The 244954-nt window shown below is 51.0% G+C and overlaps 2 protein-coding genes, 1 long non-coding RNA gene and 1 pseudogene across 11 annotated transcripts; 2 read left to right on the top strand and 2 right to left on the bottom strand.

Moving 5' to 3' along the window:
• Positions 1-24216: 24216 nt before the first annotated feature.
• NOL4L (nucleolar protein 4 like) lies at positions 24217-150432 on the top strand. 5 transcript variants are annotated; one of them, XR_004917682.2, is made up of 12 exons: positions 24217-24569; positions 74736-74891; positions 81266-81377; positions 89746-89855; positions 123465-123606; positions 139318-139595; positions 141633-141818; positions 141897-142088; positions 142363-142485; positions 142833-143034; positions 147063-147636; positions 147741-150432. XR_004917682.2 is itself a non-coding variant. In XM_036093264.2 (11 exons), exons 1-11 carry the CDS (start codon positions 24249-24251, stop codon positions 147281-147283), a joined length of 2043 nt encoding a protein of 680 aa, XP_035949157.1. In that variant the 5' UTR covers positions 24217-24248; the 3' UTR covers positions 147284-150432. The 5 variants fall into 5 exon arrangements, 4 of the variants coding, with proteins under 4 accessions (XP_035949157.1, XP_035949160.1, XP_035949161.1 ...); XM_036093264.2 differs by having other exon boundaries at positions 147063-150432; XM_036093267.2 differs by lacking the exons at positions 24217-24569; positions 74736-74891; positions 81266-81377; positions 89746-89855 and adding an exon at positions 115106-115246 and having other exon boundaries at positions 147063-150432.
• LOC144379271 (uncharacterized) lies at positions 62228-67280 on the bottom strand. The gene is made up of 2 exons (XR_013441988.1): positions 67227-67280; positions 62228-62713 (listed from the first exon to the last, which is right to left on the bottom strand). It is a non-coding gene; the product is annotated as an uncharacterized LOC144379271 (long non-coding RNA).
• A 4947-nt stretch (positions 150433-155379) lies between the features above and the next one.
• On the bottom strand, positions 155380-228922 carry ASXL1 (ASXL transcriptional regulator 1). 5 transcript variants are annotated; one of them, XM_036093247.2, is made up of 12 exons: positions 228009-228578; positions 222235-222317; positions 219622-219730; positions 166134-166254; positions 165960-166057; positions 165302-165395; positions 164689-164841; positions 163257-163420; positions 163065-163161; positions 161605-161710; positions 160687-161320; positions 155380-160150 (listed from the first exon to the last, which is right to left on the bottom strand). In XM_036093247.2, exons 1-12 carry the CDS (start codon positions 228063-228065, stop codon positions 157232-157234), a joined length of 4635 nt encoding a protein of 1544 aa, XP_035949140.1. In that variant the 5' UTR covers positions 228066-228578; the 3' UTR covers positions 155380-157231. The 5 variants fall into 5 exon arrangements, with proteins under 5 accessions (XP_035949140.1, XP_035949143.1, XP_077913177.1 ...); XM_036093250.2 differs by lacking the exon at positions 164689-164841; XM_078057051.1 differs by lacking the exons at positions 222235-222317; positions 228009-228578 and adding an exon at positions 221268-221319.
• Positions 169563-170057, top strand: LOC118536465 (large ribosomal subunit protein eL32 pseudogene; annotated as a pseudogene).
• Positions 228923-244954: the final 16032 nt, after the last annotated feature.

A 244954-nucleotide genomic window follows, 5' to 3' on the forward strand; every position in this document is an offset into this window, starting at 1 on the left:
AGGAAATCACACCCCCTTCTGAGCACTGCCTCCCCCCACCCTAAACTGGAATGTTTACTGGGTAAACGCAACAAACTTTTATCTTAAAGTGCGTCTGCTTTCTTGCCTGATACTGGAGGACATTTCCCAGGGAGTCACTGCAACTGTATTTTCTGAAATGTCCAGCCTGGGGCCTTTTAGGACTTCAATAAAGCCCTGTCAATTAGGATAAATTAATCATCCACCCCCCAGCAATGCCCCCTTTCCCTCAGCCCCGCTCTGTGACGCCTGGTGGGGAGATCACATATCGGCTTCATAGCCAGGTGGTTGTGGGTTCAAGCCCCGGGGGAATCCTGTTTCCTGGGACTCAGCTACTCTGGCCTCCCTGTGCATCACCTACCCTGCCCCAGGCCTCGAAGGCACACACGGAGTAAAATGAACCCAGATTTAGCCACAGAAGCCCTGGGTTGTCTTGGCACCGTAGACTTAGCAGAGTGACCTCAAGTAAGTCACCAAACCTCTCTGATTCAGTTTATTGTTTTCTTCCTGATCCAGTTTTCTCAGCCCTAAACCAGGGGCCGATGGTCTGAATTCAGCCACCCACTCAACAAATATATAGAACACCTCGTGCTGGGCACTGGGGACCCAAGCCAGCACCCACCGTCATGGAGCTCCATCCAGGTGGCAGGTCAGACCAGCTAGCACACGAGTGAGCTAGAGAAATGTTGAATGCTAGTGAGAGCTATGGAGAAAATAAGGCTGGGGTAGGGATGGGCAGTGCTGGTTGTGTTATTTTCAGAAGGAGGTCCAGGACTGTGTGGGATTAGGGGGGACAAGGCAGATCCCCAACCCCAGCAGAGAAGATTTTGCCCCCATGCCCTGGAGACGGACAGGTGGCAGTGTCTGGAGATTTGGGATTGTCACCCTGGGGGTGGGGTGCTGCTGACATCCTAGGGTGCACGGGGCACCCCTGAAACAGAGTGACCGGCCCCAAACATCATTAGTGCCAAGTGGAGAAGCCCCTAGGGGTGAGTGCAAAGCCTTTGGCTTTTATTCCAAGTGATCTAGAAGCTCCCAGGTGCTGCATACGTAACAGCAAGCAAGGCAGACCAGAGCCTGCCCTCACTGAGTCTATATTCCACTCGGGGTGGCGGGGGTGGGCGTGGGGGTGGGGGACAAATGGACGAAGCCACTGCACTGTTCAGGGCACAAAAGGCTCCTCCCATCTCACTTGGGACAAGGCCCAGGATCCACAGGCTCTGCCCGGCCCCTCGCCACCCTTCCTGGCCCTGTGCTCCTTCTCACTCTCTCTCGCGGCCTTTGGACATACCCGGACATCTCGCTGGCTTCTCATCGGGGGGTAGCAGTCCTCATCCCTCTGCTTAGATGCTCCCCTGCTTTTGTGACCCTTCCCAAACCTCACCTCCTTACCACGGCCCCCCGACCCCCAACCACGCTGTCTAAACCACTGTGAATTCATCCTTTACATTCTGCTCTGCTCACTCTGCTTCTGTCTGCCCGCCATCCTCCCATCCCTCCTTCCTTCCATCTATTTATTTGTTCATTCATTCAACAAATGCTCAGGGAGTCTTCACTATGTGCCGGGCCCTGTGCGGGTGCAGGGGACCCAGGAGGGAATGAGATTGACAGGGCCCCACCCGGGCAGGTCCACAGAGGACAGATGTTATTAGTCACCCCAGCACACGCCTGCAGCTGTAGGGAGAGCTGTAAACTCAAGGTCTGGGTGCCATGGGAGTGCACATGGGAGCTCCTGGCACCGGCTGGGGTCATGGAGGGCTTCCTTGAGGAGGTGGCTGCTGAGGTCTGGAAGGGAGTAGGAGGTAAGGGTAAAGGGTGGGTGCCTTGGTTAGGGGGCTGGGCGGTGGACGGGAGCATCATGCATGTGGGGAAACTGGAGGCCAGTCAGTGTGGAAGAGCATGGAGAGGTTAGGAGGTGCATGGGAGGGGCAGGCGGGGAGGTCCAGAGGTGACCGGGGGCTCAGTCCTGTGAGGCCTGTGGACCAAGGTAAGGAGGGCTGGGGGGGATTTGAGGCAGGGGGAAGTGGGAGCAAACGTATATCCTGGCTCCTCTTGTTCTTGGAGAATGATCTGAAAGGGGTGGAGGGGTGAGGGAGGCCACAGGGAGCCCAGCGAGAAGGGTGCTATGGTTGTCCAGGCTAAAGAGGATAATGGCCTTAGACGGGAGATAGCGGGGGAGATGAAGAGAAACTTAGAGGTAAAATGGATGGCCTTGAGGGTTGAGTGGATGTGAGGCTAAGAGCAAGGGAGGAGTCAAGCATTCATTCACCCACTGAGTTGTCCCTTCTTGGGCACTGAAGAGTCCACTAGCCCAGGGGTCCCTTTCTCCATCCATCCATCCATCCATCCATGCATCCATCCATCAATCCACCTATCCATCCATCCATCCTCCATACATCCATCCATTTACCCACTCATCCATCCATCCATCCATCCACCTGCCCATCCATCATCCATCCATCCATTCATCCACCTACACATCCATCCATCCATCCACCCATCCATGCATCCATCATCCATCCATCTTTCTATTCTGTGCTTCTCAGCACCTACTGTGTATCAGACTGAGTGTTGAGACCCAGGGGCCAGAAAGCCCAGCATTCATCGAACTCTCACTAGGAATCCGGAAGTCTGGTTTCAGTTAGAGAATCTTAGCAAGGCTGGAAGGGGCCAGAGAGGTCAGAGGCCAGATGCCATTGCTCCAGGGGCATTGAGGCCTCTCAGGTCCCCACCCATGGTTACATGGCCAGGAAGCAGGAGGATGGGGCTTGGAACCTGAGAGCCCGCATGCCTCCCTCCCACTGCAGCCCTTTTGCAGGCTTCCTGGAGGTCCTGCCTGGGACCCGTCAATCCCCACGGAGGCCCCGCAGCTGGGAGGGGAGCAACCTTCCTGGGCCCACAGCCCCCTCCTTGCAGACCTCCTTGTCCCACCCCTCACCGTCCCAATGGCTGCAGGAGGGGTCTGGCTGGGAAAGTGCTTCTGTGCCGCCCAGAGGGCCCCCCCGGGATGCTGATTCATGGCTCACAGGAGCTGCCTGTTAAATATGCAGAGCTTGGCTATGGCCTACGCCTGTCTCTTTAATGAGGGCTCAGGCCTCCTTACCCAACCAGCATTCCCTGAGGACTAGGAACTGGGCAGGGCTGGTGTCTCCTGGGTATAGACCTAGTGACTCCAACCTGTTAAGACAGCCTGGGGTGGGACCACAGGTCCTGTGTGGGACAGGGAGGCACCCCCAGCTCAGAAGGGCCTTCCTTTTCCCAGGATCACACCCCCAGGAAGGAAGGGAGCCTGGATCCCCGACCAGGCAACTGGACTGCAAAGCTTGGGTCTGTGGTGCCCAGGAGATCCTTGGCAAGGCTAACTTACTGTCCAGTTTGCCTGGGGCCGAGAGGGTAAACCAGGGCTAGTTGGTCACCCTATTACGAGCACGCCCATCAAGGCCAGAACAATCCCCACGCCGATAGCTCCTGGGTCCCAGGGGCAGCCCCACCGCGACAAGTGTGACCTAGGGCAGATCCTCTGACCTCCGAACTTCCACCTCCACTGCTGTGAGGCCATGGCCACTGCTCGGCCTCCCTCCAACTGCGGGGAGCTTCCGGGCTGCCCAGACCGATCCTTCATTTGAATCGGTTTCTGTGCGCTGGGGTCAAATGTCCTTGGGGACCTCTGGATCCTGGGGTCAGATGTCTTTGGGGACCTCTGGATCGGCCAGTGTGAGGAAGGGGATCTATCGATTCACGCAGCACAGGGCCTGGCACGTAAGAGGAGCTTGGTGCCTGCTGAAGGAATGCATGCCGTCTTGCATAAATGAATGGACAGAAAGTTTACCATGTGTCTGTGCCTCCTCCGTGCCCAGAGCTGGCAGCACAGAAGCACGAGACGCGGCTCTGACATCAAGAGGTCCTCCTCAGGGGGAGGGAGACGGGAGAAGAGGCGGTGCTCTGAGTGGCCCCGTTTTGACCTCCTGGGCTCTAGTACTGCCAGCCAGGGGGACTTAAGAAGATCGCTTTCCCGCTCTGGGTCTCCCTGTTCCCCATCTGAGCCCAGCATTCAAAGCATCCTCCTTATAGGGTTGAAAGAAGTAACTCAGCAAATGCACGTAGAGCCCAGCACCTGCGCCGTGGTGGTCTCACTACTGCAATTGTTGTGTGAGGGAAGCAGATGGGGGACAGGGGAGAAGTTGCCAGGAGGAGGGGGCAGGGGCAAGGGGAGAGCCAGGAACCTACAAGGGTGACCTTGGGGAAGGCGCCTCTCCTCTGTGCCCAGCTGCTACAGAGGAAGTTAGAAGCGGTAGTTCTCAGGCTTCTGGGGGCTGCTGGCCTGGGTCTGCGCTGAGTCTTCAGGAAGCTGAGATCCCTGCCTTGGGCGGGCCGGGGAGGGTGCGGGGGGTGTCAGGGAGGGGGTGGGTGGCCCTTCCTGGCAAAAGCCCTTCTGCCCTGCCCACAGCTCATCAGGGCCGGGGGTGGCTCCAAGGACAAATCACACAACTGGTCACTGCCGAGCAGCCTCCAGCCTTTGCCTGAGACCATGTTCTGCAGGTGATGAAGCTAGCACAGCCGAGGTTCACCAGCTACCTGATGCGCCAGGGCGGGGCGCCCATTTCCTGTCCCAGAGCCACCTCTGCTCCGACCCCGTCCCACACAGAGCCCCTTCGGCTCTGCCGGGGAGGCGCTCCTCTCCTCCGTAGGCAGATGGGCAACTGAGGCTCAGGGAAGCCGGTGGGACCCCGGTGGTGCCCAGTGAGCAGGCAGAGCAGAGAGGCCAGGTCGTAGGCACCAGTCTCCACCCGCTGCTTCCTGGGCTCCAGGGGACCCACGGGGACAGGGACAGATGACAGGGTTTCTCCCCAGGCCACAGAGGCATTGGGCATTATCCTAGCCCGGCACTCATGCTAGCTGGCCCACTGCCCCCGGGCTCCCGTGCTCAAGGTTGCGAGTGCCTGCTCTGTCCCACGGCTCCGGAAGCCGCATGGCCTAGCCCATCCATTGTGCAAAGGCCAAGTGGCTCTGGCGGACTCCCCTCTACCTGGGGAGGTGGACAGGGCTGATGGTGAACGGGCCAGGCGAGGGGTCTGCGGCCGGCCCCGGTGCTGGGCGGGCAGGGGTCCTGAACCACTTCTGGGCACCTGCTCCCTCACTCGGCCTCGTTTGCCATAATTATCCAGCCATCCCCTTCAGATGTACGGCAACCATAGCAACAGACAGATGTTCTGTCCCAGCCACAGTCCACAGTGAGCCAGGAGGCAGCACAAAATTTAACCCCTTCCAGCTCAGGCAGGCAAGGGCAAGAGTGGACTATGGGCCCAGAGGCCCTAGTCAGATGTTCAACCCCACTGGACCCCATCCTGTGGGACTCGGTGACTCCTGAGGACCCATTCACCTTAGACACTCACTTCCCTGTTTGCTCCCTTCTATCCTTTCTACTCACTTCTCCCTACTCCTCAGAACCAAAAGACAGTGGGGAGGAACAGAGGTCCTATATGAAAGGCCGGGGCAGGCCTGGCTGAGCCTTGGGTGCTTGAGCACTGGACACAGTGTCAGGCGAGCGGGGCTGGGCTCCTGCTTTAGCTCTGCCTCTGGTTCGCTGTGTGACCTTGGGCAAGGGACTCAACTTCTCTGAACCTCAATTGCTACCTCTGTACAATGAGGGGGGTAGACTCTCATTCCACAACTATTTATTGATCATCGATTGTGCACCAGGCCCTATGGCAGGCCCTGAGGAGACTCCAGGGAACAAGATACACAGGGCGTCCACACCCCGATGTCAGGATGGGGACAATGACAATAGAAGGGAACAACGCACAGGCTGACCTCAAAGTGCTCTCTGATGGAGAGTAAGAGGTGGTGGGAGCTGAGCTGCTTTAGACCGGGGGTCAGGGAAGGCCTCTGAGGAGGTGACACTTGAGCTGAGGCCCGAGGCTGAGCGGATCCAGCCACACAGCACTGGGGGAAGAGAATCCCTGGCAGAGGGACCAGCAAGGGCAAAAGCCTGTGTGTGGGGGGGGGAGGGGGGAAGGGGGTGAGCGAGCATGGCCTCCACTGTCTGGGAGTAGCAAGGAAGCCCAAGAGCCCGAGTAGCCATCAGGGCATAAGTGCAGAGGCAAGAGGAGGGGAAAAGTTGAGGTCCTAGCCGGAGACAGTCCCATAATGCCTGGCGGGCCCACCTGCCCTGGGAAGGTTCCAAGCTGGGGCCACCTGGTCCGACTTCTGCACAGTTTCAAGGCCTTGGCTGTGATGTCTCCTGTCCTAGACAGTCACCCTCAGCTCCAGCAAATTGGGCCTCTCAAGGGGGCAGGGGACAATGGCTCCAGCCGCCCCCCGGCTGGCCTCTCGTTCAGTCACTCACTCACTGGGCTTGGCCCCAGAGGCTGCAGGGCTGAGCTAACACCTCTTGGCTCCTCACCCAACAGGGCCCCACCTGGGTTAGCTATTAATGAGCAGAGCACAGGTGAGCCCCAAGAGTGACTGGGAGAAGACCCACCTGGGGCGGGGGCCCCATGTCCCAGCAGGCCTGAGTCCAGACCCACCTCTGCCACTTCCTTGTTTTGTGGCCTTGGATCAGTCACTTAGCTTCCCTGAGCCTCGGCTGACCCTCTTGGAAAGGGCGTAGGAAGGCTTCTCCCCTGGCCCCCACCCAGCCCACTCTCCGCTGGCTCCCTCAGCTCTGGCCTCACTTGCTGTTTTGTGACACCCCGACCTCAGCCTGTCTCAGGGCCTTTGCAATTGACGGCTTCCTCCACCTGGAACATTCTTCCTCGGGCTCAGTCTTCACGTCCTGAGTCTCTGCTCTTGCTGCCTCCTCAGAGAGGCCTCCGGGACCACCCCAGCCAAAACAGAGCCACCCCATCACTCTGTATCTCTCTGGCGCCCGATGTTCTAGTCCTTCTAGATGGTACTCCTTCATTCAGCACCTAGTTCCTCTGTGCCCGGCACTGTCCTAGGTGCTGGGGAGAGAGCAGATGACAGTCCCTGCTTGCCCTTCCCGGAGGGCACATTCTAGTGGGGGACACAGACGAAGACAAAGGAAGTGGTGAGAGGGTGGGGAATTCGGTGGCGGGAGGGTGCTCGGGGGCCTCACAGAGACGGCGGCCGAGGAGCAGGAACCTGGAGAAGCCGAGGCAGAGTTGGCCGATCTGTGGGAAAGGTGTCAAGGCGGAGGCCCTGAGGAGGCGGGTCCTCGTCGATGCTCCGCTCCTGGAGCCCCGCACACAGGAGGGGCTTCACGGAAGCCCTGAGCGGGCCGCTGGGTGAGGCGGGCTGCTGCCGAGCTCCTTGCCCGCGGGGCGCTGCGCACCCAGCCTCAGGGAGCACACAGGGAGCACACGTCTGAGCCCGGGAGGTGGGGGAGCCGGCGGAGAGCCCTCCTGTGGGCACAGGGAGGCGGCGAGCGCTGGCAGGGAGGGAAGAGGCAGGCCGGTGGCCGGGGCTGGTCTCCCGGGGTCTCCCGTGCCAGGCAGGGAATGGGGACATTATCCTGAGGGCCGAGGGCAGCCGTTGGAGGCTCAGGTGGGTGGATGACGTGATTAGATCCAGGCTTCGGAAAGCCCTCTGGCCTCCCGCCGAGGAGAATGGAGGATCTGAGTGGGGCTGGGGACGGCTGGAGGCAGGGAGACGGTGGGGAGCACGGAAGGGGCCCTGGGGGAGCAGGAAGGCCTCCAGAAGGCCCAGCGTGGCTGGACGCCTGGGCCGCATTTATCCCCAGCAGACTCAGGCTCTCACACAGCCCTCCTCCCGCTCGCTCCTTCCACAGGCGTATCAGAGCCCCGGCCAGGCCCTGCTCGAGGCCCTGCTGGAGGCCCTGCTGGAGGCCCTGCTGGAGGCCCTGCTGGAGGCCCTGGGGCGGGGAGAGGCCCAGGGGAGGCTGCAGGAGCGGCTGAGCCCAGGACCAATCCCTGCCCTCCTGGGAGGGACCAGCTCTAAACACAATAAGTGAAACGCAGGGTGTGTGAGACTGTGGTAAGCGCTAAGGGGAAAGAGAGAAAATGGGGGGAGACAGAGAGGGGCAGGTGGCAGGTCGAAATTGTGGATCAGGCCCCAGGGAAGGCCTCCCCAGGCGGACACTTATTCCTGCGTGAATGCTGCTGGGGCGAGAACGTTCCAGGAAGCCAACACAGTGCAGCAGGAGTGGGGCGGCCCTGGGCAGGAGGAGGGAGACAGCCCAAGGGCTGCAGAGCTTGCAGGGCCTGAAGGGCTTCACAAGGACTGGGGCTTCTCTGCGGGCGGACCACGGCGGCCGGCGAGCTCCCGGCTCCGGAGGCTCTGCGGGACTCTCCTTGGAGTAGGGTCCCTCTGGCTGCCACGTGGAGAATAGACTGCAGGCCGCAGGGCAGGAGGCGGCTGGCTGGGGCGGGGGGGGGGGGGGGGGGGGGGGGGGGCTGCAGGGGGGAGATCCGGATGGAGGCTGGTCCAGGGGGAGGCGAGGGGCTGGCGAGGACTTCTGGAAACGGAGATGAAACGAGAAGTTGGAGCCAGCAGGACCTGCTGGTGCTGCCCATGTGGGATCTCACACACACACACACACACACACACACACACACACACACACAGAGCCGGAGTCAGGGAGGAAGGAGTTCAGGATGTCAGCCAGGGTTTTGGTGTGGGCCGTGGGAAGACTGGAGTTGCCATTCACTAGGATGAAGAAGGTTGCGGGTGGAACAGGTCAGTGTGCAAATATCAGGAGATCAGATGGGAACAAAGTCAGCTAGAGAGGCGGGAGGAGCTGCGGGGCTCCAGGGAGGTGTCCAGGTTGGCAGTCTCGGCGTGGTGGTCGGGGTCGCCAGGGAGGAAGGTAGACAGAAGAAACAGGCCCGGGGCCCCCCACCCTGAGAGGTGGGGGTGAGATGGCAGAAGCAGCAGAAAAGAGCTGAGGAGGGGCAGCCAAGGAAGTAGAGGCAAATAGAACATTCTGACAGCCAGCAAGGAAAGTGTTCAAGGAGGGTAGCTGTGTCATAGGCCGCCGGGGTGGGGGTCCAGGGCAGTGGGGGCTGAGAGATGGCCCTGGTGTAGCCATGCCCAGGTCCTTGGTCTCCTGGGAGGGGAGGTGAAAGGCTGAGGGCAGCGGGCTCAAGGGAAGAGAGGGGGCCACGAGGAAAGACACACTTTCAAGGAGCTCCTGTGCAGGGTGGGAGAGAGTATGGGACAGCAGGGGAGGGGATGAGGGCTCCAAGAGAAAACCCAGCAGTCTGTATGTTGCTCGGGTTGAGTGGGTAGAGAGGGAAATGCTGATGAGTTCTAAGAGGGGAGAGTTGCTGGAGCAATGTCTCAGGGAATACAGAGGGACCACGTCCCTGAATCATCCCACCGACGCTGGGAAGCAAGCGATGCTACCGTTTCCATTTCACAGACGTGGAAACTGCAGCCCAGAGAGGTTTGTTCTCCAGGCCCAGGTCACACAGCCAGGAGTGATGGCGAATCTCCACAACTCTGCCATACACTTCATAGGTGGGGCTGTTATCCTGGTTGACAGATAAGGCCCAGAGAGGTTCAGTCATTAGTCACAGCTCACAGAGCAGGTTAGGGGCCCGGTTAGGAGGTGGATTTGACCAGATGTTGAGGGAGGGGCAGCTGGAGCTGTCAGGAGTGACTCTGGTACCCAGCGCAGTTGCCTGGGGGCTTCTCCCTGGGCTGGGAACTGGGAGAGGAGCAGGTTTTCAGAAGATGTTGAGCTCAGCCTGGGATGTGCATGAGTTTTCCCATGTAGAAAATGGGGCATGGTGCTGAGCTCACTGAGTCATTGAGACTCAAATGAGTAGATGTAGGTAAAGCCCTTAGAATAGGGCACAGCACCCAATAAATGCCATGTAGTGTGTCTGTTCTCGTTATTCTGAGCTGTCTGGCTGGAGGCACAGTGAGACTTCCATCCAGAACTGTGCACCAGCAGCTGGCTCATGGGGGAGCCCAGCAGCACGAGAGGGCTGATGGGAAACTCAGGGGCACACAGACCCTTTGGGATCCTTCCTGGAGAAGCCTCAGCTCTGAGGTAGTCCCTGGGTTTGAAGGCCCAGCCTCTAAGGGACCCAGGGAGCCCTTAAGAAGCTCCAAGGGTGGAGGCTCTGGGGGAAAGACCTTTCGCTTCTGGAAGCCTGAAGTCTTCATCTATAGGATGAGTGGCCTGACTCTCACTTTGTGGAGATGTGGTGACTGTAAGATGTGCTGACTGAGCCCTGGGACTGAAAATCAGGAGGGCTGGGCACCTACCTGCTCTGCCCTAATTTGCTGTGTGATCTTGAACAAGTAGCGTAACCTCTCTGGGCTTTACCTGTAAAACCTGGATGATGTACGTGTTCTTGCAGACTGATGACTCCATCATGCTTTTTTTTTAATTAATTAATTTTTATTAACATATAATAAAGGGGGTACAGGTCTGTGATTCATCAGCCTTACACAATTCACAGCACTCACCATAGCACATACCCTCCCCAATGTCCATCACCCAGTTCCCCCATCCCTCCCATCCTCTTCCACTCCAGCAACCCTCAGTCTGTTTCCTGAGATTAGGAGTCTCTTATGGTTTGTCTCCCTCTCTGGTTTCATCTTGTTTCATTTTTTTCTCTCTTCCCCAATGATCCTCTGCCTTGTTTCTCAAATTCCACATATCAGTGAGATCATATGGTAATTGTCTTTCTCTGATTGACTTATTTCGCTTAGCATAATACCCTCTAGTTCCATCCACATCGTCCCAAAAGGCAAGATTTCATTTTTTTTTTGATGGCTGCATAATATTCCATTGTATATATATACACCACATCTTCTTTATCCATTCATCTGTTGATGGACATCTGGGCTCCTTGACTCCATCATTCTTTAAAGCTTCCTGATTTCATTAGGTGGCAAGCCCCCAGCTACCCCTGGGGAGTTGTTCAGCTTTGAAGGCCTGCTTCTCATCAGAGCAGGACAGGGGCTGGAACGAGCAGAACGCAAGCCCACCTGGGGCTGAAGGATCCCAGTTCGGGCAGCCCCGCCCCAGGCACACCCTGAGGTATGTGGGGTAGCATGTCGCTTGGCCTGTGTTCCGTTGATCCAGGACAGAGAAGCTGTGAGGCCTATTTTCCAAGTGTCCGCATTTTATGGATGAGTAAACTGAGCCTCAGAGGAAACATGACTCGCCTACCCTCCGAGCCCTCCTCTTGCCACAGCTCCAGGCCACCCGAGGCGCTGGCTCTCAGGGTGCAGACATCAGACCCTCAAGGGCGTACACAAGCCTCCGCCCTCGTCCCCCCATCCAGTCCCAGGCTGCAGCATCTCCCACATGTCAGGCCTTGTACTGGGCACTGGGGACACTAAGAGGACTCATATGGGGTCCTTGCCTCCTCTGGTGGAAAAGACACATTTGAACAGAAACACAGACGTTAAAGAGAAGGAGAGAGTCATTCTGATCTAAGGGTCTGGGGAGGCTTCCTGGAGGAGGAGGCACTGAGATGGATCTGGAATACCAACAGTAACTATTACCATCTTTGGAACAACAGCCTCGGGCTTCAGGACATGGTCTTACTGTACCTTTCCGGTCCCCAATACCTTAGTCCCATTTCAGAGATGAGAAGAGTGAGTGTCAAAGAGCTGACATAACAGGTCCAGGGGCACATGCTTGTGAGAGGGGCCTGAGCCCATCCACGAGACCCCCCCTTCCTGGGCTGAGGAGGCAGGAGAAGACTCCCTACCCTGACAGCCTCAACCCAGGAGGCCCAGGTCTTCCCCTGGCCGTGTCCCCAGCACCCAGTTTCACTTCCCAAAACACAGACCTATTTTGGATCCTGCTGACTTCCTTTCTCACTCATGGCCGTTCAGGCTCTGAGGACTGGGCAACTGTAGAATGGACCTGGTGCCCCTGGGCCTTTCCCAATTGCCCCTCTTACACCACCGCCCTGGAGCCCTCTCCCTGCCGGGCGCCGTGGCTCCTTGGGGAGGGCTGGCCACAGGGGCTGGCAGGAGCCACTCCCCCCTGCCACAGCCTCTGCTTCCAGCCTGCTCCCAGTCCGAGCCACCACCGGGGTCCAGGTCCCAGCCCCACAGTGTCCTGGCCCCGTGACCTCAGGCAGACCTCGTCCTCCCTGAGCCTCTGTCCCCTCCTCCCGTGAGAGGAGATTAAGGCGGCCTCCCACCTTGTTAGAACCACACGAATTTAACCACTGTGGCCCGGACACCGCTCTTGGCCCCGGTGATTCCAAGACTCTTGCCCTGGGGAAGCTGAAGCCCTGATGTGGGGTGAGGTGGTCGAGGGGGCGGAGAACGAGCCATAGGATGGGCCAAGTAAATAGTGTCTTAGAAAGTGAGGTGAATTACGGAGAAAACGAAGCTGAGAAAGGGATGTGTGAGTGGGGGGAGAAGGGATTGTCATTTTTAACTAGGGTGGTGGTCACGGGAGCCTGAGAAGGTGACACCGGATGACCCAGAGGGGGTGATGGAGCCGGCCCTGCAGAGCCCCGGGAAAGGGGCAGCACGGGCAAATGCCATGGGGCACGAACACCGACTCGGCCAGGAGGAGAGAGGGGAATGCACTGGGGACCACAGGGCCGGACAGGCACAGGGAGGCCGGGGCATGAAGGCCTCAAGGGCCAAGGTCAGGACTTCACTTGGAGGGAGGCGGGGAGCCACAAGAGGCCTCGGAGCTGGGGAGGGACGGTTTCCCTCCAGGTGTCTTTCGGAGGGTACACTGTGGGCCAGGGTGGGGGCAGGGAGAGATGGGTGCTGCCATCACCCATGCCCTGGGGCAGGGTCTGTGGCAGCAGGGCAGGGAGAAGTGGTCAGATTCTGGTTATATTTCGAAGGTGAGCCGAAGACGTTTGCTGATGCGTTGGGTGGCAGGGCGAGAGACAGGAAGGTGGAGGGTGAGGGTGACTCCAGGCTTTCTGGCTGAGCAATGGGAAGAATGGAGTTGGTGTTTCCTGAGAAGGGGAGGCAGTGGGAAGGACCGATTTGGGAGTGGAAATCGGGAGCTCAGGCTTGGAGTGGTGATGTGGAGTCGGCAGGTGGGCAAGTAGGTCCGGAGGCTGGGGGACAGCAGCAGTGTCCGGGTCGTCTCCCAGGCCTCCCTAAGCCCCTCCTGCCCTCCTGCAGGCCCAGTGCTAGATAGACCTTTCCGGTCCAATCACTTCCCATTGCTGTGGCCTAGAGCCCAAACTCCTTGCCTGGTCTGGCCCGAGCCCCCCTCTCCAGCTTCATCTCCCTTCAGCCCATTGGCCTTAGTTCATATTTTGTGCCAGCCTCAGGGCCTTTGTACTTGCCCTGCTGGGTTCTGGTCTGTGCCTCACCCGCCTGGTGGCCCTGGATGTGGCTCATCCTTTTTCTGGGCCTCAGTTTCTCCATCTGTAAAAGGGGTAGCTTGGAGTCCATGAGCCCTAATGAGGGTCCTTAAGCTTCCACACTTTGGAGCTTTGGGAGCCACAGAGAAGCTACCCTTCTTTGCTTTGTTTCTGCCTGGTGAGATCCTGGGCAAGATGCTTCATGTTCTCCATTCCCCTCGGTCTCACCTGCCTTCCAGGGTCTGCCACAGGTGCTGGCTGCTGGAGGAGGGACACACGGTCCCCGGGATCCCGTCCCTGGAGGAGAGGAACGTTTCAGACAGACCTGTGCGGCCTGGGGCAAGACCTTCCGCACTCAGAGCCTCACCTGCAGAGTGGTGCTCCTGATTGCCGAGAGGTCCGGCGACAGCAGAGTGCCTGGCACACCACCCATTCGACAGAGCTTACCCAGGAGGCACTAGGCAAATGGTGTGATTACCAAGTCGGGTACCCCCAGGATCCCGCCCCAGGGGAGATGGGGGCTCTAGCTGTGCGTTCCCCTGGCACCCACTGCCCAGGTTCTCCTTGGCTTGCGAAGCCCACCCATCCCAGGGCCTCCCTCTAGGACTCCACCCAGGCTGGCCGCTCTAAGGATGAGTTGGAATCCATCAGGTGAACTCATGGCAAGAGGGGAAGGGTTTGGGCAAAGGCCCTGGGGTGGGAGGGAGTGACACGTCCAGGGTCACATGGCTTGTGAGAGGGGCCTGAGCCCATTCCCAAGGCCCTGGCAAATTCAAGGAAGCAAAGGAAGATCCATGTATCTGGAACTTGCAGTGATGGCTGGTGGGGAAGGTGGGAGAGCAGGGGTCAGACCTCCCTGGGTCAGTCACGGGTTTCCCAGTTTCAGGAGAGAAGTGATCTTGGAAACCATCCAAACTCCTCATGATACAGATGGGAAAACTGAGATTCAGTTGGGTAAGGGACATGGCCAAGGTCAAAGCAAGCAGGGGGCAGACCAGGGTTAGAATCCGGGCTTTCTAACATCTGCCTATGGCTCTTTCTGCATCTGGTGAGTGGCCCAAGAGAAGGGGGAAAAAATAAATTGTTAACTTAGCACCTACTGTGTAACACACACACACACACACATACACCCATTCACACTTCACTGTGGGTCCCTGGGCCTTAAGCCAGGGCCATAGCCCTGGGAATCCCTTCCAAACAAGAAAGGAGAAGGAACCTAGGAGGTCATTTGATCCAGCCTCCTGCCACTGGCCTCAAGGCTTCATCTCACTGTCTTCATTTGAAATCCTCTGTAATGAATAGAAATTATAATCCCCATCTTGTAGATGAGCAAACCAAGAGGAGAAAATGAGGCACTGACCTAAAGTCCCACAGTAATCATCAGCCAAAGCTGTCTTGACTCCTAGTTGAATATTCTTTCCAAGGTCATACACAGCCCAGGTTTGAGCTATCTGGCAGGAGGAAGTCCTTCCCGTTGTCTAACTGAAATCTCTCCTGCTTTACTACATCAGCCTCCCTTTGTCTGGATGCCTGAAGATGTGGAGAAGCACTGTGATCCACCTCATGGTCCTTGACTATTATTGTGGAGGGGACGGAGCCGGGGGCAGGAGACTCAGAGGCAGACTCTCCCCCCACCCCCCGCCCCCATGAATCTGAACCCATGAAACTCCTTTGCTTGGTAGGGTGGAGGAAGTAGCCAGGCCACTTGCCATTAGGGCCTTCCCTCTAAGGGAAGGTTCTGGGAAACCTCTGGAAAGAATTCCCTGGGGAAGAAGTCCTTCTGGATCACCCCAAAGACACACGCTCTCCCCAGGATGCAGCTGTCGGGGAACTGAGCTCGCGGCCAGCAACCGGCAGAACCCAAGGCCTCGGATCCACCCCCGTGGCCAGAGGTGGCCTTACGTTTCCTCCACACACATGCCTGTTCGACTTGCTTGTCAGAAACCACTCAACACAATCCAATTTGTGGAGCCAATATGAAGTGGGGGAAAATGCCTCTAAACAAAAATGTCTTTTTCAAATCCAGAAGGACGAAGAGTTGGACATCTGGATGAGCAGGCCCGGTGCTAAGACCTGGATTCAAACCCTGCGGAGGTCAGCTCGGGCTGGACCTAGCATCTAGTTGGCCTCTTTCTCCAGAGAGACCCGCAGCTCCCCCAAGATGTCAGTGCTCAGCGTGCCCAGTACTTCCTGAGAAAGCTGAGGTCATAGAGACGCTGGTGGCAACGTATTGAGGGCCTAGTGTGTGCCCGCCACTGTGCTAAGTGCTTCTAGGTGGACCACTTCCCTGGAACCCTCACAGCTACCCCATGAGGCAGGTGTTGCTATGGTCAACACCATACCAATGAGGAAATGGAAACTCAGAGAGGCTAAGTCACTTGGCCAAGGTCATACGGTTAGTGAGAGGGGGTAGAACACTCAAAGGCAGGCAGTCTGGCTCCAGAGACCCTCACTCTTGACATTTTGCTACAGAGGTGACTGTCCTGAGCGGGGGCCTGAGGTGTACGGGAGCAAATGTGCAGAGGGGAGAGCTGGACCCCAGGCCCTGTTCTGCTGTCAGCTGCCTGGATGAGTCCTTGTCCCTCTCTTGTCCCTCATCATTCCTGAAATGGGGCAATTGGGTAAGATGATTCGAAGCTGGGACAGAGGTTCACAGTGCCCACAAGCACATTAAAGGTTCTGAGAAGTCCTGAAGTAAAGAAAACCCAGCCAGTGGCTTAACTGGAAGAGCTGACCAGCGGAAAGTGTTACCTAATGATTCACGACCTCGAGCTGAACTCCTATCAGTAAGTCAGTAAGTTGACAACTGTTAACGGGCCCTTTGGGAGATAAATGGACAAGACACGATCCTGTCTTTGAGGAGCTCCTTCTCTGGAGAGAAGGTAGCCAGGTCAAAGATAATGACCACACCGTATGGTCATTGCTCTGAAGGAGCCCAGCCGGGGAGCTTGAGGTGCCGGGGGAAGAGACCTCTCACCCTGCCTGAGGGGCAAGGGAAGTATGGCAGAGAAGTGAACAGTCAAATAGGGTTTTAAAGGATGAGTAGGAGTTCTCCAGAAGAGAATTAGAGAGGAAGGGCAGCCCCAGGGGTGGGAACAGAATATACGAGTCAGTCGTGTTAAGAGTTTGTTATTGCAGGGGATGGAGACTTCAGTGTGTCTGGCAGAGCCGGGGGGTGGGGGTGGTGGGGGGGTGCTGGAACAAGACAGTGAAAGGCCTTGAATGCTAAGCCAAGGAGTTCATTCTGGGGCATAATAGAGGTCATAATTGAGAGAAGAGACCCTTTGGGTTGGGGTGGAGGGGAAATCTATAGGCCAGGAGTCCAGTGAGGAGGCTGCTACTGCTGTCTGGGCCAGACCAGAGGAGACCCACACTGCATTGAACAGATGGTCCATCTGACGAGGATCTGTGGTTTGCAAGAAATCCAGCACAAAGAGACCAAGATGAAAATGAAAAGGGCCTTCAAGCATGACTGAATCCAGGGGCTCAAGTAGTGCTGTTGGAAATCTGGCCACAGTCACTTTGGTCTAGGGGATGGGATGTCTTCGATGGCCAGTGTTCAGGTCAGTCATGCTCCAGCTACGTGCTCCAAATATGGGGAAGGGACAGTTTCTCAAAGGAACTTCAGATGACCGGGGAGAAGGATGTTGCTCGGCAGGTGAAGGTGACAGCTGACCACGGTGGATGGTGAGCACTGCAGCTTTGACTGGAGGACGGGTCCTGGCCTCGCCCTGGCATGCACCTGAGGGCCGGGGGGGGGTGTCAGGGTGGGCTTCATGGAGGAAGGAGCCTGGAAGGGAGGTTGGCACAGTGAGTAGGACTGCGGGGGACCGAGTGGGCACGCCAGGCGGAAGGATCTGTGAGAACGAAGACACGGAAGTGAGAGTGAGCAGGATGTGTTCTGGAGCCGGTGAGCACGCCGAGCCCCGAGGGCTGATGAAAGGGGGGTGGAGGGAGGTGAAGCTGGACCTGACGTCAGAGGTGCTTATATGCCAGGCCCCCTCTGACCTAACCGGCCAGCCTCTTCGAATACCCAGGTCAGGGGGAAACAGTGCCTTCATTGCTCAATAACCTCGCATGGCTCCCCATGGTCCTTCCATGAGGTCAAAAGCCTGGCCAGGCATTCAAGGCCCCAGCATGCCTGTTGCCCCCTTACAGGGCACCTACGCTCACCCAGGTGGCCATGCCCACCACACTCCAAACACACCATTCCCTTTCTACCTTCAAGCCTTTGCTCGGGATGTCTCCGTGCTCTGACTCACACTTCCTGTTTGCTATTCCCACCCATCCTCTGAAAGCCAGCTAGAGGCCTCAGCCTCTAGGAGGCCTTCAGTGGAATGAGCCTCTACTCACTTCTTACTTTTGAACTCCCAGAGCCCTTTAGTCAGTTAGTTAGTTATTAGTTAGTTGTTAGTTAGTTTGTTTTTTACACACACCTTAACCCAGCCTGCCTGGTGGGGGCAGAGTAGCAATCTCATGTACCTGGGCCTTGGAGCTGGTCAGATCTGGGTTCAAATTCTCCCTGTGGCACTCACTATCTGTGTGACCTTGAGCACATCATTTGACCTCTCCTTGATGACAAATATAAAATATGAACAAGGCCTCATATGAGGCTTCGATGTGGTTATAGGTAAGAAGCTCCTGGCATATGGGCTCTCATGCAGTTCCCACCACTGTTTTTGTTGTTATTCAAATTAGAAATTATGTCCGTCTCACCCTCTATGAGCTCAGGCCAGGTAGGGACCACACCTGGATTTTTTCGCAGTCCCTCCGTGCCTGGCACACAGCAGAGGATTTGTAAGCGCTGACCTATCAGTTTTCCTGGGCCACGCGGATCCGTTCTCCCCACCCCGCCCCGCCGGCGTGAGGCTGGGGGTAGGTCCCGTGGGCCCCACACCTGCTCCCGAGGCTGACCCGGTGAGCTGCTAGGTGCCAGCATCCAGCATCAATAAATTACTGGCAAGTTCAAGTGACGGGACAGATCCAGTGTCAGCTTCCTCTGTGTATGCAGGAAGGCTCGGGCCCAGGGGGTCCCCTCCATGAGCCTCTCCCACCAAGGGCACCATCAGAATAATAAAATTGTACCTACTGTGTGCCAGGCCCCATCTGGGCACTCCGCACTACATTTGATTGACGCCTCACGGTGATTCTGCAAAGTAGGTACCGCCTCCGTTTACACGTGGGGAAGCTGAGGCTTGATGGAGGGAAGTGACTAGCAATAGACAAAGTTAATAACAGAAAGACAAGCCTCCTTCCTTTCTAATTCGACATAAATCTTCTTGGATCTCATTGCAATTTTAGTTATAATACACACACACATTCACACACACACACACACACACACACACACACTTGGGGTTTCCTCAGTCATTTATTCAACAGTGACGCATGGAACACCTACTATGTGCGAGGCCATTCTGAGGACTTGGAGATACTGCCGTCGAGAGACAATCCCTGCCCTTTGAGAACATGCATCCCCGTGCATGAGATGAACAGAAACAAGGAAACAAATCCCTAGACTGCAAGGTGGTGCTGGGTCTTTGGAGATGAACAGAGCAGGGCAAGAGGATAGAATCACTGAGGCGGGGGGGTGGTATATTGAAAAGGGCGGTCAAGGAGGGCTCCTCTGGGGAGGTGACATTTGAAAGAAATTCCTTGTCTCTTGATGCTTTCGTTTCTGGAGAAGGGAGATGCTGGACTCAAAAGCTTTTCAAGCTCTGTGAGGCAGGCAGAACGCTTTCCCAGTGGACTGTGGTTCCACGGGCACCATGGCATGGGCCGTTGTGGGCCTGGAGACGTTATTCTGCTTCCTCTGCTCTTTGCCCTGAGCGCCTCTGTCCTCGGAGCCCTTGGGTAGGGCTTCTCAGCGATGCTCATCCGAGTCTCCCTGCCCCGTGTTCCCGTGGTACCTTTTTGTTTTCTAATTCTCAACCCATCTGTCATTGTCTTTGAAACGTCAGCTATTCCCTGAGCTTCATGAGGGCTGGGTCCAGGTCAGTCTCGTTCATTGCTGTGTTCCCCGCACCAGGCGTGGCGACCGACGCACACAGAGGACACTCACAACGGAACGTCCCAACACGGGGTCGACAGACACGGTCATCATAAGAGCTACCGTTTATTGAGTGCTTAGTCTCACGGTAGCCCTGTGAGTTAGGGATCCTTACTGTCCCCACTTCACCAGCGTTGCAAACCGAGGCTTGGAGCAAGGAACCCGCGTCAGGCACCCTCGGCAGAGCCTGCCCGAGCACCACACGGAAGGCTGGGACTGGTCGGCAAGGGTGTGGCGAGGAGGGTGGTGGAAAATGCCGTCGACCTCCATCTGAGCTGTGCATTTTTAGAACCAGCCCATTTATTCTTTCATTCATTCCCTCACTTTTAAAAAAATTTATTCATTTATTCAATAATTGCTAAACCTCAGCTCCTGTGCTGGGCCCTGGTAGGTACAGGTAACCAGGCAAACGTGAGACTGCAGTGGTGAGAGCGAGGATGGGGAGACCCCAGGAGTCTGTGAGCAACCATGGGAGCCCCTGAGCCAAACGGACGGATCAGGAAGCCGTTCTGGGACAGGTGGACCTGGGGCGGGGCGGGGGTGGGGGGTGCGCGCAGGCCAACTGCAGGGGGATGGGGAGGTGCTTTGGAGTGGGAGGGGACAATGACTGCCCGAGCTCTTGGCGGAAGGGGCACCAGCTCCCGGCAGTGGCAGCCACCTCTTCCCAAGGCTCCGGGGCCTTCCTGTTCCCCCCAGTCTTTGGTGGACAGGCCTCAGTGGGGCCTGGGTCACCACGGCCCACCCCAGGCTGGGGTAGGGCCACCTCACCTCTGAGGTGTAGGCATTCCCACTCCCCTGGGCCCAGCATCAGAGCTCAGTGAAAAATGGGTGATGTGAGCCAAATCAGGTAAAGGCTCTGCCTGTGGCCCCGAGCCTCTTCCCCTCTGCGGGACTCAGTTTACCCATCTGTAAAAGGCAGAGTTTGTATTGGATACTCTCAGCAGACCCTGCATTGGTAACCTCTTGTGACCCAGGACATTCCTGTCAGCATCCCAAGTGGACGCGAGCCCTGGGGGCCTGAGTTCCCTATGCTTCAATTCCAGCCTCCCTTGGACATCTGGACTGAGGGTAGAGGAAAAAATCCGAGGGCTCTACTGACCTTAATTAATGGGACAGTCTACTTTGTCCTTTCAGCAGGTGGCTGGGATGGGAAGAAAAGAGGAGCAGTTGCCCCCTAGGACAATGACTGCCCCCCTCCCCAAGCTGGACGTTAGAAACTCACCTCCCACCCAGCATGCTCTGGGGCAGGACCCCCTGCTAAAGGACGCCGCTGATACGAATAGGCTAGAGGTCCAGGGATCTGTTTTGGCAGAAGTGGGTTTGGGCTGCAGTAGGCCTCTCTCATTCTGCTCAGCCACCTCCACTTTTTGCCCGGTACTTTTTGGGGCACAAGACTGAGATGGGCCTAGTATAGAGTGAGCTGACATACGGGAGGAGAAAGCAAGGCCTCTGACCTCCACGGCCCTTGACCCCAGACCCCAGGGCCTCCACCCCTCACTTCCTCTCTACTCCTCAGTCTCTCCCCTCTTTACTACTCACCAGTGGCTTTGCATCACACTTAGGATGCGATTCGAAGTTATTCCTACAGTCTCCTGCCTTCTAACCCCTCCTCACTCACTTCATTCTGGCCACACTGGCCTTCTTTCAGCTTCTGGAAAATGCCAATCTCTTTCCCACCTCAGGGCCTTTGCACATGTTGTTCCCTCTGCCTGGCATGCTCTTCCCTCAGAATGTAGCGTAGATGGCTCCTTGTCATTTAACTCACTGTTCAAATATGCCACCTCAGAGGGGTCTTCCCTGATCCCCCCAGGCTCGGTCATGCTCCCGGCGCCCAGAGAAGAGCAGTCCCTTGTGTCCATTTGCTCTCACAGCTCTCTTTTTCCATCAGGGCCCTTTCCCCAAGGTGTAATTATTATTCTTTTTTAAGATTTTATTTTTCAATTTTTTTAAAGTAATCTCTACCCCAATGTGGGGCTTGAACTCACAACCCCAAGTGGCATGCTCTACAGACTGAGCCAGCCAGGTGCCCCTCCTCCCACAAGCTGTAATTATTGATGGCTGATATATTCCACGGCCATCTTCCCCACCCATTAGTGAGCTCCACAAAGGCAAGGACCTTCGGGATCCCAGAGCTATATCCCCAGCACCTGGTGCATAATGGCTGCTCAAGAAATGTTTGTTGAATGAATGAAACAGAATAAGTATCAACAATGCCCATTTTCCTCCTTGAACACTTTGCAGCCTCTGTGAAGGAGAAAATGGCATTTATTGGGCACCTATTATATGCCAGGCACTTTCATGTATATTATTCCGTTGAACTTGACGTCCACGACACCCTCTCCATTAAATAGAAGATGAAGTTGGGGTTCAGTGAAGGGCGGATTGATGGGTTTACTCCGTTGGGGAGCAGCCAACTGGGCCCAGTGGGCGTGAAGAATGCCCGTGGCAAATAGCGGTCAGGATTCCAGCCCAAATCTGTTGGACTCTACAGGAAGCCTATGTTCTTTTCACTGTGCTAATACCTTCTGCCACACTAGAACTCAGCCCAAGACTGGTAACCAGGTTTCTAGATTCTGAAAGGCAGGCAAAGACCCAGATTGCATGGATGGGTGGTCTGGCTTAGTGGTTACTGAAGTGGGTCTTGGAACTGAAGAGAGAGACCCAGGCTCAAATGGGGGCCCCACCACCTAGGCACCACGGCACCTTTGCTGAGAGTGGTCAGCAAAGCGTTCCTGGGCGAGGGCGCTCTTCCTCTCGGGAAGGAAGTCAGCTGTGGGGTAAGTGTCAAGGGATATATTGGAAAAGTCAAGGGCATAGGCTTCCAAATCATGCAGAAGCCCCGCACCTCTGGGGCTGGGTGGCCTTTAGGCAGTGCCTTCCCCCGCTCTAAGCCCCAGTGGTCATCTCTGAAAAATGGGCATGCCAGCCTGGAACCAAAAAGAGCTTTTGGGAAGATGAAGAGGAAAAATGACTATGGAGTTGTTGGTGTATATAAAGTAACATGGAAATGTAAATTATCTAAAAATAAATCTTCTATGTGAAATGCAGAGCGAGGTTGGGACTTGGAAGACCTCTTTGGTTCTTTCAGCATTTATTGGCACCTACTGTGTGCCTGGTACTGTGCTAGGGCCTGGGCTTGTAGGGATGAGTCAGACATGGGCCCTGAGCATCTGGAACTGCCTGTCTACTGGGATAAGTGAGGCAGGCACATACAGTGTGGGGATTCCTCCCAGTGGGATGGCAAGGAGAGACTTCCTGTGTGATGTGGTAGCAGGAGACAGACAGCCCTGGGCTGAAACCGTCCTGTCCTCCCTGCATGACCTTGAGCAGGTCAGGCGACCTCTTCAGGCCCCAGGGCTTCATCTGCAAAATGGGCCAATCCCCTCTGCCTCTGAGATGCCAGGACATGGCATACTGTAGGTTCCAGGGTGGGGGACCTTGGGACAGGGTAACCACTGGTTCCTAGACAGTAAATGGCCCTGCACTGGTCAAAATCTGGGCCTCCGGTTTGAGTGGGAACTTGCCGGCAGGAGTGGCCTGGGAACACGGGAGTGGGCCTCAGGGAACACTAAGGAGAGAGGCCAAGTAATTCCTCACGACCGGTTAGGAAAGGAGGGCAGAAAGTCCGGAGAATTGGCCTGTGCCTTTATTTATGTTCCTGATTGCATTAAAGGGGAGGGGGCCAGCTCTCCCCAAGGTCAGTCCTGCCCAGAGAGGAAGGGGATAGGGGGCCACCTCAGTTTACTCAGCAAGAGATTCCAGGTCTTGGTGCACCCGTGAAGGCAGGGTGTCTTGGGATGAATTTGTGGGTGTGTTGCGTGTGGCCTGAAGCCTTGGTGGGGTTGGCCTGAGTGAGGCCACGGGCCAATGTTGACAACTTCCCTGGGGCCTGGGGCTGTCCCAGAGCAGTGGGGCCGGCAGAAGTAAGGCCGGCCAAACTTCGGGGAATTCGGGGTGAGGGGAGAGGGAAGGAAGTTTGGGCCCCCGAAAGGCGGCGGTTTGGGGTTCCCCGGGGGAACACTGCTCTTCTGGCGCTGGGCTCGCACCGGAGAAATCAGGCCAGTTGCAGGAGGGAGGGAAGGGCGCCTGCCCTGTGCCGCCCGCGCCGGGCTAAAATCGGGCGGGGCCGCCCGGGGAGGCCGGAACGCGTGTGGCCGGGCGGGGTCTGCGCCCTACTCCCTGCGAGACCGCCGGGTCCGGGCGGAGCGCGGCCTGCGAGGCTCGGGGCCAGGCCCCGGCCGGAGGGAACTCGGTCCCTGGGCTGGGCACTGCGCGCCTGCGGCTCCTGCCCTCTCGGCGGCTGCGGGCGCGGCGGCCCCCGCGCCCCCAGGGGCCGGGCCGGGGCGGGGTCTGGGCCCCGCGGGCGGGCGCGGGAGGGAGCGGGGGGGACGGCGGCGAAGGCTGCGACGCTCTAACAGGTGGGATCCCGCGGCGTGGTGGAGGCGGGCGCGGGAGGAGGAGGAGGAGGAAGAGCAGCGGCAGCGGGAGCCAGAGCAGGAGCAGGATGAGCCGCGCGAGCTGACAGCCGCCGCCGCCGCCGCCGCCCGCGCCCAGGCTCGGTCTCGCTCCCCGCGCCCGGAGCCGCTCCCCGCCTCCCGCCTCCCCCGGCCGCCCGTGGGGCGGCCCGCCCCCTCTGCACCTCCGGGCCCGGAGCTGCCTCCATCGCTCCCGCATCCCGGCCGGGGGGGAGGAGGAGGCGGAGCAGGAGGCGAGCCGGAGCCGCCGCCGCCAACGCCGCCGCTGCCGCCGCCCGAGCAGGACAGAGCGCGCCGCAGCCCCGCGCGTCCGGCCGCCGCCCGTGCCCATCAAGCAGCCGCGCCGGAGCCACACCGCGGGACAGCCCGGGCCGCGGCGCGCCCCGGCCCGGCCCAGCCCAGCCCAGTCCCGGCACCGGGCGGCCCGGCGGCCGGCCCGCCCCCGAGGGCGCCGGGCGCGGCGGGAGGATGCCGAAGCCGACGCTGCTGCTGCGCGGGGGCTGGGAGCGCGAGCGCAGCCCCGGGGACTCGGAGCTGGGCCGCCAGTTCCGGGACTGGTGCCTGCGCACCTACGGCGACTCGGCCAAAACCAAGACGGTGACACGCAGCAAATACCAGCGGATCGCCGAGGTCCTGCAGGGCGGCGGCGGGACCGGCGCAGGCAGCGGCCCGGCGGCCGGCGAGAAAGGCAAGTTCCAGTTCTGGGTGCGCTCCAAGGGCTTCCGCCTGGGCAGCGGCCGGGAACCCAAGATGGGCCAAGTGGTGTATGTGCCGGTCAAGACGGGCTCGGTGAGTGCGCGCGCGGCGGCCGCGGGCCGGTCCCGCCGCGGGGCTCGGGGCGGGCGGGGGCGGGGTGTGGGGGTGTGGATGTGTGTCCAAACGTGTGTCCCTGAGGTTGTCCATGGGTCTGGCCCGCCCGAGGCGCACGCGTCCCTGCTCACCCGCCCGCCCCGGCCCGCCCAGGCAGCGCTCCGGGTTCGGGGCGTCCCTGCCCCCCTCTGCGCCGCTGCCCGGGCCGTGGCCGTGCCGGGCGGGCTGTCCCGGGCAGCTCACCCCAGCATGTTCCGTCCTCCCGTCCCCTCCCCCAGCCAGCAGGCGGCTGCTCCGAAGCCCGAGCCTCCCCCCCCCCCCCGCCCGCCCCGGGGCTGCCTGTCCCGGGCGCCTCGCGCTCCCGCCCCCGGGCCGGCTGGGCGGTGTGTGTGTGTGTGTGTGTGTGTGTGTGTGTGTGTGTGTGTGTATGTGTGTGTGTGTGTGTGTATGTGTGTGTGGAGGGTGGTGCCGCGGGAGGGGGGGCAGGGGTAGCCACGGGACGGGGAGTCCACTCGGCTCCCCAGCGCCAGGGGAGGGGGCCCGCCCGGGCACTGTCTCCCCGACCCCACCCGGGGCTGGCCCGGGGAGGGGCGGCCCGAGCCGCAGCCTGGCGCAGGAGCAGCCTCGCGCGGGTGGGTGGGGCGCCCCCTCCGCCCCCCCGGGCCCCTAGCTCCCCCCTCCCCGGGACGGGGGCGGCCTGACCTATCCATCCCCTCCCCTCCCCCGTCCCCGGGGCCGGCCCGGTCCGGGCGGGGTGGCGTGGGGGAGGGGGCGGGGAACCGCAGCCGCCGGGAGGGAGGAGGCGGGCGGCCGGGCGGGGGCGTCCCCTCCGGCCCGGGGCGCCCTGGAGAGGGCGTGCGGCGCGGGCCCCGCGGCTCCCCCGCCGGGACCTCATTGTTCTGCAGCGGGTGGGGGCTGGGGGGGGCGGCTGCTCCCGGGGCGCTGCTGAGCTTTGAACTTTCCGTCGCGGAGACCCTCCATTAGTGCGTTCAGCCCCCGGCCGGGCCCGGCCCGGCCGGCCTCCCTCCCTGCCCCCCTCGCTCCCTCCCCGGCCTCGCCCGGCCCGAGCGAGCGAGCGGGGCCGCCCCGCGCCGGCCTCCCTCCCTCCCTCGCTCCCCCGCTCCCCCCTCCGTGCTCCTCCCCCGTCCGGCCCGCCCGCCCCGCGCTCAGCCCCGTCCCCGGCCGGAGCGGGCTCTTCACACACAATTGATTCGGTCGTTACGAAAAGTGCACTTGTCCCCTCCCCCTCCCCCTCCGGCGGCCGCCCGGGCCGGGGCCCGCGGGGTGAGGGGGCCGCGAGGGAGGGAGGCGGGAGCCAGGGAGCGGATCCGGAGGCGCCTCCCCCCCGCGCCCAGGGGACGGGGCTGCAGGCCGCGGGGAGTGGGGAGCCGTGAGCGCGGAGGGCGGGCGGCCCATCTGCGAGGAGCGCTGATAACCGCGCCGCTGCCGCTGCGGCCGCCAGCAGCCCATCTGCGCCGCTGCCGCCTCCGGCCGGACCCGGAGCATGGGGCCGGGCCGAGGCGTGCGCCGGGACCGGATTCCCGGAGGGCGAGGCTGGAACAGTGACCCACCCCGCGCGAGTCAGGGACCCCCCCACCCCAGCCCCAATCAGTGCTCTCCCCCAAACCCGGGGAGTCTGGGTCATTGTCCCCTCCCCTGATCGAATCAGGGACCCCTCCCCCAGCCCAAATCAGTGCCCACTTTCCCTTATGGGGACTAAGGGCCATTGCCTCTCCCCAGCTTAGGTCAGTCTTCCCCACCCTGACAGTTCCATACCCCCTTGGGTTCTCCCCATCTTGGGCTAGTGTCCCCAATCTAAGTGTGGTTTTTTTTTTTTGAGGTCAGTGACCCACCAGGTGGTTGACTGGGTCTTGTGCCCCCTCCCCTGGGTCAGTGCCCTCAGCCACCCAGGCCAGTTAGCACCTCCTACCCCAGCTTGGTTATCCCTCCCCAGGGAGCTGAGAGTCTTGGTTCAACCTTCCACATAGCGGGAGGCAGGATCCCGCACTCCACCCACTACTGAAGTTGGGAGGCAGGTGACCCTCAGACTTGGCAGCTGGCTCACTGGTTCTCTGTGTGGGTCCATCTCTCCCTTAGGGAGTGGGCATCATGGGTCAGTCCCTCTACCCTCTTAGCAACACTGCTGTCAGGCAGAGCAAGCATGAGCATACACTTGGTACACACACACACACACACACACACACACACACACACACCCATCCAGGCCACATGCGGAAACTGGGTGCTGGGCCTGGGCTCCAGGTCCTCCCAGCCCAGCCAGTCTCTTCAGATCCTTCGTGAGGCCCATGCTGGCCTGCCTCACCTATCCCTGGCATCAGGGGCCTCACAAGCCTCCACCCTGGCTCCCAGACCAATAATAAGCCTTCCCCAAGGGACCACCTGCCTGGGAGGCAGAGAAAGGGGACCCAGGTCTCCCTGCCCAGGCTGCCAGGAGGACGACAAACACAACAGAGCAGACGTGCCCTCCTTGGACAGCCTACCCCTCCAGCTCCCCGTGCCTTCCTGCCTGGCCTCCGGGTCCCCAGGGAGCCCGTTACTTACCTGCCACTCGCTCAGCCAACTGGAGCTGGCCGCAGGAGCTGCCCCGAGTCCTGCCACCCCCATCTCCAAGCACCTTCCTGGGGCTCAGTAATTATTTTTATATTTCCATTTTTCTTTCCACTGATCTAAGAGGAACAAATCCTGCTGGGAATTCTGGGCCAGCCATGGCCTCTTCCTGGGAGGGGCTGAATGGGACCGGCTTTGAAAGGTGCAAAGGACATCCCCTGCCTTCAATGGCCTACACACACACACACACACACACACACACACACACACACACACACAGAGTTGCCATGGCCTCTGGTGGCAGTTGGGAGACATCCTGTAGTTTTGTCCTGGGTGGGTTTTCGTGAAGGTCATCGGGCCGTAAACCTTTGTCCGAGGCACTTGTTTAGCACCCACAGGCCTGGTGTTGGGTATGGGGTGTTGGGGCCGGTGGGACTCTGCCTGCCCCTGGGCACCCAGCTGGTGGGGGAGGCGGGCCTAGCTAAGGATGTGATAAAGAAGCCCTCCTGAGCCACCGAGGGAGGGCGGGCAGGCAGCAAAACCGATTGCAGGGAAGAGGGGGTGTGGGCGTTGGGTCATCCAGCCGCTGAACCAGGGTCCCTGGCGCAGTGTGCGGTCCTAAGGGTGGCCATGGTGTGTCATCTCTCTTCCATGTTGTTCTCTGGCTGCCCCCTCCCCGGGCCCCCTTGCCTCCTCCCACAGCCATATGCGGTGCTGTGGTCGGGCCCTTCCCTAGTCCCGGCCGGCCGCGGGTCGATGATCTGACACCACTTGTCCCGTCCCATCTGGCCCTGAGCTTTTCTGGGTGTGTGTGACAAAGGCTTAATCTGTCCGGACGGGCCCAGGGCAGAGAGGAGGGCGCGGGGAATTACACTCTGCTGGGGCCTCCTGCAGCTGGGGCCCGGGCGGGGGCGGGGCGGGGCGGGGGTCGAGCCAGAGCCTGGGCGTGGGGGAGAGGCAAGTTGGTCTTCAGTTTGCAGGTTGTCACAGGAAATAGAAGTGGAGGCGGAGGGCTGAGGGCTGAGGGGAGGAGGGCGGAGTCCTCCACCCGCGGCACGGGGTGCTCATGGGGATAAGATCTTTTTATGACAAGAGCCAGCCGGGGCCTCCTGACTGGGCAAAGCCTGGTTAGGATTTATTATTTCTTTCTTTTTTTTTTTTTTTTTAAGATTTTATTTATTTGACAGAGAGAGACAGACAGCGAGAGAGGGAACACAAGCAGGGGGAGTGGGAGAGGGAGAAGCAGGCTTCCCGCTGAGCAGGGAGCCCGATGTGGGGCTCGATCCCAGGACCCTGGGATCATGACCTGAGCTGAAGGCAGACGCCCAACGACTGAGCCACCCAGGTGCCCCCGGATTTATTATTTCTTGTGTTTGGCCTGCTCTGGCCTCTGTGTGCTGCCAAGCAGGGGAAGCAAACCCCTTGGAGGCAAGACCCTCTGATTCCGCTCCAGCATTGGCCACAAAGTGAACCAACCTCTTTCCTTTTCCTCTGGTCTCTTCTAGTGGGGCTGTCCCCCTCCCCCAGGGCTTGCAAGGGCCACAGGTTACGGCTGGGGCGGGGCCCCGGGCTATCTGTCAACTCCCAGGACCTCCTTGGAGATAGATGTTCTCAGCTCAACTCTACCATCTTCCGGATGGGAAGACCGAGGCCTCGAGAGAGGTGCTTCCCATTGGGAGGGAGCCAGGACTGGAATGCAGATTTCTGTGCTCCACTGTGGGCGTCGTGGGCCCATCACAGGCTGTGAATCCCCCCATTAGAGCCCCATTCCCCAAGGGGAAACGCCAGCTTGCCAAACCCCACTGTCAGCATTAGGCTTTTGCGAGCCGGACCCCAGGTGTTCCGCTGGCCAAATTGACTAATGGTGGTCTTTTCCCAGTTTGCAGACAACGTTCATTTAGTGGAGAGCATTTTCTCAGTCTTCGGTCTTTCTCCCCAGAGCTTTTGTGTAAACCTTTGGCACCTGCGGCCACTGGTCCGGGTGGGAAAGGGCCTCTGACTTAGCCCGGTGTCATGTATGCTGTGATCTTCGCTTGAATTCCTCAATGTTTCCTGCTTTTCTCCAAGTTATCACTACAGTGACCGCTTCTGAGTCACCTACCGTGTGCCTGTCACTGTGCCGAGGGGCTGACACACATCGACTTGTCAGATTCTCGCCATCCCCCAGAGGTCAATGCTGCTATTTGTGCTACCCTCCAGATGAGTAAACTGAGGCTTAGCAAGGTGCGGGACTAGGCCTCGCTGCTGACAGGGGCAGGCCCTGAGCTTGGCTGATGCTTGTACACGTCCCCATTCTGACCCCGTCTGAGGGGTCTTGCGGCCCGATCCCTTGGAAAGCATAGGTCCTTCGTGACAAGCTTTCAGTCCGTTACACCTTAATCTGAATTCGTTTACAAGAATCCCTCTGCTCAAGATGTCTGTAATCACAGGCTGGTGCTGGAGGCAGGATTGGCTCCGCGTGAGGTGTCTGGGGACTTACCTGGGGCTCACGAGGACAGGTACAGGGTGAGAAGAAGGGCAGAGGGCCCCGTTGTCCTGGGTCCTGGGTGAGAAGAAGGGAGGAGACCTCCGTTGTCCTGGGTCCCGGGGGACTTTTGAGGAGAAGGTTGACAGTGACATCTGGCACGGGCCCCATTTGGATTTCTCATGAGTGGCAGAAGTGGGCTATTTTGTCAATTAAGCCTCGGTGATTTGGGCGAATGTGGTCTCGGGCACTCTAGGGGCTGTGTTTTGGAGCCTGGGTGATGCTGGAGGATCAGGCTCTGCCTTCCCGGGGCCTCCACTCCAGGTCCTAGGTCACTTTCTACTGGGCATGGGGACAGCACACCTCCTTCTTCCTTGGATAAAACCTGGCATGGCCCCAAAGACTGCCTTCTTGTCCTGGGTGTCTGAAAGTCAGGAGGCCCATCCGGGACCCTAAAAATGCTGCTGGGGGGGCGCCTGGGTGGCTCAGTCGTTAAGCGTCTGCCTTAGGCTCAGGTCATGATCCCAGGGTCCTGGGATCGAGCCCCGCATTGGGCTCCCTGCTCCGCGGGAGGCCTGCTTCTCCCTCTCCCACTCCCCCTGCTTGTGTTCCCTCTCTCGCTATGTCTCTCTCTGTCAAATAAATAAATAAAATCTTAAAAAAAAAAATGCTGCTGGGAAGACTGGGGGGTGGGCAGCTTGTGGCTAGGGCTGCCCAGGGACAAAGGTCCAGAGCCTGACCCAGCCTCAGGCAAGCTTGGGCTTCTCGAAGCCAGATCTTAGAGATTGTGGGATGGATTGAGTACTGTGCACAGGCGCGTGTGCTCATGGGCTAGATGGAGCATGTGTGTGCACGAGGACGCTCTGTGTGTGTCTGTGTGTGCGCAGCAGCGTGACTGTGGCTGTGAGTGTGCATGTGCTTGTCCCTGTGCAGGCTGGGGATGCTCGTGTGCCCGGGGCAGCGCACACATGTGCGTGTGTCCAGGTAGAGGGGAGACTACGTGCCTGGGAATGTGTGTGACTGCAGGCTTCTGTGTTGGCCGATGTGCAAGCACCCGGGGCGTGAGCATTGGCAGACCACGAATGTGAGTGTGTGCATGCACTCAGGGTCCAGATCCTCCTGAAGAAACCCCAGTAGTCTGGCAGGGCAGGGCTGACAGGGGTGTCCTTCATCATCACAGAGACAGCCGAGCTGCCGCCCTGGCCCCTGCTGCCCCCGGAGCCTCAGCAGCTGCCGAAGCAAAGTGTCAGGGAGGCAGTGGACATGAGAAGTGGTGCCGTGTCCTTGTCCCGGTCCCTGTCCCCATCCCCATAACAAGGGCCAAGGCACCTCCTTGTTTCCAGCCTTCCTCCTCCTCCTCCGCCACTCCCTGCCCTACACGGGCACTTACTGAGCCCAAGGCCAAGCACCATGGAGCGGGGTGGTGTGCCCTTCTGGGAGAGAGGGCTCTGAACTTGAAGTGAGGGGGTCAAGGCTGATGGATCCCAACTCAACCACTTCCTTGCCATGTGACCTCGGGCAAGTATCCTGCCTGACCTCTCTGGGTCTCGATTTCCTCATCTGGAAAATGGGCTTGAAAGCCCCACCACCAGGAGGCTTGGCAAACTGGAAAAGCTCCGCTTCATATGCGGGGTTCTGCCTGCTAACTTGTATCTGTCTGCTAACTGGGCCCCTAAACAGGAGGGGGAGTAGAAGAGAGCTGAGTGAGGGCCCACCACGGTGGGCAGCTTATTAGAACGAGGACTCCTGAGGCCACTTCCTGCCCCTGGCCCACCCTGACATACAGGGGAGAGGAGGGGTGTGGGGTTTCAAGCCACAGGGCCCTGGGTTCAAATACCAGCTCTGCCCTTTCACCAATTTGACCTTAGTTGGCTCATCTGTAAAGTGGAGCTGATCATTCTGTCTCCTTCATAGCACTGGTATGAAGATTAATGCATTTAGCAATGTAGAGTCTGAAGAACGTGCAAGTCCTAGGAAATGTTAGCTGCTGTGTGGTCTCACTGAACCTCAGTTTCCTGATCTGGAGAATGGGGATGGCGATGAAAGTCGTGGTGGATATTAAATGGGCCCGTGGAGAGAAAGCACGCAGCCAAGTCCCCATCACATAGTTGGTGGGCGGTAACTATTAGTTCCCTAGAGATTGTGTCGGAGTCATTTCTGTGTCTCCAGTGGCATTAGGGGCTGGTTAGTGTTGTACTGAATTGCACAGAACACCAGAAGGGTCTTGATGAGGGGCGTAGGTGTGGCATGAGCCTCCAGCGCTGGGGACTTGAAAGCTCAGAGTCTCTCTGCCCTGCTTGGCTCCTGCCCTGCTCCGAGCCTCAGTTTCCCTAGTTATTACACGGGAATGCCATTTTGGTCCCTCCTGCTTCTGAATCCCTTCCTGGTGTTGGGTGCCAGGTCCTGGAGGTCAGAGAGGGGTGCTGGAGGGGTGAGGCTGGGGACTCTGCCAAGGCCTGTAGGCATCCAGCAGTTAGAAAGGTAGTAGGATGAGCATGCTGGAGGCCTTCTCCCTTCTACCCCCCGTCCCCACCCCCGCTCCAGTCCCTGGCCAGGAACTTGAGTTCTGGGCTCCGGGATCTTAGAACACAGTGAGGCCGCTGTAATGAGTGCCTTCCCTGGTCAGGGGCCTGAGCCCATCTTCTGTGTTTCCTAGCCCTTGCCATGTGCCAGACACTTTATTGCACTTAACTGCCCCTAGATTCTGTGAGGCAGATGAGAACTTGGCATCAGGGAGGCCAGGGAACCGGCCCGAGTCCCACAGTGAGGACGTGGTCGGGCTTGGGTTCCGTGGCTGTCTGACCCTCTAAGCCGCAGGACTTGGAGGCGGGGGTCCACAGGCACCTTAGCTCTCTGCACCTCCCCACCCCCCGGTGCATGGGGCCCCCTCATCTGAGGGCACTCCACAAAAGCTTCTCAGAGCTCAAGGCAGCCCTTTACCTGCCCAAGACCCAGCCTGGTGGGAGACAGATACCCCCCCATCCTTCCCCCTCACCTCAACTGCAGCCCCAGACCCCGACCCAACCTGGGCGGGCTGCAGGGGTGGGGAGACAGAGCAGCTGGGAGGCTGGGCCTGTCCTCTCCCCACAAAGTCATCCACTCCCTCCGGCCTGCCTGGGAAGGGGGAGAACTAAGGCTGAGAATGGAGGGAACTTGCTCAGGGTCCCAGAGAGCACCAGAGCTGGGTGTGAACAGGCAGGTCACTCGCCCCTCATTTGCTCTCCCACTGTCCCCATCCCAGCAGCCCCATCCTGCCCCTGGGAGTCATGTTGACTCTTTTCTCTTACAGCTCCTCGTGCCCATCCAACTGTGTGCAAATACTGCTGGTTTGACCTTGAAAATACATCTCAAATTTCACCTTCTCACCACCTCCACCCCTCCAGCCACCGCACTGTGCTCACTCTGGCCCCCCTGTAATCCCTTCCAACTTACACACCAGAGAAAACTTTGCAGAAAACAAACCAGATTCTCACCTACCTCTGCTTAGAACCTCCAAGACTCCGTCTCACTCAAAGCAAGAGCCAATCTTTCTTGAAGCCTCCGCAGCCCGGCAGCATCTGCCCCAGCTGCCTGATGCCTTCACCTCACTCCACTCTCCCCTTGCCCACTTGGTCTCAGCCACACTCATCTCTTTGCTATTCTAAAAACTACCAAACACAATTCTGCCCCAGGGCCCTTGCACGGGCTGTTCCCCCAGGCCTGGAATACTCTTCCTCCAGATCTGTACATGGCTGGTTCCTCTCCTCTTTTGGGTCTTTGCTCAAACGTCACCTTCTCAGAGAGGCCCTCCCGGATACTCAGTGAGGACCATTTTAAGTCCCTTGGACCCTTCTCACCACCCCCCTTTCTATTTAATTTTTTTCTCTAGCTCTTATTAGCCCCTGACATTATGTACGGTTTTTAGTTTATAAGTTTGGTATCTGTCTCCCTGTAAGATGGTGAGCCCTGCCACGGCAGACCAGTCTCTTTTGTTTCCTGCTGTGTCCCCAGCACATAGACTAGCTGCTGCCCCGAAGGGACTCCCCACTGTGGGGGGCAGCAGATGCCTCAGAGCTGGAGTCTGAGAACTGCCCATCTACTTCTGTACTCGGAGGGCCTCGGGAGCCCCAAAGTCCAGACCATTCCTCCTGCCCAGCAGTGTCCAAGGAGTCCTCAGAAAGATGACATTTGAGCTGGAGCTTGAGGGCCCAACCAAATTTTCAAACGAGAATGAAACATGGGGAAGCTCATTCCAGGGGGTGGGGATGTGAGCGAGAGCTTGGCGGCGGGGCAGGTTCTCACAGGCTAGCGCAGGCTGCGTATGATGGTGACTGGGGCCACTTTCCTGAGGAAGCATGTCCTGCAGAGCATTTCACATGGGGTGGGGATGGGTAAATCAGCTCGAGAACTGCTGTGGGGTCCTGAGAGGATGAGCTGGTGAAATCATTTGAGGCCAAATGGAAGAGAAGGATCTGGAAAGCCACTCAGAGGAACTAGTGTGTCCTTATCTCCTTGTGTCATCATGAGAGAAAGCAAGGAGTCAGATTTGGGTTCTAGAAGGAACCCTAGAACACTGGGCAAGAGGAAGGCGTATTCCATGAAGGCGAAACAGGAGGTAAAGGAATCGCAAGGTGCAGAGAAAGAAGGCCAGCCTGGGAGGAAGAAGAGGGGCTGCTTTCCTCATAGGACAAGGGACTGGGACTGGGTGACAGGGGAGGTGGGGGGGAGAATGCTGTTCAAAGGTCAGGGGTGACTCAGTTTTCTTGGGTGGGAGAGGGGGAGGTTAAGGCACCAGGAACGTGGACAGATGTACAGACCTGCGGGGCAGGGCGGGGGCCTGTGGGCGGAGTCTAAGAGTTGTCCTTAAGGCCCGTAGCATGTGGCAGTGGGGGGCTGTGGAGAGCTGGTGACTCCGGGCTCAGTGGGGCCAGCTTGGGACTCATCGTGTCCACGGGGCCCCGTTACCAGCCTGGAACCTTCTGCGCCGCGGCTGGGACCCGACTGCAGGCTTCTGGGAGGCCTATGCTTGGGTGGATGACTCATCGTTTTCTCGGCATCCCAGCATCCCCGGGCTGAGGAAATGTTCAAGGAGACATGGGGCCCTTCCTTTGGCAGGCCAGGCCCTGACTGGATGCTGGCGGGTGGAGAAAAGTGCACTCGGGCCTCATCTCTGAGCCTCCTGAGGGCGTGTCTCCAAGAGCCCCTGGCTTCCACAATCCTGCGCGGCCCTCAGCCACCCTGTGAGGAGGCTGTTATGACCCCATTTGACAGGTTAGCAAACCAAGGCAGGGTAGCAAACCAAGGCACAGCCTATGTGGGCACCTAGCTAAGTCAGCACTTTGTGCTGCAGTTTCTTCATCTGAAAAATGGGTCTGATGATTGTCCCTCCCCAACTGGTTTGTTGGGAAAACCAAGGGAGAGAATCCTGTGAAACGCTTAATAGTGGGATTGTCATTTTTGTAGGGATATGGAGAGGGGTCTGCCCAGGCAGTATGGGCTCTCTACTGGGTAGAGCAAAATTAGGGAAGACGGGAGAGTAACATGGCCAACAATAGACCTGCATTTGGACCCCAGTTCTGCCACCAGCTTCTGGTTCTGGGCAAATGGCTTGCCTACTGTCATCCCTCGACCCCTTGTGTATGAGTGGTGATACCCCACACCCTCTGGGGTAGCTGGGACGATGCCCTAAAACCAAGCCTGCCAGGCAGGCCACAGAGTAGGGGCTGGGAGGACCCCTCTACTCCGTGCAAAGATCCCCAAACCAGAGAGCCATCAACCTCTCAAGGGTGGCTAAGAAGCACTTTGTGGGGCAACAGGAAAGCCTGGGCCAAGGGAGAGAGTGGGGGGGAGGTTCAGCTCAGAGAGTTCCTGCTGGGAAGCCCCATGGGGGATGGGGCCTCTCTGGGAGATCCTGAGCTGGGACAGGAGCAGGCTGGGGACAAAGGGTTTTATGTTGAATGTGAGGCCCCTGCAAGTCAGAGGAGGAGTGCGGAATGTAGAGGCAGAGGCTGAATCCAGGCTCTGCCATTTACTGCTGTGCAGTCTTGGGCAAGTCACTTCCCCTCTCGGAGCCTCAGTTTCCTCCTCTGTAAAATGGGCCCAGTGGTATTACCCATCTCACAGGGCTGCTGGGGGGAAGGTGAAGAGAGGTTCCACGGCAGGTGCTCAGCACAGGAAACAGGAGCTTTTGTCTCTTGCGCCCACAGCGTGGCGAGTAGCAGTTAGACCTGGGATCTGGGGTCTGGGACGGGGCAGGGGATGCCAGAACGGAGAGGGACAGGAGGGGCAGTGGCCAGAGCTAGAAGGGAGTGAGTGCAGCAGGGATGTGTGCAGGGAAACCGGACGGGAAGACTTCCGGCAGGAGGAGTGGTCAGCTGGCTTGCCCCCAAGGATCGGCAGACCCCCAGCCCCAGATCTGGATGAGAGAAGGCCCTGACAGAAGCCAGGGGCAGAGGCAAGGCCCTGCGAACTGAAGCGGGTGGGAAGTAGAGGCCAGAAGTCCCGCTGATCCAGTCAGAAGTTGGCTCTCAGGGAAGGAGGCGGGCAGTGGGCTTCCCAGGGTCCAGGCTGCCCATTTTGGGGCTAAGAGTGGGCGTGCTCCCTGGGCCAGAGAGCCCTGCGTTTAAATCCTGCCTTATCATCCAGCTGTGCGACCTCAGACACATCGCCACCTCCTCTCTGGGCCTCGGCTTCCACATCTGTAAAATGGGGATGGTCATATCAATACCCTTTTAGGGTTGTGGGGGATAATTTGAAATACATAAAGTATGCAGCGAATGCCTGCTACTGAGCAAAAACAATGGCAATCATGACACAGCTAGTATTCGTGGAGTGCTCACGAGGAGCCAGGCGCTGTTAAGCACTTCATGCACGTGACTCCATGTGACGGTCCAAACATGCTACCTTTGCACTCATCTGGCTGATGAGGATGTCGAGGCTCAGAGAGGTTGGGTAACATGCCCGAGGCCACACAGCTGATAAGAGGCAGAGCCGGGACTTGAGCCTGTACAGTGAAGAAGTGTCGTGTCCTCAGCTCCCTCTATCCCCCATCCTCCTGACAGCAAGTGTCAGATCCCAGGGTCCCCTGTGGTATTACACACGCGTGCACCGTGCCTTTTCCCAGACCAGAGAGGCAGGCATGAGTCTCTCTGGCAGAGTGTGAGGACCCTGGGACGCACTACTAAGGTGCAAACGGGATCTACTGCTAGGGTTGACCCTCGGGGTCCCCGAGGGATTCTTTGGTTCAGGGAGGGCCAGGCGGTGGCACGGGGCCTCACAGCCAGGTGGGCAGCCGGCGTGCTGCACTCGGCTGAGGCACGGGGAGCCTTGTGCCCGCCAGCATGAGGCAGGGCACAACTCACCACCAAGGTCACAGCCAGCCTCCAGCAGCCCCGAGAGGAGGCGGGTGGCTAGTGCCTAATCCGGGAGGCACCGAGGGGCGTCAAGGCAAGAAGAGAGGACCCTGGGGACTGGGGAGGAACTAGGGAGGGCTCTTATGAGGAAATGAGCCAAGAAATGGGAGATGAGGGGCTGGGAGCTCCCCACCCCCCCGGAAGGGGGAAACGGTGACGTGGACAAAGGAGCACAGAAGTGTTTTTCAAGGTAATGCACACACATGACTGAAAGCAGCAACAACAAAACAGCAACCGGCAAGGGGTGAAAAGTGCCCAGCGCACCCCCTCCCCCTCCACCGAGGGGAGGTCCAGTCCCTTATGTGTCCGGCCTGGTCCACTTGGCTCTGAGCTGGGCTGCCTGGCTTTGAATCCCGAATCCCCTATGTGCTCACTGACTTGGGCAAGTTAACGTCTCCGTGTCTGTTCCTACATCTAAGCCGGGGGTGATATCAGGGCCTGCTTCTCTGGACTGTCGCCTCACGCCCCGCAGAGGTGAGCCCGCGGCCGAGGGCTCCACGAGCAGTGACGGTCGCTGCGGCGGCCGCCACTTTGCTGGGCTCACTGCTGCGTGTGCAGCCATGCACACCACGCGTGTGGTTTAAACGCCCAGCTTCCCTTGCGGGGCCTGAGGCTCAGTTTCCATGGCTTCTGCCGCTTGAGGCAGGAGGCAGAGGTGAGAGGTCCGCCCAATGGCCCCGGATCCTCAGACAGGCCTCCGGTGTGGACGGGTTTCTGACATCAGCTGACCCTCAGGAGCTAGCCCCTGCCTCGTCCAGTCTGGGGGCGTGGGGACTCGATCCCCCCGCTCCTGTGCTGGGGACGTGAAGTGGCAGTGGGGACAGGAGGGATGCGGTGAGCTGTGGAGAGAGCCCTTGTCCCGGCTCCGAAGGTGGGGATTCGGAGCCCTCCTCTGCCACTTCTCAGCCCTACCGTTACTGAAAAAGTTCCCAGCTCCTAGCCTTGGTTTCCTTATCAGGATGGTGGCCGAGGCTGTGGTGAGGAGCCAAGCCAACACTTCAGATGTGACAGAGCGCTGGGGTTGTTCACGGGGGACCCCATGAACAGGTCCCTGCCCTCACGGGATCTACGACTGAGGGGATGGTGCCATTCGTAAGATCCCAGTTTAGGAGGTATTACAGTAGAGCTGAGAATAACCCAGCCCTGGGTTCAAATCCTAGCTCTGCTGCTTAACAGCTGAGTGACCTTGGGGGAATTAATTAACGTCCCTGGGCCTGAGTTTCCTCCTCTGTAAAATGGACATAGCAGTAGAAGCTGCTGTGTGGGGTTGTAGGATGCAGCTTCAGAGGCTGAGCCTGGGGCCTGGCTCACGGTAAAGCTCTGTGGTCAGCAGCAGCTGCAATTATTTTAAGGCACTCAGACTAATCTGAGAACCCCTGGCAAACAGTACAGGGCTGCAGGCAATCCTTTCATTCACGGACTCATTCAGCAAACGGATTGGCACCTGCTTTGCACCAGGCCCTGTTCATTCATTCCACCAAGATTTACTAAGCACCTACTACGTGCTGGGAGTGGCAAACAGGACAGACTTGATCTTCGCCCTCCCAGAGCTGGGAGCCTCAGGTAGCCACACTGGCCAGTGGCTGTGGGCAGCCTAGGGCCTGATGTGCCATCCAGCTGGTCGGCTCAGGCACCCAGGCCCCTGTCCCCATTGTGCCAGGCTTGCTGAGCTTAAGGGGGCTGCTTCTGCCCGGCATCCCCAAGCTAGCCCTGCTACCCCCGTGTCTGGCTCTTCTGGGTCCCTTTCCCGGGGAAGTAAACTCTGAGGGGTGTGGGGAGTGAAGGGCTTTTTCTACCCCTGACCCCCGTTCTCGTCACCTCCTCCCCAGCAAAAGCTCATTGTCCTTCCTCCTACCTCCTGCCTCTTCACACAGTAGCCAAACTACTGTATTAAAAAGGCAAACCTGACCATGTTCCCTCTGCTCAAAACCTTCTTGTGGGTCCCCATCAGCCTCTGCGCAAAAGACACCAAGGCCCACAAGGCCCAGCTCTGGCCCCTTTCTCCACCTTCCAGACTCCTGCTCACTGCCTTCAGCCACACTGTCCTCCAGGCTGTTCCCCCAGCCCTCACTGGGCCCTGCTACAATGTCACCTCCTCAGTGAGGCCCTCCCTGACTGTCTTTTCTTTCTTTCTTTTTTTTTTTTTAAGATTTTATTTGTTTATTTGAGAGAGAGAGAGAACAGAGGGAGAGTGCGAGGGAGAAGCAGAATTCTCGCTGAGCAGGGAGCCCGATGTGGGGCTCAATCCCAGGACCCTGGGATCATGACCTGAGCCGAAGGCTGATACTTAACGGACTGAGTCACCCAGGCGCCCCTTTCTTTCTTCCTTCCTTCCTTCCTTTCTTTCTTTCTTTTTTTTAAAAATATTTATTTATTTGAGAGAGAGAGAGAAGCAGACTCCCCGCTGAGCAGAGAGCCCGATATGGGGCTCCATCCCAGGACCCCGAGATCATGACCTGAGCCGAAGGCAGACGCTTAACTGACTGAGCCACCCAGGTACCCCCTGACTCCCTTTTCAAAATGCTTTTTGTCCCCATGTTCTCGGCCCCTTCCCCTAACTTTGGAGCCTTTTTGTTTATTTATTTATTCATTTATTTGTTTATTTTTATTTTTTTAAGATTTTATTTATTTATTTGACAGAGAGAGAGAGCACAAGCAGGGGGAGCAGCAGAGGCAGAGGGAGAGGGAGACTCCGCACTGAGCAAGGAGCCCAATGTGGGACTTGATCCCAGGACGCTGGGATCTTGACCTGAGCCGAAGGCAGACGCTTAACCGACTGAGCCACCCAGGTGCCCCTGGAGGCTTTTTTTTTTTTTTAAGATTTTATTTATTAGAGAGAGAGCATGAGCCGGGGGGCGGGGGGGGGGGCAGAGGGAGAGGGAGTCACGCAGACTCCCTGCTCAGCATGGAGCCCAGTGCAGCTGGATCTCACGACCTGAGCTGAAATCAAAAGTCAGCCGCTCAACCGACTGAGCCCCCCAGGCACCCCCGGACCCTTTATGAACATCTGACCAATGCTGTATTTGTGTGTGGTCCTCTTGGGCTTCATAAGGACAGGGATATAGGCTATCTTGCTCACTGCTGTGTTTTTAGCACCTAGTGCCTGGTCAGCACTCAGTAAATATTTATTAAACAAATGTCTCAAACCTTTTAATTCTCCTTCTTGTGCCTCAGTTTCCTCCTCTGCAGAATGAAAGGACCAAGGCTGTTGTGGGGCTGACGTGAGAGCCGACTCAATGGTCAGGGTCCCATCCAGGACTGTCTGAGCCACCGCCCAGTCCTAGGGCTGAGTGAGCCAGAGGAGGTTGGCAGGGTCAGCAGGTGGTCACAGAGACATTTGGGCTCACTCCTGGCCATGCTGAGAAGCCCAAGTGAGGCAGAGACACAGCTGTGGGAAGAGGGGAAGAGACGCTGGTTTGAAGGGAGGTCTGGGGCTGGGAGATGTAGCTTGGTGGTCGGTCCCTTAATGGGGCCCCAGAAGGCCAGATCTCAGGCAGCGGGAGCTATTGAGTATCGCAGAGCAGGGGACCATGGGGAGGGAAGCATCTAGGGAGCCGAATCTAGTCTGGTGTGTGCAGAGCAGAGACTGGAGGCTGAGGCCCGGGGGCAGGGGGGGCGGGGAACAATAGCCCAAATGGGAGCAGAAGCTACAGAAATAAGGGGAAGGTCTGGAGAGGGGCTGAAGGAATGGATCTGTATCCTCCTCCTTGTATCAGCTGCTTTGTTCTCAGTACAAGCCAATTCATTATTCATTCACTCATTCGCTCATGTATTCATTCAACAACTTGGAGAGAGCCTCCTGGGGTACAGCGGTGAGCCCCACAGATGTGGCTCCTGCCCTGCTAGAGCTCTGGATGCCTCGTGGGGGCCGGAGGCTACAGGACCCAGGGATGGTGGCGGCGCTGGTCATGCTGGGGGCGGTGGCAGTTACGGCGACGCGACGGTGGGGGAGCGGTAATGAGGATGAGAAGGGGACGGTGTGCTTGGAGGTGGTTGGTGCACATGTATTGAGTGCCCCCTAGGTGCTGGCCTGCTCTAAGTGCTTCCTGTGCGTCTGCACACTGGGCTCCCGAAACAGCCCCGTGAGGCACAGATCTTACGCAACTCGCCTGAGGCCCACTGTGAGCAAAGGGCAGCACCCGGATGTAAGGCCAGGCAGGCTGGCTGACCAGCAGCTGCTCCCAGCTGTGGCTACCTGCCACTTCCAGCAGGCAGTTCCCTTCCTTAGCCGCAGGCGGCTCCCTGGACCCGGACCCAGCACCCAGCACGGGGCCCAGTCCAGGGGCAGCTGCCTGAGCCTGACTTGCCTGAGCAGGGCTTAAGGTCTGGCTTTGCTCCAGCAAGCTTGAGCAAACGGTGCCCTCGCTCCTCTGCCCAGCACCTCGTATGTGAAAGGGGAGAACTGTCCCCCAGAGAGGCCACCGGAAAGCCAAGGAACCAGCACCTTCACTGTAGAAGTTGATGTTTCCAGGGGGAGACCCCATTCCATAAATCAGGAGTCAAGAAGGAAACGAAGGTTCTATTCTGAGTTCTGCCCCTGGGCAGACTGTACGTACCCCCCTTGCTGCTTCCCCTACATAAACGCCAAGGGAGGGGCTTTTCTTCTCCCACCCACGGCTAACTCCCATGCCCCTGCATCCCCAGTCTGTGCAAATCTGAGCCAATCCCATGCCAAAAGAGAGGGGACAGAAGGTGAGGACTGGGAGCAGGAGGCCTGGGCACATACCATCTCTGTGCTCCCTGTGTGGCCTGGGCCCAGTGCTGCCCCTCTCTGAGCCTCAGTGTTACTCAGTTGTCCAAATATCTATGGGGTGGCTGTTCTGCCAGGTGCTGTGCCATGGTCTAGAGACACAAATGGAAATCTCTGCTCTCAGAGAGCCTGCATTCAAGTGGGGGCTGACACTACGTAATAAACGAGGAAAGCGCCCCAGCTTGTCAGATGCTGCCAAGTGCGGTAGAAAAAAATCAAGCAGAGCTAGGGGAATCAGACAGAGGTGCTGGGGAGGGAGGTATTGGAATTTTAATCAGGGTGTCAGAGAGGGCCTCACTGAGTAGGTGCCATTTTGAGCAAAGCCCTGAAGGAGGTATGGGAACAAGTTATGCAGGTATCTGGGGGAAAAGCATTCCAGGTGGAAGGAACAGTAAGTGCAAAGGCCCTGAGGCAGGAGTATGTCAGGTGGGTTTGAGAAACAGCAAGGAGGCCAGTGTCACTGGCTTCCCCCACACCTTGTATTTGGGAATCAAAAGACTACAGTTTATTCCTCAGGACCTTAGGACCCAGAACAAAATTACTTCTGAGCTCTCCCAATCCCAGTGAGAGTTAGTGATGCCCGCAGGGGCCCTGATATCTATTTGTTCAACCTGGAGGGTGGATTTTAAGGCCCATGGGGGCTTGGAAAAGAGAACACCATTGTCTCGACTCCTCACTCCATGTGGCTGACTCTCAGATGGCCCTGGATTCGAATCCCGGGCCCACCACTTTCTGGCTACGGGACCTTAGGCAAACCTTCTGAACCTCGGTGTCCTCATCTACAGAATGGGGATATGAGGCTTGTCTGACAGGGTTGATGGGATGGGATTCAGGAAACATGCCAGAGAGCATGTATATAAGTGCCCAGCTCTGTGCCTGCCTGTAGGAGGAGCTCAGTAAATGTTTAAAACCAGCCCTTAACATCTGTATGACTTTGAACTATTTTCACTGTTGTTGGAATCTGTTACATCACTTGAGTCTTCTAAGAAGTGCATGAGGAAGAGGGGGCAGAAATAATAGCTTCAACTTACAAAGGGGTAAACTGAGGCCAGAGGGGTGAGTGACTTGCCCAGGGTCACCATGAGGCGGGACCACTAGAAGGCTAAGATGTGGGTCTCCTGGCTCAGGGAACCCTGGGGATCCAGGGGAGTGGAGATTGTCCAGAGCCTGCCGCCCACGCCCCACCACCATGAGCGGGCTTGGACACATGCATACGTATCACTGGCACCTCGAAACAATAGCAACTTTCAGATTTGTGGTCCCCGAGCAGGTTTTGTAAGGCCTGGCTTGGGTCAGGAGGTCTGTTGTAAGGATGTTGAAAGGCCCAGAGCGTGGAGAAGCTCAGGCCACAGGCAGGCGGAGTCTGGGGTCCTCAAGAAGAGGAAGAGGTCTGAGCTCATGTGACTGTCCACTCGGCCTGTTTGTCTATCCGGTGTCTGGCCTTGCCGGGCAGGGAGGGCTGGATCCCCAGACTCGTCCCCCAGCAGCCCGGCCCGGGTGCCTTACCCGTCCTGATCAGCCTCTGAGCTTCAGGACAACTCTGTGGGAGGGGGGGCGGGGGGGGATACGGAACATCACGAATGAGGAAGCTGAGCCGTGCAGAGTGCATGCCCTGCTGACATGGAAGGGCCAGGATTTGGACTGGGTCTGCCTGACCTAGCTCCAGCCCAGGCCGGTCCTCCCGGGGAGCGGATCACGGCTCAGCCAGGTACCGGCAGGCAGGCTCTGTGCAGGGGGCCCTTTCTTCCCTCAGCCCACCTTCCTGGCCACAAGCTGGCCGCCTGGTCCTTGACAGAAGACCCTGCCCGCCAGGCTCTGTTCCTTAGTTGTTGCAGCCTCCCCCCCTGTTCTAGCCCCACCCTGCCCCCACCCCCTGCGCACCGCGTGACCCCGGGAAGGCGAGGTCTGGGAGCCCATCAGTAGTCAGCACCTTTAAGGTCCCAGTGCCTTTCCTCAGTGCCCACACAACTCGGGTTTCTAGGCCCATTTTCTAGACAAAGAAACAGGCATGTCCCAAGGTTATGTCCTGAAGCACACAGGCCATGAGAGCAGAGCTGGGACTCCAAAGCCCGTACTTTTTCTGTAACATAGCCTCCAGCCCTCAGTTTCTCCTGCAAAATGGGAGATGGGGACTGAACAGTCTCAGCCGAGCACACCGCAGAACGCGTCCTGGCTGCCCGGCCTCCTAGCGCGGTCACCTTGGGCAGTCACTTCCCCTCCCAGGGCATCAGTTTTCTCACCTGGAAATGGGGCTGAGCGCAGCATCACCCTCAAGGTGTTGTGAGGTTCAGTGGGCAGCAGTACCAAGTGCCCAGAAAGTGACAGAGCCCTTACGGGGGGGGGGGTCACCCGTTTTGAAATTGCTGAGCTCCCTGCAGAACTCAAAAGGAGGCCAGGGGCCATGTACATACTCTCTTTCGCTCTTCCCGGGGCGTGGCCCAGTGACCCAGACCTGCCGGGGACTGTGCGGATGTGTTCTGCGGACAGACACGTCCAGGGAGCCTGTCATGGTGGGTGGTGAGTGGTGGTCGGTAGGCAGCCCCGGGTCATGAATGTGAGACCAGCTCAGGCTGTGCGGGGCAGCCACGGGCGCCTTTGTCCCCTTTGTCTCCTCTCGTGCAAATTAGCAATTACCTTTCCCGCTCCTGCAAGCTCGGCCTTTCCTGGGAGAATTAGGCCCAGCAGCCACTGAGTAAGCAGAAGCCGCCTGGCTAATTAGCGGGTAGCCTCTGGGGACAGCCTCGGGACCTGGTGGCCAGAATTGGGGCTACAGCTGCCTGCAGCTGGTGCTGGCTCAGCTGGGAGACCCAGCAACGTCCTGGGCTCTGGGACATCATGGGCCTCTCAGTCACGAGGTTCAGATCCTTCTTAGCTGTGTGACCTGGGGTAAGTTGCTCTGCCTCTCTGTGTGACAGTCTCATGTAGTTAACTGTAGGATTGTGGGGGTTTGGAGCCCGGCACCTAAATGGTGTCCATCATCAGCGGGTAGTGTTACTACTGCTCTTCTTGTCCCCGCCGCCACTGCCTGGGGTCTGTGCTGCCTCCGGTGGGAGAATGCACGGAATGTGGGCCCTGTGGCGACCCTTGGGGACCCTGTAGTGCCGCCTTAGTGTCATGGGCAGCAGGAGAAGCCCAGCGAGGCCTCAGGCCCTTAAGCCATTGAGAGGCTTAATCTCCCTGAGCCCGAGCTTCCTCTTGCTGGCCTCTGAGTGAAGGAATGAAATAACTGAGATACGGCGTGGTCGTGTGCCCATCTCGGGCCTGTCGGCGCTAATAAAGTTGGGGCTCCTTCCCCTTGCTCTGTTTCTCCCTTCTCTTCCTTCCTCTCCTGCCTCCTTTCCCTCCCTTCTTCCCTCCCTCCCTTCTTCCCTCAGGAGCACACAGGAGGGAGGCAGGAAAAGCAGATCGAAGGGCTGCCTGCGGTGGTCTGGGGTAGTCAGGAAAAGGCTCCTGAGGAGGGAGAGTCTGAACTGGACTCAGCGGGACAGGGGGCTGCTGAGCAGCGTGGGGAAGGCAGCGTGGTGGGGTGGGGGTGAGTGCGGGAGCAGAGCACAAACGAGTAGTCTGCTCAGGGGCCAGGACTATGAGGCGTGTGGCCCAGGACAAAGGCGGTAACAGGGGAGCTGTGGCAGGTTGAGGTGAGGCAGGAATTCGGGAGATGGCATCTGCCTGCAGGGACTCGGATGCCAGGTCAGGTACATCCCGCCCTCCCTGCCCCCCAGGCCTGGGACTCCAGAGAGGAGATCTCCCGGGACTATGGGGGCGGGGGGCGGGGGGAGGGTGGTGAACAGAGTGTCTCAGAGCACAGGAGACCGTGCCCCTGGCTTGGTCTAGGGAATGCTGGGCTGAGAAGGCTTTCTGGAAGAGTCAGTCCTGGAGCTAAGACTCAGCTCATCTCGGAGCTAAGCAGAGGGTGGGCATCCCGGGCAGAGGAGACAGCTTGCAGAGGCACAAAGCCCTGCTCAGTGCTGGGGCAAGCAGGGCCGCACCGCCGAGGCCTCTAAAGCCCAGCAAATAAGCCTGGATTTTATCTGGGCACTGGAGAGCCAAGGAGGGTTTGGGGGCAGGCAGCTTGAGATCTGATTTTCAAAGTCTAGCTGCAGCCCCGTTAGCTGGGGCGGTTCTGCCATCGGGAAACCTGACAGGGTCAGCCTGGCGTCTGACCCTCCTGGGTGTCCCACCTGGGCAAACCCCGTCCCCTCCTGGAGCCTCAGCACCTGCGTGTGTCCAATGAGTAGGCTGTAGAGCTCCTGCCTCCCAGAGCGCTTGGGGGCGGGGGGACACTGAGATCGTCCTTGTGACACACCTGGGGCTGGGCACCCCAAGGCGACTCAGCAGAAGGCACGCGGGATCTTTCTTTGGGCACTCACTAGATGCTGGGTGTTTTGTACACATGTTTTATACATCTTACTCTCCTGGCTGCCCTTTTAGGCAGGTCCCCCCCATTCAGTGAGGAGGAAACTGAGGCACAGAGAAATGACCCGCCTAAGGGACAGGGCTGGGCCCAGACTGGTCTGGCCCCACAGTGCTTACTTTTAGCCCCTCCACACCCCGTCCCCAAGCGGGGCCTTGGCTGGGTGTGGCTCGGTCCCCAGCCAGTCCCCTAGGGCCCCGTTAGTCCCCTCTCAGGGCCCCCCAGCACAAGGGCCAATTAGCACCTGCTCTTTGGGGGTCACTCCACCTGTCCCCCTGCCCTGGGCCCCTCAGAGGCCCAGCTCTGCCCAGGTCTCCAGAAGCTGAGGTTTCCAGTACTGCGCCATAAGAAAAAAGGACTCAGGCTCATTTTTTTGTCAGAGAAGCTGGGAGAAATAAAGCCGGTGAGAGAAACCTCCCGGCGTCAGGATTTTTCCAAGCCGCGGCTGGGCCGCCCGCGGAGCGCCGTCTCCCCCGCCACGGGCTCCCCAGTCTCTCCCGCACCTGCCTCCCTCTCCCCTGCCTGGGGCCGCGGACCCCCACCCGCACCCCCCGTGGGTCCCCTGTGCCTGGGGCTGCGGGTGGTGTTGGCTGCAGCTTCTCACCTGTGTGCCGGGTCTGGCTCCAGCGAGAAAGGAGGAGGAATAAAAGGTCCTTGAGATGGTGACAAAGGTCTGAGTGTGGGCCGCCAGAGCAGCCTGTTTCCAGGCAACTGCTCTACCCCGGGCTCCCTGCGGCGGCGGGCACATCCGTCATGCTGCAGCTCAGCTCGGCGAGGGAGCTCGGGCCGCCCCAGCAGCCCGGGCACAGGGCCCATGGCCCCCGAGCTCCAGCCCCGCTGGGGACACGAGGCCCCTTCCGCAGGGGCTGCAGGAGAAAGCCCGGCGTTGTCATGGCTACTGCTGGCCAAACACCTACTGGGTGCCCGCTGCGGGGCACACAGAGCAGACCTCGCACGCATTAACCGCTCCGTCCCTCCGTCCATCCGCCCATCCCTCCATCCATCCGTCCGTCCGTCTATCCATCCATTCGGGATGGAACAGTGGGTTAGTGTGCGGGCTCTGGGTGGCTGGATTGAAACCCCACTCCACCACACACTCGCTGTTTGATCTTGCGTTCCTTTACCTCCCCGGGCCTCATTTTCTTCATCTGTAAAATGGGCGTAATAATAGCTCTTACCTCATCGAGTTGTAATGAGGATTAAATGACTTAATAGAGGTAATACCCTCGCCACGGTGCCTGGCACCTATTCAATACTCAATAAATGTTCATTGTTGTTTCTATTTTTATTATTAATTATTTGTCAAGAGACCATAGGGGCAATGGGAAGCATGTGGTCTGTTGCAATCACATAGACCTGGGTGGGGTTCATGTTTGCCCCACTGGCAACTCAATGACCTTAGGCAAGTGGCTTTGCCTCTCTGAACCTGTTTCCTCTTAGCTAAATCGGGGAGAGAATTCATAGCTTGATACCTGCTCTCTTGGGCGGAAGTCTGAAGCCCCATCTCTGGCTGGAAGGATCAGTGAGGCCCCAACGTGACAGTCCCCAGTACCCAGAGTGGTCATTATTCAGCAAGCCGCGGTTGGCACCAGCCCCCCAGCCACCTGATTGCTGGGCCGCTCAGCTCCGCGGGACTGCCCTGTCCCTCGCCCGTCGCTCTGATGTTCCAGCCTCTGCCCTTAGGGCTGCCCAGTCCTGTCCCTCATCCTTCCTTCCACCTCCTATTTGAAAACAACCTCTGCCAGTGCCCCCAGCCCGGGGCCCTGGAGGGAGGAGGGGGAGGGGGCGGCGGCGGCAGACCGAGTGCCAGGGGATCGGGCACGCTGCCGGCCTTTGTCTGGGCTGCCCGGCGGCCGAGGCTCAGTCCCCCGGGGCAGGCCACGGTGCCGGCCTGCTGGCGGCTCGGGGAGGGCCGCGTGGGCGGCGGGGCCTGGACAGGCCTGGGCAGGCGGCAGTCCCCAGGGATGGCCTGGCCCACTTGGGCGGGAGGGAGACCCAAGCCTGGGCGGAGAGTGGGATCGGGCCGCGGCTGTCTGTGGCAGCGGGTTTGGGGGTGACTGTGTCCTTCTGAGGCCCACTACAGACATGTGCCTGCACCCGCAGCGCGCCAGGGACTGCGGAGTACTCGGCCTTCTGAACGAGGCCGCACAGTTCAGTCCTGGAGACTGACAGCCTGGGTTCAAATCCCTGCTCTGCTGTTTGACAGCTTGTGGGGCCCAGGCAAGCCCCCGCACCCTTCTAGGCCTCCATTAGCTGGTCTGCAAAATAAACATACTGGTCCTACCCCGAGCGCGCAGGGCAGACCTGAACAAAGGAAGCCCTCAGTCGGTGTTACTACTGCTGCTGTTGACCCTGCCCTTGGGGGGGAGGGGCCGAGCCTTTGCTGAACGCCTACTGTGTGCTACATCTGCTGGTCAGACGCTCCCTTTCAGGAATCGTTTCCTGGGCTGGCTCAGTTGGTGGAGCGTGCGACTCTTGATCTCGGGGTTGTAGGTTCAAGCCCCGCATTGGGTGTGAGATTACTTAAAATCTTAAAAATTTTTTTTTAAAAGAAAAGAAATGTTTACAGAGCACCCACGGTATGCCAGCGTCTGGGCTGGGCATTGGGGATACCCAGATGAAAGACCTGGGAGAAGGGGTGTTGGGGAGAGAAGGAAAAGAAAGGGAGGGGAAGTGACATATGAGGTCCTACTGTGTGCCAGGCTCTTTGCTGAGGACTGGGAATCCGGAGAGGAGCAAAGTAGTCCCTGCTCCCTTGGTGGAGAAGGACATAGAAATCTGGAAACCAGTGATTATAACCCAGGATAATTAGTGCAGTGACATGGGATGCTCTGGGGCTGCTGACCGAGCCTTGGAAGTCAGGGAAGGCTTCCTGGAGGAGGTGACCAGGAATCTTGGTATTGTTGTCCAATTTATCAAGTCCCTGCTATAATAGCTCTGTCATGGTGTGGCCTGGGCTCAGTATAAACAAGTCCGGGGATAGGGGACTTACTACCCAAGGAGGAATATACTTTTGCCATTTACAATCAGCTCACCTTCCTTGGACCCATTCACGGCTCTCCCACTGCTCCTCATCTGGTCCAGGCTGCATCGGCTTCTGCATCAGTCTTCTGCTCCTTTTCTTGCCCCTCCAGTCCATTCTCCACTCAGCAGCCAGAGCAATCTTCTGAAACATAAATCAGACAACATTGGTTCCTAGCCTAAAACCCTTCAGTGGCTCCCCAGGGGCTCTTAGGACAAAGACCAGACTCTACCGCAGCTTGCAAGGCCCAGCCGGGCCTGGTGCAGCCGACCCTCCAGCTTCCCTGGGCTGCGGAAAGGGCCGCGTGCAGACCAGATCCTCCACCTGCCCATGTGGCCTCTTGAGGGTGCAGGGGCGAATTTAGTACAGACGAAGCCCGCCAGATGCCTCTGTCAGAAGACAAGTGGTGCTGGGCTATGGGCAGGTGACATGCCCAGTTTGGTGGTGTCATCTAGCACCGTGCCATGCCAGCTCTGTGCCTCAGTTTCCCCATCAGTAAACTTAGGGGGTTGCCTGGGTGATGTTCTTGAGAGTCCCATTCACAGTGCTGGACCATTGGGCTTTTAGGAGCTCACCCCCTCAGCCCGTGGCTCCCATGATAGACTGTTTTCGTGCCCTCCCCCCACCCCGAGCTGATCCCAAGGGACTAGCAAATGGGGGTTAGATGACGATGTGGGTTTCAACAGCTGTCTTGATCCCGAGGAGACACTGAGGCCCATAAGGTGAAATGACCCCCTCTCAACTCACTCTGTATCAGTCAAGCCCCTCTGGCCCAGTTGTCAGTTACATCCACAGGAATGGCAGAAGGGTCATTCAAACTTGGAATGCTGGGGGTTTTAATCCTTCCACCCAGAACCCTAGGTTCTGTTATATTTGTAATTTTGTCTAAATACACAGTGCATTCACATGATGCGAAATTTGACAGTTTGAAAAGATACGGTAACAATTCCCTGCCCGCCCCTTTTCTTTCCCCTCTCCAAAGGCACTACCCCTTTTCTTTCCCCTCTCCAAAGGCACTGCTGCGACCAGCTTGTCTGTGTTTCTCTGCATACAGAGGCATCAGATGTACAGAACCTGTTTCTAGAACTAGAGAGAACTGCTCCATGTCAAGAATGCCCCCTGTCCATCATTCAGGGCTTGCCAGAGATCACAGTGCTTCATGGTCGGGGGAGGGGGGCGGAGGGGAGGGTAGAGCTTCCCACCATCCCTCGCACTAGCCCGAGCACTGGGCCTGCCCAAATGGGAAGATTTGGGAAGCCGGCTGGGTTGCTCTTGAAGTCCCTGCAGAGGAGGCCAAGGACCCTGCTTTCGGAGTCTGTCTCTATAGAAGTAGTAAGTAAACACCAAGGAGGTGTGGAGAATGTTCTAACTGGCTATGTTGACGACCTGCAGCACCGTCCACAAACCGCGTGATGAAGGGCGTTGGTGCCATGACTCAGCAGATGGGACCACAGGGCCGCTCAGCACCAACGGGACCCATCAGCAGGGGCGGGATGTGGGGGGTGAGGGTGGACTCCGCTTTACGGAATGGGCTGAGTGGGTGGACCCCACCTTAAGTAGTAGATAGGCTCTGTGTTAATGGCTTCACCGTAACGTTGGCATGCATGCATGAATGTTAACCTTAACATGGTTTCACTTTCCCTTCATCATATCCCCGCCAGGTAGACGCCATTAACCCCATGTTACCGTTGAGGAAAAACGTCCCAGAGCCATGGAGTCCCTTGCCCAAGATCACATGGCTAGATTTGAACTCAGGTCTGCCCGAGTCCTAAGATCCCCGGCTCCAGCCTGCAGCACGAGCTGGATCAATATCCCATAACCCAGCTCGTGCAGAGTCGTGCAGCTAGAGCGGCCAGGGCAGGATGGCCGTGTGGTCCGCAGCCCGGGCTCTGGGCCTTCCAGCTCTCTGGCCCCCCTCTTTCCAGCCTGTGTGACCTTGGGCAGGCCACATTCTCTCCGTGCCCCAGGACATCTGCTGTGCCTGAGGTTGACTCTGGCCAGTCCCTTCTCCGTCCAGAGCAGACTTGCTGGGTCGGGCGAATGGAGGGGATAGGGTAATTTCCCCGGGGCAGAGGACACTTTTGTGGGCAGCTACCACGGCTGATGCCCCATAAGATGGAACTGGGCCCTGAACAGAGGTTCACAGAGGTACCAGTCCCTGCCTGGCTGTGTGACTTTGGGCCACTGTCTTTCCCTTTCTGAGCCTCCAGTTCATGTCTCCAGGTTCTCTGAGGGTGAGCTTTTTGGGGAGGGAAGTTTTTGGATGTACCCCAGGGAACTGGAAGGAGCAGGAAGCTGAACCGGACCTGGGGAGCAGGAAGAACAGGATTCAAGGAGACACAGGGACAGGTCGCTGAGGGTGAGGCACCTTTTGCTGACTCTGGAAATTAATTTTACATTTTTTTAGCAAGGATTTGATTTAAAGTCGCTGGGCTGGGGCGCCTGGGTGGCTCAGTTGTTAAGCGTCTGCCTTCGGCTCAGGTCATGGTCCCAGGGTCCTGGGATCGAGCCCCGCATTGGGCTCCCTGCTCAGCGGGAAGCCTGCTTCTCCCTCTCCCACCGCCCCACTTGTGTTCCTTCCCTCTCTGGCTGTGTCTCTCTGTCAAATAAATAAATAAATCTTTAAAAAAAATTTTTTAATAAAAAAAAAAGTCGCTGGGCAAAACCAAGCCTGGCAGAGCAGAGGGGCCCCAGGGAAGGCCCCCACTCCATAAATTAATATTTGCTTCAGAAGAGGAACAAAGTTTAAAAGTTCCAGAAGCCTTGGACTTGCTGTTTCATGATCAGGGAAACAGGCACAAAGAAAGGCAAGAAAACTCCCCAGGGCCGGGGAGCTTTGCTCGTCCTTTACTCCTTCAGCACCTGCTTATGGAGCTCCTACTGTGTGCAGGCACCGTGCTAGGCCCTGGCCGAGACCACGGCTGGCCCCGTCTGTGCCCTCGCAATGGTCACCATCTACCAGGACAGATGGCCACTGACTGTACTGTCACACACATAAACAGCGTTGCCCTTGGGAGAGGCACCATGAAGGAAACGGTGCTCGCAAGGGCCGGACCTGGCCGTGGTGGGGGGGTGGGCGCACAGGGAGGGCTTCTCTGAGGCAATCGATTCATTTGCTAGGGCTGCCATCTAAAGTCCCGCAGCCTGGGGGCTCGAACATCAGAGATTTATTTCCTCACAGTTCTGGAGGCTGTAAATCCAAGATCAAGTTGTTGGAGGTTGGTTTCTCGTGAGGCTTGCCTCCTTGGCTTGTAGGTGGCTGTCTTCCTGTGTCTTCACCTGGGCCTCCCTCCTTGTGTCTCTGTGTCCTCATCTCCTCCTCTTAAAAGGATACCAGTCACATTGGGTTAGGGCCCACCCTAATAACCTCATTTAACTTAATTCCTTCTCTAAAAACCCTGTCTCCCTACAGTCACGCTCTGAGGTTCAGGGTAGGATGCAACATAGGAATTTGCAGTGGGGAGGAGTGGTGGGGGGGACACTGCTCAGCCCATAACAGGCAGTAATACTTGAGCCGAAGCCTCAAAGTCAAGGAGAAGTTAGCTTAGTAATAGGGGAAAAAAGAGTGTTTCAGGCAGAGGGTACAGCGTGGGCCAAGGCCAGGTGGCAGGAGGGAGCATTTGGCGGGCATGGCTGGAGTTCGGGGAGGGCGTGGAGAGAGGTTCAGGATGAGGCCCAGGAGATGGAGTCCCCGTGCAGCCGCTCCATCGTGCCCTGACTGCATCCTTTCCCAATCATTGGTTTCCTCACTGCTGAAATGGGAGTAACCAAATCAGCCTTGCGAGGCTGGGAGCCTGGAGTGAGGTCACATAGGTCTAAAATGTCTTGTCCCATGGCAGCTCCTAGTAGGTGCTCAATATGAGTCGTCCCTTTTCTCTTCCCTGCCTAGGCCACTCTTGTTCTTTCCTTAGTCCCCTCCTTGTCCCCTACCCTGATTTATATGACCCAGCTTGAGATCCTGAGCTACAGACCCAAGAAAGGCCTTAGCAAACATTATCATGATTCGGAGAAGCTCTTTGGGCCTCCTGGGGACCCAGGAGAAAAGGACAATTTTCTGGGGAGGTAGCTGTTTGAGTGTGCCTGGCTTCTGAGCTCTGTAGGGCCAGGCATGGATTCTCAGTGAAATGTCTGAGCCTCCTGTGAGATTTGGAAAGAAAAACACCCTCCCTCAACATAACGTTGACCCCTTTGTTGCAAAACAAATGGATCTCCAGTGATAGTAGCCTCCTTCTCTTGGGGCCTGTTTGCTGGATCTCTCTGCCCACAGGTCACTGGTTTTCATTGGCTGCGTGGCTGTGGCAAGTGCCTGCACATTTGAGCCTCAGTTTGTACATTTGTGCTTTCATACGACACATTTAAAATTTTTATATAAACCGTTTATTTTAGAACAATTTTAGGTTTATGGAAAAGATGCAAAGATAGTCCAGAGAGTTCCTGTGTAGCCCTCACCCAGTTTCCCGTCTTGTTAACGTTTGACATTATGATGGTACGTTTGTCACAGCTGAGGAACCGACAGAGGTCCATCACTAGGAACCAAACTCATCCTTTTTTCAGATTTCACTAGTTTTTCCTTAACGTCTGTTTTCTGTTCCAGGATCCCAATCAAGATACCACATTACATTTAGTCAGCATGTGTCCTTAACCGCTGATCTATGACAGTTTCTTAGGACCCAGTTTTATTTCAACAAATATTTTTGAGCACCTACAATGTGCATTATTCTTGGTGCTGGGGAAAGAAAGAATTCTTCCTTCCATGGAGCCTACATTTGGGGGTTGGGAGACAGGTCACAAACAAGGAAATGTAAATATTAAATATGTCGGGTACTATATAGAAAAATAACGTAGGGAAAGGAGATCAGCTAGGAGCTGCTATTTGAGATAGCGAGGTCTGGGTAGGGCTCCTTTTGAGGGGACATTAGAGCAGAGACATGTTGGAGGTGAGGGAGCCTCCATGTGGGTATCAGATGGCAGAGTATCTAGGCAGCGAGCAGAGCAAGTGCAAAGGCCCTGAGGCAGGTGTAGTACCTACGGAGTGTGAGGAACAGTGAGGAGGTCAGTGTCTGGTGCCCAGGGTGTGGGGATGAGTGGCAAGGACAGATCTGTGTGGAGATGGAAGGGTGGAAGCTGGGAGTAGGCTGGTGCCATGATCCAAGTGCGCCAGGCAAGAGGGGATGGCAGCCTGGGCCTGAATGGTGCCCATGGAGGGTGATAAGTGGGCAGATTCTAGGCTTGGTTGAAGGAGAAGCCACAGGATTTGCTGGTGGAAACAGGGCTGGTGATGAAACCTTCTGGCAGGGCTTGTGTGAGGAATAAGAGGGTGACGTTAGCGAGGCTTGGAAAACTGTCAATTTGGGTTTCCCTCTCCATGTCCTGTGTTCAGAGCTGCCTAGCCCAACCCATCCTCTGGCTGAGGGCCAGTAATAAACCACTGGGTGTTTGTTTGGTTGTTGTTTTAAAGTATAACATTTTGTAAAAGTAATAGAATCTTATTCCTTAAAAAAAAAAATTCATCAGGTACAAATGTATAGTGAAAAACAGTCTCCTTCCTAGCCCTGTCTGCCAGCCACCAAGCTCCCCTCCCCAGGGGCAACCATTATTATTTCTTGGGTATCCTTCCAGGGATATTTTGTACATAAATATAAACACATATGCACATATATTTGTGGGGTTTCTTTCTATTTTTACACAAAATATGTTGTGCAAATATGTAGGTTGCTTTTTTTCTTATAATGGCTTTATTGAGATATGATTCACATACCACACAACTCACCCATTTAAAATATAATTCAGGGTGCCTGGGTGGCCCAGTCGATTAACCATCTGCCCTGGGCTCAGGTCATGATCTCGGGGTCCTGGGATCGAGTGCCGCATCGGGCTCCCTGCTCAGCGGGGAGCCTGCTTCTCCCTCTCCCTCTGCCTGCCGCTCCCCCTGCTTGTGCTCTCCCTCTCTCTCAAATAAATAAATAAAATCTTAAAAAAATAAAATAAAATACAATTCAATGGATTTTGGTATATTCAGAGTTGTGCACCCATCACCACAATAAATTTTAGAATATTTTCATCACCCCAAAAGAAACTCCATACTCATTAGCAGTCGCTCTTCACTTCTCCCTGATTCCCCGCCCCCCGGTCCTGGGCAACCACTAATCTGCTTCTTTCTCTGTAGATTTGCCTGCTCTGGACATTTCCTGTACATGGAATCATACAATATGTGGTCTTTTGTGGCTGACTGCTTTCACTTAGTATAGTTTTTTCAAGATTTGTCCATGTTATAGCATGTATCTCATTCCTTTTATTACCAAATAATATTCCATGTTATGGACATACCACATTTTATTTATCTATTCAACAGTTGATTTACATTTGGGTTGTTTCCACATGTGGGCTATTATGAATAATGCTGCTCCAAATAGTCACGTACAAGTTTTTGGGTATATGCTTTCAATTCTCTACCACCTAGGAGTGGAACAGCTGGGTCATATGGTAATTCTATGTTTAACATTTTGAGGAGCTGCCAGACTGTTCCCCAAAGTGATCACACCATTTTACAATCCTACCAGTAGGTTATGAGGCTTCCGATTTTCCCACATCCTCACCAACACTGACTATCTTTTTGATGAGGACCATCCTAAGCGTATGTGAGGTGGTATCTCATTGTGGTTTGGATTTGCATGTCCCTGATGATTAATGATGTTGAGCATCTTTTCATGTGTTCGTTAGCCATTTGCATATCTTTGCAGGAATGTCTATTTAAATCTTTTGACCATTTTAAATTGTATTATTTGTTGTTTTGTTATTGAGTTATAAGGCTTCTTTATATATTGTAGATAAAAGTTCCATATCAGGGGCGCCTGGGTGGCTCAGTTGGTTAAGCGACTGCCTTCGGCTCAGGTCATGATCCTGGAGTCCCTGGATCGAGTCCCGCATCGGGCTCCCTGCTCGGCGGGGAGCCTGCTTCTCCCTCTGACCCTCCCCCCTCTCATGTGCTCTCTCTCTCTCTCTCATTCTGTCTGTCTCAAATAAATAAATAAAATCTTAAAAAAAAAAAAAAAGTCCCGTATCAGATGTATGATTTGCAAGTATTTTCTTCCAGTCTGTGATTCTCTTTTCATTTCTTTTTTTTTTAAGTAAGCCCTATGCACAACGTGGGGCTCGAACTCACAACCCCCAGATCAAGAGTCATGTGCTGCACCGACTGAGCCAGCCAGGCGTCCCTCTTTTCATTTTCTTCGTGGTGTCCTTGGGAGTGCCAGAGTTTTTATTTTTATGAAATCCAACTTGCCTACTTTTTCTTGCACTTTTGGTGTCATACCTAAGAAACCATTGCTTAATCCAACGACATGAAGATTTATCCCTATGTTTTCTTCTCGGAGTTTTATAGTTTTAGCCCTTACATTCTTCAGGTTGTTTTTCCATTAAACAGTAAATCTATGTACTGTCAGTGCATAAGTAGGTCAGAACATAAAGAACTTTCTTATTCTTTTTTACAGCTGCATAGTATTTGCTTTTGTGCATATACCATAATTTATTTACCTGGTCCTCTGCTAATGGCCATTTAGGTTGTTTCCAGTATTTTCCTCTCACAAAAATACTTCAGTGAACATCCTTGACTATTGATGGCCATTCCATACACATGTGAGTTTATATCAAGGAGTAGAATTGCTGGGTCTGAGGGCGATATGTTTTTTGGTCTTTAATAGTCCCTCCACTCCTGGCAGCAAAGTCTAGAATATGAACCATTTATTTATTTATTTTTAAAGATTTTATTTATTTATTTGAGAGAGAGAGAATGAGAGACAGAAAGCACGAGAAGGAAGAGGGTCAGAGGGAGAAGCAGACCCCCCGCTGAGCAGGGAGCCCGATGTGGGACTCGATCCTGGAACTCCAGAATCATGACCTGAGCCGAAGGCAGTCGCTTAACCAACTGAGCCGCCCAGGCGCCCTGGAATATGAACCATTTAGTGAATAACCATAGCTACCATATACTGAGTGCTCACTCTATGCTGGCCCTGGCATCCCCTCACAGTGACTCTCAGGGTCAGATTTAAATCCTCACTTTACAATGATCTGACGTCATATGGTCTGTCCACCTCCTGAGCCTGCTGACTTCCCACCATCCGATCCTCCCTGTGCCTTCAGAGCACCTCGAACCCCTTCCAAAGGGACTCCTGGAGGAACGCAGACTGCATGTGGTGCCTGGCGCATCTCTTTCTAAGACCACACTTACTCAAGCAGAAGGCTGAGGCGGGCCGGTCACTAGGGAGTCTGGAAGGAGCAACTATGGTATGCTTGGCACTGTCCCCAGAAGTGCGAAGTGGCCTTTGCTCTCAGGCTGCGTCCCTCCTCGTAAGCAAGGCAGCAAAGTCTCAAAGACAGACTTCAGGAGCTGTGGTCTGACTCCGGGGCTCAGGGGTCTAGCTTTGGGTCAGGCAAATGTGGGTTCAGTCCTGATTCCGCCCCATGTCACTTTTGGGCAACTCACGTCCCTTCTCAGTGCCTCCGTTTCCTCATTTGTAAAATGACATTGTGGATAGTACCTCCTGGCATGTCAAAATACACTAACTCTATTATCCTGGTTGGCAAAGTGCTAAAGGACATCAAAGGCAAGAAATATGGTGAGGGATCAGGGAAGTCTTCACAGGGGAGTGGGTAGAAGGGCACTGGAATGAAACTCGGAGGAGGGATGGCTCAGGAGCCAGGTGATGGCATTTCAGGCAGAGGAAACCGTGGGTGTCCAGGCACAGAGGCAGGACTGCCCCTGGTCTAATGGGGAAGAGAAGCAGCTAGGACGGCTGGTGTGCCAGCTTCGTACTGGGGCCTGAGTGAGGAGGAGATGCAGCTGGAGATACTTCCAGGGGCCTTGTGTCCAGAGTGGGTGTTGGGTATTATTTGACCAGCAGTAGGGAGCCATGGAATTATGCCCTGCCCAGCAGAGTCCCCCATCTGCAATTTGGGCTACGTCCTTGGAGCAGGATTTCCCAAACCTCCTTTCTTCTGGAAAGCAGTCTGGAACAGTGTTTAAGAATGAGAGTTCTGAGGCCAGGCTGCCTGGGTTGGTCTCTTGCCCAACCACTGATGATCTGTGTGACCTTGGTCATGTCACTTAGCCTCTCTGGGCTTTAGTTTCTGCAACCATAAAAAGGAGTTGTTCATATTTCCTAGGGTTACAGTGAAGAGTAAATGAGTGGGTGCCTGGCTGGCTCTGTCGGTAGAGCACGCAACTCCTGATCTTGGGGTTGTAAGCTCAAGCCCCACACTGGGTGTAGAGGTTACTTTAAAAAAATTTAAAAACCTTTAAAAAAAAAAAGTAAACGAGTTATTATATGTAAAGCGCTTACCCAGTGACAGTACACAATAAGTGCTCAATAAATGTTAATTTTTACAAGAAGGAAGTCCAGGCATTAGATTACTCTGTTTCTCAGATGGGAAAATTAAGGCCCTCTGCAAGTGAGTCAGGGGTTCATTCATTCCTTTATTCATTCAGTAAATGTTTCCTGAGCACCTACTCTGTGCCAGGCTCTAGTAGATACTGGGGACCCAGTCAGTGGTAAACAAGACAGTCTCCACCCCAGAGAACGTCTGACCTGCCCCCAGGGTGCCCCTCCAAGGCCAGAAAGGAATCAGGATTTTATTTATTTATTGATTGATTGATTGATTGATTGATTGATTTGACAGAGAGAGAGACAGCGAGAGAGGGAACACAAGCAGGGGGAGTGTGAGAGGGAGAAGCAGGCTTCCCGCGGAGCAGGGAGCCCGATGCGGGGCTCGATCCCAGGACCCTGGGACCACGACCGGAGCCAAAGGCAGACGCTTAACGACTGAGCCACCCAGGCACTCCCAGGAATCAGGATTTTAACATGAAGTGTCCAGCTCCAGAATCTGGACAAAAGGATAACAGGAGTCAAAATGACTCGCTTTAGGGCGCCTGGGTGGCTCAGTTGGTTAAGCGACTGCCTTCGGCTCAGGTCATGATCCTGGAGTCCCGGGATCGAGTCCCACATCAGGCTCCCTGCTGAGCAGGGAGTCTGCTTCTCCCTCTGACCCTCCTCCCTCTCATGCTCTCTCTATCTCATTCTCTCTCTCGCAAATAAATAAAATCTTAAAAAAAAACAAAACAAACAAACAAACAAAAAATGACCCGCTTTATCTCACTCTTCCTACAGAGGAAGCAACGGAGACCCAGAGTAGGGAGGCAGAAGCTAGGCCGCAAGGCCCCTGGCGTGCCAGTGTATGCCCCTCCCTGGTGCCCCACAGGCCCTGGGGCAGGAGGTCAGGAGCAGGGGTACTGGTAGAAAGCAGTTGGATTCTAGCTATAGCTTAAAGGTAGAATGAACAGTATTTGCTGGGGGATGGGATAGGCATGGGGGCACGTGAGAGAAAGCAGGAATCCAGGCGGACTCCAGGGTTTGGCCTGAGTGAGTGGGGATGGAGGGGGTTTCTGACGCAGGAGAGCTAGTGGCTGGCTGGGCAGTGGAGTGGGGGGTGGTGGTCCAAACACTTGTTGGATGGATGGATGGATGGATGGATGGATGCTTTTCCCTGGCCCTCCAGAGGGGCCCTACTCACTTGCTTTCAGATTTGTCCAGCTAGCCATATGGAGGCAGAGGAGAGCCCCAGGCTGGAGGTGTGACCTCCCCTGGAGGCTACAAGATGGACGAGCTTCAAGGATTGGGTCCTGAGGCTGCCAACATCAGGAGGTTCCATCCAAAGTTCAGGGTTTCTCCTTCTGTGAAATTTCCTAATTTTTAAGTATAGCAATAAATTTGAAATTGTGATAAATCTCTGCATGCCCCCCAAAATATGTCCATAGGCCTCATTTGGCCTGTGGCCTGGTTAGGACATCTGGTCTGTGGGTCTGGAGTCAGAGTGCCAGGGTCTGAGTCTGGCTCTCCATTCCCAGCTTGGGTGCCCTTGGGCAAGTGACTTAGCCTCTCAGAGCCTTGGCTTTCTCATCTGTAAAATGGGAACAATAATAGTACTCACCTCCTGGGCTCATAGTAAGGGCTCTATACCTGACAGTGAGGATGAAGCACTGTTTGTGATGTATTTTATTGGCAACCAAGGCAGATGATGCCAAAAGGAAAAAGAGCACTGGGCTCTGGGGTGGTATCCCATCTCTCTCAACAAGCTCTGTGACCTAGGACTAGGTTTTAGACCTCTCTGAGGAAGAAGTGTGTTGTTTCTGGAGTTGGACAATGGCCAGCATGCCTGTTGAGGCCTCTGAGTCCTCACCCACCACTCTCCCTCCCTGCCTTCTTCCCTCCAGCCTCACCCACCCACCACCTCCCACCCCTCTACCCTGCAGCCAGAATGATCTTTCAAAAGCACAAATCTCAGCATGGTCTTTCCCTGCCTGGAGAAAAACCATGTTGGCTCCCTGCTGCCTTTAGGAAAAAGCCCAAGAACCTTAGCCTGGCGTGAGGAGGTGGGAGACGGCCCTCACCTCTCTTCTCCCATCTCCTTCCACCAGCCCTGCTTCTGTACCAGCGGCACATAGCCCCGCACCCAGCTCTGCCCGCCCATGATCCATCCACCAGTCCCTGAGCGCTGCCCCTTGCTGGATCCAGCCACTTCCCTCCCGCAGTGACCGATGGCTTCTCCATGGTCTCCCCGCCTTCTCTCTTACCCTTTCCTCTCTGCAGCCCATTTTCCACAAGCAGCCAGAGGGATCCTGAGAAAAATGCAGTTTGGATGGTGTCACCTGCCTGCTTAAGATCCCTCCGGGGCTGCCTGTTTCACTGTGAGGGAAGCCGCAAACCCTGTCCCATCTCTCCAGCCACGTTGTACGGTTTCCCCGCTCTCAGCTTCCCACTGTCTCAGACGCCCGGCGCCCTCTCCCGGGCCTTTGCACGTGCTGTTTCCCCTCCCTAGAGGCTTTCCACGTGGCTCCTTCAGGAGGGCCTCCCTGACCCCCTGCCCACATCTCGCCCACCTCAGCTTTCCCCTCGGGTATGAATCACCTGTTCAGGAGGCAGGGCCGCAGGGTCCACCTGGGACTCTAGCCACAGGGCCCTGCACTAGTATCCACCCTTTCTGTTGGCAAAAATGCCACTCATCTTTCAAGGCCCAGGCCGAGGTCATCCTTCCGTGAAGCCTTCCTTCTTTAACACAGCCCCACGCCCCAGCCTGTTCCTGAGGCCCCTCGGGATCATTCCCTCCGGTCCGTCCCCTGCCAGCGGCGGAGACTGCTCCATCCCGGCTTCCTGTGAGCTTTCTTTTCTCTCTCTCCCACACTCAACATTATAATTATCACTGGATGGCGAGCTCCTCAAGGCCAAGGAGCCTCACGGTGAAGAGAGCTAATGTTTATGGAGCAAGCGCGGGCCCTGGGCTGAGCGCTCTCTTGCATTCTCTCCTTAAATCCTCGCGACCCTGTGGGGTCGGCTCCCCTAAAAGCCCCACCTTAAAGAGAAGCCAGTGGAGTTTGAAAGGGGTTAAGTCACGTGCCCACCATCACCCAGCAAGTCTGACCCCAGAGCTGGAGGTTTTAGTGAACAAGGGCAATAACGTACATAGGGTCTCCCACAGGCCAGGCACGCAGCTGAAGCCTACCCAGGTGTTTCCACCTCACAGTAACTTCCATCACAACTCCATTTTATGGCTAGGGAAACAGAGGCACAGAGGGGTTAAGTAACTCAGTAAAGCTCAGGAGTAGGATTTGAACCTGTGCTGTCTGGCTCCAGGTCGTGCTCGCAAACCTCATGCTGCGCTAGCCATTGGAACCCCCTCCCTCTGATCCGCCTGGAGGCTTCTCTGTATCTTGGCACCCTCAGCACCTGGAAGAACAGACAGCCCCCAGGCGTGACTAGTTACTGAGTGTGTAATAGAGGAGGGAGTAGGTAAGTGGTGGACCTGGGACCCTGCCCCAGCCATCCCAGAGCTGTGTCTGGAAGTTCAAAGATGCGGCAGCCCCTCTCCCAGGCTCGGGGCTCCCCCCACCCCGTTGTCCAGACAGTCCCGGGGAAGGACCAGATCCATAAACATGAGGCTCCACTTGGGCCCAGGAGGGGCTCTGGGCACTGTACAAGTCCTCAATATTATTGCTTTATTGTCATTTAAATGGAGCCTGCCTTAAACAGGCCACCCAGTTCTAGCCACCAGCGCTGGACAAAACCCCCATTGAAAAGCCAATTACAATCACTCCATCTAAATTGTCATGGATTTGTATAGAAAATTACATCTCCATTTAGTCCTGAAGCGACGTCCTGGGCATGGACAGAGGGGAGGCTGGCCCATTTACCCCGCCGGCTCAGCGCGGGTGCCGCGGGCAGAGAGAAAGCCCAAGCTGCTGGGTCTCGGCCGGCCCGGGGAACAAAGGCCAGTTTGTGGGGGCCTGGAGAGAAGCTGGGCCTCTCAGGGCGTCTCAGATTCCAGGCCTGGGCCGATGGACCCTGCCCCGCCAGCTGGTCTTCCCTGCTGGCGGCTGTGGCCAGACGAGCTCCTGACAGCCGGCTTCGGGTGGCCCGTCAGCCCTGCAACCATCCAAGGCGGCTGGAGCTTGGCTCCTGTCCCCACTGCCATGAAATGAAGAAGGCTTAGCCCGGGGAGCACTGGACTGGGATCCCAAGATCTTGGTTTCACTCATGCATGCATGCATTCATTCATTCATTCATAAGTTATTAAGCGCCTGCTGGTGGTGTAGCATAGAAATGAGCTCCAGCTTCAGAGTATTCTGGGTTTGATTCCAGGCTCTGTCCTCAGTAGCTGTGAAGAGAAGGCTACTTCGATGACTCACTGAGTTCTGAAGTTGTGGGGCACCTACTGTGTGCCAGAGGATGGGACAAAATGGTCCTTGGTCATGGCCCTTAATGTCCAGTGGGGTTTACTGTTTCCCAAATGGTAAGTGTTCTGAGGGAAGTGAACAGGGGCTGACATGGGCTTTTGGGACTTGCTGTGTAAGTAGGCAGTTCAGAAGGAGCTGGTCATGCCAAGACAGATGGCAAGGACATTCCAAGCAGAGGCAACAGTGTGTGTGGGGGTAGGGGCATGGGCGGGTCGTGGGGCAGGCTGGAGCAGGAAAGTGAGAGTATGGCAGGGGACAAGGTCAATGGGGGCACCCTAAGGAACTCTGGGGCTCTCCCCTGAGCCTCAGTTTCCTCATCTGCAAAAACAGGAACAATGACCTTAGCCGCCAGGGCTCGGGCCAGGATGCAGGAGATAATGTACATGGGATCTCAGCATGGTGCTGGGCACAGGATGCTCCTGGCTAACTAAGATAGCCTGACTTAGTTGGTGCTCTTGGAGTCTGAGGGCACAGCCCACTCCTCCTGGTCACTTGGGGTGACGGCTCAGGGGCTTTGCATGCTTTAGCTCCCAAAAGCCCTGTGGGGTAGGGCTCTTTTCCCCCTTTCACAGATAAGGAAACTGAGGCAGAGCCACTGGTCAGCTAATTATTTGTTACTATTCCAATAATTCTTACTATGGGTTACCCAAGGCCTGGCACAGAGCAGATCCTCAAAGATTGTTTGTTGAATCAGTGAACACATCTGGAAGGGGGGTGCGGGGCAAGCGTGGGGAGCTCCGTGGGAGCTTCCTATCTGTGTGCATGTGTATGAGTGGCTCTGAGACTGGGTATAACCGTGGGATTCTGAATGTGGCTCTATCCGATGACTGAGCTCAAGTGACTGTGTCTCACAGTGTCGCGCACTTGTCTCCTGGAGTCCTTGCCCAAATGCCCCGTGGCTGTGTGACTCTGTCGGACTGTATATCACTGCCTACACATGTCTGTCGGGGCCCACGGGGACACTTGGCACCCTGTCAGGGATGGGCGGACTGGCAGGACTGGAGGCTACTGTGGCGGGGCAGGTCGGGCAGGTTCAGAGGTGAAGAGGGCAGAGTCCCCATCCTCCCCCACCCAGCCCCACCAGGCAGACAGGCAAATGGAAAAAACGTTCACACCCGGGGCAGGCAGGCGGGTGGCTGCCCCACCAAGGACTGCTCTGTGCACAGAAAACAAGTTCTTCTGGTATCAGCTCGAGTTTGGCAGGAAGTGGCTTTTGGGTGGCAGGAAGTTGGATTCAGCTCATATCAGCCCCGGCCGAGGGGCAGGAGAGCAGTTATCTGGGGTTAAACAGAGTTACCAAGAAGCAGGGCCCCAACGCCCTGTACCCGATAGAGGTGGGGGCACAGCCCACCCCTCCTGGTCATTTGGGATGATGGGTGGGGAGGCGGAGGCCTTGTAAAGAAGAGCTGCCACCTATCAGGTGCTACTGAGCCCCAGATCCCAGACGGAGCTCCTCATCCACCTCCCATGACCCCCATTTAGCAGATGTGCCGACTGAGACTCTGAGAGGCAATGACGTGCATGAGGTCACGAAGACAAGTGGGGAGAAAGGGAGGAGAGAGACTGCAAGAAATGTATAACTACCTAGAGACAAGAGAAAAACCAAGACAGAGAGCAAAGAGGAGAGGGGAGATGAGAATAGGACAGGGCAAGTAGTTGAATGAATGCAGAGAACAATGAGACTAGGCCAGTGGGAAGATTTCTGGGGTGCCCAGCTGTGTGCCAGGCCCTCCCAGGAACATCACAACTGATCTTGGGATCCTGACCCTGAACCCATTTCCCAGATAAGGGCAATGAGACCCACAGAGCCTTGCTAGCTGAGCCACACCTGGAATCTAGGCCTGGTTCCAAAGCCCATGTTCCTTCAGGCTATGCCCCCTGCCCGACTTCCAGGGAAGGGAAGCAACTGTACTAAAAGGGATGCCCAATCTCACTACCTGTTTGCCTGGGTATCCTGTTGAGGAATTCACCCAGTTGGCTCATGGAGAGTCAGGGTTCAAACCTGCGCAAAGTGGCTGTAGAATTCACTTACTTAACCATGTGACAGGGTGTGCCAAGCACTATGCCAGAGCAGGCAGAGAAAGCCAGGGCTCTGTCCTCAGGCTGGGACCCAGAAGGTCCAGCCGCTGATCTAAAGCCCCAAAGCTATACCTGGAGAAAAACCGAATCTCCCAACTCCCAGCCCTGGACACTCTCGTACCCCTCCACTCAGCCCCCACTGGAGTCCCTAGGGAATGGGCCACTGGTTCTTCTGTTCTCATCCCAAAAGCAGCACCCAAGCTGTTCCCTGGCTAGGATGCTGATTTGAAGCTCAGTTTGTATGTCGTTTGCACATTACTCAGTGCATGTCAGAAGGTACGAACATCTCCCTTTCCCAGAGAGAGCTGCTGGGCCCCCCTGCCCTCCTCCAGACAGCAAAAATGCCAGCCGGCTAGACAGGGAGCTGCGCCCTGGCCTCTGACAGCACCCGCCTGCTGCCGCCTCCCCCATTCCCTCCTGGAGCCAAATTTAGGCAGCTCTGCTACTGAGAGATGGGGAGAGCGGAGGCAGGAAACGGTGAGGTTGGAGGCAGCCCTGCCTTGGCCTGCACAGGGTGGGGTGGACCCAGGGGTACCCCTGTCCCTAAAGCCCTTGGCCCAGCCTCCCCCGCCCCTCCTCCCACAGGAATGCGGGCCAGGTTGGGGAACGCAGGGTTCTCAGCTGCAGCCCAGGGTGCTGGCTACTCTGGCCAGGAGGGAGGAGGGAGAGATGGAGGGAGGGAGGAGGTCATGGCCGGGGCAGTGGGGAAGGGATCAGATAGCCTCCTCCTGCCCCAGACACCGGCTGCCACTGCGGACAGGAGCCTGCTCTGCTTCTCAGCACCTCAGAATCAGATCTGGGGTGGGCACATCAGTGAGGTACAGCTGGGCCTTTGGGGACTGAAGTCTCCCCAAAGGCTTGACCAGCCTATCTCCTCCTTGGGCTAGACTTTGGCCTTGGTGGTCTTGGTTTTCCTACCTGGGAAATGGAGAGGCTGGTCTAGAATGATTTCCAAGTGGCTACCCATGCCGAGAGCAAGTGTTTCTGGGAGACCTGACAGAAATTAGGGATGTGGCAGTGGCTTTAGGCCTAGGAACTTCTTAGATTCTTCAGGTATGGCTCCTCCCTGATGTGGGATGTGGGTGGGCTGAACAGTGAGAGACCTGGGCTGGATTCCAGCCACCAGGAACCTGGGGATGGAGTTAATAGTGCCCGGTAGCTGGGGGCATGGATCCTGGGGTCTGACTGCCTGGGTTTGAATCCCAGCTCTGCCACTTGTGACTGTGGGCAAGTCGCCTCAGCTTTCTGTGCCTCAGTTTCCTCACCTCTGAGATGGGGGTAATTAAACCTCCCAGAGCTGCTGGGAAAGTGAAATGAGGCAGTGAATGTTTGGCACACAGTAAGTGCACCATGATGCCAGCTACCAGTGTGACTGTTTTGTCTCCCTGAGCGGTTGGGAGTCCCCCCTCCCCCCCCAGCTATAACGGATGTGGATGCAATGGGGAGGCGCTGTAGCTTGATGGTGAAATGGGCATCGGGATGGGGTTCAATTCTGCGTGACCCTGGGCAAACGGCCACACCCCACTGCGCCTTGGGCGGGGAACAGCAGAGGCTCCTACCACACAGGGTCTGTGAGGATTACACAGATCAGGCTTGGCACAGCGCCTGGCACATAGCGGGCGCTCCCTGAAGGGGAGCTGGCCAGATCGAATGGTACCGGCCCGCACAAAGGACAGGTGGGCAGCGTCCCTGGGCGGGGGGGGGGGGGGGGGGCGGAAGGGCGGAGGGCGGCGGGCGCAGGGCAGGTGCGCGGGGAGTGGGGAGGCGGGGCTGGGAGAGGGGGAACGCGAGGGCGGGCAGGCGGGCGCGCGGGTGCGCAGCAGGTGCGTGTGGAGTGGGCGGGGCCCCGCGCGGGCGGGGTCTCCAGGTGAGCGGACGCGCGCCTGGAGGCTGCCGACTGGGGGAGGCGCGCCGCCCTCGCCCACGGCCGGAAAGCGTCCCTGTGTCTTTAACGCCCTCCTCCCTGCGTCCCCCCCGCCCCCTTTGTGCGCCCCCCCCCCACAAGCAGGGCTGCAGCCGCGGAGCCGTCCCCCCTGCACTGACAGCTGGTATCTAATTACTGTGTGAGAATGGAAAGTCAGGCTGTCCCAGCTCCGGGGAGAGGGGATTAACGTCTCCTGCAGAATACACTTCCTCTGGTGGGTTGCCATGGTTACTCTCATTACCTGCCTGCCCGCGAGGAGCCCGCGCGAGCCGCTCCAGCAGGCCCTCCGAACTCGGGCCCGGCGCGCGCGCGCTCCTCCCCGCCCCTCCCCGCCCCTCCCCGCCGAGGCGCACGCGCATGCGCCGTGGGGGGAGCGAGAGCAGCCTCACCCCCGCCCCGCGCCCCGCGCCCCGCCCCCCGCCCGAGCAGCTGTCAGCGGCGCGCGCGGCCCGGCCAGCCCCTGCGCGCGCTGTCAACAGTCATTAGCGCGCGGGCCCTCCCCTCCCCCTCCAGCTCCCCCTTACCCCCCACCCTAGCGCAGGGTGGGGCCCGCACCTGGGGCCTCCGCTCGTTAGCGCGCCCGGCCGCCCGCCGCGGCCCCGGAGGGACCCGCCCGCAGGGCCTGCGTGGCTCAGCCGTCCCCTTCCGCCTAGAAGCCCCCCCCCCAGCGACCCCATTCCCTGTCCTTGGCCACGGCTCCCGAGGGAGGCGGATCCCCAGAGTCCTGGAGCGCGCCCCTTCAGAGTAGTAGCGACAGAGGTCATTTATGGGTGTCTCGCCCAGGGTGGGCCCTATTTGTGCACCACTGGGGTTCCCACAGCCGTCCTGTCACATTGTGTCACCTCAACACAGGAGAAGACTGAGGCTCAGGCAGGCCAGCCCTTTGGCCAGGGTCAGGCTTGGATTGTCTTCAGGCCTGTGACTTCACCCCTAGGGCACTTGCGCCTCGTGGACACCCCCAGGCCACGACCCCCAGCCGGGCCCCCTGACGCTGTCCTGCCTGACAGTGCCCTTCGCTGCTCCCCCCTCCCTTCATCCCTTAAACTGGGGTCATTGCCCCCTCTTGCCAAAAGGGGGACACTTGGGCCCGCTGCACCCCTTTCTCTTCCCACCCTTCCCCCTATCCTTTCCAGATATTCCAGAGCTAACAAAAAAAAAAAAAAAAAAAGGAAAGGAAAAAGAAAAAGAAATATTCAGAGCTGCTCGAAGGATATGGCATCCCTCAGAGGTAGCGCTGTCGTTCGGGGCTGATCCCAGGCACCTTTCTGTGGCCCGGGGTGTGCCTTTCGGTCCCCAGCGTGATTTGAAAGAAGATGGAGGTTCAGCGAAGCAGAAAGGAGGTCTTGGAATATGTGAGGCCTGTTCCAGATGGCAGGTGCGCCGCGGTGGCGGCTCCGCGCTAACAGTTGGAGATTGTGCACAGGGGTGGAGAAGAGGCAGGTGCTGCACTGAGTCCTCAGCGCCTTGTTTATGTATTTATTTATTTATCGGGGGTGTGGTCTCCTCCCTCGCCCATCCCAGCCTCCAGAGCTCATGGCTACTATGGGTCCTAAAATTCTGGTGCAGCTCTCTGTTTTGGAAGGTTGTTTTTTTGTTTGGTTGGTTTTGGTTTTGGTTTCCAGTGCACCATAGGTAGTATTTATAACTGAGAGATATTCAAACACCGCCCATCCTTGTTCTATTTAGGCAATGCCCTCCCCTCAATACCTGATTGCCTGGCTTTACAAATGATGACCAGCTTTTCTTGGGGATTCTGAGGAGGAAATTTCTTGATATTTGGGTGCGGGTCTTCATTCTGGTTTTCTTCTTAGGAGGCTGACTCCTCTCCTCGGGTCTTCTTCCAGCCCTGCCAGGAGCTGGAAGGAGACTTTGTAAGAACCCCCCCAAAACTGGTATGCCCCACTTGCAAAACCTCAGTCCTGCCTGATTTTATTAAAGTGTGGTTTGGGGGACAGGAGGAATAGCCACAGTTCCAGAAGCTGGAAGTAGCATGCAGCTGATATTTGCAGTAACTTTTGCCTGTAATGGCAGCCATTTAGCCGGCTGGCCCAGATAGGATGGAGGGGCATCCTCCCATGTGCCTGTGCAATCAGCCCCCTGAAGGCCCAGGCTCCCACATAAATGGTTAGCGAAGGTATGTCTCCCCGGGGGTGGGTTCTGCTGACTGACTTTCTCCTCTGATGGCAGTCTTGTTGATTTTTACCCCTTATCAAGAGCGGGATCTGAAATGCACCAAAAGGGCACATCCTAAGGACTTTCTGTGTGGTTTCTTCCTCTACCATAGGAACCCAGTTGAGAAATGTCCCTCCTATTTAGCCACATCCTCTCAATCAAGGCCTCATCGTTGCTGGAAGGCATATGCTGCTAATATTGTGGTGGTGGGGCACTAACTGGCACCCTGGTGGCCTGAAACGGTGAGCCCACCTTGCTAAGTGCATAACTTATTACCAGCAAGCGACTTCGAAGTTCCAATGGAAGTGACAGAACTGAAATCCATTAGCAGTTGGACGGGGGTCTATTTAATTGGCTTAGGGGGAAGACAGGCAAGGTTCAGTCAGATTCAGTAGCTCACCTGAGGGAGCCCACCCGGGCAGGAGCCTGTCTAATGGCCTGGCCAGATCTGCTCATCTCCCTCGTCTAGGTCTGCAGCCCTGGGTGTCACAACCCTCCTTGGCTGAGCACTCAGTTTGAGGAAACTGAGGAAGCCAGAAGAGACCTGTCAAGGGATGACCTGCTTAAGTATTAATTAACTTTGACAGGGAGGACTTTAAAAATCTGATGTCAGGTTGCTGAGCACTCCTGCCCTTTCTGTCCATAATCTGCATTAAGTCATTGGGCAGGTGTTTTGAATTTATACTAATGTTGCCCAGTAAGGTTCTTTTGTTCCCACCATTAGGAAAATTGGCCTTCAGTGAAGGAGAAGAAAATATTAATATATTAGGCCTAGAAGCACAGAGCAAGCATATATTTAATGAGCCAATGCCAGTTTCCTTTACTAGTTACCTCCCTATCTGAATCATGGAGACATTCTAATCAGCAGTTCTCAAAATCTGTGGTGCGTCCGAATCATCTGAGGGGGCCCTAGTAAAACCCCCCAGAGAGTGAGATTTGGTGGGTCTGAGGTGGGGCCTGAGAATTTGCATTTCTATCCAGTCCCAGGTGATGCCGACTCTAATGGTCTAGGGACCACGCTTTGGGACCACCGTTCTAAATATTGTGAAACATGAGCGTATATAAATAGACATTTGGTGATTTCCTCAATAACTTGCAACCTGGCCTTTAGTTTAGAATCCAGATGCGCTGGTTTAAAGGAAGATGGTGATGTCCAAGAAAGGTAGTATGAAAAATTTAAAACTCCATGAAATTTTTAAAACTCTTGCCATGTCTGGTTTTGTTGGTGTGCGTCTGGCTGGCTGTTTTGGAGTTGGCTGGTTCGAAAGGATGTAGTGTGTTGCCATGGCAATATTCTTCCCCAAGCAGGAAGGCCCCAGAGGTTGGTCCTGCGCAACTGACCGTGTATTTCTCATGGCTTTTCCCTTGGGGTGCTTCAGGGTTCCGTTCCATCACTCCTGGTTGGCGTTCCCAGGAAGCTGGGGATAGTCAGGAGGCTCTAGGTCCCCTCTTCACTCAGCCTATAAATGGAGTGAGCTTTCTTTGTCAAACCAAGGCCCGGCTTGCTTAGGGCCATGGATCAGATTAAGCTAATTTGGGTACAAAGCAGAAGTGGTTGGCAGGGGCATCCCAAGGCTATGGGGAAGGTGCTTTCTGCTCCTTTATTTAGCAGCTCTTGCCTTGTAGCACTGTGTCTGGATTCTCAGCTAAGGAAGGCATGCCCCTCCTGCAGCACTTAGCATGAAGGTTGTTACCTCTGTGGATGCAGGGCATGGCGAGATGAGTGTCACATGTGACTGCCATGGGATCCCTTTGTTCTCTTCCCAGGGTTCTCCTTGAAGGACAGACAGATACCCTGGTGTTCTTCCCTAAGGGTGTAGCACACATGGTGTCCAGGTGGCCACAGCTCACCAGAGGACAGTTCAAGGTGTGGCTCTGCAGACCTTGTGTGGTTTGAATTGGGGTTGCTACAAGCCCGCTCCTTTCCTGTGTACATCTCTGCAGCTGAGATAGACCAATTATAGGATCCAGGTTTGAACGTCAGGGGAGATCACAATAGATTTTTAAAGAGGGAGCAACTAAAAATGATCCCCGAAGAGTTTCTCTGGGATAATTTTATAGTCACATTGGACCGGGTGCAAAGCCTGTGGGTACCGGTGTCTGCCTTAGAATGGATATGGGAGGCTGGGACAGAGGCCTGGCACTGGGCAGTATATTTTGTTGTTTAATCTGGGTTGGTTAGTTACACCTTGATTTTAGGAAAATTTTTGCCAGGCTTGTGTGACAGCCTTAGCGTGTTACTTAGGAATTAAACATCTCCTCTGATGGTGGGTATTAGCTTGGGGGACCCGTGCTGTAACCTGAATGGATCAGAAGGACAGGAGCTAAGAGCAGATTCCTAAACACAAAATGTCCAAATTCAGGGTCCAAAGGGAAGAGATGAACATTTATAAGCCAGATGCCTGACATACACTCTTAACGTAATCCTTGGAAGAGCCAACTAGGACTTTTTAAGCCCATTTTACAGGTGAGGGAACTGAGTTTCGAGAGGTCAAGAAGTGGGGCACCTGGCTAGCTCATTTGGTGGAGCGTGTGACTCTTGATCTCAGGGTTGTGAGTTTAAGCCCCAAGTTGGGTGTAGAGATTACTTAAAAAAAAAAAGTTCAAGAAGTGACCTGCCCAAGGTTACCAAGCTGGCTAGGGGACACTTCCCATTTCGCCTACCTAAAATATTGTCTTTCATCAAATTGTTTGCTTTTTCTATTCCCTCCCACCAATTTTATCTCCCTTTTCCAGAAGTGTCTGTGTTCTGGCTTGAAACAGTTTTATGAACAGAGAGATCTATTCACTTTTAAGCAGTTAGACCCATTATTAAGCCTCTAGATTCAGATTATCAAAATGTTGTGGAACTACCCACCCCATTATACTTTTTAAAAATATATTTTTAAAAAAGATTTTATTTATTTATTTATTTATTTGAGAGAGAGCGAGAGTGTGCATGCAAGCGGGGGGGGGGGGGCAGGGAGAGGGACAAGCAGACTCTGCACCAAGCACGGAGTCCGATGCAGTGCTCAACCCCACGACCCGGAGACCATGACCTGAGCCGAAATCAAGAGTTGGATGCTCAACTGGCTGAGCCACCCAGGCGCCCCTAAGATACTTTTTAAATTAAAGCTTAACAGACATACAGAAAAGTACACAGATTGTAAAGTGTTCAGATTAATGGCTTTTTATAAACAGAACACACCTGTAAAACCACCACCCAGATCAAGAAATAGAAACCCAGTTACATTTTTATTCTTCCGATCCTTTTGTTAGTTTTTGCCAACGTGAAACTCTGGTTAGAAGTACATCCTAACTGGGCTGTCATAATATTTGTCCCATGCAACTCTGTCACAGCAGTATTTGAAGATCCCCTAAAATGGTGGGTAGTTACAAGTCAGCTAATGCACCAGTTTGTCAGTAATGAGCCCTGTTTATAGATGGCCCAGGACTTCAGAGGGGACTTCAGATACCCCCAGGAAAGAGGTAACGGTAACTCCTGAGAGAGTTCAAGAACAGAAGAGTCATGGAATTTTACAGCTCATCTCGTACGTGAAGCTCAGGGAGGCTGAAGAGTTTGCCCACAGTCTCACAGCAAGGAAGCAGGACCAGCAGGCAGCAACTCCTACACAGTGCACACGCACGCGCACGCACGTGCTCACAGTGCCCCCCCCATGCATGCTATCTGAGAAGTCCCCATTGAAATGGATCCTGACTAGGAAGGAAGCCATTGGCAAGAGGGTCTGTACAGGGCCCGTGAGGTCACCCCTGACGGATGCTGCCTACTAGCTCTAGGATTTGGCACCCTCCACTCCAGATGCCCGTCTGCTCTCAGGGGGGCCACTGGCAAAAAGACAGCCCTGTTCACCCACATGGCATGTTGGGAGAGTTGCTGGATGAAACCAAACCCTGTCTATGGCCAGAATGTTCTGTGAGCAGGTGTCCCGTTTAGCACCACCTCTCTTTTCCTTGGACTACAAAGACTGAGGTCCTAAACCGCTCTGGCACTTACTAGCCCCTATACCACAGGCAGATCCTGACCCTAACAACCCCCCAGGCTTGTTGCGATGTTCAGAGCTGGGGGAAACTTTGCAAACGACAAAGCACTTGGTAATTATAATACTTATCCAGCAGTTCCTATGGGCCGGGCTTGCTGCTAAGTGCTGCATGGGTATCTCCTTTATTCCTCTTCGTAGCTATAGGAAAGCTGCTTCTGTTAGCCCCATTTTCCAGGTAAAGGACCTGAGGATTAGAGAAGCAAAATAACTGCTCAGGGCCACACAGCCACTTCAACGATGGGCCCCATGCAGACCGAGGAAGAGTATGTCTGAACTACCCCGCCTGCCTGCCGCTTATAAGCAGTCAGTCGTTTGGTAGTTATTTTTTGAGCCTGTTAAGTATCAGGCATTGTTCTAGGTGCTAGGGAGGCAGACTTGAGCCAACACACGAAGCCCACGCCCTCCTAGAGCTGATGTTCTTGAGCCATGAGCAAGATCCTTTAGGAAAGATTTCTCTGGGAGATTTGCGTTTTGGACACTTTTAGAGAAAAGCCCGCCTCCTTTCCCCCCAGCCCTCCTCCAACACACTCACACACACACACAGACACACACACACCTGCTTGCTCTTCATCGTTGAAGCCCCCCAGACTTCTCCAAGTCTCCCCTTAGGGAGATGATGGCTGAGAGCCGGGTGTCCCTGAGTCTGTGTGTCTCCTGTGCCCTATGAATAAAGACCTGCCCGAGCAGCCCGCTTCCTGAGGGGCCCTGGCTACATCCCCCAGCCTCATGCCCTGCAGTTTCCCTGCTCCCTCCCAGCCCCGCTAGTGGGAGTCGGGCAGGTGTCTGCCCAGCAGCAGGACCCCATCTCAATCCCGGCACGCCTTTTCAGGACCAGCAGACAGCACTCATGCCAGCCTGATGAGAGGCTTGGGGGTCCATGGCCACCTTGCTCACGAGGCCCTGCCATCTCCACGTGGCCTTGTGTCTGTTCTTCTCTGTGTCTCCAGACACAAAGGGCCCGGGTCTGTTGCTGGCGCTCAGCTGCTGGAGTGGGGAGGGCGGGCAGTGGTGACAAGCTTTTCAGAAAGGCCAGGGTGGAGGCAGGAGTCACCCAGGTGATCCGAGCCATTCCCCTGGGACCCCAGCCCAGGACCACAGTGAAAGGTTACTGCTAATTGGTGAGCTCCTGATGGGGCTGCATCTATTTAGCACCGCCCCCCCTCCCCAGAGACTTCCAGGATGGTCTTGGCACAGCATGTGATTCGAGAGCTCCCCGCCTGAGTCTGGCACAATCTGTCTGAAATTGTGAACATGGAGCCTCTTGGTTTTTTAATTTGTATTTTCGTTGTTGTCGCTCCCTGCCCATTGTTTCTGGGGGATTTAGTAGCAGCAGCCCCCCTGACTCTGGGGCCCCCATCCCTGGGGCCCTCTCAGCAAGCTCCTCCCACCCCCGGCCCCCCAGACCTACCACTGGAGGTCAGGGAGCAGCGTCGTCCCTGCCCCTGCCCCCCCCCAACCCTTTGCCAGGCCTTGGGGCCTAGCTCTCGGCCGGCCGCCGTCATCCCCACCACTGACACAGCTTGTCCCCCCTGTCGCAGGGGGCAGATGGCCTGTCGGAGCCGGAGGGCATCTCTCTGAAGCGGGTCGCTGTGGTGGAAGATTTCTTTGACATCATCTACTCGATGCACGTGGAGAGCTCGGCGGAGCCAGGCAAAGCCCCCAAGCACGCTGGGCAGAAGAAAACCTACCGAGCGGTGAGATGTCTGTCTCTGGGCCTCTGCGGGCAGCCCCAGGCCTTGGCAGGAGGCCACGGGCTCCGCACATGTTGGGCGGGGGCAGGGCAGGGAGCTGAGGCGTGATGAAACGGCCTTTGGGGACCCAGGGGGGCACAGGGCAAGGGCACGGCAGCCAGAGATGGCTCAAGGGGGGAGCAAGGGGGCGGGTTCTGGGGTCTGGGCACAAAGGAGAAGCAGGTTGAAGGGAGTGAGGGAGGGAAGGAGAGGGATGAGGGCAGGAGCAAAGCCCTTCTCTTCCCAGTTTCTGCTTCACTTGTCCCCTCCCCCCCCAGCCCCTTGCCGCCTGCTCTGGGACTGTGAGGGTGGGGGTGGCCAGATAATAAGGATCGAAAGAGCGAATGCTTCCATGGCATTTACTGTGTGCCAGGGCTGCCCTAAATGCTTCCTGTGTCTGAGTTCATTCGATCCTCTACCCGCCCCTGTGAAGTCAGGACTGGAAGTTCCCCAGGGGAAGTCTGAGGACATGGGCCCTACCTTCAGGGAGATCACAGTTCGACTTGGGGTGGGGAGGCTGAGAGCAAAACCAAGACACGAGAACCAGAAATGTCTCCAAGACTAGCTTTGAGGGAACAAGAACCCCCAGGGCATTCCGCAAAGGCGCCTCTGGACGCTGGCGTTCAGTGCTAAGCCGGGGTGGGGGGGCAGCTTCGTGGGGAAGATGGCATATAAGGTGGTATCCCAAGCTTGGGTGGGCAGAAGGGAGCAGAGACAATAATCTAGGGGTGGGAAGCAACACACATGGGGAGGTAGAGGAGACGGTGGCCAGAGCAGGAGGGGCCTACTCGTGTTCTGGTCCCATCCCCCTGTTGACTGCCATTGCCATGGCTCAGGCACAGCTCTGAACCCGGACCCACCACTAAACCAGTAAAGCCAAGCATGCTACATTCATTCGAGCCTCCGAGCAGTCTTGTGATGGAGGCACCATGGTCCCATTTTGCAGTTAAGGAAACTGAGACCCAAAGAGTTGATCTACCTGTTTAAGGTCACATAACACTTAAATGGCAGTCAGCTGGTGTCCTCATGCCCCCTCTGTGTTGACCCTCTCTCTGGCTTCTTAGAGAGCTGCCCCTCTGACCGGGCTTCCCCACCCAAGGCAGCTGTGAACTCCAACCCCACCCCCACCTCTACCCCCAAGTTCTTCCTATAAATAGCCTTGGACTGCTGTGGAGGTGGCCTGTATAAGTCTATGATTTTCCCATGTGGCCTGATTTTTAAAAATTCCACCTGGTTTGTCCTTGTCCCCAGAAGATGGCCTTTGCCCTAAATGAGTCTTACGGATGGACCCATGTGCCCAAGGACCTCAGAAGATGAGGGTTTGGGCTGAGGGAGGCAGGAGATGATTATACCACCTGTCCCACCCCTCCTGCTTCTCAGTACATGTGTGTTGGGAAAGGGGGTTCTGAGGGTATTCCCACCAGAGGGTCACAGATGAAGGGAGAGACACCCAAGCCAGAGGCTCTGTGGCCCGTTGGTAGTCATGACACCCAGCACATCTTGTCAGCGTTCAGTCTGCCAGCGCTGGGCAGCTCAGCACCTCCTGGACACCAGCTCTCTGAGCCTTCACGTGGACGAAGGGTGTATATATGAAGCAGGGGCTCCTGTGTTCTCCATTTTGCAGATGATGAAACTGAGGTTCAGAGGGACACATAACCTGCCTTGAGGTCACCCCACTGGTTTTCAGAGCCAGGCTGCGGGCCCCAGAGCCCGTGCCCTGACCACCACCCATCCTCCCTCTCTACAAACCCCGCTGTGGTCAGCTAGTAAGCCCAATGACTTGCTGTGGTCAAGGTAAATGGCCTTGGGCCAGCCAGACCACATGACTGCCCCAGTCCCCTTGATGAGGCTCACACCACAGGCACTCCCAGGGTATGTATGTATTTATTTATTTTAAGATTTATTTATTTGAGAGAGAAAACAAGCGGGGGGTGGGGGGGTGCAGAGGGAGAGGATCTCAAACGACTCCCTGCTGAGCGAGGAGCCCTGAGCCTGAGCCCTGAGGCAGCGCTCAACCTCACAACCCCCAGATCATGACCCAAGCCAAGAGTCAGAGGCTTAACCAACTGAGCCACCCCGGCGCCCCTCCCTGGGTATTTAGGAAGGCCGGGTCTGCAGCCTCCATGCTGTAGAGAAGGCAGGGCTGGGCTGTCCCGCCAGCCTCTGTGTCCCTGGGCCAAGCGGACGTCCAGCCCTTTGCTCCGCGCTTCCTGGCTTCTCGTCCATATGCCCGCCGCGTGCCCCACTTCCCGCTGCCCAGCCTGGAGCTGGCACATGACTGGCAGTGGGCCAGCTGGGCTGCGCACAGAGCTGGAATTTCAGCCGCAGGGCCAAGGCTGAGTGGAGTAGGCCAGGGCCCTCCTGCAGTGGGTGTGAAGGCCAAGGGGGCTGCTGCACCTCCCTCCTCCCCGGTGTGCCTCCTCTCCCTTCCCCCTCCTCTTCCCCATCTGTCACCCTTCTCTTGCCACCCTTTTCCTTTTTTGGGGGTGGGGGTGGTGCCTGGATGCTTTTGTCCCCCTTCTTTTCATCTGCTCCCATTTTCCTCAACCCAGGCCTCTCTCTTCAGTCCCATCCGTGTCTGGGAAAGAGCCCCCAAGGAAACTCTGTGCTGACGGCTGCAGAGGGGCACAGCCTGGCACCGTGGGGTTTGCATCGACCCCTGGGGGGTTTTTGGACCTGTCTCTGTGTGTTTTGCCAGACCTGAATCCTGGGACTGCCTTGCCATCTCTAGAGCACCTGGGACCTTCCAGATTCTTACAGGCCTGGGGTGCCTGTAGGAAGCAGGGGGCTGGAAGGGAGATGGGCAGACTTGTTCAAGGGCATTAAAGGAGGCACATTCTTCTGTGGGAAAAAGAAGCTTCTAGCACCAACCACTATCCAGCAATAGATCAGAGAGAGCAGGTAATGAGCTTTCTGAAACTGAAGGTATAGGAGCCAGGGATAGATGGCCATTTACAATGGACAATGCAGGGGATTCCCATTTGGGGCAGTAAGTCCCTGCCTTACTTTGCCTCTGATGCAATGTGACCAGAGGATCCAGAGGATCCACAGGGGGACTTGCCCATGTCCCGGGGTCTGGCGAGGGTTCCAAATGGTTGTACAAAGTTCCCTGATCCCACACAGAGGATGGTCCTTTTTCAAGGGGATTTTCTGGTGTCTGTACCCATCTGGGTTGGAGCAAGCTCTTTGCTTTCTTCCTCTCTCCCAGGGTGCCAGTAGGCTAGACCAAGCTACAGAGCCTGGACCCGGCTGCCCAGACCACTTTGGAGTTGGGGCCAGATGTGGTCAGCAGCTTCTCCAGGCCCACCATGTGCTAATCCACCTCAGGGCAGCAGGAGGGTCTTGTAAAGTGGTGCAAATCCCCCCAACTGGCCTCATCTGTCCTTGTCGGCCCCTGAGCTGGGGAGCGAAAATGGGGCCTTACAAGTCAACGACTCTGCACATAGCTTCTGCTCTCCCTGCCCGTGAATTCTCCCTTCATTTTACCACTGGGAAAAACGTGAAAGATCTCAGTATCCAGGCAGGAGGCCCCAAGTGCAAGGCAGCAGGCCCCTGAGAGAAGCTGGGTGGGGGCAGGGGTCCTGGGGCTTCCCTTCCTTAAACACAGCAGCTCTATCTTTATCTGTTTCACATTTGGGGCTTCAGCATAAGAGACTATTTCCAGAACTGTGTCTGGAGCTCCAAAACTATCTGAAAACCACCATCCTATTGACTAGAGCATAAGTGAGGATTGTCCTCCTTCTTCCAGCTCATCCTGGGGTCCTGTGGCCTTGGGCATCTGTGTAGTGGAACAGAAATGGAGATCCCATCTCTCCTGTGGACAAGCCAGGAGAGTGAAGGCTGAAGGCCGCACGGTGCCCCTCCTCCGTGCGGGCCTCTACAGCAGCATGGAGCTGGGCTGGACTCTGCACTTCACTGACTCCCCACGGAGCTCTTTGTGAGGCTGCAGACATGCCAGCCACCCAGGGCAGGGCTTGCAAGGACTTCTCACCTAGCCTTCTTGAGTCCACCCCACCTCCCCCTGTGTGGGACCCAGGGCCAGAAGGTGTGCTCCCAGTGCTCTCTGCCCCATGGCCCGCTAGCCAGCTTTGCGTACTGCTGGGATCCCTGCCAAGGCCAGGAGAGCCAGGGCCGCCAGGGCTGGGCCCTCTCTGGGAATTGTACCTGTACCCTCGCTGGGTCAGGTGGTGAGTAGGGCCTCTGCCCCTGCTGCAGGCCACCCTCACCAGAGCACCCAGGCCACGAAGGCTCTCCTTGAGCGCTGGAGAAATGATTTCTCTGCCCAACAGCAGGTGAGCTCCATAGAGTGAAATAGGGCTGTTCCTATGGTATCAACTTTCCTCCTTTCCCAGCAGACTGTGACACTCCTCCCCCAGGTCCTCAGTTCATCTCTTCAAGGTCTGACCTGGGATGCCACACCTTGCGGCTCCTCGGCCGACCTCATCTGTTTGCCCAGCTCAGCCACAGCCCCACTCTTTGCCCAGCAGGCACCCTGCCCTCTTGGCCCTTTACTCCTGCCTCCATCAGCCCTTCAGTAGGGCCCAACCCTTCCAACCCTGAAGGCCTGAGAGGGACATGCCACCCCTAAGACTTCCGGGCAGGTTGGGCTGGGAATGAAGATGTCTCTGTGTGTGGCAGGAAAGCCCCCATCCCGGAGCCCTGAGACCCGAGGAGGACGGGCTGCATGCCCTCCCATCCACCAGCTCCAATCAGAGAGCAGGGCTTTGCCCTTGTCCCTGACCTCCAGAGGAAGGCAATCAGACAGGGAATTTGGAAGGGAGATAACTCATCAAGGAGCCTGCCTGCTCCGCAGAGCATCAAATCAGCTGAGAAATAACAATTGTGTCACCAAAATTAACTCTGTCTTTGCAGCCGGCCACCAAGCAGGGGTGGCCCCCAAGCTTCACACACCAGCTGAGCTGAGGGCACAGCCTGAGCTGGTCCTCTGAGGGCCTGGCCACAGCCCTGGGACCCTGCCCCGCCCCCCCCATCTACTCCGCCCTACCCTACTCCACCTCCTGACCACCACGGAGATGGCACAGGGCACTCGTGCATCCCAAAGGAGCAGACCTGGTGCTGTCCTGGAGAGCAGTCCCCTGCCTCTGTGGGCTGACCAGAGCCCTCGGCCAACTTTCCCCGGCTGGGCTGCCGCGAGGATGGTGGAATGCTGGGGTGATGCTGCCCCTTAGTGGAGAGGAGCGGGAGGGCCCCGGCTCTGGGAAATGTGTGGAAACCAGCAACTGGGCAGCTCCCAGCCTCAGCCAGGGAACCCGGGCCTAAGAGGCCGCCAAACCGGGGCCAGTGCGTTTCCCGAAACCCAGAGCAAGAGGATACGGCGTGGGCTTCTGGGCCCACACCCTCTCCTTCTCCACTCCCCTGCCCAGCCTGTTTCTTGTATTCCCTCCCACCTACTTCATCTCCCTTCCCACCTCCCGGGCTGGAGAGGCCCCCTGGAGGCAGTTACCGTGTGGTGTGACCTGGAGCATGGGCCTTAGTCGCCACTGCCTCTAACAAGCTGTGTGGCCTTAGGCAAGTAGGTCTGCCTCTCTGGGCCTAGTGACCTCACCTGGAACATGGGGGTCCTTAACGGCGTGTCCAGTTTGAAAAATCTGATCCTTTGTCATCAGACTGTCACAGCTCTCCCTAAAATGTTCTTGATCTGTGAGTTATTGCAGGAAGAGCTTGTAGAACCTTGGGTTCTGTTCATAGGCCCAGAGCTGGTAGATTCATAAGTGGATCTCAGTTTATCCATCTCTAAGAATGGAAATTGTTTCACCCTCCCCTAGAGCAATGTTTATAAACTCATTTTTCAGGAGCAACAATAAAATGCTCTGAGAGTATTCCTTATTAAAACGTAGGTTAGGGCGCCTGGGTGGCTCAGTCATTAAGCGTCTGCCTTCGGCTCAGGTCATGATCCCAGGGTCCTGGGATCGAGCCCCGCATCGGGCTCCCTGCTCAGCGGGAAGCCTGCCTCTCCCTCTCCCACTCCCCCTGCTTGTGTTCCCTCTCTCGCTGTGTCTCTCTCTGTCAAATAAATAAATAAAATCTTTTTAAAATAAATAAATAAATAAATGAAACGTAGGTTAGATAATGTTTAAATGTTTTTGCTTTCTCAATTTCTAACTCTTTTATTCAAAATTTTTTAAAAAATGGTTTTCCATTAGAGTACTAACTCATTTCCATGGCTAAGAATTGAGGATACCCGCTCCTTGCTCCTCGAATCCCTTCCCTTTCTGCAAGGGCCAAGCACCTGCCACCAAAGCATAGACCTTGGTGATCTGGTGACCAGGCGGCCTCCCCCTGGGCCCATATAATGAGCAAACGTCCTCTGTCCCCAGATTGCGGAGACCTATGCCTTCCTTCCGCGAGAGGCCGTGACCCGGTTCCTGATGAGCTGCACAGAGTGTCAGAAGAGGATGCACTTTAACTCCAATGGCCTGGAGCCCAAAGGTAGGGGAGGAGGCGGGTGTGCTGGTGGCTTGGGGGAGGCTGTGCAGGGAAAGGCCCTCCCACCAGCAAGGCCTGCCCTTTGCTGGCACAGACAGAAAAGTGCATGGCCAGCGGTTGTCACAATTCCCAGAGGCCAGTGTGGGTCCATGCCCGGAGAGCCTCATTTTTGTTGTTTTTTTAACTGTAAAAAAAAATGTCAGGTTTCCTTGAAAAACCAATGGTACATTCCTACCGCCCTTCAAGATCCTCTTTTCCCACTGACGTTCCTGATGGAAACGATCACCTCGCCCTCTTCCCTAAGCTCCTTGATTCTTGCCGCCCAGGCCTCGCCCTGAGCAGTGCCCTCGTGGGTCTGGTCGCGCGGCCCTATCTGTGAGCTCTCTGGAGACAGGAGCACACCTCTTGCCACATGCGCCTTTTTACCCTAGAGCCCCCCACCTACCAGTAGTAGGTCCTCCCTAAGTGTTCGTTCCCTCCCTGCAAACATCCAGGAAATCCGTGGGGATTTCTTAGAATTTAAATGCCCGGAGCACTTGTGGCCAGCCGAAGTGGGTCTCTGGGACTGATGTCCATGCTCTCCAGCTCTGCCCTGCCCACTGAGATGCAGCAGGGACCCCCACTTCAGTCCCCTCACTACCTCAACCTGAACATCCCCAGAGGCCTCCAGTAAGTCTGGGGCCCACCTCTTCGAAGGCGGCTTTGGCACAGCAAGGTGGGCCAGGGCATGTGGCCGGTACGATGATAGCTCTGCCCCGAGAGATGGTGCCCAGGTGGGCAGTTTGTCAGGGCTTCTAGGCTGCTGCTGGACATCAGGCCTGTAGAGGTTGCTAAAGTCAGTGGGTGTTTTGCCTGAGGATGGGAACAGACTCAGAATGAAGGGCAAGCCATGTGCTCGGGTGGTACTCCAGGGGCATCCACCATTTCTGGGGAAGGAAAAATCAACAACAAAGCTCAAGTAGATGACAACAAAGAAATGAGAGCATAGGTGTCAAGTGGGTTTTTTTTTTTTTCCTCATTTTGGTGGTCTCTGATGCCTGTGAGTGACTGACACCAGCTGACTCACCAAATCCAGAAGGCTTCCGGTCCATGGGGTCATTAGGCCACGGCTGCTGCTTCGTGGGGTACATTGGGCGGCTTCTAAAGCCTGTGGGACAGGAACAAGTGTGGCTCATACCTCATAAATGCCAGGTTCCTGGTTTAAGAGCAGAGCCCCCAAGGCCACACAGGGTGGGTTCAAATCCCAGCTCTGCCACTTAGCAGCTGTGTGTCCTGAACACGTGATTTCATCTCTCTGAGCCTCAGTTCCCTCATCTGTGGGTGGAGTTAATCGTGGTACCCACCTCAGGGGCCTGGAGAGGTTTGAGAGCTCATCCCCATGCCAGCACGGGGCTAGCACCCAGGAGGAGGGAGCTGGGGCTGAGGCAGTGATGCCTCGGAGGAGGCCCCTGCCCCACCTGGCCTGGCCCTGGCTGAGCGGCTGCAGCCCTGGGCCAAGACAGCATTTGGTACCTGCAAACAGGCCAGGAGGGCTTTCCCTGCTGCACCACCGCCCTGTCAGAGTCGGGGTCCCAGGGGCACGTGCCCTGCTGGTGGCTGCCTGTCCCTTCCTGTTCGGGCCTAACCGTTTCCATAGCAACTGGCGGAGCCAGACCCTGAAGCGCTGGCCTAGAGGAACAGAGGCTGGGCCAAGAGCGGCCGGGTTCGTGGGCTGCTCTGGGGTGTCTGCAGGCTCCCTCTGTTCTGCTCCCGTGCTCTCTGCTGGTGTGGAGGACGGTTCTCACCTCCCCCACTCCTCAGTGAAGGCGGCAAGGTCCCGAGGGCTGCAGCCCCACTCCTCCTCATCTGTGGGCTTTGGCATGGCCGGAAGGGCGATGCTGAGCTCAGCAGCAGCCTGTGCCTTCTCTGGGCTGCCACCACCATGCCCGCAAGCCCGGGGAGGAGGAGGGAGGAGAAGGAGGGGAGGGAGGTGGAGAAGGAGAAGTGGGGGGGAGAGAGAGAGAGTGAGAGAGAATGTGAGCACTCACGCCGCGGGGAGGGAGCCGCCTAGAATATCAACCAGCTCTGTGGGCTCTGTGCTGGAGCCTGTCTTTCCAGGGGTTTGCTCCTGGCAGGACAGAGCGCAGGCAGCGTAAGCCTGCATGGGACAGTCCTTGCAGATGGCAGGCAGAATGCTGCTCTCCTGCGGACAGTCCCACGCAAGCGGAGGAGGAGACACGGAGGGAGTGGGAGACAGTGTGGCCCATAGCAAAGTATCGGGGGGGGGGGGGGGGTTGTCCAGCCCGCCTGGGTGTGGTGCCTGGTCGCTGCTGAGTGCCCCGTGGCAGGCTGGGAACCTCTCTGCTCATAATAGCTTCCAAGATCCAATAAGGGATCTGTCCCAGCTTGCCACTGAGGAAATGAGGCACAGACGAGTGTCACGGTGAAATCAGTTGTCCAAGCTCCACCAGGAGGCAGGAGAACTTATTTTATCATCAGCAAAGTGGGAGGAATGCCTGCCTCTTGCAGCTGAATTAAGGGAGCCCACTCTGGAGGGCACCCGATGCAGCAGGCACGTGGGAAACATCAGCCTGTTTCCCCCTACCCTCTGTCCACGGTGTCCAGGCACAAGAATGCCAATGTTCAGGGGGCTCCGCAGGGAGAAACCTGATCAGTCACCCCACCTAGGTGAGCACCCTGGGTATACAACCTGGATGCTGCGCAAAAGGGAAGGGCTTGGTTTCTGGAAGCTGCTAGTGGAGAGCCTCCGAGTCTAAAAGGCTCCCCTGTCTGCTTAATGGCCAGAGGCATTAGCTGCCTGGACCACCCTGGCCAGCTGGCAGGGTGTCTCTTCTCCTGCCCCAGCTAAGAGTCTGCAGATCTGATCTCCTCCCGCCATGCTGGCCTCTCGGGATGTGGCCATACTGCTTGCTCTTTCCTAGGCACCCCTGCCATGCCAGCCCCCACCCCTTCCCTCTCCTGCCCCAGGCCCCAGACTTGGCCCTGTGTTCCTGTCCCAGGAAGGTGGGGCAGGAGGGGGACAAGGAACAGGATGGAGACTTCTCGAGGGGCTGTTGGGAAAATGCCTGGCTTCCTGGCCTCGTGTTAAAAAGAAAGAAAGGAAGCAAAGCAGCCTCCCCTGCTCAGCAGTTTGTCCCTGGCGGAGCGTGGAGGCCTGGACAGTCCCGTGCCCTCCCCCAGCGCCAGGAGCACAAACAAAGGAGGCTGCCGAGGATCAGGAAGTCCAAGGATGGGAAATTCCAGGGCCTCCCAGCTCCACGCTCCTTTTCCACCACCCCTGAGTGAGTCCAGGCGCAGAGGGGACAGAGAGTGAGAATCGGGTGTGCCTTCAGACCAGCCCCAGCTCCTGGGGAAAGGGGCCTCTGCAGGCACGCTCCGGTTTCCTTTGAGGCAACAAAATATTATTTGCATGGCCGCAAACGAGGAGTTAGTGGTGGGCAACCCAATTATCTCCTGCAGGGGCCCTTCCTCGGAGACAGAATCGTCCACTCAGGTGGTGGTTCCCTTGCACCAGGCCCAGACTCTGTCTGGTTCCAACCCCCTCTGTGCCTGGCCCCTCCAGATCCTGCCTTCCTGTCCCCCGCCCAGGTGACCCCATTCCAGCTGCTTCCTTTGCCCCTGCAGTCTTTCCTGTGCTGGCCTGGTTGCTGGCCTGGCCTGGCCCAGTTTTCGTACTCACTTGCTGTACTTACAGATGAGGGAGGGTGCCTCATCTGTAAAATGGGGGTACAAATACTAGTACCCACCTCCTGGAGCAGGAGGGTCTGCGTGGAACTCCTAAGGAGTGCTGAGTAGCTGTCAGCTAAGTGATTGAACACTGTTCAGATTCTCTCTCCACAAAGCCATCTTGAGCTACTCCAGAGTCCTCCAAGCTCTTCCTCCCCTGGGCTCTAATGGACTGGTCATCAGTCCCACCCTGCTGAGTGCAGGGCTTGTGCCTACAGGGCTCCCCCACCTTCCCCACCCCGAATGCACACACAGCAGTGCTCCTTAAATACTTGCTGCTCTGCTGATTCACATCCTTGGGAAAGAGGCTTTCTATCACCCTCTGAGCCAGCCCCAGGCCTCGGGTCTCTGTTTCCAAATCTGAACACCACTACAGGCTGGCTGGTCTCGTGACTCCTCCGGGCCCTCCTGATGCACACATCCTTCAACATCCAGCCCCGCCTGGGTGACTGGCCATTGGCACCGGAAGCCACGGGTGTCCCTGGACTGAGTTCTTCCATTCTGTAGGTGAAAGCTCGAGAGAACTGCCCCCATGTGCTGCACCTGGAGGAGCAAGACCCACTACCTCCTCCGAAAATTGCCTTGATTGATGCATGCCATTGGAGCTTGCTGTGGAGGTCAGCCCTTGGCTTGGCTAGGGTCGGGACTCTACATCCCCGATTATTTCCAAGGCCCCTAAAACCAAGGCTAGCACTTGGGCAGGTTTCTGTTTTCTTTGTCAAAGAGTGTTGAGGCATTTCTCTGAGAGGTTCCTCTGCCTCTCTCACCAGCAGCCTGCTGGACCTGTGGCCCTGTGACCCTTGCGAACACCTACCTCACCAGTGGTATCAGGTTATTTTTAGCGGCTCAGGCGTGGCTGCTCTGTGTGTTGACCACAGCGGGGGCTGGCCTGTCTCAGCAGAGCCCAGGGAAGCCGCTGCTAACCCCTTCATGCGTCCACCTGAGCTTATGCCCAGCCTGGCATGCGTCTCACCTGTGAGCGCATGACTCCACAGAGCTCCCGCTGGCCCCTGCTCCTCACCTCTTTCCTACCAAGCCGATCCTCTTGATGTGAGCCACTTATCACCTCCAGAACCGTGGGGCTCCTGACTGCCCCAAACCCTGCCTGCCTTTCTCCTCACCGCAGTCCCACCGCCAGCTCCCTGGCACCTTCTCTCACCTGGAATGCCCCCCCCCCCCCCCCGCCGTCGTGGTCCTGCCTCCCCGCTAGAACGCTCACTTCTGGAGGCACAGGCTCGAACGTTTCACTGCCCTTGGATCTCTGATGGATTTGTGTGTGTGTGCCCAGGGCGGCTGGGCTCCTCTTCTTGAGCCCTCCCAGCTCGCCTCTGGGCACTGGAGGTGGTTTCTGAGCTGTGGCCATGCTGGGGAGGGAACAGGCCAAGGAAGACCCCTCCTCCCTCCTCCTGAGAGTGCCATCCTAGCCATTGCTTTTTTTTTTTTCCCCCTAAACCAGGCTGTACCTGGTTTTATTAAAGATACCTTCTCATAAGCAGTCGTGGCAGGCCAGGGGTGTCCATCAGTAAAAAGAACACAGTGGCTGACCTCCATGGATGGCCAAACACGGAGCGTCACCACGACACTCGATGAGGTCTTCCTTTGCAGCTCTGACCAGCCATCCTTAAGGCGAGGGCGGCCTTGCTCACAGCTTTTCACCAGACAGCCATGTCTCTGAGGAAATGAAATGGAAATGGCAGAATTCTCTGTCTGAAGACCCAGGATCTTAAAACAGGAACCATGGCTCTTTTGAGTGACACCATCTCAATGTGGTTGCTCAAATGTCTTCAATGTGGTTGCTCAAATGTCTGCCTCACATAGTGCTTCCAACCCTGTCGATCTGCGGGGAGGCAGGTCCCAACATGCCCCTGGGTTTCAGGAGGTCAAGTCTGGGCTGAGGGTGGGGCGGCAAGAAGAGGACCCAAGGACACTGAAACCGATTTTAGTTCCCTCACAGCGCCAGGCGTCTGTTCGAAGGCGCCAATGTGCAGCCGGACCAGAACCCTCTGCCACAGAACCAAGAGGAAATCTCTATTTAAAAAAAAAAAGTTCAGCCCATTTTTAAGCCAGTTTCTGAGATATTAGTGACATTTAGTTCTTCCTCGAAGAACAAAAATCTTCCTTAAAGAACACAAAAACTCTGAGTGTGACAACACAGCTTCAAAAAGCAAAACATAGTTCTGCATTTTCATAAAACCTGATAAAAAATGTTATTCAACCTGTATGGTCCCAGAAGTAAAGCACCTCAAAAGGACACCCCTAGTCCCCCAGACCCAGTCTACACGGACTCCACTTTCTGTAGGGCTGTTTTATCCATATCAACCAGGGGACTCCCTTGTCCCCTTTGGGTAGCTTCACCCCCTTGTTTGCAGGGGCTTTTTTCCTTTATTGTAAGTTATAACATAAAACTTGTCATTTTAATAATTTTTAAGTGTACATTCGGTGACATTATTTATATTCACACCGTTGGGCAACCATCACCGCTGTGTGTTTCCCAAAACGTTTTCACCACCCCAAACAGAAACCATGTGCCCATGAGGCAATAACTTCCCATTCCCAAAACCCAGTCCCTCATAACCTCTATTCGACTTTCTGGCTCAGCGAGTCTGCCTATGCTAGATATTCCATCCAAGTGCAAGCATACAGTATTTGCCTTTTTGCATCTGGCTTCTTTCACTCAGCATAGTGTTTTCAAGGTTGCAGGGACCTTCCTGGCCTGGCCTCTGGCTCCCCCACCGTGGCCCCGGCACCCACTTGCTCTTCAGCCCATCTCTCCAGCACGGCGGCGAAGGTGGAGGGCAGGCTTCAGCCAGCCCAGAAGTCGCTCCTGCTTCTCCTTCTCGCACTGCTCAAATTCCAGCCCTTGAAGAGAACTAGGCACTGGCGGGAGCTTTGGGCCAAAAGCCTGGAGTCTTGGAGGCAGGAAAAGGAGACCAGAGAACAGGGTAACCAAGACTCTTCCCCAGGCAGAGGGTGAAGCAGGGTCAAGTGACTAACGGACCGAATGAGACCCCACTTAGGGTGACAGGCCCCAGCAGGTGACTCCAGGGTTTTGAGATTGGTCATCTGAGGTGTCTGAAGACATCTGAAGAGGAAGCTGGGATGGGGAGAAGGGTTACAGGCTCCCTTTTAATCATGCTCCCCATCTTCCTTGATTTATTCCTGTGCCATTTAAGTCTGTCCCTTGGGGCACCCCCAGTGGCAGCTAAGATGCAGAACACAATGGGTGGGTAGTGTCCACTGCAGCAGCCCCTGCAGGAGGCAGCTTAGCCGGGGGTTTTCCCTGTCCCGGAACAGTCCTACCCTTTGACCCATGAATTCCATTTTTTGGACTCATCCAAAAAGGACACAGTCAGGGGCGCCTGGGTGGGCTCAGTCAGTTAAACGTCCAACTCTTGGTTTTGGCTCAGGTCATGATCTTGGGGTCATGAGATGGAGTCCCGTATCAGGCTCTGCATTCAGTGCAGAATCTGTGTGAGATTCTGTCTCCCTCTCCCTCTGCCCCTCCCGCCGCTTGCACGCATGCCCGTGCTATAAATAAATAAATAAATAAATAAATAAATAAATAAATAAAATCTTTACAAAGGACACAATCAGAAATACATACCAATATTCATGCACAAAGATGTTCCCTCTAGTACTGTTTTTAATAACCCCCAATAGGAAACAACCTAAGTAGCCAATCGTAAGTGAATGACTTAAATAAATTATTGTAAAATAGTACACAGCTATAGAAATGCTATCTGCAAAGAAAAACAAGATTTTTGATGGTGGGGGAAATGACTATGATGATGTTAAGCAAAAAAAAAAAAATTTTTTTAAGCGGACTACATAATTTTCTGTACGCATTTTAATATCAAGTACATAAGGAAGAGAAATCATAGGAAAGAAAAAAAACAGAAGCATATGCCAAGCTGCTTAGTGCCGTTATTGTTTTTTTTTTTTTTCTTTACATCTTTCCACACATTGCAAATGCTCTACAAAAAGAACATGTGTTACTTTGATCTTTAGGACAAGGGAGGACCAGGTCTCCTCTCCATGTGATTAAGGAGGGACCAGAATTTGGGAGGCGGGTACTGGAGGCCTGGGCCAGACCTGTGAGCCATATGGTACCTGCCCATGCTTTTGGGGGGACGCCGTGGGGGTGGGAGATGGGGTCAGGTGGTGGCGGCATGTGTGCACCAGGAAGCTGGCTCAGACCGGGGCTGGAAGCATAAATGTCTTCGAGGGCCTGGCCAGTATCATACTCACGTGAAAATGTGCATAGGAAATGGCGGGGACTATGACAAAACGGCAAGCTCCCGTCCCATCTGCAAGAAGGGGCTGCGGCAAAGCTGCAGTGGTTGTTGGCCACGTGGGAACGTGGGCCCTGGATGACCAGAACTTCCGTTTCTGAAAGCCACCAAATATTCCTGATTTTTTACCTGTGAACTCTTCCTAAACACTGGCCCCCAACTGCAACCTCTTCTCAGCACCTTTGGTCCACATCCACAGGCCGGCTGGGGTAGCCGAGCCGCCGGCTCGCAGCTCCGGCCTGTGCCTTCCTCCTCCTCAGGCTCTGTGTTCTCTGTGTGGGTGACAGGGTGTGGTGCTTGCCAGGGGAACCTGGGCACAGACTCAGAGTGGCTTCCTTTTGTTCTTTCTGCAGAAAACGAACCTCCCTCTCCCCTGGTCTCCGGGATTATCGATTACAACATGCCCCTTACCTCCACGTACCTGAAGCAGATGAAGTTGCGAGTGATGAACTCCCAGGAACAGGTAAGGCGTCCGTCTCCCCTCGCCCTGCCTGGAAGCGTCCTAACCGGCCTGGATGTGGTTGGTTCTTTCCAAGATGTGGGGCCACAGCATGTGTAAACACACTGGAAATCAAAGAGGCCCTTATCTGGTGATCTGGGCCTTGCCGTCCAGGCCGAGGGGAAGGAAAGAATGTGTTCCTAGTTAGGGGGTCTGCTGGGCAGACCGCCCTGCCTGGTCTTCAGTGAAACCCAGGAAGCTCATGCTTCGTAGAACTTTCCGCAAGGGCATGAGCAAGGGAGGGGTTGTGCATGAGCTGTAGACCTTGGCTCTTCAGTTGTTCTCTCTCTGCTTTGCCCTTTGTCTGCAATGTCGCTCACCTCCTTTCCCCAGGGAGGTGAGAGAGGGGCCCTGGCTGCTCGCCTGTGGCCTCTGTCACTCTGGGAGCCCAGGGGGGCCATAAGGATGGGCCTTGGCGGGTGGCCCGTGTGAGATAAGGCCCTGGGGCCCCCTGGCTGTCCAAGACTCCCCAGCTGTAGATTGCCAAGTGCTTTCAGGCACCATGGAAACAGGCTATGAAAAGAAAACCACTCTCGCCTGCCTCCCCACACAGTCTACCTTCTAGCCCTTTGCAAAGCAAGTAGCATGACTGTCCTTCAGGGAAGGACTAGGTGAATGCCACCCCCTCCCTCCACCACTGCCTAAAACCAGGGTCATAATTTCTCATCTCCGGCTTCAAATTTTCTCATCTGTTGTGACATATGAACCTACTATACCTTTGAGGCCTACCTGGGGGAATGGGTCTCCCCCCTCCCCAACGAAAAGTCTGACTTCCAGCGCTGGGGGGCATGCTGTCCCACATACTGCTGGTCTCCTTGACAACCCGAGCATGCGCACACAGAGTGGGTGCTGGTAGCACAGCCAGCTCCGAGGTGATGTAACAGGACGTGTTCAGGTAGCATCTGGGGCTGTGGCACGCGGTTCGAGGATTTGAGCTGGCTGGCTTGAATGTGCCACGTTCTGCCCTCCCCTAAGGGAGGAGGGATGGTGTGTCCCCCCACCCCCATGCCCCAGCCCCTGAAGGTTGGAGGAAGTAAGCTTTGTTCTGGGTGATAGAGTTGTTCGTGTCTCTGTATCTCCTACATCTCTTCACCTGAGGTGGTCTATTCTGTGATGGTGACACCCCTAAGAAATGTCATATGATCAAAAATAATGTCAGTGGGGAAAATGGCGTGGGGGTTTCTAACTCACAACAGTAAAATTGTTTCTGTGCAGGAATGTCAGTAATAAAGGTGGGGTTTTGTTACTAGTTATAAACTCTAAACACCACTGTGCAGGTTCAGCAGGAGATCTCTGACCCTCATTCAAGAGTAATTTCTTTTCCTGTAACCATCCACACTGTCATGAGCACCTGGCTTCTCACACATTCTTATCACCGTGCTCATCTGTCACCGTGAAGTGCAGAGTCACCTGAACAGCTGGTAGGACAGCCTCACGGCTCTGTCTTTCCTACGAAGTGGTGCTAGATCCAGATCACCACCGGAACCAGGAGTGGTCAGTGTAGCCCGCGTTGTGATCCCTCATTACTGGATCCTGTTGTAGTTTGTCCTGTTATACAAATTCTTACTGTCTGTGGGGAATTAAATCTATTGGTTAGGTACATTGGCAAGGACTCAATCATTCAACCAATATTTATGGAGCCCTACTCCATGAGCCAGGCTCTAGGGAGGAACAAGTCTTAGGAACTACTGTTACTAGTTCTTCTTATGATTTGGGGGAAACAGACACTAATGAAAAAAAATCACACACCAGTGCCCAGCTCAGAGCAGGTAGCAATAAACAGTGGGGGGAAAGATGAGTCAGTCACCACAGTGCACCTGTGATGAGGGCTGTGCGTGAGAACACATGGTGCTGTGAGTACTCTTAGATGGCCATGACGGGTGAATCAAAGCAGGGCTTTGCCTCAGAAAGGGATGCATGAGCTGAGAAGGAGGTCTGAAGGGAAGAGCTCCAGGCCAAGGAAACAGCTTGTGCAAAGGCCCTGTGGCTCAAAGGAGGACAGCACCCGTGAGAATCTGAGAGGCTGATATGGCTGGTGCAGAAGTGTGAGGTATTCTGTTGCTGAAAGAAAAGGGAGAAGACACACATGCTGGGCAAAGAAGCACTCGATGGGTATCTGTGAATGAACCGAAGTTCATGAAACAAGATGGTTGAATTACCCTGCTGAGGTTTGGGCTACTCACAAAGGAAAGGCAGATTATGGGAAGGTGTTTTTCCCCAGGGTGCTCTGAGAGTCCAGCTGGGGCTGACGTTGAGAGCAGGTGTCTCAGAGGCAACTGTGTCTTCCTCGCCTTCATTCGTAGTTTCCCAGGTGGGGGTCTTCGGACAGTATCCAATGTTCTCCCTTGTGCTGCTGGAGATCAAAGGTGTAGACCTTCCTTGCACACACCGGGCAGGAGAAACAACATCACACCTAGCACGTGTGGTCTTTCATCTGCCAGGCTCCAGCACTTGCCACATAGCCCTGAGCTGTCTAGGCCTCAGTCTCTCAGGCAGTCCCTGTTCTTCATAGCTGGGCACATGGCGAAACAAGCAATCCCAGTGCTCACCAGATTATTTCTCTGCAGGGGCAAGGAAGGGCCAAGGACCCAGAGGTCTCTGATTCTTCAGCTTTGAGTTGGAACGAAAAATACATATATTTGAATTGGTAGCTTCTCTCCTGCAGGGAGGTCAGAGTTGGGCTCCCCTTGGGATCAGTCAATGGGCTGCTATACAAACGCAGCTGGGGGCCCAGCTCTGCCACTGTCAAGTCCCATGTGCTGACAAGGCTCTGAAAGTGGCTTCGTTCCCTGAAGCATCCCTCTGACCCTGCAATGCTGACAGAGGGCACCTATCGTGTTTGCAAATCACTCGTGCAGGCCGTATGGAAAATCAACCCAATTCTAAAGGAACAGGAGCTGGGATACATGATATTTTATTAATGCCAAACAAAGCTCTACATCTAAAAACCCTGGGTGAGAAAAATCCCGATAATTCGCTTTTTCCAGGCTGAGATATCCAGGAGACAAGTAGTACGGCAAATAGAACATTTTCCCCTCACTTTGCTTGGAGCAGGCAATGAACAGGAGGTGGGGTTTATGTGTGAACTGGACAGAACCACGTTACGTGTTGTCCAGTTGCATCAGATTAATATGCGGGGAAATGGGCCCTTCTCCACAGAGGATATTAGGTAATATGAAAATCTAATAATATTCACACAAAGAAAAAAGATTCTTCTTGAGGGCTGATTCAATGCAGCAAATATTTATGGTGACCTCCATATGCAAGACATTGGGGGGGTCAGACTCGAGCCTCCCAGGATCTCCTCCCTAAGACACAGAGCCCAGGAGCTAACATCTCAGTGGCCAGACTGAGCTGAAAATAGGGGAGTGTAGTCCTATAAACTCTTTTTTTTCCCCCTTACTTGGGAAAATTCTTATAAAGACATAAAACGGAAATCACATTTAGTTCTACCAAGGAACGTACGAGGAATACATTTTCTTGGGGGCAGGGTAGGAAGACTTCATGAGACGTGGACTGCCTTGGAAAATGCTCTGTAGCGTTCTCGGATAAAATGAGGTCCCAGGGAGGGGGGCCGCACTCACAGGGTAAGAGGCAGGCCTCTGTCCTCTACGGTGGCCCAGCTGGCAAATCCCCTTTTAGGGCTGTGGGCCCTAAAGATACACCAAAGAGGAGCACTAGGGTCTCTTCTCCACGCAGCCACTGGATTTCTTTTCTGCGTAACTTGGTTTTCTTTTCTTTTAATTACACAAGTAACACCTGGCCACAGTAGCCAAAAGCAAAAGCATGGTGATAAAAGTCGCCACCATCCCACCACTCAGGTCACTGTGAATATTTTGGGGTCCAGCCTTCCAGACTATTGAATAGAAAGAGGATTAGCCTCTACAAACAACCTGCTTTGCTTTTCCAGTGCTGATTTTCCATTTTATCAGAGCCTCTTTATCCTCTGGGCCTAGACGTTTCTACCTACCAAATAAGCTGGTTTTATAATTTTCCTGTCATTCACTCTCTCCTTCACCCCCGTATCTACCCATCCATCCACCCACCCATCCACATACCCACCCACCCATCCATCCATCCATCCATCCATCCATCCATCCATTGCTCACCGTAGCCAGGCATGGCTGCAGGTGCTAAGGAGATAGTGGTGAACAGAAGAGAGTCTATGCCCTGCTAGCTCTCACAGTTCAGTGAGAGAGACAAGGAAAACCAAAATCAACACTCTGGGGTTTTAGAGGAGGAGCAGAGGAAGGACAAGGGAGTGAGCTGGGTGGGTGCTCTTGTAAGGCACTGGATTATTATTAATTAGGCGCCTGTTCTGGGGCACCTGGGTGACTCAGTTGGTTAAGCGTCTGACTCTTGGTTTTGGCTCAGGTCATGATCTCAGAGTTGTGGGACTGAGCCCCTGCACTGGGTGTAGAGCCTGCTTAAGATTCTCTCTCTCCCTCTCCCTCTGACCTCCCCCTCTTTATCTCTCTAAAATAAATAAATAAAATTAGGCACCTGTTCTGGGTGGAGCACTTCACACCCTTTACCCCTTGCCTTCACAGTTCTGCAAGGTCCCATTATTATCCTCATTTGGCAGATCCCGTAGCTGTGGCTCAGAAAGGTTCAGCACTTGCTCAAGGTCACACAACCACTGACATGAATGAAACTCAGATCTCTCCCATCCCTGAACCTGTGCACCTGCCAGGGCCCCAAGCCCAGCTTCTCTCCACACTTACTGAAACAGATGTGCCGTCCGTGGGGTTGGTGGAGGGAAAATGTCCTTGGCAGAGTTGCTGACAGAGCACGTCAGGGTTTTGTTTGGCCTGGGAACTGGGATCTGCCTTAAATACATGATTACATGATGCTTAAGGAAATACCGCAAGAAGAATTTGGCCTGGGGGGGGGAGCGGGGGCTGGGGTTGGGAGGGAGGTCACCTCTACCTTGCAAATGCTCAGTGATCTGCAGGGGTACACATACAATTTGATATGCATATTATGGGTGATGGTATCCTGATCTTCCCTGAGATCCCCATGTTTGAACCGAGACCCTAATGTAGAAATCATATCCAGATCTGGAAGGAGAGGGACAAATTGTCTGTACTCCTTCCCCGGACACATACTTCCATTTTATAGATATGGAGGCTGAGACCCCTGGATCAGCTCTTTTTTGATTCCCACACCCCCTCGATTCCTTTGCTCTGCCCAGAGTAGGAAGGCTGTCAGCACCTCCTTCAGCCTCCCCTTTCTCCAGTTCCTGAAGCAGCGCTAATGTCCTGCTAATGGATTTAATGGTTCTCCCAGCAGCGTGTGAAGCGGAGCTGCTCCATTGTTTAAGCCCCAGTGACGGGGGCTTTTACTTGTCTCCATTAACCTCTGCCTCTCTCTCCCCTGCCTCTCTCCTGGCTGAGTTTTGCGTGGGTCCTAGAGGGTCGGAGAGGAGGGGGAGGATTCCCCTTCTCCTCTCCCCAGCACACATGTGGGGCCTGCAAGGTCCACAGCCCCGGCCCCCCGGGCCCCTGGCGTCTCCAGAGCTCGGGCCTTCATGCTCCTTGCAGCCAGCCAGCATGGAGCAGCACTTTCTTAGCCGGGATGCCAGCCCACGCCCCTCGAGGCAGGCTGAGGGTACCAATTCCACTGCCTACCAGCTGTGTGACTTGGGGCAAATTGCTTCACTCTCGGTGCTTTATTACTTGGGAGTAATAATAATACACCTAACTCACAGCGTTATTCCAAGAGTTAAATGATGCAAAGCAAGCTCAGGACTGAGCACGGCGCCTGGCACATGAGAAGCACAGGGGAAATCTCGGTGACCTCTACTGCCATTAGGCACCTGGTGTCTAAACAGACACAGTGAATGACCTTGTCCAAGAGACCAGGGCCATAAAGATGAATAAGAGTATAATTGTTCTCAAGGAGCTTTTCTTAGTAGATGGGACAGCAGTCATGGAGCTGTGACCCAGACAGAAAACAGAGGCAAGAAGGGGCCAGGAACCTGCCAGGCAGTTCAGGGGACGTTTGCTTATTTTAAAACCCCCCTGGGCAAAGAGGGCCCAGGTAAGGGGAGTTGAGAGGTGACAGCTCTAGGAGGCGAAGCCAGTTTGGAGAAAGGAGGAGGAAGAAGAAAGACGGACGAGGAAGAGGCGCAGAGCATGGGCCTTCCTTGCAGTGAGGCTACATGAGAGCCCTTTCCTCAGCCAGCACTGAGGAGCTAGGCAAGGATTTGGGCAGGAAATGAACATAATCCAAGTGTGGAATTTTCTCAGGTTCCAATCTCCTTAAGTGTAGGAGGTAATAAGCCCACTCCAAAAAGCGCTCCACATTCACTTTTTTTTTAAATTGTGATAAAATATTTGTAACATAAAAGTTGCCACTTTAACCATTTTTTAAAGTTTATTTATATTGTTTAGTAATCTCTACACCCAACATGGGGCTCAAACTCATAAACCCGAGATCAAGAGTTGTGGGCTCTTCAGACTGAGCCAGTCGGGCACGCTGCCATTTTAAACTTTTTTTTTTTAAAGATTTTATTTATTTATTTGAGAGAGAGAGAGAAAGGGAGAGCACAAGCAGGGGGAGGGGCAGAGGGAGAGGGAGAAGCAGCCTCCCCGTTGAGCAGGGTGCCCCACGTGGGACTCAATCCCAGGACCCCAGGGTCATGACCTGAGCTGAAGGCAGATGCTTAACCAACTGAGTCACCCAGGTGCCCCCATTTTAACCATTTTAAAGTAGACCATTCAGTGGCATTAAGTACATTCACAATGTTGAGCAACCATCACCACTATCTCCAAAATTTTTCCATCACCCCAAACAGAAGCTCTGCAACCATTAAGCAGTAACTCCCATTCTCTCCTCCTCCAGCCCCTGGTAGCCACTGTTTTACTTTCTGTCTCTATAAATGTGACTATCTACGTACCTATATAAGTGGAATCACATATTTGTCCCTCTGTATCTGGCTCATTCACTTAGCGTAATGTGTCCAAAGTCCACTCATGTTGTAGCAGGTGTCAGAACTTCAGTCCTTTTTATGGCTCAGTAATATTCCATCACTTGCTAGACTACATTTTATTTATCCCTTCACCCACTGATGGACATTTGGGTTGTTTCCACTTTTTGACTAACTGCATTCACTTTTTAATCTTTTGGACCAGGTTGCAGAACAGAGAAGAATTAAAGCAGGGCTCTGTTCCTTCTCTCTCTAAGTCCTTGCCCCGATTTGTGGCTTTCTTTTCTCATGAACATTCTCAGCCTCCGAAGGACCCCAAGAAATGGGTAGACCCAAAGAAGAAGTGAGAGCCTGTCACTTAACCTAAACAGTGCCTGATTCACAGGGCTCCTACCTGTGGAGAACCCATGAGCACTGACTCTGATACACAGATTGAAGAGCTTGATAACAATAATGATCCCCAAGGCACCTGGCTGGCTCAGTCCAAATAGCGTGTGACTCTATTTTGAGGTTGTGAGTTTGAGCCCCCTGTTGGATGTAGAGATTACTTTAAAAAAATAAAATCTTTTTTTTTTTTTTAAGATTTTATTTATTTATTTGACAGAGAGATAGAGAGAGAGAGCACAAGTAGGCAGAGTGGCAGGCAGAGGGAGAGGGAGAAGCAGGCTCTCCACCGAGCAGGGAGCCAGATGCGGGGCTCGATCCCAGGACCCCAGGATCATGACCTGAGCCGAAGGGAGCCGCTTAACTGACTGATCCACCCAGGTGCCCTAAAATCTTTAAAACAAAACAAAAAAATAATGATCTCCTCCTTCCCCTTCCTCAGGTTGCACTGCAGCCCAGGCAAGATGTGAGCTCAGAGGAGAAATAGCAGAAAGGAAATGTTTCCATGTCCCCTGTTGTGGCTCAGTGTAGGTAACCTTTGATGGGCTATTAAGGAAGCAGAGGTTCTGATGTATTTTTTAAAAATTAAACAGTAATCTCCATGGAATAGAAATAGAATTTAGATCTTTTAAACCCCTAGAAAAAAAATAAAAGAAACAAAGAAAACCTGATCAATGCAGCAAGAGTAATTAAATGAGGGAATAAAAGAAGAAGCAACCAAAAAGAGATATGATAAATAAGCTAACAGGAACAAGACCAAATACCAGTAAATCACAGTAAATGTAAATGGGTTAGATTCCACTGCAAAGAGTAAAAAAACCTCCAGTGAGGGTTTTTAAAGGCAAAATCCATTTGGTATTTACAAAAGACATTTTTTTTTTTAAATGACACAAAAACAAAGACAAAAAGAAGAGAAAAGAAGGCAGTGCTGCTACTATCAAACAAGTAAATGTTCAAGGCAAAAAAGCACTAAATAGGGCAAAGTGAGATATTTTATGTTGATCAAAGGCCGTTTCCCAGTAGGATTTCAGAGCCTCTTGACCTTGGAGGTCTGCCCTTGGGGGAGGTTGAGGAGGTGGTTGGTGCTGTGGAACCTAAGTGGCACCTTTAGGCTTCACCATGAGAGGCAGCATCCTTCTTCCATGACCCCTTCATCAGTCTCTTCACCTTTGTAATTTGTACTACTGTGTTGTTATAGCCACTTCTGTAGACCAGTATCTTCAAACTTTGAGCATCTCTGTTTTTGCTCTTGGAAATGTGCATGGAGTAGTATATGGAGTGCACCCTGTGGAACTTGTGAGAATGTGGGTCTTCTGCCTTGGCTACCTGGAGTTTAGTCCTCCTCCTCTCCCCACTGGGTTCATCCACCAAGGCATGCTGGGACCACTTTCTCAGTTCCCAGCTTCCTTCTTTTTTCCCAACTCCTGGCCTTCCTGGTTTCTTTCTCTTGTTCCATCTCTTGCCTCCTGCCTCTCAGATACCCTCAACAGGCCTCTAGGATCAGCCCACCGTTACTTGTTATGTTGTTGAACTGAGGGGGGCACAGCTTGCCTCCATGAGAGCCCAAAATGGCCCTGGCTCCATTTTCAAGATCTGAGAGGCTATAGCCCAAACCTCTTTCTGTCTCAGTAAATCTCTGGCACCGTGGAAGGTTTGTGCTGCAGTGAGAAAAACAAAAAGCAACTAAAATACTGACCTTGACCAAGGCTGCTGTTTGGATTTTTCCAGGCAAAGAATGATCGTTGGAGGATTTCTGCTGTGAGATGATGTGCGGGTGGGGCAGTTGCTCTCAGATTCTGCCCTGTGCCCCTCAGCCCCTCTCCCATAACTCCAAGGTGATTCGTGCTCAGAGATAGCATCTCAAGTGGCCCTTTATCTTTTTGTTGTTGTTGTTGATTTGTATTCATTTTTATTTTTATCAATAGAATACATATTTTAAAAATCATATAGAAAAACAGCAGACACTGCCCTGGCCTCCCCACTTTAATTTCTTTTTTCAGAGACAGCCTCTTTTTTTTCTTTCTTTTTTTTTAAGATTTTATTTATTTATTTGACAGAGAGACACAGCGAGAGAGGGAATACAAGCAAGGGGAGTGGGAGGGGGAGAAGCAGGCTTCCCGCTGAGCAGGGAGCCCAATGCGGGGCTCGATCCCAGGACCCTGGGATCATGACCTGAGCCGAAGGTAGACTCTTAACGACTGAGCCACCCAGGAGCCCCGACAGCCTCTTTTCTTATCTTTTAGCTCTCTCTTCTGGTTTTAACTTTTGTTTCTAAATAACATATGCTTATGCTGCTAGTTCTTGATTTTTAAATTTGGGCTGTTTTGGTTGATGTTTAATTTCTTGCTGTAGGAGATAAGTATTTATACTATCACACCCTTAAATAAATACACCTATTATTTCCCCTTCCTCCATCCCTCAATATTATCCAAACCTTTCTATTTGGATAAATCATTTCATTATCTATATTATTATAACTGTGCATATATTATTCATAGCTGAGCCAATTAGCATACTGTGATTACATTTCCTTTCTTTTGATTCTCCAGAGTTAGCCATTGCCTCTTTTTTCCCCAAACTTAGCCCTTTATCTTTTGATCTTGCTTATGATGTGTGTTTTGTCATTTTTATTTTTATGTCTTCAATTTCTTTTTTTTCTTTAATGGCTTCTGCATTTGAGTCTTTATAAAGCTAAATGATTCCACTCTACCTCTATGTTCTCTTTTAGTACTTTCATTTATTAAAAAAGATGTATTTATTTATTTGAGAGAGAGAGAGTGTGAGAGCCAGTGGGGTGGGGCAGAAGGAGAGGGAGAAAGAGAATCTTAAGCAGGCTCCCCACTGAGCATGGAGCCTGATACAAGGCTCTATCTCATGACCCTGAGATCATGACCTGACCAAAATCAAGGGTCGTATGCTTAACCGACTGAGCCACCCAGGTACCCCCAATGTTTTCACTTTTTTAAATAGGCTACTTTTTAGAAAAGTTTTAGATTTACAGAAAAATTGAGAAGATAGTACAGAATTCCCACATGATCCACTCTCCCCCCACACACACACAGTTTCCCATATTTTTTTTTTTTAAAGATTTTTATTTATTTATTTAACAGAGATAGAGAGAGAGCACAAGTAGGCAGAGCGGCAGACAGAGGGAGAGGGAGAAGCAGGCTCTCTGCCGAGCAGAGAGCCCAATGCGGGGCTCGATCCCAGGACCCTGGGATCATGCCTGAGCCGAAGGCAGCCGCTTAACCGACTGAGCCACTCAGGCGCCCCCACAGTTTCCCATATTAACATTTTATGTGGTTGGTATACATTTGTTATAATTAATGAAACAATATCGACACATTACTGTTAACTAAAGTCCATAGTTTATTTAGATTTCCTTAGTTTTTACCTAATTTCCTTTTTTCTGTTCCACAATCTGATTGGGGATACCACATTACATTTAGTTGTCATGTCTCCTCAAGCTCCTCTCATCTGTGACAGTTGTTCTGCTTTCACTTGTTTTTGATGACCTTGACAGTTTTGAAACATACTGGTCAGGTATTTTGTAGAATTCTGGAATTTGTCTGATGTTTTTCTTTTTCTTTTTTATTTATTTATTTTTATATGTTTAAAGATTTTATTTATTTATTTTGAGAGAGAGAGCATGAGCGAGGGGGAGGGGCAGAGAGAGAGGGAGAAGCAGATTCTTTTTAATGATTGATTTGAATTTCACTCATTTTTCTTTTTCTTTTTAAGATTTATTTATTTTGGGGGCACCTGGGTGGCTCAGTCGGTTGAGCATCTGCCTTCAGCTCAGGTCATGATCTCGGGGTCCTGGGACCCAGACCCTGCATCTCTCTCTCCCTCTACCTCTCCCCCAGCTTGTGCTCTCTTGTTCACTCTCTCTCAAATAAATAAATAAAATCTTAAAAAATATATATTTACTTATTTTTATTTGAGAAAGAGAGTGAGCGAGCAGGGTGGGGAGGAACAGAGGGAGAGAGAATCCTAAGCAGACTCTGCACTGAGAGCAGAGCCTGATGCGAGGCTCGATCTCACAACCTGAGCCCAAACCAAGAATAGGCACTTAACCCACTGTGCCACCCAGGTGCCCCTTGTCTGATATTTTTCTCAGTATAAAACTGGAGTTATGGGTTATTCAGGGGAAGACCCCAGACATAGAGTTCCATCCTTGCCACATCATATCAAAGGTACATACTGTCAATATGATTCATGACTATTGGCGTTGGCCTTGGTCACACCTGGCTGAGATAATGTTTGTCAGGTTTCAAAACTGTAAAGCTACTCTTCCCCCCGCCCCATACCGTACACTTTGGCAGGACGTTGCTCTGTGCGGCCCACACCTAAGGAGTGGGGGTTATAATTTCCCTGCTTGAAGACAAGGTTTCTACATATATTATTTGGAATTCTTTTGCATGGGAGATTTGCCTCTCCTTCCTCATTTATATATTTATTTAATCTTTCAATAATTTATTTATATGGCTATTTATTTTACATTTTGGGTTATAACCCGATACTACTTTATTTCTTTTGATGCTGAAACTGGTTCCAGCTTTGGCCACTGGGAGCTCTTACAGTTGGTTCCTGTGGTCTTTGGACATACCCCGATTGAGGGGCTTGGGGTGTTGTTTTTTGTAGGATTTCATTTTGTATTGTGTTGTTTTAGTGTTTCTTTACTTTTTGGCACTATAAGAAGCTCCAGGCTCACCTTGTATATTTCCTGCCCTAATGCTAGAATCAGCCATATCTCAAAGGAGCTCTGATTCCTTTTATTGAAGAATCATATTAAAAACCACGATCTGGGTGGTAAGTGTGCTTATTGCGACTGGGGTGTCCTTCCTTTTAGACCCTTTAAGCTGAAAAAGCAAAAACTAAGCACGTTTTTATTTTTCAATTAATCTCTGATCCATTTGGAGCTTATCCTGGTGTATTCTGAGATGTGGATCCTGCTTTACCCTCTGTGTCAGCATCATTTATTAAAGAATCTATTTTCTCCCCCATTGATTTGAGATGCCACCTTTATAATTTACTAAATTTCCATCTGAAACAGAATCTACTTCTCTTCAGTCCATTGGCCTCTTTGTCTATTCCTGTACCAGCCCCAAACTGTTTTAAGTGTTAAGACTAATATGTCTTAATATCTAGTAGGAATGGTTCTCCTCCTTGATGTCCTTTTCAAAGTTATCTTGGCTTAAAAAGAAAGTTATTTGAAAAAAATTGTTTAATGCCTAAAAATTTTTGCATCTCCTTCTTGGTGGGGTAAAGATAACATAGAGGCACTATTGATCTGACCACGCAAATATGAAGTCAAGACGCTTTTACTGCAGGCCTTTCTGTTCACCAAAAAACAAGGGTGGATTGTGAGCCAGGAGCATCACGATCCCAGGGTTAGAATCTGGGGGCTATAAACAACAACAGCCCAGCATTCCCAGCCTCCTAAAGATGGTGTTAAGCAAAAGAAGACATTTCTACATTTTAGAGGGACAGTTTTCTTGGAAACCTCTCTTTGAGAGGACAAAATAGGGAATAAAAAACCCATTGTCAAACATCTTTTTAGTTTAGTTTAGCTTAGCTTTATTTTATTTCATTTCATTTTATTTTATTTTAAGTAAGCTCTACACCCAATGTGGGGCTTGAACTCACAGCCCCAAGATTAAGAGCTGCGTGCTGTACTGACTGAGCCAGCCAGGCGCCCCTAAACATCTTTGTTATAGGGCATTATTTTAGGGACCAATACACATTATTGAGAATGCTCAGGTACTTTCTGGAAACTTGCTGCAGTTTCCGGATACTCAAATAAAATTAGCATAATGGCTGTTTTGCTAGGACAGCCTGGGTTCAGAGAGATCTGCGTCTCTTCTTTCTTCCTGCTTCCCTGAAGCTGTGTGGGGGAAAAAAGCAGAAAACAACCAGCATCCTGTCTCAAAAGCCAGTTGCCTGATGGAGCCAGTAGATACCCCAAACCTAAAGAGCTCATTGTCCCCATCGGTTCTGAAAGGTTCAGTCCCCTTCCAGGCTGCTGACCTCTTCCCCCATACATGGGAGGATGCCGACCTGGCCTTTCAACCCCATTATCCAGGGAAAAAAATGCACACAGTGCCCATAATTTACTGGTGCAGGCAGAAGAGCTGCCTGGTACCACAAGCAGACTCCTGTGCACAGGGCTAGACGCGGGGATGCTTTATCTGTGTCAAGGGAAAAGCCAGGGGCAAGGTCAGGAGCCGCTTACCTGGGCTTCCATAAACAGGAGGCGGCAGCTCTGTCTTCTCGGAGCTCGGGCTGTAAGCCTCCCCTGGGAGGTACCCCGGGTAGCTGAGTCCCGATCCGTCTTTAAGGACAAGAGAGACCCAGCAGGAGAGGAGGTGTCTCTCCTGGGCCGGGCCAGGAAGGAGCAACTCAAAGCATCCAGATGGTCACTGAACCGACAGCTGACCTTGTGACCCTCCCTACTCTGGGCCCAGCCTGACCGAGACCCAGAAGGGCCCTGTCTTGTGACTAAGTCCTGTTGGGTTGTTGTTGTCGTTGCCGTTTTGAACAACTAAACTCCTAACTCCAGTTTTCAGAGTATCTCTTTCATTTAGAGCAAGGGAGGGTATATGGGGCAGGTATTTTCTCCAGCCCTCCCTGTTTTTTGCCACATTTTTTTTAGGGCAAGACCCTTGGTGGCTTTGTCTAGCCTTCCACTGAAGGCCCTGAAATACAGGTCTCTGGGCCCCTCAAGGCTGAGCATTTGTGGGCCGTGGCTTTTCCATAGATTCTTGACCCACCCTGACTCTTGCCACCATTATGGCTCCTTCTCACGTGGGGCGCAGCGGGGTCCCGGCACCCCAGCAAAGAGCTGCTGGAGGAGATCTGACCCAGTTGGGGGGTGCGGGGGGGCGGGTGAGCTGGCCTCTGTCACCAGACCTGGGGGACGCGGGAGGGCTTCAGACGCTTTAAATCTCCAGCTGATGTCTGGAGATCAATTAGAGATAATGGCTTTGGGTGGACGCAAGGAAGCATGGCCAAGATTTTCCTGGTTATGATCGTGTTTACCTCATTAGCAGCCTTAGCAGCCTTTTTTTTTTTTTTTTTTTGAGGGTGGGATGGCACCGTGTTGCACTGTGAATTTGTGCTGGCTGCTTTGTTCCACTCAGGGTGACCAGGCGTGGATGCCGGGCAGCCGGCAGCTCCCCCCGGCTCCACTCAGATGGAGGAGACAGAGGCCCACGGCTTCTGCTCACAGCCCACCAGACCCTTGTCCTCCCTGTGACCCTGTGTTTGTATATTTGTAAAATTTTTTCTTCCTTCCTTCATTAAAAAAATCATTGAAGTTCCTACTATGTTCTGGACACTGTTCTGAGTGTGGAAGATACAGCAGTGAAAGAGACAGATAAGGAGCCTACTCTCAGGGAACTCTCAGGCTGTAGCGATGATAAACAAGTCAGTAAGAAAAAATATGCAAAAGTGAGAAGTTTGGGGCAGAGAATTCAAATAGGGACAGTTGATAGACTGCACCTCTGGGTGAGAAGGCCTCTCTCAAGAGGTGGCAGTCCAAGCCCAGAATGATAAGAGGGAGCCAGACCTGTGGCAATGAAGGAGAAAAGGCCTTGCAGGTGGAGGAGTCAGCAGGTGCAAAGGCCCTGGGGAGGCACAGCACGGGGGCCAGGACAGAGGGAGTAAGGCAGAGACAGGCTTGTGATAAGCTTGAGCAGTCTGTAGAAGAACTCTCTCGGGGCCTGCCAGCTGGATTCAAAGTTTGTTGTGTGCAGTGTGAAACCTCATGCTGCGTTTTCCTCCAGCAGAGGAGAGCAGGGGCTTAACTGGGATGACAGTGAGCAGAGACAAGCAGCCAGGGGAGAGTACAGGGACTCTGGTTCTAGGTATGGCCCTGCTCCTGAACAGCTATCTAGCTTTCACTTCTCTATGCTGCAGCTTCCCTGTTACTGAAACAGCAGGTTCTGGCCAGACTTCAGTGGTTTCCAAAGTTTGCTTTTTGACAGAGGAACCCCTTTCTTCAAGGAAATCCTTCTGGGGAGGAAGCCCAGCATCTCAAGGGTCAGCAGTAGGCAGGCATGTCGCTGGCAAAGCTGGCAAAGGGCCCCAGAGCTCTGCCCGCCTTCCCCTCCTGTGCCCAGGCAGCAGCCCCTCCACCCTTCCTAGGACCCCAGTAACAGGGCCTGGATAGCCCTGAGCTTTGGGCTGGAGTGCTAAAGACAGGCAGAAGGGCTCAGCCCAGCAGGATCACAAGCAGCCTGGCCTCAGGCCAGCACTCCTTTCTTTCCTGTAGTTTCCTCCCCGGTAGAAATGAGTAACAGAGCCCATGCCTTGCTATCCCCATGGTTGTTTTAAGGCGTGGATCTTTGGAATGGCTCTAAGTGCCTCAAGAGAAAAATAGCACAGAAACAGAAGATACTTTTTAACTGGTGCACTGCTGTGGCTCAGGAAGCGTCTGGGCACGACCGTGCAGTAGCCTGGGCAGCTTTCCCCCCTGCGGAGTTCATGAGGAAGGGGAATAAGTGCTCTGCCTTCTCCCAGGCACCACGCACAGACATAGCCCCCTTCCTTCGTCTTCTTAAGGAGTTGACATTCTAGAGAAAAGGCCATGTAGGAGTGGGGTCCTTGCTGTCCAGTCCATCCGCATCCTCATGCAGGAATCCCGTGAGTCAGTCAGGGATGCTTCTGACTGCAAGACAAAAACTCAGCTGACTGTTTAGCCAAACGTGACGTTGTTTCTCTCCTGCAACAAGAGGGGTGGAGGAGCCATTGTTGGTGTGAACGTCTACGGTGTCGTTGATGCCTCTGTGATGTTGCGGACCTTTTCCTCATGTTTGCAAGTTGGCTGCAACCATCTTGTCCACATTCAAGGTGAGAGGAAGATGGGCAGGGGTGGTGTACGCTCAGTCCAGCAAAGCAAAAGCTTTCCCAGAAAATTGCCAATAGACTTTTGTTGACATCGCATTGGCCAGGGTCCCATGGCTACCCCCCAGCTGCAAGGGAGGCTGAGAGAGAAAGAATTTTGTTTTCCCACCCTCTCTAGTTGAGGAAGGGAAGGGAGAAATGGTGAGTTTGGGTAGCAGGTAAATCAGTCCAAAGTATCCCCCATGGCCTGGGTGCCATCAACTGAGCTTGACACTGCCCTTGGGTATTAAGATGCCAAAGGACTGGGCAGGAGAAAAGAGTAATAGGGAAGGAAACAGAGGAGAAGCAGGGAGGAAGGAGGAGGGAAGGAACGGTTGTTGAAGGCCTTCTGTGTGCCCGGTGCCCCACATGTCTGGGGAAACTGAGGCTCAGCCTCAGAGAGCTTAGGTGACTTGTCCAAAGTCATAGAGCTAGTGTGAGAGAGAGCCCTGTTCCTTCTGACATTAATCTGTTATTTCCCAAGGGAAGGGGAAGGAGGAGAGAAAGGAAAAAGAAGGTGATAGTGAGCTAGGGACAGGCCAAGGCCCCCAGCGGCACCAGCACCATCGGCTTCATGGGGGCAGGCCCACATCTCCTTAGCTCAGCACCACAGTCCTGGCACCTGGGCGGGACCCAGCACACAGTAGGCGCTCAGTGTTCCGAACTACTTTATCTTTCACGCTGTCATCGACATGATGGTAACTAAGGTTCACGCAAGTGTTCCGCGCTGGGCGCCAGCCACGCCCCCTGCAGGCGGCTCTGCATTTAAGCCTCACAGCAGCCTTCAGAGAGAGTCCCTGTCGTCCCCCAGCTCAGAGATGAGAAAACCAAGACTCAGAGAGGTTAGGTTGCCTGCCTGAGGTCACATCGAGGAAGGGCCTGAATGCAAACAGAACACAGCCCAGTCACCTGCTCCCCTGCTCTACCCCCACCCTGGTGCTGCCCCCCAGGCACATGGCTCTAGCCATCAGAAAGGCCTCCTTGCCTTGTCTGCCCCACACACATCCCCAGCTGTGGACTCCGTCACGGAGGGGTTTAGGGTGAAAACGGGAAGTGCTACCCACCCCTTTCTCTTGACAACCTGTCCCTACCTCCCAGCATGGCTTCCCTGGAGCAGCACCAGGTGGCTGCCGTGTCTTACAGATTGCAGGGGGGCCCTCGCCCCTCCTCCAGTCGCCTGTTGAAGAGCCAGCAAGACTTTCATCCCTGAGAACTCCCCCGGCCCAGCTTCCCACAGCCCGGGTGTGCCACCACTACCCATTCTCTGCTGGTGGACGCTGGGCTAGTTTCCAGGCGGGGGCTACTGTGAATAGTGTTCCGTGACCATGCTAGTACGTGTGCTTTAGGGCCCATCCATACTCGTTTGGTCATGTGCATACCTGGGAGTGCAAGTGCTAGGTTGCGCGCTGGTCTTGGCTTTTTGGCTGAGCCTCTCCAAAGGCACTAGGAAAGAAGGAAGAGAGAAGAGGTGAGGTGCATGCTCTGTGGGAGTGGCAAAGTGTGGCCTGTGTCACCCATGGTGTGCTTAATCCAGAGCTCCGTTGCAGAACTCAGCACTGTACTGGGCAAAGGGCAGGACGGGGTCCCGAGTGATGCAGTGATGAGTTCTTATGGTGTGCACAATGCTGCCAGGGACTCTGCCGCCTAAGAGCCTGTCTCAGCCCTGAGAGTCCCTGCTCGAGTTGGGGAAATGAGGTAGAAAGCAGGAGACGGGAAGTACCACAAGCACAGGAGGTGACAGAGGAATAGCAGCGACCTGCCACAGGAGCCAGCCAGGTGGCCTGCGAGATTGGCGCTCTGGCTTCAGAGGGGTCCAGATTTGGCAGGGGTGGAGGGTGTCTTTGTTAATGGCCTAAAACATCTTCCTACTGAGCGAACACCCATGCATTCTGCAATGCCCACCTTAAATGTCACCTCTTCAGTGCAGCACTCCAGGATCCACTCTGTCCCTCTCACATGCTAGGCACTTGCTTCCCAGCAGGTCCCACAACTGTCAAGTACCAACTGAATGTATATCCTGTGACCAGAAACCCTGTGGTCATTTATTTAGTCTCTCTCTCTCTCCTGCTGGCCTGCAGGCTCCGAGTAGGCAGACCTGTATCCTATTGTTCATTGCTGGGTCACCCATATTTACCGTGGCATCTGGCATGAGGTAGGGGGTCCATACATATTTGTGGAAAGACATGTGCCTGAGAGCATGCATGATCAAAGGAATGGAGGGGGTCACACATGGGTGATTGGGGCACAGAAGATAGTGAGTCTGTGTGACGCAGAGGTTGCAGCTGGGAACAGAAGGATATGAGGCCAGCAGGGCTGTGAAAGGCCTCGAACACCAGGCCAGAGAGCTGCAACTTGATTCTGCCAGCAGCTGGGAGCCATTGAAGGTTTTGGAGTAGGAGAGTGAAACGAACAGAGATTAACTGATGACACTTTGAAGCTGAAAAGGAGATTGTTGAAATTATACTTTTTACCTCTTGTGGTTGTTAGGAAAGTGTATTTCCACAAGTCAGGCTCTTTTAGTTATATCTGTAATGGGAAATTTATCTAAATAGAGAAGGAATGAGGAAGCAGTATTGGACAGTTTCTCCTAGATTTCAGCAAAGGTGTCAAACTGACTATGAGGTTGCAGCCAGCTGTGTAAAAATCAGCAAACGCAAAGAATAAATAGTTAAGCCAAGGTACTACCCAACCCACAGATCAAGTATTTTGAATTCAGGCATGTGTGAAGCCCTTGGTGCTTCCATCCATGTTCCTCTTTCCTGCTGAAATGCCCTCCCTACTTGCCACCTGTCACACTCCTCCTGCTTTCTTTGGTTCAGAGTAGATGTCACCTCTTCCAGGGACGCCCTACCCCAAGCCTCTCCTTTCTCCATGATTGTCTGCACCTAGAGCACCTCTCTGCTATGGCCTGGGTTTAATTGGACAGTTCATGGAGGGTAGAGGTGACTGTTAGCCCTACCAGGTATTAAAATATATTCTAGAGTTATAATATTGGGACAGGAATACATCAATAAAATAGAATAGACAATTCCAAAAATAATGGGAAATCAGCATGATAGAATGTTGGTATTTTCTAATCCGTGGATAAAGATGAATTATTTAAAAGATGGCATGGAGAGGGCACCTGGGGGGTTCAGTCAGTTGAGCGTTGGACTCTTGGTTTCCCCTTGGGTTGTGATCTCAGGGTTGTGATCTTGGGGTTGTGGGATTGAGGCCCTGTGGGGCTCGACGCTCAGTGGGGAGTCTGCTTGAGTCTCTCCCTCTGCCCCTGCCCCCACTCACTTGTGCTGTCTCTCTAAAATAAATAGATAAGGGGCGCCTGGGTGGCTCAGTTGGTTAAGCGTCTGCCTTTGGCTCAGGTCATGATCCCAGAGTCCTGGGATGGAGTCCCCTGTCAGGCTTCTTGCTCGGCAGAGAGTCTGCTCCTCTCTCTGCCCCTCCTCCCACTCATTTTCTCAATCTCTCTCTCTTTTTCTCAAGTAAATAAATAAAATCTTAAAAATAAAGTAAAATAAATACAAACTAGATCTTTACCTCACTACTTATATGGAGATAAATGGGCATAGAGCTTACTTAAAAAAAAAGATTTACGTATAATGAAGCTATAATTGCTCTACAAGAAAATATGGGTGAATTACTTTTATAATCTTTGAGTGGAATAAAACCTTTGTTTTGGGGCGCCTGGGTCACTCAGTCGTTGGGCATCTGCCTTCAGCTCAGGTCATGATCCCCGGGTCCTGGGATGGAGCCCCGTATCGGTCTCCCTGCTCAGCGGGAGGCCTGCTTCTCCCTCTCCCACTCGCCTTGCTTGTGTTCCCTCTCTCGCTGTGTCTCTCTCTGTCAAATAAATAAAATCTTCACACACACACACACAAAAACCTTTATTTTGACCTGAAATGCTTCAGCCCTAACAGAAAAAAATTGAGGGTCTAAAAATGTAAAATTTCCATATGGCAAAAAAAAAATCCCATCATAAATAAAATAAAAAGACAGCAAAAGGACAACATACTTACAAAATATATGACAAAAGATTAAATTTCCTTCATGAAAAAAAAGTCCACCAACTCAAATAGAGAAATGGGCCAAGAATATGAACAAGTTGTTCTAACAAATGCAAGTGACCAATAGACACATGATACACATAAATATAATGCTCACACTCCCAAATGAAGAGAAGCAAAGGAAAATAAGATATACCATTTTTCACCTCTTAGATTGACAAAGACAAAAGAGCTTGCTAATCCTAAGCATTGACAAGCATGTCATAAGATGGGAACTGCCACACATTGCTGTGGCTGAGTAAACTGGTGCAGGATTTGTGGAGGGGGATGGCCATCATTGTGAAAACCCAGAATCTTGATAATGATGATAAAAGCTGCCATTTACCAAGTACTCCGTCTGGGGAGGAGATCAAGCTGCATTTTATGGCCTCACCTCAGAAGTCATACACTCTCATTTCTGCAGTATCTCATTGCTTCCACAGCCCTATTCATTGTGACAGGGCACTGGGGTGTGATACCAGGAGGTGAGGATCACAGGGAGCCATCTTAGAGGCTGACCACCACAGTGTCCAGTTTCAAAGGGGAACTTTTTAATGTTTTTTGAGAGAGAGAGAGAGATCTTGCGCATGCAAGCAAAGGGGTGGGGTGGAGGGGCAGAGGGAGAGAGAGAGAATTTCAAGCAACTCCATGCTCAGCACAGAGCCTGACGTGGGGCTTGATCTCACCACCCTGAGATCATGACCTGAACCGAAATCAAGGGCTGGATGCTCAACCCGCTGAGCCACCCAGGTGCCCCTCAAAGGGGAACTTTCAGTGTCAAATACTACATTAAGCACACTATCTTATTATCTACTTTGCAGATCAGGAAACTGAGGCTTCGAGAGATTTAAGTGTGGTGCCTAAGGTCACTTGTCTAGTCTCAGAGTCAGAATTTGAACTGGTCCCATTTGGCTGGACACTATTCAACCTCCTCACTGGTGTCCCTGCTGCCACTCTCACTTCCTTATAATCTCATCTCCTCTGGTCTAAAGGCATAATTCAGATTGCATCATTTCCTCACTCTTAGGATAAAATCCACACACCTTACAGTTGCGTACATGGCCATGCATGCTTGGTCCTGAATACCCTCTCACCCTCCCCCGCACCCCGGCCAATCTCGCCCTGGCCACACTAGTCACCTTTACGTTCCTCAAACATGCCAGTCCCTTCCCAGCTCAGGACCCTGGCACCAGCTCTTGCCTCTGCCTGGAAGACTGCACCCCCAGGTCTTCACCCAGTTGTCAACTTCAGCCACACATTCAGGCTTACTCCTGAGAGGGCCCTTCCCTGACCACTCAGCCCAGAGCCCATCCCTGTCTCCACCCTCAACCCCTGTCTCCACTCCACCCCCCACCCCTTCCTGGGCCTCTCCACCCCATCTCCACCTTACTCCTTGTTTCTAGGATCCAAGCAAGATTCGAACTTTGCATCTAGTTGTTATTTCTCTTTAGTCTCATGATTTAGAACAGCCGAATAAGTAACAATGAATCTTTTGAAGAGTCAGGACAGTTGTGTTGTGGAGAGTCTCTCTTTCTGGATTTCTTGTCTGGTTGTCTCTTCATGATCAGATTCAGGTTAAGCATTTTGAGGGGGGAACACAACATGGGTAATTGCATCTCATCAGGAGGTGAGCACATTATGTCAGGTGGCCCCACTTTGGGGGCAACTGAATTTGATCACATGGTTGGAGGGTGTCTGCCAGTCTCTCCATTGTGCAGGTACCTGTTCCCTTCTGTCATTAGTAAGTAATTTATAGGGATAAATGGGTTTTTAAATGCTTTGAGATGCTTGAACAGTATCCTCTCTGCTCAGGCTAAGATCCTGCTATTCCTAATAATAACAAACTCCTGGTTCCCTTGGCCAGATCCCCACTTGTGGAGTATGCTCATTTCATATAGAAATCTGCTTGGAGGGGTTTGCTGCTTAAGAAGCTCTCTAGAGCAAATGCCCTGCCAATTGTCCATTTACAAAAACACCCACAGTTTGCAGGGCCTGACACAAAGGGGACACAAGGGCAGTACTGCCCTCTTAAGCAGATGGGAGCAGCCTTCTCTGCCCTAGTCTCCCACCAGACTGGGGCCGAAAGAAGGGACACATCATTGGGAGAATTAGTGGTCAAGAAACTAGGTCATGCCATTCCTTGTTGGGACCTGTGCTGTGGCCACTTTAAGGATAGAGGGAGTTGTCCAAAGGCACAAGGACACTGAAAGCAACCGGCACAAGGTTACTCAAGGAGTGGCAGCTCCTGCAGGACTAAGGATCTGGGAGATTTCTGCAGGCTTCAGCACACAGGAAAACTCACCTAATTTTCAGTGCTGCTAAACAGCCAGGTTTCTCTAGGGTTCCCAACTGCTTTCTGTGGGCTGAGTGGGGCTGAGGCTGTTTTATCTCAGTGATGGTAAATGAGTTCACATTTCATGCCTAGAGAAAATCACTGCTCTGCTCTCCCAGGCAGTACTAGCTCTCTTTTATTAGTCAGAGAAGAGGTGGGTTATCTGGGTTCAATTCCACCTTTGAACTTCAGTTGGATTTGGCTTTATATTTCAAGCCCAAATGTCCACCACTGCTGTGAGATAGTGACTCAGGCCAGGAGAAGTCAAAGGTCTCTAGAAATGTGTTGGGAAGAGATGGGAAATCCGGGGCCTGAATTATTTCATTTTCAGAGTGAGGAAGGGCATTTCCTGTGCTGGAAACTCCCACATCTCCCTGGATGAACTGAAGAGTCACAGCCACTAATTAAAATTCTAAAAATCGTAACTGGGCACCAACATGTGTGGATGTGGACATGTGTGATGCAGCCTCTGAACCGTCCCCCGCCACAGAGGATGAGAAGTAAAGATCTATTAGAGAAAACTGGGAAGGGTGCATTGATTTGAAAACACATTCGATTTCATGGATAAAAGGTGCTAATGAATAACGTGCTTAGACCCTCTTTTAAAAAGAGAGTTAAGTTCTATATTGACAGAAAAACCTTTAGCGTGTGTGGAAGGAAGTCTGCTCTGCATGCCTTTAATTTGATGTGTTGCCATCTTTTCATTTTTCTTATGGGTGAATACTGAGCTCTGAACCTGTAGTGTTGTACTTCCAACTCACACCTGTAGAGGGAGCCTTGTTTACCTCGGATTGTTCACAATGCACAGCTTTCAGTGAAAGAAAGAAAAAGGCTTTTGGAGAAAAAAAGTTGGAGGGTTAAAGGCAGTCTGTTTCAAAATTGCAAACAATCGAGATGGCTCTCTTGTTTTTTCTTCTTTGCTGGTTCCACTGTGAATGAGTTGTAGCGTAAAGTCAGGAGAAATTGCCCTTCTTTTTCGGATGCGACTAGAGGGACTAGGAGGTGGGATCGTTGTTGGTATTTTTGTTTTGTTTTGTTTTGTATTTTACCATTTCCTCACAGAATTCCACGAGGGCAGCTCCTCATCCTTGTTAAAGCATAGGCTTTTTCTGAAGGCAGATCCGTTGTAACAGAGGTTGTGAATCTGAGGAGGGGGACATCTGCCCTTGACCCATCTTCTCTGCTGGGGTCTAATTGTGCTGTTTGGGGACGAGCGAGTTATGTTTTAGCCTGAGTCTGAGGTTGCTTGCAGGTTCAGTGTCCCCCACCCCCCACCCCGCGGCGCCCCACGCGGTCTTCTCCTGCACCCCAGGCGGACGAGGTCTGTCTGTGTGCGGGAGGACGGCGTCTCGGATCCGCACGGGTCTTCCCTCTCCTGCGGTGCTGTGTCTCCGCGGACAGTACGCGCCCAGGTCTGGGATGGACCAGCATTCTTGATGTTATCCTATTACTTTACAACTGGAGCTAGCGCGCCGTAAGGAGCCGGTTCCCCGTGGTCTAGAGGAGCACAATGACCGGCGGGAGGAGTGGGGTGGCGGGGGGTGGGGAGGGAGCAGAGAGAGAGAGTCCGCGGCGAGCGCTCGGGATCGCTGAAATGTTTGGGTCGGACAGGTGAACGCATCCTGAAGTCACAGGCGCCCGCGGGGGAGGGAGAAGGGGAGCTTGGGAGGGTGTAAACTAAGTGGTGGGAAAGAGACAAAGGAAGAGTGAAAAGGCGAGATGGTACGGAATATCGGGAGGGGGAAGGGAGAGGAGGGGGCAGAGGGTGGGCAGCGCACCGAGGGGACCGAGCTTGAACTTGATCAAGAAAAGGGGGGCCCTGAGATGGGGGGGCGGCAGAGAGCCAGCCACGTGCCTGGCTTTCCCAGACCAGGGTCTCGCGGAGACCGCCCGGGGACCCAGCCGCCCCGCCCAGCGAGGACCCGCGTCCCCGGGGAACCAGGAGACGCGAGGAGGTCCAGGGCTGCCCGAAGGCCCCAGGGCGCCGAGAGTTCCTAATGGTGTCTGAGTCACTTTCTTTGGGCCAAGTCTCTCCTCTCCTGGCCTGAACGCGGAGAGCCGGCGGGCCGGGTGCCCCCCAACCCCCACCCTCAGACCCGAAGATTGCGGCCTCCAGGAGCGAGGGGCGGGCACAGACCCCACCGCCTTCTTTCCTGGGCTCAGCCCCGGGCAAGAATCTTCTTCGAAGCGCTTCCCCCTTAAGAGCGCTCTCCCCCCCCCAGAGCGCACGGCAGCGCGTCCAGTGCGCCCTCATCCCTCCCCCACTACCTGGCCCAGCACCCCCTCCTTCCACCTCCTCTCCCCCCTCCCCGCCCCCCGGCCTCTCCCTCCTTTCTCCTCTCTGGGTGCCTCCTTTTCCTCTCTCTCCCCCTCCCCCCGTGCCCACTCCTCCCTCTCGTCAGCCCCTCCACCTCCTCCTCCTGCTGCTCCTCCTACTCCCCCAGCGTGCGCCCTCCCTGCGCTCCCCTCCCCCCGGCCCCCGCCCCGTGCCCGGTCCCGCCCCCCCTCCCCCGCCTTCCCGTGCCCGGTGCCCCCCCTCCCCCTCCCTCCCTCCCGGCCGCGGCGCCGCCGCCGCTGCCGCCGCCGCTCGCCTGGGCCCTCCCCCTGGCCACCCCCGCCCCCGGGCCGGGCAGTGACGCGCCGCGGCGGTGCCAGCCCCTCTCCCCGGGCGGCCGCGGCAGCAGCAGCAGCAGCAGCAGCTGGAGCCGTGGGGCTGTCACTGCCGCCCGCCCCGCTCACTCGCCGAGCCCGACCGCCCGTCTCCGCCTCGCCTCCCGCCCAGGTACGGAGTCCGGCCCGGATCCCCGCGATCGGGCCGTTTCCGGGCCCCCGGCCGCCGCCCCCCTCCTGCCGCCGGCCGTTGAGCTGCGGTTGGGGGGTGGGGGGGCTGGGGGGTTCTGGGGAGGGGACGGGGGGGAGCTTCCTGCGCTGGGGCTGAGGAGGGGGGCGCAGGGAAGCGGCTGCGCCCTGGGCGGAGTGAGCTGGGGCGGGGGGCGGGTGAGTGTGACCGAGTGTGGGGGGGGCGGGCAGAGGAGATGCACTCTGGGGGCTGTGGAGTGCCCGAGAGGTGTGCCTGGCCGCGAGTGCCGGGGGGCCGCTGGGAGCACCCCACTCCCGGGCCGTGCGCGCCGCCGGTCCTGGGGGGCGGTGATTGTGTGCGCCGCGCCGCGGTATTGTGCGGCGGCCACACCGTTTGCAGCGGGCTCGGCACCGCGTCCCGGGGAGGAAGGCGTTCGCAGGCGGCGGGGTGGGGGCCGGGCTCGGGTTGCCGCCACCGCGGCCGCGGCGAGAGGGGAAGTAGACTGTGTTTGGGGATCTGAGGACGGGAAGCGTTGAGTGGCTGGGAGGGGCTCCCAGCCTCGGCGCGGGGAGTTGAGACGAGGTTTGCAGAGTTGAGCCCACTTTGGCAGGCCCCTGTCCCTCCCCGGAGGGGACCGGTGGCCCTTCTCAGGTGTACCAACGGAGCGGAAGCCGGGGGCGTCGGCAGCCCCAGGCGAAGGGGCATTGCTTAATGAAGGGGACGCGTGGGGCGGGGGCAGCTGGCCGGGGTGAGGGCGCGCGTCCGGGTTAAGTTGGATTTACACCTCCGCCGGCCGCTATCCGCTCTCCACCTAGCCCTCCTGGGCGGGACACTTTCTCGTGGGGCCCGGGGGAGGAGGGTGCAATCCACATTTTTTTATTCCAGCTGCTAGAATTCAGAAGTGACCGCCCACCTCCCCCCACCCCCAACCTGGAGCAGCGTTTGCCAGAGTCCAGTCGCCCCTACTGGGCCGCGCTTCCTGGGGGAAGTTCTCATTAAGCCTGACTAATTAGCATTATTCCTGGAGAAAGGTTAAGGTTAGACCGTCCTTTTCCTTACCAGGAGGCCCACCCCCCTCCTCCCCATTCCCTTCTCCCTTCCCCCTCCCCAAGAGCACAAAAGCACAAAAAGAAAGTGTGAAGAGGCGCAGATCAATGGAGAAGCCACAAACCCATTAATTCAAATGGAACCTTTTTCCCCCCTCTAAAACATTGATTTTTCTTTCTGTCTGCTCTGAGGGGAGATTAATAACCTCTTGATTTCACCTGAAATGGTGTTTGGACTCTGTGATTTCCTCCTCTTTCTGAGAAGGATTGTGGCTTGAAATAGATTCTCCCTTGAGATAAAGCCCTACTTATCCCAGAATCAGCTGGAAACCCCAGCCTGGGGCCCCCAGCCTACCAGGTGGGGGTTGTGGGGAGAGGTGTGTGGGGCTCTCACAGCTCCTCTGGGGAGAACCATCTGTGTGACAGGACTAGGGGTGCTGTCTTGCCCCCTGCTTCTGGGCTGTAGGTTGGTCTGGGGGAAAGACCCATGGATGGCCCCAGCCCCAGTGGCAGTTTAGTCCTTACATAGTAAATTACCCCTTCATTGGAAAACCATTAGGACCTAAATGTGTCTTTAAATAATATCAAGCTCCTGTCTAATCCCAGTTCAAGCTGGGCTTGTTTTATAGAGTAGGTTTTAAGATAGCCCCTCCTCCCACACCCACTGTACCATGGCTGGGTGATGGGACCCCATTCAGCACCCGCCTGCAGAATAGCAGGAGCGGAGTACCCCCAGAGCTTTCCTTCCAGCTAGGGAGGTGGGTTTGGGGGAACTTCTGTGGCCTCAGCCACCCTGGGCCCCTGTGGAGCCTGGCCACCCCGAGTTGCTCAAGAACTTTTTTGTCTTGTCTGGGTCCTTTTCTTGGAAGGAAACTCCTGCAGGGGATTAGCTCAGAGTGGTTCCTCTCCAGCCCTCCTTTTGGCTGGAAGAACCCCGTCTGCTGCAGCTCATCTCTCCACCCACCCTCTTAAAGAGACCCCTGTTAATGCCAGGGCCTGGGGTGTCAGTGAGGCCCTCATGGTGAGGAGTGCTGGGAAAACAGCCAGTTGCCTTTGCCTAGGAAACAAAAGCCCGTTTTACACTCGATACACTCGTAGGAAGGTGTTGAAAATGCTCACTCCCAGCATTCAGGCGTTCATGACAGCAAGGACAACAGAGCATCCCCATATATATGTGCGTTTCTGACAGACCCTATGTGTGTGAGAGAGCGCACCTAAAAGGTGGTGGGTGATTGGCTGTCTCAGCCCTCCCCACTTCACATTTCCCAGAAGGGCCTGTATGACTTACGACTAGTGAGCAGAGGAGGTGTGTTAGCAGGAAGGAGTAGAATTGTGCAGGGAGTGTCCCTGGAAGGCTGGCCTCCTCCCCTGGTGGCCAGGTGGGCTCGGAGTGTAGCAAGAAGTGGCTGCCTTGGGACCCCACAGCTCCCAGGAGCTGTGGCTCAGACCACCCTAAGATTTCATTTGTGCAATCCCTTCACTACAGGGATTTGAACCTTTGTTGCTTTAAATCCTGGGGGTTTTTCGTCTTCCATTAATAAGCCATCTGATGAACTGAAGTGGTTAAGTTGGGGTCAAATGTGGTTCAGTACCTTCTTGGCATGCTCAGAAGGCTGTGTGTGTAATGCTCGCTGACATGGAGACAAGGGGAAGAATTGCCTCGTACTGAAGAATTTCCAGGGCCTGGAAGGAGCCTGCAGGTGTTCCAGAAGGAGGTGCTCACTTTCTGCATCTTGGTGCCTGCCTACTTGGGGTAGAACTAGTGCCGGGGCAGCTGTCCTAGCCTGGTCTTTCTGGCAAGAGCTTTGGCCTCTCATCCAACAGACTGCAGGGGTGAGACAGAGGGGTCTGTCTCCTGCCTGGCCCAGAAACACCTCCAGCACATCCCTGTCCTCCCCCCACCCCCTTCCCTGAAACACACACCCGGGGCTCCTGGTCAGGGCTTATGGCTTACAATTGCACTAAATTCTCAGCAAATCCTCCTCCTTTATTTATTTATTTTTTTTCCCCCTCAAAGCAAGTGGTAGAGATAGAGTTACAGCTCAGAGGAAAGGCCTGGAAAATGTTGTGTGAGGCACGCCCCAGGATCCCTGTCCTGGAGGATGCAAATGGCTCAACTTCAGAGGCACCAGGAACCTAGTTCCCAAGAAATTGACCCCAGTTGTAAAATAATCAGGTTACTGATAGCACCTGTTCCTAGTTACCCGCCATGGATACAGGCTCGTTTCCACCATTTCCCCTCTGCTCTCCCACTTTCTCCTCCTCCTAGGCTGGGCAGCGGTTGGTGCTAGTTTGCCTGCGAAGGAGGAAGGGCCACAGAACCTGGGTGGAGAGAAACTGAACCTGCCCGTGAATTTTGGACTGCAGATAAGAGCAGGGAGGGTTTGGTCGGTCCCTCTCCTTCTACCCAGAGTCAGGGCTCCCAGACTGGGGTGTGTCCCAGCGGCTGGCTGGGTGCTGCCCGCCTGCTCCCCACACGTTCTTGAGTTCCCTCTTCAGGAAGGCCGTTGTCACTGTCACCTTGAGGCCCACAATGGCTCAGGCCCTTTGGTGCCGAATGATGGACTTTTACCAACAGGTGCAAGGCCGTAGGCTTCAAGGTGTCTGAGGGCAGAGGTAAGAGGAGCGACTGTCTGGTCACTCACGGGGAGCCTGGGGAGAGGGGGCCCAGAAGTACTGGATTGGATCTACTCTTGTATTTTCTGATGAAAACGTCACTGAAGTTTGTTTACAGAAAGAGAAATTAGTAGACCAAATTCCCTTGAGCGTCCAGGAGAGAAAAGCAAGAGGTGCCTGACTCGCGACCTCTGGCTGAGCAGGGAGAGCACCCTAGGTCAGTGCAGGGGCCTGAGACCCTGCCACCGCTCCCAGACCTGCGCCCGGCTGCCTTCCGCACACCCCCCTGCCCCGGACTCGAGCGCACCGCCCGCTCGAGCTGCTGATGGGCTCGGGACCATGTGTGCTGGTAATTGCCTGTGTAATTAGCCCGCTCCCCGGGCCTTGGCCCCGTGTGAGTGGGTGAAGTTTCAGTCTGCCCTCTGCATCTGGGGGCTGCGCTGTCGCAGGCAGGGCGCAGAGGGGGTCTGGGCACGCCTCTCTCCCAAGACAGCCCCGAAAGTCAGAGTTGTGGCAGCTGTGTAAGTCCAACCGGGACTTACTCGTTTTCTGCTTTTAAGTCAGGTTGACCACACTTGATTTCTCATAAAAAATGGCGGTAGCAGTAGTGTCCAAATGTGAAATAGAACCTCTGCCTTCCGAGCCGGGATTCATGGAGCAGGACCCCGGGGTCCGGGAGAAGACGCTCTGGGGCAAGCTCGAGAGTCCGCAGGTACCGTGGGCGGGGGTCCACAGCCCCCGTCTCTCGGCACTTACGGGCAGGTCCGAATTTCTCACTGGTGTCTCTCCCTAGATAACAAGGTCCTAGAGGAAAGGAGGCTTAGTCATCTATGTCCCCAGCACAACACGAGCCCACAGTAGATGCTCAGTAAATGTGTGTCGCCTCGTTGAAGAGAGCTCGTGTGGGAGTGTGTGTAAATACAGCTTCGTCTCCCGTGCGTTTCCTTTGGGTCTCATCCTGAGACACTTGTCGTTAAGGAGTCTGGTTCTCTCAATGGAAGGGCGGAGGTGTGGTGGCCATGCCAAGGGGGCTCTGGGCGCAGGCTGCCTGCAGCTCACTGGACTAGCTGTGGTGCCCTTGGGCGGCCGGGGCAGGTCTCCGAGGGGCAGGTACCAGGTCCCGGGATAGGCCTGACGTGGGTGCCTGCCTTTTTGGGTTTTTTGCTGTTGTTTTTTTATGGAGTGGTTGTGAGGAAATCTCCTAAAACCCTTGCCCCAGAGGCCCTTGTGGGTGGGCGCTGGGTGTTCTTCATTATCGGGTGATTGGGAAGTCAGTGTGAAATGTAGCTCACCTCTTCCTAACTGGACTTGTCCGGGTGGGGGACGGTTAAGCGATCGGAGTCGGAGAAACCCTAGGCTCTGCGGGGGTGGCTGGCGGGGCAGCAGGGAGACCCTGCAGGGCTGCTCGCTGCCGCCCGCCCGCCGCAGGATCCAGGGCTCATCTGGTCTCCGTCCAGGAGCTGTGTGCAGTGGGACCGAGTCCTTACTTGTCAAACTCCGGCCACATCCGCATTCAACACCAGCATCATGCCAGGCACTTCAGCCAGTTCTCCGCGTCTCGCAGGCCTCGTGGGGGTCCAGGGAACCGCCAGCCTCGTCCCCACCCTCGGAAGGACTTGCGATTCTCCGGGGAAAGACGGGGCAAAGCCCCACCGCGTGCCGACGCGCCGCAGCTGAGGGGGGCGTGCCTAAGTGCAGGGGCCGCGGGTGCCGGCGGACAGGCGGTGTGAGAACGACTGATGGACACCGAGCCGGAGCCGGTGGGTGAGACAGGTGTGTGCTCAGAACTTGGGTTGTGGAGTGCCACGGTAGGGTGGGTACTGCAGGTGAGGGGGACAGCGGGAGCGGAGACTAGCCGGCAGGAAGGAGGGCGTGTCTGGGCCTTCAGGATCCAACACCTCTGGCTCCGCCACTTGTAAGCTCATGACCTTGGGCAAGCGCCTTAACCCCTCGGAGCCTCAGTTTCTCATCCGTGCAATGGGGCTGATAACTACATCTACCTGGTGGGCCTGCGGGGAGGATGAAACGAGAGGGCCAAGGGGAGCACTTGGCACCTGGTGCACTTTGGCGGCTGTGAATGTTTTCAACTTGGCGGAGGGCAGAGTGCGGGCACCCTGAGCGCGGCACCCAGCAGTTCTGCCTTTTCCCTGCTCCACCGTGAGGACGCTGTGTGTTCAGGGGAACAGTCCACAAGCCTTTCTCTGCGCTGCAGACAGCCCCGCCCGGGGTGATGGGCCGGGGACACTCCTGTGTGGCTCCGCTGCCCCCAGACTAGCCCCCTGGCCACAGTGGCCTCCTGGCTGCTCCTCAGACAGCCCTGTCCCCCACCCCCCGCACATGCTGGTGCCCGGAAGGCTCCCTGCGTAGACCCCCACATGGCAACCTTCCTCACTTCCCGTGGGCTTCCGCTCAGGTGTTTCCTCACCAGCGAGGCCCTCTCCGGCCACCTGACAGCTCAGCCCTGCAGGCCCCTCTCCCACCTCCTCTGGAGCTCTCCTCACCACGATGGTGATGTGTTTATCTGCTCACTGTCCCTCCCCTCCCCTGCTGGACGGTGAGTGCCAGGAGGGCCAGGACTCTGTCTTACCCACCACACAATTTCCCAGCGCCTAGAAAGGTGCTTGGCTCATAGTAGGTGTTCAGTAAATACTTGCTGACTGAATGCGTGAAGCGCTTTGAGTAGGTGGTGCTTCCGGATGCTAATAGATTCAGTCTTTTAAGTCCTAAGTGTTTCAACAACACCCCAGAGCCAGGAGAGGGCCTTCCTACCTCAGGTCAGGTCCTGAGCACAGCGTGCCCTGGGCAGCCAGGAAGGAGCAAGGTGCCCAGGCAAGGATGCCGCGGTTCCCGGCTCCCGGAGCCTGGATGGGCTCTATGCCTCCAAGAGTCCTCTCTCCTGCCAGTCTCCCCTCTCCCTCTTAGGTTCCATCCTGGGGGTACAGGGGAGGGTTTTGTTGTCCCTTTGTGCCGTTTGTGCAGAGAGAGCCTCTTGAACACGCGTGTCCCCCCGGGGGTGAGAACATAGTCTGGGTGAATGTGAGTGAGCGTGTTTTCGCCCGAGGAAGACTGGGCGGATGTGCTTGTGCATACGGAGCAGGGCAGCCTGTAGGAGGGAGGCAGAGTGTGGGGGTGGGAGAGGGCACAGGAGGACACATGGTCTCTGTCCCCTGAGGCTCCGGGTATGCCTCGTGGGGACCCCCGAGCTGGGCAGAGCTGGCGCGGCGGCCCAGCTCGCGAGCTCCAGATCCAGCCGCAGAGGGTGCACACTCGCTGCACAGAAGCTGTAAATTCCAGGAAACTCCCTGCCAGCCCAGCGGGGTGGGGGAGGGGTGGAGGATAATCCACACTGGTTCCCTAGCACTTGGAGAACAGATGTGTCTGCCTCAGGGACAGCCTCCGAAGAAAAGTTCCAACCAAAGTGTGTTTGCTCATTATAAAAGAGTTGTCTGTGAGGGGGGCCCTGGAGGGGAGGCTTTTTTTTTGGGGGGGGGATGTGGGGGGGCTCTGCCAGAGGTCCTTACTGGGGGCCCCACAGATGCCATTGTATCTTGCTAGAGGGGAGAGGGGAGGGGGCGAAGCCAGCCCGGGGTGTGGGAGCTGCTGGGTCATCTTTCTTGCATTTTGCAGCCAGCTCCCAAACACAGTTGCTTGCAGCTCCTGAAAGAGGCCGGGCCAAGTAGGAGGTGGGGTCCCTTCCCACTGGAGGGCTGGATTGAAGGGGCCCCGCCCTGGGGGTTCCCAGATGACTGGCCAGGGGCTCACTGAAGCCAGCCAGGGGAGAGGAGGCAGGCGTGGTCCTCTCCAGCAGGCCCTCCGGCTGTTTGGAAGGCCCTGGCGGCCCCCTAGGTCCTTGAGCCAAACCCCCTTTTGCGGTCTGATTCGAACCCTCCTCGCCTGCCCCACCCCCTTCCTTCTCTGCACTTCTGGGGCTGGCCTTTTCAGCCCTGGAAGCTGCCCAAGAGCATATCTTTGAAGCCCAGCAAAGGTTAGGAAGGAGGAAGACAGAAATGTCCTCTGGATTGGGGGAGTGGGAGAAAGGAATTCCATGCATGCTCCACGGGAGCCGGAGTTGGGGCTGCAGGCCTAGTGGGGGCGACGGCTTGGCCTCGCAGCGCGCGGGCAGGTCCTGCTACCCCCTTCTGGCCGCCAGGCCCTGTGCACAGTGAGCCGTCTTCTCTGGGCTGTGGGCAGGGAGAGGGGAGCTGTGGCCCTTGTTTACGGCGCTTGTCTCAACCTTGGCTCACAAGGGTACGAGCCAGGCCCTGCTATCCGCCCTTACAGGATGCAAGACCTCATAATTGTCTTCAATTACAGACCTCGCCGGCCCTCAGCCCTGGCTTCCGACAGGAACCAGAGCCCGAACCACTTCCATGGGGGGCAAGGGGAGCAACCCAGCCCCTACTGCAAGGCTTGGGGGCTCCCGGTGGCCTTTGGGCACTTCCAAATGCCCACAGGACCCGGGGTTCACCGAAACTGCTGCCTCGGGGCTCTGGAGAGCCTGTGCCTGTTGAACATCCACCTTCTTTGTCCCCGATCAGGATGAAACTTCTGTGAGCAGTGAAGATTTTGATATGAACGACTCCACATGGATGTCAGCTGACCCACACCTGGCCTCCAGCCTGAGTCCCAGCCAGGACGAGAGGATGCGGAGCCCTCAGAACCTCCACAGCCAAGAGGACGGTGAGTGTCCCTTGATGGCCGGCGGGGGAGGGGCTGCGCCCGCTGCCAGGGGGCCCGTGGAATCTGGGCTGGGGCCTCTGGGGGTGGCCCAGGTCCAGGCTTCCAGCTGCCCCTGGTGTCCTGGGTGTCTCCGCCAGTGCCCCAGCCCCTGGTGCCCAGGGGGAGCAAGTCCTCCGGGAGGGAAATGGATAGAGCCCTCGGGGGCCGGCAGCCGATGGGGTGTCGTGTCTGTTTGCGCTGATGCTCGCGGGCTGATGGGATATGGATGTCGAAGTCACCGCAGTTCAGGTCTGGGGAGGTCATTCGCCGGTGTGCCTGACCCGGAACGGTCCAGCTGCCCGGCCACGAAAGCAAGAGCTGGGCTTCTGTAGCTCGACATGCAGCTCAACATGAGGCTGTAGGACAGGGTCCCTGCCCGTCACCTGTGAGCCAGCAGTCAGTGCGCTTGTCCACTGTGTGTCCCCAGCCTCTTAGGATGAGAAGCGGCCCGGCTGAGGAGCTGCCCGAGCACTGGCTCCCCGCCGCCCTCCAGGACCAGCCAGGCAGCCTCCTCCGGCCTCAGAACAGACGCTTTCTCCTCGGGATGGGAGAGTTGGGAGTCCGAAGTCAGGTCCCAGGGGTCCACTCTGGAGCGCCTCTTTGGAGCCCCGGGCGGCTGGGGCTCTGGGGGCACCAGCGCCTGTGTCAGCTACACGCAGTTGTGGGCGTGGGGTGGCACCCGTGGTCACGGTCTCTGGTGGGGCTCTGTCTGGTTTCCGGGGAGGTGATTGGGGGTGGGGGACGAGCCCAGGGCTGAGCCTCAGAGATGTGGGGTGTAGAGCTGGCAATTAGGAGGGGTCAAAGTTCGGGGCCGGGAATGCGGGAGGGAAGTGCAGGGTTAAAAAGGGGTGTAATGTTAACTCTGCGAAACGGGTTAGCCTTAAAGAGTAAATAAGGGGTAGGAGCCTTGCAGTTTGGGTCAAAGTTCGTCTCCATGGCAGAACCTGCGCCTGCTTCCCGACTGCCCTCACGGGGCCTGAATCCGGCTTTGTCTGGGAGGAGACCCAGCCTGGAGGCAGCTGGGGAAGCTGGGCCAGGGGCTGGGGAGCCCAGAGGGTGGTTTTGCCAGGAGTGGGGTACAAGGCTGCTGGGAAAGAAAAGACTTTTGTGCCCTGACACCTCGTGAGGTCAGCACGATCCCCTCGTGCTGTGAGCCTCCCCACCAGAGCCTCCCAGACCAATACCACCTCCCAGTATTCCCACGGGGTGGGGGCAGCCACATGCTGCTGGGGGCTCCAGGGCTGGGAAGTGCCCAGCAGCTGACCTCCCTCCTCATCTGAGCTGATCAAAGGCCACACCCAAAGGCCACACCAAAGACCAAGCCAGCAGAGCTCAGCCAAGGGCATAGGGTTATACCTTCCCAAGAAGGATCCAGAACATTTTTTTTAAAAACCTGAGTAGTAGGACTGAATGGCGGCCATATTCCTTCAACTCATTCTTGAAAAATTCTTCTGTGATTGTTGCTCAAAACCACCCTTTGGGAGTCTGATCTCTGTTGGAGACACTTCCCAGGGAGATTTGGTGCTTTGGGTGGTGGTGGGCGGGGGTCTCCAGGATCAGGTAACAGAAAGGAGTGTTTCTGTCGGGGTCACGGCTTCCTCAGCATCAGTTGCCCAGCTGCCTGGGGCTTGGTTGATCATGAAGATGAAGTGGAGAGAAGCAGAGAGACTGGTGGGGTCAGCGCATCCTGTGGCCGGTCCTAGGGGAGCCTACCTGGGTGTCATCATGCACAGCCCCCTGCCCCTCCTGTCACCCCAGGCCCTCCTGGTACCGGGGCTGAGGCAGACTGGCCTGCTGACAATACGAGGGTGTTTATCAGGGTGGGCAGCCAGAGCTGGAGACAGGGAGGATGGTGTTGACTGTGATACCATCAATTTAATTATTTAATCAGAGGCTGTGTCTGGAGGCTATGGGCTGATGTGCTGGCCAGAGGCGGACCTAGACCCAGTACAGGGGGTCACAGGCCTTGAGAAGGCCCAGCTGTCCGCCCGGTCTGCTGCCCCTTCTGATTCTAAATCTGTTGGTGACCGCTGTGTTTCTCCAGAGCAGTGGGTTCCCGTAGGGTTTTGGCTGGGTCCAGACCTGGCCTCGAGTCCTCGTCCCGCCCTCCAGCCCCCACGGTGGCATGCAGCCAGCTCCCCTGTCTGAAGCTGCTCACAGTGTGGACACAGGCCGAGATCCTGCTCCCATCAGCGAGTCAATGGGAGACAGTCGGACTACAGGGTGTTCTCATGTTCCCCATTGTTAATGACGGGCTGGGGTGGGGACAGGCCAGGCAAGGGCTCGGGTTGACCCGGTACTCCGAACCCAACCAGCAGCCCTCCATGGTGGCTTGCTGTGTGGTCTCTGGCCATTAGTCCTCCATGGAACTGGCAAATTGGAAAGATGAGGTCTGAAGCCCCCATTGTGAGTTCTACAAGGCACAGACCATGTCAGTCTTGCTCTCTGCTCTGTCCCCAGTGACCCCAGCTGCATGCTTGGCATGTTATAGGGGCCTGCTGAATATTTGTTGCCTGAATGAATAAAGAAACATTTATCAAGACCTACCCCTAGCGCACCATCCAGAGAGGATATAGGTCCACCCTTTGTTGGGGACAAGTTGGGCTCTTTGTTCCTGAGGACATCCCCAATCTGAGCACCTGGGTCTTTTACCTTAGCCAGAAAGTGTGGGGACCCCCAAGGCTGTGCCAGGGAGCGTCCCCCGTGCTGGCCAGTCTTGCCGCCCAGAAGCATCTCAGGAAGCCAGGTAGTTTGCACATGATTCACACCTGTTGGTGGATGTGTTGGAGCCCTCCTCTTTCTCCATCCTTCTTTTCCCCCTCCTCTTCTTCCTCCTCTCCCCCGCCAAACCTTTCACACTGTAACAAATGCAGATGAAGACTGGCAGGCAGGGGAGGTCCCAAGGCTGAGACCAGAAATGAATGCGCACACCCGCTGTCCTCCCCCCCCCCCCCCCCCGCCCCCAGCCTGTCTTTGTGGTTCATGGAGCTGGAGCGGGTCTGCCCTGAGACGGGCACGGTGTGCTTCCTCCCCCAAGTCCAGCACGGCCTGCAAGCATTCACGGCACAGACCTCTTGTCTGGGTGCTGTTCGGGGCTCCCTGAAATCACAGCAGACACTAGGTTGGGGGGCATCACGCGCACAGTGCTTCCTCCCTTGGGGCTGTAGCCACCACGGGTGAGCACGTCACTCTTGTCCTTGCCTCACAAGACGTGGGAGATGAAGAGAATTTGGGTGATGGGACCAAACTCGAGAGGTGGTGCCGAGCCTACCTTCCTCTTTCTGCCTTGGCCAGTGTCGGCCATGTGTGAAGTTCCCCAGAGCCGGGCAGGGGAGCCTGGGAGCCAGAGGAGTCCCCCCTCACACACTCGGAGCACTGGTTTCTTGGGGCCAGAGTGATCCAGGCTGTTCCTGCTGCTGCCTCTTGCCCATGCGTGGCCAAGTCTTTTCCAGACCCGCTGCTCAGCCCTATCTGAGGCTTTGGGCTTTGAGTCCAAACGGAGTTCTGTGCACTTCATAGGTGCCTAGAAAAACACATGGCCCAGGGGCTGCCTTCTGGGGGTAGAGAGAAGATACCTGGGAGAAGCCAACTGTTGGGACTTTGTCCAGAGACACTGTAGTCTAGCGTTGATTTGGGACCAAATAGTATGTCCGTCTGTCGTTATGCCCAGTCATTGGGATGATCTGTGTGATGTCCACTTCTCCCCCAGATAGCATAGCACCCTGGAAGCTAGGACCCCAGCACCCGGCACAGAGCCTGGCACAGAGCAGGTGGGGGGGATGTCTGTTAAATGAATGAGTGAATAGAAACGCGCCCAAGAGCGCACACACACAGGCCAGGTGAGCCGGCAGGCGTCCTGAACTTCACCTAGGGGGCTAGGCCAGGGTCTGGAGCTGCAGCTGGCCGAGCCAGGCGAGGGCCCACTCCTTGATTTCCCCTTGATGTGCTCCACTGGCCTCTTGTTCTGCCCCTTCCTGAATGGAAAATGTGAGGCCTGGCCTCCAGAAGGGATGCGAGGGGGTGGGGAGCGGACATTACTCACCTCCCTGGCAGACAGGAAGCCAGCACCAGCGGAGAGCGGAGGGTCCCGCTTCCCTCTTCCTGCACTGTCGTCTTCCTGCAGGGCCGTGGGGGTGGGGATGGCTGGGCCAGGGCCCTGTGGTGACCTGGGGCCTTTCAGGGCCTCTGGTTTGTGCCTCTCAGATGAGACCGCGCCTCCAGGCCTCTGGGGCCCCCCTCCCACCTCCCCCCTTCCCTCCCTCCGGTGCGGGTGCTAGGGTTTGGAGGAGCCTCCCCTCTGGTGCCCATTACCAGGCGTTGAGGGGCCTTTGGTTCTTTCAGGGCTCTGAATTGGTTTTGTCATGCCAAGGCTGGTAAGCCCTGTTCCTGCCTTTGGGGAGTCTGGTGGGAGAGGGAGAGGTGCAAGAACAGGGGATCCCTGTGGGCTCTAAGCTGCCTGAGGGCAGGCGTGCCTCTGGAGAAACATATCTTCTGTTTCCCCTGTTTCACAAGTATTACATTTATTGTAGAAAATTTAGGGGAAAAAATGGAGCAAAAAAAAAATCAAAAGGACTAGTATTTGGGGCATATTTTTGTCAGTCTTTTCTGTGCACATAATAAAAGTCTTGTTTTCTTAAAAAACAAAAAAAGACAGGGGGATCGTGTCATGTTGCAGCCCCTTTTTTTCCTCCTAATGTCATTTGCCTCTCCTGTGAGTGATGTGGCATTTTGTAAAGATTGTCCAGTCATCCCAGTGACTGGAATCCCCATTCCCGAGCCTGCCGGGTGCTTGGAGCTATGACCGAGCCTTTCCTACAAGGAAGGACATGTCCTCTGCTGAGAGGGACCACAAGCGACCACAAGGGTCTCTGACTCTGGAGCCACCGTTTGGGCCATTTGTGAGGACATTCAAGTCCCTCTTTTGAGCATCTGTGGGGCCAAGGCCCGGCACAGGGCCGAGTGTCCTCTTCTGGGCTTTATCCCCGGCCCCGAGCACGGAGTAGGTGGCGTCTAGTGGCAGGCCTGGGGGACCAGTGCAGCGCCGTGAAGCCGGCTGTGTTTGGTGCGATGCCGAGGGCAGGCAGAGTGGGCCTGAGGCGTGCCTGGGAAGCTCAGGTAGCCGGTTAGGCAGAGGCTGGGCGGCAAGAAGATGCTGAATGCCAGGGTTGGGGATTTCCTGGGTCGCGTCTCCAGAAGCTCCCTTTGACTCCAGGCTCCAAACAGGAGAGCCGGGGCAGAGAGGGCCACAGCCAGGAGGATGGAGAGAGGTGGGGTCACCTCTGTGGGCCGGGTCTTGGCTGGACGCGGCTCCCTGCAGGTAGGCCCTGGGCACTCCGCTGTGGCTCTCCTGAGCTGGTTCTAGCCTGCCCTGTCCTGTCCCTGCGAGGTGGTCTTCAGCAAGTTGTTCGCTCCGATTCCTCGCTTCTGCTTAACGGAGCCTGGGTGATGGTGACCATTGACCCTGGGGTCCTTGGGAGTGCTCTGTGAGAAGCCCAAGGCTTCCTGCCTGCTGGCTCTTGTGTCCTTGGGTAGGGCCCGCCACTGCCCAGAAATGCAGCCTGGGCGGCAGGGGCCGTCCCTGCTTTCCTCACCGGCCTGCACCTCTCCCTGGGTGCCTCCCCCGTCCCTGCAGGGCCGCGTGCTGGGGAAGTGGGCCGGCCATAGCCACGCTGCCCTGCCCCAGGCTCCGTCCTGCCTCGGCTCACTGTGGGGCCTAGGGCGGATCGCCCCCTGCACCGGACGGCCGGATGAGGCAGTGACGGAGCTCAGCACACGCCTGGGATGGGGAGACTCGACGAATGGTCGTGGGGCCATTTCCTCGTCCGTGGCTGGCCTGGTGCCGGGGGTGGTGCTGGGGGACCGGGCGCCGGGGCCCACTGTCAGCTGGCACACGCAGGCTGGGGGGCTCGCCTCACTGCTCCCAGTCCTCCAGACCCTTCATTAGCCCCACTTGGTCTGGTCCTGTCTCTTTCTTTGTTCAGGTCCCTCTGGGTCCCCTCTGTCTCATGACCCCTGTATGGTTCTGACCACAGCTTCCTTACATCACACCAGTGTCCCTTGCTCCTGTTCTTCCCCCACCCCCACCCCCCCGCCTGGCCCGAGTCTTGCTTCTTTGGAAAGAGAGCTGGAGGGGCGCCTGGGTGGCTCGGTCGTTAAAGCGTCTGCCTTCGGCTCACGTCATGGTCCCGGGGTCCTGGGATGGAGCCCCGCATCGGGCTCCCTGCTCTGCGGGAAGCCTGCTTCTCCCTCTCCCACTCCCCCTGCTTGTGTTCCCTCTTTCGCTCTCTCTCTCTCTCTCTCTGTCAAATAAATAAATAAAATCTTAAAAAAAAAGAGAGCTGGAACAGGAGGGCAGGCTCTCGCGACATGTCCTGGCATCTCGTGAATTCCTGTCCCACACCCCACCCACATGCGTCAGGACCCCGAGTCCTCCAGGACCCTGCTTCTGGATCCGGCAAACCCCGACTGAAGCTTCCACGCTGGCGGGCAGCTAAGCAGGCCGCCGTGAGCTCGTTCTGGCGTCCGAGGAGGAGGCTTCTGGGCAGCAGTTGCCTCCTGTGTCCCGGCCACTGCGCTGAGCGCGTTCTTGGCAGGGGGCAGGCTGCTGCTCGTGCGGAGGGCCAAGTAGTTGGGACCAGGCCATTCGGGCTCGGTCACTGGCATTACCCCTGAGCCCCGGATACACCCTCCCACGGGCCCTCGGCTGGGGATGGAGCTCCAGGGCCTGCCACAGCTGCCTCCCTGTGGGCCCCACACTCAAGGTTGGGGGTGTCCACCCTGCTCCCTGGTCACTTAACCGTGGCCTCCCGGGGATGGCTTCTAAGGGCCTTCTGCAGGAAGCTTTTAGACCTCGCGTTCGCTCTTCCACACCTGTGACCGTGGCCCTGCCCACCCCCTGACCCTAATTGTCTGCAGTGAGGTTGGAAACTGGGTCTGGGCCTAATTCTCTGGCTGCAGGTCATACTCCCTCCTTCCAGAGCAAGAGCTGTTGTTCCTATTCAAGGCTCCAAACATCTTCACGGGATGACCCTCCTGCCCTCCCCTCCCCCAAGGAACAGAGAACTGGGGCCCAAGTCCTTCCGGTTATTGGCTGTGGGCCACCCTGGCAGTCCCGGGTCACAGGAAAGTGTCCATCATCAGCTGGGCTGCAGGCCGCGCAGACAATGCTAGGCTGTCTTGGCCTCTGGCCACGGAGGGGTAAGAGAGGCTGGGAGACAGCACCGAGAGATCCCTTTATCCCAGGAGCAGGCTGGGCCTGCACAGCCCGGGCCTTGTGCAGGCTGCCAGGGTCTGAGGCCCCCAGATGCCTGGGAAGGACATTAGAGTAGGACGGGCTCCAGAGCCTGAGGTGAGGTTCACCTGCTAAGAAAGGGAGAGCGAGACCCCACACACACATCCACCTGGAAGATTTGCCTGGGTCTGCTGGGCGGTCGGGGAAGTCAGAGCCCTCCCGCTGCTCCCGCCCCTCAGTCTCAGACACATTAGACCCCAACTTCCCATTGACCCTCTGCGGACGCAGCCCCTGGAGAGAAAGCTCAGGGTGGGTGGTGGGGGGCATGCAGGAGAGACATTGCCACCCTAGCCTGTCCACGGACTACCTTCCTGGGAACCAGGAAGTGACCGGAGCCACGTTGGCGTCATGGCTCTGACCTGAGGACCGGGATGCACTGAAGCCAGGCCGGCTTCCGGGAGGGCTGGTGGAGGACCTGCCGGGGCCCTGAGACACAGCTCGCACACGCACAGGCTCTGGGGCCCGGGCCCTGCCCCGTGAATCACTCACACGTGGTCGCCTGAAGTGTCTCTGTTTGCTCTCGGAACACATGATCTGTTTTGGGGCAGGGAGAGGGTGCAGTGGGCATCTTGGCTAGTACTTTGTACATTGAATTAGCATTGATTTCTCGCTGCCTGTGCTTGACTTAGAGGGTGGGGCCAGAGAGATGTCAGGCCTGGGAAGACACAGACCCAGCCTGTCCGTAGTGGGAGCGTTTCCCCCTGAGGCGTGTGGACCAGTGTGTGCTGGGGGAGAAGCAGTGGGAAGCGGGGCAGTGGCAGAGGTGGGGGCCGGCCCATAGCACAGATGGGCAAATGGAGGCCAAGAGGAGAAAGAGGGTGGGTGTTTTGGGGAATCAGTGGCCCATCTAGGCTTCGCCACTCACTCTCTGTGACACCAGTGACTTCCCTCAGGGAACCTTTGGTCCCCCCCCCCCCAAGCCAGCTGCAGGGCTGGTTGTACAAGTCAGGGACAGTGGGTGTGCCCGGAACCTGACACTTAGGATCCACCCCACGGTGGGTGGCGCCGGCCACCGGCTCCCAAGACCTGAACTCATCTTTGGGTTGGACCCCTCACTAGGGGCAGAAGCCCCAGGGTTCCTGCTCTGAGAGAAATGATTTCGGTTTGAGGGGAAATCCGGAAACCCTGGGTCTGCGCTGATACTGCGGCCGGAGACGGCTCCCGACAAGGCTCTGCAGATGGAGGTGCGCCGTGTGCAGGATACACGCTGAGTTTCAGAGGCTTCGTAGGAAAGAGGATGTAAAATAGCTCCATTTTAGCACAGTATTGGTTGTTGAAATAAGGTTTTGGATATATTGGGCTAAATAAAATAGATCATTAAAATTCATTCTCTCTGGTTCTTTTGACCTGTTAACTGTGGCCACTAGGAAGCGGGAAGTTCGGCGCGTGGCTCGCAGGTCCGTTGCTACCAGACAGCGCGCTGAGGGGGCCGTGCTGCTTACGGGGCCACCGGGCAGGAAGGCGGGGCCGTGGAATGGAGGTGCCAGCGTCCCTGGCCTGGTGGCACCAGGAGCCCGGTGGGGAGCAGGGGAAGCGCAAGGGTGCAGTGGGATGCTTAGGAGGGACGGCTAGGTGGGCAGCCGGGGCCTGACCGCCAGACTGTGGGGCGGGCACCCAGTGTGGCCCCATTGTGCAGGGATGGTGGGATCCCAGGGGTACTGCCCCCTCCCAACTCCTCTGTGTCCCCCGTTTGACCCCGTGGCCCTCCCCCTTTCTTCCGGGAGGAAGAGCAGGGTAGCCTGCCAGGAGCCTGGTGCTCCTGGGAACTATGTATCATGTAAACACGGCCCAAGCCACTGGCCTTTGTCAGAGCAGGCGGGGACCGGCCCTGGTGAGGTGCACACCCAAATTCAGAGTGGAGCCGGCGCCCCCAGGCTGCAGCCTAGAGCCCCGGGCGGCCGGGCCCTGGTGTCTCCGCTGCCCTGGCCCACGGTGGGGCTGCCCGTGGGGCTGCGGGCTCCAGCGCCCTCCCCTCTCCCCCACCCCCACCCCCGCCGGCTCTTTTGTGTGTGAATTATTGATGCCCCCTCCCCTCCCCTTCCCTGCATGGCCGCTGCAGCAGCCCACGGAGGAGGGAGGAGGGAGGAGGGGGTGCGGGTGTGGCCTCAGCTGCTGCACCTCTGGCCACAGAAGGCAGCCTGCCCCGGCGGATGCCCAGGCCGAGGTCCCAGGGACGGAGTAGCTTCCCACCGTGGCCCAGCCCACCGCGGGAGCTGGTGTGGGTCTGCCACTGGGAGGGGGTGCCCCTGGCCGGGGCGGGGTGGGGGGGGCGCCAGAGCCCGGTGTGGCGATTGGCGGCTCGCACAGAGCCAGGCTTGTGCGGGCTGCGGGGCGCTGGCGCCCACATAAGGGCATTGTTTGCCGAGGTAAAAGAGGTTTTTGTCTCCTTCTGGAGACGGGACAGAGGGAGGAACAATTTCCCCCATTCATCGCTAATTCCCCCATTTGAATAGCAGCACACTGCCCCACGGTAAATAGATGGGCACCGCAGTCCTTCCCTGCCCTAGGCATTCCGGGCCCAGGTGGTGGGCTCTGCGTCCTGCCCAGAGCTGGGGAGGCCTGGGTGGGGGGACATGCTCAGAAGGGGTGCATTCCCCAGCCGCTTCCCCGCGGCCACTCAGCGGACCCTTTTCTCTGCCGCTCCTACAGTCACAGGTGGGGGGCAGTCTTGGCCTGTGGGCTTGGTTCTAGGCCCCAGCAGCCTGGCCTCGGGCGGGGTGCCCGTCCCGGAGGGGCCTCCTGGCACGGCGGCAGTGATGAGGCCGGCGTGGGGACAGAGGGTCACTTCCAGCCGGGGGTGTGGGGCGGGTTCAGCCGGCACACGTGCCTGCCCGGAGAGTCCCGTGGCCGGAGGCCTGCGCCCCGCGGGTCGGGCCCCGCTGCCCATGGGGCCAGCTGGGTTCTTCCACAGGGTCATAAAGTATCAGAGCCCAAGAGGGCGTCCGCGGCAACTCCCTGGACTGCAGATAAGAGGAGCCAAGGAGACGGGCTGTGCCCAAGGTCGGGAGACAGCGAGGCCCCGCACCTGCTGCCCCCCACCCCCTCGCCGGTCTCATTCGGTCTCATTCGGGAATGGGGCGTGGGTTTGAGTATGCGTCTATAGCTCCTTTAAATCACACTTTTTTGGAGGGAGTGGGGAGGAGGGAAGAATTCAGAGTGGCCCGGAACCTCAGCCTGGGCTGCTGAGCCTGCTGTCTGTTCCTTCTTTCCCCGAATGGGGCCAGGCACTGCAGGGGCCAGGGCTGCCACCAGCCCATCCTGGGGGTATCGGCCACCTCAGGACGGAGCCAGGGGACAGACCTGGGGCTTGTGGTGGGCCTGGCACCGGCTCCAGGCCCTCTCCTCCCAGAGGGAAGGTTGTGGATCACCCAGAGACCAAACCGGACACACGTGATGCAAACCTGCCTCCAACTAAGGAAATCATTGGCTCCCATAACCAAAGTCTAGGTTCTTCTTTGGTTTTAGGCACAGATGGACCCGGGGGGATTTGTCTGAGCCAGCTCTTCAGCCCTGCCGGATGGGCTCAGCAGCCCTGGGGCGTGGGGAGGAGCACTTCTTTCCAAACAGTTCAGCCAGAGCCCCGGGACTGACTTTCGTGGGTCCAGCTTGGTCGGATGCCCGCTGGTCACTGGGAAAGGCTGGGCTGACCGGCCAGGCATGGGCCATGTGCTCACCCTGGAAGACGTGGGTGCCCTCGCCAGAGGGAGGAGTATGGTTTTTGGAGAGGCAGGAATGATCTGCACCCCCCCCCACCCCCCATACAGCCCTGCTAACTATGGGTCTGCAGGGCGGGGGCACAGGCCATAGACATAGTACGTGAGAAGGTGATTAAAACGCTCTGGGAAAAGTAGGTAAAGGGGTCAGCATGGCAGAGTGGGGGCAGGGAGGTCTTACCGAGGTGACCTTGAAGCAAGTCCCTGGAGGGGAGGGAATGCGCCAGAGAGGGAGAGAGCTGGGTGGGGTGACAGGAAGGCGGCCGCCCCTGGAGGGAGTCTGGTTCCCGCTTAGGGGCTTGAACTCAGTCCCTGCAGCTGCCATTGCCCTGGGAGGCTGACAGATCCCCTCCCCCCCCCGTCCCCCAGCAGCACCTTTGCCCCCACGGCGGGGGGTGGTTAGCCCCAGGGCCTTGTCAGCTTCCTCCTGTGAGGCTTCCTCCGTGGGCTACTTCCAAAAAGCCTTCCCTCCTTTCCTCCCATCTTCTCTCCGTCCCTTCTATCCTCAGTGTCTCACCCTCGGGATGAGTTCTGGAGATGGGGCCCTGCAGTCAGGGCTGGGGGGTTGAGGAGCAGGGATCAAGGGCCAGAAAGCTCACAACTGTGTTTTTGGAGCCCAGTCTCTTCTAGAACCCTTCTGTTTGGTTTTTTACTTGCTAGAGTATGAGCCCCCAGGACAGTGACTACCCCTGTCTTTTCACTGTTGCGTCCCCAGTGTCTTGCATGGGCCGGACACCCAGTAAGTGCTCAAGCAAGGAAGGGACACGGGTGGGCAGGGCACCACCTCAGATACGTGCCCACCTCAGAGCTCATGCCTTCCCGCGGTGCTGGGCTCTGAGGGGCCCTCGGAGGCGCACACACGCTTCCGCGCGCGCGTGTGTGTGTGTGTGTGAAGTAGATGTGTGATGAAGTGAGAGTGTGGGGTGTATAGAACTAGCTTTTTTTTTTCCTAGCACCTACTCTGTATACCAGGTATTGTCTATACCTTACAAATCCTGTATTACTGACATCACCCCTTTGGAAAGGAAACTGAGGCTCAGGGAGGTAAAGTGGCATCTGATGGACAGCCCACGTCCATCCCACTCCACAGGCCCTCTGCATTCTGCCTAAAACCCGTGGCCTCTCCGGTTGGCAAAAAGTGGACCCGAGTTGTTGGCGGCGCTGGGGCAGGTGGGGCAGGCCCGCGGTTGGCACGCCGGGCTGAGGTGGCCCGGGCAGAGTGACGGGGGGCGCACGCGCTGTGACTCTTCTGTCCCTCTGGTGAGGGCTGTGGTGTGGAGGCGGAGAAACTTGGCCTGTGGGGGACACACGGAGCTCGTGAACTGGGGCCGCTGGTCTGCTCCAGGTCTTAGATGGTTGGTTGGTTGGTTGGTTGGTTTGGGGGGATTTTCGTGGTAAATAGGTATAACATTAAAATTGCCATTTCCACCGTTTTTCAGTATACAGTTCGGCAGCATTAAGTACATTGGCGGTTTTGGGCGAGCAGCACCATGATTTCCAAAATACGGTTTTCATCAGCCCAAACAGAAACTCTCCATCCACTAAGCAGTAGCTCCCCGTGCCCACTCCTCCCCGCCCCGGGGAGCCCCTAGATGTTTCTGTCTCTGGGAAGGTGCCTCGTCTGGACACTGCGTGGAAGCAGACTGTCAGCGCCTGTCCCGTTGTGACTGGGCCTCTTTCACTCAGCGTGATGTTTTCTAGGTTCTTCCACGGTGTAGCAGGTGTCAGGCCTTCATTCCTTTTTATGGCTGAGTAACGTTCCATTGCATGGATAGACCCCATTTTGTTTTATCCATTTATTTGGCAAGGTTTTTCAAAACCTTTTTCGTAAACAATGCAAGCCAGTCCTTAATAGTTTAAAATCTGGATAGTTACAGAATGGTGCAGATCCCCAGTTTCTTCTAAACATTTGGAACGCATGATGTGGACTCCTGGTAGCTCACGGTCCCACCTGCCCAGCCACCTGCCTTACCAGCCCAGGGCAGCATCTGAGCAGTGGGAAGCGGGGGCTCGGACTGGAGCCAGGGCCCGTGGCTGTCCAGCTGACCAGCACAGGTGCACAGCCCCGGGGCAAGGGAGTCGGCCTGCCCCCCCCGCTCCCCCTTCCCCTGCCCCCCACCAGAGTTTTAGGGCAAGGGAGGTCCATCCTCCCAGGAGGTAAGCTGGTCGGGGAGGCAGGCGGTTGGGGTGCCACGTCTGAGCCTGTACAGGGGTTGGGCACTGCGGGAGGCTGTGGGCCCGATGCCCATGCTGAGCGCCGGGACGTTGGCTCACTGTGTGCCAGGCCTGGTGCCCTCCTAGTAACCCCTCCTCTTGGAGGAGGACAAAGCCCTCCAAGGTCAAGCAGCTGGCCTGTTGGAGATGGTTCCAGGGTGTGAAGTCTCACCTGCAAGGTGGGCTAAGAATGGGCACCTGCCAGAGCAAATAGGAGCTCATGTGATCACCCAGTATGGGTGTCCATCCTTGCCTTCCAGCACCTCAGCTCCAGAAGAGGCTCCTGAATGTGTGGAGGCTTCTTCAGCAACAGGTCCTGCCCTGGTGGGAGGTGGGCGGCTGTCAGGACTCAGCCGGGGCCAGGCTAAGGAGGCATGAAGTTTCCCAGGAGGGATGGGCACCGGCTTCGTCAGAGCTGTGAGTACCTCCTTCCTAGGGACAGTAGAGGAGGCCTGCCCTGAGGAGGCAGCAGTGAACCAGGCCTTGAAGGTGGACTGAAATGTTCTGAGCTGGAAGCAACATGGCAGGCAGGCAGCAGAGCCCAAGCAGAGGCCTGAAGGCACGAGGCCCCGCGGTGGCCAGCAGAGTGGGACCTGGGCTACAGAAGTCACGGGACTAAGAACACAGCCCACGGGAGTCTGGACTGTATTTTTCTATATTATTCAGCAGGCTGTGGAGAACAGGAAGGTTATGCAGTGATGAAAAATGTGGGGTGGAGACCGGGGTGGGACTGAGGGGAGGGAGGGCAGCCACTCTCCTGTGGTTCAGTAATGTGCGTCTGTCCCTCCAGGAGGGCTGGCACCCGGGTTGTCATCGTGACTCCGTTTCCCAGCCTGGGCCTGGGCCAGCCTGCAGTAGGTGCTCAGTAAATACTGCTGGGTAATTTGTTCATTCCACAAACGTCTAGATCGTTGCTGGAGATACTGCGTTAGGAGAACCTGGCCCATCTGTGATGGGGGGGGGGGGCGGCAGATGGGTGGTGAGGGCCCAGAGGTTGCAGGGCCCCAGGCCCTGGGGACACGGGGGGCGGGGGGACACGGACTCTTGAGGTGCAGCGGAGCAAGCAGGGAAGCTGTGGGGCGGCTCGAGCCTGGAGCTGACCTGCGGGAGGATGCAGGGAGCGGTGGCTGCCCAGAGGAAGAGGAGGAGGAGGGGAGGGGCAGCCTGGCCTGGGGGACCTGCGGCAGTTGAGGGGGAGGGGTGCCACTTCGCCGCGGCCTTTCCCATCCCCCTCTGCCCAGGGCTCGGCGGCTTGATGGGCAGCCCGGCCCCGCCCCCGGGCAGCCGGGAGGCCAGCGATTGGTTGGGGCACTAGAGCCGCTCGGTCGCCATGGGGACGCTCTGGCGGTGCGCGTGCCCAATGCCCAGCCCCGGGGACTAAATCTTCATAATCTGCTGGCTGGGAGAGTGGGGGTGGGGTCTTGCGCGACCCTGGCCTGGGGGAAGGGGCGGCCTGGGAGGCGGTCAGGGCTCACTGTGGCTGCCCCTCCCCCAGCGGCTCTGGGTGCTGGGGCCGGGCCGCCCGGGCACCTGGGCGCCACCGGGAACCACGCGGTACTCACCTGACAGTGACCCTGGGAGCTCGGAGTAGCTTTGGCCGCTGCCGTCTCAGCTGATCAAGCAGGAGGCTGGGCCTGGATTGGGGAGAGGGGCCTGGAATTTTATCTGAAAATGTCTAGCGCCTTCGTTCAAGTTTGTCTCCCCGGATTCCCCAGGCAGTGTTGTGCTTTCCGCAGCAGGGGGCGCCCTCAGCAGAGCTTTGTCGGGCTGTCACCTCTGGAAAGCGGCGATGGCCCATTGAGGTGCAGGGAATGCAGAGCCCAGACCCTGGAGCCCTGGCTCCGGATGTCCAAGGCCACGTGGCCTGACCCCGAAGGCGGCTGTGGGGGGCACACTGTGGGTAGGCGGGGCCTGCTTGCAGGAAGGAGTGGGTAACTGAGGGGGCGGGGGGCCCAGTGGGGCATCAGCCCTTTCTCCTTGGGCAGATGAAGGAAGCTGAGAGCCTGCTGTGGGGAGAGGGTGTGAAGGGGCAGGGCAGCGGTGAGTTAGAGGAAGGCGGGGTGCCGGTCAGGCCCCAAGCGACCTCTGGGGTATCCAAGGACCTCTGGCATGCAGCCCCTCACTCCCAGGCCCTTGAAGCCGGGCCTCCCTTGAGCCTGGACATGGTGCCTCGGGTGTGGAGTGCAGGAGACCACCGTGCCCTGCACGCCCCACGGCCGCTCCACCCCGATGGCCTGGTTCCGGCAGAGGGACCGTGCCCCTACATCGGCTAGGGGCAGAGCTGGCCTCTCGGAGCCCCTCAGGGCACAGCCGTGCTCACCTCCTGCCCAGAGATGCTGGTGAGGACAAGATGGGGCAAGTATTCCCTGGGGCTGCCATGGCCACGATCCCCCAGGGGGCCTTAGGGGACAGTAGGTGCTGCGGGGAGCCTCACACCCAGGCCTCTTGTTCCAGATGACTCCTCCTCTGAGAGTGGCAGCGGCAATGGCTCCTCCACCCTGAACCCATCCACATCGAGCAGCACGCAGGGCGACCCCGCCTTCCCCGAGATGAATGGCAACGGCGCCGTGGCCCCCATGGACTTCACCGCCACCTCCGAAGATCAGCCCATCAACCTGTGCGACAAGCTCCCGCCGGGCACGGCGCTCGGCACGCCCTCCTACCCCTCCGACGGCTGTGGCACCGATGGACTGCGGAGCCGTGTCAAGTATGGGGTGAAGACCACCCCTGAGGTGTGTGGGGCTGTGGGCCCCCCGGAGCCGTGAGCCCCCTTCCTCCTGTGCATGTCAGGGCGGTGCGAGGCTGACGTGAAATGGTTATGTGCCCGGAGCCGTGACGCCAAGTCAGCGTGCAGGCCGTGGCCGCCGTGCCGGGCGTTCTGCGGAGGCTCTGGGATGAGATCACACAGCGTGACCTCAGGCTAGGCCTTCCCTTCTCTGAGCAGGTGTCACCAGCCCCGGCCTCAGTGGAGGGGGGGGTGCTGTGTGGCCCGTTCCGCTCTCCCCCAGAGCAGTCTGCTGCCGGTTAGGGCAGCAGGGCCCCGCCTTTCGGGGCTCCTGTGCACGCCTGTCCCCGTTTCGCAGACGGTGCAGGGGAAGAACGAGGCCTCTGAAGCCCCAGGGATGTGCACGTTTGAAACTCGGTAGATCAGGCTGATGTGGGCTGCTCATGGGGGAAGGGTGGCCGATGCTGGTGCCCTCGCCCCCGAGCGCTGCCCCCTGCCTCCCGGGGCCCCCCTCACACCTCTGCCAGCTGCCTCTGGGTCACTAAGTCTCCTGCCGCGGTGCGGTGAGCACTGGGCACGGGAACTCTCTCGGGAGAGTTTTCTCCTGCCAGGGCGGCGGCGCCGGAGGTGACTTCTCGGAGCCCTGCGCCCCTGGGCGCCAGCCATGTCCCCCTACACAGGTTCCTCCCCCTCCCTGGGCCGCCTTCTGCTGCAGAGGGCGTGGGGTGGGTGCCAGGGCTTGCCTCTGATGGCCCGTCTCGCGGGAAAGTTCTTTCCAGACGAGTGGGTGTCCAGTTGTCACCGTGTGTCTGAGCTCGGGCCACGGGGCGGGTACCGGCCAGAGCATGGCCCTCGCCTCCGGAGTGCGAGGGGCAGGCCTAGCCGCTGCCTGCACCGAGCGGAGAGCCGCGGAGGGGCGTGCGCCACCGTGACCTCAGGCCACGGAAGTGAGACGGGGCATCGGTGCCACCCGCAGCTTATGTCCTGCGGTCTCCGTCTCCGTCGCCTCCGGCCCTGGCCGAGGACTTGGCTAAGGAGCGGCTTGAGCACGTGACTTGCCCAGGGCCCGGGAGGTCTTCTGCCTCCACGGCAAGTCCGGCATGACCCAGCAGGAGGCCGGGCGACCTCCGTGTCTCTGCCCCTTGTCAAGTCTGTGTGTGGATCAAGAGTCGGGCACCAGGCCAGGGGCCCTGGGAGGGCCAGTCCCTGTGGGACGGTCACAGGAAGCTTGGTGGTGGCAGCTGCTGCAGGACTGGGCGCCGGTCTGTGTCCCTCTTCATGCGTTTGTTCTTCAGCAGGGGCTGTGCTCCCCAGAAGGGGCTGTGCTCCCCAGAAGGGGCTGATTCTGGGAGCAGCTCCTGCGGTGGGAACAGGCAGCGGAGGTCCCTTCTTTGCTGGTGGCCCGGGCCTGCTTCCCACTCCCCCTTTCTACACACACACTCTGCGTGGGGGCTCACAGGGTCTCCCCGGGGGTGGCAGCAGACAGGAGAACCCCAGCCCGGGAGCTTCGGGGATGCACTCTGCCTACGGGACCTGTCGCCTCAGCTGGTTCCCTCTCCCAGCCCATCTGTCCCCTCCTCCCTGACAGCACGCTCACCGCCTGCGTGACAGCTCGGCTGCTGCTCAGGGCTGCCGCCCCTTGGGGATCAGGGAGGAAAACCCCAAAGCCAGAACCAGAAGAGGCTGGCTGGTGGTGGGAACCCTTCCTGCGTCTGCCTGTCCCTCACACGATGTGGCAGGTCCCGGTGTGGGCTCAGCGGCCGAGCACAGTGCCGCCGCCTCTGCTCAGCAGCCCCGGGGCCCCGGGCCTCTGCTGGCGCCCCTGCGGCCGGGCAGTCCTGCCTCCGGCCGCCCAGGGCGGGGTGGCCACACTGGCGCCTCCGATTCCTAGATGAAGGGAACAGGGAGGGGAGGCGACGCGGGACCTCGACACTGTGGCTCATGCGGCAGCCGGGCGTGCTCACCGTCCCGGTCCCCAAGCTCACTGTGGCTGTCTGGCCGAAAGCGGGCCCGGTCTGACCCTCCGGCCCTTGCCCTCTCTCAGTCGCCCCCTTACAGCTCCGGGAGCTATGATTCCATCAAGACTGAGGTCAGTGGCTGCCCTGAGGACCTGACGGTGGGCCGGGCCCCCACAGCAGATGATGACGACGACGACCACGATGACCACGAGGACAACGACAAGATGAACGACTCCGAGGGCATGGACCCCGAGCGCCTCAAGGCCTTCAATGTGAGGCGAGGGACGGGCAGGGCAGGGGCGGGGGCCACAGCCACGGCCAGCCCTTCCCACAGCCTGTGTCTCCCCCAGATGTTCGTGCGGCTCTTTGTGGACGAGAACTTGGACCGCATGGTGCCCATCTCCAAGCAGCCGAAGGAGAAGATCCAGGCCATCATCGAGTCCTGCAGCCGGCAGTTTCCCGAGTTCCAGGAGCGGGCCCGCAAGCGCATCCGCACGTACCTCAAGTCCTGCCGGCGCATGAAGAAGAACGGCATGGAGATGGTGAGCCCCTCCTCCCCGTCCGCCCCGCTCCTTCCGCACTGCCACGGGCCTGCAGCCACACCCGCCGGGCCCCTGGGCGGCCCCCTGGCCAGACACTTGCCCTCCACCCAGCGATCCCGGACTCACAGAGGAGGGAGCTGAGGCCCAGAGAGGTTACAGAGCCCCGGAGAGCACGGGCCCGGAGCCCACACCTCAGCCCTGTGCCAGCCCCCTCCAGGGCAGGGGTCTGTCTGGGTCAGCCCCAACACGGGCTCCGTCCCCGTTGTGCCTGCAGACCAGACCCACGCCTCCCCACCTGACCTCGGCCATGGCCGAAAACATCCTGGCAGCTGCCTGCGAGAGCGAGACGAGAAAAGCAGCCAAAAGGATGCGCCTGGAGATCTACCAGTCCTCCCAGGTACCTGCTCCCCAGCAGCCCCGGGCAGCAGGGGTGAGAGGGCGGCCGGCGGTCATGCCGCAGACCCCCAGGCTGGGCAGAACCCCCGCCAGGCCAGCCGGTGTGCAGGGGGTGGTGAAGGCAGGGGGCGGGCAATCCTCGGAGCCAGACGGAGCCTCGGTGGGGCACACAGGCCCTGCGCGCTCCGGGGTGTGGCCTCTGACAGTGTTTTTAGCTAGGCTGGGACAGATCAACTCTGGCCCACGGAGACATGAGCAGAGTCCCGCAGGTCACAGCACTGGGTCCCAGGGACAAGGGTCTGGATGGTCGCCCCTCTGGTTCCCTAGCGCTTTCCTCCCCCTCTGTAGGACGAGCCCATCGCCCTGGACAAGCAGCACTCCCGGGACTCCGCAGCCATCACCCACTCCACCTACTCACTGCCAGCCTCCTCCTACTCCCAGGACCCCGTGTACGTCAACGGCGGCCTCAACTACAGTTACCGCGGTTACGGGGCCTTGGGCAGCAACCTGCAGCCCCCTGCCTCCCTCCAAACAGGAAATCACAGTAATGGTGAGTGCGGGGGACCCAGGCTCTCTGGCTCCCTGACCGGAACCCAGGTCCGTGCTCAGCGCAGCCTCAGGGAAGGGGGCAGGGCAGGCAGGGAAGGTGCCTCCCTCGTGGCTCCGGGACCTTCCCCACTTCACAGTTTCGGCCAGTCCTTTGATGGGGAGGTGAGGAAAACTTCAGGCAGTTAAAACAAAAAGCCTACTGGTCGTTTCTCGCCCCCGAGGCGGCTTGCTCCAGAGCCCGAGTGGATGCTCTGCCGGGCCTCTCCCTGCCTTGGCTCCCTGAGGGCCACCGTGAGCCCAGAGTTGCAGCCAAGGCCCTGCTCTACCTGAGTCAAATCCTCTCCACACCCCTGCTTTGCCCACGACCGACCAAGGCTCAGTGAGGTGGTCACTGGGAGTTGGTGGCAGAGCTAGCATCTAGCCCAGGTGCAGCCCAGTTCTGCTGTGGCCTGGGGGGCCCGCCGAGTGGCTCTGGGCAGGTCACCGCCTTCTCCAGGCCTCAGCCCTTGCTCTCACTGTGGAACCCCATCCAGGTCACCTGGGGCCACAGTGAACCATCTGTCCCCCCTACTCCACCCCCTGAAGCTGGTGATTCCCTAGACGGGACACAGCCCCGGATTGGGGAAACGGTCCCTGAAAAGACGCAGACCTCCCTGTGGCATTAGGCGCTGCCCCGAGTGGGAACTGGAGTGGGCGCCCCCCTTGAGTCCGGGGGCCTCCGCTGGTGGAGAGCAGCCTGGCGGCCTCAGGGCATGGGCAGGGGGTGGGTGGGGGTGACCTCGGGGCCTCTTGGGCTGGGCACTTGGATTCTGTTCTGTGTGCAGTGGGAGCCACTGATAGGTTTTAAGAAAGGAGGGCTGTGAACTGCGCTCTGCCTGCCCCCGTGGTGAGATCGGAATTAGAAGGACAGGAGGCAGAAGTTATGTGCACGGAGGGTCATTCAAAAGCAAAGGGGTGAGGAGGAGAGCTGAGGGCGACCCCAAATTGCTTGAGTAGGTTGGAGGAAGGTGTCACCCACAGGCCAGGAAACTCTGGTTCGAGGTCCTGGCTGAACGTGCCTGAACAGTTCCTCTCAAGCCTTTGTCCTTGGCTGCAGGAGACCCCTCACGGTTCCTGGGCAGCAAGGGAGGCGCGGGCCCCTGCCCACAGCAGGAAGCCCAAAGCCCCCTCCGCTCACCTCGCTCCTACCACCAGCAAGGGTGTGCAGGTCCCTGGAAGACTGCTGCTTGGGCTTAACTTCTCATCGCTTCCTAATGCCTCTTAACCTAAAATAAGAGGCTGCCTGGCCTTAATCCCCGAGGCAGACGCCTGAGCGGCCATTCGCGGCGAGAGGAGGAACGGCTGTCCCCGAAGGGCTGCTTTTCTTCCAGGAAGAAGAGCCACCTGACAGCCCTGCTGAGTGGGGACCCTGTTAGCGTAGCCGAAGACAAGTCCCAGGGCAGGGAGGATAGGACCTCTGCACAAACATGGCGAGCCTGAGGCTCCGTCCTTCCCAGGCCGCAGGCGATGGTGCCCCCCCCCCCCCACCGACCTGGTGCCGCGCAGCACGGCCCGTGTCACGGCTGCAGCCGCCGGGGAGGGTGCCGGGCCTGCTGCCCCCTGGGCCCTGCTCACGCCTGCCAGAGGGGCTCCGGCAGCGGCCCGCCCTCCCTCTGAGGGGGGCAGCTGGCTCTGCCCCTGTGCTTCCCGGGGCCTCTGTCCCCTTCTGTAAGCACCCTGCTTCCATAGAGGTGGGCGGGGAGGTCACGGAGGCAGAGATCTGCTCCTTCTCCTCCCGGCCCAGGGCAGCCCATGTCCCGGGAGCACTGGCTTGGAGCCCAGCGGCTGGAGGAAGACCACCGGCGGCAGTCCCGGTCCCGCTGCCCACCCCAGCAGCTGTCGGCCCTGTCAGCCGTCCTTCAGTCACCCCGGCGCCCGGCAGGGCCGCCCCACTAGTGGCTCAGAGCTCCTCCCTGTGCTCATCAGGTGGTCAGCGGGAGATGCAGCTGAGCTTCCATAGAATCCACTTGGCCCGCCTTTCCTGGGGGTGCTGGGCCACTTGCGCGCACTCCTGCCCCCATTCCTGAACGTCAGCCCCAGAGCAGATGGGCTGCGGGAGGTAGGGACGCTCTCCTGTCCGAGAGAGACAGAAGGACAGCTCTGAGCATAGGGCTGAGGGATGGAGAGAGGGGAACCCGCCACATGTTGTCTGGAGGCGACGGGGAGACACCCCGCCCCCCGCCTGTCCCCGTAGCCCTTTGGCCACCAACGGGAGCCCACCGCCTGCTTGGCTCTTGTTTCCGGCCAAGTCACAGCCCGGCTCCTTCCCCCTGCATTTCGTTTTTACAGACTGAGCTGCTCCCTGGACTCTCAATTCCAAGGATGTCCCTTAGCATAAGCCGTTTCCAAGTCTGCCTCCTTGACGCCATGTGCTTTGGTTAGAGAGGAAACCGCCTCGGTGACGGTGACGGATGGGCCCATCTCAGCCTCCTTCCCCGTTAGGGGCCGCACCAGCTCCCCTCAGCGGCAGTCATTTCCAGTTTCTCCCAGCGTGTTGCTTCCAGTCTCGAGGCCTCCAGTGACTCGAGCTTGTCCCTCTCTCTCTGTAGCGGCAGAGAGTGCCCCTGTAGGGCCCCTGTAGATGCAGTAATGAGTGGCGCTGGCTGCCAGAGCCCACGGGGTCGTGGGGAGACGGCTGACGAGCACGGACAGCCTCCCGCGCCTGCCCGCCCGGGTAAGCCAGCCCAGGGCGAGGAGGGACTGGGCGGCGGGCAGGCGCGGGGAGACGGCCTCCCCCAGGACACTCCAGCTCCCACACCCCCAGACATGCGCTTCTTTGGCTGTGTTCTGGCTCAACACTTCAAAAGAATGTGTTTCAAATTCCAGGAGCCTCCGTGTCTCCTGGGAGCCCATTCAGAAAGCCCCAGAACCTGTCTGGAAGCCCGTCCCCCCCACCCCCCCGCCCCACCGTGGGCCTGGCAGCTCCCAGCCGTGCTGAGAGTTTCACAGGCCTGGCTCAGCCCCCAGCAACCTCCTCGGGTTCCGAGGCTCAGGGATGTGGAACAGTGGCCTGCGGCGTGGCAGAGCAGGCCTTGAATTCAGGCGAGCCTGATGCCAAAGCCCACGATGCCCCCGTGGAGCGGCTGGGGAAGGGCAAAGAGGAGACAGGGCCTGGTGGTCCCCCGCCACACACACCCCTAGGATGTTTCAGAAGACTTCAGGCTCTTTTGCTGCCACCGTTCTGAGGGCAGAGGGGACTTCTCCCGATAGCACCCCTGGGTCCTGTCCTTCCCAGCCCCTCCCCTGCAGGGCACCGTCACCCTCCGGCTGGCCTGGCCCCGACCTCTCCCACAGCCAAGCAGGGCACCTGGCCTTTCTCCTCCACCTGGCAGAAGCCCCTCCCTGGTCTGAGCACACACATGGGTGTTTCTTTTCCTGGTCTCCTGTGGCTCCACTCTGGACTCCAGGGCTTTCCACACACTCCTTTCTCTCAGGGTGTAAGGTGCCTGCTTACCTGCAGCGTCCTGAACAGCCGCCGCATCGGGACAAACGGCGCGCGGCCACATGTACGGCACAGGCCGACGCCGCCGGCCTTTCTCACAGGGTCGGGCCCACGCTGCCCGGAGGCCGCCTCCTTTACCGGGGGAGCGCGGTCTACCCACCGGTCCTCAGCAAGCCCAAGCCGCTGAGGTGCGAGCAGGGCTAGGGAGCTAGAGGCCGAGCCCCTTGCCGTGGGCCCTCCTGCCCGGAGGGCAGCCGCGCGCACACGTTCACCGCGTGACCAGGGGCAAACCTCCGACCTCCAGGCCTCCCCAGCTGCCACCTGTCAACGATAAGGCCCCCTTCCTTGCAGGACCGCCCTGAGGGTTAGCAGAGAACCCCACGTCTCATCTGGTACCGGGTCCCGTTCTAGGCGCTAGGGTACAACTGTCGTGAGGCCCGAGCGCCCGAGCCACAGCAGGCCCCCAAGACGACGCACAGGGTGACGGCACCTCCCAGATAGCCTGCGAGCTGTCGGCCCCCCTCCTCACCGCGCTGTCCCCTCCACAGGGCCCACCGACCTCAGCATGAAAGGCGGGGCCGCCACGGCCTCCAGCACGCCCACGCCCACGCCCTCCAGCAACAGCACCAGCAGGACCATGCCCGCCGCCCAGCTCAGCCCCACGGAGATCAGTGCGGTGCGGCAGCTCATCGCCGGCTACCGAGAGTCCGCCGCCTTCCTGCTGCGCTCCGCGGACGAACTGGAAAACCTCATTTTACAGCAGAACTGACCCCGCGGCACCTGGAGTGCACTACCCTAGGGAAGGAGGCTGTCCCGGCCCGGCTTCCTGCCTCACCACTTGGTACATTTTGTTTTCTGAAAGAGGTGGGATCCAAAAGAGCTGTTTCTAGCCACACGCCAAGCACCTGCGACTTTGGGCACAAGGACACTTTTTTTTTTTTTTTTTTTTTTGGAATCTCACCACACGGGTGCTTTGACCTGCTTGGAAGAGGCCAATGGGGCAGCTTTGGAAGGGCTGGGGCTCCCCTGACAAGGCGCTGGGGACGCAGCTCTATTTAGAATCATCTTCATGGACCCTGATGTTAGAATCCCACCCCCAGATAATTACCTTTCAAGTCTTAGGTGAGCAGAATTGCATATTTATTGAGAAAAACAAAGTGGACCCTTTCTTCCTCTCCCCTTAGTAATTTATTTTTCTGAAAATGGATTCTTTTGTGTTTGTACAGATTGCCAGTCTGTGTCTGTCTGATCAGAAGGATGTATCCCTGTGACCTAACATTCCATATCACTACACTGGCGCGGGCTGGGGGCCGGCAGGGTGGGGTGCGGTGGGGCGGGCGCCGGGCTGGCTGTCCTTCCGAGCGCCCAGCACCGCCAAGCCAGAGGACCTCACCCACACCCAGTGCAAAGCAAAGACAAACAAAAACGGCTCCCCCACCCCCATTCCACAGAAGCCCCAGTCACACGGCCACCCGTATTCTACCTCACACTCCAGCGTGGGCTTTTTCCAGGATGTGCCCTGAGCCCCTTCTGAACGGCTATCTATCTCCCGACTCGCCGACACACGGTGTCTGCCTGGGAGGCAAGTCCAGAGGGGTGGCCAGGGGCTGGAGTCCAGACAGGGCTGTGACCCTCTGGAGCAGCTTGCAGCCCCCTGGCCCCAGCCCTCCTGGCTGCTTACCAGGACAGACAGCTGGGGGACAGCCGCCGGCCAGGAGGGCCCCTGCCCTCACCTGCCCCCAGGGAGCCGGGTCTGAACACTTCTCCACACAGGCCCAGGGCCCTCGGACACGTGCCGGGAAGGACCTGTTTCCTCAGGGTCCTGCAGTCCGACCAGGGGCCCCCAGCTGTCAGGCAGCCACCAAACAGGACAAGCAGCTGCGAGCCCCTGGTCGGACTGCAGCGCCTGTCCTCTGCCCCCGTGGCTGGAGTAAAGGGATCATCAGCAGAAGTAGAGAAGCCACTTGGGTTCTCCGAGGACCTGCCCTTCTGGAGGGGCCAGTCCTGGAAGAAACCTATAACCCTGGAGTGTGAAAAAGGGCAAAAGCAAAGGCCGGCCTGGTCCCTCCTCCCCAGTAGGCACTTCCTCTTGCTCAGTGCAATACCTCCCAGTGCTGCTAAAACCAGGGATTCTCCCCCACCTCAGAGGGCCCCCGGGGCCTCTCCGTGCGACACTCCGACACTCCGTAGCTATGACAGCAGCTCTCCGCTGCCCGCCCCCCCCCCCCCCCAGAGCCGGCAGAAGCCCTCTGTAGCCTTTCCTCCCTCAGAGCAGAGCGGCCCCAGGGGAGCCAGGGCCACGTGGACCCTAGGACGGCCACAGCCACTCGACCCCAGAGCAGGTACCCTTTCCCAAACCAGCTTTCTGCAGCTACCTGCCTCCCAGCACTATGGCAGACCACCGTCAGGAGGGCCGGGGGGCTGGGGGGGGGGCTCCAGAGCTCTGAGAAGTAGGGTGCCCCACCCCGTGCTTACTTCCAGCCCCCGGCAGTCGGGGTTAGTCCTTCCTCTCTCAAGTAGCCTCCAGCACCCCCCACACCTCCCCAGCCACACCACCTCTGCCTTCCATCTAGCCAATCTGCAGGCCTGTGGTCAGGGCCAGGACACCCGAGACACCCCCTTCACACAGCACAAGCTCCCGCGCCCAAGGCCCGTCCCCCACCCCAGCCATCCGCGCGTCCAGCCCCCACCTGCTCAGTGCTACTCCCGGACGTTTCAATTTGTGTAAATATTTATTTTTGTGTGTGAACAATACTACAAAGTAATCAGTAGGTCTTTTGCAAAATGTTACCCCAGGCAATTTGTGAGAATCTTAATGTTAAAAACTGGCAGAGACAATCGCCGCCTTAGAATTCTTGATACCAACTGCTTAACTTGTCATTCCCCCTCCCGGAGGCAGGCCCCAGGCCAGGCGCGACCACAGCGCTTTGCTCACAGCAGAGAGGAGGGCTGGGAGCTGCCCGCACCCCCACACTAGGGATTGGATCTGAAGAGCAGCCTCAGTTTCGGCGTGCGGTCCCGCTTTTCTGAGCTGACCACCTCAGCCTGCCTGAGCGCGGGCGCCCTGGTGTGCGAGCAAGGCCACGCGGCCCCTCCGGGACAGTGGATTCTGCCACCGCCACCCCGCCGCGGGGGGGGGGGGGGGACTCCTTCTCTGTGAAGCTACGCCTGACACCCGGCTGAGGGCAGAGTCAGGAGCAAGTCGCTGTGTGGAAACAGGACTCCATTAGCTAGTTCAGTCAGGGAACTTGTTCTGTTTTGCTTTTGTTTTCAGAGATGCAGCTTCAACCCCTCCCCACTCCTTCTGACTTGGAGAGCACCAAAGAGCTGGTTCTGCTGGACCTAGCTCACTGCTGTCCCACCCTCACCCTCACCCTCACCCCAGGGACTGCCTTCTCCCAAAGGGAGCTTCCAACGCCCTGCCCCGCAGCCATTTAAAGTTCTCACGGAGGGCCTCAGGGCACAAATTCATCACTGGGGATCCTAAGCTAAAAGGTAACTGAAGAGTAGAATGTACCGATTCCAGAGTCTTTGCAGGGGGCTAATTCCAGCAGAAGGGTAGAATCAGGAGAAAGGCGAATTTGGTCTTCGTGGTAGACATCTAGTAGACCAGAAATGGTGTGACCCATCTGAAATTCATTTTACCGTCACCTCCAGTACAGTTTATACCCCAGGACAATGTTGAGGGGGAGGGGGACAGGAGGGGGCTAGCAGGGTTTTCAAGGATTTCAAACAGGTGGAACCCGGCCATCCCTATTCCTAAGGGCCACTTACGACTCCAGGGGTGGTTACAGGATTAACTACCAGTTCATTTTCAAAATGCTGCTTTGAACTCAGAGGGTTGATACTTTTAATTTGTAATTTTTTGTAAAACTTTTTACAAGATAGTAAAGTATTTCACCAGAATACCAGTTTCAATCTGTCCATGGTCTGATTTTTATATAATTTAGTGGTGCTTTAGAAACTTTGTTTTTGTTGTTTCTGAGCTAAACAGCTCAATCCTTTTTCGCCTGTATCTACCTAAGACCAATGTGAACCTTTGTATTTTTGCTCCTAATTTGGACTCAGTGAAAGTGTACTGTTTACATGTACAGATACCCCAGTCCCTGTGTGTTCTGCAAGACTCGCTCTTGAGGAGGAAGGTGCACCTCACTAAGCTCATCTGCTTAGCAAAGCCACAAAACAAAAACCTCTCTTTTTACCTATGTTTCCACCTAAAAACAAAAACAAAAACCCTACACAACACAGAACTCAAGATTTGCTGAAAAATAACTTTTTCTAAGCTCGGAAAACTCTCCGTGCAGCAGATGGCCCGTATGCCTCTGTGGCGTGGTCCATTAGGAGCAGGGGGCGAAGCAGGGATGTCCCAGCAGCTGCTGGTGGGCACCTGCGTGGACTCCCGGAGCATGCGAGTGGGACTTCGCGGCAGAGCTGTGGGGCGGTGGAGGTCTCCCAGCAGCCTGGCAGTGGGAGGTCAAGGTGACTCGTGGGACCTTCAGGGTCAAGCCACCCAGGATTTAGGGACGACCCAAGAGGCTGTCAGTCCTCCGGTATAATTTAGACATGTTTTGGGAGTGCGCAAATTCCCTGAGATGAGGTTTTAGGACTTTCAGTGCAGATGGTACAAGCATTCCTTCAGGGTTCCCCTGGAGGCAGCTCGCTCCGGAGGCATCACTTCTGAGGAGGGGCAGGGGACTCCAGACGGTAAGCATATGGCACTTAAGACAAACCGTGGATGGCACCAACTTTTAAAGGTGACTCTTTATTAATCAATGGCTACATCTCTAAATTATATTTTTACAGATATGCACCTATGCAACTTAACGTGGCTCTTCTAAGCAGGTGAGCACTTCCTCCTCGATGCTCTATAAAAAGGATTTGTGTTCTATAGAGTGAGTTTTTTCCAGTAAATGTGGTTTAATATTTTAATTCTTAGAATGTGTCTTCTCTATGTGATGCAACTAAATTCTGTTTTGTTTGTGGAATGACTAGCACAGGCCAAGTCCCTCTCCCTCACTTAACAAAAGACCAATGAGCTGTTAATCGAGCTGTTATCTCCATGGTATTACTTGCTAAATGCACTGATTTCTTAAGTATGTGGAATCCTTTTTCTTTTGAATCTGTATATCATATATAAGACTGAATCTACTTAATAAACACTGAATAACAAACCGGATGCTTCATTCCCACCGTGTCCTCTCAACAGCCCCGCCAGCTAGCTCTCTTCCCTGCACGTCTGTGCAGGGCGGCACCGGCCCGCCGCTCTGCTGGTAAGTACCCCGCCTCTCCCGGCCGGCGCGCCAGCCCACCACAGAAGGCCCCGGTAAACCGTCCTCAAACGAATAAGCCTGTCATTTCTTTCGACACCCAGCCCGTTAGAGAAGAAAATGAACCTTCACTGGCACTCGTCGGGCGGCAGGTGTACTCCCGGGGGTGCACACCGGTCCCCACCCCACAGACGCACGCCCTCCCTGCCCGCCCCCGGCCCCACTGAAACCAGGCTCGCACACACCGGCCCTCGGTGCTGGCTTGGGAGACTGAGGGCCTGAACCTTCAGCACTTGATGTTCCGTTTGACCCAAAACTCCTGAGCCCACCTTGAGGGAAAAGGGCTGTTTACTTGTGCACAGACTTTTTTCATCCTACATAGATCATTTAGGCTAAACCTTGAGGAAAACTTGCAGGAATATGGCTGGGGCCAAACCTGTCATAAGTTTAAAAGCAATTCTGCGAGTTACAAGCATAAATGTTAGTTTTACTGTTAAAAGTGTGTGTGTGTGTGTGTGTGTGTGTGTGTGTTTACAGATACACAGACACACACTGCATGGCAGTTTTTAAAACATTTGTTTTTTGTAATGGCAAAAGAATCTTTCTAAAACCGAAATTCTGTACAATATCCAAATATATGAAATAGATAAACAGAGAGGGGCGATAGCTTGAAGCCACCACACCCAGGGAACCCAGTGTGGGGCCAAGGTTCATAAGATTAGCAGGGACCGTGAAAGCCAAAGACAGCAGTTACATGCCTCTCTTCACGCAATGTAGGGACCAAGGGCCACAATGCCTCAATGATACCATGAAAGGCCTGTCCTAACCCAAACTACCCCTGCTGAGAATCACCAAGGGACCACGAAACCCCCGACCTGGGCCAGCGCATCCGGAGCCCAGCCCCACTGCCCGCAGAGCACGCCGGAGGCGCCGGGAAAGCACTTACCTCCGGATGAAGCGCAGCAGCTCCACAGGATGGAAGGAGGAGGAGACCTCGCTCAAGGACAGAGAAGCGTTGCTTGATCCCCGTCTGGCTTCTTTACATGGGGCCCCAGGACCACTGTTGTCAACAGTGGACAGAACAACATCAAAGAGGAATGCCCCCACAGAACGGTGAACTAAAATTTACTGACAAAACAGGCAAACCTCCCTTTACTCAGGGAGGGGAAGGGGAGAACATGCACATAAGTGCAATTTAAAAATAATGATGAAGAGGGGCGCCGGGGTGGCTGTCGTTGGGCATCTGCCTTCGGTTCAGGTCATGATCCCAGGGTCCTGGGATGGAGCCCTGCATCGGGACCCCTGCTCCGCGGGAAGCCTGCTTCTCCCTCTCCCACTCCCCCTGCTGTGTTCCCTCTCTCGCTGTGTCTCTGTCAAATAAATAAAATCTTAAAAAAAAGATAAAAATAATGATGAAGAGGTATTATGCTAAGCGAAATAAATCAATCAGAGAAAGACAATGATATGATCTCACTCCTGTGGAATTTAAGAAACAAAACAGAGGAGCATAGGGGAAGGGAGGGGAAAAATAAGACGAAATCAGAGAGAGACCCTAAGAGACTCTTAACTCTAGGAAACAAACTGAGTGTTGCTGGGGTGGGGACAGGATAACTGGGTGATGGGCATTAAGGAGGGCATGTGATGTAATGAGCACCGGTGTTATATGCAATTGATGAATCACTGAACTCTACCTCTGAAACTAATACACTATATGTTAATTAACTGAATTTAAATAAAATAAAATTATGATGCACTAGGGAAACCCAGTTTACCAGAAACCTAAGAACCCTTTGCAAAGTCCTCGGCTCCCCTCCTTGATCTTTTGTATAAATCCAGATTTTATTAGATTTATTACCAGTCAGGGGGCTTCTTAAATGAGGGGTCCCAGCTGCCTAAGGAGCAGATGAGCCTTCTGAAATAGTCTGCACAACTTCATGTGGATGTGCATTCCTGGGGGAGAGGGTCCGGAGCTTCGGTCAGGTTCTCCAAGGAGTCTGTGCTCCAAGAAACGTTAAGAGCCACTGCACAGACAGCTGTCTCTTTGTCACGCTTATGTTCCTTATAGGGCTTTTGTCTACATCTTTTGGTAGTTAGTCCAGGCTTTCAAACTGATGCATGGAGAGAAGAGGAAGCGTGGGGCGCTGTCAACATTCGGTTTCAAGTCCTAGTCTCCAAGGTCACAAAGCCCACTTTCCCCATCAGTTTAGACGATGCCCCCACACAAGCACAACACAGCCGTGCCACCTCCTCTCGGGAGGCAAGCAGGCAGATGCTCTGGTCCCGAGGCCCCTGATCAGCGGGCTACTCTATTCAGCACACACACACATACCCACACACCCCTCTCAAGCAGGATCTGACTTAAGAGCAGGATGGACATAAAACAGTCATGATGCTCACCAGGCCAGTAAAATAATATCTTTTCCATATTCTGAAACATTATTAGGTTTTAGGTTTTCTCATCCTTTAGCTCATGAGTAAAACGGTCTCCCCTGCTGGGAACTCCGTCTCTCAACTTAGGACCGCGTCCTCAACCACCATAGCGTGAGGCCAAGAGCCAGATGTCCCGGGAGAGGACGCACCACCCCTCCGCGCGGGAGGCCCACCTCCCCACAGCCATCCTCGGGGCCTAGGGGCAGGCAGGTGGCAGGAGCCACACAGACGTCTGCTCCAAGTCCAGGCACTACTGTCCTGACCGGGTGCAAGTGAACAGTCGGGAGTACCTCCTGCGCGCCAGGCGTGAGCAACTCTACCAAGTAGGAATTACTGTCCCCATTCAGAGACGGGCGCGCGGGCAGAGAGGCTGCCTCGCCCGGGGCCCAGAGCCGGTGGGAAGCAGGGCCTGCACGCAAACGTCGCCATACCCTTCGCGACGGAGGTCCCGGCCCTGCATCCTAACGCCTGCTAAGCTCCCGCGGACCAGCAACTGCACCAGTACACACAGCGTCGCCACTAGGAGGCCGCCCGGTCACCGCAGAGCCACCTAAGCCGGCTTCGCCAGCCGCACTTCCGGGCCCAGCAGCAGCGAACCGCTCCCCAGAAGCTCGTGCACCACACACACAGCCTCCTTTCACCGGTTCACGGGACACGAGCTAGCGGGTACGTATTTTCACTCATCTGCACTTCCAGCGTGGTTTTTGCTTACTTTTGGCTTACTTCTATGCCGAGGTAGTTTCGGCTAGGCCCAGACGGCTGCGCGCGACTGCTCCACGTAGGGCTGGGGACTGCAGCCTGCCGCCCTCAGGCCCACTCCGCGAGTATCCGACCTCCTCTTGCCGGCATCCCCCTCCCGGCTGCCTGCTGGTCACCACCCGCACCGATCACCGGCCGTCAGGGATCTCTTGGGCAGTGTCTCCGTGGGGCAGCTGGGATGAGCACCCTCACCGCTCTCGTGAGACCTCTGCTCCCAGGGCACGCCGCCATGCCCAGAGTCTACAGACACCGAAACTGGCAAGTCGGGCCCTCAGCACTAACCTCACAGAAGAAGAGCTTCAGGCCGAGAACACGGGCTCTGGAAGCACGGTGAAGCGAGCAGGCTGCTGTCCTCCTGGCCCGCCTTCCCAGCCCAGCGGGGCGGCCGCACAAGACGACGGAGACAAGCGCGGGCTGTACAGGTTTATTTTTCCAAAACCACGAGACATACAAGAGCAGTGCTTTCCCTGGGCAGCCCCACGGACCAGACCAGTTTCCACCTGTAGCCTAGAGGCTGCCGAAGGTCACGGCAGAAGGAAGAGGATCTGCGCCCTGTCTTTGGTAAACAGACTCTGGAAGTTGACAACTCGGACTTGGCCAATACCGCATTAACGTCACCGTGTGACCGCCATCTTCTCACCCATGCTTCCGATGACAAAAATGCCACAGTGGATGAAATGGGGGTGGGGGGAGAGGTCTTTCAGGTGAAACGAGACTTGCTGAGGTCACACCAATTTTCTACTTCACACAGAAGCACTCACACAGGGAGACCAAAGTCAAAAAGGAGGGCTCTCGACTCTGCAACAAGTCGAGGTCTAAGAAATAAGGCAGGAAGCAAGGCGAGGGAAAACAACTACGGAGACGTCTATGTGCTGGAGGTGTGGCGGGGGGGAGAGGCAGGCAACAGGTGTGGCTGTTTCTTCCCCAACCTGCTGTCAAAAGGACATCAGATGGTCCCAGGTATTGCTGAAGGTGGGAACCCTGGAGCCAGATCTGGAAAGCCTGCTTGGGGCTGCCCAGGGCACTCACCCTTGACTCCAGAGCACTTAACACTGGTGGCGGTGATCTGTCACATATGGCAGCGAGCGGCCAGCGGAAGGTCGGAAGAGCAGAGACGTGAGGGGCGAGACACGTCCGCTCGGCAGAGCGCGGGCAGGCTGGCTGTGGCCCTGCAGGCCACGGCGGGTCCACTGGGCGACCAGGACAGGGCACTGGGCCACGCTGGCAGCTCTGACATGGGCGGAGAGAAGCACACCGCTTTAATGCGATGACGCAGGAGACGGATAATAAGGGAGAGACACTCATGTTCTCTGTACAATACATCCATTTACAGAATCGGCCAGTACTGTGTACAACATATAAATACATGATAAAACATTAGAGGTGCATAGAGCATACTTACAGAAGCCAAAAAGTTCACTTTATACATCCAAGGATAAAGAGTTAAAAATATAAAAATAAGAAACACACACTGCTTTGAAATGTAAAATGACTTTCACATACACAGGTGCGTGGAGATGCCCACTCCCATCGAGTCCAAAGTGACAGGGAGGCTGTCAAGCAGAGGAATTCACCTGCCAAACATCTGGACATCTGCCTCACAAGGTCTACAGATGGCATTTTAAGAGGAAAGACAACCCTATGCCCGACCCCATTGTCCGAGCAAGTCTATTCAAGGTTCCAAAAGCTCCTGTGGGCCAGTGAAGTGTACCGAGACAGGAAAGTCCCAAATTTGCTTCGGCAACAGAACCAAAGGTCAAACTGGCTCCTGTCAACGGACAAATGACTGTGACCCTGAGGTCAGCAGGTGCTTGGGCCCCCTGGTGGGCACTGCTGGGAGTTACTTTAACCCTGTCCTGGCTTCCCCAGCCATCGGCTCCCCCAGAGGGAGTAGCGTAAGGGAAGATGGCAGGGAGGGGGCAGTGGAAGACTGACATGCCTACTCAGTTCGGGTAGGTTAGTTCCCTTGATGGAGAACACAACCTTCTTTCTTCAGTTTCAAGTCCCTCTGGGTGTCGAGGCAGGCTCCCCACGCCACACCAGGCTCTGAGTTGCCAGGCAGGAAACCCTTCCAGCAGGCCCAGAAGAGGTGGTAAGTGACAGAGGGGCTTTAGCACTACAAATCTGAGGGAAGGGCAAGAGTGCTCTCGCCTGGAGAAACATAGTCTCTTAAATCAATGATATCCTGTATACAGATGTAAGATCAATCATTATCAAAATACGCACACTAAGTATACAACTTTTCCCATGGCCATAATTTATTATCTCACCACAAGGCACAATACACAGAGCTTTGAGGGTCCAATACAGTCATCGTGACAGAACGCGCCACAGCCCTGACACATGATCATAGCTTTCAGGCTGCACGCGCACTGCAGCGAGATGCTTTCCACCGTGCTGCTGTCAGTGAACATCTGCAAGGAGAGGGATGCGCTGTGGCTCGCACCGAAGTTTGCTTTGTGGCTCAGCTGCACCACACTCCCAGCAAGGCCTTTGGGAAAGGTGGGGGAGCTGGAGGAATAATTAAAGCTGGTGGAACTTAGCTGGAGTTTGGAAAGCTTCCCATAAAATGCCTGTTTGATATTGAGTTGGGAGGGGATGGAGGAAGGCTCCAGAGGCTGACCAGGCCCCTTCCCAGGCTCTCGGGGTAATTTCCAGAAGGGCAGGTCAAGGACAAAGGGCATCCCTTGCAAGTGATCCACCAGCTCCCGAGGACCAGGCCCAGTGGCGTTTCTGTTCTCGGCATTTGCCTTGAGAGGACCCCCCCCAAAAGTCTTCTCGCTCTTGATGCCAACAGAGGCAGGCGGTGGCTTTGGAGCCCAGTCTTCCCTGGCGGTCTGTACCCCACCAGACACAGAGTTTTTGCTTGGCCCCAACTTCCGACTGGGAAAACCAGGAGGGGCATCAGAGGGCAGTGGCGTTGGCTCCACGGGTCTGGGGCACTGAAGGGCTGCAGCCTCATTCCGGGGGCCAAAGAGCTTCTTCCCTTGGCCTCCAGCACTGTTCTGATTACCCAGGGCCCGACCTGTCTGATCGGGAGCCAAGGAGATCGCGTTTGAAGATGAGAAACAAGGGGCTCTCGAGGTAGTGAGATTTCCGGGACTTCTGCCTGGGGCAGCATTTGAATTACTGCACTGGGACACGTCACGGGCTTCCTTCTGATCTTCCGAACTAGCAGGAGAGAACCGCTCTTTGGAATCCACTTCTACTTTCCCAGAGGCAGCCGTCAGCTCTGTCCCTGGATAGAGGGAGTCTAGACTTGGGACTGTCTTGGAAATCTTCTGAGGTGCTCCAGGAGCCTGGGTGGGCTCCAGCCTGGCAAGACCAGTGCTTGCTTCAAGGCTTTCAGGTAGAAGAGGCTCCTTTGAAGCTCTTAAAGAACGGGAGCTGCTCTTGCCAACTGCGCAACTGTTTTCTGCCAAATCCTGCAAAGATCCCACTCCCAGGGAGCCGCCAAGGCTCTGCTCTTTCGTAAGCGGGAGGCGTGGGGATTCAGGTTTGCCGGTGACTTGGGCTGGAGGAAGAACCTTCTCTAGGGGCAAGGTACCCTGCAGCAACTGCATCACAAGTGGGTTAGTGGCCTCCACTGAGGACCCAGGCCTGCCCAGAGACATGAACCTCGGCTGGTACTCGGTGCTGGCCAGCAGCAGGGAATCGGGAACCTTTTGGGGGACTGCACATACACGAGACACCCAGCTCTGAGTAGCAGCCATGCTGTCTGTCCTTGTAACCAGACTCTGGTCACCGTTCACTTTGGAGAGTGAAGCAGAGTGGTTCCAACTGTGTTTCTCATCCGTGTCCACCACCAAGGCTCTCTTCACCACGGTGGCCTTACTGGGGTCAGCCTTGCTGTTGTCCTCAGACAGGTGGCCTTCATAGTCAGAAGCCGTGTCTGTGGACTCGCCATGAGGACTCAGGGCTTCAGAGTCTCCATTGATTTTCAACTTTCCACCTTCTACCGGTTTGCAGTCACTACCAGTGCCGTCATCAGCGCTCCCTCGAGGTGGCACTGTCCAGAGCAAAGGGAAGTGGTTAGGGTGGCCTAGCCCCTCCCCAGCTGTCAACTCCCCAGGTAACGCAGGAATGAGGGGGGCAGCTTTCTCCCACTCTTCCACGGCCTGGGGCTCAACAGATGGGACATGTTCCCTGGAGTCTGGTCCAGGCTGTCCCACTGCCTCATCCTTTGACAGGCCAGGCACCCAAGGAGCAGCACCATCAGAGACGAGGGCCTCAGTTGTCAAGTCTTCTTGTCTAGTAGCACTTTCCCTCGTGGGTGGGCATGAGTCACCAAGTCCTAATTCCTCATCACACAGTCTATCCTGCAGGCAACCAGCCAATGGTGATTCAGTGGGGGAACTAGGAGTCACATTCACAGGATCCTTCATGGTGGGGATACTGTCTCGCTCTAGAGCTTGGCCAGGTCCTCCTTCCAATACAACATCCCCCACTAGAGACTGCACAGGACAACCCTCTGGGGGAAGAGAGGGTCCTCGATCCTCATCATCGCTTTCCGAGGAAGTGGTACCAGACTCGTGTTCAGTTCTAACATCTAGATGCAACATACGCTGCTCAACTGATCTCTCTGGGGCTGGGGTTTGGGAGGACAGTGGGGGCAAAGCCTGGCACGGCTGGTCCCCGGTGGGAGCAACGGGGAGTTGGGAGGCATCTTCCAGCCCACTTGTGAGGACATCTGGAACCCTCTGCCGTGGGCAGCTCTCCTCCTTTCTGAGAACAATCAGGTCCTCTCTCCTGGCTCTGGACACGACAGTCCCAGCCTGGATATGCTCCCCATTCAGAGGACAAGGCGGCAGTAGTTGTGTTCGCTGTAGATCTGACGCACACTCTCCAGGGGTGCCCGGGGCTCCGCTGGGCTCAGGGTGGCCACAGGCCTCACCACCATCACCACTGCCGCCGCCTCTGCCACCTCCCTCATCGGTGGCCCCGTCGCCACCTCCACCCGGGCCACCCCCCCCTCCGATGGCAGTGGTGGCCGCCTCTCGATGACAGTGGTGGCCTCTCGCCCCTCGGACTTGCAGAGCACGGGCTTTAATGTCTGCGAGGGTCCTGGCACCAGTCCAGCCCCGGCAGGAGGACTCCGTGATGGGGACGATGCGGGGACATATCTGGTAAGTGGGCTGACCTTTAACCACCCAGGGTGGTTTGATACGTGAAAGTTGAATCTGCAAGAGAAGAATTGGAAAACAGTTTTAATTGACTGGGTGATCTGACCTAGGAACTGTACAGCTAAACCAAGATTTTAGTAGCTTAGGGGACACAGCCTCAAGAATCAAATAACTTTCTTTAAAAAATGAAATAATGGCAGTAAAATGGCTGTCCGTGACACCACACCATTCTTAGACGACTCTGCTCTAGGGCTGTCGTATGCCATGCTTCTAAATTTAATTTCTGGTGGGACTGTGTGAGTTACTGCACAAAGAATCTACCACCACCTAATAAAAGATTTAAAAACCCCAAAGGATTCTGACCTCCAGAGAGAACTTCAACAGAGTGAACAAAGCAGCGAGGAAGAAAAGAACCTTATCCCCCTGACCATCAGGTCAGCCTCATGAACGGCTCTCTTGTACAGGGCTCTACACTCTCACGTAATTAACACAAATGCCCAGAGCCTTCTCTCTCTGCAAAGGGGCTCTGCACATCTCCTGACCCTCGAAGGGAACCTGGCCCCAGGACAGCCGGGAATCAAACTGCCTCCTACCCGGATGGGCGGGACTTTGGGCTCCTCTTTGGTGGGCTGTGGCTTTTCGGCGTGAACACTTTCAATTGTGTTACGAAAGGACTGACGATCTTCAAGCCGGGGCTTCTTTTCGGGAAAGGATGCGGAGGCCGCCTGCTCAAAGGATTTCCTCTTCTGATCCTTGGGTTCCTGATCCGCAATCTCCTGAGGCAAGCTGGGAATCCTGTCTGGAGACACGGAGGCACGTGCCAGGTCGCCTGGATCGGTCTGTGTCCGGGAAGCCACAGGTTGAGTCAGGAATTCGGTACTCTCTGGTTCGGGTGCTACAGAGGCCGTGTCAGGCAGATGAGGGCTGCCCGCCTCTGCTGAGTCGCTCTCAGCCTCCCCATCCTTGTAGAGGGGGATGTCTGGTGCCACAGACTGTGTGTCTTTAGTGACCCCTGCTTGTTCTGGCTCCTGCTTTTTGTACAGATTCCTTCTGGCTCTGGTTCGGAGATCTGGCCGAGAGCGTTTCTTGAAATGCCCATCTCGCTGCCGGGTGGCTGGACCACGCTGTGGCCGTGCTGATTCTCCTGGGACATGCAAGTCATTCTTGATGTCAGCCTCCTCATGGCCCACCTTCTGATGCAATGACTCTTCTTTGGTCAAACCCAATCTGCAAACCAAACTCACACCATCAGTTTACAGGGCAAAGAGGGCATGCCTATTTTATTGTAGCTGTTAGATACCTCAGAACAAAATAAATCTGTGTGCTACATAGCACTAACCATAGAAAAATGTATGTTAGCTTTCCTACGAATGGCGTTAAGCTTAACAAGCCGGGCAAGCCACCGCAGCCAACCTGTTCTCGCCCCGCGTGCTGGCATGCACGACTCGGACAGCATCTGTCTCTCTGCCCCCCAAAGCCCAGACCAGGACTCGCAGCACCGAGGGCCTTACTTCTGTCCATAGTAGTCTTCAAAGAACTTTTCTTTCCACTGTTCCACCTTCTTTTCCTTCTCCATTTCCTGTCGGATCCTGACTTGCATCTCATGAGTGAATTCACCTAAAGAGAAATAAAGCTTTTGGAGTGTGTGCATTCAGGATACTAAGGTCTGTCTTATGGAAAGCCAAATCGTGCAATTCCACCACATCAAGACTTCTCAAAATACACATGACTTTGGTGGATGTGGAGCTCTTTTTTCTTTTAACCCTATCTCATACTTCACACTCATTCCTGTCTCCTCCAGAGCCACATCATGCTCATGGTCATGACAGAACACGTCCATGATGAGGGAAATTTACTTTTCCCTCAGATAATCAGTCTTCAATAACAAGCAACACACTGATCAATCAAAAGAGCAAAACAGAAACAAATAAACAAGAGAACCATTCTTACTCCCTGGGCAGAAAAAGGTTAACAGACCAGGCCTGATGGCTTATTCTTGGAAAGGCCTGCTTACAAGGCTGGCCTTTGGCTGACATCTGGGAGCTTGGATTTCAGGAGGGTTCCCACCCCCGTAAATGACATGAATGGCTCACTGTGCCTAAACTGTTTATGCAAACAAGATGGTTTATGGCGAGCACCTGCTTTCCTTCGGGGAATCTGGAATCTGGTTATGTGCCAGGCAGAGGCTTCCCACACGATCAGTTCTGAGTAAAAAAAAAAACCTGGGTACCGAGTCTCTAACAAGCTTCCCCAGCAGATTACATTTCACACGTGCTGTCACAACTCACTGCTGGGAGAACTGTGCACATCCTGTGTGACTCCTCTGGGAGAGGACACTGGAAGCTTGCGCCTGGTTTCCCTGGACGTCACCCCAAGCGTCTTTTCCCTTTGCTGATTTTGCTCTGTATTCCTTCACTGTGATCAATCATAGCCATGTGTACAACTGCAGGAGGAGTCCTGTGAGGCCTCCTAGTGAATCATCAAACCTAGAGGGAATCTTAGGGACCTCCCAGCACACTCCCCACGTTGCTTCCCCATAAAGTTACATTAAGAGAAGCTGACAATCACTCCACCCCAAGTGGCAACGTCTAAAAAGAGCACCCAGTAGAACTCAACGTGTAAGTCAATGCCACGGCACACTCTCCTCCACCCATCTAGACAACACCAGCATTCCTGGAAAGACCAGGAGTTTAGAGCTCGAATGATGATGAGGTGATGCAGGTGGAGACATACACTCAAACAGCAAAAGCCCAAACACTCTGTACCTTCTTTAAAGCTACAGAGCACATTAACACCCACCACATTAATCGGTATTGTGAGGAAAGCCTGCCTTATACTAAATACCCCTTGGGGGGAGGGGGGAAGGAAAGAGGAAAGAGGCGCAAAATGAATGTCTGGATTTTAAATACCAAGGACAAGTGACACCACACATGGCAGGTACCTCTCAAGCCGTCTGAGAACATCCACTCACCATCAGCCAGGCGTTCCCGCCAGCTCTGGGCCGCGTGAGTGAAAAACTCGTTATTCAGTGCACTGCTGCTGAGACGCAAGAGGCCATCTGTCCCCACCTAGAAGGATCAGGGTGAAAAGCACAATAAAGAAACTCAGAAAGAGAACCGAAGCCCACCCAGAGAGAGGCAAAGAGGTGGCTACCCATCTGCACCTGTCTGTCCACTTCAGGCAGGAGGAAGAGGAGCTGCTGCTGGAAGTGGGCTGGCAGGGCATGGAAGGTCCGAGAGTTTATCAGGGCCCGGAGGTTGGTGTTGACAAGAATGGACCCAGGCGTCTCAAAATCTATCTCTTCCCCTCTGTTGCGCTTCATCTGACCTGTGATTTTGAAGCAGCAAGAAGCAAGGTATAGATTTTCAGCTTTTCAAAGAAAAAGAGCAAATGCCAACTGAGGGAAAAATTTTAGTGGCAGCACCCGAACTACCCAGAACTTATCTGCACACACATCCAGTTCACCCTAACCTACACATCACAATTATTCTGTCCAGGTTACTGTTGTTGCCATCAAACCCAAGAGAACACTTGGGCCTACAGCCTCTCAGAGAAGACTCTGTACCATGCTGTGACACAGGCTGAAGAGGACACTCTTCCCAAAGAAAAGCAGGGAGGGGGGCAGGTTGTGAGCTTCCCTCCAAAGCAGGAGAACAAGCTCCACAAAGCCAGCTGGAGAAACGATGGAAGCTGTCTAAAAGCGAATCTAGTTAGTATACGACAGAAAACTCTGCAGAAGTCTTCCCTGAACGGGATGGAGAGCTATGATCTCCATGCAGAAAGGTACTAGGCTGTTTAAAGCCACTGAGATGTCAATCTCTCTCTCTCACAGAAACCTCCGCAAAAGTTACTTTTATTTGAAAAAATCACTAAGAATAGAGACCTGTGAGACCTTAAGGTTAAGCACTGCTGATGAGCTGGAAAAGCAGCAAGACAGCAAACCCAATTCCCATTTGGGCAATGGTTTATTCTAATTTTCAGAAGCCAAGGCTAGTCTTCTTAGTGGTTTCATGTGGCCTAGCTGCAAATAACCAGCATGTGGGCTTTGAGAAATAAACCCTGAACTAGCAAACAGCATACTGGCCTTGCAAATAGCCCTACTGACGGGTGGGAGGAACATGCTACTGAATTTGCTTGCAACCTCAAATTCAACACAGGCTTCCTTCCACTCAACGTTATGACTAGGCTAGAAAAAAGGGTGCCTGACCGAAACTTTGGATGTTAAGAACAAACGTGACAGGATGCTACTGAAGAAAGAAAATGGATGCTGGAATTCTTCACTGAGAATCTCAGAAGCAATTTTCACTCACCCAAACACTAAGCAGTACCAAGGCAGGCACGGGCCATGCCCTTACAGGGACATACAAGGAACAATGTGGCACCATCTCTGCCCACAAGTTCCCTCACAGTCTAGCAGAGAAGATCTACATGTGAAATAACCAAAATACAAGGTAAGAAACAAACAAACAAAAAAAAAGAGGGCCACCCAAGAAGTCAAAATAAACTGGTAAAGGAGGTGGGACAGAAGATTGTCCTCTTCTAAGGCCTGCAGGGGCCCCCCTTACAGGCAGAGAAATGAGTGCCGAGCCACTCACCTGTGGCCGGCTTCCGGAAGCCTCTCAGGAGCGGGGCAGGGTCCCGGGCGACCTCGGCCTGGCCACGAGTAGCAGCGCTGCCCAGGGCCAGAGAGCCGCTGCTGCTGCTGGACGGGCTGCCGCTCTCGCCATCGGCGTGGCGGCCCGAGAACCCTGAAGGCACAGCATTCCACTGGTCAAAAGCATCACCCGCCGCGCCCAGGGCTCTCAGACAAGCTCACTTCTCCCAGCTCTCCCTGAGACACTGCCCGCAACAGCGGGTGCTTCCGTGGCCCAACCCTGGGCTGTCAGAGATCACCACCTCACGGTCTGGCTTGACATTACCCCGTAGGAACGCCAAACCGCCATCTTAGTTTGCACAGCACTGCACCTTTACTGAGCACCTGCACACTCCTTCATCGAACCCTCACGCTGCCCTGCGAGGCCAAGGGCGGGGTGCACGGCAGAGCCCAGCACCGGAACCTAGCTCAGGCCTCACCACCACGGTGTGCTGCCCACCAGGAGGCCCTCCTGGCTCCACGGGCACGGCGCCACCTAGGTCAGACACTGCTGCCAGAGCGGGGCAGGCCCCAAGACCTGAGGAAGGAGCCTCACATCACAAGTTTGCACGTACCTGACGCCGATTCCACGTGGGCCCCGTTTACCTTCAGAGGAGTCAGGACAACTCGTGGCAGCATCACCCCAGTCTTTTTCTTTTGCTTGTTTGCCTAGATGCCCAAGGGATTACAAAAGGAACCTCAATCACCTGCAAGGCCACAAGAGTGGTCCCTCTCCACCATGTCTCCACCCACTGTTTGCTACAACGGAGTTCACATTCAACCAGCTCAGGTGGGTAATGGTGAGCGCAGCACGGACTCATGTTACTAAGCCAGGTGCTGGCCCCGGTGCCAAACACCACTCCAAGCAGCATGGAATGTACTGTCACCCTGTTTTACAGATAAGGAATTTGCCCAAGTTCCCAAAGCTAGCGAGCAGCAGGGCCATCGTTCCAAGTGCTGACTCCCAAGCTCGCGTGCCCCCCACTCTGCACTGTGCTATCCGAGTTCCGTGTTTGTCGGAAGTAGGAGTGAAACTATCCATCTGTGGTAATGAAGAAAAACCAACCACTCTGCTCTCAGATCCACTGCCCACTTGTAACTGTACTAACAGGTGGAGACCACACTGATTTGCTCCACTCTCCCGACATGCTCATAGCTAGCTGCAGAGGCAGAGTCCTGTCTCGTACGTGGGCTTACCTACCCCCAAGCCTAGCCACCAACTCTCCTCCCTACCTGTGAGGAAGCCCTGTAGCTGTCCCGGGGATTGGAAAGAGGCCGACTTTGAGATTCTGCAGAACAGGACGCATTCGAAGACGTTTCATCAAGAGAAACTGGCAGAGAGGGAAATAAAGGTTAGTCTCCAGCAGCTGCCTGTGGCTCTCGGCCCATCCTGTGACAGGTACTTACCGTCGTTTTCACCGCTCACAGTGCTGGCTTCGTTTGACCCACAGCTCTCCACGTCGGCTGTGTCCTCCGGCTCTTCTCCCTCCACTGCAACCGGACTGCGGGACCACTGCAGGGCGTCCTTCTGTGACAGCAAGGCACAACTCAGGTGAGCAAAACCCGACAGACCCTACAGGCACAGCAGTCACTCCTAAACGCACACTGCTTTAGGAGGAGAGATTTAGAATACTGGTAAGTTCCTATCCCTTTCTAACTAACCTCTTTCTCCACAAGTTCTTTTCATACGTACGTCACAAAAGTTAGATATAATTTCGCATTCAGTCCACTCAGTAAATGTTTATGGGGCACCTCCTATAAGCTACACCATGCTAGTTCCGGGGGGGCGGTGGAGGAGGGGCAGAAGAAGGGGGAATCAGGGCCCTACCCTCAAGAAGCTCAACTGAGTAAGAAAGAAAATCAAATTTATTACAATACAAAGCACAGCAACAGAGGTACAGAGAGAGCCGTGGCAGTCCGGAAGAGGGGGCAGCTGACTCAGTGAGCTGGAGGAACGAGGGCATGGAGCTAAGGCCTGCAAGGAGATGTGTTGCTTAAGCTGAGTTTTAAAAGAAGTTAGCTAGCAGGTGGATGGCTTGGCAGTAGCAGACAGGAGAGAGTTTTAGATAATGGGATGAGCAAATGTGAAAGAACATTCCAAATGCAAGGCAACTGCAGATTTCAGCAGGGGGACTAGGTGCATGAGGGTCAAGAGTGAACAGCTGGGCAGATGGTGAGACACTGTGCTGAGGGACTAAGATTCTGTCTGTGAGGCCCGGGAAAGTGCCAGCGACCTAAACTGGAAGATGGAGGAAAGCAGGCAAGAGCGCAGGAGAGCGGAGGAGAGCGCCACTCCAGATTTCATCTCCTAATGGAGGCTCCTTTCAATGGGCTCTGTGGCAGTCTGAGTTCAACTCCACTCATTCCCAGGCAAAACCAAGGGGCCACCTCCCACCTCGCAATCAGAAAGGACTCTGAATGAATATTGGGGGGCGGGGAGAGGAGAAGCAGAGATAAGTCAGGGTAAGGATGTCTTCTTTAATAAAGTGTGTAAAGAAGAGTTGTTAAAGTCATCATTCTACCTCTTACAAACACACCAGGAATTTATAAAGGAAATCTACAAAATTCTAATTCATCAATTTCATGGGTCCCATGATCCACTATATTAAGTCTTCATCAATTTACTGTCATTAAGCCCAAATCATGCTGATTTAAATTAATAAAAAGAAAATGGCCTTTTAAATCTTTATCTCTTTTCCTACCACTGTAAATGTTCCTCAGAATCAAAAGCTAAAGAGTATTTTTAGTATTAACCTTGGAATTATGCTTAGTGGCTGCCGTGTGCACAGAATGATGCAACAAACTCGTTCTTCGAGTCTCAGAAGCAAACTAAAATACAATACTCATTAATGAATAGACAAAGAACTCCAGTTCTGGCGAGGGTGGGGGCATCACGCCCACACTGTTGGTGAGAGTGAAAATGGTCTCAAAAGGTTCATGCAGAGTGGCAGAGTACACTGTAAGTGAAAATCTAAAAACCTCTTAACCCAACACTTCCATTTCTAAGACTTACACAGGACATGAAAAGCATTAATCCCTAAAAGGAGAAAGTTAATCAATGGAACTACATTAAAATTAAGATCCTCTGTTCTGCACGAGACACCATTAACAGAATAAAAAGGGCAAGCTACTGAAAGTTGGAGAAGGTATCTGCAACTCATATAACCAAGAAAGATCTTGTATCTAAATTACATAAATCAGTAAGAAAAAGGAAACCCAGGAAAAGAATAGGCAAAAGACTATGAATTAAGCACTGCACCAAACAGGATATCAAAATGGCTGATATTCACACATAAACCTGTTTAACTCCACTAACAATAAGGGAAACACATTATAATGCAAATTAAGCCACAAGGAGAGATCACCACATCCGTAAGAATGGCTAAAATTAAAGTTTAACAATACCAAGTACTGCTGAGGATGAGAAACAGGTACACTGAAAATGGATCCAACCAACTGAGAATAGTCTGGCATTATCTGGCACATTATCCTACAACCCACCAATGTCAGTCCTACGTTTGGATTCCCTAGAGGAATATATGCACACGTGCACACACACACACATACACATGCACGCACACACACCATGAAGTACATCCAGTGTTCACGGCAGCGACATCTGTTAAAACCTGCGCTATACACAACCGAAGTGCCCACGATCAGCAGAATCAAAATATGGTAGCATACAATAAAGAATGAACTACACAACATAGGTGAATCTGAAAAACAAAATGGTGAATGAAAGAAGCCAGACACAAAAGAATGCGTACTATAATGACTCCATTTGTAAGAAGTTCAAAAACAGGCAAAACTAAACTACACTGTTGGGGATGCAAACACAGCTGGGACACAATAAAGATATGCAAGAAAAGAACTTCGAAACAGAATAGTAGTTACTTTTAAGGGGAGGGGAGCTGTGAGTGGGAAAGTGTACTCGGGGCTGCTGGCTGCCAGCCACGCTCCAAGACTTGATCTGAGTGGCAGGTACGAGGGTGTTTACTTTATGACATTTATCAAGCTGAAAATTTATGTTGCATGTCTTTACATTTTTACAATAAAAAAGTTTTAAAACAAAAAATAATTCCAGAATTTCCAGCAAGGAACACTACTGTGGACAGTTATTTGAAGTAAAACTGTAGAATATTTAATGAGAAATGATGACGCAACAAGTGAATTAAGCAGTTAAATTTACACGTTATGATTACATCATCTATTTGAAAAGAAAAATCGTGTGAGCATGTGTGCACAGACAAAAGACAAGAGCGACACGCCTCACGTGTATTAGCCATTGCACCTCTAGGTGGCAGAGTTCTGAGGACTTTCTTTTTGATTTGGGGTATTTTCTACAATTAACGTGTATTGTTTTTTGTGATAAAAAAATGACATTTAAAAAATTATAATGCTAAATCCTTCTTTGACAGCTAAGTCACTAAAAGCGAATTTCCTTCCTCTAGGTCCCAGAGTCTAGGGGAACCTAGTGTTGATTACAAATCTCATTAAACAGAAATACTGCCCACTTGTTTGCAATTCAACTACCCCAAATTTCCAAAGCCATGTATTTTCAGTAAAAAGCAAACAAAATGTTTAAGAAAATGAAAGCAAGATTTGCAATTCTAATTCTGCCTTTTTAAAGATCCTTAATCTCTCCATGTAAACTTCAGACATCTGGTATCATAAATTTCCAAACATTAACTGTAGACATCTGAAAAAACAATGAAATGGGCTACTGAGAATTATAGGCATCAGATAATATGCTCTCAGACTCAAGACTTTAATTTTTTTGCAAGGATATTTTCTATCAAGAAACGTTTTTTTAGCTCTCTTCCTCGGCGCTGCCTGCGGAGGTGGCAGCCATCTGTTACTGGGCATCATGGCTGCCCTCAGACCTCTGGTGAAGCCCAAGATCGTTAAAAAGAGGACCAAGAAGTTCATCCGGCACCAGTCAGACTGCTATGTCAAAATTAAGCACAACTGGCGGAAACCCAGAGGCACTGACAATAGGGTGCGCAGGAGATTCAAGGGCCAGATCTTGATGCCCAACATTGGTTACGGGAGCAACAAGGAAACAAAGCACATGCTGCCCAGTGGCTTCCGGAAGTTCCTAGTCCACAACGTCAAGGAGCTTGAGGTGCTGCTGATGTGCAACAAATCTTACTGTGCAGAGATTGCTCACAATGTCTCCTCCAAGAACCGCAAAGCTATTGTGGAAAGAGCACCCCAGCTGGCAATCAGAGTCACCAATCCCAACACCAGGCTGCGCAGTGAAGAAAATGAATAGACAGCTTGTTGTGCACGTCGTATTTGTGTTATAAAACCATAAAACAACAACAAAAAAAAAGGAACTTAAAAAAAAAAATTAACAGGTAATGAGTGATCCTTTGCTGAAACCTGATTTAAAATGTTATGAAAGACAATACTGGGGTATTTAAATGTGACTGCATAGTAGATATAGAAGGGTTGCAATAATGTTAAATTTCCTGAGTGTGATAATTACATTGCACTTATATATGGGAATGCCCTTGGATCAATGTATAACCCTTGTGTCCTTTTTCTTACTTTTTAAAATGAAGTATAACTTACATAGAATAATGTGCACAGTCTTAAGTATACTATCTGATGAGTTTGACAAATGCTTATCAAAATATAGAACATGTCCAACATCCCTAAAAGGTCCTCTGTGCCCCTTCCTAGTCAACCCCGACTCTACAATGCCCTCCCACCCCATTGAGACGACTGTTCTTATTTCTATCACGAAAAATCACTTTTGCCTATTCATGGCCTTTATGGAAATGGAATCATACAGTCTATACTCTTTTGTGTCTAATGTTGATGAAATTCATCCCTGTTGCTGCAGGCATCAGTAGTTCATTATCCATTATTACAGAGTAGTATTCATATAGACAACCATGTGTTTACCTATTCTCCTGTTGAAGGACATCTGTATTATTTCCAGATTTGGGCTATTATGAATACAAAGCTACTATGAACATCCTTGCAGACACCTTTTTCTGGTTTTCATCTCTCGTGTGTAAATATTTAGGAACAGAATTGCTGGGTTTGGGATGAATGAATGCTTAATTAAAACAAACAAGAAAACAACTTCCAGACATTTCCAAAGATTTCCACTCCCAGCAGCACTGTATGGAGTTCCAGATGCTTCAAATCCTCATCAGATGGTGTTGTCAATCTTACTGTAGCCATGCTAGCAGATGCAGTGGTACCTCACGGGGGTTTTATTTTTCATTTTTCTGATGACTAAAGATATTGAGCACTTTTTTATATGCTTACTGGCCATTCTCTTATCTTCCTTTTTGAAGTGTCTGTTCAAGTCTTTTACACATCTTTAAATTGAGTCATTTGTCTTTTTATTATAGTTGCAGGAGTTCTTTGTTCTGGATCCTTTTAAATACTGATCATGGGCATGTGTTACTTTTACAAACAGATACATTTTAAACACTTTCTTTGGAAATAGTTTTGTATTTACAGAAAAGCTGGAAGAGTAAAAGCAGCACAAAGAATACTTGCCTATACTTTTTACCCAAATTCACCTCCTAACACAAGTAAGTGTTCTTAAAATACATGAAGTATATTAGTTTGGCAAGGCAACTGTAGCTAATGATGAAAATACTACTACTAATAAATAAATAAACCTGAATATTTTCCCCTAAGTCAGATATTTTTTTAAAGATTTTATTTTTAAGTAATCTCTACACCCAACATGGGTCTCAAATTTACAATCCCGAGATCAAAAGTCGCATGCTCTACTGACTGAGCCAGCTAGGCATCCCAAGTCAGATTTATTTTTTTAAAAGAGCATTTTTTAAAAGATTTTATTTATTTATTTGACAGAGAGAGCACAAGCAGGGGAGCAGCAGGCAGAAGGAGAGGCATGGGGCTCTCAATACCAGGACCCCGGGATCATGACCTGAGCCTAAGGCAGACGCTTAACTGAGCCACCCAGGTGCCCCCCAAGTCAGATATGTAAAAATAAATAAATAAATAAAAGGCACTGTGAATGTAACAAGCCCCAAACATGAATAAAATAGAACACTAAAATTTCAACTGATGAAATTTCACCTGCCCAAGATTAGGTTTTGAACTGGAAAAACAGATAAACAAATCCCAGGTATGCCTTTTCTTTCTTTGTAGATCTGATAAACACTTCCTGAGCAAGAAATGGCTATGGCTCCTTAGGGAAGGCTGATCTAGGGGTGTTGAATATAAATTATTAAAAACTAACAGCATGCTGACCACTCAACAGTATACTAGAATTCCTAACAATACTTATTCTTAAAAAAGAGATTAAAAGAGAGTGTTCTAATTTCCAGACAGTATAATTATCTACACTGAAGAGCCAAGAGATTCAGACCTAGTTAAGAAATTCAGCAAGGTTGTGAGATTCAAGAATACCTTAAAAACTCAGCAATAACATCACCAATTAGAAAATGTAATTTATAAGAATATAAGATACTTAAGAACAAGTTTCACAAAAGAAATACAATCTTATGAAGAAAATAAAACTTTACAGAGAAAGGTTTAAAACTTAAACAGAGAGCCACACCATCTTCTATATTAAGAAAAACTCAACATTGTAAAGATGCCAATTCTCCCCAAAATGATTTGTAAATTCAGTAAAATTTCAATGAAACATAATTTTTTTTTAATACAACTTGACTCTGCTAAGGGCCACAAGAGCCAAGACACTCTTGAAAACAGAGTAAGAAAAGGGAGGACCTGCTTTTTTAGAAAGCTCTAGTAATTGAGCAAATAGAGAACAGGACAAAAGAAGAACAGAAACCAATCACTACAGGATATGGGGTTTCTTTTGGGAGTGACAAAAACGTTCTGGGATCAGACAATGGTGATGCCTGCATGACTTTATGAATACACTAACAGCCACTGAACTGTACACTTTCTGTGAGTTCTATCCCAATAAAGCTGGGTTAAAAATGTCTTTCTGAATTTAACTTGACAGTTCTGAAAACATGAAGGAATTTAACCAGAATCTGTAAAAATCACATAAAAACTATTAATGTGCACAGAAAGTTTATAGCTTCAAAGGTAAACTTCAGCTTTGGACAATGGAAGCAAAATGGTCCGTTAGCGATGTTTTAATTTTGTTATATGAATCCTAGAGAGGAATTAAAACTAGCAAAGCAACCTCTGTGTATGCTTGAGAAAAGACTTCATCATTTTTAAAAATACTTAATGTAAAAAAAGGTTCTATTGAATTTGAACTCCACTTGCATTATCACAAGCAGTTTCAATATTATAGCTGTCAAAGAAAGAAAAGACCTGTTATTTTAAAAATGAACACACTCCTGGAATACAGTTTAAAGAGAAAAAAACTGAGTTCTTAAAGACAAAAAAGAAGCTTCCATCAATCAGAAATAAATTCTCATCTATGATTTGCCACCCATCGCTGCAAAGCTTCTAGTCGATGGTGACATGACCACAGGGGTCTATGACCCCTCCCCTGAAACCCTTGGATCTAGATGTGCTTTAGAATTCAGGATTTCTTGGGGCGCTTGGGTGCTCAGTCAGTTAAGCGTCTGCCTTCGGCTCAGGTCATGATCCCGGAATCCCAGGATCGAGTCCCACATCGGGCTCCCTGCTCAGCGGGGAGTCTGCTTCTCCCTCTGACCCTCCCCCCCTCATGCTCTCTCTCATTCTCTCTCAAATAAATAAATAAAAATCTTTAAAAAAAAACCAGAATTCAGGATCTCTTGAATTTGGGGGTGGTAACAGTGCATATAGTTTTAATATATCATGTATTAAACACACATTAATATTTTTTGAAATAACACGTATGCATATACCAACTAAAATAAATAGCCTTGTCAATTTGGATCAGAGCGTTGCCACCAAATGAGTTTAGACAGGACAGGTTTTACTGCCAAATGAGTTAGGAAAAAAAATTTTCACTTCTCAAAATATTTTAGATTTTAGGGGTGCCTGGGTGGCTCAGTCTGGGCCTCTGACTCTTGGTTTCAGCTCAGGCCATGATCTCAGGGTTATGGGATGGAGCCCCAAGTTAGGCTCTGTGCTTAGAAGGGGGTCTGCTGCTTTCTCACTCCCTCTCCAGGTCCTCCCCCAGCACACGTGAGCCCTCTCTCAAATAAATAAATAAATCTTTAAAAAATATATTTTAGATTTCAGAATTGTTAATGAGATTATGGACTGTAGAGAAAGCATGTCTCTCAGTAAAATTTTTGAAAAGATCTGGAAGTTTTATAATTCTACTTTTCTCATCACAGGTATAAACTAAAATGTAAAAAAATATTAATGACCTAGGAAATGAACAGAGGGTTGCTGGGGGGGGCGGGTAACTGGGTGATGGACATTAAGGAGGGAATGTGATGTAATGAGCACTGGGTGTTCTATAAGACTGATGAATCATTGAACTATACCTCTGAAACTAACAATACACTATATGTTAATTACTTAAATTTAAATTTAAAAACCCCAAAAAATAACTTAAAAAAAAAAACAACAAAAATACATAAAGGATAAAAAACAATAAAAACCCACCTTAATAAATACATTACCAATCCCATCAATCCTCCTGGTTGCCCCTTTTGATTCTGTCCTCCTTTCTCCCCAGGTAACCAGTTTTCTGAGTTTTGTGTTTGAGTCTTATTTTTCATAATGGTTCAACTATATATGTATATATCCTTAGATAATATATTTTTAAATTTTTCATGCTTTTGAATTAGCTTTGTATCAACAGCATACTGTAGGTACTCTTCTAAGACTTGCTGTTCATACAATTCTATGTTCCTGGCCACCCAACATATTGATACACAGCACTTAGTCTTTTCATTGCTATTATTCATTCTATGGATATACCACAATTTATTTACCAATTCTTTTGTCTGATGGATATTATGTTGCTTACACTATGTTGCTTATTATGTCTTGCTCTTACAAACAATGGGATTATGAACTTCCTTGTACATGCAAGAATTTCTCTAGGACATATACCTACTGAATTACTGAATGTGAGGGGAGGCATACCTTCAACTGTATAGGATAAACCAAATTGTGGTCAAAAATGATGATTGCAGGGGCACCTGGGTGGCTCAAGGAGTTAAGCACCCGACTCTTGGTTTCGGCTCAGGTCATCATCTCAGGGTTATGGGATGGAGCCTCGCATTGGGCTCTGCGCTCAGCACGGAGTCTGCCTGTGATTCCTTCCCCCTCTCTCCCCACCCTCTCTGTTCTTCCCTCCGCCCCTGGCTCATGCTCTCTCTAATAAATAAATAAAACCTTTAAAAAAAAAATTAATGAAATGTTTTCTTCAAGCCTCAAAGAAAGCCTCCAAATCACCTCCATTTACCCATTAAAACGTTAAGGAAGTAGTCCACTGGAAAAACTCTCACGCATTTGCACATGGAGACTACAAAAGTAAAAGGAGATAACTGCAGTGGTATTTGTAATAGTAAAAAAACTAAATATCCATAATAGGGGACTGGATAAATAACATCAGGTATATTGGTATGATACACTATTAAACGGTAGCTGAAAGAAATAAAAATACACCTATATAAAACAAACAGACCACTCATTTTTAATGGATCCACATGAATAGGAAGGATACACATTAATGAGTGTTTGCTACTGGGAAAGAACAAGGGCCATAGGCCTGGGTGGCAGGTGAAGGGATAGGGGTAGGGTAGGGTCTGGTGTGGAGGTGTGGAAGTCAAAGTCATTTCCCACTTTCTTTGCACAAAGGCCTGAGCTTCCATTTAAACATGGCGAAAGGGACACAATTCTTTGCATCCTCCTGAAGCCTCTTTAGAATGACTCTAAGAGAATAATAAAGATATAAATGGACAAAGGGAAAGGGGGAGGAAAAGGCAGATGAGAGATGTCAACAGATGGAAGATGGATAGCAGGAAGACAGGCAGTAACTGACTCAGCAGGGAAAAGAAAGCTGAAGTCTGAGGCTACAGAGGGAAAAGCCAAAAAGCTGGCCAGTTAGTACTGTAAAACCCCCAAGAGGCCAGTGATTAAAGGTCCAGGAACCACTGCACACAGAGGCGAGGCATGGGAATGAAAACAGGAGAACTTGTTGGAAGTCCGAGCCAAAGTAGGACCCCTCAGGTCTCCTCTCTGTCCCCCAACAATCAGGCAATATCCATCTCTAGCCTCAGAAGAAAATAGGAGATTTAATTCTGGCTGGACTGAACCAGAGAGGGTCCAGAATAGAAGACACCAGCTCAAGGAATGGGGGAGGAAGTGAGATGCTTCACTCTAAGCAGGAGCAGTAAGTCAAAGATGACATATAAAACAGTGACGCCATCAGCTCCCTTCTCCAATTCGGCTCCCAAAGCTCTCCTCATGGTGGTAGCCCTGCAACCCCAGCCCTAGACTGCTCTCAGCTAGCTGGCAAGAAAGGAAAGGATTTATCTTCCCAGAAAAAGTGACCAGCCTAAGAGAAAACACCTTCTGGTGGAGAACTGGGGATTTAAAAAAAACAAAACAAAAAAAGCATCTGGGTCCCCACTATCACATCCAACAATAGTGCCCACAAGCACAGAATCTGCCAGTTCTCTCACCGTGAATGACTATCAAGGGCCACCAGATATTTGAGCACAACTGTCAGATCAAACAGCAACCAAAAACAAAAGGACGTGAAAGGAAACAGAGATAATGAAGATTTCACAGTAAATGTTCTCAAAGAGATAGTCCCAAAACAAAAAGTACAGAAGGCTATTTAAAAAAAAAATAAAGGAACATCAGTGAATGTGAGCAATCCTGCTAGGAACACAAAATGATACAAAACTCCCAGAAACAACAACAAATAGGTTATATCCCAAAGAACTGACTCAGAAGAAAAAGAAAATAGGTTTGCATCAAGAAAGTCTCACAACAAACGTAAATTCTAAGAAGAGAAAACAGAAAAGACAGAAATACAAGATGTTTTCCCAAAACGAAAAGACCCGAGTTTCCAGATTTAATAAGGCAAAATGCCCTGCAAAATGAAAAAAGATGCATTCCACAGCACTGCACCATGAAATTTCAGAAAGAGAACTGAAAAAGAGATCCTAAAATCTTCCATTCAGAAAGAACACATCACAAAGGAATGAGAATGGCATCATGCTTCTCAAGAACAGTTTTGGAGAAACTAATGTTTTTTGTTTTTTGTTTTTTAAGATTTATTTGTTTGACAGAGAGTACGTGCCAGTGGGGGTGGGGAGGGGCAGAGGGAGGGAGAGAGAGTCTCAAGCAGACTCCTCGCTGAGCACAGAGCCCGACGTGGGGCTTGATCTCATGACCCTCTGAGATCACGACCTGAGCCAAAACCAAGAGTTGGACGTTTAACTGACTACACCACCCTGGCACCCAGAACGTAGTATTTTCTAAAATGCTTTTTTTTTTTAAGTTTTATTTAAGTAATCTCTACACCCAACATGGTGCTCAAGCCCATGTCCCCGAGATTGTATTGCATGCTCTTGATTGAGCCAGCCAGGTGCCCCTCTTCTAAAATTCTTAAGTCAAACCAATAATCCAGTATGGAACACAGGATAAAGATATGTAAGGTTTCAAATAATTTACCTCCTACGCACTTGTTCTCAGGAAGTAACTGGAGAACCTGTTCCACAAATAACAACAATAAACAACAAGCCAAACTAAACTAAAACAAAAATTATATACACACAAGATCTAGGAGAGAAACTATATCACAGAAGACAGGTGAAAAGAATTCCCAAGGTGGTGATGAAGGGAAAGCCCAGGAAAACAGATGTATGTCAAACAGGGTAACCAACTCACCCTAATTTGCCTGGGACTTTCCCAGTTTTAGCACTAAAAGTTCTGTGTCCCAGGAAATTTCTCAGGACAGTTGGCCCCCCTACAAACATACCAGGAACAGGAGAAAGGACGGCTCCCAGACTGACCTTCAGAAGGAAGACTGAAACTGACGTGTCGGACCGTATCAAGAATTTTATCACCATTAACAGCATTAGATTCATCTTTTCTGTTTGTAATCCATTTTGGTTTTTCCTCATCGTCTTTGTTATTTTACTTAATTTTTAAGTGTGTGAAACAAAGCATGGTTATAAAAGCCCAAACTATACAGAAGGTTATGCTCAAAGAACTGACACTGCCCTTATCCCTTTCCTTCCCACCTTACCCCCAACTGCACGCTCTGTTCCTACCCATCCCCTGTTGGGTGACCAATCTGATTAGTTTCTGGTTTCTTCTTGGGGTTCTTTCTGCATGAATGATTATATACACATCTATTTTATTTCGCTTTTATCCTCAGACAAACAAATTGCATGCCATACACAGTATTTTGCACTTGCTTTTTTCACTTAACCATATATCCTGCAAATTACTCAATCATTTCATAGACAGTCTTCATTCTCTTCTCAGCTGCATAAAATTCCATGATGCAGATGTACCAAAGTTTATTCACACACCCATTCCCCCATGTACTGGCATTTAGGTGGCTTTTAACATTTCACAAATAAAAATACTACTGTCTTGAATAACCTCATGAATCTGTACTTTTGTATTGTTAAAGGTGCATCTTCAGGGTAAATTCCTGAAGTAGAAATGCTGAGTCAAAGGTTAAATGCAAACGTAATTCTGTTAACAATGCCAAATCCCCCTCAAAAAAGGTTGCATGGATTTGTATTCCTAACAGCAATGTATGAGAATGCCTATTTTCCCAGAGCCTTGAGAAGAGAAAGCACTGTGATATCAGCAGAAAATTTTAAAGTATTTCAAATGACTAACATAACCACACTGAAGGAGGGAAGGTGTGGAACTAGCCCGAAGTAACTTTTGAATCCGCTATTTTAACTATGTAAACTTGCGCTCAAGAACTAAATAAGCTATAAACAGTGAGCTCTCCTTTTAATAGATTTGTTTTCCACAGTGGAAGGGGGCTGGCAATTCTGAAACCATTAAATGTTTATTCTGAATTGAGCAAATGATCAGATATAAAGTAGATAATGCAAGCAAGGATTTTCACTGTTGGAGCAGCAAGTTATAAATATGGGAAGGGGTAAAGCTAGAATGAACCCTACAGTAAGAGACTGGAATTGAAGGTATCACTATGAACCAACATATGTAAAGACAGACAAATACAGAAACAGACATAGATGTATACATGTACACTATTCTGAACTAAGAGTATCCTGAGTTCCCTGGAAAAATGGCTGATTCCAAAGCTGGGGCTGGAAAATGTAAGCTAAACCCAGACATCTTGCTGGACCAGAAAGCAAAAAAGTACAAAAATGTTCGGAATGAGGGGGACCTGTCAGGACACGAAAGCCACGGTGAAGGGAGTCCCGCTGGCCACATTTGCACAATTCATGTGTTAAAGCTAATGACGGCAACAGATAAGTCAATAGTAAAATAAGAATCCAAAAATCCATAATGAATAAACAAATGAGAAAAGAAGGCTCTTCCTTACTGCAGAATGCCAATTAATAAATGTCAAATGAATTTTAAAAATCGCCACTTGACAAGCGTCAGAATAGAGATTGTTTCAGGCTGGACTCATTCATCAGGGGATGCTAAAACTAGTGGATGAAAGTCTGATGAGACTAATTATATAAACTCAAAGTATCTCCTCACAAGATACTTCTTATTTACAGTAGAGAAAATGGCAGACACCACCTCAACCAAGTGATTGAAGTTATTATGAGAAATCAGACAGGGGTGCCTGGGTGGCTCAGTCCTTAAGCATCTGCCTTCGGCTCAGGTCATGATCCCAGGGTCCTGGGATTGAGCCCCGCATTGGGCTCCCTGCTCAGTGGGAAGCCTGCTTCTCCCTCTCCCACTCCCCCTGCTTGTGTTCCCTCTCTCGCTGTGTCTCCCTCTGTCAAATAAATAAATAAAATCTTAAAAAAAAAAAAAAGGCATATACCACTTAGTAAACTCATGAAAGCCCACTGTCAACGACAGGGTTTGTCAATGAGGCAGCTCTGATTCTGAGTTGATGGGCAGCCACTCAATGAAATAGACACACCCGCACAGTTGGAAACAGAGGATGAAGATACAACTGATGTGTTCCAGCAGCAGACAGGTGTCTACTAAGAAGGGAACCTGTTACTTTACTCTAAAACTCTGTTCCTCCAGACCAAGACATTCTCAATGAGAAAACCGCAATTTTGTTCCACCACATCCTGACTACTATAGTATCGTTTTCTTGATTCTTTCATTTTCCCCTTCCCCATTCCTTATTGTACATAAAGTAACCATGTACATGCACAAGCATATTGTTTTTTTTTTTTAAACTAAATGGCTAATGGTTTATTTTGATCAACATAAAGTACAGATGGGGTGGGGAACTGCTTCTGTGAGAATACCCCCTTCTCCATTAGTAGCATGCTCATTCGGCTCTTATCTTTGTATTCCAGTAAGTTATTTTGCTCTGTTAAAACAAATAAAAAAGAACATAAAAATCCTTGCACTCCTTGTTCGATTGTAGAATTTTAAATGTTTTTCATTTATCACTGTAAAACCAAGGACAATTTTATAACATTTTCGTACATAGCTGTTACATATACGTCAATCTGTCTTTAAGCAGGGATAAATTACTCTATAAGAAATGAATCTTAGATAGTTTTCCCTTCAAGTCAAGCATCTTGTTGTTTAAATAAACTTGTTTAAAAAAAAGAAAGTAAATAGCCTGTACTCAAAAAATACTAATTTCACAAAAGACAAAATTTGTGGAAACTTTTCCAGATTAAAGGAAATGAAGAGACTTGACCAAAAAAATGCACTATGTGATCCAGGACTGAAGGTACCCTCAAAGAGAATTTTGTAATTAGCATTAGTAAAACAATAGGCAAAATTTGAATTAAGTATGCAGATTAGCCAGCAAGCAGTACTATATCAATGTTAATTCTCTCATTCTGATAATTGCAATGTGGTCATGAAAGAGAATTTCCTTGTTTTTAGTAAGTACTTAGAGAGAAAGGGACATTATGTCTGCAACTTACTCTGGTACAGGACAAAAACACGGGGCTCGATCCCAGGACCCTGAGATCATGACCTGAGCCAAAATCAAGAGCTGGACACTCAACCTGAGCCACCCAGGCACCCCTGATGATGAGTGATGAGTGATGTTAAGCATCTTTTCATATATCTGTGTGCCATCTGTATGTCTCCTTTGGAAAAGAAAATCTATTCAGGTTCTCTGCCCATTTTTTAATTGGATTTTTTTTTTTTTTTTTTGGTGTTGAGTTGTATAAGTTCTTCATATATTTTGGATATTAACCCCTTATTGGCTATCATTTGCAAATATCTTCTCCCATTCAATGGGATGCCTTTTTATTTCCTTCACTGTGCAAAAGCTTTTTACTTTGATGTAATACCAATAGTTTACCTTTGCTTTTGTTTCCCTTGCCATAGACATTTTTAGGATGTTTATGGTTTCAGGTCTCATATTTAGATCTTTAAACTATTTTGAGTTTATTTTTATGTATGGTGTCAAAAAGTGCTCCAGTTTCACTCTTTTGCCTGTAGCTGTCCAGTTTTCCCACCACCATTTGTTGAAGAGACTGTCTTTCTCCCATTGTATATTCTTGCCTCCTTTCTTGTAGATTAATTGACCATATAACCGTGGGTTTATTTTTGGTCTCTCTATTCTGTTCCACTGATCTATGTATCTGTTTTTGTGCCAGGACCACAGTGATTTGATTACTACAGCTCTGTAATATAGATCTTGAAATCTGGAATTGTGATACCTCCAGTTTTGCTTTTCTTTCTCAAGACTGCTCTGGCTATTCGGGATCTTTTGTGTGGTTCCATACAAATTTTAGTATTATTTGTTCTAGTTTTATGAAAAATGCTATTGGTAGTTTGATAGGGATTGCACTGAATCTGTACACTGCTTTGAGGAACACAAACATTTTAACAATATTAATTCTTCCACTGTAGCAAATATCAAGTACACACTGAAGTATTAACACTCAGGAATAAAGGTATAATGGGGCTCCAAATGGGGATCTAAAGTATTAATACTCAGGAAGAAAGGTATATTTCTAAATACAGAAAAAAGAAGTTCTTTGTTCTGTACTTAAAAACTTTTCTGAAAGCTTATCAATGTTACAAAATAAAAAGAAATTCTTTTTTAAGTGGGCAAAACAATAAACATTCAAATAGGAAGAGGATAAAAATGGCCAATAAACATGCAAAAATGTATTCATCATTTATCATCAGAAAAAATGTAAACGAGACATGAAGAAAAACATATGATCATTTCTATTAACACAGAAAAATTATTGAGAAAATTCTGACACATTCATGATAAAAACTTTCAACAAACTAGGAACAGAAGGGAACTTGCTCAACTTGATAAACAGCAAAATATGTACAAAATATCCATAGCTAACATCATACTAATGGTGAAAAATGGAATGCCTTCCCTTGAAGACTGGGAAGAAGGCAAGGATATCCACTCTCACCACTCCTATTCAACATACTGCCTGAAATGTTAGCCAGTGAAATCAGTCAAGAGAACAAAAGAAAAGGTACACAGATCAGAAAGAATATATAAAACTGGCCCTTTTCACAGATGACATGATGGTCTATATAGAAAATCCCAAGGAATTTAGAAGAAAAACTCCTAGAATTAGTGATTAAGTTTTTCAAATTCAAGAGGATATAGGTCAACACACAAAAATCAATACTGTCTATATGCAAGCAATCCACAATTAGAAACCAAAATTAAAAGCACAATACCATTTATAATAGCTTCCCAAAAAATTAAATACTGAGATATAGATCTAATAAGACATGCAAAATCTATACACTAAAACTACAAAATGCTCATGAAAATATCAAAGATGATCTAAATAAACAAAAAGACATACTAGATCCATAGACTGGAAGTCTCAACATAGTCAAGATGTCAACTCTCCCCAAACCGATCTGCTGGTTGAATGTATTTACTATGAAAATCTCAGCAGAAAACAAACTTGTAGATATAGTTAAGATGATTCTACATGGAAAGGCAAAATAATTAGAACTAAAACAATTCTGAAAAATAATAAAGTTGAAGGAATCACATCACCTGATTTTACATCCTATCATACAGCAATACAACACTGTAATCAAAATAGCATGGTAGCGACAGAGGAACAGACATATAGGTAAATGAAGAGTCCAAAAGTAAAACCTTTTACAAAATATGGCCAACTGATTTTTGACAGAGCTTTAAAAGCAATTTAATAGAGAAAGGATAGTCTTCACAAATAAATGGTAATTTAACAAGTGGTCATCCAATAGGCAAAAAAATGAACCCTGATGTAACTCTACACCTAATTCAAAAATTAACTCAAAAGGAATAACAGACCTAAATGTAAAATATAAAACTTTCAGGGGCACCCGACTGGCTCAGTAAGTGGAGTGTGCAACTCTTGATTCCATTGGGGTTGTGAGTTCAAGCTCCATGCTGGATGTAGCAATTACTTAAAAATTAAATCTTTAGAAAAATAAAACTTCTAGAATATAAGAGAAAATTTTTATCTAGAGTTAGAAAGAGTTCTTATACATGACAAACACAAACACAAAAAATCTATGAAATAAAAAAAATTTTTTTTAAGATTTTTTTTTTTTAAGATTTTACTTATTTGACAGAGAGAGACATAACGAGAGAGGGAACACAGGCAGGCGGAGTGGGAGAGGGAGAAGCAGGCTTCCCGCCAAGCAGGGAGCCTGATGCGTGGCTCGATCCCAGGACCCTGGGATCATGACGTGAGCCGAAGGCAGACGCTTAACGACTGAGCCACCCAGGCACCTCCAAAAGATTTTAAGTAATCTCTACACCCAACATGAGGCTTGAACTCATGACCTAGAGATCAAGAGTCACACACTTCACCAACTGAGCCAGCCAGGTACCACTAAATTAAAATTTTTAAATCAATAAATTAGACTTCACCAAGATTCAAAACTTTTACTCTGTAAAAGAGACTCTTAAGAAAATAAAAAGATAAGCCACAGGCTGGAAAAAATATCTGCAAATCACATATCCAACAAACAATTTGTATCTCAACAACTCTATATATTCAATTATAACAAACCAATCCAATCAGAAAATGAACAAAAGACTTGAACATAGGGGTGCCCGAGTGGCTCTGTAGGTTAAGCATCTGCCTTCAGCTCAGGTCATGACCTCAGGGTCCTGGGATAGAGCCCTGTGCTCAGCTCCCTGATCAGTGGGGATTCTGCTTCTCCCTCTCCCTCTGCTGCTCCCTCTGCTTGTGCTCTCTCTCTCTCTCTCTCAAATAAGTAAATAAAATCTTAAAAAACAGAAGATTTGAACATAAATTACACCAAAAGATATTGAAATAGAATGTAAGTACATGAAAAGATACTGAACACCATTACCCATTAGGAAAATGCAGATTAAGTCTTTTGAGATTACTGGGCATCTATTAGAACTGATAAAAGAAAAAATATTGATAATACCAAGTGCTGTTGAGAAAGCACAACAAGTCGTAACATCATTAGTGGGAATTAAAAATGGTACTCCCACTTTGGAAAAAAAGTGTGGCAGTTTCTCACAGAGCTAAACATGGTATTAATACCAGCAATTCCACTCATAGGTATTTATCCTAGAGATAAAAACATTTTCACACTGAAACCTGTACACGAATTTTCACAGTGGCTTTATGTGTAATAGCCCCAAACTAGTAACAACTCAAATGTTCCTCAATGGAAGAATGGATATACAACTTGTGGTATATTCATAAAATGGAATACCAGTTCAACAATAAAAGAAATGGTATTTTCTTTTTAAAAGATTATTTATTATTTATTTATTTAATTAATTTGACAGAGAGAGGGAACACAAGCAGGGGGAGAGGGAGAAGCAGGTCTCCCGCCGAGCAGGGAGCCTGATGCAAGGCTCAATCCTGGGACCCTGGGATCATGACCTGAGCCAAAGGCAGATGCTTAACGACTGAGCCACCCAGGCGCCCCAAGGAATGGTATTGATAAACACAACAACTTGGATAGATCCCAAGTACTATGATGAGCGAAAAACACCAATCTCAAAAGGGAACATATTATATGATTCTATTCCATTCTGAAAAATATAAAATTATAATAAGGCTATCCTAGACTATCCAGAAGATTAATTTTATATTGTCATGTAACAAATTACCACAAAGTTAGTGGTTTAAAACAACACACATTATTATTTCAAGTTTCCAGGGGTGAGGGCTCTGAGCATGACTTAGCTGGGTCTTCTGCTCAGGGGCTCATTAAGTTTCAAATCAAAGTGTCAACCAAGCTGCTTTCTTTCCTACAGCTCAGGGTCCTTTTCCAAGCTCATACGGCTACTGGCAGAAAACAATTTCTTATGGTTGTAGGACTAAGGTCAATTTCTTACTGGCTGTCAGCTAGGGCCTGAACTCAGCTCCTAAGGATCCCCATAGTTCTTGTGATATGGCCCTCTCACAACATGGCAGCTGCTTCTTCAAAGTAAGCAAGAATTACTCAATTATTCCATCTCAGACCTCCAGGTCCTCTTTTAAAAGGGCTTGCCTGACTGGGTCAGGCCAATTCAAGATAATCCTTCTTTGAGTTGACTTAAAGTCATCTGACCAGAGATTTTAATTACACCTGTAAAATCTCTTTGCCTTTGCCATATTCTATTGAGAGAAGCAAACTGAAGTTCTCACCCCCATGCCAGATAAAGAGATAATAGAAAGACCCAGGTTATCAGGGATCATTTTAGAATTCTGCCTAACACATTTAGCCTCCAGACATCCTGCCAGCTGACCAGATACATGAGAGCCCAACCCAGATCACCTCAGATAATCTGACCCAGGCCAGACCAAGAAAACACCCATCCAACCAACTTTCACAAGGAATTGTGAATTAAGTATACAATTGTTTTAAGGCACCAAGTTTTGGGATGGTTTGTTATATAGCAAAAGCTAATGGATACAACACACATAAAATACTTAGCCATATGGAATAATCAGGAGGGGCTCAATGATCAGGCAGAAATGAATCTACTGATGGGGCCAGTAATGCCACAAGGAAATGTACACACACACTTGTATTTTTAATCTAAAAATAAAAGAAATTAAGCTTCACCTATTTAGTATATGGATTGACACTGCTGCCCTTTCTCAATTCCTATGTCAGTCCCACTTCATATTCAGTATTCTGAAATTCACTTACTTGTTCTCAACATGTTTCATATGCCTTGTTAGATAAACAATTTTCTTATCTAGTTTTAATCAGGCTTAAAAACATTACCATAAAGAAACGGCAGATCTCAGATAACACTAAAAATGTGAGTGATGATGATGATGTGAGTACAAAGGACACCAAGAAAACAGCAGGGCTGACATTTTTACACCAAATATATAAACTCTTCATCAGGTATGTTACAAGGTAAAATCAATGACGAGCATATCAGACCTGAAAAGAAAATTAGCCCAAACTATTCAAAAGTAGCTAAGACTAACTGAAATATAATATATCCTCTATCATTAATACACTGTTAATGAATTTTAAAATATACCATAATTTTAAAATATTTTTAAATTTGTTTTAGACTGTATTTCTCAGTAGGCATATTATAAAAGACTATATGCTAACTTATATCCAGTTATAATGTATAAACAAGTATCTATACACTGAGAATATAAACTCAAAATATTTTTATTACCATTAGGGGGATAATTTGTTTTTAAAGATTTTATTTATTTATTTATTTGGGCGGGGAAGAGAGAATCCCAAGCAGACCGCACTGAGTGTGGAGCCCGGTGTGGGGCTCGATCGCACAACCCTGAGATCACCACCAGAGCTGAAACCAAGAGTCAGATGCCTAACCAAATGAGATACCCAGGTGCCCCACGGGAATAATTTATAAAATGTGAATTCCACTGCCACTGGCACTGAAAAGCACTGCAGTGACATCATCAGAGTTGTGCTTTAGCATCACTCTGACAGCAGTTTGAACACTGCATCAGAGATGCAAAGAATGTGAAAACCAGACAAATATTAAGAGACTAATGCAGTAGTCAGGCCAGAAGTAATTACTGCCTAAGTAAGAATGTCAGAACTGTAAGGAAAAATACTGTGATGAGCATTAAGTAAGAATGAATGAAAAGAACACATAAAAAGCTACTTTTGTAAAAGAAAGAAAAGGAAATAAGAAAACATATATATTCGTATAGCTTTATAAACACAGGAAGGATAAACGCCACCTAACAGGCTTAAAAAACAAGACTTAAAAGGATACATTTCCAAGTAATTTTATCTGCATTCTAGGACAAAGCTCAAAAATAGTGACATAAGTACAAAAATATATAGAACCCAAAGTAAAATTCACAATGTCTCTCATTCAATCAAAAATCAGGAATGCAAAGAACCAGAAAAATTTGACCCATAATGACAAGAAAAATAAACAGAAACAGATCCAAAATTGACACAGATGACAGAACTATAAGATGGTTTAAAAAGTTCTTGCATCTGTATTTCACATGCCGAACACTGAACACATTAAGCAGAGAGGTGTAAAATATAAAAAACACCCAAACAGAACTTCTAGAGATTAAAAAAAATACAATGTCTGGATTAACAGCAAATTGAACCCTGAAGAAGAAAAGATGAGTGAGCATGAAGATATACCAGTAGAAACCACCCAAAAAAGAGTATAAAGACTGAAAAAGTATGCAGTCAGCTGCAACTTCAGGTGGCCAAATATACATGTAATTACAGTCCCAAAGGGAGAGGGATGGTGTAGGAGAAAAATATTTGAAAAAGTAATGGCTAAATATTCACCAAATTTCATCTAAGAAGCTTAACAAAACCCAGGCACGAGAAGCATGAAAGCAAGCTACACCAAAGTACATTATAATGAGAATGCTGAAATACAATGATAAAAAGAAAATCTTAAAAGTTGCCAGAAAGGAGGAGGAAAAACCCATTACTCACTGAGGAACACAAATTAAAATAACAGATATCTCATCAGAAATAATGCAAGCTAGACACAGTGGAGCAACTCCTTTAAAGTAGAGAAAGAAAAAAAGAGTCAACCTAGAATTCTGTATCAAGAAAATATCTTTTTTAAAAGAGGAAATAATTTTTCAGATATACAAACACTTTAAAATACTATCACCAGTTGGGGCACCGAGGTGGCACAGCTGGTTAAGCGAATGACTCTTGGTTTCAGCTCAGGTTGTGATCTCAGGGTCCTAAGATCATGCCCCGAGTCGGGCTCTGAGCTCAGTGTAGAGTCTGCTTGCTCTCTCTCCCTCTGCCCCTCCTGCTCATGCATTCTCTAATCAATCAATCAATCAATAACTATCAGCAGCAGACAGCATGACAAGAAACATTAGAGGAAGTCCTTCGACCAGAATGAAAATGATACCAGATGGGAATCTGGATATAACCCACTGGCAATGAAGAACACCAGAAGTGGAAAATATACAGGTACAAATAATACTTTTTTCTTATTTCTTAAATATCTTGTAAAGACATGGACTGTTTAAATGAAAAATAATAATGTACTGCAGGTTTAAAACATATGGAAATGAAGTGTATGACAACAGCACAAAGACTGAGAAGGGAAAGTGGAAGGTTCTTATTACAGGTAAAGTGATATGATATTAACTGAAGGTAGACTGTAATACATTAAATATCTATACAATAAATACTAAAGCAACCACTAAAACAACAAAAAAAGAGATACAACTAAGACAAAAAGGGAACTGAAAATATTTTTTTAAAAATCCTTAATCCAAAAGAAGACAGAAAAGTAAGAAAAAAAGAACAAAGAACAGATGGGACAAAAAGAAAACAACTAAAATGATGGTAGATTTAAACTCTACAACATCAGTAATCACTTTAAAAAAATTTTTTTTATTAACATATAATGTATTATTTGTCTCAGGGGTACAGGTCTGTGATTCATCAGTCTTATACAACACACAGTGCTCACCACAACATATACCATCCCTAATGTCCACAGTAATCACTTTAAATGTAAACGGTCTACATACCCCAACAAAAAGGCAGAGATTATCAAATTGGATAAAAGCAAGATCCAACTATATGATGCCTGCAAACTAACAAACTCCACTTGAAATATAAAAGGATGGAAATACATATATCATGCAAACACTAACTGAATGAAAACAGGAGGAGCTGTATTATTATAAGAGAAAGTAGATTTCAGATAAAAGAATATTACCAGGGTTAAAGAAAGTCATTTCAAAATGGCAAAGGAGTCAGTTCATGAGGAGGAAGACAATCTTAAATGTTTATGTACCTTTTAAGTTAACTGCAAAATACATGGAAGTAAAATCTGATAAAACTAAAATAAGAAATAAATCCACAATCAGAGATTCAATTCTCTCTGTAACTGATAGGGTAAGTAGACAGAAAATCAATAAAAATATAGAAGATTGGAACAATGCTATCAACCAAGAAACTAATCAACACCATGTGACAACAGCAGAATACACATTCTTTTCAAGTACACATTGAAAAGTTTTCAAGACAGACCTTATTCTGAGCCATAAAACAAGCTTCAGAAAATTCTAAAAGATTCAAATCATACAAGGTATATTCTCTCACCACAACGGAATTACATTAGAAATCAATAGCAGAAAAGTTAACTTTCCCAAATACAGGGAAACTAAATGTCATACTTTTATATAACCAATAAAGAAGAAATCAGGGGCACCTGGGTGGCTCAGTCGGTTAAACATCTGACTTCAGCTCAGGTCATGATCTTGGGGTCCTAGGATGAAGTCCTGTGTCCAGCTCCACCCTCAGCAGGGAGTCTGCTTGTCCCCCTCCCTTTGACCCTCCCCTAACTAGTAAGCACGTGCACGCGTGCTCTCTCCCTCTCTCTCTTCCTTTCAATAAATAAAATCTTTTAAAAAAAAGAAATCAAAAGAGAAATTTTAAAAAAGGTATTTTGAATCAAATGAAAATAAAAACACAACATACTGAATTTTGTTGTACAAGTTAAATGCTTATCTTAGAAAAAAGGAAAAGTCTCAAATACTTCAGCTTCCATCATGAGAAACTAGAAAAGCGAAGGGAGCAAATTAAACCCAATTCAAGCATAAATGAAGAAAACAATAAAAACAAAAACAGAGGTCAAGAAAATAGACAACAAGAGACATCAATGAAACCAACAGCTGATTTTTGAGATGATCACTAAAATGGATGGACCACTAGCCAAAGTAATCAGGTAAAGACAGAAGACACAAATCAAATCACTAACATAAGGAAGAGAGCAGAGACATTATTACAGACTCTATGAATATCCTTATAATGGTGACAATTTAGATGAAGCGGACACAAACTAAAACTCACCCCAAAATAAATAGATAACCTAAACAGCTCTGTATCTGTAGAAGAAACTGAATCTGTAATGAAAATTTTCCAGGCTCAGATGACTCCACTGGTAAATTTTATCAAGCATTAAAGGAAGAAATAATAACAATTCTATAAAGACTCTTTCAAGGGGCGCCTGGGTGGCTCAGTTGTTAACCACCTGCCTTCGGCTCAGGTCATGATCCCAGGGTTCTGGGATCAAGCCCCGCATCGGGCTCCCTGCTCAGTGGGAAGCCTGCTTCTCCCTCTCCCACTCCCCCTGCTTGTGTTCCCTCTCTCGCTGTCTCTCTCTCTCTGTCAAATAAATAAATAAAATCTTAAAAAAAAGACTCAAAATCTAAAAGGAAGAAATATTTCCCAATTGCTATGGTCTGAATGTATCCCCCCAAAATTCATCCTTAGGCTCTATGGGATAGTGTTAGAAGGTGGGGCCTTTGGGAGGTGATTAGGTGAGGGTGGATTAATGCTCTTACCAAAAAAATCCCACAGAGTTTACAATTAAAGTGAGTTAACAAAAAGAAGTCTGCAACTCGGAAGAGGGCCCTCATCTGACCGTGCTGGCACCTTAACCTTGGAATTCCAGCTTCCAGACTGAGAAAAAAATTTCTATTGTCGTACGCTACCCAATCTGTGGTATATTGTTATAGCAAACCAAACAGACTAAGACACCAGTTCATTCGACAAGGACATTACTTTTACTTTCACGAAAATCAGACAAATATATTACAAGAAAACTATACTCTAATACATACCATGAATATAGATGCAAAAATTCTTAATAAATTTAACAAATCAAATCCAATAATAATTTATAAAAAGGATAATATATCATAATCAAGTGAGTTTTATCCCAGAGGTTACTTTAACATTCACACTAAAAGTGAAAAAATATATATATATTCATCTCAGTAGATACAGAAAATGCATTTGAAAAATACATCCATAACTGTTAATAATTTTTGAATCTGGGTAAATAGGATAAGAGTGTTTTATACTATTTTGTTTTATCCTTGCGACTTTTCTGTGAATTGAGAATTATTTCCAAATAAAGAGCTTTGAAAAAATGACAATACATGAAAAGCTATTAGCCCAGTTCCTGGAACAAATTAAAAGCTCGATAAATGCTAACTATAATAATTACTTAATTCAACTCCTCATATTATAGATGATGAAACTGAGGCTCAGAGAATATCATTAATTTACCCAAGTCATAATGGCTAAAACTCAAGTCTCTAGGATCAGCCTTTCCCCCACCCCGACCACACAATTTCCTAACAGCTCACTAACTTGTTTAAAACAGAACAAAAATGGGTAATACATTTCTGGTTCTTTTTCTAGTTATGTCCTAATATCCCTAAAGAAAAAATATCCCCACCACACAAACAGCCACAAACAGGACATTCTGTGGAATTTCATCAAAAGCTTAGGATGAGAAAGGAGGATATGAAGGTGGGATCTTGGTCTGAGCTAATTAGATATGGAAGACAGACTGATCAGAGAGGGATATTAGTACCATGCACGATCATGTCTCTGAGCCAACCAGATTATTGAAAATAAATTGTCGAGAGACCCCACCCCAAAAAAAGAGGGATATTAGGAGAATAAGATTTTAATATGGAATATGTTACTCTGATACTGTCATGGAAAGAGAAAGGATAGGACTTCTATGGGAAGTATTAAAATGATTTAGCAGCTAACTGCATGCAGGGGGAGGGAAAAAAGTCTGGAGTTAAGTCATGTTTTGTGTCTGAGTTACTGAGAAGACAGGAACAGAAGAGACAGAAACATGAAATCTAAGAGGAAGGCCGACTTATGATGTCAGTAAGAAGACAGTAGATGAAGAAAGAGGTGAATTTTCGATACCAGTGGAACCTTTGAGTGGAAATGTCTTATTGGATGTGCAGATCTGGAGTTCTGGAATTAGAGACAGAGATTTAGGCATCTGCCTACTCAGGTAGGATAGCTAAAGATTAGAACATTACAGGAAAAGATGAGGAATCTTTTCTCTATCCCCAGATAGCTAAACTACTCAGAAAACAGGATGGCTACTGCAGCGATTCTTTACCCTAAGAACTGCTGATGAGAAAGAGCTGTGCCTTAGGCACTCCGATCCATCAGGCTGCAAAGGACCCATTTGTGATCTCAACTGACATATCCTTGCAGCCTCACACAATGCTTTATGGGCAAAGTGAAACAATCTTAGGGACATCACAGCTACACCACCAGCAGCACAGAAGTTCTGACAAAACTCAGGCACTTTTTTTTTTTTTTTAAAGATTTTATTTATTTATTTGAGAGAGACAGAGAGAGCACAAGCAGAGTGAGGGGCAGAGGGAGAAGCAGGCTCTCCACTGAGCAGAGAGCCCGATGTGGGGCTCGATCCCAGGACTCCAGGATCATGACCTGAGCTGAAGGCAGACACTTAACCGACTGAGCCACCCAGCGCCCCAAAACTCAGGTACTTTTAGGTTCTAGGGAGTTATACCTGTTTTACAGGATGTACCTACAAGTAAGCTAATGTATCATAGATCTTGCAGGTAATATGGCAGACAGGCCGGACACAGAAGCACTCATCTCCCACTCCAAATGCATAGAAAAGGTGGGCAAATATAACCCACACAAATAGGCAAGCCCAAAAGCAAGAAAGGGAAATTCCCTGATGCTAGAAACAATTAAGCTATTCAAGTCCAAGAAACTCTCAGGGCTACCTAAACCAGATGCAGGTCTCAGAGTTTGAGATAGGTGTTTTTTTTTAATGCCTGCAAGAAACTAAGAGACAAGAAATTGAAAATGATGTAGATGCATTAAAATACCAAAAAGCCACAAAGAACTACACAGGAATAACATGAACTCCAATTTCCAGCCCATGAAAAGGAAGTTTTACCTCTGAGAAAATGAAACTCCACTATCACAGATATGGCTTCCAAAATCACTCTATCCAAGTGGTTCATAAACCCCAAGACAAGAAATTAACCTAAGAACAGGTAGGTATGTCACTAAGGAAACCTCTCAGGTTCAGCAGAAACTCAAAACTTCCCTAGAGGGATACCTCCACAACCTGACTCACATAAAAAATAAATCCTAGGGGCGCCTGGGTGGCTCAGTCGTTAAGTGTCTGCCTTCGGCTCAGGTCATGATTCCAGGGTCCTGGGATCGAGCCCCTCATCAGGCTCCCTGCTCCGTGGGAAGCCTGCTTCTCCCTCTCCCACTCCCCCTGCTTGTGTTCCCTCTCTCGCTGTGTCTCTGTCAAATAAATAAATAAAATCTTTAAAAAAAATAATAAATCCTACAGATGAAAAATTTAATATAAGTCTAAATTTAAAAGTATATGAAGAATGGAACCACCGAAAGGGGAGGGGGTTTTTAACAAACACAACAAATAGGCAAACTCAAACCTTAAAACACAGATACGGTGGAATAATAAAGAGGCTTTAAAATAATCATGTTTAAAATGTATAGGGGCCCCTGGCTGGCTCAGTCAGTAGAGCATGGAACTCTTGATCTCAGGGCTGTGAGTTTGATCCCCATGTTGGGCATGGAGCCTACTTAAAATAAAATAAATAAAATAAAATATTTTATTTTTTTTTTAAGATTTTATTTATTTATTTATTTGAGAGACAGAGACAGAGAGAGCACATGAGAGGGGGGAGGGTCAGAGAAAGAAGCAGACTCCCTGCCGAGCAGGGAGCCCAATGCGGGACTTGATCCTAGGACTCCAGGATCATGACCTGAGGTGAAGGCAGTCGCTTAACCAAATGACCCACCCAGGCACCCCAAAATAAAATATTTTTAAAAATGCAGAAATAAAGTTAGAAATAAAAACCACAAGCAAAAATGAACTATTGAGACTCCATCAAGATAAAAAACTTCTGGGGGTGACTGGGTGGCACAGCTAGTTGAGCATCTGACTCTTGGTTTTAGCTCAGGTCCTGATCTCGGGATTGTGGGATCGTGCCCCACATCAGGCTCCACACTCGGTGTGGAATCTGCTTGGGAGCCTCTCTCCCTCTCCTTCTGCCCCTCCTTCCCATGTTCTCTCTCTCTAAAATAAATAAATAAATCTTAAAAAAAAAAAAAAAGAGCTTCTGCACAGCAAAGGAAACAATCAACAAAACTAAAAGGCAACCTATGGAATGGGAGAAGACATCTGCAAATGACATATAAAGGGTTAGTACCCAAAATCTATAAAAAAAAAAAATTTATTAAACTCAACACCCAAAAAATAAACCAGTTTAAAAATGGGCAGAAGACACGAACAGACATTTCTCCAAAGAAGACATACAAATGGCCAAGAGACACCTGAAAAGATGCTCAACATCACTCATCATCAGGCAAATACAAATCAAAACCACAATGAGATACCACCTCACACCAGTAAGAATGGCTAAAATTAACTCAGGAAACAACAGATGTTGGCGAGTATGCAGAGAAAGGGGAACACTTATACCATCGGTGGGAATGCAAACTGGTGCAGCCACTCTGGAAAACAGTATGGAGGTTCCTCAAAAAGTAACTACCCTATGACCTAGCAATTGCACTACTAGGCATTTATCCAAAGGATACAAAAAATACAGATTCAAAGGGGCACATGCACCCCAATGTTTACAGCAGCACTATCAACAAAAACCGTATTATGAAAAGAGCCAAAATGTCCATCAACCAATGAATGGCTAAAGATGTGGTGTATATATATATATATATATATATATATATATATATATATATACATATATACACATATATATATACTGGAATATTACTCAGCCATTAAAAACAATGAAACCATGCCATCTGCAATGACGGGGATGGAACTAGAGTGTATTATGCTAAGCAAAATAAGTCAGTCAGAGAAGACAAATACCATATGATTTTACTCATATGTGGAAATTAAGAAACCAACCAGATGAACATAAGGGAGGGGAAGGAAAAATAAAACAAGATAAAAACAGGGAGGCAAACCATAAGAGACTCTAACTATAAAGAACAAACTGAGGGTTGATGAATGGGTAAACTGCGTGATGGGCATTAAGGGAGGGCACCCGTGATGAGTACTGGGTGTTATATGTAAGTGATGAACTACTAAATTCTACTCCTGCAACCAATACTACACTATATGTTAACTAACTTGAATTTAAATAAAAACTTGGAAGGAAAACAAAAACAACAACACAAAACAGGCTGGCTCAGTCCATAGAGCATGAGACTCTTGATCTCAAGGCTGTGGGTTCAAGCACCCACACTGGGGGTAGAGTTTACTTAAATAAAAAAATAAAAAATAAAAAAAAAAAACCCACAGCACAAGAACAGCAAAAAGAGAGAAAGAGAAAAGAATTGACAAATTTCAAAAACAATCAAGTAGAAAATCTAGAAATAAAAATACGTGATTAAAGAGTGGAACATTGGGGCACCTCGGTGGCTCAGCTGGTTAAGTGTCTGCCTTTGGCTCAGGTCATGATCCCACAGTCCTGGGATGGAGCCCCACGTTGGGCTCCCTGCTCAGCAGGGAGTCTGTTTCTCCCTCTCCCTCTGTCCCTCTCCCCACTCATGCACACACATGCTCTCCCTCTCTCACTCACTCTGTTTCAAATAAAACCTTTAGAAAAATTTTTTTAAAAAGCAGAACATCTGGTCAAAGCTAGATTATTAGTGAACTGTATTCTTGATCTGAAATAATCTCACAGAATTGAGCACAAAAAGATAAACAGATGGAAAATATGAAAGAGAAGTATGGAACACACCATGAGAAGCTTTAACATGGTGAAATACCACTGTCTGAAGAGGAAGCAGGAAAATTAACATTCAAAGACATACCAGCAGAGGCCACCTGGGTGGCTCAGGCAGTTAAGCGTCTGATTTCAGTTCAGATCATGATTCAGAGTTGTGAGACTGAGCCCCACATCAGGCTCTGCAAGCCTGCTTAAGATTCTCTCTGGGGGCGCCTGGGTGGCTCAGTCGTTAAGCGTCTGCCTTCGGCTCAGGTCATGATCTCAGGGTCCTGGGATCGAGCCCCGCATCGGGCTCCCTGCTCGGCGGGAAGCCTGCTTCTCCCTCTCCCACTCGCCCTGCTTGTGTTCCCTCTCTTGCTGTGTCTCTCTCTGTCAAATAAATAAATAAAATCTTTAAAAAAAAAGATTCTCTCTCTGTCCCTCCCTCCCCGCGTCCCTGTGTGCTCTCTCTCAAAAAATTTTTTAAAAATAAAAATAAATAATAAAATAATAAAAAACAAAGACTAATTATTAGCCAAAGTTGAAGACATTAGTCCTCAGACAGCCAGGGTCATATACTTAGATATATACTATAGTAAAACTGCAGAACAATAAAGACAAACAAAAAAATAGTTAAGAGCAACCAAAAAGAGAAAGAATGATTACCAAGTAGGAATAATTAGACCTCAGACTTCTCAAAGACAACAACAGATACCAGAAAACAAGGGAGCAACCTCTTCCTTTTTCTTTTTTTTAAGATTTTATTTATTTATTTGACAGAGAGCGAGCGGGAGAGGGAGAAGCAGGCTTCCCGCCGAGCAGGGAGCCTGATGCGGGGCTCGATCCCAGGACCCTGGGATCATGACCCAAGCTGAAGGCAGACGCTTAAAAACTGAGCCACCCAGGTGCCCTGGGAGCAACCTGTTCCTATGAGGGAAAATAACAGTCAACTACAAATCATTACACAGCCAAAATGCTACCTAAGAGGAAGGGTAACACAGAGGCCTGAAGATATACATACAGAGGTAGTTTGTAATTTACAGATCCATACAGAAAGATTTTGATAAATGATGTATATTAATCCAAAAGAAAACAGAATGAAGGAGTGGGATGCAAGAACGCTAAACCAAGAAATTTGTAATATCTCAACATAAATATTAACTTTTAAACACTTTTATTAATGCCTAACTTTGAGAGATTTAAAAGGCAGAACTTCAAAACTAGAGAATATGGAAGATGTGAAATATTCAGAATTAAAACACTTTAAAATGCAATTATTGTTCATGAGGAGAGATAGACATTCAGTTTAGATTGTAATTATTCACGTTGAAAAATGTAAAAGTAACTGGTGTGACAGAAATACAATAAATAACTTCCAAGCCAGCAGAGTCTTTGTAAGAAGTGGAAATTTATAAAACAACTCCATGCTACAACATGGATGAACCTTAAAGGCATTATGGTAGTGAAATAAGCCCATCACAAAGGACAAATACTGTATGATTCCACTTACATGAAGTACCTACAGTGGTCAAATTTGTAAACAGAAAGTAAAATGGTGGTTGCCTGGGACTTGAGGGAGGAGGGAATGAGTAGTGTTTAATGGGTAGAGTTTCAGTTGGGGACGGTTCTGGAGATAGACGGTGGTGATTGTGGCACATGAATGTGAGTGCCACAAAAATGTATACTTAAAAATGGTTAAAATGGACCCTGATACCAAAACGAGGTAAAAATACTACAAAAAAAAAAAAAAAGAACTACAGCCCAGTATCTCTGATGAACATAGATGCAAAATCCTCAACAAAATATCAGTAAACTGAATCCACCCATTAAAAAAAACCATTCACCACAATCAAGTGGGATTTATTCCCGAGATGCAAGGGTGGTCCAATATTCACAAATCAGTCAATATGACATATCATACATTAATAAGAGAAAGGAGAAAAACCATATGACTATTTCCATAAATGCAGAAAAAGCATTTGACAAAGTATAATATCCATTCATGATTAAAACCGTCAACAAAACAGGTTTAGAGGGAACAAACCTCAACATAATAAAGGCCATATATGAAAAACCCACAGCTAACATCACACTCGATGGTAAAAAACTGAGCTTCCCCCCCTAAGGTCAGTAACAAGACAAGGATGTCCATTCTCACCACTTTTATTCAACATGTACTGGAAGTCCTAGCCACAGCCATCAGACAAGGAAGAGGAATAAAAGGATCCAAACTGGTAAGGAAGAATAAAACTGTCACTATTTGCAGATGACATGACACTATATAAAGAAAACTCTAGTGGTGCCTGGCTGGCTCAGTCAGAGAAGCATGCGACTTGATCTCGGGGTTGTAGGTTTGAGCCCCACATTGGGTGAAGAGATTACTAAAAAACTTGAAAAAAGTTCTAGAAAATTAAAAAAAAAAAAAAAACCCTAAAGACTCCACCAAAAAACTGTTAAAACTGATAAATGAATTCAGTAAGGTCGCAAGATACAAAATCAATGTACAGAAATCTGTTTCATTCCTAAACACTAAGCAGCAGAAAGAGAAATTAAGAAAACAAACAATAAAATATTTAGGAATAAACTTAACCAGGGAGGTGAAAGACCTGTATTCTGAAAACTATAAAACACCGATGAAAGAAACTGTACACAACACAAAAAGAAATATATAACAGGAGCACCTGGGTGGCTCAGCTGGTTAAGTGACGGACTCCTGATCTCAGCTCAGGTCTCAATCTCACAGTCGTGAGTTCAAGCCCTGCACTGGGCTCCAACCTGGGTATGGAGCCTACTTCAAAAAAAAAAAAGGGAAGGATATTCCATACTCGTATTGGAAGAACAAATATTGTTAAAATGGCCCTACGACCCAAAGCAATCTACAGATTTAATGCAATCCCTATCAAAATACCAACAGCATTTTTCACAGAACTAGAATAAATAATCCTAAAATTTGTATGGAACCACAAAAGACCCTGAATAGTCAAAGCAATCTTGAAAAAGAAAAACAAAGCTGGAGGCATCACATTTCCAGATTTCAAGTTATACTACAAAGCTGCAGTAATCGAAACAGTATGGCATTGGCACAAAAACAGACACACAGATCAATGGAATACAACAGAAAGCCCAGAAATATACCCATGACTATATGGTCAATTTATCTTTGACAAAGGAAGCAAGAATACACAGGCGGGAAAAGATAGTCTCTTCAACAAATGGTGGTGGGAAAATTGGACAGCTACATGCAAAGAAAATGAAACTGGACCACTTTCTTACACCACACAAAAATAAACTCAAAATGGATTAAGGACATAAATGTGAGACCTAAAACCATAAAAATCCTAGAAGAGAGCAGAGGTAGTAATTTCTCTGACATCGGCCGTACTAACATTTCTCTAGGTATGTCTCGTGAGGCACAGGAAACAAAATCAAAAATAAACTACTGGAACTACATCAAAATAAAAAGCTGCTGCACAGCACAGGAAACCATCAACAAAACTAAAAGACAAGCTACTGAATGGGACAAGATATTTGCAAATGACATATATGATAAAGGATTAGTATTTCAAAATATATAAAGAACTTACACAACTCAACACCAAAACCCAAATAATCCAATTAAAAATGGGCAGAAGATATGGACATTTCTCCAAAGATAACATACAGATGGCCAACTGAGACATGAAATGATGCTCAACAACACTCATCATCAGGGAAATGCAAATCAAAACCACAACGAGATATCACCACACACCTGTGAGAATGGCTAAAGTCAAAAACACCAAGAAACAAGTGTTGGCAAGGATGTGGAGAAAAAGGAATCCTCGTGCACTGTTGGTAGGAATGCAAACTGGTGCAGCCACACTGGAAAACAGTATGGAGGTTCCTCAAAAAGTTAAAAACAGAACTACCCTATGATCCAGTAATCACACTATTGAGTATTTATCCAAAGAATACAAAAACACTAATTTGAAAGGATATATGCACAGCTATGTTTATTGCAGCATTATTTATAATAGCCAAATTATGGAGGCAGCCCAAGTGTCCAACAGATGAATAGATAAGCAAGGTGTAGTGTATATATATACAATGGAATGTTATTCAGCCATAAAAAAGAATGAAATCTTGCCATTTGCAGCAACATGAATGGAACTAAAGAGTATAATGTTAAGTGAAAAGAGTCAGAGAAAGACAAATACCGTATGATTTCACTCATATGTAGAATCTAAGACACAAAACAAAGGGGGAAAAAAAAAAGAAAAAAACAAAAGAAAGACTCTTAATTATAGAGGACAAACTGATGGTTACCAGAGGGGAGGTAGGTGGGAAGATTGGTGAAATATGTAAAGGGGATTAAGAGTACACTTATCGGGGTGCCTGGGTGGCTCAGTCAGTTAAGCATCCAACTCTTGGTTTCGGCTCAGGTCCTGATCTCAGGGTCGTGAGATCCAGCCCTGCATGAGGCTCAGTACAGAGTCTGCTTGAGATTCTGTCCCACTCCCTGTCCCTCGGCTCCTCACCCCATTCATGCTCGCGCTCTCTCTCTCAAATAAATAAAATCTTAATTAAAAAAAAAAAAAAAGAGTACACTTATCTCTTTTTCTTTTTAAGTTTTTATTTAAGTAATCCCTTACACTCAATGTGGGGCTTCAACTCATGACCCTGAAATCGAGTCACATGCTCTTCCAACTGAGCCAGCCAGGCTCCCCAAGAGTGCACTTATTTAAAAAAGAAAAAAGTACCCCCCCAAAAAAGGTTAAAATTGTAAATTTTGTGTTATGTATATTTGACCACCTTTAAAGAAAAAGAAATAACTTTTTTTTTTTAAGATTTTATTTATTTGAGGGGTTGCCTGGGTGGCTCAGTCGGTTAGGCGTCTGCCTTCGGCTCAGGTCATGATCCCAGGGTCCTGGGATCGAGCCCCGCATCGGGCTCCTTGCTCGGCAGAGAGCCTGCTCCCCCTGCTTGTGCTCTCTATCTCTCTCTCTGTGTCAAATAAATAAATAAAAATCTAAAAAAAAAAAAAGATTTTATTTATTTGAGAGAAAGAGAGTGATGAGCACAAGCCAGGGGAAGAGGCAAAGGGAGAAGCAGACTCCCTGCTGAGCAGGGAGCCCAATGCAGGGCTCGATCCCAGGACTCTAGGACCATGACCTGAGCCAAAGGCAGATGCTTAACCGACTGAGCCACCCAGGCACCCCAACAATAACTTTTTTTTTAATAAAGAAGAGCAACAATGGAAGAAAAAGCATGGTTAAGTAGCTTTTAAAAGAAGACAGAAGATAAAAATATATTAGCTGTCACAAAAATTCACTTATTAAAATATGGAAATTCTAGACTAAATACTAATTCTGCTATAAGCTTTTTAAGGATTTGAGAGAGAGTGTATGCATGCATATGTTGGGGGGGGCCGCAGAGGGAGAGGAAAAGAGAGTCTTAAGCAGATACCACACTCGGCAAAGAGCCCAATATGGGGCTCAATCTCACAACCCTGAGATCACAACCTGAGCCGAAAGCAAGAGTCGGACGCTTAACTCACTGGGCCACCCAGACGCCCCTCAGCTATAAGCTGTTTAAAAGGAACAGGAGGGGCATCTGGGTGGCTCAGTAGGTTAAGTGTCTGCTTTTGGCTCAGGTCACGATCCCGGGATCCTGGGATCGAGCCCGCATCAGGCTCTCTGCTCAGCAGGGAGTTGGCTTCTTCCTTTCCCTCTCCCCCGTCTCATGTTCTCACTCTCTCTCTCAAATAAATAAAATCTTAAAAAAAAAAAAAGCAACAGCAACAGTTAACAAAACAGTCCAAAGTAAAAAACCTGAAGAGGATATGGCAAACGTATCCCACCCAAAAACAAAAGAACTTAGAGCAAAAAACATTACTGTGGATAAAGAGGGGAATTTTTTAGCAATACACAAAACAATCCAAAAAGCTGTAACAATCAAAAATCTGAATGCACACTCTGGTAGCTAGTCTCCAAAAATGGCCCCAGTGAATGAAGTCACCTGGTATTTCTGTCCTTGGATAGTCCCCTCCTGCTGAATCTGAGCTGATCCCTTGATATGCTTTGCACAACAGAATGTGGTGGTGGAAGTGGCCCTATGCCAGTCCTGGCCTGAGTCTAGGAATGCCTGGCAAATCCTGCTTTTGTATTTTTGAGAGCCCTGAGCTACCATGGAAGAAAGTTGGCTACCCCGGCCAGGGAAACAGCATAGGAAGGACTGTGGAAAAGGGAAAAGTCCCAACCCCACAAGGAAAGAAAGTCCAGCCATCCCAGCATCCAAGCTAAGCCCTGCCTTCCAGCCACCACTGCCAAGCTGCCAAACGTGTAAGCAATTTTGGACATTTCAGTCTAATACAGGTCCCACATGTCTGCAACACCAGCCTGACATCACATACAGCCAAAGAACCACTCTACTGAGCCCAATCAATCCACAGATTCATAAGACACGATCAAAATGGTTATTGTTCTACAACACTGAGCTTTGGTGTGGTTTATTATACCATAATACATAACTCAAAACAAATAACATGGCCTCAAAATATATAAAGGAAGGACTATCTGATCTCAAGGAGAAACTGACAAATCCATAATTAAAGGGGGCTATTTCTCAAATTGATACATAAAACCGATTAAAAATTAAAGACAGAAATTTAAAAACTTGATTTAAAAAACTGATAATACACATATAGAATACTGTGATACAGAAACAGACAAGTGCAAAATACAAATACCATTAAAGCATATCTTAAACACTTAAAAGCCCAACCATATATTAAGCCAGAAAAGAAGTTTCAACAGAATCCAAAACACACACACCACTTCTCTGACATTGATTTAATAAAATGGGTTAAATGGGAGGGTAACACAATATATATGTAAAAACTAAGAAAAAAAAAAAACCACTTCAATTCATGAATTAAATGAGATTTCATAATAGAAATCCCAAAATACTTAGAACTGGAAAACTATAAAAGCATACATATCAAAACTTGTGGGGTCATGTCCACCAGTAGGGTACACAGAGTAAACACATTCCTCCTCAATCTCTCTGGTTTAAAGCATCAGTTTGCGTTTTTTTTTCCCCCAACCCATCAAAGATCAACATGTCGTCGTATTGGCACTTGACCAGTACATATGACTCACTGTGCAAGCCTGAAACTCCCCAAGCTGATCTATACCCTGTTCGAGAGTAGGGATGAGTCCACCAATCATGCCTATATGTTGTAGCAATGTCAAATTGTGATAAAAAGTTTCTAAAAGTTTCTAAATACTCCCAATTTCTGTACTTAACCACAGACAGGAATGAAAGTTTACAAATTGACAGTGATCTATGGATCACACTTTGATTAGCACTGACAATGGTAAGTCCACAAAATATAGTACTATACCACTGTAAAGAGGAATGAAGATTCTCTATACAGCTATGTGGTAATCTGGACATACTGCTAAGTGAACAAAGTAAAGTGGGTGAAAATGTGTATGTTGCTGATGGGCAGGCCACCCAGGATGTGCCTGGCATGTGGACTATTCTGAATTAAAGTTACTTGAGAAACGACTGGTGCAAAAAGGACACTCTGACCCACCTCTGTCCCCCTGAAAGCAGGAAATAAATTCCCCATGTGAAGGGTACCCTTCTGGTTCTGGCACCTGGAGGGTAGAAGGCATCCTTATCTCCAGAGATAGGAAATTCAGGGCCCAGAAGGCTGTATAAACAAACCGTGTTACTTCTTCATTACTTTGCTACCCCAGGCCCAAACTTCTTTGTCTTGTCAATTCTTCACAAATACCCTGCTTCTTTGTCTCAGAAGTACAAAAAGCTGCCACCCTTTGGTCACTTTTTTAGGTCTCATATCTTTGGGTGCCCTCGTATATATGAAATTAAATTAAATTTGATTTCCTCCTGTTAATCTCTCTTTTATTACATAGAGTGTCTCAGCCAAGAACCTAGAAGGGTAGAGGGAAATTTATTTTTTCTCCCACAGTGCCATTCTAAGAAAGGAAAAAGACAAATACAAATGTGTTATTTGTTTAGATTTCTAAAAAGAAAAGAAACTTAAAAAAAAACTAAAAACAATAAAATGCTTACCCATAGGGGAAAGAAGGAACATGTGCAGAGGATAGGATAGGAGCTAGACTTCACTGAATAAACATTCTGCAGTATATCTAACTACACATAAATATTTTACATCATTATAAAGCAAAATTAAAATTTTTTTAAAGATTTATTTATTTTAGGGGCGCCTGGGTGGCTCAGTCGTTAAGCATCTGCCTTCGGCTCAGGTCATGATCCCAGGGTCCTGGGATCGAGCCCCACATCGGACTCCCGGCTCCGCGGGAAGCCTGCTTCTCCCTCTCCCACTCTCCCTGCTTGTGTTTCCTCTCTCGCTGTGTCTCTGTCAAATAAATAAATAAATAAAATCTTAAAAAAAAAAAAATTATTTTAGAGGCAGAAAGTGCATGCGCACAAGAGAGCTGGGGGAGAGAGTGGGGGGTGAATGGACAGAGGGAGAGGGACAGAGAAAATCTCAAGCAGACTCCTTGCTGAGTGAGGAGCCCAATGATGCCGGGCTCAATCCCACAGCCCTGAGATCATGATCTGAGCCAAAATCAAGAGTCAGATTGACTGAGCCACCCAGGTGCCCCAAAATTAAAATTTATAAAAGCAATCCCTCCCACCCGACAAAACAAAAAACAGACAAAAGTAATGAACCAAATTGCCTATCAAGTTGATGGCATGACCACAAATGAATTATTTCGATTTTATTTTATTTTTTTAAATTATTTCGATTTTAAATTGCAGTCTCATGAGATATACCCTAAGGCTAACAACAACAAAAAAAACCACTTTAGAGAATCATACTGCTGATGTCGGTGCTGCTGGTATTGTTCTGAAACTGCTGGAAGAAGCAAATGAGAGAGTATGTGGTCTTGCCGTGAACCAGAACTTCCACATGAGAGAAAGGAGGTATGCATATGAGACTGAAAAAGTTCAAGCAAAAAACCTATAGTCTTGAATTTCAATCGGATTATCAGTAAGAACTCATGAAACATTTTGTCTTAAAACATATATATATATACACACACACACACACACACACAGATACATTTGTATATGTGTAAGTAAGCAAGCAAACTTTTGCTCTAGGCCACACTAGACTAACAGTTGCCAAACTTAACACTCTCACTATAAACAACTAAAAAACTGGACAGAACACATCAAACAACTGTTTTCAACATTAGAAAACAGGCACCCAAGACTGATCCTTCAGAGAAGAAAAACACACTGAGTCCTACAATTGCTCTGGCTTTCTGCCTGCAGGTACGATACAGACAACAGAGAAGAATGGGGGATCCCACGCAGAGGAGAGCAGTTTTCCAGAGCTGTGACAGGGATCAAAGTTCAGTGAGGCTGAGGTGGCTGAAAGCTGCACAGCAGAATTACAGACAGGAGGAAGCTAAGCAGGAAAAGACTTCCAGAAATCTGCATATGTATAGGCTGAAACTCCACAGGCAGGCCAGTGAATGAATGAGTAATTCCCAGAGCAGAAAGCCTAGGGACAGAAAGCCTAGGGCCAGAGGGGAGGGCCATTGTTAAACATCTGAGGCATTTATAGTAGAGACCCCAGAAGCGAAATACCTTAGTAGTAGAGTTAAACTATCCTGAAATCTAAACCTGCCCTGACAAAGCTTAAAAACAAGCCTCCAGGAGAGTAACCTAACCACCCCCCAAAATAAAACCCAACACTCTTAAAAGGAAGGTAATTTCTAGCACCCAAAATGTAAATTTCACATTTTCAGCACCCAAAACTACTTAGATATGCCAGGAAGCAGGAAAATGTGACTAATAAGCCGGAGAACAGTCAGTCAATAGCAACAGACCGAGAAACAACAGAAGAGATGGAATTAAGAGACAAAGACTTAAAACAGCTACTATAGTGCATGCAATATGATCGAGGATTAAAGAAGACAACATGAGGAGAAAATGGAAGAAAAAAAGAAGCATGGAATTTCTAAAGATAAAGAAAACCGTATCTAATGAAAATTTCACTGGCTGAGATTAACAGCAAGTTAGATACTGCAGAAGAAAAGGCCAGTAGCAACAGAAAGTATCCAAAATGAAGCAAAGAAAAAAATGTTGGAAAAATTAACAGAGCCACAGTGATCTGTGGGACAATAAAAAGCGGTCAAACATACATATAACCCAGAAGAAACAGGACAACAGGAAAAAAAAAAAAAAAAAAACTGAAGAAATAATGGTTAAAGATTTTTCAGATTTGGGACACCTGGGTGGTTCAGATGGTTACGCATCTGCCTTCCGCTCAGGTCATGAATGATCTCCAGGTCCTGGGATGGAGTCCTGCATCAGGCTCCGAGCTCAGCGGGGAGTCTGCTTCTCCCTCTCTCTCTGCCTCCCCCCCGCTTGTGCTCTCTCTCTCTCTCTCCCCCAAAGGAATAAATAAAATCTTTAAAAAAATTTTTTTCAGATTTTACTCACAGATCTGAGTTCACCATGGTACATGACAATCAAATTGTCAAAACCTAGGATACGGAGAAGAATCTTAAAGCCTTTAACAGAAAAGAGAGGAACAAACTTAAGAACTGCCACAAACTTGTCAGGACTATGCAAACCAGAAGACAAAGGATGGATATCTTTAAAATGCTGAAGGGGGCGGGGGGGACACTTTTTAAACCCAGAAATCAGTATCTAGCTAAAATATCCTTCAAGGTAAAATAAAGACTCTGTCAAATGAAGAAAAGCTACAAGAACTGGTCATAGCATATCTGTACTACAAGTGTTAAAGGAGGTTGTTCCAGAGGAAGGAAAATGGTAACAAATGGAAACCTGGAAAATGAAGGAATAAAGAACTCCAGAAATGGTAAACATGGGTAAAAATAAGGTTTTCCTCCCATTTTAAAATTTAAGAGAACAGCTTAAAATAAAAGTAGTAGTAATGTTTTGCAAAATGTAAAAGTAAAATGTATGCAAAAGCATAGCACAAAGGTTAGGAGGGAGTAAGCAGAAGAACAGCATTGTAAGAATCTTGTATCCCATGTGAAATGCGGCAATTCTATTTAGTCCTATTTAAGTCAAAGATGCACTTTGTAAAAGATAAAGCAACCTCTGAAAACAATTAAATATAGCTAATAAGCTAACAGTGGTGATAAAAGGGAATATTAAAAAATAACCCAAAAGAAGATAGGAAAAGAAAGAAAAAGGAAAGAATACACAGGACAAAAAGAAAACAGAGCTAGCTAGACAGGAGACTTAATCCAACCATATCAGTAATCACATTAAACATACATGGTCCAAACGTCCCAATTAAAAGGCAGAAATTATTAGACTGGAAAAAAAATAATCAAGACCCAACTAGAAATATAAAGAAATCTTAAATACAGACACAGGTTAATAGCAAAAGGATGGAAAAAATATAACATGCAAAAACTAATTTTGAAATAGTTGGATCACCTTTATCAATAGCAAAGTCGATTTCAGAAAGAAAGAAAAAAAGAATTGCCAAAGGAAAAAAGGAGAAAGTTTACTAAAGAATAAAAAAAACCTTAAATGTAAGATGGTATAGCCACTTTGGAAAACGGTCTGGCTGTTTCTTAGAAAAGTTAAACAGAAATTACAGGGGCGCCTGGGTGGCTCAGTCAGTTAAGTGTCTGCCTTAGGCTCAGGTCATGATCCCAGGGTCCTGGATCAAGCCCCACATCGGGCTCCCTGCTCAGTGGGGAGCCTGCTTCTCCCTCTCCCTCTGCCACTCCCCAGTATACTCACGCTCTCTCTCTCTCTGTCAAATAAATAAATCTTTAAAAAAAAAAAAAGGGAGGGGGGGCGCCTGGGTGGCTCAGTTGGTTAAGCGACTGCCTTCAGCTCAGGTCATGATCCCAGGGTCCTAGGATCGAGCCCCGCATCAGGCTCCCTGCTCCTCAGGGAGCCTGCATCTCCCTCTTCCTCTGCCACTCCCCAGTATACTCACGCTCTCTGTCAAATAAATAAATCTTAAAAAAAAAAAAAAGGGAGCGGGGGCGCCTGGGTGGCTCAGTTGGTTAAGCAACTGCCTTCAGCTCAGGTCATGATCCCAGGGTCCTAGGATCGAGCCCCGCATCAGGCTCCCTGCTCCTCGGGGAGCCTGCTTCTCCCTCTCCCTCTGCCTGCCTGCCGCTCCCCCTGCTTGTGCTGTCAAGTAAATAAATAAAATCTTTAAAACAAAACAAAACAAATTACAACACAACTCAGCAATTCTACTTCAAGGTATCTACGCAAGAAAAATGAAAATGTCCACAGAAAGACTTGTACGCAAATATTCATAGCATTACTCTTAACAGTCACAAGGAGGAAACGATCCAAATGTCCATCAACTAAGGAATGGATAAGCAAAATGTGGCAGATCCACGCTATGGGACTTTATTCAGCAATAAAAAAGGAACAACCTGTTGATATACATTACAAGATGCCTAAAATCTCAAATACCTCATACAAAGTAAAGGAAGCCAGACTCAAAAGGCTACATAATGTATGATTCCATTTATATGACATTCTGGAAAAGGCAGAACTGCAAGAATAGAAAACAAATCAATGGCTGCCAGGAGGTGGGGTGGAGAGGAGCTGACTATAAAAGGACACAGGGGAAGTTTCTGGGGGGTGATGGTACTGCTCCAAATGCTAATTATAATGGTAATTTTGTTTGTCAAAACTCAAAGGACTATAACCTAAAGGGGTGAATTTTTCTGTATGTGAATGTAAAGCTGAATTTTTAGGGGAGGGAGAAGCATGTTAACACCAACTTTTACTGGAGCAATTGCATTCAAGCCACTACAGCATACCTTTCAATAGCCCAGTAAAATGTCAAAACAAATGTGAACTAAAAAAATCAAACAAACTTTTAAAAAACCTCACAGAACCAGGGGCGCCTGGGTGGCTCAGTCATTAAGTGTCTGCCTTCGGCTCAGGTCATGATCTCAGGGTCCTGGGATGGAGCCCTGCATCGGGCTCCCTGCTCTGCGGGAAGCCTGCTTCTCCCTCTCCCCCTGCTTGTGTTCCCTCTCTCGCTGTGTCTCTGTCAAATAAATAAATAAAATCTTTAAAAAAAAAAAAAAAAAAAATCAAACAAACTTTTAAAAAACCTCACAGATCCAGGGGCGCCTGGGTGGCTCAGTCGTTAAGCATCTGCCTTCAGCTCAGGTCATGGTCCCAGGGCCCTGGGATCGAGCCCTGCATCAGGCTCCCTGCTCTGTGGGAAGCCTGCTTCTCCCTCGCCCACTCCCCCTGCTTGTGTTCCCTCTCTTGCTGTGTCTCTGTCAAATAAATAGGTAAAATCTTTAAAAAAAAAAAAAAAAAACAGAACTGTACATTAGTACATCAAAACAGGTAAATTCTACTGTATATAAATTATGCCACAATTTAAAAACAGGAAAAAAAGCAATTCCTATTTTACATCCACAGTACTCAGGCTGTGAAGCAACAGAAATTCTCATACACTATGGAAGGAGTGTACATTCATATGATCACTTTGAAAAACAGCTGTTCTTCCTAGTAATGATGATCAGGTGCAAAACCTACTACTGGTCAGTCCCATTCCCAGCAACATACACACTGTAGAGAAGCTACTCCACACATGCACCAGGAGACATGTAGAGAAATGCTTAATGCAGCATTGTCTGTTACGGAGGTAACTAGAAACAACCAAATAGAGATAACCAGAAACAACCAAATATGCACCAAGAGGAAAATGGACAAATAAATCATGGCATATTCACACCATAAGACAGCACATAGCAGAAAACATGATGTATGTCAATTAAATGCACCAGCACATTTCAAGCTCAGAAATGATAAGCAAAAGCAGCAACTCAGGGAAAAATAACATGATTCCATTCCCATAAAGATTATTTTTAAAAGGCATGTTCAGCAATACAGACTTATGGGCAAACCTAGAAACAAAAGCAAGGGAATGATTAGTATGGAAATCAGAATATTGGTTATCTTCAGCAGGGAGAGAAAGGGATATGCTCAGAGGCTTCAAAGAATGTAAAAGGTGTTCTGTTCCTGAGCTGGCTGGTGAATATGGGAGTGCGCAGTTTATTTTTCAGCTATTCTTTACCACAAACTGTATATACTCTCTTTTGGGTAAATTATATACTTCACGATAAAAAATAAATGAAAACAATATATTCTGAAAATGCCCAGTAGGTTTTATATGTGTGTTCTACTAATAGAACAAATCTCTGTCTTAGACTAATGCAGAGTAGCAAGAGCGGGAAACCAGCAAAGCTTGTTTTGATACCAAAACGGAATAAGGTCTGAAATCAAAATATCACAGATCACTTATGAATACAGATGTAAAAATCCTAAATAAATGATTCATACTAAATCCATCAATGTATGTTTAAAAAGAAAACCATATCAAAGTGACATTTATCCTAGGAATACAAGGATGTTTGAGCACTGGGGAAAAAGTCTATTAACATAATTCACTATAGTATCAAATTAAAAGAAAGAAACTACGATACATTTGCTCACACAAATATTTACTGAAAGACAACAGTAACTAAAATTAAAAACCCCTCCCCTAGGGAGTTTATGTTCTAGCCAAAGGAGACAGACAATAGCAGTAAGTATACAGTAAATGATACACAGATTATCAGACAGTTATAAATACCAAGAAGAAAAAGATAAGGCATAGACGAGGGGACTGCTGAGGGGTACGGAGGGGTTAGGGTGCAATCTGAGCAAGACTTGAAGGCGGTGTGGGAGCAAGTCACGCAGGTACTTGGGGGGGGAAGCATGGCAGACAGCTGAAACATCAAGGACAAAAGCCCTGAGAGTACAGTGGCAGCGTGTTCAAGGACCACCAAGCAGGCCACTGTGTTTATCCAGCAGAGTGAACCAGGGGAAGAGTAAGAAGAAGGGCGAGGAGAGTGAGGGTGGGGGTAAATCTCATCAGGGCCCTGCAAGCAACTCTAAGGCTTTTGACCTTGACCCTAAGTGAAGGGGTGGGGGGGTGAACACTGGATGGTTTTGAGCAGAGGAATGACATGATTTGACATTCGAAAAAAAAAATCTTCCTCGGGAACCTGGGTGGCTCAGTCGGTTAAGCGTCCAAATCTTGATCTTGGCTCAGGTCTCAATCTCAAGGCTGTGAGTTCAAGCCCCATAATGGGCTCCACACTAGGAGTGGAGCCTACTTTAAAAAAAAAAAAAATCTTCCTGGCTCCAGAGCTGAGGAGAGTGACAACAGTGGAAAGCAAGGAGACCAGTTAGGAAGTTACTATAATAATCTAGGAGAAAGGAGAAAGACGATGGTGGTTTAAACCAGGAAGGTGGCCTGGGGTAGTGGGTAAAATGGACATATTCTGAAAATTAAGCAAACAGGGTTTATTGATGATTACATGTGCCATGAGAACAAAAGAAAGGAGCCGAAGACAACTCCAAGGTTTCTAACCTAAGCAACTTAGAACATGGAATTCCCCCTAACTGATTTAGGCAAGACAAGGGTGAAACAGGTTTGGAGTGGGAAAATCGAAATTGGTTTTGTTCATGTTATTTCTGAGATGCCATCAGTATCCAAAGAGAGATACTGAATAGACAACTGGATAGATACAAGTTTGATGTCCAGAAAAAAATATCCAGGGTAAAGATATACTTTGGAAGTTGTCCTCGACAAAGAAACAGAGAAGCAAAGGAAACAAGTTACCAAAACAAAGGAAGATGAAATCTAAGTGCTGGGGAGAGAGGTACTGAAAAGAACCAAGGGGATTTATCCCCTAAATTCCAGAAAGGCTCAGAATTTAAACCAGGTACCAAGGCAGACAAGGATGAGGTATGGCATTGAGAACATGGGGATTATTAAAAGTCTGCATTAGGAGGACACAGACATCCTTACTCCAGCACCACGCATTTAAGCAACAGCCACTCCCACTGCTGCAGGAGACTAGTGAAGCCACAAAACCATGACATACCGCATTTCCCACTAGTGTTTAAGACCCTGACTCTTAAATAAAGAATAGTCCCTCAACCAAGATCATCAGACATTTGACTAAGACACACAGGGTGAAAAATGACCCACACTAAAGTATATACTCATGGAAAAAATTCTAAAAGCTTTCAGAGGCAGGCAGTAGAAAAAGGGGTGGGGGGGTGGAGGACACATAATAACAGAAGACCAGGAATCAGACTGGCACTAAATTTCAAAAGCAAGACTGGACCTTACATTTTTTTTCTTTTGAGGAAATAAAGCTTGTATTTTGGAGATGTTCTAATCTTCATTTTATGGAAAAAAGATGCTGGTAAACATTCTATACTATATATTTCAACTTTAATACTAAAAATTACTATCCTAAACCAATTCAACTGTTTGTCAAAGAGAACTGCTACCAGTCAAGGAGTAACAATCACCTTCTATGGGTTTTTCCACTGCATTTATCCAACAAACATTTATTGAGTACCTCCTATGATAGACACTGAGGATACAGCCAAGGACAAAATACCAATTCTCTACCCCAATGTCTAGTCAGAAGAGACATATCAAACAATCACCTAAATAATTATATAATCATAAACTTGTAAGTGATCAGAAGTAAAGTTTGGGGCACAACAGGAAAATGCAATTTAGAGATGAAGTTTCTGAGGTACTGACATTTAAGTTGAGACCTATAACCAGGGCAAAGCAGAAGAAAGTTCCAAATGGGAGACACTAAAACTCGAAAGAGCTTAAGGAATTCAAAGAACAGAAAGAAGGGCAGTGTGGCTGGGCAAGGTTTGCATTTTTCTGGTAAATGCCACAGGAAACCATTGAGAGACACTAAACAGAAATGTGTCATGGTCAAATGACGTTTTTTTAAAAATAATCCCTCTGGCTGCTATGTGAATTACCAAGGAGCAAAGTGGATGCTGGGGGGGCAAAAGTGAAAGTAGGGCCCCAGGCAAGAGCTGTTTCGGTATCCAGCCTATGAGGGTAACTTAGACTAAGGTGGTTGCAATGGGAATGGAGACCAAAAAAGTACAAATCAGAAGTCAAAGGAGAATTGTCCAGAGTTAACTGACCCAAGAAAAACTGGCATGCAGAGTCAGAGACTAAAACAGAAGGGATTAGCTAACATATAAAGGCACACATGTGAAAGCCCATCTAGTACAAATGAATCAAAAAAGCATCTCCCAGAACAGCAGACATCTTTTTTGCTCCCCATCCCTTTCCTGCATTGTGATGCACACAGAATTTAAAAATGACCCCCAAAACATTTGAGAACCAACTCATATAGTCAAAACTTCAAAACTCCTAAGCCTGTCCTCCATGTGTTGAATACAACTCTCTCAAATAACCAAAAAATGTGACTTGGTCCCATTTACTTACACTCTCTCAGGCTGCTTCCCATTATTACAGGAGTAGGAGACATATTTATGTTTCAAAAAGACCAATGTGACAAGTATGATGCCTGTCTGGAATACAGTTAGCACTCAAACATCAGTTTCCAGCTTTCCTTCCAGATTTAGCTAAGCTAGAAGAACCAACTTTCTTAGACTAAACAAGTTCCTCAAATAACTCTCCCAAAAAGTCTGATCTGAAGGACTGAGAAGAGATCATACTCAGTTTTCATACTGGCTGACCCAAAGAAAAGTGTTTTTTCAAACACAGTCCCAAGGAAGCCTGGAACAATCTCCTCATTTTCCTAGAACCCTGGTACCTTAAAATCACACTTTAAAAGTATAACCTTTTTGTTTTAAAAATACACATCACTTTAGCACCCCTGAAATCATCATCCTGCTCACCCCCCTGAACGACCACAAAATCATTCCAGTGGCAGTGCTTTCGAAACCTCTGGTACCTGACCTTTACCACACTTCATTATTACAGCGCTTTGAACTTCAGGAAGTAGAAGGACAAAAGGCAGCTAATCTCTTAGACATAAAACCAGAGTCTGACCAGGGCTCTAAGAACAATCAAGTTCTCTCTTCTCCCTGAGCTGGCTGGAAATCCTGTCAAACAACAGAATACTCCCTTTTCCACAGGCAGATCCAGACATCCCTTGAGAATTATTCAAACAAATAAGGAACCTTTTACCAACGGAGGGGTCAAAGCCTCCATCAAAACCAAACTGCTGCTACTATTAACCAGAGCAAATGGTACTGCTCTACTAACTGGGCCTTCTGTGCAGACCTCCTACAGTTCAGAGTGGAACGGGGCTTACAATAAAACAGTCTGCCTCCAGTAAATACCAAATGCATCACAAAAGAACAAGAAAGAAAAATATCCCGTGCTGACTTTTCACACAAAATAGTCTAGATGCTAGAATGGGAGCACAGAAAGGATCTTTACTGAATTCTTACTCTAGAAGGTTTTCAACAGAGTTCCAGGGTCTGGGAAAGATCCTTGAGTGCTTGGAGCAGGGGGTGGGGACAGCAGAACTCAGAAGAGATGGAGAAGGTGGGCCCTCATGCTTGTTTCAACCAGAGCAGTTTCACAGCCATCTATTTGTATTTCAGAGCTCCATTTCATGACATAAAAGGATTTTACACCTCAAGTATTTAAATGACCAATCTATTTCAAATCCTGAGTTAGGGACAAAGAAGTATAAATGGAGATATTTAGTAAGATATGAGGTGCTATGCTGGAACCCAGATCTTGACTCCTACCTAGTCCAATGCTTTTACTACCACCATAGATCACTTACTCTAGCATAGAAAAGAACACCTACGATCCGAAATGCCAATAAAATTAATGCAGAGTGCAGAAATTCAACCAGTCATAACTAAAGAGTCACATCTAAGGACATGAAAAGCTACCTGGCTTAACAATTATAAGGATTTTCATTAAAGAGAATAAAACTGACATTTCGAGAAATATCAAAGAACTCACAAGATGCTTCAAAATGATGAAATGACCAAAAGTCATAAAACCTGTAGAAAAACTCTTTATTCTAAATTAGCATAATGAAAAGAAATTAAACTCAAAAGATGAGGGACCTGGGTTCTAGCCCCAACTTGGCCATATGCATGTCACACAGATGTATAATCACAGATACATCATTTAATCTGTTAGAAACTCAGTTATCTAACTGCAAAATGAAAATGAACTGGATGATTTGAGAGCCCCTCCCACACTAAAATTCTAGAATTCTAAGCATTTAAAAGATCCTATATTTGATAAGGCTAACAGACTATCAAAGACATTGTCTTAAAATGTCACTACCGTTTAGAGATTCTTTTTTCTAACAAGATGATCAAAGTTCAAAACTCTAAAAGAAATAGTAACATCTTATCTAAAACATACCTAAAATGTTTAAGCTGTTTCTAATGGCTCAGTTTCTGCCTTTAGCAATTAAGAGGAACCAGATTATGGCCATAGTCACAGACAGATTTACTTCTAGTGTCAGCAGATTCTTCCACAGATTTATGTAGAACTGCTCTAAAGAGGGCAAGGAAAAAAAAGCGTTCTTAGAAGTCAACTTGCTGAGCAGAAGAAAAAATAACCCAAAATATGCATATTCTATAATAAAACTGATATAAAAGAAAGATGAATTACAAGGAGAACTGACTAGCTAAGATTCTGATGATACCATCATCTATTTTTCATCCAGCCAATACTTACTAAGTACCTACTGTGTGCCAGACACAGGGGATACAGTGAAAACAAAGTCGCTTCACTCCTACACTAGTGCAGAGAGACTAACAACCACCAAGTAATTTCTGATACGGATAGGGCTATGAAACAAACAAAAACCCTCCTGATGTTGTGGAATTAGACGGGTAGAGATATGTTCACTGAAAAGATACTTTTGGATTAAGAACCAAATGACAAGAAGTTACCATAGAGCTTTCTAAGTAGGGGGCTAGCAAATGCAAGGGTCCTGTGGTGGACACAAATCGGGGGTGTTTGAGAAACAAAGTGAAGACCAGGGTGGCTTTAGTATAACGACCAAGGGGAAAGTGCTAGGAGAGCAGATCACAGAGGTAGGTAAGGGCCACGCATGATAGTGATGTGATGTGATTTGCATTTTTTAAAAGACCACCCTGGGATGCCTAGGTGGCTCAGTCACTTGAGCGTCTGCCTTCAGCTCAGGTCATGATCCCGGGGTCCTGGGATCGAGCACCGCGTTGGGCTCCTTGCTGGGCAGGGAGCCTGCTTTTCCCTCTGCCTGCCACTCCCCCTGCTTGTGTGCGCTCGCTCTCTGACAAATAAAATCTTAAAAAAAAAAAATTTTAAAGGAGACCACCCTACTTGCTGTGCACGTATCAAAAATCAAAATGTTGGGGCGCCTAGGTGGCTCAGTCGGTTAAGCATCTGCCTTCGGCTCAGGTCATGATCTTGGGGTCCTGGGATCGAGCCCAACATCAGGCTCCCTGCTCAGGGCGGAGTTTGCTTCTCCCTCTCCCTTTGTGCTCTCTCTCTCTCTCAAATAAATAAATAAAATCTTAAAAAAAAAAATCGGAATGTTCTCTGATACTGCCTTTCAAATGACAGACTCCATGATTTTATTGTATCTAAGTCTAGGCTTATTTCCTTTGTTCTTCTCAGTATTTAACAGTAACATAAATAGCTTTGAAATTGCCGTAAGTGTGGAGTTGTACGTGAATATTTTAATTGTAGTTATATAAATAACATTGTGGGACTGCAATAATTATCTCCCTCTCTTCCTCCATTTTTCCTCCATTCCTGCTTTTTCCTTTCTTTTATCTGCAAACTGGATTTTAACGGATGGATACTTCAGGCATAGTCATCTATTTCTTTTACCAAAAAAATGTTTTTCACACTTTTATAAAAATACTCTATATATTAAAAAAAATCCAACGTGGCTTGTTAAATTGGGCTAAAAGACCCTGAAGGCTGAGCCCTGTATCATACATGAGATGTAATAAAGTGCAAATAGCCATACGTAACGTAAGTGACACACCCGTATGAGAATCATTCTACAACAACAATGAACAACATCAAATGACTGCAGTGAGCGCTGCAAAGGCCAATACAGGCTAAACTCACCAGTAACACAACCACCAAGTCGAAAAAGCATAGTAGTTCTGCATCAAAGTTCTAAAAATGTAGAACACTACAAAGAAACTCAAAGTGGCTTTGTAAGAATGGGAAATCCCAAGTGTAAAAAACTATATGAATCCTACCTCTAACCAGACAATGATGGACACTGACAGCTGACTTCAGGGAAGGCTTAAGAAAAGCAATTCAAATCAAGAATTCAAAGCACAGATAGATTTCATCTATCCCATCCATCCTTGAGGACTAGCTCTGGGGACTAATGCAAGCATCTATATATAAAGTGTCAAATGTACCATCACATTACCCAAAACAACTTTTTATCAGATAAGGAACCCTGTGGCCTGCCCCAAAAGACTCCAGCTTATCAGTAAACCTTTAGTAATCATGGATAAAGCCACACAAATGTATCCAAAACTGAAAAAATTCCTGTTTTCAACTAAGTAGCAAAATCACATGGATAAATAGAATTCTGACCTTGATGGCCCACTAGAAGAGATTTCCAAGCAGGGCACAGAAAAACTACAAGGCATTCTGCACATGCTCTTTCTTAACACGAGAGATAAGTTAGGCAAAGAAAATGCCACAGGATTTCAGAGGTGTCATTAGCACTTTCCGAAGAAAAAAAATGAGAAATGTAATTAAATAACTTGTGCCTTCCTGGCCCTTATTACAGGAAAGACCCAGACCAAACTAGCACTATACCATATATCCCATCACTTCCATCCTTCATTGCTGAGTGGCTCTGTGCTACAACCTGGAGGAGTGGACATGATCTAGCAGTGCAAAAAGAAAGAAGTCTGGAAATAACCAAGATTTCTACACTTTTATTAGTCCTTTAAAAATGTATTTAATTCCACAAAACAACTGACCTGAACTGTTCAAAAATATCAATGCCATAAAAGACAAAACAAAGCAAGGGAACTGTTCTACATTAACAAATATTAAAGAGACATAACAACCAAATGAAATGCAGGATTATTTTTTTAAAATTTTTTATTTAAATTCAATTAATTAACATATACCGTATTAGTTTCAGAGGTAGAGTTTAGTGATTCATCAGTTGCATATAACACCCACTGCTCATTACATCAAGCGCCCTCCTTAATGTCCATCACCCAGTTACCCCATCCCCCAACCCACCTCCCCTCCAGGAACCCTCAGTTTGTTTCCTAGAGTTAAGAGTCTCTTATGGTTTGCCTCCCTCTCTGTTTTTATCTTTTTTTTGAAATGCATGAATCTTGATTGGATGCTGGACTGAAAAAATAAGCTATAAAGAATATTTGTGGAACCAGAGACAATTTGAATATGGACTATGTATTATATACTATTGTATCAATGTTAATTTTCTTGAATCTGATAATGAAATTATGGTTATGTAGGATAATGTACTTGTTCTTAAAACATACATTCTAAAGTATGTAGAGAGGGATAAAGCAAATTGCGGCAAAGTTATAGACAAATGAAACTCAGTTCCTACTCTCAATGTGTTCACAGAAAAAGATTTCTCCTCCCATGTAAAAGAGAAATATGCCATCAACATGCATATTTGTAATATAATACAAACAATTATAATTATACATAATTATGTACCATTATGTTATATACAACAATGTATAATATGTAATAGAAAAATGTCATTAACAAGCAATTGATGATAAAGAACCTAAAGGAATACCAAAAAGGCTACCATTTATTAAGGACTGACACTGTGTCAGGGATGCATACACCACCATAAAGAAAGGTTAAATCTGTCCCAGGTTATAAAGCTAGGTTTTGAACTCAGGGCTCTATTTCTCCCCAAGGCTCAGTTCCTGACATTACATTATACAGCCTCTTAACAAAAGAAGTCCAAAATATTAGAAACAAAAACAATATAGAAAACAGCACAGACATCTGAATATAAGATACATTTGAAGTATACATAAACATCAAGTTTTATGACTGCAAGTTATATCACTGGTATTTGCTCAAGTGTTTAATTTTGAATTAAAGAAAATAAGTCTATCAAGAAAATAAAAGGGAAAAGTTTGTATACAGACTACTGAAATTTATAACCACATATGGATGAGTAGAAGGGTCGGCATCAAATTTTCAGTTTCCTCATCAACAGGTCATCTTATGTCTAAATCAGGTCAGCAAACCACAGCCCCAACCCAAATCTGGCCCTCTCACTGTCTTTTTAAGGTTTTACTGGAAGACAACCTTGCCCACTCATTTATGATTTGTCTATGCCTACCTTCCTGCTACAATGGCAGAGGTGAATACTTATGATATAGTATGGTCCACAAAACCTAAAATATTTATTATCTGGCCCTTTATAGAAAGTTTGCCAACCTCTGGTTTAAATAATAACCATTTATATCACAAATAGTAGAAAAATAATTAGCCTATTTATTTCAGTTCTATTTAGGCTTTACTGTGAACTCTACTTGATTTAAGTTCTCTTCCTTTGTAATTAGCTCCACTTAGAAAAAGCTAATGAATTTTTTAATTTCCACAAGGATGTTTATATGTCAGTTATATTCCACAGAGTAGGTCTTGTTTTAGCTGCCCAGTAATTTATCTTCACAATACTATTACAAACAAAATCCTAATTAAAGCACATTTGCAGTTACCCCCACACATCCTTACCCTTCTAGTGCATACAAGCTGCAAAGATATAAACAAAGAAAAGATGAATAGCTGATATGACTGAAGAATTCCTAATACCCCGTTCACCCTAGAACATCTCAAAGTACCATTTAGGACCAACAACATCACCATCACCTGCCTGCTTATTAGAAATGCAAATTCATGGATCTCATCCCAGACTTATACCAGGTGACTCTTAGACTAAGAGTTTAAGAACAGAGTTGATATTACTTACCTTGAGTGTGAACAGGCTGATTCGGCCAGGCAGTTTATAAAACAGCCCCTCTCCTCCTCTTGAGTTGGAATGTAGCATGGCATTGAGACACGCGAGAGGGGATGTCCCGCTGTAAAAACATACAAGGATGGATGAGGGTTATAGAAATCTACATGCCTACTTACTCAAAGATCCAATACCCTCCAACTCATTCTTAAATCAAGAAATATAGCAGAAGAGAGCCCATGACAACAATTCCACTTTGAAAGTAGTACAGGGCAACAAATGAAATCCCCATCAATCACACCCAGGTAGGACATGGTATGTGATTCCCTTGTTCCACACCTGGCACTTTCTTAGTGCCTTTTGACAACATCAACCAAGTTCTCAAAGAGATTTAGAAAAAGTACACAGTGACTGTTCAAATTCAGGGAGTTTTAAAAAAACACATTACCCAGTATTTTTATTAAATTTTAAAAGTTAAATTTTAATATTAAAAACAGAATGTGCTTCCTAGCCTCTGTATTTTGACCTGCATATATCATGCTCAGAAACATTATCAGCACAAAGACCACAGAATCAATGGTGCTGTCCCAAGAAAACAAGCACACCTTTTCATCCCCAGTTAAATATTTGCTAATAAGCACACAAAAGAAGAATATTTCATTTGCTTTTTCTCTGTTGGGAAGGGGAGAGAATGGGTTTTATTCTACATCTACCCAGGAGCAAGCACTTAAATTTAAACTTAAAAAGAAAAGTCAGTCAAATGGATCTGGTACCCAATAATGGAAAAAAGGCGGATCATTAAGCTATTTCACACTCCCTGCTACAGTAGTTGGTTGCAAAACAGTAACTCAGTGAATTAGAGGCCATTTACTGAATCTTAAAATAGAACAGCTGTCAAAAACACAGACAAGTGTCCATTATTAATATTAACTGAGTTTGGGGCGCCTGGGTGGCTCAGTCGGTTAAGCGACTGCCTTCGGCTCAGGTCATGATCCTGGAGTCCCGGGATCGAGTCCCACATCAGGCTCCCTGCTCGGCGGGGAGTCTGCTTCTCCCTCTAACCCTACCCCCTCTTGTGCTCTTTCTCTCTCTCACTCTCTCTCTCAAATAAATAAATAAAATCTTAAAAAAAAAAAAAAAAAAAAATATTAACTGAGTTTGGCACTAGCATGTTAGTGCTAGGATTCACCTGTGCACCTTCTCGTCCCTCTCCCCAGTATGTTAAAAATATATAAATATCTTAAATAAAGCCTCTTAAGATCTTTCAGAACCAGAAGCCTTAATTTATGCAGTGTTAAAAATAAATTCTGAGTCTAAAAAAGCCATTAAAAAAAAAAAACAAACCCTATTACTTATTCTGCTTTGGAACACACTGGATGCTAAAAAAATTTTCACCAAGAACCAATCTCTACAAGAAACCTTGTGCAGAATGTGGAGTATCAAGTGGGTGTGCTAACATCTCTGCTACAAAGGGGAACGGCATGCTGGCAGAGTCCTTCAGCAGAACAGTGTGACTCCTACACACTATACCTCTGTCTACAAATCACAGAGCTGCTCACTCATCATGAGCTACCATGACTGCTTCATTAATTCCTATAAGAGCAAGAAGCAGAAACAAGTTAAAGTTCTCAATTTCATCTGTCCCAAAGGGACTAATTTACCTTCTATAGGTATAGTGGTCCAACAGCAGTGCAGACAGCAGCATGATGGGAAATAGCCCATAAAAACAAAAATAAAGCACAATTATAACACTACACAGTGCATAAGTACTATTTAAATGAATGTGATCTACACAATCCTGATCTTCCCTCCCCACAAACTGTCAGCTTGAGACTGAACTGGAAAGTGAGGATCTTTTGACCCTAAAAGGTCAATTTCAAGCAGCTAAAGCTTAACCAGCAAAAACATATGCTGTTTGTTCTGAGTTCCAAGAAGGGACATTATGTTGTGCTCTCTTCTTTCATTTAAATTAAAGAAAAAGGGGGTTAGGGTTAGAGTGCAGAGAGAAAAGAATTAAACAACCACTGATTTTCGTGCCTGCAATTCCTTTTGTTCCTAACTTGTTGCTTCTCTAGCAAAACTAGATCATAGGAGAATAAAATCAAGGTCACACTAAACTTTAGTATATTCCTATGATGAATGGCTAGAATCAGTAGGGAGGAAAAAAAGGCCAGTGGTGTTATGGTGATGAGACAACCCTTCTTTTGATCCTAAAACAAAGAATTTCAGGGATATAGAAAGGGAAGTTTTATACAAGATAGAGCCTATCAGAGTCTGCCCCTTCTCTACTAATATGTGCAAAAGAGAGTACAAAAGAAAATGCGTGGACTCCTTACACAAAGAACACACTCCATGTCAAGATTTAAGGGAGAGCAAGGATAGGGAAAGCTGCTGCATCTCTAATGAAAACAAATGGATGCTCACCCATTCCCACCCGCCACTCAGAAGACACAACTTGGGAGATAGTTCTATACCACACCGGACTGGGGGGGCGGGGGAGGGCGCAAAGAGACACATGGAGAGAGAGAAAGGGGGAGAAGGCATATATACACTTAATCATGTCACTAAGTATCTACAGAAAGACATATGTCCTATGAAACCCTCTTGAACAACGAGAATAATACGAACCTCATTTCCTTTAATCCTTCTGCCTCTATGACCTGCAGAATCTGTTTTGGTGTCATTGGAGCATCCGAGTAGTTTTCTAGTACCTGAAGGAATATAAATGTTCTGATTTTAGTGTGCAATTCCCATTTATATCCATCAGTCTGTATCCTGAGCTACAGTTCTGCTGAGGTAGCACTGTTAACAACTTAGTTTTTCCACAGTTAACGCTGCTTCAGAAACCAAATTACGGATCTATCTAAGATGTTGCTAAAAGTGACTGAAATTAGCGTAAATATTCTAATTCTTAATTCTAAAAACACCCTTCTTAGCACACATGCTATGGTACATGAGTGGGGCCTTAGCAACCTTGGTTATTGCTTAACTTCACATTGTTCACATGACTAAACCATAGAATACATAGAGCTACAAAATAATGACAAGACAGAAATGCATTCAGATTTTTTTTCCTGAGGAAGTCTGATTAGCACCCATATTTTTTTTTTAAAGATTTTATTTATTCATATGAGACACAGAGATAGAGAGAGAGAGAGAGAGAAAGCATGAGCAGGGAGAGAGGCAGAGGGAGAGGGAGAAGCAGGCTCCTCGCTGAGCCAGGAGCCCGATGTGGGGCTCGATCCCAGGACCCTGGGATCATGACCTGAGCTGAAGGCAGATGCTTAACCATCTGAGCCATCCAGGTGCCCCAGTACCCATATTTTTAAGTGATGGTTTTTGCCACTGTGTTGTGAAATTTTGGTGTGAACTGCCACAGTACATTTTGCCATTTGGCAACGTGAAGCTCTGATTCTGTATGACTGGCGCAGGCAAAGCAACAAGAAACAGAACATCCCATGTATGTTAGCATCATCTCTAACAAAGTCATGGCAGCAGTTTCCTAGTGAGCAACTGTGGCTCTCTCATGTGAAGGAGCGGAGCTGTTTTAGAAATGCCATCCTCAGGGAGGAAAAAGGCTGTCAGTATCTTTGTACGGTCTCTACCAGCAGCTGCCGAGGCTACTCCATACACCTTGCGGTCACTTAACAACTCTTAACAACTAAGTGCTGCTTTGTCACAAATAAAATGTAAAGCAAGAAGTCTGACAGGATTGCTGCTAAAGGGTCTCCCTGTGGAAGAACATGAGCCCTTAGCACTAAAGGAAGTCAAGCTTTGGAGAAGCAGGTGCTGAAATAAAGTCCCTATTTACCATGGTCCCATTGTTAGCCTCTGTCTTTTCAATTTTTACATTCTCTTCAAGTAGCTCTATCACCTCTCATAGCTTCAACTACTACCTATACTCTGCTAACTCCCAAATACTCACCTCTAGCCTGGGTTTCTCCCCAGCTTCCGACTCAAATATTCACTTCTGTACTGACATCCGCCCCCTTGATCATCTGTTCTAATTCATCTAACTGGCAACTCCGATTCATCTCCCCTCTTCCTCCATCACCTAATGCAGAAACCTAGACAGCACCCCTCACTCTCACCTGTCCCCCAGTTCCTTCCCTCACCCAACACACAGCCCCTTCACTAATATGCCTGCAACCAGCTCTGCTTTCCTCAAATCCATCCTTCCTCCGCTACCATCCTTCACTCCACAAATACACGAAATACTTACCTGTGCCAGGGACAATTCTAGAATTCAGCAGCAAAAAAGACCAAACCCCAGCTCTTGCAGAACTTACCTGCTATATGAGGTCAACCCAACAAAATAAATCATCACTTTCCCCGCTTTAAAATTCTTCAACAGCAACCTAATCACATACAGCAAAGGCCAAAGCTTCCGAAGAAGAGCTCACCAGCTCACTGGAAAAGCACAGGCTTTAGAACCAGATGGACCTGGATTTAAATGCTAGCCTTCTAAACTTGGGCAAGTTACCTACCCAACCTGAGCCTCGGTTGCCCCACTTGTGATGGAAAGATATTGATGTCTTGCCCTAAGAGTTGTTTTACAGATTGTAGATCATGGAAATAAGTGTCTACAGTGCCTGGCACAAATATGTGCTCGCAGGCCTGGCACACAAGGCCCTCAGAATCTGGGCTCTGCCTGTCTCTCTACCTGACTGCCAAACTGATACTCCACAACTTCACGTTCCAGTAACTATGTGTAGTTCTACCCAATTCCCACACTCTCCACCCTGTGCACAAGTGTGCACACACACACCACTAGCTCCTTGTCACCAGCTCCTAACCTCCTCCATGATGGGCCTAACTTCTTCTTGCCCTTCAAGATTCAGTTTGGAAAGCACCTGCCTCTAGGAAGCCTTCTCTGATCCCTGCCAGACAGAGTTAAATGTCTCTTTTCAGTGTCCTCATAATCCACAACACATGTAATTTACCTTCCAAAGTGGGACACTTGTGAGTGAAAGGAGGAACCAGTCATGATGACGCCTGGACAATAAGCCTGAACCAGGATGTCTGTTTATCATATGTACATCTATGATGGCACTTATCATGCACGTAGTATAATTCTATTCATGGGTCTAGACCTTCTCCATTCCCAGAAGACCCTTAAGTTCCTCAAGGGCAAACCTTATCCATCTTTGTATTCTAAGAACCTGAGTGCCAAGTTAAGCGGTGTTGACTTGAACAAACCCACAACAAACCCTGTTACAAGCTACTAACGTTCACTGCCACAGATACCACTTTTTTGATACTAAATGAGAGCTGAGTTAGCGAATTTTTGTACTGTAATTTTTTTTTTAAAAGAAGCATGACTCTGAAAAATTAGTTACCAATTATTTAAACAGCAGTCAGGAAGAGCCTGAGAATCTAAGAGAGAACCTTCGAGCCTGAGAATCTAACTTCTCTAAAAGGAAGTTACATCAAAAGATACAAAGTATTCACTTTTATTATAATTGTATATGCCTCCAGCTTTTAGTACAAGAACAATTCAGCAGTGTTCTATTCCTAGTCCCTGGTCTTTCTGGCACACTTCAAAAAAAAGTATCTCTTCTCCTACTTCAAAGAGAAAAAAAATGTTTGATGTAAGAATGGTCAGTCATGAATCAAAGTGAAAGATAAAGCGTACAATGAAGAGTTTCTCAAAGCCAGGGAGAATCCATTTAAGGACATTCAATTTAAAGGGAAATCCCCTCGTCTATTTCTCCCAAACAAATTGTTCCTAACAAGCAGGAGGATTTATACCATCCAACCCTCTAAAGTCTACCTCTTATATCTAGAAAAGACAATACTACAAAATGTTTGAAAGAAGAGTATCTACTTCTCAACAACGTAACATCTGCAAAAGTCAATCTCCTGAAGTATACTACACTAATAAAATTCTCCAGAAGCCTCTTCTTTCCTACCAAAATAGTTTTTAAGAATTCCCAGTATCACTCTAGCCACCAATCTAAGCAAGGTCAGGAGCAATATGAAACCACCCCAGAGCAACTGCATCTGATTGCCATGTCAAGCACTTCAAATTCACCTGTCCAAAGAGTAGATTTAATCACCTGCCCTCCCATTACGGGCTTTCTCTAGTCAAGCTAGCTGCTCTCTGTCCAGCATAAGCTCTCACAAACTCCCCAGCACTCGGTGTTGCAGCAGTTTTCTTTAAATGGGGAGAGGACTCTGAAGAGTTGCCCCTCACCCACCAAATGGTCCCATCCAAAGGGACTGAAAATTCTAATAAAAAATAAAAGATATGCACAATTACGCACCATGTTTCCACAAGTCGTCTTTCACATGTTTAAGGGCACTACAAAATTATTCCTGTTCATATTATTTTTTAATGAAGAGCCATAAAACAAAAAGAGAAATAACTTATTCAGATAATCTGGCATGAAGTTAAGCCAATGATAAAACAAAACTAACAACCTGGATACTGGAGTTCAGATCAGAGTAAGTTCAAGAACCTAAAGAGGCTTAACGGAACAGTGGACCCTGAATTCCTAAAGTCTTTCAACTAGTAAAAGCCAACAGAGCTTTGAGACAAATAAACTTTAGAATTCTGTCAGAACATAAATAACACAGGATTTAAAGGTACTTTCACCTACCTCTAACAAGTAAAACTCTGGCAAGCAAATTTCCTTTTGGTGCCCAGAGTCATAAACACCTGCATAACAGGAACTTAGAGGAGAATTTCAATGAACACCCAAGACTCAACCTTGAGGAGAAAAAGAGCAAGCACATCCTTTGGCTCTCCCCTCCTCTCCCTCAGGCCTCAATTTGTTTCCAGGTGAGGCAACACTGGAGAAATCCTAAAATTCCCAAGAGATCTCAAAGCTAGCCAAAGCTTCCAATCTTGATTGAATCAAGAAAATATTTAGAACTTCAAAATCTACAAATTTCACATGACAAATCAAAACAAATGAACAGAAGCATGAAACTTGAGCACACAAACACTTGCTATTTCTGTTCACTGGGCAACAAGTGCCTGGAGAAGACAATCAGGAACACCAGTGAAAATTCTCTCCTAAACCAAACTGCTTTAGTTCTTGTAAGTAACTGAGTTTTACATGTTCTAAGAAAGAAAAAGGTGTACCATAGAGCCGGAACAAGCCCCAACACAATAGTCATCATCTCTTTGTCTACACAACACCTCTGAGGAAGGAACCTCACTTCCCAATAAAGATTAGAAAGTGAAGCTTCATTCATCATTAAAAGTGAATTACAGCAATTACATTTAAACTACAAGGTGTCAAGAGACATATGCTATCTGCACTATAACCCTGCTCTGTGACAGTTCTTGAGGAAGTGACATCTCTAGGAAAAGTTACAATTGTCATCTGCCAAGATATATTTATAAGAACATGTCTCCCAGTGTCTTAGCTTTGTGGGTTCAAATCCAAAAGGAAGGTATTTCGATTACAAGTCCTCTGACGCTATGGGAACAAAATACACAACCCTCCTCACTAGGCAGTTTCAACAAATTACTCCCTCCTTTACTAAGTCCTCAATGAGCAGTATCTTCAGAGGTACTTGGTCTTTGTCCAACACTTCAAGTATAACATGCACCAGGACACTAAGGAGAGGAGGACACACACATACATTCTCTGCAAAGTAGAGTCAGTTCTCTGCAGAGTCCCTATCTCCAGTCTAGCTTATGAAGTAAAACCCTCTAGTCAGCGTTTCTCAAAGTGTGGTCCCGGGCCACCTGCATTACAGTCAACATGGGAAGCTGGTTAAAATGAAGACACTGAGGCTCTACTCAGTCTGAATTTCAGACTCAGAAGATCTCAAGCAGGGCCCTAGGACGAGCATTCCTAAGAACCTCCCAGGTGTCCCCAACAAGACACTAAAGTTTGAAAACCACTGCTCAGGGTTCCACCTGGGAGTAAGCACTTGCTTCCCTCCACACACCTGGTTTAGATTGGGAAAGCTCAAAATGTCACTCGCGTCCTTAAAATTGGGGGTGTTTTCCGACCCCTGGAGTCAAACGCACCACCCCATTGCCCACCAGGAAGCGAGGGAGGAGCTTCCGACCCTTCCCGGAAACCTAACTCCCCCGAGTGCATAAACGAAGCTTCCCCAGACCCCCAGACGCTGCCAAATAGTGGGGGAGGGGAGGTTGGGGCCCCGCCGCCCAGAGGGGGAGGAGCCGGCCTCCCAGCTCGCCCCTCCGCAGGAATTTAGGGGGTGGGGGGAGCTGCATAAAAAGGCGCCACATCCAACCAGCGAAGGACCTCTCCCCCACCCAACGCCTAGGGAGGGTGGGGGTGTCCCGTTCCTAAAAAAATGGCGGCCCCGCCCCCTCCTGCAGTGGGCAGGGCTTCTCCCCTCCCCCTCCCCGTAGAGGGGGCTCGGCCAGCCCACCCCCCACGCCCCTACTGAGCCCCCTCGGCGGCCCGCCTCACCAGGCGCGCGGCCTCGGCCCACGTGCGCTCCTTCTTCCTCTTCTGTTTGTCCTTCATCCTCCTCCCCGGCGGCGGCGGCGGCTCCACGCGGGACCTCCGGGCGGGGCGGGTGGCGGCGGCGCGGGGCTGGGGCAGCGGCGGCGGCGGCGGCGGCGGCGGGGGGCGCGTGGCGGCGGCGGCGCGCGAGGACTCGGGTGCGGCCGGGGAGAGGGGGCGGGCGCCCGGGCACCGGCTGGCGCGAGACCCGGAGCGAGGGCGGCGGTGGGGGAGGGGTGGCGGCGGCTCCACGCGCCCGCGCTGCGTCAGTCGCCCACGGCGGCGGCGGCGGCGGCAGCGGCGGCAGCCCCGCGATCGCTAAGGAATGCGGCGGCTCCGCATAACCACGGGGTCAGAGGTCACGGCTCCAGCCTCCGCTTTCCCGCTCTGCTGAGGGGCCGAGAGAGGACTGGCGGTGGGGCAGGAAGGCGAGACGCAGCTTTCCCCTCGGCGCCCGGGTGTGTGCGTATCTGCCGTGGGTGTGTGTGTGTGAGTGTGTGTGAAGAGTGAGGAGGGGGAGTGTGGGGGTTTTTTTTTTTTTGAACAAAAACAAACCGAAAGGGCGGCTGGGAATTGTAGTCCTGGCTGCCTTTCTGGCCTCCCCCGCTCCGGAAGAATATGGCTGCATGAAACGCTTGGACCACACTTCCCGGCGTACCTCACGGCTCTTTTCCGCCCTCCCCTACCTTCCTCCGCCTCGCGCAGAGCTCGGTAAAGAAGGGGGCCGGGCAGTCGTTCGGGGAAGAGACTGGGCGGAGTATCGCGAGGTGCGGGAACTGGCTGGGAGCCTGAGGCATTCTGGGAGGCGATGCTGGGAAGGGGCGGTGGCTGGGCTCCCCAGCCACGTTTAACCCTTTCGGCGCTTCTGGCATCCCAGCAGCTGGGCTGTTAAGGGTGGAGATGGAGAACTGGTGGTAGCTCGACTCCCAGTGTCTACCTAAACCACTTTGTGCCTCTCCCCGCCTAAACCCTTCTCACCGACACTTCACAAAGATGACAAGGGACAGGACTTTCCCTTTTGGTCCTGCCCTAAATGACTCACTGCCGCATAATAATGAGACAATGAGACACTCATACCAGTAAAACGGTTATTCCACGTTTGATGGACCTAAACAGTTCCCCATTTCCTCTTGTGCTTTCATGACACTAATACCGCTATATGTTTGCAGAAGCTGCACCCGCAGCCTTGAGCATTCTTACCATATGGAGAACTTCGTGATAATGAGGGGTAAAGAACTTGAACTTTGGGACCATACTGACCAGAATGCACTTGAGGCCTTTTTAAAGGTGGTACCCTGAAGAGAACACAGGCCCTGGAGTCAAGTGGACCTACGCTGGAATCCTGGCTGAGTCACCCCCTGGGTACCTAAAACTAGGGGCTCAACTTCTCTGAGCCTCAATTTTTTAATCTACATTAGTCTAATATCTCACAGCACTATTGGGATTAAAGTTAACATAAAACACTTGGCAGATTGGAAGAGGGTGTGAAGGGGGACCCTGACATTAGGTCCATGTGATTTGGCTCCTGGTATAGAACAAGTGTTTAATAATTAATATAAGCTGAGAGACAATGGACAATGGACTTAGCTCTCTGAGTCTTGGTTGCAGAGTATGAAATGAAATGAGGTTCAGAATACCAAACACATAGGTTTTCTGTACTTACTTGTCCAGAAACATTCCTAAAATCAGTTTTAAGCTGGATTAATATGGAGCTCTAAAAAATTAGGGAGGCAGGGGCGCCTGGGTGGCTCAGTCGTTAAGCGTCTGCCTTCGGCTCAGGTCATGATCCCGGGGTCCTGGGATCGAGCCCCGCATCAGGCTCCCTGCACAGCGGGAAGCCTGCTTCTCCCTCTCCCACTCCCCCTGCTTGTGTTCCCTCTCTCACTGTCTCTCTGTCAAATAAATAAATAAAATCTTTAAAAAAAAAATAAGGGAGGCAGAGTCAAAGGCCACATTTGAAAGGTTTCCCTGGGTGAGGAAAAACCTTCTCCCTGATGTTAGCACATGGAAGACCCATACTGTGCTGCCTAATCCTAACCCCAGGAAATCCAGTGCTCCTGCTTCAGTGCTCATCACACAGATGTTCACACCCAATAAACAAAATATTGCAAAGTGAACAGACTGTAGAAGTTTAAATAAAATAAAATCTTTCTCCCTTTACTTCACCCTAAGAAGGAGGAAAGGAAGAACAACCCCCTACCACCACCACCACAAAATTTTTTGACCTCATTTTTTTAAACAAAAGTTGTTTTTTTAATCTATAGCTGACACAGTAACCTTTGACAAGTCATTTGACTTGTTTCCACTGTTTTCTTCTTGAGTAGCTTCACCCTCCTCTGACCTCCAAGGAGTAACTAGAAAAGATTCACTCTAAAACTTACATGTTTAGTACAGGCCTTGAGAACAGAATAATGTCCTCTCCAACACACCCCCCCCCCCAAACCATCTATGCCCTGGGAGTCCCTGGAACCTGTGACTAGGTTACATTCCATTGGGAAATTGACTTTGAAGATAGAATTAAGGACTATAAAGCAGCAAGATTATCCTGGATTATTTAGGTGAGCCCTGTATAATCACATGCATCCTTAAAAGCAGAAGAAGAACACAGAAGAGATGCTCTGAAGAGATTCAGAAGAATCGGATTTGAAGTTTGAGAGGAACTCAACCCAGTGTTGCTGGCTTTGAAGGGGGCAAGGAGCCAGGGAATGTAGGCAGCCTCTAGAAGCTGAGAACAAGCCCTGCCAGCAAGTAATACGACCTCAGTTCTAGAACTTCATGGAACGGAATTCTCACAACCTGAATGAGCTTGCAAGCAGGGTATTCCCCCCCTTCCTGCCAAGTCTGCAGAAAGGAATACAATCCTGCCAACACCTTGATTTTAGCCTTATCAGAGAGCCAACTGAACCATACTATATATGGACTTCTGGCCCACAGAAAGTGTAAGATATAAATGGATGTTGTTTTAAGCCACTAAATCTGTGGTAACTTCTTACAGTGGCAAAAAAAAAAAAAAAAAAAAAAAAAAAGCTAATACACTGGAAATGCGTTTAATTCTTTCAGCCAGTAGTGACTGGCTCTCACAGTTGGGTCAAACCATGGGGGAATCCAGATGTGACTATTTCAAGGTCTCTGCCCTTACAGAATCAAACAGAAACTAATGACATCATAGTTAAGTGTGAAAAGAGTATGTTCAGAGGACTGTACAAAATGGTTGAAAAATTGATTTTAGTCATTAAACCTAAAGTAGCTCTGATTTTTTTTAAGTGAATGAGACTCAAGTTTATTCTGTTGTCAGAAGCACCAAAAAACAAACCTATACATTTTTTTTTGGTGTGTGTTGTTTTTATCACAGTGTTCTTATTACAAATTATCTTTGAAGTCAACACAGGTGCCACAGGACAGTCTAAGATAAACAGGACTGTATTCAACCCTGCTCTGTTTGGGGATGAGTCACTGTTTTCAAACTGCACAGTTATGAGCAAAGCACACATTCAGGAATTTGAATAACACACCACTAGCAAACCCAGGAATTCCCAAAGGGACAAATATACCTTCTGACCCTCACTATGAGCTAATGGATTGCCAGGGGCTTTTGACCTCAGCAGTCCTAGGTTTGAATCTTCTTGGAGTCATTCTCTAGCTGACTGGCCTTGGTCAAGTTCTGAAACCTCTCTTTGACTCAATGCCATCATTGGGACAACATGATACATAAACTCAAAGTGTGGAATTGGGATTAAGTAGGATCTTTGTAAAGTGCCTAACACACAGTAGACTCACTAAATGCCAGCTCTCTTTGGCTCAGAGATGGTTTAGTCTGAAGTATAAAAAATGCTTCATTTTGGGGCGCCTGAGTGGCTCAGTCGTTAAGTGTCTGCCTTCGGCTCAGGTCATGATCCCAGGGTCTGGGATCGAGGCCCGCATCGGGCTCCCTGCTCTGCAGGAAGCCTGCTTCTCCCTCTCCCTCTGCCTGCTGCTTGTGTTCCCTCTTTCGCTGTGTCTCTCTCTGTCAAATAAATAAATAAAATCTTTTTTTTAAAAATGCCTCATTTTTATACTTCAGCAAACTAAGCTCTGGAATAGAGTTTGCCACTCTAACAAATGTTCTCTTCCAATAATTCTGTCTCCATTTTCAAATGAAGTTGAGGTTCAGATGTCAAATTCCCTCCCCCAGGTTCCAGATGATTAAATGAGATCACATTTACTAAACTTCCAGAATAGCAGATGATCACCAAATGTGTATTTTTCCTCTCCCACCCACATTTCATTTCTTTGTATGATTTTTGGTTTAATTGTGCTCGTGTTAGCATCTTGGGTTCATCATCAAACAGCTCCCCCCCCAACATCTGGCACAGTCTCGGCACAGGGCAGGCACTCACTCTGTTGAATAAATGACCTTACTCAGTAATTACTTTATTGGGCAAAATCCCTGAGGATTTATTTCCCACTGAAGAGCCCAAAATAGTTATTTGGAACGTGCCCAAGCAGAACTGGGAAAGACTGAGGCAAGATTTCACCCAAACATATCTATGCAAATTATAAGGATGCTCAGGAATAAATACTTCATGACCTCCCTGTTGTCTTTGGGCACAGAATTGGGGCACAGAATTGGCCCACATGATGGGGAGCCCCAACTCTCCTTACCTGCCCTTCACCATCATTTAAGTCCACCCCTGTTTTTCAGTCTCCCTTGAGACTAAAAAAAGGTGTTTAAATTTCATTTACCCCACCAAAATGTTAATAATAGTTACTTCTGGGTTGTAAGACTGAAGTCAGTTTTTGTTTTTGTTTTTGTTTTTTTTCTTTTTTTCCTACAAAGTATTACATTTTTTTTTATTGAAAAAAAATCTTTTTTCATTTAACCACAAAACAGAGCATTTAGATTATGATGGCAGATGTAATGTTTTTCACATCTTTATACTGTCTGTATTTTCCAAATCTTCTAGAATGAGTATGTGCTATTCATATATAAGTATGTTGAAAAAATTAAAGTTTTAATTCTCAACAGTGTGAGGACATCTTTAACAATAATTCTTCCTTTCATTTACTTAAAAAGATTTGTGGGACCCCCTAAAATGGCCTCAAAGGATGACCTGACCTAGTTTTTACCAAAATTGTGGAAAATATCAGCCCCCTGCCAGATTCTTTAAGGTTTTCAGATGGAGATTTCAAGACCTCACTAAGAAGCCCATCCCAATTTTTAATCTCTCTTAATGCCAGAGAGATGTACTCCTTCCTACTATAAATCTTTCTGGGCTCAATTTAAGCCATTTTGTCTTTCTTTGCAAAGAAGGAAAAGAAACTTTAAAGTGCATTTTAACAACAAAATTCTAAAAGTGCTAGTGCTAATGTGATGATTGATAGATGTGTTATTTCTTCCTTTTCAATGTTTTATAATGAAAACAGCTTACATCCTGCCCCAAATGGCTTTTCTTCCTCCCCTTCTTGAAGGATCGCTAATGTCTGTGTGTGAAGTTAAAGGCTTAGATAAATGGCTTTCACAGGCTTAGCTGTATCACAACTGCCATGCGAGGTGAGTGAGTAAAATGGCAGGGCCAGTAGAGCAAAGGAACTCTCCCAAGATCCCACAGTTGTGCTGCAGTCAAGACTTAGACCCAAACTCCTCATTCCAAACTCCTAAGGCACCGGTAGCCAGCCTCCCAAACGGCCCACAGTGATTCCCAATCCTGATTATTCACATCCTTTTTAGTCCCCACTTTGAAGAGGGCTGAACTGTAGACCCAAAAGGATATTTTGGAAATAACTGTGGGTGGCTTCTGGGGCTAGGTAATAAAAGACATGGCAGCTTCCGCCTTGTTCTCTGGGGGAAGCCGGTCACCATGTCAGGAGGACACTCAGGCAGCCTTATGGAGAGGTCCACGTGGCGGTAGCCCCAGACAAGCTTTCAAATGACTTCAGCCTTTGCCAACATCTTGACTGCAACCTCATGAAAGATTCAGAGCCAGAATCACCCAAATACAGTACTTCTGGATTCCTGACCCACAGAAACTGTATGAGATAATAAATATTTACTGTTTGTTTGTTTAATATTTACTGTTTTAAGGCACCACATTTTGAGGTAATTTGTTACATAGTAGTAGGTAACTATCACAGACATAGTACCTCCCTTCTTTTTTTAACAATTTTCTTTTTTTAAAATATTTTATTTATTTGACAGAGAGAGAGATAGCGAGAGCAGGAACACAAGCAGGGGGAGTGGGAGAGGGAGAAGCAGGCTTCCTGCCAAGCAGGGAGCCCGATGCGGGGCTCGATCCCAGGACTCTGGGATCATGACCTGAGCCGAAGGCAGACGCTTAATGACTGAGCCACCCAGGCGCCCCATAGTACCTCCCTTCTGAGTGGTTCTTACGTTTTGCGAAGTCTACTAAAAAGCATAGGACCCTCTTTCCAGATAAATTTTACCCAGACCCAACAGCACAGGGCCTGACACAGAGTGGGGGCTTGTAGGTTGCTGAATGGATTCATTCAAGCAGGATGAGGTGCTAAGGCTGGTCTGCAGGGGAGGAGGAGCAAGAGAGGGGTGCAGAGTCATCCTGGATGCCTCCCTGACTGTTTCTTCAACAAGGTTTTCCCTGCTGCCCTATACTCATTGAGTCTTTTACACTCCCATAGCACCCAATGCTTCCTTCAAACTATAATGAGGAAAAATAGAATTCACCCTTGACGTTGATGATGACGTCTTCAGTGTCTGTTCTGAATTAGACTGTCAGCTAGATGAGGTCAGGGACTGTAGGCCTATTTACTGCCCTGCTCTCTGTCCCAGAAGAGAGGCTCCTCTATCCCAGAAAACAGTAATACAGCATCGAGCACCTTCTTTCATTGTCATGGATAAGCTCCTACCGGGAGGTAAGCTCTGTGCTGAGCCCTGGGGACTAACGGCCCAATTAGACACAGTTCTGCTATGACATAGATTGGATTACAAGTGATGGCAAACCAATGTGGTAAGGGCCCTAGAGATGGGAGCCTGGGGCAGGGGGATCCTCTTGGAGCTGAAAGAAGAGGATGCCCCAAAGCTGACACTAAACAGAGGAGAAATTATTTCCTAACTCAACACTTACAGCTACTTTGGGTGCAAAATAAACATTTAGAAATGAACAACTAGATACAGAGAACAGATTGGTGGTTGCCAAAGGTGGGGGTTGAGAGGTAGGCAAAATGGGTAAAGGTGACAAACTTCCAGTTATAAAACAAGACGTGGGGACGAAGTATACAGCATGGTGACTATAGTTAACAATACTGTCGTGTATATTTCAGAATTGCTAAGAGAGTGGATCATAAAAGTTCTCATCACAAGAAAAACATTTGTAACTGTGTGGTGATGGATGTTAACTAGACTTATTGTGGTGATTGTTTCTCAATATGTACAAATACCAAATCATTCTGTTGTACACCTGAAACTAATATAATGTTACGTGTCAATTATATCTCAATTTTGAAAAATGAATAACTTTCTTATGGACTAATAATAATCCCATTTGAACATAATGGTGGATAAAAGAGCCCATTCACAAGAACGGTAACAACAATAAAAAACTTCCACCATTTGGAAATAAAGTTAACATAAAATGTGCACATCTTATATGGAGAACGCTATAAACTGTACAAAGGAGCATAAAGTCTGAACCAATAAAGATCACAGCTGGCCTTACACTGGAAGACCCTATAACACGTGGATATTAATTGTCCCAAAATTAGCCTATCAAGTAAATGTCATCCCAGTCAAGATCCCAGTGACCCTAAAATTCAACTGGAAAAACAGATGCATCGTTTGTTTTCATAACAAAAGGGTCCAACATCTACTATTTACCATGGGCCAGACCCTATCTCATAGACTTGCTATGCCTCATTTCAGCTCATCTTCACAAAAATACCATAAGGAAGGTACCATTACTATCAACATTACACAGATGAGGAAGCAGAGGTTCAGAGGGAAAAAAAATAACTTGCCCAAGATCACACAGCTAGTGAGCAGCTGACCTGGGATTAAAGCTCGGACTGGCTGAATGAACCCAATCTCTATGAATTTAACCACTCTGCCCTACTGCCCAAAAAAAGTTTGAAGATTAGTGAGTTGGGACTTGTTCTACCAGATATTAAAATGCATTAGGTAGATATGCCAACTAAAACAGTGCAATTTTGACAAAAGAAAAAACAGACCAATTAAACTGAACAGAGTACAGAAATAGCACCCGAGTGTATAAGGAACTGTAGTGTATGATAAAGGTAACATTTCAAATTAGTGGAGAGAAGATGGAAGGCAATAACAGCACAGGACCACTGGGTAGCCATTTGGAGAAAAAATCCACCTTGATCAAAGTTTTGTATGTCATGAAAGAAACAAAGTATTGAAAGAAAAAAACAAGTGAATATTTTCATAATCCTGGAACTGGAGGTATTTCTAAACATGCTATAAAAGTTAAAAAAGACGCATCAAGTGAAATTGATAGATTTGACTACTTAAAATTAAAAGTGCATATGTAGCAACAAAACACCACACACAAGGTTAAAGACAAACAACGAAGTGGGGGAAATATTTGTCACATATACAACAAAGAGTTAAGAATCCTAATAAACAGAATTCTTAAAGGTCAATAGGAACACCTCAATAGGAAAATGGTCAAATAACAATGGGCTAAGCAGGCAATTAACAAAAGAAGAAAGACAAATGGAAGTAAATACTTGAAAAGATTGTCAATCTCATTAGTAATCCTGGAACTATAGGACTGAGATACCTTTTTTTTTTTTTTAAGATTTATTTATTTAGGGGCGCCTGGGTGGCTCAGTCGTTAAGCGTCTGCCTTCCGCTCAGGTCATGATCCCGCGGTCCTGGGATCGAGCCCCGCATCGGGCTCCCTGCTCAGCAGGAAGCCTGCTTCTCCCTCTCCCACTCCCCCTGCTTGTGTTCCCTGTCTCGCTGTGTCTCTCTCTGTCAAATAAATAAAATCTTAAAAAAAAAAATTTATTTATCTGAGAGAGAGAGAGAAAGAGAGTGGGGGGACGCAGAAGGAGAGGGAGAGAGAGTCTCAAGCAGACACCCTGCTGAGCGTAGAGCCTGCCGCAGGGTTCAATCTCACGACCCCGAGATCATGACCTGAGCAGAAATCAAGAGTCAGCAACTTAACTGAGCCACCCAGGCACCCCTAGATACCATTTTTCAATAGACCAGACTGACCAAGGTTAAAAAGCCTGGCAGAATCCAGTGTGAGCAAGGAAGGATATGGGAAGACAAGCACAGTTTCTGCAGTGTTGGTGGGAGTGCAAATTCACACAGTCATTTTGGGAGGCCGTTTAGCAGTATGTAAACAGATTATAATGGGAAAAGTCTTTGATCTAGTAATCTCACTTACAGAGATTTATCCCAGAGAGGAAATGAAACAAGTGAATTTATACACAAGCACAATGATCTATGTACAAGCTTGCTTAATACAGCATTGTATAAGATAGTAAAAATCTGGAAGTGACTTCAGTGACTATCAATAATGTTAAATAAATTCTGATATTCCATAAAATAGTTTACCCGGCAACCCTTAAAAATGATATAAGTCTATATTTATGAACCGGACATACATCCAGAACATGTTATTGAGTAAAAACTGGACAGTAAAAACTTTGAACCCATGTATATTATGAAGATCAAACTAAAAGTTTATATAAGGAGTTATCTAAAAGATTGGCCATCAGCTAGCTATGGTTAATGGAATTTCCAGTGATTTGTCATCACTTCTTTAAATGTTTCTATATTGCTTGAATTTTTTGTCATCAGAATATATAATTCTTATAATCAGACTATTCAATAAAGCTCACTGCATTTTGGTTTAAAAATAGCACTTAACTGGGACACCTGGGTGGCTCAGTCGGTTAAGCGTCTGCCTTCGGCTCAGGTCAGGATCCCAGGGTCCTGGGATCGAGTCCTGCATCGGGCTCCCTGCTCAGTGGGGAGCCTGCTTCTCCCTTTGCCTGCTGCTCCCCCTGCTTGTGTGTTCTCTCTCTCTCTCCCCCCCTTTCTGACAAATAAATAAATAAAATCTTTAAAAAAAATAAAAAATAAAAATAAAAATAGCACTTAACTGAACATCTATTATACGGCCTAGAAATGTTTCTGATCACATTTATTCCTTACCTCAACCCGACAAGGAAGGTATTATTCAATCATTTTACAGGAAAGAAGACAACTCAAGGCTCAGAAAGGTTAGGAAACCTGTGCTGGACATCAGGATGTGAACACAGTTCTGGTTGACACAGAACTCTCTCGATAATGCTGCATTGTTACTGATAACTAATATTGCTATTGCTATTTAATAATATATGCCTCTTATTATATGCCTAGTAAGTGCCAGGCATTTGATGGATTCCCAAAGCAACAGGGTTGGTGTTAACCCTCCCACCAAGGTGCAATAGCTTGCTACGGGTAAGAAGTGCTAACCCAGGTTTATCCAGCTCCAAAACCTCCCTGCTCCATTTTGCCACATTTCTCGCTGATCTAGTAGCATACGGTCTTCACCTTGAGACATTATTTGCCCTGAGGTCTTTGCTCCTCCATATGTCCTTACATCTCCATCTTGTATGTAGCTCTTTAGTTTGATTGTGCTTAAATACAGATTATTCATTTGACCATAATGCAAATGTTTACTTTTACTGTGTAGTAGTTAAGCAAGAATGCTGTGAAGTCTTGGTTTATCTGCTAACTTTATCACCCAACTTAGAAGCCTTCAGGGTCTCCCTTGGCCAAGGAAAACCAAGACTGCCCACTCCTCCAGTCTGGCTCTCCTCTGCCTGGCCTCTGGGCTCCCTCCCTCTGCCCTCCTGACCACACCCTGACTGCTTAATAGCCCCAGCACCCACCAAAAGTGGCAGTCACTAAATGCTGGCTGAAAAGAAGAAAGAAGAAAGCTCTACACCGTAAGAGACACGGATTTCAAGCAGGCAATTCGAGAGGGGCCTTGGAGGCTGAATGATACGTGCTTGGGCAGAGAGGAGTTAATGAATGAAGGCAACATGCTCACAGTCTGTCACCTAGAGTCCTACCTCTGTGCTGCGCGGCCTGGCTTTACAAAGTGCTGTCACAGTGTGTCTGTAAGAGCTACCACTTACGGAGTGCTTGCCATGGGCCAGGCCCCGGGTGGTTTACACAGACTCTTCTTTGTGTGTATTTTATTTATTTTGATGATTATTATCCTTATGATGACTCTTTACTTTCTCTCTCCACTAGTTCCATAAAGCTCTAGGAGGGCAAGGTTTTCTCCCTGTTGCGGTCACAACAGTGCCTGGCAAATACGTGGTTCAGGAGGTCACCAAATCCTCTCCAGAGCCCTGTGAAGTAAGAATGACTTTTACCGAGGAGCCTGGGTGGCTCAGTTGGCTGGGGGTCCGACTCTTGGTTTCTTGGTTTTCTGCTCAGGTCATCTCAGGGTCGTGGCATGGAGCCCCGTCTCAGACTCTGTGCTCAGCGGGAAGTCTGCTTCTCCCTCTCCCTCTCCCCCTCTCCCTGCTCGTGCGCATGCGCTCTCTCTCTCTCTCTCTCTCTCTCAAATAAATAAATAAATCGTTTTAAAAAAAGGATGACTTTTACCTCCACTTTACAGATGAGCAACTTGAGGCTTAGATGCAACAAGCGACTTTTGCAAAGGTATAGATCCAGTAAGAGGACTACGCTAAAAATAGATCCGTGGACTCTCTCTCCATTACCTCTGCAATCATCTGGATTCAGAAATATCCATTCCTAGCCTTGAAGTTGGGAGTCACCTCCAGCCTGCAGAGCTCCTTAACTGACTAACAATGATCACAACACTGCAACAATCACCAGTCGCTAAGCACTTGCTCCGTTACCAGGCACTGTTCCCAGCGACTCACAGCAATTTGGAAACTAACCCCTTTCGGACAGTTGAGGAATCTGAGGCCCTAGGGAGGTTAAGAAACTTTGCCATAATCACAAAGCTAGTAAATGATGAGTTCAGAATTCACAGTTCAGCAGTGTGGGTCCAGGGCCTACGCTGTTCACCACTGCCCGCGCTGCCTCAGTAAGGTGATGGACCAAGAGCCGGCAGCGGGCACGGCTGGCATCCCCGAAGCGCTCACCAAGGTCAAGGGCGGTCTGCTTGGCCCGTTAGGCATGTCCTCATGTGTCTCTTCATGTTTTCCTTTAAACCTCGCAATCACCCTGTGAAGTTATAGATGAGCAAACTGGGGTTCTGAGACCCAAAAAGAGCCAGACCTGGACAGAAAATAGATCAGTGGCTGCCTGACGCTCCGCAGTTGGGAGCAAATGCGGAGTGGCTGCATTTGGTGCATCAGGGCGATGAAAATGTTTTAAAATTAATGGTGGTGATGGTTGCACAGCTCTGTGAACACACTCAAAACCAGTGAATGATACTTTCAGTGGGTGAACGGTGTGGTGAGTTATATCTTAATCAAGCCTTTTATTTTGAAAGTAGGGAGGACACAGGGGAGGAAATGGCAGTGGTGGAATTTCCACTGGCTTCAGATCAAACACCCTGGAACCACTGGTACCACTGCGGCCTTTTCTTGTTCTCTCGCTTCGCGCATCCAGTTACCAGAAATCAACACACACCCTGAGGCGCCTACTTCTCCTCTCCTCTCCTAGCACCTGGCCCGAGTCATGGCCCCTCACCCCAACTACTGCACCCCTTCAAGCAGTCCCCTCGCCTTGCCCCCTTGCTCACTCCCTCTGTTCTCCACAAAGCTGCCAGAGAGATCTGTTTAAAGCATTCCTGTCAGATTTCCCTCTTTTGCTTAAAAGCCTCCAATGGTCCAAAAAAATAAAATTCTTACAATTCAGAGCTGGCCCCTGGCCACCTTTCCAAACTCACTGCCCACCAGCCCCTCTCGCCTCCTTGCTGTCCCCACACTCCCACCTCTGGGCCTCTGCACCGTGGTTCTTTTCCCTGGAATACTTTTCCTCCGGGTCCCAGATACCCACATGCTTGCTCCCTAATTTCCCTCAGGGCTCTGCTCAAATGTCACATATCGCCGCTGCACGGAAGCCTTCCCCGACTTCCCGATCTAACCCAGCTCCCACCTCCCCCAGTTTGGCACTCTCATTAGACCCGCCTTGTTTTCCTTCAGAGCACTTCTGACCACCCAACATAACACATACTTTTTTGTTGTTTTAAGTAAACTCTACCCCCAATATGGTGTTCAAACTCACCACCCCGAGACCAAGACATGCTCTCCCGACTGAGCCAGCCAGGTGCCCCAACACATACTTCTTTGTTAACCATCTGTCTCCACCACTAGAATGTGACATTCCTGGGCACAAGAGCTTCATCCTGGAACCCTAGGACTAGAACAATGGCTAGAACATAGTAGATAATAAAAAAATGAATAAATTAATCTAATGCCAAAGCTTTGGCTTCTCTCGCCACCTCTCAGATAATCCAGCAAAGAGACTGATCACTGCGTTTAACACGCTCCTTACTCAAATCTATGACCCCCTCTGCATCCCATCAGAGGTACCACTGACAACCCGGACTCGGACTTATTTGTGAATGGCAGTCATTCCCTACCAGATTGGGAGCTCTAGAAGGGCAAGGTCCTGAGTTGTAGCCCATGACACCTAGCTCAGACTTGTACAGCATACTTAAATCCTTTGTTGACTGGATAAAGAAGAGAAATTTCCAAACCAACAGCAATTTAATTTCTCTCTTCTCAAACGCAGCAAAGGGACCACTTCCAGCCCACTGCACTCAAAAATGCCTCAGCCCCATTCCTAGGAAACTAAGACCTTGAAGTCAAGTTCAAGTGCTTCTTGGAATTCCTTGGGTAGTGAGCTGTGCCAGGGAAAGCTCCCTGCAGAATGGAATTTGCCAGCCGAGCCCAGAAAAACCTGTGTGAACAGCAGGCAAACTTAAAGCAGCACTTAGTGAAATTGTTTTCTGTTATCTCAAAAAAATAATAGCATATGAGTCTGGCTTAAGGAGAAAATGCTCAAGTGTAAATAGGGCCATGTTTCTCTCTCTCTCTCTCTCTCTCTCTCACACACACACACACACACACACACACACACACACACACAGAGGCCTTCAAGGACTCTCTGTCTTCAGGCTGTGCCATGAAGTCAAGACCCTTCCCAAGGCCAGTTACTCTCATTCCCGTCACTCTCCGGTTCCCTAATCCCCAAGAGCTCCTTCATGTTGTTCCCTTTGTCTGGCATGCTCCTCCCTCCTTCCCAGGTGGGTAAAACCCTACCCATTTCACAGAGCACAGCTCAAATGCTGTCTCCTCGGCAAAGCCTTGCTCCACCTCTCCTTCCTGGAGTGGCACATCACCCCTTCCTCTGCCAGAAAACACTGTTAGCTGTAGATGTCAGCACCCATCCAACCAACCAACTCATATAAGTGTCAAACTTGGAGAACACTATATAGGACATGCCCTCAGGGAACTTACAGTCTGGTAGGGGAGAGGAAAGCAAACAAAACAAAACAAAACAAAACAACCATAATCGTAAGTTGGGAAAAGGGCTAAGAGGGAAACAAGATGATAGGATACCATACAGTCAGGTGGAGATGGGGAGAAACCAGAATGGATGGTTTCTTGGCAGAGGTGACATTAAACTGATACTTGATGGATGAGTAGGAGGTAGCCCACCAAAGAGTGGGGAGAAGTTTCCAGAAAGAGGACACAGGACATATGAAGGTGCCAAGGAATGAAAGCAGTTGGCACAACCAAGGAACCAAAAGGAGGGCTGTGTGGCTCCAGCCTCGAAGGGCTGGGAGAGCGGTGTGAGGAGAGGAGGCAGGCATTCTTGCAGGTCCTAATCGCTCTGCACTGTATCCTCGATGGGCATGAGAACATTCTACTTCTCCTCATCTCCAGTGCAGAGCAAGACACCTGGAGCAAAACAGGCATTCAACAAGTTCCTGAGGGCTACACTGCCCTTAGAGATGCGGGTGAGCAACCTCTCTCTCTGCCCATTCCCTCACTCCGAAAGCAAGTCCCCAGTTGGCTCACCTAACCGAAGCACCCGGCGATGGTTAACCACAATTCTGGCGATGGAAACAGAGGTCAAAACAGGAGCAGCTGCAGGAGCTACAGTTACGTCCTTGACAAATGCTACTGACAACCCAGTTGACAGATGTGACTACCACATGATCCTTGGAGACCAGATTCTCAGGGTAGACTTCAATCAGATGGCAACTCTAGTACAAGAGGGCTTGCCAAAATCACATGCCCAAGACTTAAGCCATTAGCGTGAAGTTCAAAATACAGTTTCCAAGGTCAGCTGTTATTATTCACAACACCCTGACAACCAAATACATGTTTTCTTCTTCCACTCAACACCCAAATCTTTGATTCTCTGGACACCAAGAATTCTGACCCTTCCTGGAGTCAGCACAGACTCCACAAGTTAAGGGCTCAGTCCCACAAGATTGCCCCGCTTCCGATGCCAGTTCAAAGTCTCAGGCTGCCACTTGTATTTCCAGCCAATTGTAAACAGGCTATAAGTTAGGGGTTCCTACGACCCACTCCTCGAGTTCAATCATTGCTAGAACAGCTCACAGAACTCAGGGGAGTGTTTTAGTTTACTATTACCAATTTGTTATAAAGGATGCAACTCAGGAACAGCCAAATGGAAGAGATGCACAGTGCAAGGTATGGGGGGAAGGGGTGTGGAGCCTCCGTGCTGTCTTTGGATGTGCCACCCTCCCAGAGCTTCCATGTGTTCACCAACCTGGAAGCTCTTGGAATCCCCATCATTGAGGGGCTTTTACCGAAGCTAATTGGTGATTAACCCCATCCAGCTCCTCCCTCCTCCCAGGAGGTCAGCAGGTGGGGCTGAAAGTTCCAAACCTCTAGTCACAAGATTGGTTCCTCTGGCAACCAGCCCCCATTTGGAAGCTATCTAGGGACCCACCTAGAGTCACTTTATTAGCATAGGTTCAGGCAAGGTTGAAAGGGGTTTGTCAGGAATACCAAAAAATCCTATCACCTCTGTCACTCAAGAAATTCCAAGGGTTGTAGAAGCTCTTCAGGGACAAAGACCAAACATATATTTCTTACTGAATCACACAAGGCTTGTGTAGTTTCTTGATTTTTTTTTTAAAGAACCCAGCAGATGAGAAGACAACTTGGTGGTCACAGGAATTGCCAAGTTGCCCAGCCGCCCTGCCCTATACCTCCCTTATGAATTAGCCCCTGGCCTATCCAGAATTCTGTCACTTTCAAGAACACACTCATAATTCTTCAAATCACATTTTGAACTCTTGCTTTCTGGCTAATGGATTTTGAATTATTCTAAACGGATAATTATTTAGGCTAAGCCAAACTATGCTCTTTAACTCTTTTTGGAAGGAAAGGGGGGTATGGGAACATTACACATAGTTTGAGGGTATCTTATGAAGAAACACAATTAAGAATCCTTTGCCTAAGTCACGTAGGATGCTATCCTTTCTAGGCTCTTTAAATTTGTTGGTTTTTTTTTTTTTAAGTCCTATGCTGTAGTTTTTTCCCTAATAGTTCTCCGTGCTTCCCTATAGTGAGGGTAAAAAGGACTGGAGATGCTTTCCTATGAAATTCTGCTTCAAGACCTTCACAGACTCCCCCCTCCCCCACACCCACCCTTTTACCCAGCTAACCTCTCATCCTTCTTGCTTATTTATTTATTTTTTTTTTAAGATTTTATTTATTTATTTGAAAGAGAGAGTAAGCACAAGAGTGGGGTGAGGGGCAGAGGGAGAGGCAGACTCCCCACTGAGCAGGGAGCCTGATGCAGGGCTCGATCTCAGGACCTCAGGATCACACCCTGAGCCAAAGCAGACGCTTAACCAACCAAGCCACCCAGTGCCCCCCCCTTTTTAAGTGAGCTCTACACCCAAAGTGCGGCTTGAACTCACAACCCTGAGATTAAGAGTCGCACGCTCTACCGACTGAGCAAG

This window comes from Halichoerus grypus, chromosome 10, assembly GCF_964656455.1.
Source record: "Halichoerus grypus chromosome 10, mHalGry1.hap1.1, whole genome shotgun sequence".
Taxonomy (NCBI): Eukaryota; Metazoa; Chordata; class Mammalia; order Carnivora; family Phocidae; genus Halichoerus; species Halichoerus grypus.

Coding starts and splice junctions, on each gene's coding strand:
- NOL4L (XM_036093264.2), top strand. CDS start 24,249: ATGCCGAAGCCGACGCTGCTGCTGCGCGGGGGCTGGGAGCGCGAGCGC. Junction 89,856..123,464: donor TGATGAACTCCCAGGAACAG/GTAAGGCGTCCG, acceptor GTCCCCGATCAG/GATGAAACTTCTGTGAGCAG. Junction 142,486..142,832: donor AGATCTACCAGTCCTCCCAG/GTACCTGCTCCC, acceptor CCCCCTCTGTAG/GACGAGCCCATCGCCCTGGA.
- ASXL1 (XM_036093247.2), bottom strand. CDS start 228,065: ATGAAGGACAAACAGAAGAGGAAGAAGGAGCGCACGTGGGCCGAGGCC. Junction 164,842..165,301: donor CCACGTGGAATCGGCGTCAG/GTACGTGCAAAC, acceptor CTGTGCCTTCAG/GGTTCTCGGGCCGCCACGCC. Junction 163,421..164,688: donor CTTCCGGAAGCCGGCCACAG/GTGAGTGGCTCG, acceptor TCAAAATCACAG/GTCAGATGAAGCGCAACAGA.